The sequence below is a fragment of the Dermacentor albipictus genome, chromosome 1, assembly GCF_038994185.2.
Source record: "Dermacentor albipictus isolate Rhodes 1998 colony chromosome 1, USDA_Dalb.pri_finalv2, whole genome shotgun sequence".
Lineage (NCBI taxonomy): Eukaryota > Metazoa > Arthropoda > Arachnida > Ixodida > Ixodidae > Dermacentor > Dermacentor albipictus.
In genome coordinates, this window is record NC_091821.1 from 189,844,720 (window position 1) to 190,099,509 (window position 254,790).

Sequence of the window (254,790 nt, forward strand, 5' to 3'; positions counted from 1 at the left end):
GTGCTCGCGTCTGTCGGGTCAGCAATACTCTCCACTTCGCTAGCAACCTCGTTAACCTTACATGCGACGCACACACGCGGTGACTGTGCCAATACATTCACAGCTGGCCTAGCTGTCTCTACAGTGCTCTGTTGGCACAGCACCTCGTCGCTCTCACTCTGGCCTTTAACGGCCTCTGCTGCCACTAAGGCATCGTTAACTGCTAGCACTTCGAGTTCACTTATGAACGTGCTCCTAATCTCGCAGGTGCTACTGCTTTCCTCGGCTTTCGAGCAAAATCTGCTATCTACTTCCCACTTTCGCTGCGTCCAGCCTACAGATTCCTCAAGCCGCTGTTGACTTCGTGCGTTTAACTGCTGCAAATCTTGTATCTGTTTCTTCACTGCTGCCATTTCTTTTTCAAGCTCTTGCCGTTTTTGCTCACGCTCTTGGCATTCTTGCCTAATTGATTCCCGTTCTTGTCTTTTGCTTAGAATTCGTTTGCCCATTTGTTCTATGAATTTCAAATCATTGCCACTTTGCAGAATGGCTTTACGAATCTCTGATTCCGTCAAGTCCTTCTCTACGTCTACCTCGAGCTCTTCACACAACCACAACAGGTCAGCTCCCGTCGAACGTAATAGGACCATGGTCGCTACTCTAAACTTTGGCTCTGCTGTCACACAATACTTGCTGCGATACTCACGCAAATCAGTATACAAGTAAAAAGATCCCCAGCGATTCAAATAAACAAGCACAGGGAAATTGAAGCCTGGTAAATCTTACAGCCAAAACCAAACGCTTACCCTCTGAAGCGGCACCATGTCACCAGCCCTTCTCCGCCGTATCCAGAGGTGGTCAATCCCAAGTCGCCTCCAACTTGATCAGAATACCGGTCGGTCACCATGTGCCAAAGTCCGTTAGCTGCCGTTGCTGTCTCCGAGTCGTAGGCCGACCTACGAGCCGTAGACCGATCTCACCGCTGCCATTCAGTTGTAGGAGTTGTCGGACGATCTCGCCGCTGCCACCAGTTGAAGGAGTTGTCGGACGTAGGTCTTAGTGAAGGGTTTCTCTGAAGGGCGCCAACCGCGGGTCGATCGAAGCACGTGCAGCGGGCTGAAATAGCTTTGCAGAGCAGTACCCCTGCAGGCAGATCCTAACAGTGCTTGGGGATTCAGATGTTCTTGTGGCTTTGTTTATTACGTTTTATGTGCTTTCATTGTTGTAACTTTCTGAAAAATCTATAGTCTTCAAAGTGCAGAAGACGCTGCAAACGCACACAATCGGTGCTAATTGTAACAATTGAGCTTGTCGAGGTGGGTAAATTGAAACACGCCAAGCGTTTCAAGGCACTGGCATGCCCGCGATAAATTCAGAAGGGCGTTTCACATCGCTTGCTGATACATGCGCCCGTGCCGTAATGGTCTCAATATCAGGCTTCTGTGCTAGCGGTCCTGTGTTCAAATCCTCCCATTGGCTAATTTTAATAATGTTCATTTAGTTATTTATTACGCATTACATTGTTGAAAATGACGAGTTGACAAAGCCGTTTGAAGCCTGTGGGGATGCGAGACCCTCGCGCCTCCCCTGATGTTTTTCCCGCATAGCGCGTCTCCTGTGGTCCCGCGTGGCCTGCGTGACGTCAGCGCGGCCGATGTGGTTGAAGCGCAGTCCGAGAGATGGCGCCAGTGTTGCGCGGCTGCCGGGTTACTCGGGCGCCGAAAGGAAGGCGCTTGCTCTCTTGGGTTCCAGACAGCCAGCGGGACGGACGTGCCGTGCTGCACGTGCAGCGGCCCTCTTTCCCGGCGGGTCGGCACACGGCGGGGGACGTCTCCCGCGTGCGCGCCGACCGATGCTTCGGCGAGACCGTCTCGCGTGGCCGCCTTCGAACGCGCCACGATCCGCGTGACTATACACGCGAACGACCAGGCGTTGGGATCCAGCATGGAGCGAACATATTCGCTCGCGAGGACGCGGTGAGTCGGACTTCTAGATTTGTCGCGCGCCCATCGGCATGTTTTGTGGATAGCAACTCGGCTAGCAGGCATTGATGTATGAAAGGTACAATAAATGCCCTTGTGATTGTTTGCACTACTGTGTTGTCGTTCCTTTGTCCCAAGAGTACGGTGGGAGAATCCCCACATCAGACCCCACAAGCCAGAAGGAAGAAGTTTAGGCAAATCCATGTACTTCCCATAATTCCCATGCTGGGTTCGCTCCCATTGCTGCCCCCGTACACTAGCACCAGAGTTCTCTAGTAATTATTGTATGAAACTCCATGGGTGATAGGTGAGTGCACCAGCATTAGTGGGAGGCGGACGACAAGTGCGGCCGTAACAGTGAGAAAACATTGTTTGTCAAGTTGATGTTCCTGCGATTAATCTTTTCCAAACTGTTAAAAGTAATTCTGCGATAATAGCTACGTGTTTTCGTGGATTCCTGTCCAACTGCTTTGGTATTTAAGGGGGGACGCGGCTTTCGCATCGCGAAAAATTGCCCCAAAAAATCGATTTTATGAAAATCACATTTTCAGTTTCTTAACTCTTTTTCTATCTGATACCCAAATATCATCACTGTAAACCACTTAGAAATGCTCTAAAAAATTTGTTTTATCAGCCAAAGTGGCGAAAAATCTCGCGGAAATCAAGAAAGAACAGCGTTTTTCACGCCACAATATATCCGGAACGGCGCGACCGAGCGCCGCCATCTTGGTCTCGTTGGAAAGCGCCTTTCTCCGTCTTCGAATTTTCCGCTTCAGCGATGTCCTCCATACAGAAACAAGCATACAAAAAGCAAATGATTGAAGGTCTTGCCGGAATCTGCGATTGGCCGCGCCCGCCACGTGACTCCAGCGCGGTTCGCCATTGGTCCGACGCTCGCGTCGTCTGCTCGGCTCTTTGCACCTCGCGAGTCTGGACGTCTCCACTCGCATGCACTCGCCGTAATCTCCACGCGTCAAAACGGGCGCTTCTGTGCACGGACATCGCAGTAGCGTGGCCGATCCCTACGCTTGTGGACGTTTCAGACTCGTGGCTAAGCATTCCGAGGATCGGCGACGCGGACTTCGCGACCAAGATTCACGCGCGGAATCCTCGGACGTGCGGCTAAGCCATTCAGCACTCGGTGTTTCGGAATTCGTGACAAAGCACATCGCACACGCAATCCTCGGACACGCGGCTAAACATTTCGCGCATAGGGAGTCTCCGACTCGGCGATCATGCACATCGCGCGCGGACTTCTCGGACCCTCACCTAATCATTTTGTGCATCAGCGCCTCCGACGGCGCGAATAAGCGCATCGAGTGTCGACTCCTCGAACCCGCGTCTAGGAATTTCGCGCATCGGCACGTCGGACTGCGCGAATAAGCGCGTCGAGTGTCGACTCCTCGAGCCCGCGACTAGGCATTTCGCGCGTCGGCACCTCGAACTGCGGCTATGCATTTCGCACATCGGCACTTCGGACTCGCAACCAAGCATATTGCGCGTTCACTCTGTTATCATATTGTCACGATAGCTCGTAACAATATCTATCATACCACCCTTTCATCAAGAGAACCTCATCATGAGCTCTGTTCAATAGGCCTCTTGGGCTGGCACAGACACCTGGCTGCAGAAGTGATCGAGGCATCATACAAAAGTAAAATTCTGGAATGCACCTAGCAGCTACATGTCTATCACTGGCTCTCTGATCCTAAGTTCTACAGCCATTGTCAAGTAACGATGACTTGGGAGGCTGCTGACACTCAGAGCCTTCATTCAGTAACATGGTCAATTCTACCAAAAAGTAAAAAGCCTCACTGATTGTACTGGAGATTGCTATAAATCGGGCAGCCTGCGGGTACAGGCTGCCTGAATGTACACTGGAACTATATTCATGCCCACACAAAGTGCTGCACTTCACTTGGTTTGAAACCTAGGCACCATGCTCTTTGTGGAGCAGCAGCAGCAAAGAATGCCCAATAAAAAGAAAAAAAAAGGGTGGGGGGGGGGAGCACATCAGACCAGAGGCCACATGTACAAGAAGCGCCACATCACGAAACACCCCAAAGAGTGCAAATTTGGTGCCTTTTAGAGAACTGAAGAGAAGGTCAAACTTTGAGAGCTGTTTTCTCAAAACTGTTTTTCTGCCTTTCTGCTCAGTTTCTGGAGCTGATTTCTTCGTTACCGTTCAACATATTTTGACTCCGCTTCTTTTATCACGTTCCTTGGGCTGCAGTGCAGGTCGTGACATTCTCGCTTTCTTATCTTGACCCTTTGTAAGTTTACAATATGGCTATATTCGTCTACTCCGAAAGTGTGCTTGATGCGAAGGTAACATAAAATATGGCGCTCCAAAAAATTTGTGTTGCGAAAAAAAAAATGCAGGAATGTCACGACCTTCAGTATGCATTAAGCTATGCAGTCAATACTTAATAATGCCTGCTATCACGTTTTTTAACTTCCCCAGGCTCTCCAGAAAGTAAGAGGGAGAAAAATTCTGCTCAATAAAATTGAATAAAATTTTCTCAAGATATCGCTCTGAAACTTTTATGGAAGCATTAGGGAGACATTCTAAACATTTGTGCCAATTTTCATCAAAATCCATGAAGAAATAAGCTAGGAAGTTGATTTTCAAAACCACGTCCCCCCTTAATCAGTGGGACGAAACCAATCTGATCGAAAACGAAACGACGCTTTTACACGTGATGCGCAGTTCAGCGTGCCTTTGATTTCCGAAACATAGAATAAAGCGCAAGTGTCTAATAATATAGCAACTGCAATTTTAAACAATAGTGTTGTACTTAATAACAGCGAGCTTATGTACAGTAACCTCAGACTACGTCCGAAGTACCAAGATTTCACCGCCAGGCCTCGCCGCTTACTGGTTTTTAAGATTTTCTTTGCCAATTTAAAATTATAATTCCTCTTTAAATCGCAAACAGTGCGCTAGATTCAATCACTATAAATCATGGTCATTTAATTTTCACCAGCGTCTCACAACACATTCAGGCCAGTTGTCAGCCCCTTTAAGAACACAATGTTTCTGTAATGTATTCACAAAATATTGTCTACTACACAGTCTCCTACATGAGCATTCTTTTCTATACTCATGGCTCATATTTGATTATGTAGTGCTGCCACTTTAGCTTACAAGTGGCAGCGTAGACGGGTGGATATCAGTTTCAGCATGTTAGGTAGTTTTTACTTATTTTGCCATGACACATTGTTAGTGCCATTTTAGGCTTTAGTGAATAAACAGTTACAGCCCTGCCCCATCGTAGCTTAGTGTGCGTGTGGCAACGACAGCCAAGGGCATCTTTATTATCGAAGGCTGCGATAAGAGGAGCGGCGGTGGCTATGTTAAGCCACTTCTGACGGAACCCGTAACAACGGCGTGAGGTGTAGAACATAGCTCATCCTCCTTCTTCAAGCTATCGCAGGAAACATCGTTTGAAGAAAAACAAGCGCTTTTCGGCTTTCCAGTCCCGCTGTTCTGTGTTTTCGTCCACCTCTCGCAGGACCGGTTTCGTCAGGGTGCACTGGCCTGATCTTTTCTCATTGCCTCTATTTCGGCGGACAGGAGCTTCGCCTTGGTCCGCAAACAAGTTCCACCTTCCTTCCGCAAAGCTAAGTCTAGGCCGCGCGGGCGGGGTCAGCCGCATCGCTCTTAGCGGTCAGACCATGCGGGTTAGCATCAACGACCCCTGCGGCACTCCTGAAAGCGACGCACACCAAAACGCCGAAGCCAACTGTTTCACCCGTTCTACCTATTTTAAGCGACGCGTAATGACAAAACCGGATATACTACTGGGAAGGTATTGTGCAAACGTTGAGTGGCAGTTTTGTGGGGTCACGGTGTGTACAACGAACATGTTGGAGTAAGTGCGTCTGGTCGTTTCTAACCACCGTTAGTTGAGTAAAAACGGAAACCTATGTTTAAAGTTCCCGCAATTAGTGGTGGTGGCGCCACTAGTGCCACTGGAGCCACCGTGAAAATGGCGACGCCAACAGCGAAACTTCCCCGAAGGCTGCCTTTGCTTTTGATCGATGGAGTTCTTTTTCCAGGAGCTTCGATACGAATACCAGTGTCATCGCACAAGAAGTGAGTGATTTGCGAATTCCAGTCGCTGGCATCGCACTAAGTAGTTTCATTCTTCTGTCTGCATTTACATGCTGTGCCGAAACGACGCTACGCGCTCGACCCCAATTGTGTTAGCGCACTAAATAACTAAAGTTCACACTGTGATAGCGGAAACATAAAAGGTAATTCTTGTTTCTTTGCCGAAGTGTTTCTTCTCTTTATAAAGTTACCACGTCGAAATGAATGTTACATTGCGAGGTAAGCGACAGCATAAAGCAGATGCAGGGGTTCACAGCAGACGGTTTCTATATTATCTCCAGTTGTGAGTATTTGTAAAGTAGATTTCGGTGAAATGTGTATAGGACCGAGGCGCAAGATAGTATGTTCGTCATGCAGTTGACACAATATTTCTATGAAAGCTGATGCAGGAGTTCCTGTTCCATTTTACTGCATTTGAGCGCGCAGCTCATTGAGGAAACTGAAGCGGCAATATGCTTAGATGTGTTTACAAACGCGGGCGCAGGCATGCTTTCGTTAATTTTTTGGTTTCCTTGAATGCGTGCAACAGAGGCGCAGCCATAAATTGTTTGTTTGTTTGTTTACATACATTCACACGTGCACATACACATGCATACATATACGCAACGTGAATGTGGATGAAATGTGTTCGATTACCGCAAGGTTAAAATTAGTGAAGGGTTTATTTATGTGGTGTGCCGTGACATGACATATTTCCCCTGCCTTTCTACTCGAACTCTTCAATGAGTGCCGTCATAAATCCCTTTTTTTTTCTTCTATCATATTTTTTTTTTCACCAATTAATGGAAAGTAGTATAAAAAACGGGCCCCCTATCCTGTAAAATTTTTTTTTATTTTCGTCTTGAAGAAGCTGGACTCTCGCCAACACGTTGGCACATAATAAAGAGTTTGAAAAGGAAGCTTTAGCTTGGAGACTCCTATATGTCTAAATACAAGGGAACGAAGAAATCGCTTTTTCTCAGCGAAAACTGCACATGTTTTGATATGGCATGTTACATTAAACAAAAAAAGGAAAAGGCCATTGGTTATTTTTAGAACGACTTTTTAATATTGCAGGATAAAATAAAATGCAACTGTGAAGTTCACAACATAGTAACAAGCAATAAAAAATATCAATTTTTTTTAGCTGCATCTAGTAATACGTCTAAAGCAGACACAATTTATTGACCCTATTTATGGTGACCCTGTGGGCACTGCCATGTTTGATCACATGGGGACGCGTCCATTGCTTGCCTCAACTGGCTCCGTTGCCTCTGCGTTTACAATGTGTGTATATGATGCCAGTGCGGCTTAGCAAACCTCTGTGGAGATATCGTAGACTGTGACTAGGGGGATGATACGAAGGTTTGGCCACAGCTTCAGAAAACATGCAAAAGCGCATTGGAAGCTGATTAAGCTATGTCGAAATGGCACGAGCAGCATATATGGTGCTTACTTATGAATTGAATCAGGATTAGTATGTTTTGCTCTTTGTTCTTTATTTGCCAAATATATTGAAGCAGCGGCTTGTCACATTCCTAACTCAGTAAATTTCTTTGGTGTGGTCACTGTCTGATTATTTCTGCCTAATCGCTCGCGGGTGTGCTCAGTTCCGATAGATTTGTTCTTGCTGCGCGCAAGGTTTGAAACGTAGCCATTTTGTACATTGTAATACCTTGTAGCAAAGAAGTATTATCGCTAGTAACTCGCTTACTCTTGTGGAATGTCACGAAACATTCAGTTCTGACTATTTGTGCGCTAAGGATGTTCAGTACCTCGGAGTTACGTTTTCTGAAACACTTGACTGGACTAATCATGTTAACTCAATAAGCGCGAAAGCTTACCGTCTTCTTCACTTTTTCCGATGAAATTTTAAGCATTCTCCTTCATCACTGAAGGCAACCTTGTATTTAACAAACATCAGGCTTATTCTAGAATATGCATGCGTTATCTAGGATCCATACAATAAAAACCTCACAGAAAGAATAGAACGCGTCCAAAAGCAAGCAGCACGCTTCGTAACAGGAAATTATAATTTTACTACCAGAGGATCCAGAATACGGGAAGGGTTGGGTTGGAAAACTCTTTCTTCACGCAGGAAAATCCTAAGATTGAAATTCCTTTATAATATATATAAAAGTAAAACTGGTATCGACAAAACACTGTTCATTAAGGAGCCGCATTACGTTTCATCTAGGAGAGACCATGCTAACAAAATTAGAGCTTATCAGTGCCGTACCAATGTGTTTAAGTATTCATTTTTTCCTAACACGATTAGCGATTGAAATGAGCTCCCTAATGAAGTGATGGCAGCTTCTAGTTTTGAAAATGCTATTGAGAGCCATATTCTTTGATTGTTCTGTTATTCGTCTCTGCACATACGCTACTTTTTTTTTCTGTTTTGTTAGTTAGTTACTTTGTCACTCACTTTGTTTTGTACTTTGTTAGTTTCTATTCCACTTTCGCGAATTTCAGTGCTTAAGCTACGTTGTATTTACTGATGTATTCTTTTGATGTTGCTGAATATGTTTCCATTGTGACCACCTGTATTTTAACCCCCCTATGATAATGCCGTACAGGCGATGTAGGTATACTGAATAAATAAATAAATATCAGTGTAGTCCATTGTTTATTGTACGTATATGGTGCACATCTATTCAAGTGTGCGCCCATTCACATATTGACATGTTGGCGGTGGAATGGGCGTGAGATTCCGTGCCAGTTGGGGTAGATGTGTGTTGATACTGTGCGCGAAATGTGCTATGACAGGAAGTGCTGCTGCTCCCTTTGTCATTGTTTAACTAGCGGTACTCGCTCTTGCCAACGTTCTGGGCTGAAGCACTTTCTTTGAAGGTTAGCGATACAACGCTGATGGATGAGCAAATTTCTGTATCCTTGAAGAAAGGTGTATATCTCGAAGTGGCGGTAAAGCTATGTTCACACTATGGTCGTAACGCGCGTAACAGCTCTTTCGGGGTATCGAACGTAACGGCTGTAAAAAAAGTTACGGCAGTTAAGCCGGCACCTTTGTTCACATTTACTGCTGCGTAAATTACGGCTTTTACAACAGGCCAATCAAATTTGGAGCTGTAGAATCAACGTCACCAGAAGCCCAATATGGCTCCTGTCAACATGCGACCGCTGGCCGAGATCGAAGGAATTCACGCTCAAAAAAAACTTATACTCATGTATTCAATCCGACAAAGACGACGAAGGCAACGCAGAAGGGTTTGGGAGCGGCAAGTATTTCTCGACAGGGCCGTGGACGGCGATTTTCACAACCTTTTCGCCAAGCTCCAAGTTGGTGACGCTGTGATGTTTCAAAACTTCATGCGCATGTCGCCCCAGCAGTGCCGCATCCTTGAAAACCTAGTGAGACCACCCATCGAAATTTGGAGCACGCATCTGCGGTCACTGATTTCCTCGGCGGATAAACCAGATGAACTGAAAACAGTCTCGCAAGGCGCACTGCACAAATTTTCACGAACACAGCCAACCTAATCGTGCGCACGGAATGGCGGAATGGCACTACCCGCGCCCGGAGCTGTCTGCAGACGGGAGGACGGAAGTGTCGTCACCGGTTGTTGAAAACTGAAAGCTTATCGGTCATTGGCTGTGTCGCAACGGTCGTAATATTACAGTCGTAAATGTTGCCGACCCTTTAACACTCTCAACCACGATTTTTGCGTGAATTGCGCACGTTGGTACCTTTACGTTCGCAGTCTAAACTAGACGCATATGCTTGTTGCGCTTCCACTTACACATGTTACGAAAAATCGGCGCCTTACGAATGTAGTCTGAACATAGCATAACATGTACAGACAGTTGCAGCAACAGTCCGTGGACTTGGCTGCACAGATTCATTCCATTCCTTAGTATGCCAGTCACTATTTTTGCAGCCAACTACTGCACACGTCTTCAATCCACATGATTCAATCCGGCATGATTGGAGCAGAGTGCGTTACCGAAAGCTCAGTCGCATTTCCAGCAGCTGATCGCACAGAAGCAAAGTGGAAGCGGTAATGGTTTCGTACTCGTGCGCTGTTGCTGAGGCGAAGTGCACGTGCTGCTGAAAGCACCATCTCGTTTCTCTAGAACAAACTGCTCCATGAAAAGGGTCAATATATCATACATCGCTCCAAGATATACCACTAATTTGAGAGTACGATTTTTGGCAAAACCATTGTACACAATGTAATGATTTTATATAAGCTGTGAATTTGTGTGTCAAATTTATCTGCTTTAGATGCTCTAACAGGTGCAATTTACATAACCGCAATATCTGTTTTTGATGCGGAGTTACGAATTCGTAAACTTAGTGCTTCAACTTTTTTAACAGCAGAGCTGTTCTAAGTCTAGCCTTCGCCGTCCGGCGCCCGCTGTCACACAAGGGGGCAGGTTCCAGAGCTCACTGTTAGAGGGTGTGCCGAGAGTAGTAGCAGGGCCCCTCCAGGATGGGAGTGGAGCATTCAGAGTGCAGGCCGGGGTAGGGGGGAGGAGAGGGATATAGGAACAGGTGTTCCGCCGGCACGCACCTTTTTGCCCCATGGGTTCTGCTTGGCGTGAGCGGCAGCACCGATGTCGTGCAAATCCTAAGCTTCGAGAGCGAGAAGCTCAAGCGGAGCACCAGTGGAGGGAAGCCGCTACCACTGAAGATAGAAAATGGGAAGTGCAAGCCAAGTGCCAGTGTAGGCAAGCCAACACCCACTTTCAAGAGAAGGCAACCCAAGCCAAGCGCCTGCAGAGGCAAGTTAACCTCCAACTTCGAGAGTAGGAGGCCGAGCAGGGACGTTGATGCAGAAAGATTCCTCCCATGGAGGATGCTGAAGAGTGTGTGCAACCCAGAACTAAAGCTCGAATCTAGCAAAACAGCGACAATACAAAAGACTTTAATGAAAATCACGCTAAACAGGAGTTCAAACTTGAGAAAATGATCACCAGCTTCGTTGTTTTGACAGCTTTCACTGCATGGAACTGGCTTTGCTTTTTATATATGAATTTCTGGAATATATTTTTTAAAGTTACAGACTAAATCAAAATTTTGTGTCCTGCACTCACTGTAATTTAATTTTGTCTCAAATGCAAGAAATTTCCTTCAAAGCAGTTCACTGGTTTTCTCATAAAAGCAATTCTGCAGTTTACCTGTATTTCATTAGGTGGCATCGAAGTTGGCCCTGAGCTATCGTACCATAACCAAGCTAAAGCTTCCTCTTAAGAAGTGCATTGACATCAATATATAGAGTGGATGTATGCATGAAAAAAGCAACTTGACTTTCTGGCTTTGTCACAATGATTATGTATATATATAACATAATATATTAATTATGGTATAAGAACCCAACAATGACGCATTCACTTTCAATTTCATTTATCCATAAATTCTTTAATTCATTTAAGAGCTGCAGATAATTTCCCCTATGCTTTCCTTGGTGCCAATGTTTGTTGGCTTCTTATGACGTAGCTAATAAAAATCAGGCCCCTTGGTTGCCTTTCTTCTTGTTCATTACATAGCGGAGTTCTCGAATCCGGTGGCTCTGATGCCTTCAGGTAGCATGTGTGGGTTTATTGACCAGTTGCCTTCACCCAAACAGTTCACGTACACATGCCGCAGGAGGCAGAAAGGATGTTCTACATCTGCCGCCAAGTCCATGAGTGGTGGCGCTGGCCAAAACTCGCAAGGTTATTTATAGTAGGTAAAACATAAATACATGTAGGGTAGCACGAAAGAAGCCTGTGAATACATGCAAAATTGCAGCCTGACTGGCCACCTGAGGCACTTTGCATGTATTCATGGGCTTAAAACTAATTATGTAATTAGGCAGAATGTAAGAACTAATCTGAGTAACTCCAAGCGACGGCAAACATTAACTTGGTTCTTACCAACCACGTGGCATTTGCATGTCTTCATATCTTGGCGCATGGTAGTTGGGACAACTTATATATGTATGCAGGAAAGATACAACTTTTTAGAAATAAGATGTATTTGCTAAACTTTTCGGTTGGTGGACCATTCTTTGGAAGTAAGACATTACTTTGTTTTCATCTGTTAGACCAGGCATGGTCCACCATCCGAAAGTGTTTATACGTCTTATTTCCAAAAAGTTTGGTTGTCCGTTCCCTTCATCTGTTATGTCGGGTCCAGCATGTAGAACTTTCAAGAAACCGTGCGTGCGTGTGTGCGTGTGTGTGCGCGCGTGCATGCGTGTGTGTGTGTGTGTGCGTGCGCGCAAACAGAGGATCCAACCCCCCCTCCTTGTTGTCCATTCGTTTGCTGTAATCACAGATGTGTTTTGATACACAAGTGTGTTCATTTACTAGTGATCAGGAGGGGAAAGGAGGCAATTTTTCATTTAAGCCGATTTGGCCTGGCAAAGGTACCGGCCTGACCAGGTTTTAGTGTGGATAGCTGCAAGCCACTATGGCTGCGGTCCTGGCGTGTGGTCAGTAGGCATGATTGAGCTTATGCTCATCCACCAAGATGTGTTATCTGTGATATCTGAGCATAGATTTTTTAAAATATTTTTTCACATCAGATTTGCTAGAAGCTGACATGAAATTTGTAGTGGCTTCCCAGATGAAAGTATTTGATAGGTCTTGTCCTTTTCCCATTTGTGACCAGTTAAACCATGGGGAACTAGTAAAAGCTCAACTGTATAAGCTGGTGATTGGGAACTAAAGCACTTTAGCTGGCTAGTTCGCATAGGTTTTCAATTTTATCCTAGACATCCTTAGAACATGTTACAAGGAGTTAACCTGTACTCATTCTACCATGTGAAGTCTGGCACTTGGCATGTGGGAGAAATGCACTGTTAGAAATTCCTACATTTTAATTTGTGTTTATCTGATGATTTTTTAGGGAATTCCAATAAATTACTTCTTCAGTGTTGGTGTGAACTGTGAATGTGTGGGAAAAAGGTATTTTCTTTTTGTGAACATGAAGCGAAATAAATTTGAGTCAAATGTCAATTGTTAGAACTTTGCCTACAAATTAATATTTGTAGCTACTTTGGCGGTATTAATGTGTTGAATATTTCTAGCAATATAAGCGTTCTAGTTAGTGAGTGTTTGTTGTGAGCTGTCCCAACTGTCAGTTCTATCAAGAGGCTGATGACGAACTTAAGTTACAAATGGCTGTTTAAGCACACAAAAGTGTGTGCAATGTCTCCATGGAAACCAGGTGAACCCATCTGAAAATTGCAACCATTGGCATGTACAAATGAGTCAGTGAACTGAATTATGCAAGTGTCAATGCACTTTCCAATTTTGCTTTATTTAACTTCTGAAAATGAAATCATTTGGGTTCAGTTTACAAAAGTTCACTGTATGAATTTTATGCATTTCACATTCAAGTTCCAGTATTTCATATAAAGGACAGTCAAGCATTTATAGTTTCTTGCAAGTTGGGCTGTGATCTTTATGTGCTGCAAGTGGTTAGTCTGTACAGTGACATTTTTCTCTGTAGCTGTTTGACAGCATGCATTGCTAACTAATATAAGGGGCTGTACTTAAGTGCTCTCAGCCTCTAGAAGTCTATTGCCATGCTTGTTTTTCAGCATGAACATGGTGAAGCATCATCTTCTGGGACACAGCACTTTCAGCAGTGCCATCATAGGAGTTGTTCCACGAGAAGAGAATGATTCGCATGAGGTAAATTTATTGTATCAAGCCACCTGCACTGATTGCTATCATCAAAATTGTAGTACAATAAAACACAGTTGGCTTTGGTTGTCGAAACCCTTAATTATGTCACTTATTTCATATCTGAAGCCTCTTTTGGTGCCTTGTATTAGGGTTTTCATTCAATGCTTTTACTTTTCATTTAGTGCTACCATAGTAAGCAAGTGTAAATATAAGAATTATTTTACTGTGGATATTTATTTTTGATCTGTTTTTTTTCTTCTTTAATGCTTGTACCACAGTGTATCATGACATGGTTTATTTAATTATTGAGTATTTCAAGCCCAATAGCTTTTCTTTGTGTTAGTTACTTAGTGGGCTTCCTGCAGCAGAAGAAATTTGTTGTCTTGTGGCCAAAGTACCTTAACTTTTTTTTATCTTGCTTGTTTCAGTTTTCTTGTTCAATTTAAGTTGGTGTGGGTTATTCAGGCGTTCCCTTTGCAAAGTCGGAATGTAAAAGAAGAATTTGAAAAATTGAGATTGTCTTGCACTATAGCATTTTCTATATTTCAAGACTTGATTTAAAGACAACTAAGGACCACCCACATCTGCAGCCCTAGATTTAGGCTGTGTTTACGGTATGCAGTTTTCCCAAAACCTTTGCTCAGCAACTGCACCGCGCAGTTTTATTCCACGTCTTCCTTGTTGTCTTTTTGCTTATGCTGTGAAAGGGTGGGTCACATGTGGCTTTGTGTTCTTCAAGGAAACATCATTGTGTATTATCAACGAGAGCCTGGTTTCTGACGTAGCAGTCTCATTGCTCTCTCTTTCTTTGTCACTTAGGTAACTAGGGGTAGTCCATTCTATTGTCTCCTGAGATGTTGTCCTTGGAGTCTTGCAGGACTTCTTTAATCCAAAATGCAAGTGAAGAATGTGTTAATCAAAGGGAAAAATTTCCAGTGGTGAGAGTTCTTTTGCTTAGAGTGCTTGGATGTTATTTTACTGGAATTTTCAACAACTTTGAATTAAAGTGCGAGGTTTCCTGGTGGGAAGATCGCTAGGATGATAGGTATGCTAATTCAGGCACATTATGTTTTGTGTTAAAAATGTTTTGTATCCTGGAGAGGCCTACGTGCAGTCAAATTACTTGAGTTGCATTGTGGGCATTATCAGCAAATGTTGGGCACTATCAATTGCTCTGCTTTTTTTTTTTTTTCTAAATGCCTGCATTGTAATTTTCGCTCTGTTATACTCTGTTGCTCTGCTAAATATTGAGTTGCCAGATGTTTTCCCCTAATTATAAAGTACAAGTTATTTTTTGCCAATTTTATTCATTGCAGAAACTTGAGGCACCAAGTAGTTGCTTATCAAGCTTTGATGTTAAGTATTTAATGTAACTTGCAGAAGCTAGCGTAAATATAAAATAAAAATGGCAAAGAATTTTTTTTTTCTTGGAAAAGGGGCAGGCAAGGGAAACATAATGGGAGGAAGCACTTAGTGGGGAGCAAAAAAGTAAAGAGAGCTTGTTTCCAATAATTATATTATTTATAATAGCAAATATAAATTAGACATTTCGCTTCACATGCAGGGTACAAGCTAGCTGGTGGACATGAATAGGGCGAACAGACAAGAAAGCCCATTTCAAGAGGCACGAGCCGACGGGCCATATTTAGGGGCCTCAGCTTTGTTCATGGGTGTTGTGTTGCCCCCTACCTCCCAAAAATGTTTTTATCTCATTATAGAACTCTTGTTTTGCTAATAGGCATAAGGAGTATGCCACTGTCGGAGAAAAGAAGTAGAGGAAAAGGTGTTGCTTAGCCCCTGTAGAAGCAGAACATTGCAGCCTCACCCAAGGTGCACATCTACCTCATTCCAGTTCATGTTAACCATAACTGTTGAAGGAGGCATTAGCACTCACACGCATGCACACAGAGAGAGAGGCAGACAGACAGACAGAGAGGGAGCGAGAGAGAGAAAGAGTACTTATAACTTGGGGGCATTGTTGCTCCCCACTAGGCTGCCGTGTCATCAAAGAGCTTCTCATTTTTGGTACTTGACCAGATCGTTGACCACACCATGCAGAAGCTTCAAAAGCATTTCAAATTATTGCGACTTGCATCAGAAGAACTTCAGTTTGGCCTAGTTGGTATTTACTGCAAATCATATTGACCGCAAAAAAGACGGGGACATAGGAAGAAAACACATAAGCATACCGCCTGTGCTGTTTATGTGTTTTCTTCCTATGTCCCCGTCTTTTTTGCGGTCAATATGATTTGCGACTTGCATGTCTAAGAAATGCATCATAAGCAGCCCCCCCCCCCCCCCCCCTTCTTTTTCTTTCCTTTGTCTTCGACTTTCATTATGTAATTAAACTTGAGGAGCGCTTGCTGTTGGGCTATTGGTACATGCTAAAAATGAAGACAGTGCATAAAATGGCACAAGAGAGAATGACAGACAGAACACTGATTTGTGCACAGCAACATATATCAAAGATGGGGATGCAAGGTTAGGGAAGCTAAGGAAGAGCCACAACAGGTGGGAAGGAATGTAGGTGAATGGCTGAAATGTTGACGCAGCAGCACCGCCTTGAAAAAAGGAAACAGTAATATACAAATGTTTGAGGTGACCAGTCGGATGTTGAGTGTGACAGTGATTCACGGAAAATAGTTTTCAGTGGGGGGGAGGGGGGAATGTGAGAAAGGGGGGTGGACGTGCATAAAGCCGCCAGAATGAAGGTGGCGAAAAATTAGAGACTTGTGAACGTCTAATCACTGCCTGATTCTTCGACATCAGACAGCTGTGGCCTGTGCCGTTCACCTACCCATTTGTGACACGTGCTGCGTGCTGTGGAGAGCCCATCCTAACAAAACACCTCTGCAGTCTTCAGAACAGCCAGGATTCAGGAGACAGAACACTTTCAAATCACTCAGACCTGTTAGCTCTTATTTTACTGTGAGCTATAGAGGAGAGCATGTCGAAGGTACCCGATGCCATAATTTTGACAAAGGCTTCCAGCTTAGAAAGTAGCCCTGCTTCGGACTATCTGCGTTATCAATTCCCGAGTGTGATTAAATGAGAATATGCATCGTGTGATGAGGATCACAAATCTCAAGTTCCCTCCAAACATCTTGTCCAACAAGTCGCAACAAGTTACTGAAAGGGAGTAAAATGTGCATATAATACCATAGAAGTTCTGGCACAAAGCTTTGTTGGTTTATTTTAAATCTGGAACATACCATGGGCACAAAGCAGGAAGCGCGATGAAGTACTAGGCGACTTGCAAAATAATGCATGCCATCTCCTGTTTCTTACGTAGCTGTGGCCAAACCATTCACTAGAAGATTGGGTTGGAAAACAAGCCTTATGTCTGCTGTTACCTGGGCTGCAAGTTCAACAGGCCTCTTTTTAATCTTTGCTTTGCTTTCCAGTTCCTTTTCCTCCTCCTTAATTGTTCTTTAGCATAAAGCAATGATTGTAAGAAATGCCAATCATTCTGCATTCACAAAAAAAAAAAAAAACGGGTAGATGGTGGTTTTTTATATACCATTTAAAAAATAAAAGTGTGTTGTCTTTCCCAGCTCTATGGTGTTTGCAAACCAAGAACTCTCCTCTACAGAGTACAATCCTCCCTCTGAGTGCAGAAGCGCCAGCAGAAAGGCTGATTTTTTGGAGAACTTCTTGCCTTTATGGTTCCCGACCCCACGTCTAGCTGCCAAGGGGAAATGTTGCTATAGAAGAGCATTTGCTACCACCGATACCTAGAAGTGTCGAGGGGTTTGGAATAGTAATGGCAAAGCTGGTCAATGGTAACAATAAATATGGACGAGAATATGGTGTTTGGAAAATAATGTCTCCCGTATGTACAGAATATATCTGCAAATGGTGCACCATGATGGGCTACATTGTTCACCATGAATTTGTAAACGCTCCTGCTATAATTGCTTACAAAACAAACCACGCTAAATATGGAACTAAACAAGAAGACACAAAACAGTCTGCTGTCTTGTTTTTGTTTGGTCACGTTTTTAGCGCTGTTCAGTTTTCTAGTTGCGTACCAACTAGTTCATCAAAACACATTATATAGATGCATCAAGTTGTAAACGAAATATTATGGCTTTTTCTTTCTTTATTTTTCAAAAAGAAATTAACCCCCTCCACCATAGTGGTAGTGGAAATAAATTTCTGGCTACACCACTGGTGAGCACTATGACACAGCTTTCAAGCATAGCTCAAAAGATGTAAAGAGCAAGGCCGTGATATTGTGGGAGTGCCAGCTTCTTATTATTAATAACTTAGCTTATGAAGAGCTTTTCGTTGCGAAGGCCTGGTGAGGAGATGCCCTTTAGTACTAGGCACATTTGACACCTTTTGTAACGGGCCCTTTTGATAGACACTGTTGGGCTCTATGCAACTTTGTCTGTAATGTTCCAAGGCTGAATTTATGTTAAAAAAAAAAAGAGGCATATAAATAATTTTTGAAGCTCCCCTTTGAAGTAGTCCCCCATGCAGTTAACACAGCTTTCAATGCTTCTGGATGTTTTGGAAGCAGTTAGAGCAAGCTTCTTTTGGCAGGGCTACAGAGGCAGCTCTACAGGGGGCGAGAAGCATAAGGGGGGGGGGGCGAGCCCGCCTCCCCCCCTTATGCTTCTCCCGATTTTCCCTGCCAATTTTCTCCTGCCTCTTCAGCTAAACTAAATTGGCAGGGAAAATCAGGAGAAGCATAAGAGAAGGGGGGGGGGGCGGGCACGCCCCCCCCACCCCCATGCTTCTCCTGATTTTCCCTGCCAATTTTCTCCTGCCTCTTCAGCTAATGAATGAAACCGTAACTAGGCTGGCTTCAGAGGCAGCAACTGAAGTGGGAGGCAAGGCACCAAGGCAACCAGTAGGCAAGCTCTCCCAAGTAGCAAAGGACCTAATAAAAAGACAAAGAATGAAAGTGTCCAACTCAAGAGATACGATAGAATTCAAGGAACTGTCAAAACTGTTCAACAAGGCAAAAATAAGTGATCTTCGAAATTATAATGTGAGAAAGACTGAAGAAGCTGTAAGAAATGGACGCAGCCAGAAATCGGTGAGAAGAAACCTTGGCATAGGACAAACCAAGATGTACGCACTGAAAGATAAGCAGGGTCGCAGCAATCTCGAAGGTATAGTAAAAGAAGTGGAAGAATTCTATACTGACTTGTACAGTACACAGAGCACTAAGGAAAACTCCACTCGAAACAGTAATGCACAGGATACAGAAACTCCTCCTATAACTAGCGATGAGGTCAGAAGGGCCTTGCCAGACATGAAATTAGGAAGAGCAGTAGGAGAAGATGGAATAACAGTTGAGTTAATCAAAGATGGAGGAAGCATAATGCTTGAAAAACTGGCGGCTGTCTATACGAAGTGTCTATTGACTGCAAGGGTCAAGAAAACTGGAAGAATGCAAACATTCTACTAATTCACAAAAAGGGAGACGTTAAAGAATTGAAAAATTATAGGCCCATTAGCTTACTCCCAGTATTATCTAAAATATTCACCAAGATAATCTCCAATAGAATAAGGGAAACACTGGACTTTAGTCAACCAAGGGAACAGGCAGGTTACCAGGAAGGGATACTCTACAATGGATCACATCCATGTCATCAATAAGGTAATCGAGAAATCCACAGAATACAATCAGCCTCTCTATATGGCTTTCACAAAATACGAAAAGGCATTTGATTCAGTAGAAATAACAACAGTCATAGAGGCATTACGTAATCAAGGAGTACAGACCACTTATGTAAATATCTTGGAAAATATCTACAGAGATTCCACAGCTATCTTAATTCTCCACAAGAAAAATAGGAAGATACCAATAAAGAAAGGGATCAGACAAGGAGAGACAATCTCTCCAATGCTATTCACCGCGTGCTTGGAAGAAATGTTCAAGCTATTAAAATGGGAAGGCTTAGTAGTAAGGATCGACGGTGAATACATGAGCAGCCTTCGGTTTGCCGATGACATTGTTCTATTCAGCAACACTGCAGACGAGTTACAACAAATGATTGAGGACCTTAACAGAGAGAGTGTAAGAGTGGGGTTGAAGATTAACATGCAGCAGACAAAGATAATGATGAATAACTGGGCAAGGGAACAAGAGTTCAGGATCGCCAGTCAGCGTCTAGAGTCTGTGAAGAAGTGCGTTTACCTAGGTCAATTACTCACAGGGAACCGTGATCATGAGACGGAAATTCACAGAAGAATAATAGAGAGTTGGAGTTCATGCAGCGGACATTGTCAGCTCCTCACTGAAAGCTTACCATTATCATTGAAAAGGAAGGGGTACAATCAGTGCATTTTACCGGTGCTGACATATGGGGCAGTAACTTGGAGACTGACAAAGAAGCTGGAGAACAAGTTTAGGACTGTGCAAAGAGCAGTGGAACGAAGAATGCTAGGCATAAGTTTAAGAGACAGAAAGAGAGCGATTTGGATCAGAGAGCAAACTGGTATAGTTGATATTATAATTGACATTAAGAGAAAAAAAATGGAGCTGGGCAGGTCATGTAATGCGTAGGTTAGATAACCGGTGGACCATTAGGGTTACAGAATGGGTGCCAAGAGTAGGGAGGCGCAGTCGAGGACGGCAGAAGACTAGGTGGAGCTATGAAATTAGGAAATTTGCAGGCACTAGTTGGAATTGGTTGACGCAGGACAGGGGTAATTAGAAATCACAGGGAGAGGCCTTCGTCCCGCATTTTACATAAAGTAGGCTGCTGCTGATGCTGATAGTACAAAGAAGCACATTTAATTAATGCATCCTATGCATTCACTGCAGATGTTATGCTCACATTATTGGAGCAATTGACCAGTGACAGCGAGATAATAGTCCCACAATGGGTGAGAAGTCCTTAGTTTGAAAGAAGGGGGAGCTAATTTTACATTCCGCTTGTGAGCTCCACAGACTGCATGCTCTGTTGTAGAATCAAAGCTGAAGGGGTAGCTCAGGGCACCTTTAAAAAGTTTGGATGACTGCAGAAGTGACTGATGTGTTGGTCTTAAAAGTGACAGCATTAGGGTTTTCTTGGAAGAAATTGATGTAGTGTGTTGAATGACTCACTAATTTCAAAGAATATAGTTAAAGCTTTAACGAAACCTGATTTTACGAAGTTCCTGATCTAACGAAATTTCCATTCCCCAGCAAGTACCTATAAGGTTCAATGTTGTCATCAACCCGAATTAATGAAACTAGCTTGCATTCAAGCCGATTTAACTAAGCTTTTCCAGAAATAAATGAGTAAAAGAATCTGATTTCTTTCTTATTTTGATGCAGACAGGTTTTTATTCAAGTGTGCACTCCAACGCTATTGCGTTAAAGCATCTACACACCTTAGCCACAACCCTAGCTTTAGTTTGACAAGGCTGCATGCCGCGGCCATGCACAGAACAGCTGACTCAGCAGTCGCTAGCATTCCTACGTACCAGATGGCGCTAGGGGCTGCGGTAGTTTGGTTGCCCTTGCGGACTTTTTTACATGCGCAGGCATGGGTTAGTGGCAAATTCAATGCCATGGTACCTTTTGGGTGTCGCTACGTTACAATTTCAGATTTCAAAGGACAGAAAAATCTCTTACTCGATTTCTCGAATTTCCTGATTTAACAAAATAATTCGAGCGTGGTCATCCCTTCGTTAAATTGAGTTTAAACTGTACCACTCAGATTCCTTGTTAATTAATGTGGTCTTGACTGTAGATGTTTTGTACAATAACCATGCTGAATTACAGTTATAATGCTACATTGAAATGAGCCTTATGACACACCATGCTATCAGATCTTTAGTCAAGGTATCGTTAAAAGCACAGAAATGGATTAGTGAGGGTTTCATTAAGTGGTATTATTTCGCTACTGCATGTTTTTGTTCCTTCATTGAAAACCATTCCAGTGAGTCTTTAGGAGCTAATACCGAGCATTGCATTGCCTTGAACCAGTTCTGCTACTGATGTGTGTTGAGCTGTGTAAGGTATTGAGTGATGTCACCTCCACGCAGGAAGAGACATGGTCTATGCACAACTTGGGGACAGCGGGTATCGTGGTCCAGGTGACGGGCACTAACTGGCCAAGGCCTTCATACACTCTTCTAGTGACAGGCCTATGCCGCTTTCGTATTGATGGCCTTGTCCAGGAGTCGCCATACCTTGTGGGAAATGTTTCTCAACTTGACAAGTTGCCTGGGGAGACTGGCTGTAAGTGGCAAAAGGATTACTAAATTGTTGATACCTTTTTGTTGGTTACTTCTTATTTTCTGTTGGTCTTTCTCTCTTTTACTTATATAAGAGAAAAAAAGTCATTACCGTAATATCCCAAGAGATAGGCCAAATAATATGTACAAAAGATCGGGTGAAAAGAGGAAGTGCACTAACTTTCTGTGTGCAATCAGGAAAAGTTGGGAAAAAATAAAAAGAAACATTGTAGCCAAAGGTTGTGAAGGTTTGTTTATAGGCCTGTGTTAAATCTTCCTCAAAACCTTCAAAAGAACAGTCACTGTCGTCAAACAAAGTGTTGATGACCTTGTGACGCACTTGGTCAGATATATGGTCAGCAGGTAAGCGCAAGGGAGAACTACCGATGCCAGTTGCAAGTGGAGTTCACTGTCTTCAGACCCATCAGGGGTGGTAGATATTCCACAGCACTTGAATGATCTGGCCACATCATCACAATTTGGCCACAGCTTCTGCAAAGGTCACAATTGCACCAAAGGAGGATGAACTAAAGATGACTGTCATTCCCATTCACCATTGTTCCTTATCTCCAGCAGTAGCTAACTGACTGTGTTGTTGCTCTGACACCATCGAGCGGGCACCACAGCAAAAGCCAGTCTGCATGTAAAATTGCTCCTTGCCTGCCTTCACAAGCAGACTGATAACAGTTTGTCTGCTTGTAACGGCAGGCAAGTTGCACAATGCCATGAACAAAAAATCTTAATTGCCACTTAATTATACGTGTCATATGCTGCCCATTATCGCATTTTCAAGAAAATGCAGCCTCATCTTGGATCAGTGGAAGTTTATTTGAATGTAGGATCAAAATTAAAGAAGAAAAGAACGTAGCAGCTACACCTTGGCATGGGGCAGGAGCTAGAGTTTCAAGCCAAGTGATATCAAACGTCCTGCTTTCTCGCAAGTGTTAAAAAGAGAGGCGGTCATGTTACGTGTGTGGCTTGAGCACTGCTCAGTCAACAGGCAATCACAAACCATGCAGTTGTCTTGAAGTAGGCATTCACACTACTTCTGATGCCATACTTCTATTCGTCTTTCATTGTCAACATGGCGATTCTCCGAAGTGTTGCAAAAAAAGCCCTTTTAGTAGCAGCCGCAGGTTCTGGTTATGTTATAGAGGTGAATTCTGCACATAATTTGCCTAAAATCTGAATGGAAAGACATCTTAACAAGCCGAAATCAGGCACATTATTACAGAGATAATTGAATGCGTGTCCGACAATGGGACAAGTTCTATTCTAAGAAGCTACCACCTTGTCCTTGTTTTTATTGATGTGGTACAGTCTCCACCTTCCATGTTTAATGCCTTGGTTGGAACACTGCCTGATTTACTTTTTTTCTTTTGATCAGTCACACCTTTATAATAAGCTTATCACTTTCATTTAAAATAATGTGTGGTAGCGGCAATACTAGCTAGGTTATACGGGTGGCAGTGCTTTTCCTTTGGAGCAAACAATCACAATGAAAACTATAGGAACAGTATGGAATGCATTTGTCATTGGAAAGTTATTTGGATAGTATCAGACAATAAACAATAAGTAAAACAAAAAAACTGCTGTTGTGTCGACCGCATATATATTGAAATGCTTTTACGCTTTCTAGTCACACTGACAGCAACGTGGCGAGTGTGCGCTGATGTCCGCCTCTTTCTTGCTCCCTGTAGCACAAATAGGCAAACATTCTGCATCATTCTGCCGCTTCTTCATCTGACATGCGAACTTTGGCCTGACAGTTCGCGGCATATATATACCTCAGGCTTAATATGCAATAACTTTATTACTTCCAGTTCCTTGCAGTTTCCACAAATGTCAGGCATGGGTCGTATGACAGCATCTCATGACAGTGGATGATTAGAATCTTTTATGCTACACTGACGGCACCTCTTCCATGCCATGCGATGCTCTCGCAACCTATTATAGGGAAGAGGGAGGAAGTGCCATCAGAGCAGCATGCATGACTTCTCTTAGCTGCCTGCTTGGCACCATGCTTGCGTTTCGTTTAGTGTTTTCTTTTCTGCCACGACATTATGTGGCCATCGTAAGTGTATTTATGCTGTAAAAATTACAACGGCAAAATTTCATGTCAATGACTGAATCATTGCTCTGCAAAGTAGATTTGAGTCTGTAAATGTACGAGGAGCAAAATTAATGGGCATTAGCAAGCAAGTCTGTGGTAAGTAGTTAAGGTGGGCAGTAGTCATGTCAGGTCTACTGGTAGCTAAGTCTGAAATTTTCCTTAAACTATGTGCAAAGTGTCACTAAGAGTTAAACAGCTTTCTGCAAATAGGGGTTCCATCATGGTGTAAATGCTTCAAAATTAACACTAACCTGCATTATGAAAGATTTCACTACTGAAAGTATCCTGCTTACTTTTTGGTTCCTAAACAAGGATATGCTGACCTAGAATGATTGAAAATCTCTTTGAAAAAGCGCATAGAGCTTGTGGAAAAAATTCATTTTTGATTTGGTTGCAGTGTTTGTCTTTAGGACCCCCGAATATTTTGTTTTTCAGTGGTAGCTTTTATAGCAGACTGTTGAAATGTTTTTTCTCTGGAAGTGGTACAGTGAATATTACAATTTTGAATGTACGTGTTAACCTGCATCTTTCAAGCTAGCAAGCTTAAAAATACATATTAAAGGAAAGTGTATGTGTCAAAAGCGGAAGATCACGAGTAGGTATATTCAACCAATGAAAGACAGATTGCATTACACAGTGATAAGTTACTGCCAGTCATATGATGTCATCTTTATGGAATGCTACTTCTTTGCTCTGCTGTGTGCTTCAGAGAAAACTAAGTAAAAACATGGTGCAGGAGAGATTATCAGATAATTTTTTGGTAACATGTAATTTGTGGCAGTGGATGTCAGGAAGAAATCTGTTCAATAAATTTAGAGGAAGATTTGATGGTGTTTTGTAGTTGCAAGAATGAAGATAACTGGTATGCAAGGCATACTGCTAGAAATATGATAACCAGCACCCGTTTAAAGAAATATGTTATAACATTGTGTGGCAAGAAGTTCAGTGCTGTCGCAGTCAACATTTTTCTAAATTGAATTTTCATCAGTCCTAATTAACATGGCAGGGAATCGGTGGCCTAAGACAACTATAAAGCAAGGTTTTTCTGCATATTGGAAGTCTGGTCCTGTTTAATAATATGGTGTTTCTTATCTTTTTCTTTACAGCAGTGGACATGGATGATTATGACACGGAGTTAACTGAGCTGATGAACCAATTTCGGGAACAGGCCACAAAATTGATAGACATGCTTGACCTGTCTATTCCCTCCATCATTAGACTAAAGGTGAAAACTGCTGTTTCTTTATGTGCATGTGTACATGTGTGCTATTATATGTCCTCTTGTTCATTATAAGTTATCTGCATTTATATGCCTGGCATTCCTATTCCCTCTCTCATTAGACTGAAAGTGATGACAGGTGATGACTGTTACTACTGGTATGTGTGTGTGTGTGCATGCATGCGTGTGTATGTTTGCAAATGTGTGCTTGTGTGCATGCATGTGTGTGTGCATGAATGCATGCATTCATTTTGGGATCTTTATTGCTCAAAGTAGTTATGTCTGTTTTGCAGCGTCTGCTAGCCTCTGTTCCTATTCAGAGCTTGCCAGACATATGTGCTGCAATTGTGAGAGCTACACATGCAGAGAGACTTCAAGTGCTGGATGCAGTAGATTTGGGCGAGCGCTTCAAGAAAACACTTCCCCTGCTGATTCGGCAAATTGAAGTGAGCGTCATTCCTTTTTGCTGCTTATCTTTTGCAGATTTTAACACTTTCGTTTTTATTGCATTTATGGCTTTTATTGTGTGTAACCTTAGTAAAAGTACTGTAGTTGTCTTGCATTATTAACCTATTAAAGCCTAAGAATGAGTTGTGTGTGACAACTTTATTAAATATCCTGCAATTGATGACCTGGGTCTAGGCTGCAGAGAGACCATGTCTCTCGGTAGCTTCCCGTGCTTGCTGGATGGCCCAAAGTTGGTCCTGAAGATCTGAGATGGTCAGTGCGGCTCACCACCATGCCTCTAGGTCATCCGGGGGGACTGCGATTCTCCTCTGAACTATTTCACAATCCCAGAGTATATGCTCTAGGGTGGCTCCTCTATCACATAATTTACATTTGGTGTCAGGGTATAATTCCAGAAACATGTGGTTAAGATGTACCGGGTTCGTGTAAGTTCTGGTTTGAAGGTGCCTCCAGTCAGTTGCCTGAGACCTGCCTAATTTTGGGCTAGGAGGTGGATATATACACCTCGACTTTCTATAGAATTGAGTAATGCCACTGAATGAGAGGAGCCTATCCCTATCCTTCCGTTCCATTTCCTCTTTGGTCAGAGCCGCCCATAATCAGGCGCGGTTAATGAGTGCTTGTGCAATATGTTGGGCAGACTTCTTAAGTTTGGGGGTGGTGGTGGATTCGCACTCTGTATGAGCTAGGAACTAGATGAATTCCTTGTCGTGAAATTTTTCAGATGATATGAGTTTGGCTTTACTGCTTAGAATTATTGCAGCCTCAACTGACATCCGTCCTCTGGCGTAATTTCGTATAGCCAATTGAGAGTCGCTAATTATGTATGTATATTTGGGAGAAGCGATAGCCAGAGCAATGGCAATCTCCTCCGTAACCTCAGATACCCTGCTTTTGATTGAGCACGTATGTATGCTTTCTTGCTTTGTATTAATTGCTACTGCTGTAAACGCTTGGTGATCTGAATACCCCACGGCGTCCACGAATAGCGCTTCCTCGTCATTGCCATAGTGTTTGAGTAGAGCTTTAGCTCTGCTTGTTCTCCGGCCCTGATTGTGTTTTGGGTGCATATTTTTGGGTAAATTTGGGATTTTAATCTTGCTCCTAATCTCTCTGGCAATGCAACCTTGGGTCCTTGTTAGTTATGGTAATTAATTTGTAATTTATCAAGTATACTTCTTCCAGTCTGGGTGCTGGCTAGTCTTTCCAACTGAGCTATCTACTGAGCTTCAGTCAATTCTGCTAAGGTGTTGTGCATGTCCGGCTGCATTAATCTCTCAGTATTGGTGCTTTCGGGCAAGCCTATGGCCTGCTTGAAAGCTTTCCTTATGTGTTGATTTTGTCCTTTTCTGCCTTGTACCAGTTAAGGTATGCAGCTACGTAAAGGATGTGGCTTATAGCAAAAGAGTGAATGAGTCTAACAATGCTAGCCTCCTTCATTCCCTGATACTCGTTCAGGATTCTCCTGGTCAACCTAATGGCGTTAGTGACTTCGGTAACGAGCTTTCTAAATGTTTTGCCATAAGTTCCCTTCAACTCAATGTTGAGTCCCAGGAGCCTAATTTGTTTAATGATGGGGATGGCGCCACCATTCTTCATATGACTCTGTATCTCCTCATACTCTCTCTCCTCGATGTATACCTTGGGCGGCCTGCCCGTGAGGGTGGATCTGTAAAGAAGCTCTGATTTCTCTGGGCAGCATTCAAGCCCTGTGCCTGTGAGGTACTCCTTCACTTTATCTACCGCTTCCTGTAATTTCTGTTCTATCTCTCCATCACTGCCTTGAGAGATCTATATGGTAATATCATCCGCATCATCTTATCATCTTAACGCGGATCATGACTTTGATACCGATTGCATATATTTAGACTTTGCTAGGGCATTTGACTCCGTTTCACACGATCTACTTATCTTCAAGCTTAATCAACTTAACATAGACCCCAATGTACTTGCATGGATTAAGGAATTTCTCTCTAACCGTAGTCAGTATGTGACGGCTAACGACTTCTCTTCACGTAATTCTGCCGTAACATCTGGTGTCCCCCAAGGGTCCGTTTTGGGCCCTCTGCTCTTCTTGATTTATATTAATGATCTTCCTACTTGCCTTTCTTCCTCAACTGTCCGACTGTTTGCAGATGACTGCGTGGTTTACCAGAAAATTACTAACCATGACGATTATCTCAATTTGCAACGTGATCTAGATAGGGTATTTGAATGGTGCAGTCAATGGCTCATGACACTTAATACAACTAAATGTAAAAGTATGCAGGTTTCTCGCCACAGCACTAATCATTGTCCGCGTACTTACCACCTCAATAATATGTTATTACCATCTGTTGACAGCTATAAATACCTTGGTGTTCACATTTCTTCTAATCTATCGTGGAATACGCATGTAGAATATGTAACTAACAACGCCAATCGCATGCTTGGTTATCTGCGTCGAAAATTTTTTGATGCCCCATCATCCCAGAAGTTAACACTTTACAAAACCTTGGTACGTTCTAAATTAGAGTACGCATGCGCCATATGGGATCCTACTCAAACTACACTCATTCAAACTCTTGAAGCCATTCAGAATCGCGGCGCACGTTTTATCTTGTCGAATTATTCACGTCATTCCAGTGTCACATCCATGAAGAAAACCCTAAACTTGCCTGACCTTTCGTTGCGTCGAAAGTCATCTCGCCTCAGCCTTTTTCATAAAATATATTATTATAACAACGAGATGAAGGACGTTTTGTTTCATCTACCTCATTACATTTCTTCAAGGACCGATCATCGCTTCAAGGTGGGGCTGCCTTCTTGTCGCACAAAATTGTGTAATGACTCTTTTGTTCCTAGAACAAGTGTCGCATGGAACCACCTTCCCTCCACAATCGCCAGCATTGCTGATGACCACCAGTTCAAGATCGCTTTACAAGACGCCTTGTAATACTTCTGTTTTTTTGTTTGCTGCACGTCTTGCCATTTCTTTCCCACTCCTTTCTGTAGTGCCTTTGGGCCCTGAAAGTATTTTAAATAAATAAATAAATAAATAAATATAAGGAGTGATTAATTTCTTCGATGTCCTCAAGCTTTTCCGACAATCCTATCATAATGAGGTTAAAGAGCATGGGTGATATCACACACAGAGTGCTGAGGCCACGGAGCAAGAAACATTTAGGAGTGGAAACTCCGCTGTTTGCGGCGACCAGAAAAGGTCACAAGCCCGCGGAGCCATTATCATGCTGGTGGCCTGTAAAAAAATTACCGCCGTTTCGGTTGCCAGGGCAACCGGTTGAGCGTGTTGCTCCTGTTCGGCCGCGCGCGCCTGACTACTTCTATTTAGGGCACAAAGGTGGTGGCCTGAGAGCGTGCCGGGAGCCGCCTGCCTGGGCGCTGCATATTTTTTTTCGCTACGGCTTCTACGACACGCCACATGGTGCCGCCACTGCATACGGCCCCGTCGGCGCATACAATTGTGACCTTATCTGGTCGCCCGTGCTCCCTCGCGCTGACGGGAGTTTCACCTCCTAAATGTCTTCCTCCGTGGCTGAGGCGTACCCGAACTGCCCATGTCCCTCACCTCAGACTTGAGTCACCCATGGTGAGGGTAGCCTTCCTATTCGTTAGAAAGTCTCGAATGTAATTGTACGCCCTTTCTCCTAGGTTTAGGTTGCTGACACGACTGAGTATGGCAAAATGTACTGTTTTGTCAAATGCTTTCTTGAGATCCAACCCTAATATAGCTCTCGTGGACCTCACTTTACTGTCTAGTACTTGCTTTATTTGTAGCATAACGTCCTGAGTAGAGAGTCCAGCCCGAAAGCCCAACGTAGTGTTTGGATATGTTTTGTTTTCCTCCTGGTAATTGTTTATTCTGATAAGGGATGCATGCTCCATAAGCTTTCTTGTGCAAGGGATGAGAGATATCGGCCGTAGATTTGCGATATTAATTGGTTTGCCAGGTTTAGGAATAAGTATAACCTGGGCTTCCTTCCACTGTTGTGGTATAGAGCCCTTGGCCCAGCATTTGTTTATGTATTTCATAATATTCCCTATTGCCTGATCATCCAGGTTTCTTAGCATCTTGTTATTAATCCGGTTTGGCCCCCGGGCAGATTTTGTATTGAGTTTTTGCAGCACTGCTCTAATCTCTTGTGCAGTGAAGTCCTCATCCAAGGTCTCGTTAGGCTTTCCCTCATATCACCCATGCTCGACGATTGGGTTGGAGGAGAAGGTATGCAACACTTGCTTTGGGGATGAGTTCATCTTCCTTCCCTTTGTGCCCATGCATAAGCTTTCGCAAATTATGTTTTTGAGCTATCCTGGGATTGTCTCGATCTAGCAGGTGTTTGAGTATACGCAACATCTGGCCAGCAAAAATTAGTCTATCCATAGCATTGCAGAGCTCATCCCATTGTTGCTTGCATAACTGCTTGCTATGCTCTTCAATCTTTTTGTTTAACTCGGCTATTTGCTTTCCTAGACTTCTATTGTACTTTTGCTAATGCCATCTATGTAGTAAGGATTGTTGCGCCTCCCATATATGTGCGAGATGACTGTCAATCTTCTCTAGCAGTTGGCCTGACGTGATAGTGTGAGTGGCTATGCTTATGTCTTTGATGAGGTCTCTAGCCCATTATTCTATTTGCGATCGGCTCTTGCTTCCTATCTTCTTTTATTTTGCAAAACTTGTCCCAGTCAATCCATTTAACGGATCTTCGGATCTCCCAGTCCATTAACGGATCTCCCAGTCAACCCATTTAATGGATGTTCGGCATCTGTGGCTTCTTCGATCTTGATTTCTATAATTCTGTGATCGCTGCGAAGGTCTTTGAAGGTGTTTCTCTATTTGACCTTTGCGATCTTGTTTACGATTGTAAGATCCAATGTGGTGTCTCTGTTGAGCCCGGTCCCTGTATGTGTAGGGGAGTCGAGCTCATTTATGAGCATTAACTCTGTATCTTGAATGTCTTGCCATAGCATTTTTCCCTTCACTCTGAAATAACCATACCTCCAGGCACCGTGCGGGACATTGAAGTCTCCCCCTATGATTAGAGGACTAGTACCTGCCATCACTACAGCTTTTCTAAAGAGTTATGAAGGGCTGCCTTTTGAGAGTTGGATTACTACTTAAGTTTAGAATAAATATACTTGAGAATTTTCTTCATCTGGGGAGGAGCTCTATAAGCACGTACTCAATATCCAAGATTTGGGTGTCGTGATGAATCACCACCAACCCTTTCCTCATGAATGTAGTTAATGTTCTATAGTTAATGTTCTATTATTTCTGCTCAGGGGCCCGGTAGCTTGATATTCCGACTGTTTCACTAATCCATGAGTTTCCTGAGGAATCATAACATCTGCTTTAGTCTTGTTTCTAAGGTATTGTTGCAGGACTGCCTTTTTGGCTTCGTAGCTCCTGCAATTCTACTGCCATAAGATAAGCTCTCATTTCTCACGCTTTCCCATCTTACGGTGTGGTTACCATGGAAGGTGGCGGAAAAAAGGAGGGCGCTCTTAGAACAATGTTAGTAGGCCTGGAATTCCCAGCTGCTTACAAATTTTGTAGATTCCCTGCCGAATTGATCACAGGAGTGTTTTTGATCGGAGGTGATGGGGTGGTAAAGTTTTGTTATCCTGATATTAATGTTGGCCATATGGGCCTCCATTTTGTCTAGCCTGGTCAAGATCATCGAGACTGCGAGCGAAAGATTGCTGGTCGTTTCTACCTGTTCCTTAGCTGCCTTCTGCAGGTTGAAATTGCCTGGTTGAAGTTGGCAGTTGGAGTTGGCTACTGAATTTTCATTTCTGGTACAGTAAAACCTCATTAAACCATGCCCGCTTAAACAGTAGTTTCATTTTAAAAATGGTAAAGTCAATTCCCTGACTCAGCGGCCATTGAACATAATGCATATTGTATCCGTGTAAACCGTACCAGCTTATTGCGTACGTATCGGTTAACACATAGTGTTCCCACTTTTCGGGGGGAAATCACGGTGGTATGTTGGCCTAGTAGAGCAACGAGCCTCAGAGGTCGAAACAGCCTCCAAGCGCAAATGCAGAGGACGCTTGGAAGGGTGAAGCCACAGCAACATCAGCATCATTTCGGCACCGTGCCATAGTCAAAGCATTGTAGCCCGTGTTGTGGTGTCATGCGAGCTAGGGCAAAAACTGGATGTTCAGCATAGAAGAAAAATTGGACATCTTTCGTGCTGTTGAACGTGGCATGAAAAAGTTGGTGCTGACATGTGAGAGGGATCTGCCGTTGACCACGATGTGTGGCATCTGGAATGCGAAGAAGTTGGTCGGCAATGCTTCTACGACTGTGAAAATACGTCGGCTATGAGGTTCGACTTTTCGAGGTTTGACTTTTCACCATCGTTGGTTCTGTTAGTGCCGAAGTGTCGCCTAATGACAGTGATGACGACAACACGGAAAGCGACAGCATGAGCAATTCAGGCCCAACAGTGGCAGATGCTGCGAGTTACGTCAGCCTCATGCGGGTGTTTGCCGAGAAGAGAGTGCTGGCAGAAGAGCTGGTTCATAGATTGAGCGAGTTTGAGGCGGCTGTCGTTGCTGCTAGCCCGCCGCGGCATCAAGTGAAAATAGCATACTTTTTTCATGCGAAGTGAATAAATACTGCGTGTTTTCTGCCCTTTCATTGCACTCTCTCGTAGTTCTGTATTTGACAAGTAAGTGGGCGATTTCATGCTATTTCGGTTAGGCAGTACTACCGTTTAGTACCTACATACTTTTTCCGAGCTCCGGCCAACTATGGTTTAATGGGGTTTTACTGCACACTTAATTCTCTTCACACCATAACAGCATTGTAGAAGTTTCATGAAATCTGCTTTATTTATTCAAAAGTTTCTGATACTACTTTTTGTAAAGCATGCCGTGCCTTCAGGGAAGAAAAACTAGACGTAGCTCTTGAAGAAAATGATTTCTTGTTGAACTTTTGAAACAAGAAAGGCTTAAGGTTGAGGAAGCTTTAGCTCGGGCCGAACTTTGACGCGGCCTATTCAAATACATGTAAAACGCAAAAACGCTTTTCTGGTGTAACCCCTGAACCGATTTTAATGAAATTTGTTGCATTTGAGAGAGAAAGCTAAATTCTAGTGACTGTTGGAAGCGGAATTTCGATTTAGGGCCTGAATTTTGTGAGAAGGATATTCAAAAATGCGATAGTTAAAAAAAAATAGACGCACAAGGTTTATAAATTAATAGCTCTGCATCAAGAACAGACATCGCGGTTCTGTAAATGGCATCCATTAGATAATGCAAAGCGGACAAATTCAGTGTGTAAATTTATATCTTGCGTGAATTTGTTATGTTGTGCACGAGGGTTCTGCAAAAGCTGCATTTTCATATTACTGAAATTTTTCATATTCACATGTCACATATGAATTTTGTCTGCCTTAGATGTATTATCAGATGCAATTCACAGAATTGTGATATCATTTTTCCTTGCTGAGTTAGAGAGTTGTAAACTTGATAGTTTCGTTTCCTGAAAATTATTGATTTTTGCCAATTTTTAATGAAAAATTGACTATCTAAATAAAGAATTGAAAACCAACAGTCCCTATATTTTAGGTTTTGCTTTTAAGTGCTACAAACCTCTTCCAATTTGGTGCTGTGGTTGCTGAGAAAAATGAATTTTCTTTTACATGTATTTAGATTGGAGCACCAGAAAAAATACTGAAAGATATCTATAGCGGCTCCACAGCCACCGTAGTCCTCCATAAAGAAAGCAACAAAATCGCAATAAAGAAGGGCGTCAGGCAGGGAGATACAATCTCTTCAATGCTATTCACAGCGTGTTTACAGGAGGTATTCAGAGATCTGGATTGGGAAGAATTAGGGATAAGAGTTAATGGAGAATACATTAGTAACTTGCGATTCACTGATGATCTAGTAACTCGGGGGACGAATTGCAATGCATGCTCACTGACCTGGACAGGCAAAGCAGAAGGGTAGGTCCAAAAATTAATTCGTAGAAATCTAAAGTAATGTTTAAGTCTCGGAAGAGAACAGCAGCTTATGATAGGTAGCGAGGCACTGGAAGTGGTAAGGAAATATGTCTACTTAGGGCAGATAGTGACCGCAAATCCAGATCATGAGACTGAAATAATCAGAAGAATAAGAATGGGCTGGGGTGCGTTTGGCAGGCATTCTCAGATCATGAATAGCAGGTTGCCATTATCCCTCAAGAGAAAAGTGTATAACAGCTGTGTCTTACCAGTACTCACGTACGAGGCAGAAACCTGGAGGCTAACGAAAATGGTTCTACCTAAATTGAGGACGACACAACAAGCTGTGGAAAGAAGAATGATGGGTGTAACGTTAAGGGGGGGGGATAAGAAGAGAGCCGATTGGGTGAGGGAACAAACGCGAGTTAATGACATCTTAGTTGAAATAAGAAAAAGAAATGGGCATGGGCGGGGCATGTAATGAGGAGGAAAGATAACTGATGGCCAATAAGGATTACGGATTGGATTCCAAGAGAAGGGAAAGCGTAGCAGGGGGCGGCAGAAAGTTAGGTGGGCGGATGAGATTAAGAAGTTTGCAAGGACAACATGGCCACAATTAGCACATGACCAGGGTAGTTGGAGAAGTATGGGAGAGGCCTTTGCCCTGCAGTGGGTGTAGCCTGGATGAGGATGATGTTGATGATGACCCAAGCTAAAGCTTTCTCTTAAGGTGGAGGCGAATAATAGCATGATATAACTACAGTGGTTGTAAAAGAAGGATGACACGAGTGCATTCTGTGCTCGTGTTGTGCTTCTTTCCTGTTCCTTGTGTGTTGCGCTATTCTTCGTAGGTGTGGAATACCAACTCACTCAGCATTTTGTACCTTTAAAGCAGAGGGTTAGAACAGACTTCACCCAGGTTCACTTGGCTTATTGATTGCAAAATGTTTACCTCAGTGGCAATTGCTTTCGTTAGGAAGGTGGTCTTCCTTTTTGGGTATGTGTGATACGACTAACGCAAGGCAACAGGAAGTGCTATCGTATTGCCTATCTGAGATGCACATCATGCTAAGTTTATTTCATGCCAGATGACACTGTGTCTGATGATGAATTCAAACATATAGGACTAAAATAGTTGTCCTTCAGTGAACATAATAGGTAATCTTTCCTGTGATGTCAGTCAATTTCTTATATTAGATGACTGTTACATGCTTTGCTTCGTTGACTTAAATAAGTGAGGTTTCTATTGGCAGTGTGACTTATTCAGAGATAAAGATCACCTCTAGTTCAAATTGGGGATTATCCAGTTGTTATTTGAAGAGCTTATCCTGCTTGATAGAGGGGTACATGGTCTTTATCTTTCTAGTTTTCTTCCAGTTTCTTACTCAGTTGATGTTAAAGTTGTACAGAAATTATCTCTATTTATCGGAGATATTCGTAAGCTATCTTCATTTTCATGAAATTCAGTTTGCTTGTAACATCATTCTCTGTTGGCCACATGATCGAACTATAGTTGGTAGCACTGTCTCTGTGTTAGCTTGGATAGGCAGTTGGTGTCACGTTTTGAAATGTCCACCACGGCGCTTTGCTGCTGGAAAGTTCAGCCAATGTACGCTAATAAAATGCTCTGACTGTGGGGAACTGATAATATGTTACCCTTAAGTACCACAGTTTTTGATAAAACATACAGAATATTCCTATTTTACATGAAAGAGGTGCAAACTGTCATTCAACAAAGGACTGGCAGTGAGGCACGCAATCTATGTTCCATCACTTACTATTGCTTTCTGGGCATTGGTGTTACACAGCTGAACTAAGGCAGCATTTGCTAATGTTGCACTGGTTAAAGAAAAAAAGACCTGTTAATAGTCACTAAGTACAGTAACCAATCTATGTCACCAAGTGTCAGTACATTAGCATGACCGCAATGTTGCTTAAAACACCGTTATTTTTATCACAGTAATAGTAAAAAAACACACAGCAGAAAGCTGTATTTGCATGCACATTTACAGTTTGAAAAAGTTCAAATTATTTTAAGGGCCGAAATACGAGGTATATTCCAAAAGTAAGTTCCTTCATTTATTTTCACACCGAAAATTTATTGCCAAAAAAGAGAAACACCATGGCATTATGAACTATACACATTGCACTATTTTTTCACATAGTCGTAACCGACATTGAGACATATCGTAGTGTGCAACCAGTTTGAAGAAACCACTCTGGTATAACTTGATGCCCTGCGATGCAAGGAATCGTCGCACAACCTGCTCCACTGCAGCATTGTTTTGGAAGTGACATCCCGAGAGTGCGGCTTTCAACGCAGGGAACAGGTGCCCATTCATACCAGATAACAGCACGCACTTCCAGTGGTGGCTACATCGTCAGCACATGTCTGTCTGCTATCGTGATTTGTACTTGAATAATCTCGGGCACGCTGGTCTGCTGCTATTCTCTCTTCTTTGGCAATCTGCGCATGCGTCATTCCTCCTCCGCTGACACTCCCTCCGTTGTTGAACCAGCAATGGGCGTAGATTCTTTTGGCAATTGTTTGTTTCACCTGGTTTACCATCTTCTTTTTCAAAATATTCGGTGTCATACCACTCTGTGAAGGTGGATGACCAGCTAAGCTGTGTATGTGGGTCCCTTAATGGCGAACTGTCCATTGCCGTGCGTGAAATACCGTATGCACATAAATGGAAGGCGAGGCGCGACTAGTTGCTCCTCCACGATGTTAAGCCTCGGAAGATGAGGGGGCGCCGGGGGTTATACATATTGTTGTAAAATGTGGCACGACACCTTTTACGAACGAATCCTGGCACATAGAACAGACGCGCACCTCACCACACTATGAAGGCACACACTGCTTCACCGTAGCCAAGGCGATCATGCGTTGGTTGACATCCCACAGTGCAGTAATGGTTGTGAGGTCACTCGAAAATCACAAGCGGTCACATACAACACAGGCCACACCATATTGGTTTCCCACAAACTCCCTCTGAAACCTGGCCATTGCTCCGGTGAAATGTTCCAAGTTTGCAGGATCGGGGCCACGAGGACGGTTTACATTTATTTCCGCCTTGTGCCTCCTGGTAGGAAGCATGCTTACTGGATCCCCACCACGGGAGAGCTGAGGGAAAGGAAAGGAGATATGCAAGCGCTTGGAACACTGACAAAGAGAGGGCAGTGCGAATGTAGACTTGGCCGACGCAGGTCAAAGTCTAGTATCTGTTCTTATGAGCTTAATATACCCGCCGTGGTTGTTCAGTGGCTATGGTGTTAGACTGCTGAGCACGAGGTCGCTGGATCAAATCCCGGCCACGGCGGCTGCGTTTCGATGGGGGTGAAATGCGAAAACACCCGTGTACTTAGATTTAGGTGCACGTTAAAGAACCCCAGGTAGTCTAAATTTCCGGAGTCCTCCACTACGGCGTGCCTCATAATCAGAAAGTGGTTTTGGCACGTAAAACCCCATAATTTAATTTTTATTTTTATGAGCTTAATATCTGATAGAGGTTGTATTTGGACCTAAGATATTAAGCTTATTTTTGCAAGTTGGCAGAGGGCTTAAAGCCTGCTTCACCTCCACCATGGGTCTGCCTGGTGTTGCACTATCTTAGGGATCGGCCCACGTATGGGGAGAAACTCTCGAGCTACACGGCTCGATAGACGCACGCGATTTTTTCCAGAGCCTAGCCATGTATAGCTTCGCTGTAAAAATGCCAAAACTTCCTTTTGGAACATCCCTCGTATTATGTTGTTCATTTAAGAAAATAATGGCCACTACTTTTCGTTAACCTAGCAACTTTACACTTTCTAAAAGGTGCGCAGTATTATCCGCCGGCATGACAGTTTTATGACATCCTATGTCTAGCGACTGCCATGTTGCACGTGATCTATTTTCATTTTTCTTTTGTAACAGAAAATCCAAGTATTAAAGTGACATTGTTCACTTGAGATGCGAAGTGATTTTTTTTTGTAGTGGCATCAGAACCACATGCACAGAACCACAGGCTGGTCGCATAACCACTAAGCAACAGTCGTGCTATTATATGGCTAAGGTTGGTGTATCCCGCGATATGATATGAGTGGTAAAGATTATTTTATTTTTTTCTACTGCTAACTAATCTTCACGCCACTTTCATGTTTCCTGGTATCGCAAAGTTTGCGGAATCACCAACACATCACAAAATGTAACTAAAGCACTGTACTCGGGTGTTTCTGCATGCGACCAATTCATTTGTTTAGAACGATGGAAAATTATTTTTGCAATGTGTTTAACACACATTACATTATACACATTACAAATAAATTAACCCTTTGAGGCACTAAGTGTACAATTGTGCACATTTAAAAATACTTATCCAAAACAAATGCACTAATGGAAATACTGATATGTGCTTAAAGAGTGTCATGTGCATCTTATGGCACTTCTGATTGGACCTGTATTGGCACTTTGACTAATACAGTTAAACCCCTTTATAACATACTTCAATATAATGACATTCTCTATATAACGCAGCATTTGACTTTTCATAACCTCTTGCCCATAGAACACGGATGTAAATATAATGAAATTTCATTTATGCAGCAAAGGAATGCCGAGACAATAATTGGAAACTTCCACGGACGCAGATGGTCAAATGATTGAATTACAAGCTGCTGCTTGCAAATGCGAGCAAAGGGAAAGAGGGGGAGGGGAGTCAGCTCGCGGTAACACGATGAAGCGCGCGTGAGGGGCCGGTACGCGCTGTTGCGATTTCTGATGGCTGTAAGCGAGGCTGAGCACATATGCAGGCGCGCACCGTGCTTTAGAGGTAATCTGCCATATATACAAAGAGGGCGTGCTGAGACGCCTTGGCATCATGTAAGTTGTCTTCCCGTGCCTTTACTATTGAAGGTTGCATAATATTGAATTTCGGTCACCTGTTGGAGCGAGAAGCAGATGAAGCGAAGCGTTCGCTTCCCACTGCCGGTGCCTTTCATGATAGCGTCGTCGTTACAAGCTGAAGCAGGGGGGGGGTGGTAAGGGAATGCTCGTGAAAGTGTGGCTGGCTTCGCTTAATTTGTACCGCCTATGTGAAGATATCGTCACTGTGGCATGAAGCCGTATCATTCGTCGCAGACTCCCAAATTTATCAAAATGAATTGTTTTCTAATTGCTTTTGTAATCGATTGCCCGATAATTTGGAAAATTCTGCGACCCCTTTCCATGTCAAAACTAATCGATCGGCGACTTCTTATTTGCATAAAAGGTTGAATTTCAATACAACAAAATTTCGATATAACGAAGCAGATTGCCGATTTTACTGACTTTGTTATATTGAAGTTTAACTGTATGTGTAAAGTGTCTTTGTAAAATGAGTTGAAATATAGACGCTGGGGTCTTTGCTGTCGGCGTCAGTATGTCGTCATGTAGCAGGGTCACTTCATTGACTTCTTTTCACAATATTTTACATCGGACATACTTTTCAAGTGGCTAGATAGGTGCTTTCCAGCAGTGGCGTAGCCAGAAATTTCGTTCGTGGGGGGCTCGCTTTGCAGCTCGGCCTTCTCCTTATAGAATTAGCCGAGGGATCACAAATATATATATATATATATATATTAATGACGCTTTCCTTTGTGAGAATGTACTGCGCAGGAGAAGCTGTCACCGGTTTTGCATTGCGAGTAATTGCTGCGAAATTATAGTCGCAACAGAGAGCACATATAAAAAGGAGGAGTTCTGCAACATATACAAGAGCGAGTCAAATGAAAGTGAGCCATTAAGAAATATATGACAAATGAGGTACTTTATTTAAAAGTAGTCACCATGAGTATTTAGACACTTGTCCTACTAACGAGTCGCGTAATTCCCGTCTGATAAAACTCCTTGGGTTGCTGCCTCGAAAATCTGTAAATGACTACACGTCATCTTCCGACACGAATCTGGTTCCCTTGAGCAGTTCTATCAAATTTTACCAAATGTGGAAGACGCAAGGCAACAGGTCTGGGCTGCATGAGGGATGTTGCAGCGTTTCCCACTTGAACTTTGCCAGTTTTGTATTAAGCGCATCAGCGACGTGGGAACGGGCAATGTCGTGAAGCAAGATGTTCCGAATGCTCAATTTTCCACGTCGTTTGTTCTTGATTGCTACACGCAGCCGATCCGACCTTTCACAATATCTGAAACGATTTAGAGTCTCTCCAGGTTTATAAAATTCTATCAACAATGGCCGCTAACAATCTAAAAAGAACTCGACACTTTTCCGGCAGAAATGACGCCCTTTGTTTTCCATGGGAGTGGTGAATTCAAATGTTTCCTCTGTAAGCTTTGCGGTAGTGTTTCAGGCTAGTAGTAGCGGCACCATGAGTCATCCCCGGTCACAATTGCAGACAAAAAGTCGTCACCCACATCTGGGGTTCTTTGACGTGCACTTAAATCTAAGTACACGGGTGTTTTCGCTTCCATCGAAATGCAGCCGCCGTGACCGGGATTCGATCCCGCGACCTCGTGCTCAGCAGCCCAACACCATAGCCACTGAGCAACCACGGCCTTTTTAATTGTGTTGGGGGCGATTGCACGGTGACTTTGGCCCGGCCATGGATCGTCTTTGTAACTTTCATGTCCTTCTTTGAACAGTTTGCTACAACGCTTCACAGTGGCCAATGAAACGCAATGTTCAATGCATACGGCAGCCATACGGCGAATAATTTCTTTTTGGGAAACATCTTCATTTGTCAAAAACCTCACGACACCAAGCTGTTAACTTTTGGAGTGTCCATTATGTCACGCAACCATGTTCAACCCAGTGTATGAGAGCATTAAAGATCATTTAACCTCACCTCTGCATGTCACTTGTAAATGAGATGCGTACGTTCTACGTGCATGCCTCGAAAATAATGAACCAAACCATTACTGCGTGGGGTGGGTTGTCTCATTTGACTCGCCTTCGTACATTATAAATGCGAAGATACAGCTTGATACAGGGCAAAAAAAATTGTCACAGGAAACCAAGTTCACTGCGCATATGCACAAAGCCTCGCAACAAGATATTTAAATATGCGCATAAGTTACCAATAAATCTGCGTACCTAAGAAAAAGTCGCTATATATAATGCGTCAAACAAGGCAAATAAACAGGTTGCGCAACCACAGATTCAAAGAACACAGCACCCCCCCCCCCCTCCTTCCACTCCCAAAATGTATCGCGTGCGACGGAAGGCGGCGCGCTTCCTCCCCGCTTTTCTCCCTTGCGCACACAAGCCTGAGCCACCATCGTCGGCTCACCCCCTTCCCCCCCCCCACGCTTTCACTCGCACATAGAACATGCGGCGCGCGGTCACGATGTTATCGCCTTTGGCGTTTATTTATAAGAAACATGAAAGCAACGGCACGAATGAGCCTGGAGTCTTCATATAGCTGCTATTGCAATAGTATAATAGCATCCGGCAACTGAAGCGTCCCGTGGCCCATTACTTTCCGCAACAGAAGTAACAAAATCGAACTTTCGCCATGCGACAATTCGCTGCACCGCAACAATGTCTTTTTTTCTTTTGTGGGGCGGGGTGCTGTGAAATAGAATAACACAATGGAAAGCATGTTGGCTACAATCGAATGCCTACTTTGTTCACCTAGTGTGGCTACCGAAGGAATATCGAAGAAAACGTGTGACGTGCTTGGTCCACAGAAAATCATACGCATCCTGCTCGGTATCCTACACCGGCGAGACAAAATTTTCCGGAGAGGTTGCGCTCAAGCGAATGCGTTGCAATCCGTCGAATCCTCGCAATGCTGGCGGCGAGCGACTATGCATTGTTTGTTTTTCTCGTCTGCTAGCCAGAAAGCGTCCGAAACTCTGCCAGGTGAAAATGTAGTCGGCCAGAGAAAAACGCATGCGCTCTGGCTGGATCGGCAGCCCGTGGGTTGCGAGGAAAAAAAAAAGGAAAGAAAATGAGAAAGAGGCTCAATATATCCTCGCGAATAAAAGTCTAGGTAGAAAAATAAATCAGAACCTAATTACAATGGTGGCTTTAGTGTCTTGACATGGATGCTTTGGCGCAGGTGAAAAAAAAATTTTCATATTCTTTTCTGTGACCTGACGGCACAAATGAACCACCACAACGCTTTGTCTCATCGGACCTCGCTGCGTGCTTTGTCAACTTGTCTGATATTTTGTTGATTTGGCTTGTCTAGTTGTATGGCCCGATGTACGATTTTAGAAAAGTCGATGCACCTTTGGCGTCAAATGTTTACAACAACATTAAACCCACAAAGTTCAGGAATTGAACATCTAAAGCACGACTTTGGAAATGTCAATGCACCTTTCGCATCAAAATGTTATGAGAACTTTATACCCACAAAGTTTCAGAATTGAAATCCAAGCGCTCCGTAGATTCTGCAGCTTCCGCGAGATGCCGAGACGAGCCCGCTCGCCATCAAAACACCCTTGAAATTTTGTGCTCGGTGGGGCTCCTTGCGTTACGATATGTCACTCCCGATGCATGGGCGTTACCGCGAAATCCAGCCCGATTTCGCAATGTTCGTGCTAAAATGTCTTTTCGAGCGTGAATTAAGGACATTCTAGACAAAATTGAGCATGATTTCCGGCGCCGGGAGTTGTTTTGGTCGGCGACGCATGACAGCACGAAAAAATTTCGGGGGGGGCTGAAGCCCCATAAGCCCCCCCCCTGGCTACGCCCCTGCTTTCCAGGTATGCTAGACATCAAACACTTTATATTCTCCTATCTGACATCCGTGTTGCGAGTTCTCACACGGAGTCCACATTCTGTAATCTTGACAAAACTCACTGAGGAACTGAAAATTCTCAAATTAATCTGCAGCTTCACACTTTTCATAATTCTAAAGATTCAAGAGATGTGAAACTAAATTTTCATTGGACAGAATTAAGTGGTACCTGAAGAAGTTAAAGCACAAAACGGAAACAAAATTGAAATTATTTGGTGCCGAGCAGAAATTATCATGTAAAAATAAAGGTGAAAAAACCCATGGTATGGGTTATAGAAAAATCAAACCCATCTAGCGTACACAATATCCCGGCAACCTTTATAAAATACACCTGCAGTCATTCTATTGTAATGCTGTAAAAATAAGGAAATACAATTAGTTGTCTTAATGGCATTTTTTTATAAAGCTCACACAAGAAACTCAGCTTCGAGAGGTGAATGATATGCATGATAAAAAATGAACAAAGCAGCATATTCAGAATTATTCTTTGACTTTGGTTTCGAATAGATTGAATGCACCATTGTGTGTAGAAAACCAGAATTTAGATCTTTTGTCAAGTCTATTCATTGTGAAATGGCATATCATTGTGTGCAGTACGTTTATTATTCTTTAAGTACTACAGTTAACTAAAAATGGCTTTGTGCTTTCAGAAGTGCAAAGAACACATTTTTATGGGTTAAGGAGCATAACATGGCAACATCTCAGATAATTGCTTCTTTCTTTCTCTCTGGTAACTGATAATTGGTCTGCTATAGTTCACTAGTCTAGACCTCTGTAACAAAGGGCTTATGGCATTTATCAGATATGTAGCACTATGTAATGGCAGTCCAGGGCTTTAAGCATTATGAAATGGTCGGAAACTTCAATACTCTCTTCAATGTAGTGTCATTTTATTGAGGTTGATAGAAAATATTAGAACATGTTTGTGTTGTCATGCTCTATGCTTCTTCATAAAATGACAAATTTCACCATTAAAGCTGTGCATCTGTGTCAGTATAAGTGTTGAGAAATGTTAGTTTGTTGATAACAAGTTGTGAGCTGCGACATGTTTAGCTGTTCTTGGAAGCCACCTAAGGTATTTGATTTTCAATGCAGCACATGGTCTGCTAGGCATGTTGTTTGTGCACATACTATCACAGCATTATATAACTCGTCTGCACGAGTTTGGTGAAACTGAAAGTGGTTGTTGTTGACATGAGGCTTGAGATCTGTGTGTTGAAGGTTGATATAAATTGCCTACGTCAGAGCGCCTTGTGTTGCTGTTTCAACGGTTACTATACATGTCCGCATTGCTGTGAAGCCCTATTGCAAGCACCCCTTTTGTACTTCAGTTTTGGTAGGGGTAATGCATGGTAGTCATAGTACAGTAAGAAGTTTCCGGTAGCATAAGCAATACAGTCAAATGCCTGTATAACCAAATGTTCGATAATTCGAAGAACCTTCATTATACAGGTCACTCCATTGTAAAGATAACAGACTATACTGCTTGCAATAGAGGAGTCTATTTTCGTTCAGCAAAAGAAAACCTTTATTTAGCTTGAATTCGAGAGATACTTTGTGAAAGAGGTAACTTATTTTCTTGTGCACATTTTGTTCATTAAAATATGTGACTGCACCTCGACCTTATCACTCCGTGACGAAATCGGGGAGGGACAGAGGGTAGAGCTACGGAGCGTCGAATGCCACTATTTCCTCTCTTGTCGTCAGAATTGCTGTAGTGATCTAAGTACCACTCTCTGGTAATGGTACTAGTGTGCAAAGATTGTTGTGCCTAGTCTTTTCTTTTTCTGTTTTGTTTTTGTCAGCAGGCCATGCTAGTGGAGGTTGTCAAAGTGTTTGTCTGTTTGACTAACTGGACTTCCTTCTTTTCTTTTTCCTATCATGTTCGGGTTTAGACCCTCCCATGCAGTCTTTGTTATAATGTCGACCATTGCTTCCTTTGAGCACTGCAGCTTAGTGGCGGCTGCAGAGAGCACTGAAAGCGCTGCCATGTGCGTTCATTTCAAAGCAACAAATCAGCTGTTGGAGATGTCTAAATTCCTTTATTGTGCAACAAAGTCATTGGGGTGGTATTTACTGTATACACTTGCAATACATATGAGAGAAATAGCAGTTTGGCTGGGACATATGGAGCCCTTCGTTAGACAGGTAATTTTGTTATAGAGGCATTCGACTATGATTATGTTCCAGTTCATTTAATGTACAACTCCCATAAATGTGATAGTGCAAATATTGAAGGTTTGATTCCTAAGTAGCATTGTTCTTTATAATTCCTGTTGCAGTATGCATGTTGACACCTTTTTTATTTTTAGAGTCTTCAATTCTTGCATCAAGCGAAGAAAGATGGCAGCACATCACGCTCGTTTCACATTGAAAAGGTCGGATCACCACATCGGCCAAGACAACAGCTGGATATTGATGATGATGATTTTGAGGAAGGAGATGAGGTTGGTTTGTTGGAGAAAAAAATAAAGTTAGTACCTCTTTCATTTGTCATATGTTTTTTAAAGCGGAGCTTTCTTTGCCTCTTCCTTCGACTACCCACTGCTGCTGCTTCTGCTGTCTGGCACACCACTTCAGGTGGTGATTCAGGGCATGTGTATGACAGGAGCGTGACAGAAGAGGGAAGGCGACGCAAGAAACTCTTTTGGACCTTTCCATGTGCCGCATGTGCATAATGCCCTCTGGAGTGCCCTGGGTAGCGTCTTGGCAACTATAATTATCCGTGCCCCCCCCCCCCCCCCCCCCCCGGCAAAAGCATTGCAGAAACTGCAGCGCTTACCGTTTTACCAACGTGCAAGTCCAGTGCGAAGCTAGATAGAATGGTAGAGGAGGCAGAGAATGGCTAGAACTGACGCAGTCGCAAAACGAGTGAATAACAGCCTTGCCACTGTTCGCTTGCAGTTCTCATAGAAGGGGGAGGGGGATAGAGAAAAGCTGATGTGAGAAGGAACAGAAATGCTACTATGTAGACAGGGCAACAGTTGTGGGAAAAATGGATAAACTTAAATTCAAGGTATGGTACGGTACGTTTCGGCTATTTCTGAACTATAAACACGATGCAGAAATGTGAAGTGGACAACTTATGCAGGGTGTGCAGAAGCAGAGCCACATTAATTAAAGTGCACTGTACGGTCACACGTCAAATCAACATGGCTGTGCCTGCCGCGGTAGCTTTGCGGTTATGGCATTGCTCGAGTTTGTGGGTTAGATCCCGACCGCGGCAACCGTATTTTGACGGGGGCGAAATAAAAACGCTCATGCACTTACATTTATGGACACATTAAAAAATACCACGGTGTCAAAATTAATCCGGAGTCTGCCATTACGATGTACCTCATAATCCAACTGTGGTTTTGGCATGTACAACCTCGTAATTCAATTAAAGCTTAATACATCTGCCACGATTAAATGTGCCATGCCAGGCAATGAAAATTCTCAACGCTCTCGGAGGTTATGAAGTAATGCGCACCACAAAGCCTCAAGCAAACACCTCTCCCTGTGTGTTCTGTGTACTACGCAGACAAACAGCAGTGGTGCATGCAAGGTAACGTTTAACATCAACTCACCACTCTCGTGTTAGCCTTAACGTTGAAGAAATTAAGCTTTAGCTGTCGTCGATGCTAATTATCATCAATTAAAGCAAACAGCACAGAAAGCTTCGCTTGCATCGATTCCCGCAGTGCATGGTGTCCGCATAATTTCATCATTGTTAATCAAAGTTAGATGATTTATTTGGCATGCTGGGGTAACATTAAAAGAACAGTCTTTTCAAAATCAAGCTTAAAAATAATTTGTGAAAACAGGCTGCAACTGCTACACTGCATTTTGAGCAGATGTATTTTTGTCCAGGAAGCCTTTGGTGAAAATTTTGCAAAGGTGTAGCTTTTAATAAAATCATGAGGACCTTTAGCAGGCATCATTAGATCATATGTTTACATCATAGGTTGTCAGAATAAGTGGGTACTCATACTTGCTTACCAGTATTTTTTGCTGGTTATGTACTTGCTCACATTCCTACTCGCACCTACTCAGGCTCACTAACAATCACTTGGCTTCATATTCACTTCTATTCACACTCACTGGCACCCACTCGTACTACTGGCATCTACTCCCACTCACTGATGCTCACTCACATACATACTCAGTTCCTCTTGGCAACAGTCATTCATGTTCATACACTCATTTACCAGCACTCGCTAATGTTCATCTCACGCCTGTGAAATTAGTGTGAAGCAAGTATGAATCGTACTTGTAGATGAGTATACCGAACTAAGGTTTACTTTATTGAATTAAACTTTCTCAAATGCACTCAAGTCTATGGTTTTCGTTCTAGAATTCTCTGACTCATCAATGTCAATTAGAGGACGTAATCTGGTTGTGTAATGTTACCTACCCAAAATGTAGGTCTTGTATTGTTTCTCCTTGAATCCAACTCTTGTTTCCTCAGGTGTACTTATAGCATTCTTCTAAATTTCCTATAAAAATAGCGAAGTCCATATTCTTATTGGGTTACTTGAAATTGTTGTTTTAGTCAAGCTATACATTCTTGCCACCTCATGAGAAAGTTATGTTTATGTTAGGTTTTTACTCTTACTTTTTTGCTTTGTTTTGCAGGGCAGCTGAAATGCCTGATCATGCTAGAAAGGTAGCCACAAAAGAATTACAGGTAATCTTGAAAGCATTTTCAGGATGTCTCTGTTCTTGATTATTTACTTTGATAGTAAAGTTCCACGTTATGGTAACTCTAGGATGACTCCTTGAGAAATCAAACATACCTGTCCGCTTGATAGTTTTGTTCTGTCTTTTTTTTTATGTCATGTTGCAATATTCAAAATGCACGGTACTGAAAATTTTATTCCCGAAAAGCGTTCCCAGCAAGCCCAAAAAATATTTGAAGATGGCGGCGCGCACATCATCTTTTTGCTTACCACAACCTTTTCCGATTTCACGGAAGAATTAAATGCAAATTAAAAACGTTGTGTCTATAAACTTTTCTGCTTGTTTTCATACGCTTCACAGTAAATTAGTTCCATTCATTGTTTTATTTATGCTGTCCACAAACAAAATTTTCAAAAATTCGAAACATGGCCCAAATCAGAAAACTTTTCAAACTGGTGCATCTTGGCACATTTTCTATTTTACCCAGAAAATCAAAAAATGTATCATCTTCCTACATGAAACACAAGAGAAGAAATAAATAGTTAAACAAGTTTTTCAAAAAGCTCATCTTCAAAAGATAAAAGTAACTCCGATTCCAATTGTTGAAACAATTTTGGATTGAAGGCTGCTTATGTCAGGCAAAACGTGAGTGTGATAATGTGTTTTGTCATTTGCTTTATTCACAAAGGCCAAAGTGGCCCATGTTGAGCAAGCTGGCTTCGGTATCTTTGCTGGTTGTCTATCAGTTTGCATTGTATGCAAAACTAGTTCCAATTTCTTTGCTGCTTCAGAACTTCGCTGTGGAAGCTTGTTTTCAACAGAAATGTATTTTCGGATTTTATTTGCGCCTAGCATATGCAGGGGTTGGGGGCTGGTGCCCTCTAAAGTGCTAATGCATACTGAGTTTGCAGCCTAAAACCTCTGTGGGCATTGCACTTACGCCTCCATTATTAGAGAGTTTTAGAATAGGGGCCCCAATAGTTTGGGGCCCCAAAGAGCTTTCCTGGTGTTAGCATTGGGGCACGCAGGAGTGAAGAGTATTAGAATAGGGCTTTGCGTTTCCGGATAGCATCTTGCGCTGACAGTGCCACTACAGCGTCAAAGAAAAGCCATTAGAAAAAATAAATAAAATATACCATTTTATGATAAGAATAGTAATTTTGACTTTCATGTTTTAGCATTTAATTACAATTTAGAGGTTAAATTTCTATTAGCAGCAAACAATTAGTTGCACTTAGTTTTAAGTAACCGACTTTACGGGCCTTCAGCAGCCAAGCTAAGCCGTGTTAGGCCTACGAGCAATGAAATTCACATTTGAATTCGGAATCAGCGGTGTCTAATGAATAAATTTCATAACACACGCTAGATGAGTGAAAGCGATAACCGCAGTCACTTCTCCTAGCTTGCGAACTTCGCGCGTTACCACGAATCGAGCCCAGTTTGGTGCTAGGTTAGAGCCGTCGCTTTGATGGGTGCTGCCATGTTTGTTTACGCAAATCTTTTGAGGCAGCTCTTGGGGCTGCCGCTAAATCAGAGAAATAGCATGCCCGACGCAAAACCCAAACACAGTTTGCATCTCGTGCATGTGCAGTGGCTTCAACGTTATTCCTTTGGGGCCCCAAATGTGTGGGGCCCCTATTCTAAAACTCTATTCACAAACTTGCCTGATGCACAGAGTAAGCACATATATAAGCAGTGCCAAGGCAGGCTAATCCGTAAGCAGCGGTGCTTCCATAATCAGCAGTTACGCCATTGTGGAGGTGCTACTTCACTGCCTGCTCCCCATACCCCACGTGTAATGGATACTGGAAGCTTAAATTCTTTAGAACCACTGCGTGCGACTCACACTGTGCGTTTCTAAAAACCGACCTGAGTCACTTCCCGAGCTGTTTATTTCGTTTCCCATTATCACATGTTTTCCTCGTCACCCACAGATGTCTTCTTGTCTTACCTCAACCTTCACCCCTGTGTTTCAGCTGTCTGAAAAAGTGCATTGCGGTATGACTCAGCCAAAGACTGCTGAAGTTGCCTAATTTATGTTTTGTCAGCACCTTGCTGACGTGCTTTCCCACGCCGAGAACAGCAGAGGTCACTCATGGCGCCAGGCGGTCATTGTCCTTCGATAAAGAATGTGGCTCACACATTTTCACGGTGAAGAGCTTTAGATGGCCCTGTTCATAAAACATGAAACCATGAGCCATTCTGCAGGCTCAGTCACGACATTGGTGCAGAAAAAGCGACAGACAGAATGCGGTGCCACTCAGTATAAACGTTTTGACTGGGTCTAGCTGTTCACTGCATGTGGCTAATAGCTCTGTCCGAGTATTCTGTACCGATTATTTACGTGTTCACAAGAAGATTGCTAGTAAAAACATTTTCGTTGCGTAAACATTTTGGATGTTGCCTCCCTGCGGAAGCTACTGCCAGAGGCTTAGGATATTTGTGACATCGACCAGGTCTGCCAGCACTGCTTTACATGCCACAAGGAAATCCTGTCTTGATGTAGTGACACCTGCAATGAAGCAAATGAGGCATTCTTTCAGGAAGAAGAAGCGATTGACGACTTGAACAGGTATGTCCATTTTTCTTCTGGTGTTTCACCACTGAAACCACCATCTTTCATTCATAAACGCAGCAGACAACCTTATGGAAAGACAAAACAGGCCGAGATTGAAAGCATCGTGGCGACGGAGTTACATTCAACTCTAAGCACTGCATATGGAAGCGTCAGTACACCTGAACCATCTGTAACAGAATGTTGTGCATGTGCTGGCTAGTTAAATAGCTTAAAGCAAGCATACGAAGCTTCAAGGTCCTGTTGAGAGTGCCTCCGTTGTTAGCTTAACCATTGTGCCACCAGAAGTTAAAAACAAATGCGTTCAAGAGGCAATCCCAGCTGTCACGACGTACATGCTCAGAAAGGCCTGAAATTGGCTTGAGAAGCATGGATAGTCCGTATACGAGGTCAGGGTTAAGCCCATGGGATGTACAAGCTGTGCTCGACTACTTCACCAAGGACGAACTTGGGTGCTCTCAGCAGAGCCTGAACAAGAAAGATGTGTCATTTATCATGAATGGCCAGCGAGAGTATGTCTCAAAGCGGTTTATGACACGTTCTATCCACAAGACGTTCAGATGTTCAAAGCAGCTGACCCTGAAAGTGCCATCGCCCTGTCAAAGTTTTATAGCCTGCATCCAAAATAGGTGCTGCTCGCTCCACAGCAGGAGGTTTGCGTTTGTGTTCTGTGTCTCTGTGTTTGCCTCTGTGTCTTCATGCTTGAGAACATAACCAGCATGGAAATCTCATCGGAAGGCATGAAAGCATTGTGCAAAGCCACAGCTATTCATGAGGCAACGAAGTGCGAGCAGCATGGAAGCATTGTTCTGCATTCCCATTTTGTTAAAAACTGGACTGACCTTCTCTCAAATGAAACACAATCGTGCCATTCGTACAAGAACCAAATCTGCATTTTCACCTGTGTCGCAACAAGGAAAGCAACACACAGCTTTGCTGCCAGAAGTGACGACATGCATCACAACGCAACGCACGCCTGCTACGCCCTAGGTAGAGCGCGCAAACTGTCAGATGAAAAAGCACCCATGTACTGTCATGTAACATACGTCAGCGATGGTGCAGCGAGCCATTTTAAAAATAGGTACCAACTGAATAAGTTGTGCCACTCCAAGTATACGTCCGCGAGGTGGATATTTTCTGCTACCGGGCATGGGAAGAATACTTGTGACGGTGTGGGTGGGCTGCTTAAAGGGACCCTGAAATGCTTTTGACGATTTTCTACAAACGTACTGAGTCGTTAGAGTAGGTCCTTCTGATCATTAATTGACACATCTAAGTGCTCTGCGTAAAGCGTGTAATTTATTATAAGGTTTTAAAAATGCACATCGCTGCCGATCGCAGCGCACTGCTCGGCGGAATTTTAAGCCGCCCCTACCCATATGACCGAAATCACCCATATGACATCAGTGGGGCAAGCTATCCGATTGGCTGACCAAGGCGCGTGATCGATAATTTTTCCAACTTTATGGTAAACAAATGATCTTCGTAATAGTTGGAATGTTAGTTAATTTGTTTTTATAAAGGGAAAGTAGCAGAAAGAGAATGCACAAGAACAATTTTTCAGTACACTTAAGCACTTCCGGCACACAGCTAGTGTCATGTGCTTGTGTTACAATGTACTCCATTTTGACGAGAGCTCCGCGGTCAGAGTTGGTCTCAGTCTTTTCGCGAGCACTATGATTCGACTTTGTTGCCTTGTGGACTGCAAACGTAGCGATTGGCAATATGTCAAGCTGCGACATCGTGTCCCTCTGCAGGGCAGCGTACGAGCGAGCTGGCTGCTGCGCATCGGACTGCCGCTATCCGATCGGTGCCAGGATTTGCGCGTTTCTGGCAGTCACTTTACACCGGAAGATTACTAACGCAATAGCGTTTCGCGAGACTCGTATTAGGGCAAACTCAAGCGCAAGGGGACAGGGTCTGGCCGCTTGACTGTGCCGTAACGGGATGAGCCGAGATGAGCAGAAGGGCAAATGTGAATGGTCTGCACGGTGCAGCCACCTGGTGGCATAGAGCTCTACCATACACAGTAGCAGCAACGAAGCATATTCTTCTTTGCTGCTGGTGCGTATTTTTCGCAGGAGTGTAATCATCAACATGTTGTTTTTATAAATGTTTAAAATGTTTTACACTTGGTTAGAGCAATATTAGCGCTTTGTTTGGCTGGTTAAGCGCTGCGCCAACAAGTGTCTGGACCGTGCAGACCGATCAGGCTGCTCACGTACATCTACGCCAAAGTTCCTTCATCAGCTTGAGTTTATGCCTCCAGTCATTTGCCGATATGACCAGCTGGCCTGTGGCTAACGGAATACCAGACACGTTCGGCGCTACGACAGAATGCTCGCAACGCACGCTGCTTCGATAGCTCTCGCTTGGGGTTGACAGCCAAGCGGCTAGCGGAGAGGTTTCGCGCGGGCGGGGGCGGGCTCCAAAACTACCGGAAGTGGACGATGTGACGTCGCTTCGTGACGCCGAACCAGTGAAGGCGGAGCTTAGCCCCGCTCGCTCGGCGAATGAGTTGAGGAGGAAAAGCATGGCTGGGGAGGAGGGTAACTTCTAATCGCTTGTAGCTCCATTAATACGCAACGCTTCACTTAAATTGTGGTGCGAATGTGCTACTTAAGCTGTACCCTACGCGTCAACAAAATTTGTCCGAACCGTTTCAGGGGCCCTTTAAGCATCAGCCTTCCCTGCACAGCCTGAGGTCTGGAAGTACCGCCTCCATTCATTCGGTGCATGAGGTGGTCTCCCAACTTAGTGGCAACCTCAAGAATGTGGCCCTGCTTCATGCGTCTGGTGTAGCCATCGAGGAGCATCGTCAGCAGAAATCAGTGGAGTGGAAGTCAGTGCCCCGTGTGACAGGAATTCAGTCATGGCATGTCTGCCCACAATCAGTCAAGCGGACATGCGCTGTCTGTTGTGAGAACTGCCACTAGCCAGCCGACGGTGATTAAGCCCTCTTAAATACTAACTGCATAGGACACACAGTAAATTTGTTCAAGCACCACAGGTAGTGTCAAGTTTGTTCTCTCTTGCGTCCCAGAAAACAAAGGAGAAAACACGTTATTTGTTCTTGCCACAATAAAAAAGCCAGGCAAACCATTCTTCGTTTGTGGCAACAGTTGTCTTTTCTTTCTTTAAAAGAGAGTAAATGTTAACAAACCGGAACAGATTCTTGCAGCACTAAAGCCAGCATGCTTAACATGGGCCGCATTGGCCAGGTATATTTTGTTAATAGAGCAAATGAAGAAACATATTATTGCACCCACATTTTGCCTGACTAAGCGGACTTTCATCTGAAGTTTTTTCAAAAATTGGAACTGGAGTTTTTTTATTTTGTTTTTGAAAATGAGTTTTTTGAAAGAAACTTGTTTATTTAAAAATTTTTTTCTTCTCTCTTGTTTCATGTAGGAAGATATTATTTTGCATAAATGTTGCAAAGTGAATGTTCTATGTTAGACACTTTTTTCAACTTTCCATGTGAAATAGAAAATGCGCCACGCATCAAAGTTACAAAATTTTTCTGATTTGGGCCATGTTTGATTTTTTTTTACATTTTTTTTCTCTTGTGGACAGCATAAAAAATACATAGAAGTAATTTACTTTGAAGTGTATTAAAATGAACAGAAAAGTGTTTTGACCCAACATTTTTTTTTGTTTGCATTCAATGCGGCCGTGAGATCAGGAAATATCGTGGTAAGCAATAGGAGGATGCTTGCATCGCCACCTTCAAATGTTTTTTTCGCCTTGCTGGGAACGCTTTTCAGGAATAAAATGTTTGGTTACGTGCATTTTGAATACTCCTACGGGACGTATGAAACAACAAGACAAAACAAAAATATCAAGCGGACAGGCATGTTTCATCTCACATGGAATCACCCTCTGTGAACAGCAGAAAGAATAATTGATTCTGTTGTGCTTATTTGTTTTTTTAAATAGAGAGACTTTATGGATATAGATATGAAGTTATGCTTCACTTAAATGCCTGCCTTTCAGAGGTTGAAGAAGATGCCACCACATATGCCTGAGCATGCCATGACAAGAAATTATTTGGAGCTGCTCATTGACTTGCCTTGGTCGCACAGTTCTCCAGAAGTTGTGGACCTTGCAAAATCCAGGTGCTTTAGATTTATGTAGCACTTCATTGTATTGACCCTCTTTCTTGAAGCTTTCCGGCTTTACTAACTCTTCTGCAAATGTTTAATATGTTTTGCTACATCTGTTTTACTTTTGCAGGTCTGACTTGGATGCTGATCACTATGGAATGGAAAAGCTGAAGAAACGTGTTCTCGAATATCTGGCTGTGAGGAAGTTGAAGAGCTCTCTCAAAGGCCCCATCTTATGCTTTGTGGGCCCTCCTGGTGTTGGAAAGACCAGTGTGGGACGTTCTATAGCTTGCTCCTTGGGTCGCGAGTTCTACAGGCATGTTTTCTTTGTTCCCACTACCATACACAGACTTGAAATAATAAATTTCAATAGTGGAAAAGACAAATATGAAGAAATATACAGGACACATGCAATGTGTGACCCACATGCACCTTCGTGTTTGTCTTTTGAGCTGTTGATAGTGCCTATGTCAAACACAAACCAACTTTTCCTAATCAAGGCTGCCTAATATATGCACATCTGCTGTGAGCTGGGAAAGTGGCAGTGCGCCTGTATATGTTCACTTTCAAGGGGGTGATTTGTCAGCCAAGTATTGCACTAGAGTGCTTAGTGTAATGAAGGATAATTATCTTTATCTGCGAAATTGCTTGTCAGGGAGGTGACCCTTACCTTCTTTAAAGGGGACCCTACAATACTTTTCGACTGTGGTAAGTAAAGTAGCATAGTCGCTGGGCGATATCCGAGTCAATTATTAGCCTTGTACAAGGTGTCCGAGCTAACCTGAGCCAAGGTTTAAAAATATGTTTCATACTCTAGGATGATGCAACCAAATGCATGTTGTTAGCTATTTTATGGAGCAGGGCACACAAAAAAATAAATGTGGTGGCTACTGGCTACTCCAACAACAGCAAAGAAATCTCAACACTGATAGGGTGGTGGTGCTGCTGCATCGATACCACTGTGTTGATATCACTGCGATGATAATGGTTTGGCCCGACAGAGGGTCATACCAGTGACCTTGAGGCCATGCCAATACAAAAGCTCGGCGTGATGATGGACAAAGTGGAGTGGTCATTGTTCCTTGTGGGCATGGTGTACAGCATTGAGTGCATGAGGGATGACTACAAGGAGATCACAGGGGTGTGGCAGATACCCCCTTAATATCAGACACATTCCACACCTCTCATTAAAGGTGTTGCAGGGCCCCTTTAACTGTCCATAGTTATACATGTAAAATGTTAACAGTTCCTTTGCCATTCTGGAACCATTAAATTTACTGAAAATTGTAAAATTTGCTTAGTGTTAGCGTCAGTGATGAAACTACGGACTTCACATGTTAGAGCTTCTACAGCAGCTCACTGGTTGTGGCACTTTTCTGGAGAGCATCATCATCATCATCAGCCTATTTTATGTCCACAGCAGGACGAAGGCCTCTTCCTGCGATCTCCAATTACCCCTGTCCTACGCCAACCGATTCCAACTAGTGATTGCGAATTTCTTAATTTCATCATCGCACCTAGTCTTCTGCCGTCCTCGACTGCGCTTCCCTTCTCTTGGCACCCATTCTGTAGCCTTAATGGTCCACGGGTTATCTAATGTACGCATTACATGACCTGCCCAGCTCCATTTCTTTCTCTTAATGTCAATTAAAATATCAGCTATCCCTGTTTGCTCTATGATCCACACCGCTCTCTTCCTGTCTCTTAACATTACGCCTAACATAATTGGTTCCATTGCTCTTTGTGCGGTCCTTAACTTGTTTTCAAGCTTCTTTGTCAGTCTCCAAGTTTCTGCCCCATATATCAGCACTGGTAGAATGCATTGAGTGTACACCTTTCTTTTTAATGACGGGCGTTCTTTTTTTTAATGGGCCCCTGAAACGATTCGGTCAAATTTTGTAGACGTCTAGGGTACAGCTAAAGTTAATCATTCGCACCACAATTTGTGTGAAACGTCTCATATTAAGAGAGCTACGGACGATTACAAGTTACCCTCCTCTGTAGTCGTGCATTTTCTCCTTAACTCGTTCGCCGAGTGATCGGGCCTAGGCTCCGCCTTCACTGGCTCTGCGTTATGATGGCACGTCGTGTCGTCGACTTCCAGTTCTCTAGGAGCGAGTGCGCAAAGCCTTTCTTAACTCTCCACCAGCTGCTTGGCAATCGATCCCAGGTGAGAGATATCGAAGCACCGTGCGTTGGGAGCATTCTGTCGCAGCGCTGAGCATGTCTGGTATTCCAATAACCACAGGCTAGCTGGGCGTTTCGATGGAACGGTGAAGGCATAAACTCAAGCTGATAAAAGAACTTTAGCGTAGACGTACGTGAGCTGCCTGCTCGGTCTGCACGGTCCAGCCACAGCCACTTGCTATAGACACGGCCAGGCCCTGTCCCCTTGCGCTTGCGTTTACCCTAATACCAGACTCGCGAAACGCTATTGTGTGAGTAATCTTCTGGTGTAAAGTGACGGCCGCAAATGTGCAAATCCTGGCGCCGATCGGATAGAGGCAGTCCGATGCGCTGCACCCAGTCCGATTGTCTGCTGCCTTGCAGAGGGACACAATGTTGCAGCTTGACATATTGCCAGTCGCTACGTTTGCAGTCCACAACTCAACAAAGTAGAATCATAGTGCTTGCGAAAAGACTGAGACCAACTCTGACCACGAAGCTCTTGTCAAAATGAAGCACATTGCAACCCAAGCAGACGACGCTTGCTGTGTGCCGGAAGTGCTTAAGTGTAGTGAGAAATTGTTCTTGTGCATTCTCTTTCTGTTACTTTCTTTTTATAGAAACAAATTAACAAACATTCCAACTATTACAAGCATCATTTGTTCACCATAAAGGTGGAAAAATTATCGATTGCACGCCCTGGGCAGCCAATCAGATAGCTCGCCCTACTGACTTCAATTGGGTGATTTACGTCATGGGTAGAAGCGGCTGAAAATTCCGCCGAGCAGTGTGCTGCGATTGGCAACGATGCACATTTTTAAAACCTTATAATAAATTACACACTTTACGCGGAGCACTTAGATGCATCAATTACTGATCAGAAGGACCTACTCTAACAATTCGGTATGTTTGTAGAAAATTGTAAAAATTGTTTCAGGGTCTCTTTAAAGGGGTCCTGAACCACTCCTCGGGTTTGATGAAAAAACACATTTAGCGGATAGCTTGAACTGCTGTGAACACCTCAGTAAAATTTTGCAGTCGTGTATGGCGAGTTGGGTTCAAAGCAGTACAAGTCACACTTTTCTCGCACACGCTTTTTTCGAACAGAGGCTTTCTTCTCATTCGTTTCGAAGCTGCCAGTGTCTTGCATATGTTGTCATATGCAAAATTCCCATATATGTCTGCTATTAGCCGATAGCTGACATCAATCAAGAAGGATGTTTGGATGACTGTACTTCGACCTACTGTTACTGTTTATAATAATTGATGCAGTTAACTAAGCAGGCAGAAGTAATCTGTGTTCCGAATTTCGATAAGAATTGCGCACTTCCGGAGGAAGCTGCCTATTGTCTGCTCACGCTCACTCGCGGCCATCCACGTAGGAATGAAACTTTGGCCACACTGCTTATCGATGTCGTAGGCGTCGGTTCTCGCTGATTTTGGTTAGTTTTGAACAGTCAACGTGTCTTGAACCATGTGAAACTTAAATTCAGAACACGTACACTACCTCTACCACACCTTGCGAGGAATGGCTACAAGGGATGCGTGCCAGCCCGCACTCACTACCAGCCAGCGTTGCTCCAAGCCACTCCTGGCTAGACACCTTGGCAGACATTGCTTCGCATTGAGCTATTGATAACTCTGCAAAACGTGCAATTTGGGTTTGTCTGCTATCCCTGCAGGACAAAGCCTGTCTGCACCATGCAGCATAGCCAGACTGGAGCACATGAGTGCACATTCCAGCCCTGCTGTGCACATAGCAAGCAAGCACACTACAGTTGTGCATAGCTGCGTCTGCTGCCTAGTGTGTATAATGTGAATGTCGCAGGGCGCTGCCACGAACCCTCTCGTTGTCAAGATATGTCAAAAGCAGAGTGCTCTGATTGGTCTCTGGTGGATGATATGGCTCAGAGGCGTGATGTCGTGAGCGAGTCTGAGCGCATACGTAGCGCCTACATATGACTAGGACAGGGCGTCTGTTTCCTCATTGTGTGAGCTTGTTACGTTAAAAATCCTTTGAATGTAAGTCCAGAGTGTGGCATCCGTCGCTGAGCAGGTGTGTATGTTGCCAACATACTCACACAAGCAAAGACAATGTTTTGTTCAAGCCATGAAAATTGTGTGATTGTCATAGCGATAAGTGCAAAAGGAAATATGCTACTCATGCTATGTGGTATGAAATAAAAACAGCTGTCTGCAGCTATCTAGCACTCTGTAGCACAGCAAAGTGATGAAACCAACATTACTATAGTAACAGCGACTGGAAGTATGTATTGCCGACAGCGCCCGTCAATTTCTGCTGAAAGAACAACACAGCATGTGTGGCACCACAGCCGGCGGCGCCCCGCTCCTTTGGAATGGAAGATGTTGAAGAGGTATCAGAACTATAAATATTGCACTCTTAGTATTTACACTTGTACTAGGTCTTCTAAAAAATTATTTTCATAATAAATTTCTAGGAGGCACAGTACTCGTCCCAAGACCTTTTTGAGGCTTCAAAGAAAGTTTGTTCAGGACCCTTTTAAGGCATCCAGCCCCGGGGGGGGGGGGGGGTGCATATGAGCCATACTTGTTTTTCTCACTTTTTGTGAAAAATTTATAGAAACTGGAAATATCAATGTGGAGCAGATGTCTTCTTCTTATTATTATAATTTACTACTGTAGGTTTATGTACAGGTGATTGTATGTTTAATGAAGTAGGTGCCAGCATGTTTTGTCTTAAGCATTTTTTGTAGCCTTAGAGCATGTTGGCTATTTTTTTTGCAGGATATCATTGGGTGGAGTGAGTGACCAAGCGGACATTAGAGGTCACCGCAGGACGTACATTGGTTCAATGCCAGGCAGAATCATTCAAGGATTGCGAACTGTTGGTGTCAAAAACCCGGTGTTTCTGCTGGATGAAATTGACAAAATGGTGAGATGAGTACTTTTAGTGGTGGAATATATCATTTCTCATTATCCGCCATGGTAGGTAAGTGGTTATGGCGTTGTGCTGCTGAGCTTGAGGTCGCGGGTTTGATCCCGAGCGCAATGGCTGTATTTACTTAGATTTAGGTGCACGCTAAAAGGATATTTTACCATTTTTAAAGGACCTTCTTCTCTGGCGGCAGTTGTGTACGGGGCAGCAGAGCGCGTCCATGCAGGCCCCATCTTGAAAGTGATCTGCTGTGGGTAGAGTCTGGGTGCACTGAGGGCTGATAGCTACATGTGCACTGTGTTCTCGCCACTTAGTTCACGTTGAAGCTAGAGGCAGCATGAAGGTAAATTTGCTTGCTGCTGCTGCTGCTGCTGCTCTTTCTCACACCAACATTTTGACAGCGAGTGTCTGCAGTCATCGAATGCGATGTGTTTGTTTTCCTGTGTGCCCGTGACACCGTGCATGTTAATTTAGCTAGTAAGGAAATGTTTACCGGTTCATACGGCCGATTAAACTACTATCCTTACTTTGTACAGCTGTCTAATAATTTGCTATCACAATCAATGCTTCGCTTTTCGGGTGAAACTGCTACTTTTCTTGCAGTACTTTCAGAGCCAAATTAAAGATATATAGCCTTGTTTATGTGATGCAAGTATGCTCGTTTCTGCCAACATGACACAAATTCCCACCACAATTCAAAGACATCTCCCAAGCGGTAGACAGTTTCTTAAAAGAAGCCCAGGTGGTCAAAATTAATCCGGAAACTTCCACTACGGTGGGCCTCAAATTCAGGTTGTGGTGCTGGTTCGTAATACCCCAGAATTTTTTTTTCATTAGTCATACTCTGCACTTCAAATTTTTTAAAACTTTATTAGTTAATACATGTTATAAACCTTGTGAGCTGTTCAACAAGTGAGAGCTTGCTTGAATGAGCTTCAGGGAAGTCGAGGGTAAGGGCAGTAATATGAAATGTGTACGCAGGAACTAACTGTCGTGAAGAGAAGTTAGACAATGTCACGTTGCCGGCACAGATTTACTTGGTATGCTTACAGGCTGTAGTGTTTCAAAGTTTATTTGTTTGCTTCACTTGTGCTTGCAGTATATTGAATGTTGTGAAGTGGGTGACCACTGTTATGATTGGGGGTTCAATCCCATCGCTCGTGATCCATTGTCAAGATTGGAGTCGGGCATGAATTAGAAGGTAGCTGGCCCATGCCGTTGTCCAACATATCCACGCTGAGGACGTTGATGAAGAGAAGGACTGCTTCTCATCGAGAACGAGAAATATGGGTTTATTTACAGTATTTATATCAGTCTAACATGACTGCTTGAGAGACTACATCAGTCTAACGTGACTGCTTGAGAGAGAGTGTCAGTCTAACATGACTGCTTAAGAAAGTGTATCGAGCATCCGCACAACAGCTGCTTATAAACACTCGGTCCTCCCCCGATTCCAAGGTGGTGGAAACGTTCGTCCAGTCATCGTAAACACGCCGCCTCTCTGCGGGACGATTTACACACACACAAGTGCATGGTCCGGAGCTGACGTCAGAGGGGCTTCGTAGAACTCGGAGCCGACCCGCGCAGTGCGCCCGGGTAGCCTTTGTCTTGCGTCTTGGTCGGCGCATGGCAAGGGGTGTCCGGCGACGTTCCCACGGCAACTCCCCCAATCATAGCAGATCAGGCCCGCGTTGGGGAGTTCGGTAACAATAGTTGGCCCGCTGAACTCATTCAATCACAACGGCGACGAGGCTAGAGCATAACGGTGGCGGTTTGAGCACAAAGCCTGCTTCATTAAACGCATTCTAGCTGAAGTGACAGAGAGTGGAGGGCGCGTGTATTGTTCCCGACACAAAGTCTACTTAGTCACGCTGTGGCTAGAGGTTGGCGGCGGCGCTCCAGGAAAGTTGCGGCCACTGTCGCAACTGGACGGCAAAGCTTGCACTGCAGCTGGCCGTTCTTAACACCATGTAGTACCTATGCAACCCCTCAGACACACTGGTTTGCAGGCTAGCAGTCTAGTTCTAAAAGGAAACCACTGCACATGATTGCTTTCTGGCAGCAGCTATGACTAGAGCATGAGTTAGTTTAGTTGGTTCTATCTAGCGTTAGGCACAAAGTCAAATATAGCCATCGCAGTTCAAAGTGAATGTGTGTGGGAGCATGAAGGCCACAGTAAATTGTACAGTGCTTCACAACTGTTATGGTGCACACATTACTGAAAGTGAGCTTTTGAAAATAAAAAAGTACCATAATGACTTGGGACATTTAGGATCTTGTCATGGAAATAGTTCTTGCAACTAAAACATGCAGACATGAAATATGTTGAACCAGAACTTTTTATAGTAGACAGTGGTGGCATTTAAGCTTAGAAAAGTTTGTTCCATCTTAGAAGTTTACTAACATGGTGCTTACTCATATTTCACTGTGATATGTAAATAATATGAATGAAGAACTGAATTTTACACATGCATTATTTCAATTTATTGCCTATAATGATGTTTTTCATTGTTCTTCTTCCCTAGACCCCAGGCATCCATGGCGACCCTGCTGCGGCTTTACTTGAAGTCCTGGATCCTGAGCAGAACTGTGCCTTCATTGATCAGTATCCTTGTGGCATTTTGATACTTTAGCTTTAAATAAGATAAAAAGCTTTGTGCACTTCAGGAGTGGCGTTTAGATATATAAATGTTCAGCTTGAGTTTTACTCTTTAAAGCAGTTTTTACCACTTGCTGAAGACAGGTCCTGTTTGCCTAGAGTCAGCGGCTGATGAAGAATGCAGTGGCAAATGGCCCTTTAACGAGGGAATGTGTTTTTGTACATCATCGAATCACCTTGGCCTAGTCTCTCTCTACTTCCTTTGTATCCATGTCCTGGCCTCCATCTTTCTCAGGTGCTTCTTTGTTGTGGAATTCCTCACCCTGCTGAGGGAACTTTTCATTTGGTGGAAGTGATGCTTATCTTTGAAGGGATCAGTTGGGCCACTCAGCTTTTCATGGCACATCTTCACAGCAGTGGCATGTGCCTACACGAGGAAGTGGGGAAAGTGTGAGGGGTGGCGAGGAGGTTCTTTGGACAGGAAGCCTCAGGAAGTCCCTCCCTTAATCCTTTTTCAAATGCTGCATTTGTTATATGAGCTGTCTTTTGCTTCCCTACACTGGGTGGCTTTGGCTATTATTGTGTTTGGATTATGATTATGGTGTGCTCATTGTTGCTGAACAGCTTGTGCACTCCTCTCTGCTGGTAGCATCTGTGAGACGCCTGTTTATTTTTTGCGGAGGGACAGGAACATCATGCTTTATGTAAGGAACCTATCCTGCATTCTTGACATGGCACTGACTGTAGGGAAGGTTGAGCATTTTCTGTATTAAAAAAAAAAAAAAACGCGCTTTACATTGGATATTTTCATAGTATTCAATTTTGAGGCAAGGTGCCTGGCAAGGTTGAAATTGCATGTCAGTCAGTCTGCTGCTTAAGCAATCTTTACCTAGAGCAGTGAATGGAGCTTTGGCTTGGGTCTTTGCAGTCTTCGTGCTGTGGCCACTGTGGTGGATGGAACTGGGCAACTTCAATGAGGCTAATGCTGTGTCATATCTACCTAGTAATTTTTAGAGGGCAGCTCTCAGGCGCCCGTTCCTTTGTTTCGTGTCAGCGTGGTCCCTTGGTGTAACCGAGTGAATGAGCACAGCGAAGAATGAAAGAGCGAATGCAGAGTGCAGTGGGGGATGAACTATGGCGATAGCGAAGAGAGCATTAGGAGGAGAGCGGCGGAGAAGGGTACAGGGGGATCGTGATATATTGACTGTGAGGTGGAAAGTGGAGAAGGAGGGTATGGCAAAAGCATGAGAAGAAAGGCATAGTGCCTCGCAAGACGTGCTCTGCAGCAACGACTGGTATGAGATGGCACCGGAGTAGCGTGCCGTTATCTGTTCACCGATGGCATGCGGCGAGCGCTTTGATCAATACCATATATGGAAATAAAGCACTGCATGAGCGAAGGTTTGTCTGTGGTGGCTGCTGTGAATTGCACCTACATGTCACCCATGCGCTGCCTTTCACGATCTCCTGATTAGCGAGGCAGTCGTGCCACACTTCGCTCCATTTGCAACGTGCCACACGAGACAGATTGTACGCCCCAGCCAATGTATCACGAAATGAATTCACGTATGGAGCTGGGCTCAAATTTTGCATTAGGGAGTATTGTAATCGTCTGTAAATATTTTTCTATATTATTCATTGCAGCTCTGTATTCACAGAATGCTACAAAGTCTCATTCTATTTGTGTTCGAATATCAAATGCAACCACTCATAATTTCTGCATAGTGACATCATCATATGACATTGTGCCTCTGCTTGACTGTTTCTCTAAAGCTTTGTTGTTCTGTGTATCGGATGCAACTGCAGTGTCGAAAAGCAAAATCTGCTGTCATAGTGCATGTTTCAGCAGCAACAAATTTAGTGAAAAAATTTGTGTGAGATGTGTAAAATTATGAGCTTCTCCCTTTTTTAAGATAGAATTTAGGACTAATTGATAGGTGTAATTCTGAATAGTTATTTTTTTTTTTTGCCCAGCTCGCTGATTCTTTTCCTGACCTAAATTTTCCAGCTACTTGAACATCCCTTATGATCTTTCAAATGTTCTATTTATTGCCACAGCCAATACAGTTTCCACAATTCCAGCAGCTTTGCTGGACAGGATGGAGGCAAGTCGGTTCTTTACTGTTTGTGTCATTTTTGATGATGTCTCCTGATAATTGTTGACATGCATGTGTGACAGTTGATGTTGCAGATCTGCTTCTCTGACCATTCAGAATTTGAAATGGCTCTACTTTTATGCTATTAGTCTTGTTTCTGATCAGGACAAACCACTTAAGGGGCATTTTTACCCACGTGATGTTGCTCGGCGCAAAAGATGGGCATACTGTATTCAGAATTTCTTGACTGGTGCCACGGATTCTATACTAAAAGAGTATTGTCTAACCAGATTTTAATGTAAAACAGGGGTAAGGCGGGAGATGGAAATTCAAGACGATGAGCAAAACGAGAAGGAGGTAAAAGCAGGAGCCAATGTTTCGACAACTGAACTTGGAAAAATACAAGTACACCTGTCAAAATGTTGGCTCCCACTTTTACCTTATTCTCGTTTTCTCAGATCTCAAAGTATAAAGGCCAAAAAGTGAAGCAGTAGTTCTAGCTGCATTAAAGACTGAACTGAAAAGTAACGTTGCTGTTTCTGTTTCTTTGACATGTAGGTCATTCCTGTGCCTGGTTATACTCATGAAGAGAAAGAACACATAGCTCAAAACCATCTCCTTCCTAAGCAACTGAAAGAGCATGGTATCACAACTGATATGATGCAAGTGACGAATGAAGCACTGAGAAAACTTGGTAAGCTTTAATCTTCTTTTTCTCTTAAATTTCTAAACATGACATGTTTACAAAAACTTTTCTCAGCTGGAGAGCCACTAGTAATTGAATGTAGTGTGTTCCTCATGGAGTGGGCCCTTTATAAAAGCCACCTGCAATAGAATTGGAGGTGGAGGGCTAGGGTGGTTTTTGCCCCACCTCTCATCCATCAATAACTTTCACTGTTTTGGTCACACGTTTTGTAATGTGAGCTCTTCTGAAACCAGTAGCGTTTAGAGCAGCTCGACTGGATCAACATAGTGTTATAGAATTCTGGTGTTTTATTTTTGACAATGACTGTGATAATTTTTAGTATCACTCACTGTTAATAGAGAATTTTAGTGTGTCCAGTATTCCAGCAAGTGCGGGCGGCTTGCCAGATGAGCAGGGGCATAAACGTGAGCGGCCAGATTGGTGGCACCAGCGGGTGGTGCAAAGCTGAACCACACAAACAGAGCCAATTAGTATATTTTGCTTAGCTGCTGGTGTAAATTTTTGACAGCGGTGTAATCATGTTCACAATTACGCCGCTGCCATAAATGTGCACCTGCAGCGAAGCAGAATATAGTAGGTTACTGCAATTTTAGCACTGTGTTCTTCTGGTTGAACTCTACGCCACCATGCAGCTGCAGCGCACCGTCCGCTCACGTTTACGCCTCCGTCCATCCAGCAATCTGCTCAAACCACACCCGTGTGCCAGACTAGTGGACAAGCTAAAGGTCCCTAATGATAAAAATGGCTGATCTAAATAGCTTAGCTCTCCATGAAACTGTACCATCCACCTTAATGTTGTGATAGTAGGCACAAAGTATAGTACTTCATTACTTTTGACCAGAGTTGTGGTGTGGGTCCCTCCATTCTATTCCCACTCCATTTCGAAGAGTGGAGATCCCCCGTAATTCCACTCCTAACTCCTTGGAATTGTGAGTGTAGGGCCATTCTCAGTCCTGGGGTGGTAGAGCTGATTCATTCTATTCCTCCTATCCCAGTAAATTAGACACTTTATTTAAATGATTTACTATTTGTGCTTTCGTGCTTAGCGAGTGACTAAAATGTAGTTATGAAGTCATAACAATGTTACAAATAATGTTAAGTATTTATTTCCTGTACATGAAGAAACCTGCATGCTTTGCAACCAGTTATCTCTGCATCGTGTTTTCCCTGTGATCTCTATAATATCTACCGTTCTTCTAAAGCGTTTTCTCAGTTTTGGTTTTGGTAAAGATCTCTCTGCTGATGTGTTGTGAAACTTCAGCAGAAGCCCTTTAAAGAAGCATGCATGAACACTTGGATGGTGGAACACATACATGCTCCCGGTAGAGCACATGCCTGGTCAATACAATATCCTTACGTTAGGAACTTTACACTAACACGTATACAAGATATCATGAGAAGCCAACAAACAAAGACACCAAGGACAACACAGGGGAAATTACTTATACATACTAATTGAAATAAAGAAATTGTAAATGAATGGAATTGAAAGTGGACGAATTTGACATAATAGTTCTGCGGAAACCCGCAAGATGGATAGAAGTAATTAAGGGGAAATGAGACATCCACCCAATTGTAGCAATTGCTACAAAGGAAGCCCATACAGGTTCCTTGAAAGAAAAGCCTCACAGCTGAAGAAAAATTTGTTGACAAATTCGACTTCGCCCTGCTATCTGCTAGCCGCCTGGTTAGCTGAGATGGTTGAGCAGCTGCCCCGGAAAGGCAATAGTCCCAGGTTCGAGTCCCAGACCAGGACGAATTTTTCTTCAACTGCGAGGCTTTTCTTTCGAGGAACTCATATGGGTTTCCTTTGTAGCAATTGCTATGAATGGGTGGATGTCTCATTTTCCTTTAATGAAAATGGATGAAAAAACAACTTGCTGCAGGTGAGCAACGATCCCACGTCTTCGCGTTACGCATGTGATGCTCTAACCAGTTGAGCTATTGCGGTGCCGTTTTGCCGTCCACTTTCTTGGGTACTTATGTTTTACTACTAGAACTAACCTTGGGAGTGTTAGCCAGCTCCACCACTCACAAACCTTGGTAGTGGATGTGGAACATCCTTTCTGCTGCAGGTGTCACGAGTATGTGATCTTCTTGGGTGAAGGCAGCTGGTCAATAAAGCCACACATGCTACCTGAAGGCATCAGTGTTGCCGGATTCGAAACCCTCATTATGAATGAACGAGAAGAAAGGGGGTTAATCGAGGGGCCCGATTGTTATTAATCATATCATGAGAAGCCAACAAGCAAAGACACCAAGGACAATATAGGGGAAATTACTTGTACTTATAATTGAATTTTAAAAAATGATAAATAATGGTGATGAAAGTGCATATGAAAAAGCAACTTGCCGCAGGTGGGGAACAATCCGTCTTTGCATACAAGATGGGCACTTTAATTTTCATGAGGTGTTTACTATACAATATATGTACTTTATTTTTTTCATGAACTGTTTTAGTTCAACCTGAAAATTTTATTGTCTTGCTCATCAAATAGCCTCGACAAACATGTCTGCTACATAGGTTAGAAATTGCGAATATATGACGTGATTGCAAAATATATTCAGTTTTTACTATCCAAATATCTCCATGACATGTCAATTTAGGGTGACAGCCTATCAAGCGGTCGAATTTTCCAAATTCCTTCCCTAGTCCTTATACGGAAAAAAAAAGCATAAAGACAGAAAAAAGGTTCAGTCACTCTCTAGAGTTCTTCAACATAATGTAAAGAAAAATAGTGTGCAATGGCTGGGGTTTTCGTAAGTGCACTTTGATGTGTGTAAGCGATTTTTTAAAATTTTGGATTAAGTCTGCGTTTTCACACTCAGGCATGATACCAATTTCAGACAGCAGGGTGCATCCGATTTTGCAAATACTAGCCTACGGCTGCCCGCTTGTAACCGCTGAAGTTAGTTTCACTTTAGCTGCACACGCATTAGGCAGTTCACGACCACATGACACACTGCAATACCAGGCAAAGCTTGCTTTCTAAATAAAATCCACCATTTGAAAAATATAATTTTTTGAAAACTATATTTTATGGGGGGAAGTGGGTTTTAGAAAAAAAAGATTTATTCTTCAAGATACGCTGCAGAAAAGTTATGCATATATGTTATGATATGTGCTTATTTTAAATGTGCAGTCCATTTTTGCTTGTCTCCTCTGGTTCTAACTTTATTTGAGCTTACCTTAATTTTTTGGTAAAGATTTGCAACATATTTGCACCTTAGATTTCACTAAACAGGGTATGAGTGGCTTCTGTATGATTCAAGGAATGCTGTAAGATCAACCTTAATGCTATGCCTTACCTAGAACACGAGTTTTGAGACTTCAAAGTCAAGAACCAGGAAAACACTCTTTCAAGTTTCTATTTCAGAACCTCACAACTCGTGTTCCAGGTAAGGCAGAGCAATAAGGTGGGTTTTAAGGCATTCCCTGAATGATAGGAAAGCCATTAATACCCTATTCAGCGAAATCTAAGCATCAAATGTTTTTCAAATCATTGCAAAAAATAAATAAAGGACACTTGCATAATATTAGAACAAAAGCGGATAAACAAAAATGCACTTCATGTTCGAAATAAGCACATTGCATATATTACAAGTTTCCAGCACCATCTCTCGAAGAATAAAGATTTGAAAAATATTGGGTTAAAGACCCACATCTGCCCTTAAGTAAAGCCAAGTGCAAAATAATATTACACTGATGTGCATGTTATGCATACAGCTATATTTCACTTTGATGATGGACATAGAAGCAAAACGTATTGATATGCTTGGCAAGACACTCTATTGTTTCACTTTCAGTGGCATATTACAGGGCACAACTTTTTCTACCACACCTCCCTGACCACCTGATTCTGCTCATTCTCGATACTAGACTGTGTGCGAAAAAACATGGTGTGCATTCCAAATCACTTTAGACTCGTGCAAGGTGCAACCGTTTGCAAAGTCATTTTTGGCCTCCATCCTTGTGTCGTAAGGCATGTTCTCGCTAAATAGAATCATTCTTTGCTACTAAAAATTGCTGTCGTTAATTAAGTGCACTTCAGCCTTGTAGTGCAGAAACCTTTCATTGTCTTCAGAAGCACAGAATGTGTAGAATACTATGTTGTAGTCACCTATAGGGAGGTCGTGAAACAGCCGGGATCGAGTGAAATTTATTATTATAATAAATTAGCCAAATATAGTTTATTATAATTGATAATTTTACCGGTTTAGTAGTCTTGCCAGAAATCAGCATTTAGTGCTTCAGGACTATGTGCCCACTCTATTACAACTCCATTCCGGAATCTCGGGTTCCTGTTCTACCTGCCTGACTGGTGCCATCATTTCATTCCAACTCTGGAGTTGCCAGTCCACAGCTCTGCTCTTGACAAGCAGTAAACAGACCTGTTATGTAGGCAAATGTCCACAAATATTAAGATGCTGTGAGGTTGCCTGTGAAAATTAGAAACATAAAGTGTAATGTATAGGTAGTATAAAAGCGCACTTTATCCTTATCAAAAGTTTCTGCCCTTAGCAGGTCACAAAGTAACAACTATAGTCAGTGACAACCTGAGAATTCATCAGCAAGTGCATTTAGTAGGGAATCTGTAAACATGCATCATCCAATTACCTCTCCTTTCTTTTGCATGTGATCCCAATCCTTGCCTTCACATTAGTCAACCATTGTGGTGGTATAAGCCTCCTCAGCATAGGAGTGAGGAGGGTTATTTGGGATATAAAAATGGTACCCAAAGCTCCTCAGCAGCAGTGTGCACCTTTCAGTTATCATTAACATAGATTATAGTGAAAGGGTTCTTTGTATGTGTATCAGTACAACTCCTTTTTAAATTCTTTAAGAGCAGGCAAAGCATGCTTTTATAGAATGAGCTTCTGCTGTATGCTGAGGTTGTTACTGAGTATAGCGTAATTTAATATCCCGTCTTAATTCTGCCAATTGTGACTTGTGTAGACAGGTAGTTTAGCAGTCTTACAGTGTCACGATTATGATATGCCCAGTGGTCAAGTACACAAGAGAGGCTGGAGTGCGGACATTGGAGCGCAAGATTGGTGCTCTCTGCCGGGCTGTTGCTGTGAAGGTTGTTGAAAATGAGACCATCTGTCCTGTGGCTGTCGAGCAAGATCAGCTGTCCAACCAGAGTGCAGTCACCGTGGCTGTGGCACACCCTCCCTCTCTCCCCATCGTCATTGATGAAATGGCCATTGAAGGCATTCTTGGAGTAAGCTGCCATTTGTGACTGAGAGGAATAACCCTGAGCTTCAAGACAGTCACACTGTTTAATAATTATAAATCGTATCATGCCATTACCACTTCCAACACCTTTATTGATTATAGAGCAGCAAGGGTCTAAGAGCCGGCAGCTCTTCCGTGTATAGAATTGCTTCATTGTTAATTTTTTTTCTGAAACATTATTAAAAGACAGTCTATGGGATGCAGCAGCCCTTCTGATTGCATATTTTGCACAGGCAGGCACACACAGCACAGTTCTCTTCTGGTTGCTAGTCAAAAGTGTGACATAGTGATTGCATGCTCTTAAACAGGGTAGAACACTTTAGTAAGAAAATGCTGGATTCTGACATCATTTGTACCCAGGTGGCAGCAGCGTTATTGCCATATCGCCTTCTCTCATTAGAAAATTGAAACTCTATATGCAAAGTTTCTAGTAGAGCTTGAAAACACACTCAACTGCATCTATTATAATCTCAAAAGAAAATGTTAATGCCTGGAAGGCAGTCTGTTTGTCAAGCTTCCACAACATATGATACGTGCTTCCCCAAGCATTATGAGAGAAGGTAAGACGAGAATTTATAAGAGGAAAGGCAAAGAGGTCAGCTTGAGCTAGTATGCTCTTGCCTACTACTCTGCACGGGGTAAGGAGGAAGGAGTACGATAAAGAGTGATGAAAAATGATCATGAGGACAGGAAGGAGGGATGCATATATACAACAATCACGTAACACAGTGATTTCCTTAGTTTCAAGTCTAGTCCGATGCTCTGCAAGTAGTTCATAACAGACTTTGTAGCTGTTTTTGCTTTGGGGTCACATTTTGCGGCTAAAATAGTACTTTCTGACAATGGTTGCCTTTCAGTGCCTGCCAGCGTAAAAGCCAGTACCTTCTGCTCTCGCACATTGTGGAAACAGTTGCAGAACACAGTTTTGAGTCTCAGGCACTTGGCATGCTGTACGGCTGTTAAGGTGGCCTTAGCATCAAGTGAAGGCAAGGATTTTATAAAGACTCATTGGCAGTCAACTTGCCTTTTCTTCAAGACAAGCCTGAAAATTTCACCCGCAGGTTGTAAATGATCTGAAATTATTTATGGATCCTCCTAGCACACCAGCACTTCAAGTGCAATGTACTTGCCTGAAAGATTCAAGCCGTGACAAGTTGATGTTAGCATCGCCTGACTAATAATTCACAATAGAACATCTCTGTTACCACATTTTTTAGCATGTGCTTAGTATGCAAAATTTAAAGCCAGTTACCCCAAAAATGTAACTCTCTTTAAAATTATCTTAATGAGCAAGTGCTTTGAAAGGGCCCCTCACCAGCTTTGGCCATTTTAAACAGACAAGTACAGTGCATGCTTGATGCGTTTACAATCGTTTCTGCTAAGTTGGTTTGAAATTTCAGCTGTTTTTGCGGTATACAGCACTGTGTACCGCAAAAACAAACCCTAGACAGCATGGTAGAACTTCTAGAATGGGGCCTGGTGAAGGGTCCTTTAAGATATATTCTCCTTAGAAATGCAATTCAGCTTACACGTTCAAAAAAAAAAAAGCACATACAGTCGCCCAAATCTTTAGATGGTGTGCGGGAGCGACGACTTTTCCGTGCGTCAGCGCCGTTTGACGGGGCGAGGCTGGAAACAGTCTGAGGCTAAGCGCATGCGGACAAAGCGCGCTCAGCTGGGCCCATCGTCTACTAGGCTGTTTCCAGCCTCGCCGCGTGATACGGCGCTGACGCCCGGAAAAGTCGCCGCTCCCGCACACCAGCTAAAGATTTGGGCGCCTGTACTTCACTGTCCCTGCTTGGTCTGAGTATGTGTGGGCTGGTGCCAACATTTATTTGCTTTCCTTTAGCCTGCCTTGTGTATGCTGTTGTTGGCCGTGGTGTGTCGCAACATGATACCATATTACTTTTAGGCCACACATTTAGGTCACATTATTTTAGTGGCTGGGAAGACAGTGCCGCGGTAGCTCAATTGGTAGAGCATCGCACGCATAATGTGAAGACATGGGATCGTTCCCCACCTGCGGCAAGTTGTATTTTCATACACTTTCAATTCTATTAATTTATCATTTCTTTATTTCAATTAGTAAGTACAAGTAATTTCCCCTTTGTTGTCCTTGATGTCTTTGTATGTTGGCTTCTTATGATATGATTAATAAAAATCGGGCCCCTCGGTTAACCCCCTTTCTTGTTCATTCACATCATTAGAGTTTTTAAAGATTGATCTAACTCTAATATAGAAATAGCTGCCATAACATGAAAAACTCAAGTGAATAAGTAAATGACTGCTTGAATGAATGATTGATCGACTTGATTTCTTTGACTGGGAGGAAGGTTTGGCTAATTGGCTTGACATCAGGAGTGGCAAAGCAGCACAAACGACCAGGACAAAAAGGGAGGCAAACAGAGACACGCAAGCACTCCTTTCATGCTTCTCCCTTTCTGTCATTGTCATTTCTGCTGCTTTGCCATTTTTTGGTTTCTTTATATTGTTTGTCATAGTACAGTGTAAAATATTGTATGTCGATGAAGTGGTCGTTGCAGTTATTCTCACAAGTTGCACTTGTCTATCAGTGAAGTCCATCTAAAAGAAAGGATCTTCCCACATCCCATCATATATATATATATATATATATATATATATATATATATATATATATATATAGTTTTCCTTATTTAATCTCTAGTGTAAAAAAAGATTTTACTACTGCTTTGGTGTGCTCTTCAGATGTAGTTATTTGGGGACTGTGGCTGCTAATTATGTTGAATAATTTTGGTTTAAAGAGGTGCTTGCATTATTTAATAAATGGACATAGCAAACATCGTCACTGCATGCATTTCTAAACTTTCGTGTAGAATTGGTTAGTTTCTGTTGCGTTTTTTTTTTCCTTCATAGCATTGTTGAGGAGCCCACAAATACATATTATGTTTGACTTAATGCTGGTGTAGCTTTCTGACAGCTACTGCTGCTTTGCAGTGGCAAGAAGTGGAGTGTAAGCTTATTGGTATGTCATTAGGGCTTTTTTAGGGTGGTGGGAACAATTAAAGGGCACAAGGAAGGACACAAATGCATGAACTTACTGCATGCATTGCTGCTGTGTGTGCTCGTGTTCTCTTCTTGTGTCCTTGCATTCATTGCATTATGCGTGACGGCATTTGTGTGAAATGCCAAAGCTATAGCTAGTGTGATCGTGCTTTCTTTGCAGCCGCCACAGTATGACCAAGAAATGGACTCGCGGCTTCTGCAGCCAGGTGTGGCAGTGGGCCTGGCCTGGACTGCAGCTGGGGGTGAGATTATGTTTGTGGAGGCATCGCGCATGGAAGGCGACGGGCAGCTGGTCCTCACGGGCCAGCTTGGAGATGTCATGAAGGAATCAGCAAAGCTAGCCCTTAACTGGCTACGTATTCATGCCGACAAGGTATGTGTGCTTTCCGATCAGATATTTGAATTTTTGCTGTGGCTGGTGGTTTTTCCTCTGGCACTTTTCATGGCTTTCAACCATGAGATAAGCTTCATTTATGCATAAGCATCATAAAACACTGGCGGTTTAGCAGTGCGCCTGTTTCCTTTGATTTCAGTTCCACCTGCCTGTGCAAAAGGGCACTGACCTGATGGAGGGCACAGATGTACACATACATTTTCCAGCTGGTGCTGTTGGCAAAGATGGACCTTCAGCTGGCGTCACCATTGTTACTGTGCTGGTGTCGCTTTTCACTGGCCGCACAGTCCTTCCTGATGTGGCCATGACAGGCGAAATTACTCTGCAAGGCTTGGTGCTCCCGGTATGGAATTCCTTTCCTGAAGGGTTGATTTGTTGCTTTTCCAAGATAGTTTCAGCATTTTAATAGAATTGGCACAGCCTGTAGTTGGTTGTGTTGATTAGAAGAATAGAATGGGTATTGTAGTTTATCCATTTAAAGGGACACTAAAGCCAAATATTAAGTCAAGATAAAGTGATAGATTAGTGCTTGGGAATCTCTAAGGCATCAATAATATCGCGAACAGGGCCTTAGTGATCGAGAAACGGAGGTAAATGCAGGACATGATTAGAGACTCCCCTGGGACATTCAGGCACTTGCCTGATGACGAAAGCACTCCTCAGTTAAATTCTGTCACTAGTACTCAACCACTCATTGCAAAAAACATCATTGTATTGCAGTAGAAGGCTAAGTAAAATGCTATTTATCTAGTTCTATTTAATTTTTAGAAAAAGAACTAATTGAAATAACCCTTGACAACGACGCGGGCGGTCGAAATGCTTCGTTTTCGCTCAACTCTGCACCACCCACCTTTTCGCATTTCAGTACTTTTCTGATCGCGATGTGCCGCGCTGGTTTTGCTGGCTTACGAAACTCGCACAAACTGCAAGTAGCAGAGTATTCGACTTCCATATTATGCCGCGGGATGCCCGAACGGTCTACACCGTTTCACCAAAAAGCAGCTGCAGTGGCGAGTCCACCGCTCTGTCTTGGCTCGGGGCCACCGTCTCGGGTGCCGTTTTACTCACCAATGGCAGAAAAGGGCGGTGATGGCGTATGCAACGTCACCACTCCCCCGGTTAGGTGGCGGGTGATTTGAATTTCGAAAAAAGTATTCGGACCCTTCAGATGCAATTTTCTCGTAATATAAGTCCTTTCTTGGCCCGAAATAAGCATTGCGAGGTTTCTGGAATGGTATTTAAACAGTCCACGTCGACTTCTCATTTGCCTTTAGTGTCCCTTTAAGGGCCAGGTTAGTTGTGCGTCCATTTCTTTTTAACAATGAAAGCCTTATGTGAATCGTGGTTCAGTCTGCGAAGGAAATGTAAACAAGGTACCTGCGACGGGCCATCAAAGGATCTCCTACAGATACTGATGACCCCTTTGGCATCTTGCTGTGTTGGTACAGGGCACATGAACAACAGTAAATCCCCCAGCTTTCCGAACCCCATATATATATATATATATATATATATATATATATATATATATATATATAATCGAACCTCGATATATCAAACAGTGTGGTGATAGTGGAATTGCTCGATATAGCCAGAATTCAATATATAAAATCACGTAAGAAACGCGTCAAAAACTTGTGCAAGTCTATCTATGAAACAATCGTGGTGCAGTAAATACTTACTTGAAGCTTAACACAAAGTATTTATTTTTTGGCTGAAAGTACGGCAACTGTGTAACCTGCTTCTTATTGGCAGCCATGTGCTTAAACACGGAGTCCTCAACATGGTCTAAACGAACCACAGGCAACAGACTGGTGCCCTCTATTGCGCCACAGTAGAGGCGCAGAAGGGCCAAAGCAACTACAGCCTCAGTTGAAGTCGGGAGCGCGACAACATCAACACTTGCGAGATCAACCTCGGCAGCGTCTTCGTTTAGCCGCTACTTCTGCTGCGATCTCCACGTCCGTCAATCAAAGCATTTTGAAAAACTGTGAATAACAAAGTATTAAGTTGCATCTGCCAAGGCACCTATGAGTGAGCCCAGTGAACATGCGCTGTCGTGTGTCTTTGTGGATGCAAACCGCCTGTCCTCGCGAGCCGTGGCAGGTGCAGAGCGCAGCACTGAGGAGGAGTCAATGCTGTAAATGCAATGCATCATTGATGCTGTCGTACTAGCCAAGCCGCCGCCTGCGTATGCCGCTACGTTCAAATGGCACCCTCGGCGCAGTTGATGGGTGCAGCTATAGTGCGCAGTAGTTAGGAATGCCCATCGCACCACCACTATCTTCGAGGGTGTTGCGGGAAAGCTCCACGTGCTCCTGTAAACAGAGCGCATGTGGTCTGGGGTGGCGGAGTTCAGTATATCCATTTTACCACCGACCGCATTTGAAATAGAAAATTAAAAATGCATGCAGTTTTTCAGGTGATATAGAAAGTGTTCGATGTACACAATAATTTGATATATCCGTGTTTGACATATCGAGATTTAGCTATACCGTATTTACTCCCGTAATGATCGCACCACAAACTTGTCGCAGCGATATGTCGAGTGCCAAGTCTATGATCGCGCTTACCATCTGTCGAATGCTGTCAAATGCTACGCGAACGACTCTTGAAGACATACCAAGCAATCTACATGCACCAAACATTTCTAAGCAGATGCCCAATTTAATTCCTTTCATCACTTTCCGCACCCCCATGAAAAAAGAAAAAAGCTACAACCAAACTTGCCTTATCTTTATTACTTGTAGGCTTCATAATGGTTTTGGCCAACAACAACAAAAAGGGCGCCTTTCAGTTCTTCTCATCTGCACTCGTGAGCACGCAACAAATCGCGAGCGGCGACTATAGTGGCCACGTTTACACTAATATGTTAGAAGTGTACCCTATTCATACGCTGACACTTGTAACACAGCTAAGATATTCGCCCACCCATAGCGGACACATGCCATATTAGGGTAGTAGTGAAGACAAACGCCGCAGTTTCCGCAGCATGCCTGCAATGTGTTCCTGTGTCACTGGCAGCTACGTGTGCCCATCTCTGTTTCTGTCCCCTCACAGTGGACATGGCTACGGTATTGTCGCAAACTTGCCGATATTAACGATATTATTCATTACTGATATGGAACAAACTGTTTCAGTGCGCGTAATGTACTCACGAGAAGAAAAATAATCACGTTCAGTGTGTTCGGCTTGCTCCCCGGTCGCCATTTTTGTTTTGGTGTCCTGAAACTGACAGCGGCAGCCGCCTGCTTGTCATCCCGCAGCAAATGCGGGATGAAAAAAAGAAAGTGTTTCCTTTCGTGGGAAATTCAGCCCGCCTAATGATCGCACCCCTGAATTTGCATTTTTTTTTACAAAGAAGTGCAATCATTATGCGAGTAAATACGGTATACAAGTGTACATGTGCAGTATCCCGTCACATTACGAGCACCTAGATGCCACACACGCACGCACGCACGCGAACACACACACACACACACACACACAACACACAGAGAGAGAGAGACAGACAGACGGTTCAGTGTGCCATGGTTATCTATGAATTCGTAAGCCCTGTTGGAACACCAGCTGCTGCCAAGAGGACGTGTTCAAATAGGTCTGCTTCATCGTGTCTTCAGTGGATTTCTCGACAACCGACGGTGGAACTATACGACAGGCATCCATTATCCTTGCCTTGAGCTAATCTGATGTCTGTCTTGATCATGTAAGCACAATCTTTCACATAACCCCAAAAAAGAAATCAAGTAGAGAGAGAGGTCAGGTAACCTAGGCAGCCAATTTACAGGCTAATGCCTCCCAATCGGTTGCGCATGAAAAGTCGCATCCAGCTAGTTTCGTGCTCGGCTGCTGTGTGCGAGTGACCCACCTTGCTGGTGCCACAGAAGTGGAAGACGGGAGGGGTTCTCCTCCCGTGCTCTTGGGACAAAGGAATGACAACACAGTAGTGCAAACAATCACAAGGGCATTTATCGCACCTTTCATAGATCAGTGCCTGCTAGCCGAGTTGCTATCCACAAAACATGCCGATGGGCGCGCGACAAATCTGAAAGTCCGACTTACCGCGACCACATAGCGAGCGAATATGTTCGCCCCATGCTGGATCCCAACGCCTGGTCGTTCGCGTGTACGGTCACGCGAATCGTGGCGCGTTCAAAGGCGGCCACGTGAGGTGGTCTCGCAGAAGCATGGGTCGGCGTGCACGCGGGACGTCCGCGCTGTTAACCGACCCGCCGAGAAAGAGGAAGCGCCTTGTCTCCCGGCGCCCAAGTAACCCCGCCTGTCGGCGGCGTTAGCAGCACAACACTCGCGCCATCTCCCCCACTGCGCTTCAACCACATCGACCGCCGCGGGCGTCACGCAGGCCACGCGGTGAAGCGGGATTGCAGGAGATGGGGGAAAACAAGATATCTGGGGACGCGCGAGAGTCTAGCATCCCCACATCCCCCCAACCTTAAATCACTACATATTCCGGCGAAACATGTCACACGGTCTAACATCAAGGTAGTGCATGCAACAGTGGCTGCGCTGAGGAAATGTCCACACGCTGTCCATAGCATGCGAGCCGACTGTCCTTGGGTACACCGCTGGCGTCTGCCGGTTACGGCAGCAGCTTTGCAGGCTCGACGGCATGATGCCAGGCCAGGACTCCGGAAACGACGACACAGTAGTCGGTACGAGCAAGCGTCGCTCGCGCCGACGCGCTCTGCTGGGAAGAGCCGCCGTAGCTGTCGGTGACCGCCGGCTCTTTTGTCCGCCACCGAAGTCGCTGCGCCGAACTGGCCACAGCATCACCATCGCCTGGGGTGGCTCGATCGTAGTCCGGGGCAGCAGCGCAGATGATGTGCAGGTGACAGCAAACCAGGAGTGACTTCAATCACGCTGCGTACACTCAACACACTCGGCAAACACTAAAGTAGTGCAAGGGAGAGCAATTGTGCATGCGCATCGCCCACGTCGTACGATGTTCAACTCGGCTAGCAAAAGATCGGGCAGCTACTCAAATGCTAAGTTCATGTGAACGAAGCTCGCTTCCTTGAGTCGAACGAGTAATTTCAATTCGTGCGAGGCTAACAAGAATTAGGGTCGCAAAGTGCAACAAACACCTCAACGCCACGGTCCACCGGGTTGTGTCCCTCCACGTGTGACAGGCAGCTTCGTAAAGCCTTAGGCCTAAAGCGTCGCTACTCTGACAACAACCGGCATCCAACAAACAACACCCAAATTGAGCGCAAAACAGGCAGCCGCGAGGAGACGTCAGCTCTGTGAGGTGGTCCTACCCCGCTCGGTGCACACAGCATCCGAGTTGACGGCGCCCACCGTCCTAGACGGTGTCGGAGTGCCCGGTGCCAGGCCGCAATACCAGTCAGCCCGTAGTGACACCCGTGGCCCGCGGCTACCCGGCTCTCAGAGCCGCGACTTCATCCGAGTCAAAGAGATAGAAGAAGCTATTTACATAAGAAATTCGGACCACCCACGAGGCTTCCGTACTCACTCGCTTCAGGCTTGCCACTGCTCTGCGGGCGCTCAGCCTCGCTCTCCCAGGATGCAGACCACGTGGCTCTCGTACTGACGAATGTCATTAAAAAAACACTTGTGAAAAGGCTTAGCATGTTGACATGTTCAAACACACTACAGCCACCGTCGCCTCGCTCAAGAAAGCACGCCGCCAACGCTAGCGATCAAAATCCGCGCTAGCCCTATGCTTCGGTTCAAGCAAAGGTCTCGAATGAAGCAAAACTGTTAAAACTATCGTCCGATGCCCCAAGAGCCCCACGTTGGGCGCCAGATGAGGGGTTCTCCTCCCGTGCTCTTGGGACAAAGGAATGACAACACAGTAGTGCAAACAATCACAAGGGCATTTATTGCACCTTTCATAGATCAATGCCTGCTAGCCGATTTGCTATCCACAAAACATGCCGATGGGCGCGCGACAAGTCTAGAAGTCCGACTTACCGTGACCGCATAGCGAGCGAATATGTTCGCCCCATGCTGGATCCCAACGCCTGGTCGTTCGCGTGTACGGTCATGCGAATCGTGCCGCGTTCGAAGGCGGCCACGCGAGGTGGTCTCGCAGAAGCATGGGTCGGCGTGCACGCGGGACGTCCGCGCTGTTCCTCGACCTGCCGGGAAAGAGGAAGCGCCTTGTCTCCCGGCGCCCAAGTAACCCCGCCTGTCGGCGGCGTTAGCAGCGCAACACTCGCGCCATCGCCTGCACTGCGCTTCAACCACATCGACCGCCGCGGGCGTCACGCAGGTCACGCGGTGAAGCGGGATTGCAGGAGATGGGGGAAAACAAGATATCTGGGGACGCGTGAGAGTCACGCATTTCCACACATGACAGCGGAACTTTGCTGCGAAACTCATTGTCAGTGCGGGATGTAACATTGGACCGATTATAGCACCGGCATAAATTTCGCCCCACACATTGAACGACCACTGGTACTGGTGCTGATTTCACTTTACCTAGTGCGGATTGGAGTCACTTCAATAGTGTGCATTATGCAAATTTACCTAGGCATTTCTGCAAAAGTTGGCCTTATCTGTGCACATGATGTTGCTCAAGAAGTCTGGTGATGCATTGGCTTTCGTGAGGACTCAATTTGAGAAATCTAGGCGACTCTGCAGGTCCCTATCTTCCAAGCATAGGTGCTGGTTAAGGTGGTATGGGTGAAAGGCCGTCATTTAGAATCCTCCAAGCTGATGACTTGGATGTTGGTACCTGGGCGGCCATGTCCTGCACGCTAGCATGAGGGTTTGAGACCATGAATGCTAGAACAACCGTGCGTAGGCTAGGACTGAAAGATGGAATCCTCTGCCGCTGTTTCTTGAAGCTGCCGGTTTGTCTCAGGTTCTCATAATTTCTGATGATAGTGAATAGGTTTGTTCTACCACCACACTTCCATGACTGATATATATTTGTGGCCTTCCTCTTGTTGCCATTCGCAGCTCCCAAGGCAAGGATCATGTTTTCCTTCTGCTTATTAGAGAAAAACATGGCGACTGGGATGAAACAAAATGCACCGTTAAACATTTGCACTGACATTGTCAATTCGCTTTTGTGGTGATAGGTTTTGTGGCAAAAAACAAAAAAAAGACAAAAAAGGACATCTGTGCACTTTATCTACACTAAGACAACAGCTATCACAGCTTGTTTCCAACTAAACACCAAACACTACGTGTTACTTCAGCCGAGGTGCGGCAGATAAGGCACTAGCTCGATCGCAAGGTTTTTCTTGATTTACTTTATTTCGTTCTGGCTAACTCGGAGGGAGCCTGTTCGAGGGCGCTGCTTTATGATATGGGTAGGAGCGCAGTCACATGGTATTTTTCATATTTCGCGGGGTTTATTTATCAGTCGGGAAAATTAGTATGCAATTTGTAAGTTACTGAAAACACCGCAGTTAGATGTCCCTTGGTTGTGCCTACAAATGCCTTCTTGACACTTTGATAATTAGGATAGTATGTCTCTAGTTAGATAATTATTTACAGTTATGTAATTAAATCTCAGTAATGAAAAATTTACTGGCAGCTACTCCACTGTACTGGAAACATTATGCACTATATTTTCTTCGAGTAATGCATCGCTCTTTTTTAAATCTTGGTGAATAACAGTTCATTGGGACACCCTGTATATATTTATGACCTCTGCATGCAGGTGACGATGTTTCCATCCCTAATAAATGTTATAAATTTTAGAAATGTTTTTTCTTTTCACGAGTCGTTAGCATTGTTTACTGGAAGAGAAGCAATACTGATGCACATATCATTCATGTGCATTTCACACGCCGTTGACAAAAGACTCTGCCGAAGGGGTCACTGAAGTCTATAGATTTCTTCAGGGTCAAAAAAGCACCCAAAGCCATTTGACGTGAAGTGAACATACTGCGACATATTCATTCTCTATGAATAGGCTATCCATACCTGTAGAAATGTTGTTGGTTGACTACCTCCTTGTCTCTGAAAAATATAATGAAATTTACATTAACAAAATGTGTTGCTAGGCTAGTTGGTTCTTGCTTAACTGAATATTGGTAAGCGCAATGCTAAGACAGGACAGAAACAGTTGTCGTGTGCTTCTGTGTCTATTTTCTGTCCCTTCTTAGAATTGCACTTACCAGTATTCAGTTGTTAATAATGAAATTTGTCCTGTGCATATATTTAAATATATTGTGTATGTGCATAGTGTTTACAGTATAAGTTTAATACGATGCTGAAGTGATAAAATATGAATGAGGCAGCCGCTGCTGGTGCTTCTAATGTGCTTGTCCTCCTATTGTCAGGATTTGCAGAAATAAAGTGAAAGTATGAATTAAAAGCCATGCACATCCGCGCCAACAGTGATGTAGTAAGCTATTAGCCACAATAAAATTTTAAGTGAAAAGGTCGAGGCAAGTCAAAAGAAACCTCAAATGATGTAGGTGAAAAAGCTCTAGTAATGACACTTTACTTGTGTGTGTAGGGTGGCGGCATTGGCATCCCCCCCCCTGCCCCCCTTCCGGAAAACATTGGAGGGGGCTCAGGCCCCAGAGCCCACCCTAGTCGGCGCCTGTGCTTGTGACACTGCCCACACTCAATCTTGCCCCCAGCAGCTTCCACGCCATGTTGCTTTAACGCATCACAACTGTTCTTCAATTTGAGCTCCCTCCTTCTTTCTCAGCTTGAGGATTGTAGTGGATTGGCAGAAAATGCCATTTTTATCTGTACATAAGCAGCAAGATCACATACCACTCCATGTAACTGTCAAGTGGCAGCATTCGACAGTGATATGGTTGGTTTTTGTTTCTAAATTGATTTATTGAACATTTGTCTTTGTTTGTCTGAACATCTCTTTAGATCTGTTTAGAAGGGTAGTAGTTTATGCATGTTGGGTACTCAATAAAGAATGAGGAAGCACAACTAGACTTGTACAAAAAAAAGCACATACTCTTAAAAAGCGTATTTTGTGCTTGTACGTACCTTTTTGTCTGTACCTGTATTATTTGCGTTTCTTTATTCTTCCTTATCTGTTTGGAGTTACAGTAATGCTTTAAAGTTTTTCTGCGTGCCATCATCTGGCAAGTTCTATGCTTACGACGAAATTTTGTTACATTAGCATGCAAGAAATTATATATATATAATGATTATTGCCATCATTTGCATATAGCATTTAATTTGGCAAGTGACACTGGTGGTTTTTCTGGTATTTGACCAATGTACTACTAGTTGCTATCTATTACCCTAATGTTTGAGCCTGCATAAGAAGTTACAAAACGCTTTGAATAATTCAGCATTGGGTTATTCATCCTTCTTTTTATTTAATTTGACCATGTTTGAAAGTCTGAAAAGACCCTTGTGCTTTTTGAACACTTCATTTTAATTGAAATGTTGTACAGCCTAAGCCAGTTCTGCATATTGTACTGGTGTTGAATATGCAAAAGTCTTCTTTATACGTATATAAAAAAAAAATCTGCGACTAACTATTTACCTCTGTTACTATCTAGGTTGGAGGCATTAAAGACAAGGTGCTGGCAGCCCATCGTGCTGGCATGTGCAAAGTTATACTGCCTAAGAGAAACAAGAAGGACTTGCAGGAAATTCCGACATCTATCAAAGTGAGCATTTAGTTTGTTTTGCCACACCTGCATGGTATCATTTTTGTATCTGGTGCTCACATGCAGTATGCTGTTCCTAGCATTGAAATGTTTTGTTGAAGGCCAAGCTTGCCAGTTAGAACAAAGTATTTATGGTGTTAGGCACTTAAGTACAGTTAAACCTTGAGAAAATGAATCTCCATTTAGCAAAGTCCTTGATATTACAAACTTTTTTTCATTTCCTGATTTCAGTTTCGCTGAATACCATGTACTTGTATTTTCCCCCGTGATTCAGCAACATAATCTTGTTCTGCAGTTTTTATTTTACAAAGTGTTCAGGAGGAAAACTTTGATAAGCTTAGATGATGAAAGTGGAAATCTTCTTAAGCTGTGCCCTCTACTTGAATGGAAATGTATTTCCTGGATGTCTAGCCATGACGAACGAATGGTTACAGAGTTACACTTAAAAAAGATTTTTATACAAATACACACCTTTTGTTGCTTGGCATAAGAGGAGTAGAATCGGTTTATTTTCAAATGACTCACTGTGCAAGTAGGCAGTGAGAGTGTTGGTACTATAGTGTCCTTGAAGTTTAAGAACGTCAAGGTTCAGCAAACATGTCTTTTTTTGTTTGTGCCATTGGTGGTAGCACTGCCAATCACTGGCGTAAGAGATGAAACGTAATTGTTGAATCCTGTTGTTCTTAAACTTCAAGGATGCTTACTACTAGGGCTCTGTCATTTTGAACTTTGGGGCTAGCATTCTATTGAGTCTATTTACATGTTTGTCTAAGACACAGTTAGTGATATTAGCATGTGAAACGGCACCATGTACCATTGCCTTATTAGCAAATCTGGAAACGCAGGATTTTGGACTGCTTGGTGGTAGTAGTAGATAAGAAAAGGTGCAAAGCACATCAGGCAGGACATAGATGAGTAGACTGGACAAACGCTTCTTGCATTCTTCTCATCTTTTTTCCTGTCAGTTGCACTTCCTAACCACTCTAATGTACTGCCCAAGCAATTGCATGCAAAGAATATAGGACATTATTCATTTAAAGAAGTAATCCACAGATTCCATCATAATCATGATCAGTGTGCCAGACTGTTTTTAAGCTTTTTAGCTGTGTACTTCTTTGTATTGAGATTCCCATTGCTCATTTTGGTTGTTTGGGGCAACTTGATAACATGTACAACAGTTTCGACTTAGTAAAAAGGCTAAATTACAGTGCTGTACAGGCGTGCAGGGCTATAAGATTCTTGACCACTTCCATGCAGGAGGACCTGTCTTTCAGTTTTGTGACTCACATTGAAGAAGTTCTCCAGGAGGCTTTTGAAGGTGGCTTTCCTGACCTACCAAGCTCTGTTGAACACGTGTTGAGCAAGCTGTAGCACTCTGTGTGGGACAGTTGGGAGCGCACTCAGTGGTGTGTATTTCTGCACAGCAGTTATGACATCATACCTTCACTATGTTAAAATGCTGGCAGGGGACTGGCCATTAGTTCACTGTATATTTTTTGCAAGAAGTTTCTTATTTTTTGTACATAATGTTATGTGTAGGTTAGTAACTTACCACACAACTGCTCTGTTTTCCGTGCCTCTGAACCTTGTTCACTCCTAGAGCTTATTCCAAGCAGCGGTAAGCTGGTCTGATATGTTATTGTTAACTTTCTACGGACACTTCAGATTGTATGTTGGATGCAGGTTTGTGCGATTTGCTCTGTTGAATGCAAGTCTGGGAATTAGTACCCTGTCACTTGTAGCTTTTCTGAAATTCCAGAACTTGTGGCTGTGAGCCGGTGGCTCTACACATTGATAAACATGTTACGAAAACTGCTCTGTTTTCCTCATTTCCGTAGTCAAACCTCATGTAACAAAGTCACGCCCAACATGAAAAAATCTTTGTTATATCGAATGTTTATTGTAAGATTATATTTATTACACACTGATATTGGCAAGAAAAAATTTTAGGTTTATTGTTATGTCCAATATTTCGTTATGTTAGTGTTTGTTACACCAAGATTCAACTGTAAAACTTAAGTTAAATGATAAATGTGTTTTATTAGATTAGTGGTATTGCAGTAATGCAATACCACTAATACCACTAATACCAGTAGCGGGAGACATGAGTAGAACATTGTGTTTGTGTGCTACCTAGCTTTTATTTTAAACGGGCCCTGCAATACTTTTTTTTGTATGGTAAATAAGCAATACCAAATGCAAGACATTGCTGTAGTGTATACCTGAGCAAAATATAACTCGCCTGTATGTAGCAGGGAACAGGCAATATCGCTCTGAAGATTGCTTATGCTTTTCTGCAACTTCTTCTAATCTTTGCCAAAATTCAGTAGCCTTGATGGCACAGTGGGGATACACTACAACAATTGGCTGAATTTGCGAGTACATCATAAGAAATCATTACTTTAGCAAATGCAACGTCAACAATGCTGTAATCGGCAATGCTATCATTCTTCATGTTAGTTAGCTCTGTAAAAATTATAAAAGGCATTTGCATTGGAAAGGGCAACAGTTTCAGTTCTTCACTTCTAGTCGTCAGCCACTGTTGTCTGCTTGAGTTATGCCACCTCCTCGATGGTGCAAGCTATAGCTTTATTGACTGCCTAGCTTAAAACATGCCTGCACGCCCTGGTCCTCTTTACCTATAAATTTGCTGCAGGCACTTGGACTCACCTGAAAATGATAATGCAAAGGCGTTATTGTTGATTATTCTAAGTTTGTTGTCTTAAGATCTGCACTTTGACCACTGCATCTTGTTCGTGGTTAGTATGCGAGTTTAGTCAAACGTGCTTGAGCAGCTGTTGTGTTCTAGATGCAGGCAAAGTTGCCATGCAGTTATGAATGTGTTGACTGCAAAGGTGCTGGAAGTGATATGAAAGTTCTATATCATGTGCTGCTCCAGCTAAGCTTGTTAAGCTCCAGCTAAGATGCTTAGAGCACATCGGGCTGATGACGTACCTGTAGCAGTTCACAGGGGCATATTTATTGGGCAACTTCCCCGTCAGTATACATTACCCTTTCTCTTATATAAGAGAAACTAATTTACCATTGAGCTGTGAGGTGTGCTTTATGCAAGTTTTATTAATCAGATATGGTCATTATTCTATTGCATCTAAGGCTTAAGTTTGTCGCTGTCATATTTCAGACTATCATGCAATTGGTGAAATTTCCCCATTCCATGATGTTGATTAAAATTAATTAGAATTGTGATTCCTCAAATTCTCTAGTGAGCATTACTCATTCTGGTAAATGCTACATTATTGTTATCTTCATTGAGGAGGATAATGCTATCTTTGCTTCATCTTCAGGGATCTTGTACATTCTTCTCTACTTTCTGCTAATCAATTGTAGCTGTTGTAGTCTGCAACGGTGAAATCCAGCTTCTCATTAAAAAAAATATCCGAAATCCTTAGTCTAGAACTCATCGTGGGCAGACTTCCCATAAAGAAATCAAAGAAATCATGCTGATCCCACACACTGTGGGAATCGATGTAAGGGAAGCTTTGGTGAGCTGGCTGCACAAGAGGGCACATCACAATAAGCGACGCGCAGCAGATTTCAGCGACGAATGCGCTCACAACTATCTTCAGTCATGGCAGCAAAACGACACAGCACTGCCACTGACCACAGCATTTACGGCACCTTTGAACTCCATAAAGCTTCACTATATATGGCCTTGCAACCACCACCTAGTTTTGTCACACTGAAATTGTCGAATTGCAATTCTTCATCATCATCATCACCATCAGCCTGGTTATGCCCACTGCAGGTCAAAGGCCTCTCCCATACTTCTCCAACTACCCCGGTCATGTACTAATTGTGGCCATGTTGTCCCTGCAAACTTTTTAATCTCATCCGCCCACCTAACTTTCTGCCATCCCCTGCTACGCTTCCCTTCCCTTGGAATCCAGTCCATAACCCTTAATGATCATCGGTTATCTTCCCTCCTCATTACATGTTCTGCCCATGCCCATTTCTTTTTCTTGATTTCAACTAAGGTGTCATTAACTCACGTTTGTTCCCTCACCCAATCTGCTCTTTTCTTATCCCTTAACATTACACCTATCATTCTTCTTTCCATAGCTCGTTGCGTCGTCCTCAATTTATGTAGAACACTTTTCATAAGCCTCCAGGTTTCTGCCCCATACGTGAGTACTGTGCCTTTCAGCAATTCACCATATATGGTTGCAATTGAATGATGGTGTGGCTACATGGGCTTCTTTCTTAGGCATAAAGCTTCAGTCTGCATTGTCAGCTAGCAGAATGTGTGCTTTAACTTTTATAAGTAAATTGTTGCTGTGCAATGTAACTTGCATGCCAAGCATTTCTAAGAACTGGCTCTGTGGATCCATGCATCTGTGGCTTAATCAGAAGCATAGGGCTACTATGCTTGAGGTCCCAGGTTCAAAACCCACCATTGAACACAATTTAGTTTTTGTGAGACAGGGGATGACAACATGCCAAATTACGGGGAGGTAGGCAATGAAAGCTTCGCTTTAAAAGATCATGCAGATCCCGCGCACTTGGGAATCAGCAAAGTGACACTGTGGCCTGATGACATGATCACTTGCACCCACCAATTAGTGCCGCACTACGCCCTCTCCCTTCATGCCATGACATTGCATCTACCAATGAGCATGCATTATGGCCTCTCATCCCAGCACTGCTTGCATCCTCGTCTCTGCAGTCTTAACTACCACCACTTACTACAGCATCTAAATCCATCGGACACACACAGAGAGCTTGACGTTAAATGTAACCACCACAGTATTAAAGCCCACCCCACTCCACACAGAAAGCTTCACTTCTTAAAATAATGTAGAACAAAAGAAATAGACTTTTGGTATAGTTGTATTGCAGTAGAATCATGAAGTCGTATGAACATTTGAGGTTGAAATATAAATTTCATGATGTCTTGATAAAATGCCAGTTCAAACACATTAGTGCAGGTTTCCGGGCAAAATTGTGAGAAATATGCAATACAACTAATAATAATGAAATAAGTACAGGGTGTTGAAGCACATCTTCAGCTTCTCAATTTTGTAAAGGTAGTATAAAAAAAATTCATGTTTTCATAAGGATGCATATTTATATTATTTATTTATTTATTTAAATATACCTACAGGCCCCTGGAGGCATTGTGCAACGGGGGAGAGTATACTAAAAGATTATACAATAATTAGAATACGTATGTGAATACATATACAAAAAATACAGTGTAAGAAATGCGCTAACATGCTATAATGTGGTGTTAAAAATTGTACAAGACAAACCGAATGGTTCTAAAACATAGTTTCCCAATATATGGCAAGGATGTATTCAGCATTTTATGAGATATAAAAAGCTTATACGCATATTGCACAAGAATTGTTGCATAATTCATCTCTGATATTTATCTAGGAGAATGTGATTGCATTCGAGCATTACAATGCATTGAATTTTGGTGTGATTCATAAGTTCGTATATATGCGTATTGTAGCTAGATCTGTGATGTTTAGAGCAATTCTGGGGCTCCGTAGATTATTCACTGTGCATGACAGTGAGCACAGGACAGTGTGTGCTAAAGTACTACATATATCTTCCCGATTTCAAATTTTGTGTATCTCTTGCAAGTTTACATGATAAATTACGCCTTCAGTCCTTGTAGTGGTTATAAAGCCTGAAGGTTAATTTACATAATGGAATATTGTGTTTCATATGTTGTGATGCTACCTTAATGGGACCCATTAAAACCATTTTGTGAGCTAGTAGAGTTAGGTTGCAACACAGATATTTTGCAGGCAATGCAATTTGGTTGTGGAGTAGTGGTAGAGTGCCTGTATCACAGCTGTGGGCGTTCTTAGTACAAGCCTTGCTATTGGCGAGAATTTTTTAAAAGGGAACAGCTTTCCTTGGCTAGTGTGCATGTTTTCTTGGACGTGGTGTTCTGTCTCAGGGAGAGGGCAACACATTAGCACTTGCGACAGCCCTCTTCCTCTCCCATTGCTGCTGCCTGCTCCGGCGGCAATGGCAGGTGAAGTGGAGGGCAATCTTTTTCAGCTGGAAAAACCTGCCAGAGTGGGAAAAAGTAGTTGTGGAAAAACAGAGTTTCACCACCACTCATTGTTCTAAAAGCTTTGCCATTCTCCTTGATGTTCACTTTGCCACCCCTTTATTGGTTATATATACAAAAAGTAAGTTGTGTAAAGTTTTAAAATTTGTTTTAATAAGTGCTATAATATGCCCCTCAAATTCATCCTCACCCAAGAAGAGTTGGAAAGGTGAAGAAGGCGCTGCACTGAGCAAGAACATCTCTGGTATGATGTGAAGCATAGACCCAAATGTGAATCTTCGCATTCCACAATTTTCTTACATTGGCATTCAATATTTTACATTGGTACAACTTCTGAGGCCAGCTAGCTAGCCAGATTCAGTAAAATGGGAAGGGGTAGGCAAGGAAATGCTATTGCACCATTGTTTGTTTGTGGCACTATTCTATTCATTTTTTTTTTTGCGCTATGAAAAGAAGCCTTGAAGCATGCTAGGCACGCAGCCCTTCGGCATGCCAAAGCTCAGCTCCCGCAGTTCCAACAAGTGTGGTGAACTTTCTGGTGGCCTGGTGCAAAGTGCCTTTACTCGACGGCTGTCACTACTTAGAGCAGGAGGTGACTACCATGGAAGGGGCCAGGCATTGCTGCTTAAATATTTGTATGGTTTCAAGGCCGGATAACAAGCAAGATTCAGAAAAGTAAAGGGGGGAGGGATGCTAGGCACCAAATTGCTATCACATTTTAAAGATCACTTGAGTAATGTGACAGTTAACATGTAAACTGGTGCGCTCAGTGAAGTGAAAAAAAAAATATTCAGTGCACATCTCAGTATCTATGTGAAGTGGTCACTAAAATGCTATAAATGAGCTCATTTAATTCATATCTCTTTGGCCTAAAGGAAACTGGCATGTGCACATGTGCTCTCACACGCCCGTGCTATGCAACATGAGACGTGGCAATCATCTCAAAGAGCTAATTGGCGGTAGCATAGTAGAAGTATACATGCGATTGCGGCGTCATGGTCTGAGCATCTGGCTGCTCTGCTGGGAGACTTAGGTTCAATCCCACCATCGGGCATGTAATGATTTTTGTTTTTGTGCAAGCTATTCGACATGACAGCCGCAGCACCCAGCAGCCACGGTCAGGAAAGTCTGGGAGGGTTCGCTTTAAAAGTTTCTGCCGCCCGTTCCTTCACTGGGCCTTAGATCCATCCCTGCCATGACACCAGCTGCTTGGGCTTTGTCAGAAAGAGGGAAGATATTTAAAAATATAAGAGATGCTAGCATCAGTGCTTGTTGAAGCACACAGCCAGAAGCCAGACTAGTCCATGGCCTGTAACATGCACAGAACAGTGTTCACGCTTGCATTCAACACATCGCTGTTCAGCCATGTAAAAATGTGTAGTTTATCTTGAGCAGAAGCGGCACATGTGCAGCTTTCTTTCCTCCTTTATTTTAAATTGGCTTATAAAAGGCAGTGTTTTGAAGCCACAGTATGTGCTACTGAAAGCTGCTGCTTCCACTAGCCGCGCAGTATGTTACAGCAGAAAATTTTAGTATTATCTCTGTATTACTGCTTCATGCACAAGTGTATAAAATGTATAACAATTATTAGGAAAGCTACAACATTGGCATACAGGAAGTAATGTGCTCTATAACCAGTAGCAGTGGCCATCACATTATCAGTGTAGAATAAAAAATGCAACATTGCGTCGATGTATAGTGGGCGGAGGGTTATGGGCAACACCCTATTCTTCTGTAGCCTGCCCAATGTCCAGTGTGGAAGAAGGAGCAAGAGCATCGCAAAGGGGTTGAAGGGTAATCTTAGGTTACAATTAACGCTGCTCATACGCAGTGCATTCAAATACTTCTTGCCAATGTATCTTCATGAAGTGATGCCATCTAAATTGAAAAGCATTTCATAGTTTTGCAAAAAAGTGTCGCAGGGCCTCTTTAAAGCTTTATTTTGCATGAGTGTCCATTTTTTTTTTACCGATCTTTCACAAATTTACATGGTGTTTAGTGTAGCCTGCCATGGGTGCCAGTGATAATTGTGTTACATGATTTGAAGCTGATACCTTGAAACATGTTTTTCCTGGAAAAATAACAGAAATGGCTCTGTTCAAGAGCATACTGACCTGCACAGTGAATTGTATTTTGCTTACCAGACGTTGTCTTCAATGTTCACCCTGTAGAAAGTGCCGCAACATGGCAAAGTGCAAAGTCTTCGCTTAACAGTAATGAATAGCACCGACTGTTGAGCTTGCGACTGCTTTACTTGCAGATTTTTTTTTAATGTATATATGCTAGCTGGAATAATAATGCATGCCTACAAATTTATGGATATACAGAAGTGTCACATATGTCGGCTCAGTGGCTATGGCGTTGTGCTGCTAAGCACGAGGCTGCAGGTTCAATTTCTGGCCGCATTGTTATGGAGACGGAATGCAAAAAAAAATATATATATATAATAATAATAAGTCTATACGTCTTTTTCGATACTCGTTAAAGAACCTCAGGTGGTCAAAATTATCCTGATCCCTCCACTACAGCATCCCTCATAGCCCACTGAGCAGCTTCAGTACTTTGAACCCAACAGTTTAATTAAACAGAACATGTTATATTTGCTATGTGCAGGTTTTCGTGTAATACTTGTAATGGTGGCTGTTTGGGAATGCAAGAAAGTATTAAATATGTTTAAATGTGCCCTCTTCCATAAATGTCAAGATGATGCTTGTTTACTCATCCCCTCCTGTCTTGTAGCACTAGTAGCTGCCTATTTTGGTATCCTAAGTTTTCTGCATATGCTAAGTGATACTTGTAAGTCATTACATCATTATCTTGCTCAAAGCTGCATGTTCACTTACTTCTCTGGGATGTGCCGGCTGATTGGGATCTCAATGGCATGCATTATGAGACTTAAGTAAGTGTGTTTGAAAATCAATACTTCCAAGCCGAATTCAGTACAGATATTTGAGAAAAGCAACCTTCTAATGCGAATAAATTACTGAATATTTTCTTATTTCAAAACAAGGTGTTGTATTCTGTATTCCGTTTGGACAAAAAAAAAAAAAGAGGCCTGTTTATATTATTTGATAAATGTAATACTATTCAGAACTGTGTGTCCGGTCCACCAAGGAGCTTGTAAATGAGAAACAACTGCAAGGTGATGGTATCTGATGCACCATCTCAATGATAGTAACAAAACATCAACAGCATGCACCAGATGTTGAAGGAGCAAACTGTAATATCACCGAACAGTGTGTTAAAGAGATGCAAGCAAGGAGATTTGATATATTAAACGTCAGTCAGCCACCTGACGTGGTGCCTTAAAGGGGCCCCAAAACACTTTGTTCTAACTAATCATAGAATGGCCTCGCCATTACAGGACATCATCTCACAAATCTCATGCTGCAAAAATTTTTAGAATCCTTCAACTATAAGTGACGTTATTGCACCGATACTAGGCTTCCTCTCTTTAGGTCTCCGCTAGTGTGCTGGAAGCTACACAATGGAGAAACCAAGAGAGCAAAGCCCTAGCCAAAAGTTTAGTGTCGCGTTTCCTCATGGTGGCTGCGGTAGACTAGGATATGCAGTTCAACGTTACTAGACGAGTAATGTTGACATAGCCTGCCGCTGCCATTTTGGAGGCCACGCGCAATGCAGAGGTGAAATGGTTTTTCTGTATTTTTTTTATCGCAGACATGTAAATTTTTCATTTATTCAACTCAGAATTAGCAGTTATGTATTATTGATAATGCTCCTGCGATCGCGAAATCAGCCAATAGCGTTGGTCGGCCAACTGCTTTCTATGACTCTGCATGGCGGTATTGCAGAAGCAAGAGCAAGCAATTTTTTGCCATTTTTGGCACGAGATTGTAAATTGCCTGCTGCATGCAATACAGTAATATTTGGCTCACATATTCACAGCAGCTTCTACGACAGATCGGCAACGTTTTATTACTGTGTTCAAACAGTGTTTCAGGGCCCCTTTAAAGGCAAACTGCAACGGAACTTCACTTTCGCTAAGGTATGCTGCTGAATCAATCTTGGCAAACCTGCAGGTCCGGTAATTGTAGGAGCCCCGCGCTCGCTATGCGTCAGTTTCGGCGAATGACAATGGCGGCGATTTTTCTCAGTTTCGGTATCAAAAACGTATATTTCCACTAGGTTTTCACACCGCATCCGCCCATATTTGAAGTGTGAAATTTTGCGCTTAGGTTGCTCTACATCTGCACTATCTGAAACTAAGCCTTTTACTCTGTCCATAATTTCGTTGCAGTTGGTCGTCGAAGCATTGTGCTCTGATCGCAGGTGGCAGTATTCATCCCACAGGCTTGTCTTCCACCTCTCGTGGATGGACCATTGCAAGTACTGAGCTACACAGGTGTTAACTTATTCAGGGCTTTATTCAAGTTCAGGCCACACTTACATATGTAAAGTTACATACATATATGCATAGAAGAGTACATAAGAGAGTTAGCATGCACAATGGGGCCAATATGTATACCCAATGCCCCATCTGATGCGCACAGTATAGCTAGTAGCATGGAAAAACGCGATTACTTTTTGCAAGCTCGGCCGCGTCCTGTGCTTTTGAAGTGAACTGTGAAGTAATTCTAGTGATAATGTGTCAGTGTCTGGCGTACATCTGTCATTCTCAGGCAAGTAATTGTATATTTACACATAAATAAGCCTTAAAATATGATGGGCTGAAACGATGTGTAATAAATTAAGTATGAAACATGATTGCTGTTGTGTTTCACTCTGTTTTAGCATTAACTTAGCGCGCAGGCTTTTGTCATACCACGTTGCAAGTAATTGCCATTCGGAAAAAAAAAATTTTAAATGGTCGACCTTGAATGGATCATCATAACTTAGCCCGATCGCCACGAAAAATTGTAACACCGAGTGCAGCAACAGATCGTTTTAGGTTTGGAGCTCTGGGTGCCCTCATCTTGGGGCTGTCATACAGAAAGATTGAGGACGTGTGCTACAGCCAATCTGCAGACAGCATTTCACATTGCACCAGGGCGTTATGCATTTGTTGACCTCAACTAAGATGGCGGCAGCTACCACCTGACGCCAAGTTTGTACGTAGCACGTACACCGAGCCGATTACTAGTGCAGCCGCTGTTTTGAGTCTTTGTCACAGCTTCGTTATGACAATGGCTGATAGACCGCATGAAATTTGCTAAATTTTTTATTGGCGTCGTGTGCGTATTTTCCAAGCTTACCCCTTTATGCCCACGTGCTTGAGCGGGCTGGGGCGTCTCATCGCCATCAGAACCTTAAAGCTGCCTCATGTCAAGGTTTGAATATTTGACAGCACTGGCCTAAAAGGTTTTCTGATCATCGTAGCCAAAAAGAAAATGAAACTCTGCGGCCTGCACAGAGAAGTAGAAAGATAAAGGTGAAAATAAATAAGTAGAAAAATGCACGACGCAAACATTGGGGAAGATTGTGTGCCTCAATTTCTGCCTGCAGGCTCATAGAATGCGAGCAATTTCAGCTGTTCGCAGCTTCACCGTCCCGAACACTTACACGGCAGGCTGTGTAATTGGTCCTGTAGCTGCAATCAACGCTGAACCATACATAGGCGGGAAAGCGTTAACGTGCTGTCGAAGTCGAACTAGCATGCAAAATACTGTTTAAGGGCAAAGGTGTCAGACTAGCATGCAAGGTACTGTTTAGAGTAAGGGCAAACGAAGTTAAACACGTGTATAATGCTCACAGAGCAGAAATTTGTTGCGCTCCCACATGCATAAAACGACCTCTTCCCGTGACGACTGTTGGTGCAAAGCATGAATATATCGCGTATGGTTGATGAACTGTGGTTTTCTTCCCCTCTGTTTCGGTAAAGCAGAACGTATTGTGGAATTATTTGCCTTAGCTGTACTGTCAGAAAAGTGTCTGAGTGGTGAACAACCGCATACAGATCCCTACAGTAACTATACTCCATTTTGCGTCTTGAGAAATGTAATGTGGTGGCGTAACGTCGTGCAATGTCGTCTTTGTCACATGTAACATTACAAACAATGTCCACCGCACTGTGTCTTGCGCGTGCTGGAATCTCGTCGCTGCGTTGGGCATGACTTGGGTGTTCACTTATTGTACACGCACTGTCCGGGTAGTTGGGGAAACATCAGGTTGGGTTTGCAGGTGAGTCCTTCGGCGCAGGTACCTCCGTGATTCCAGTAGCCACCGCACTCTTCGCCAGGTCCCTAAATTATTGATTGAAAGAAAAAGAATATTTAGATTGCTCTCGGCTTTATATATATATATACATATATATAATGAAGAAACCAGCCAAAACGTCAGTCAAATATACTGTGCTTATTCAACGTACGTCGTACTCTTTTTCTTCATTTTACTACCGAGGCCAGCGTGATTTCCTCAGCCATAAATATATATGTATATATATATATACAGTGAAAGCTCGTTAATTCGAACTTCAATAATTCGAATTTATGGATAATTCGAACTGTACGATTTGGTCCGGCCAAGCTCCACAGAAGTCTATGTATAAAAAAGTCCGTTAATTCGAATGCGAGAAGGTTCCCTCACGGATAATTCTAACTACGCTCGCCTGGCACACGGCCAGAGAAACGCGCCTACTGCCTACACACAAGGCTGTATTGCCTCCGAAACGGAGAGAACGGCGAGAGAAGGCAAAATCGGAAAAAAATCTAACCGACGCGGGGTCAGCCAGAAGGCAGCGGCGGCTGCCGCTTCTCCGTTCTACGTAACCTCCGAGACTTCTTGCCCGTTGCGAATCTCGGAGTCTTTGTAAATCTTGTACAGCTGCTAATGTGCGGAGATGGCACGGCAAGCTCCAAAACACAGTGAATCAAGTACGTCGCAGCTGCTCTTGCAATCAAGAGCCAACGAATCAGGGCCTTCGCCACCTTCACATGTTCAGCGTCTTTGTCTCGGCAGTCTTCATCGGTTGTGCACCTCTGTTTTCAGCTTAGGAGGTATCGGCCATCGCGATTCATTGTGATGGTGTTAAGCCTCGGCTAACGTTCGTTTCGGTGGACATCGGTGGTGTGGCACAGTCGGACCCAGAGCTTCAACTTGAAGATGGCATGTGCCACTTTCTGACACGCCAAATTTCTGACATGCCCTACTGCTTCCGAATCGCAGTGTACTGTTGCCCTCCTTCACTTTCGTTAGTTCGAACTTTCGTTAATTCGAACTGAAGCGGCTTCCCCTTGAGGTTCGAATTGACGAGCTTTTACTGTATACGTATATATCTATACACACACGTCGTGCGTGTTTTACTCTTTCATGCATTTTTGCTATGACGATATAGAAAGATTTCTAAAGAGCGGACGAAACAAAGAAAGAAGCAAAAAGAAAAGAAAAAAGGTCACCGGCGGCACTTGTCTTAGTTGAAGGTTGTGAATATTGCGCATGTCTGATTGCCCATGGAAGTTTAGTTGTCACTAGTTGAACATACAGGCTAAGACTTATGTTAACAGATTGGCATATTCATTATATGAACGTCGTACTGCATGCAAGAGGAAAAATTGTATGAATGCTCGCCGAGCTAGTGGTGCACAGCAGACTTCGCGCACTCTCGTAACTTAAATCTTAATGCGAAGCTTTCTTTGCCTCTTCTTCCGGCTTTCTGGGCGCTGCTGCTGTGGTCTTGCTCGTGCGCGGCGCTGGGTTTCTTGCAATACCATCAGATGGCATTCGCCTCCGCGCATTTCCTTCTGTCTGATGACAGAAGGAATTCATGATAAGGTGAAAGAAATGGTCATTGACGAGGAAGGGCATAGCAGCATAGGGAGTGACCATAAATGCATCATTTTGAATATGGGATATGCAGTTGGGTAAGAGAGCTCAAGGAGCGTAAAATGGCCTGTCCAAATTTCAATGCTGAACAAAAACAAATATAGTCACAAAAGCTGATGAAAAACTTGGCAAATGGCCAAGTAAAGAATGAGAATATAATGCGCTTCTAAGTGTAATGGCATAAATATGGAAAGAGAAGCAACATGTTCGTTGGAAAAGAAAAAAGAAACTGAAAAGCTGGTGGAACAGAGAGATACGACAAGCGATCGCTGAACGACAGAAAGCATCCCGAGAGCACAGGCAGGCAAAAAAAGCGTAGTTGCCGCGGGATGAGGTAGCCGGAAAATTGGAAATATACAGGGAGAAAATATGTGTGGTTCAAATACTAGTGCAAGCAAAGATAAAAGCTGAAAGTGAACGTTGGTTGTCAGAAATACGTGAGAAAAAGAAGGCCACACCTAGAATATTTTGGAACCACATAAAATTATTAGGCAGGAAGTCTGGAACAATACAACGTATCCTACACGAAGATTGCAACAAACTGGAAGGGGACGTGGCATTAAATTACATCCGAACAATAACAGCCGAATCTTTCCAAGGCAGTAATGTAGTTGAAGAAAAAAGGGGGCATGAAAGAGAACCAGATGGAAAAGGAGCTGGTGCTGACAAATTTCATCTGGAAGAAAGCCAAAGAGAAAATTCCGAAGCACACAGCCACAGGGCTAGACGAAGTTCCCGTTAGGCTGATTAATGAACTAGGACTAAAAAATAAGGAAGCTCTGTAGAAAGCAGTAGAAAAAAGTCTAAAAGAAATACGAATACCAAACAGTTGACGACAAAGTAGAATGAATTTAATTTATAAAGGTAAAGGGGTGAGAAAGATGGAATTTACTCATGTAGACCGTTGACCATCACATCGGCAATATACAGGTCAGCAATGCAGGCAATTAAAGCTGCAAGCATGGGCAGAGGATAATGGTTTTAGAATAGGTAGAATTTGGATGATAACTTATTTGTCCTTACTCAGTGTGTTGAAATATTAAGAGTAGAAAGGAGACTGTTGTATGTGGCTTTTTTAGACATTACAGGAGCGTATTACAACGTAGACCACAATATTTTGCGGGATATTCTGGAAAGGGAAGGCTTAGGCGACGATTGTCTACAGCTTTTGAGAGATATTTACCTAGAAAAAAAAAAAAACGTTTGCGTTGAATGGGAAGGGATGAGGAGCGAGGGGAAAGTTGATATCAACAAGGGACTGAGGCAGGGGTGCCCTTTATGCCGACTGCTGTTTATGATGTACATGGTGAGGATGGAGAGGGTGCTAGAAGGAAGTAATATCGGGTTTAATCTCTCATACAAACAGGCGGGTACAGTAGTAGAGCGGCAACTCCAAGGTTTATTTTATGCGGACGACATTGTGTTGCTAGCTAACAAGCGATGTGATTTGCAACGTCTGGCTAATATCTGTGGACAGAAAAGTAACAATTTAGGTTTGAAATTTAGTGTTAGAAAGTGAGGTATTATGGTATTCAATGAAAACAGTGAACAGACAGTGGAGATACAGGGCCAAGAAATACCTCGGGTAACAGAATATAAATACCTTGGTATATGGATAAACGAAGGCAATATATATATGGAAACACAGGAAAAAACCATAACAGTAAAGGGGAAGAGAAATGCAACCATAATGAAGCACAGAGCGCTATTGGGATACAATAGGTACGAGGTCCTCCGAGGTATGTGGAAAGGTGTAATGGTTGCAGGACTTTTGGAAATGCGGTTGTTTGCTTTAAATCAGGGGTACAATCAGGACTCGACGGGAACCAAAGGTCAGTGGATCGTCTCGCATTGGGCGCTCACGGGAAGACTACAAATGAAGCTATGCAGGGTGATATGGGCTGGACTAGTTTTGAAGTGAGGGAAGCTCGCACTAAAATTGAGTATGAAGAACGGCTGAGGAACATGGAAGAAATTAAATGGGCTGGGCGAGTGTTCAGGTATCTGTACAGGAAAAACATTGATTCACAATGGAGGAAAAGAACTAGGAAGCTTACCAGCAAGTATGCAGCCTGTAGGGTGGGCAACACAGCAACAAAGAAGGCCAAGCGGAAAGTCAGAGAGGCTGAAATAATCTCATGGGTGGCGGCAATGGAAAATAAACCTGCCATGAGTAACTACTTAAGAGGGAAAAACGAAATCAGGAAATAAACCATTTATGATAACTCAAAGGGAAGCTCATTACTTTTCGAAGCGAGATCGGGATGCCTTAGAACACGCACCTATAAAGCGAGATATAAGAAGTAAGAAGAAGCATGTGCTTGCTGCGGTAACGCTAGGGAAACGACGGAGCATGTTTTATTAGAATGTGAAGACGTCTACCCAGCGGTCGATTTAGGAATGACTGGCCTCCTTGACGCCCTTGGGTTCAGCGATAGCAGGGGGAAAATAAACATGTCCGCAATAGGGATTAGTAAAAGGCGATCGGAAGATTGGTACAAGAAAAGTGGGGAAACGACAAACAATGGAGGCGTACAAAAACAAAGTTTACAATAGGAGTTCAGAAACATTGGTTATGGAAATTAATCGTGTTTTTTCTTCTTTTTTAACATAAATAAGTTATTCTATTGCCTAATGAGGCAATAAAATAAGCTTATTTACCGCCCCATTCCAAAGGGGACGTCATAACATTCCTCCATCCAACCCGGCCAGCGCGGCGGCGTTTCACAGTTTGTGCGTATGGCACGTGCTGTGCTTGCTTTGTTATGCGACAAAAATGCAGGTGCTGGGCTGTGACAGTGTAATCACTACAATCGCCCATATCCTGAAGAGAGCGCTTGTAGCTGGCGTCTCAGCAAAGTGCTGGCCACTTATGCAGGAGCACGTAAACACGCTCCAGCAAAATGGCTCCAAAGCGTGCGCTCAGCGTCAAGGGCACCCAGGCCCAATGAATTTCGGAGGGAATATTTCCCTTGTTAATGGTGGTGTGTGGGCAAAGAAGTTTGTGGTATAATTAGGCGGGGCTGGGGCAAATGACCAAAGTCCTGTCAATCGAACTTTGGAGTTTTGTGGTGTAGTTAGCAGTACGTTGTTTAAAATCTATTGGACATAGGGTGAAATTGTTAGTAATGAAGAGTGTCATAGGATGAACATGCTGGTGAAAATTCTATTGCATAAGTGCCTTGGGCGCGCCGTTACAAATGATCAAATTGTACGAATTGGGGTTCTTGACGTTTACCGGGGAGTTTACGTTTGGGAACTACCAAGCGTATAGAGATTTAAAAAATCACCGCCCAAGCACTCCGTACAGATGGTTAACCAGCGAAGCTGAAACGTGCGACCCCGGTGTTTATCACTGAGTCAATCCCGACGGTTCTTAAACATCTTGGTAGGCTGCGGGATCCTCGGTATGCATTTGCTGCTTGCACTCGGCTGCACGAGCCTGTTATTGTGTCCGGGCTGCAGCATCGGCACGGCGTTGACGAGCTCGTTCGTGGTTTGCGCGCGGCATTGCTGATCGAAAGCTGCCTGCTCTCCAGGAGTACGTATGACGCGTCGCCTACCCATTTCGGAGCCGGAGAGAAACAGCTGTGCGCGCGCTCGACTGCGACGAAGAGCAGCGAGTCACTATTGGCGCAGCTAACCGCGCGCCTATCTTTTTTTTCGTGCATGCTCATGGGGTTGCACCGAAAGAGTTTTCAGCGTACAGGCGACAGAAGCACGGACGAAGCTTCGCTGAAAAATTTTGGAGTGATATAATGCGTGCGTTAGGGGAAAGATGCTGGAGAAATTTCAATGTTGTAAAAGTATTAAATGCATTGAGGAGCCGTAGAAAATTCTAAAGTGTCCCTTTAAAACGACCATTTGAGCAGTTTATTCAATTTTATAATTATTCCTATAAGCAAAAAGACTTTCATCTGTCCTTGAAACTTTGCACATGTACTTTGCGCTTTCATTGTTAGCGACCGCGCGTTCAACGTCGCCAGCGAAAGAGCGCCTCGAAGCGCCGCGCGGAAGCTGTGAAGATAGGAGGGTGCACAAAGGCGCTGTGGAGAAATGTTCCACGGGAATCGGAAATGTCTCTTTTTCTGTCGAATTCTTCGCTAGAATTCAGTTCGTGAATTTGCAAGGTTCCACGAGTTAACGGGCTTTTTTTTCCCCTTTAAAGCAGGCCTAATATCTATACTTCTGTGTTTTCTGTGTAACGTGCGACATAAAAGTTAATCGAAATTTCTTTTAAGAACGCGCTGACTTAAAGGCACTACACGAAGAAACAAGACGTAAACACAGGTTGACCGGACAAAGCGTGTTTCCTTCATCGTGTAGTGCTTAAATTTAAATCGGCGCGTTCCTAAAAAAAATCTGAGAGTGAACCAAGTAGCCCTATTTATTGTTTTGTTAAGCGAAATGTCGTAGCGATAATGATCAACAAACCGAATCCCCCAACTCATCTCTGATTGTTGTTGATTGCTTGAGTGTAAGCAAAGAAAGGAGGGGGAGAGAACGAGGTCTGCCGGTCAGCGATAAGATTGTGGCGGTTAATCGCAGCAGATCAGAGTATACGGAACGGAAAGATTGGAATAACCAAGAAGACGGAGGCAGGAGCAACCTTTACGAGTAACTGGCTTCAAGGTTGATTAAGGGGGTAAATGCATACAGGAGCTCACCGTCCGAACGCTAAACAAGTGGGATTTTGACTGGAAATTATGGGAACGAGGTAATTCCCAAGCATCTGCAACGCGGTTTCTTCGCAACGGAAATGAGCGACCGATGATGTGATTGTTTACAGCTGTAGTGTCATAAAGAACTTTTAAGCCCAGCGCACTATATACTAGACGAATGTTCGGTGCAGTAGGAATGTGCAACTTTGATGGCTGCGCGCTGAACAGCGCAACTCTTGGGTGTACAGTTTAGTAGACGAACACGGGGGCTTTCATGACTTATACTCATTTTGATTTTGAATATTTCTTTCCGCCGTGAAACTTCTCGTTAGCACAAACATGCAGTGAATTGATGCCAAGAAAATGTCAGAAAGCAAACCGCGTACGGACAATTGATATATTGTTTGAGTGTGGCATTTCGCAACCATCTCAAGTCAGGCTCGCCCTCCTTTTCACGACACGTGCGAGAGGCTTCAAAACAGCAGTGAAGCAAACTCACGACTTGAAGCCCTGCCTGCGAATCTGTTTCGTACGTAAGGCCTCCGCTCATGCATCTTTTGTCGTTTTTTTTCCCTTTCCCGCGGTGACGTAAGAGGGTGCACTCACGCTGGCGCAGACCCTGCAGCAGCCGCACATGTCGCTCGTGACTCCGTAGGCGCAGTCTTCTTCCTCGGAGCAGTCGACCTCGACGCAGTCTGGACAGGAGGGCATCGACTCGGCCCTGGTGATTGTGGAGCGAAAGCGAAAAGAGAGGCACCGCGGTTAGCCATGCGGGCCCGGCTTGTCTTTTGCAAAGCCAAGCGATGCACGGGTGCGCTTTACGAGTATCCGCTTGTGCTTTGCGCGGCATAAAGCGAGCTGGCGTATGAATAGGATAAGATGCACGCTTGGGCCTCTTTAGAAACCGCCGGTGCGGTGCAGTGGCCGAGACACCCGCTGTTTGCCAGGAGAGTGGGCACGAACTCGCGTGTTAGCGACTTTAAGGAGAGCCCAGGATAAGCATGACCGTAAGCGCACGGGGGCCGACGATCAACGCGGCTCATTGGTTCTATGGAGCACCGCCTTCGCATGCAGCGTTGATGCAGCCCATGCGCTAGAGTCCAGCGTGTGTTCGCGGTCGTAGTGCACTTATCGATACATGTAGGAACCAGAGGGTTCGCCTGAACTAGTGGTGGCATTGTTAGCGAATAATTTTGCTTGCGTGCGCCGCTTTTTTCGTCATGCCCGCGTTCCCTGCGCCTTTTTCCTGGCACGGAGATTGCGCTTGCAAAGTTGCGTGCTCGGGCAATTAAAAGCTACTATGTGTGACTGCTTAACTGATGATAGCTCATGTAGAGGGCATACTATATGCAGTGTATGAAAGCTCTTGGAAGCACGAATAACTATAATCTCACTTTCGAAGCCCATGGAGCGCGTCCGCATGTGTTGCAGAAAAGGCGGCCCTCAGTATACATTAGCGGTGACACACGGACTAGCTCTATGACACGGGGGGTACTACTTGTGTATGCATCGCACAAATTACGCATTTGTTCCCTGAAATCGTTAGCGAGTAAAAAAATAATAATCAGTGGCGAGTTAGCGGTAAATGCGAGAGAAATGCGCCAGTCGCGCCTCTTTGATGTCCCGGAGCCGTGATATATATATATATATTTTCCACTTTGACACTCCTATTGCTAACGCATTAAAAAAATAAAGCCTACAGAACGAGGCACGCCATGATTCTGTCATGATATACGAAAGGCGTCACCTGCGTGTGCGCGATTCCCAACGTTCATCTGCTGAGTGAGTGGTTGTGCTGGATATATATGTAGTGTACTGCTTCTTTCTGACAAAGCTCTCGGTAGCAGAAATATTTCAATCCATTCTTCATGGCACACGCGTAACCATTTTTCACTGCAAGATTTCCTTACTGCTTTGCAAACGTGCGCGATGTGTTTTATTCGTCCCGCGGTTTGAAAATAAATCCGTTTTGCTATACGCTGCTTCAGTCCCATATTCGTGAACTGGTGCTAATTGACAGTCACTTGCTCTAAGGTCAAATGTTTGACATGTCAGCCAGCTCGGATGTCATAAACTGGATTTGTCTTTATACAATCAGAGGAAACGAAAAAGTCTGCCATTGGAGAGCAATTCCTCATATTAAATATGCCATAATGTCAGACGCTTTTTGTTCTCGAATCTATTTGATCAATCAAACCACGTGAACTGATATATGCGCCGGGCACAAATGTTCGTATGTATGGCTCTGCCGCATTAACGAATGCGCGAGTGTAATCGGTGCAGGTAGCGCTGAAGTCCTTGCATTCTGCTCTTCAAGACCTGAGTTCACATGCGTTTCGGAGCTGTGGCATTGGAAACATTACGGCTGCGGCTGTTTTGGTCACGTGAGCAGCATAGACGTTCGTAAGGAAGGCCCCTGAAACCATATATTTCACAGATTACACGTAGATATGGATTGTGCTTGTAGATAACAATCCAGTGTTAAAAACTGCGCATGCGAATTTTTACTGACTTTCAGCTGGTGCCATAGACCTTAGTGAGTTCTACCTTGAACTTTACACCTGATCTGGCGTATATATAAGGAGCCTGACGTGATTTCATTGAGCAAAGCAATGCGAGAACAGCAAAAATCGTATGGCACAGTGGAGTATTTAATATGAGGAACTGTTCTCCAACAGACGTTTTATAGTTTATATATTCTGGTTGTAGAAAAACAAAACTAGGTTATGGCGCCAGAGCTGGCTGACTCGTCAAACATTTGATCTTGCAGCAAGTGACCGTCAAAGCACCACATTACGCGCCACGAAAGCGCTGCTGGTATTTCTGAGGTCCACAGGCCTTTACAAAACCTTGTGGGTATCTCTACTGTGTATATGCGTGTGTGACTGTGCTATTTGTGTGTTTAACAAAACACGTTAGGAAACGATTTGACACGCTTGATGCTAGACGTTGGCAATTAAGGCAATTTCGATAACGCGTAAATGTTGGGCGGATGCATTTGCTGCCTTTTAATGGAATGAGTGGGCGAACTGAAACGCGCCACACCACACTTGAACAGGCCTAGCTGCTGTTTCATTATATAACTACGCGAAATGAAAAATAATATTATGGAGTACACCACTGGCAAACGCAAAAACTCCTGCGTTGCCTGAATTCTTAAATCGCCGAAACACGGGCAACGTTTGGAGCGCTTTTATCCAGACAGACATACGAGCTGTATCAGCACAGTTGCAGATGACGAGATCCGAAGCAAGGATAAAACGTTTTGTCATACGCGGACGGCGATGACAGAACGTGAGAGACCCTACCGGTTAGCTCATCTGCAAGCTCGACAGCTTGGTTCCGCATTTGTTGCCCAATAAAAGTAAGCGGCGTGGGCTTCACTGGAAAGTTAGAGCAAGCGGTAGTCAGGCTATGTAGCGGTGGACTCCAGCGGTCTGGTTAGGTCCACACTTCTTGGAGCACGTTCTTTCTGGTAAATTCGTGCCGTCAGTGCCTTCGCCGGACGTGCACTGCGCTCCAAGATCAGCCAACTGGAGCCTACCATGCTACGAAACACAATAGAGAGTGCAAATGGATACTCACAATGCAATGAAGCCGAGGAAGAGCAGAGCGGCGCACAAGGTCGTGTTCATGATGGTGTGGAAGCTTCTGCGCAGAGCGGCCAGCGTGTGGATGCGGTACACTAATTAGCTCGACTGGTTTCCGCGCGGCTCTTATATGCGATCGAGATTTGGCGGGCTGTTTGCAGCAGGAAGTGGCATATCCGTCCTCCACGGGATGTCCGCGCCCCTCCCCACCATTGCTGGTTACTCTGACCGAGCCCTACACCCGCGTTCTCTTCCCTGGCAAGTGGCATTTCTTTCCGAGGAGTAAAGCCCCACGATTGCCGCGACCAGCACTCCCTTGCCTCGCCATGTCTTGCGTTGAAACGTGCCCTACTGACGTGCACCCCTTGATTAGGCCGGGTTTGTCCCGGACGCGCAGATGTCTTCGAGGTTGTGTTACAGTTGACTCCCGCTGACATAGGAAACGTAACACGGTTCGCTGCTGCTCACTTGTGACGTATGTATCTGCGTGAGACCGTGAGCGCGAGCAGGAAGCAACTATGCCTCCCCCCCACCCACACCTCTTTCCCACCAGCTTTGTACGGCCTCCAGAACCCACCTACCCACACCACGAAAAAAAATAGATAACAGCCAATTTGCATATGTGGAGCGTTATATCTATGATATATATTTAAAGAGAAGGTTGAGAGTTGTTTGGTCATATATAGCGCGCGAAAGTTCACCACGACGCGAAATGATTCGGAACGAGACAAATTAATAATAAAAATGCCTCCTCGTTAGGCTGCGATGTTGCAACACCCGCTGTACTATCTTGAGCAATCTTTTCCGCCGTAGAGAAACTCAATATGGCCTGTTTGAGCTGTGTTTATCAGCTGCTCGCTGCACGACAACTCTGAAAGCAGCGGGAGAGGCCATTTTGGAAGTTCCTCGTTCGTGGCTGGCGCTGCATCGGCTCCCTTGTGGCACTGTTTTGGCTGTGACCGAGTCAGTGTGCGACAAGGAGAAGATAGAGACAAGGAGAACGCCGTCGGAGGATGTACAGGCTCCTTGCTTAGAATTCATGTTTTCTTGGTTAATTTTATTTTAAGCTTTGACAACTCGCGACGAAAGCCAGATTATCACGAATGTGTTATTCGGATACGTTAACCGAAAATGTGCTGCTGAAGTTATATCGTAGGGGCTACGCGCTCTCGCGAGGTAATCACGTCAGAACGTCTTTCTCAGTGCATTTTGATGGAACCGGAAGAGAAAAAGAATGCGCGAGTATATATATATATATATATATATATATATATATATATATATATATATATATATATATATATTGAGGTGCCCATCAGTTACTGTTATTATTATTGTTACTTTACTACTAATATGCCTTTTTATAGACGTAGAATCTGTCGATAGGACTCAATGAAATTAAACTTCACTAGCGTGTATCACGTGATTAGCAGCTCACGACGGTGGCCTGTGCCGTGCATTTTTTTCCCTAGAAAGTATTTCGCCGAGCCGTAATTTAACTGAGACGTTTGACATAAATTAAGTAAAGGCTGTAGAAATGTACAAAGAAAACTTTATTTCAATGCTGGAACACTCGTCGGTATACTGCACAGTACAGTTCCGCGACTTGTGTATATGTTCACATTATGGCAGATCGCGTATAGGTTACACCAGTTAACTACCATCGAACACATCATCGCGGACTGCGGTGTATCGTTGAAGTCTTTGGAATATCTGCCGCAATATTCATTTCACTGCTGCTAGCGTGCGGTTACTCATGCGGGCGGTCGCCGGGCACAGACGTCTTTCGTTGTCCGACAGCAGTAAAGTGTGCGGAAGCTCTCTCTGCGTAGCGCGGCAATGGATCATGAGCTCGACGCATGTGTGTTGTCCGGCGGCAGCCGTGTGTGTGCGCTCCCCGCTTGTCAGGCCACACTGGACGGCAGCGGCTCGCCGGCCTGACCGTAGCAATAGCGCTTCTTCTTGGATCCCAGCCTGGCCGTACCGGAGGCTGCCGCGCCGGCACCGTCGGCGACGGTCGCGTGCCTAGCCGCCTTGCCCTTGGCCAGGGTCCGGTGCAGCGTCTCGAGCTCTCGGTTGAACAGCATCTTGTGGTTCTGGGCGAGCATGTACTCCCAGGCCTTGTAGGCCTCGGCTTCGTCCGCCTGCTCGTCGTCGATGTCGGTGGTGATGCGGAAGTGGACGCTCTTTCCGGGGCCCCCCGCGGCCACTGACGCCGCCGCCTGCTGCAGGCCGATGGCGATGACGCAGGTGCCGCCGTCGCTGACGAGCGACGCGACGGCCTGGTTGAGCCGCTTGGCGGCCGCCATCGGGTTTGGCGCGTCGAGGGCCTCGGCCAGTGCCGCCTCGGGGGCCAGAGCGTCGCCCAGCGCGGCCGTCGATAGCACCACGAGTCGGTCGTCCGGGCGCAGCGTCACGTGTCGGATGCTGGGCGACGGCAGCTCGCATGGAGGCGGCCCTCGCGCCGTCGACGGCCACGACGAGCTGGCGTGCGTCTGGAAGCCCTCCTGCCAGTGACACAGTCAATGAGTCTGGGCGGCAACGCTTCTTGCCCGTCGTTGTGTGCAGAGATTTGCAGTCGAACAAGTTAAGGTCACCTTGTTCAACTGGAAATCTGTTGCAGAAAGATATGTAATTGAAATAAGGTCCTTATTGCAAGCAACATGCACGTACACACGCCAAAATCTCAGTTACTTTTTCTAACTTCAATGAGGCTGACGCCGACTGCGTTTTCACCTATGTTTGGGGGATTAATGGCAATCACCCAAGTTATAGGTAAACTATAACTTTAAGTAGTTACGCATGTAGGCTGGAAGTAATTTTCATGCTGAATAACGCGAATGAGGCAGGTGATGAAGGCGTACCTCACCCCTACTATACTCCTTGTAAACGGAAAGTTTGTTTCATAAAAAGCTAGACTTTTGTCAAAGCTCTTTTTTTCTCTCTTTTGAAATCGTTCGTCGGTTGCTGTGGCACATGTCGGCCGGAACGGACAATTTTTCGTAAGGATTGCTTTTTAGGCTCAGCGCGGCTACTGCACTCTTCATTTCCAGTGCACTAGTTTTCTTGAATGGGGCCCATATAATACTACAACCTACGCTACATGCTCACTTTTCATGATTTATACCAAGGTATCTCAATAAGCATATGGAAATTTGTTATACGAAGATTAAATACTTCAAATGTATGTACAAATTATTCATTATATTATTTTGTCGACATATTCACCTTTCTTTTCAGCGTACATCATACAATGGCGCATGCGCCAACTTTGGTGTTGCATCGAGAAAGACAACTTTGTGCAGCGTGCCATGGGTCCGCATTTATAAAACAGTTCGTGCGCTAAAGAGCGATTCGTAACCATGTGAGCTGGCCAATCCTAAACGCGAGCATATTACCAAATGCGGCCAACCAATGAGCACCAATAGCAAGTAATTGTTACGCACGAAAATACATTTAGATTTCCACGGCTGGGTTTATGTCTTCATCAGCACTCTGATCCTTCAAAGTCTCGTTACCTGCCGTGGTTGCTCAGTGGCTATGGTGTTGGGCTGCTGATCACGAGGTCGCGGGATCGAATCCTGGCCATGGCGGCCGCATATCGATGGGGGCGAAAACACCCGTGTGCTTAGATTTAGGTGCACGTTATAGAACCCCAGGTGGTCGCAATTTCCGGCGTCCTCCACTACGGCGTGCCTCATAATCAGAAAGTGGTTTTGGCACGTAAAACCCCGTAATTTAATTTTTTTTTCAAAGTCTCCTTCACCCGTTCAAACCCATGGCCACGGTGCTATCTATGATCAAGGTCGTGAAATCTAGAATGCCAATCAAGCGTATTTTCTGAAGATTCATTTCAGTTTTTATTATTTTCTTGGATTGTGCGAATATTTGAAATTTCGAATACGAATCGAGTATCATTGGCTATTTCATTCGTATTTCAATGCGTATTTCTATACGCTTTAATTTCAAATGCATGGTGTGCATGGGTGCTTCAACGAATACAACCAGTTTGGCCGGCATTTCTAAAACACTCTCGTAGTGGACTGTCATAAACACGCTGAGAAAGCGCGCGTTCGAATTTTCGCTGTTTTATTGAGTGCAAATTGGCAGAACTCCAGCGTTTATTATGATGATAAGCGTGAGTGACGCATTGATAATACTTCATAGTGAAGTCTAGCGTTCACTATGGCGGCTCTACAGAGGACGCCTCAAACACGTTTCTGTAGTAGCTTTGCAAGAACTTATTTTCGTAGTGTGCTTTCCGACTGCTCAAGACACGTTTTGCTGGGCTCACACGGATTAAAAAATTTCCGGGGGTGTACTGACACCGAACACTCATCCCCCCCCCCCCCCCCAACTTCCGCCTACTTACTGCATTTTTTCAGATAACACGCCCGCTCATAACGTTATTAAGTGGCAACGTGCATACAATTTTTTCAAACATATACGCGCCTGGGATGCAGCTCTGACACCTTCAAAGGGTTTATTTAGGGGCGACGCTGAAGTTTTGCAAAATAACACGCCTTGAAAGCCTTGTTTAGGGCCGACGCCTTGTGCAACTAACGAATTCAGTAGGCAGGCGCTAGTAGATCTAAGGTCAGTCGAAGCATAAGACTTTTGCGCCACAGATTGCCTCGGGCCAGACCCGCGTGGCTCAAGTGTACTTGCCTGAACTGCTGCGTCCCAGTCGTCGGCGACGCATCGTGTGCTCTGGCCGCTCGCCTCAAAAAGAATAGTTGTCTGCTTGTCGCCGTGTGCCAGCAGGCACGTGGCCCCGCCACACTGCGCGACCGTCATCAGGTACGCAGCCCCGTCGGTGTCGTCCGCGCTTACGTCGGCCGGAGCGAGGTGGCAGAGCAGGATGTTCAGCTGGTGGCAGCACGCCTTGCTGCCCAGTGCCCTGCATAAACACGTGCAGCGAACTGTCGAGCGTAATGGGACCATCCTATCGGCAGGATTCCTCAGTTCTTTGCTGCACCGAGGGCTCTCAAGCGTATGGGGAGCCAAACATAGTGACAAAATGTTTACAGCCCCGAAAGATGCCTTGTAGTTCTGGTTTTACAGCGACATCTTTTGAGAGCATTCCCAGAAAGAATATATGTCCTGTATGCTCCTGTTCGAGTTCATCATTTCGGTTCCATGTGCGCACGTGGCACCAAAGTGGTAGTAGCCGGTGCATGGCAGTCGGTGGAGAGGCTTTTGCTATTGCTCTAATTAATTTTGTTCTGACAAAGGGCAACTCCATTTCTCAAGTTCTAGCACTGGACTGAGGCGGCCCTTATTTGCGTGCGTGTGGTCCTCAAAGTGAGTCGTGTCCCAGTGTCGCTTGGTTAAATTTGTTCAGCGAAGTATAACATACACGTAATCGTTTTTGTTTCACGACTGAAAAATGGAGATTCTGCGTAGCAAACATTAATAAAAAGTTGGTTTAGCTTATCCCGATGCCACCAGGACATTATGCTGCCGGAAATATCGGAGCTTGAACGCTTCGTGTCATGCAGATCAGACTGATGAACGCTGCGACTGTTTACTTTTTCTTTAGCACCCGCTGGTGCCCTGAACGATAATGAAAGTAGGCGAGCAGACTATATTGTAACAGTCTAGAGGAGTACGTGACGCCAAACGGTAACGCTAAATGGTTGGTGTCTGGATGGACACCATCCATCGTTCGAGTGTGGCGATATGGACCAAGAAGCCTATATCGCCACCCTCGGCTAAATGTTTGAACTGCCCAAGGTCAACGCTACTATGGCTGACACAATTCTCCGAAGACGGGCCTGTATAGTGAGACCACTACCTGTAGGTGGAGAGTATGATGTTTTGCAGGAAGGCTGCCGAAGATTCGGCTGAGCGTCGCTCCTGTCGTACGAGCTGTGCGACAGCCGCCTTTGCAGTGGAAAGCAACTGCCGCTGTGGGCTCTCCAAGATGGCCGCCAGCACCTCGGTGTGACCGCTCGGCTGAGTGCACTGGTTGATGTACAACCTGCGAGGGGCGGCACACAGTGGGCACATGTAGCACACGTTGCTAACGCATTCCTGCCGGCGTGTTGGGATATTCCAGTTTGGGATCAGCTCAATCTAGTCGAAACCGTTTGTATTGTTCAGTACAACATAAACAAAATCCAACAGAACCTATCTCAATGAATGTCCGCGTTCATGCGATTAGCACTGAAGCAATGTAGCGACACACCGTATTGCCAACGCCGAAACGTGTATTCAGCAGGGCTCCTCTCTCGCGCTTCTTACTACACACGCTGCGACATCTAGCAGCGCCGCCGTAAAATCCGCGCGTGGCGTGGGTTCAATTCCGCCGTGCATCGGAGAAATTTAGAGGATCACTTTTGTCATTGTAGAGTGGCAAATAACCAGTGGCACATACGTAGTCACCCAAGTTAACGTCAAAGAGGTGAAGGTGAAGAGTGGCACACATTTGCTGGCACATACCCAGTGAACCAAGTTGGTATGAAAAAGATTCATTTCAGTCAGTCAGTCAAACAGTCACTTCAGTCAAACAGACCGAGTGGCACACACTCGGCGGTCCAAGTCTGCGTCAGAGAGGTTCATTAGAGAGCGGTACATACTCAGTGCGACGCCCTGTGCCGCATGCCCAGTGCCCCATGTCGGCGTCAAAGAAAGAGCGGTGCATAGCTACACAGTGTCACATACTTGGTGATCCAAGTTGGTCTGGCGGTTGGTTTCGAAACACTGTTCCCTCAGCACAACCAATCCGATGCGCTACCATTCATTCGACCGTGGACCATCCGGTAACCCAGGTTGGCGGGAAAGATGTTAGAGACCGACCGACTGTCAGCCCCCGGAAGGTACCTTAAGAATGCTTATTGCATTAAAAACGACCCTTGAATAGAGCCGGGCACGCTTTTACGTTCGTTAACCTGCAGTTATCTGCAAGCGTAGAGCGTTCAGGTAGCCTGGAATGCATCCAGACCACAAAGGCGCCCAGAAAAATAAAAATGAGCGCCTGCCAATCACACGAAAGCGTGCGATTGTAGTCAGCGTGCCGCAACTTTGTAAAAACGCGTAGTTGCATAGTTGCAACATCGACAGAAGCCGCAGTGCCATGCGGGGCAAGAACTGTATGCCTGACGTTTATCAGACACATGAAACAAGGGTAACATTCTTTAAGTGAATTAAGACGGGTTATGTAAAAAAAAATTGTCTATCGCTTCACAGCGCATTATAAGACTAGGAATGCCTCGAAGTAAACAGTGTTAAATTGCACTTAACAATATCATATTCACTTGAACTAACCCTCATTCGCTGCACAACCACGAGGAATGCTTAGCGGCCATACTCTCCGCAAGTTTAGGCATGTAAAGTTTTTGAGATGACTATTGGGGTGAGAGTGGTGCAGTGAGAGTGGTGCTTCGCTCACTTAAATTATGGTCCTCTCTCAGGGCCAGACTTCAGTATATGTATACGTAGACAAGAGTTAATTCAACCTTGCACCAGCTATTTTTGATGTGTTCCGCCCTCCTCTTCGCCTTATATCGGTTACCCACTCCGTCCTTGGATGCTCGCTCAAATTTTCCTCAACATTGTCTGCTCTCTTGTACTTTATCCGACCTCGACAACTATTGAGGTATGGCATAATATCATAACGTCATAAAAACAATAACAACAAAGGAAAGCATTTTCCATGTACCGGAAGAGCAGCAGGTGACGTCGTTTAGCGACCAAACGTTGCGGCGCTTCATTTCGTTTTATGGTACAATTTGTGGCATTCATTCGCAAGAAGAGCTAGTAATGTCCTCACTAGGGGGCATAACTTTGTTCGCTTTTGTCGTGGTGCCGGCTTACCTGGCTGGTCCTTTGAGGCTTTCCGAAAAGCCTGTCGTCCAGAAGGGGCTTTCAAGACAGCTTTGGCCAGGGCCGTTGGACTTGAAGGGCGGCGCCAAGCGACCCGAGAACTTGGTGTCCACAACGGACACATTTCTTCTGGAACTGAACGCAAGAGCGATATCACAGGCGACATAATATACGATAAACAGTTTTTTCGATACAAAACTACACCACACAAGGCGTCGCCATGATGATGATCCTGCATTAGAGAATGGCGACATTGCCCTTCGTAATACGTCGTAACGGCTAGGCTTAAAGAGCTACTTCCAGGGCGAAGCAATAAGAGGATTAGCCTTTATAATGATTTGAACTTGGATTTGTCATTATTTAACGACATGCACAGCCTCTCATGCGCTCTAGGAAGTGTCGTCTCTTCTTTCTCGTTAAGCAGAGAGCGTGGGAAACGAAACACGAAACGAAGCATCAGGAAGGCCGCAACGCATTACAGCTGTCTCGAGATGTCGGTCATAACAGCCGCACACAACTCGCCCTCGTCGAGGTTGGTGCGCTTGCTTCTTGCCGGATAATACGAGCGTGACATCGCGTTTCCGGGTTTCTTTTTCCCCCATCCTCGAGAGAAAGTGCCACTCTGCGAGGAAAATTCGCACAGCACACAAACACGCGATTACGGCGCGTCGTGGTCGTTAAGGCTGAAAAAAACGCACGTCCGGACCGGCTGGAACCGGGGAGTAACGCGCGTTGGCCGTCCCCAATCAACCCCGGCACGGCTCTCGCATCGCCGGCTGGCGTTCGGTACTTCCGCGCTGTGGCGAGCGACCGCGAACTAAATCGCGACCGGCTATAATAGGCAACGGCACAGTGTGTGTGCATTAGCGAAGCCATTCGCCGAGCCACCTGCGCGCGTAACACTGTGCGGAGCGAGTGTGCATGCTCTTTTGTTTGCTGTGGGAACACAGTCGTTGTGATAGATTATACTTGGAAGGGCCGACCATAAAGGCGTTGTTCCTGTATAACAGCGCGTATAGCGTGGACTTGGGCCGCTCATATCAATAGTGACTTTGACGGTGCAACTTCCTGTTCATCCCGAATTTGCACCCCTCCCGCCCTCCATTTCTCTCTCTCTCTTCCTCGCTCATGTGCAAAAGCTTTTCTTAAACTTTTTTTCTTTTTTTGCCCATTGTTCCATTTCACTATACAGAGTTTATCTTGGCCCTTGCGCCACAAAACACTACATTCATCATTATATTGAGTTCAGACACTGCCGCTCCTTCCAGGAACGCCGCCATGGAGACGAAGACGCCAACTTCAAAGGACTAATGACAGAAAAGTGTCTTGCTTTTTTTTCTTTGCTGGATAGGTGTCGACCCAGTAATTACCCTCTGGATCCGCGAGAGCTCAACAAATAATTAGTTGTACACATTTTAATGTGACCTAATGTGACCTGTTCACCTGATGTGGCGGTGTCGTGGTACGAGACGCCATAATAGACACGGAGCAGCGCAATGCGACAGGGACCAAAACTAAGAAAGACACATACACGTACTGCGCCGCTCCGTGTCTATTATGAATCCAAACCAACTAGCCCGGCAGCGTGCCCCAGGCGCCACTCGCGCGTACACACGACCGTGCTGGCGAAAACTGAGTCTCTTCAGCGTTCGAGGAGAACTAGGACTCCTGCGTCTCGGCGACACGATAATTCACCGCACGCGGCTGACTGGCGTGACCCCCACCTCCGCTTTCGGTGATGTGATAACCTACTTTTCCACGCCCAAAGCCGCGCTGCACTTGTCACGCGTTTTAAACAGGTCGCATTAAATGTTCTGTAATTATTTACTTCTGGCATCCTCGAGTAATTGTGGCGTCGTACACCGTAAATACGAAGTCGATAGCTATATATGTCTAAAAAGCAAAATAAGCGGTACATAAAATTTTTCTGCCAGTACTCTTTTAGGAGACGGTATATGTAATTATCGGCATTGTGGTCCTCATACGGTATATGCGAGTCCTTGCGGCTGATGAAATAAACAAATCCGTGCGTTTCCTCAGCTACGGTAGAAAGTCGCACTATCGATCGAAAGGCGATGCATTTATAGCGATAGCAAAGTATTAGACAACTGCAAGAAGTAAGGAATTCATAGTTTCATCGAACGCATAAATTGCAGTAAACATTTGCTTACTAATTAAAATGACTGGCAAGGTACGTGTCACTTGCGCCCAGGCAAACATGAATATATCTCACTCGATGACCACGAACATTCGTTCTCACAACACTGGCGTGATTAAGAGTGCCGGCAGAGGAGAGCGAAGGCTTCGTGCTGCCTCTCTCTTTACCGCGTTCCGGAAGCGCAGGCACGGCCGGTCTCGAGGAGGAGACGCGCGCTCTCCTCCCCTAGAGCACGCTTGATCACGCGACCTCCAACATTGTGCGCGCGCGCGAAGACTGCACACATCAAGCCACCATCCTTATCGGCTCACCATCGCGCACTTTTCCTCGCACCCACAGCACATGGCGCTCGGGGCGCGATGCGATCTTATTGCATTTTATAGTGGACATCACGGCGACGGCGAAAAATCGCCTGGGGTGTTTATATAATTATTATCGCAATAAAAGACGTCTTTCATTCGGCCAATGTTAATCACCGCGTGATCGAAGATTTTTGGTAAAATAATATAATCAATCGAAGAATTCAAAGCTCGGCGAGTTGGCACCTATTCATATTCGTGCTTTGGGTTGGGCACGAAACACACGGACACGCGCTCGTGACCTCTAGTCCTTTGTTGTTGAGCTCTTTCACGATGGCTAGTGATTTGCGTGGGAACTTGAGGGATGGCAAACCGCGGTATATTTGTTGTAATGCGGCCTTTGAGTCCGTAAGGACAACCACATTCTGCGGAGGCAAAGTCTTTAATTTGCGCAGAGCAGAAGCTATTGCTGCGCCTTCCACAACTGTCGAAGAGGCTATACAGTCCAGACGGCCAGACCACGTATATCTTAGAGAGGGAATATAGAATGCAGCTGCACAGCGGTCTTCGTCTGCCTTGACAGAGCCATCTGTGTATACTTGTAGGTGACTCGGGTAAATCGTGTTCAGGTGTTCCAGGACTAATGACTTGGCTTCTGCAGATGGAATGCAGCTCTTTGATTGCAATCGTGGTACACTTAAGTTGCATATGATGTCCTCGAATGTCCAGGGTGGTTCTATCCTTTCCCTTTGTCTCGAGCAGCGCAATCCTAATACGCGAAGCGTGTTCAATGCTGCATAAAAATGTGAGCGCGGCCTGTTACCTATACGTCGTAAGAGCGCTCTACCGGGCGTAGACTCACTCAATCGTAGGAGCTGGATCATCAGAGCCTGGGAAGCCTGAAGTCGTAGAGGGCGTGACTCAGCTTCGTAGAGCACTTTCTTGTTTGACGCTGGCTGAGGGACTCCAAGGCAAAGTCGGATACCTTTTCTTCAAACAAAGGCTTCACAGTAAAGTTTCAATGGATTCCTTCCCACATTGGTATCTCAGGAAACGAAAAAGCTGATGCGCTTGCATACGCCGCGCTCTATCATCCTCCCAAAATCAAGGCCCCAAAGAGTAATCAAGTGCAAAAATCTGACATTCGAAATCACTTTGCGTCGCTTTGGGTTCCACCGCATATGCCCTGCGTAACCAAGCGATTGCACCGAGAGGAAGCCACACTTCTATATCGAATAAGGACAGGATCTGCAAATACACCGGCCTGGTTATTTAAAACGGGGCGAATCAATTCTCCGAACTGTTTGGCATGCAACGAGACAGGAGACATTGAGCACTTTTTGTGGTCCTGCCAGCAATTCCAAGATGAAAGAGACACTCTCCTGAAGAATCTGCAAAGCAAGAACCTTCCGCATGCGCGCCTGCAACACCTTATATTTCCCGCGGGATCAGTTATAGCCCGAAAAGAAACTTCACGTCTCCTCATCGAGTTTTTAAGAGAGACTGGTTTGAAGGACACATGGTGAAACCCTTCAGCGGTATTGTGCGAGACGCTCGGGCGGAGCAATTGCCGGCCTTGTTCGCCAGGCTAAACCCGCCTGTTACTACAATTCACCACCACCACCACCACCACCACCACCTCTAGTCCTTCGTGTGTTTCGTGTACAATCCAAAGAATGAATAATAACAGTCGTCGTAACTTTTCTTCAATTTTGAACATTACGTGACATTTTAACGCTTGAGCTATCAAATCATATGCTCTGACAATGTACGGCTTAGGTTTTCACGTTGTATGTGTTCATAAAGCGTCTTACGCAAATGCCGTTCGCAATTGGTCGTGGCCGCGGAAATAATCTCGTTACGAGATTGACCGCGCTATCATGACGTAGTGCCTGGCTCCCGAACGCCGGGCAATAACGAAATGCTCTTATGCAAGAACAGTTTTGTGAAAACGGACGCTGTTTTTGATGCTTTGGATGCTGATGCTCCTGTCCATGACTATTATGACGAGCTTTCTGTAATCGATGCTGAAAACGTAAATCTCATTACAATATTATACTTCGAAAACTCGCATTATTCACAAACGAAATGCGCGTCAGTGTAGTGATATGTAAGGCTACGTATACAATGTGCCTCAGATAACGTTAATCAATCTGTTCAACGAAAAAGAAAAAGGATTGAAAAAACATGGTGCACGATACAATTATAGGACCTATGGTGTTTGGTCTTAAATCGTATCTTGCACCGTGTTTTCTAAAATCCTTTCTTTTTAGTTGAACTGCTTAGCTAACGTTAGCTGGGCCACTGTATAGTTGAAGCGCCTGCGTGTGCAGACTTACCAGAGGGCGTGGAACTCCTGCGTATCGACGAACAGCGCTTGATTGCACGAAATGTCTAGCTGTTGCAGGCTTGGGGACACAAGTGACGAGAGGGTCACTTTGCTCAGCAGGTTGCACGACACGTCGAGCACCTGCAACGCCGCGTTGTTCGTGGAGTGATCGTTGAAGAATTCATCAACGACGACGTTAGAGCGTTGAGAGGAGGTAAAAAGGTTGTTCAGCCGTTTTACGCTCGTCGACGCAGTGTGGCGTTATGTAACTTTTCAATATACACTGATATTATATCGTGTTTTTTTTTCTTTTTGCTTTGAACGCTTCTCTAACGCCTACAAAATTTACTCTGAATACGATACTACAAATGTATTGCAAATGACGCCAAGGCGGACATCATCTGCAAGAGAAACCAAGGTAACCCATTCACTAATTAAACTAGTTATACAGTGATTAACTTCTCGGTACATAATTTACGACACATGTCACGAGTGGTGCTACACACCGGTAATTACAGAAGACGAGCGCACAGCAAGACAACCATTTGTTGAGGCGAACTTGTGCCCCACATAACCAAAAGCAACTAGCCCAACAGCAGCAACATGTGCAAGCATGGACAGCAATCGACAAAGAACGAACATCCCCTATCTGCGGGCAGTATTTAAAGGCTGTGAAGTAACGTGCGTAGAACTATCGCGGGAGATAGCGCGAGTTGCCCTGCCTGATACGATGGGCCCATCGTAGATACGACGCTATCGCGGTAGGTTTGTGCGAGTGCTCACACGCGTTAACATCCGTCATTCGGACGCCACCGGCACAGATGCAAAGCCCGAAAGGCACGTGGCAATATTGGAAAGTTCGAGGGAATCTTTATAAAAGTTTAGTTACGTATTTTGACATTTCGAAATAAACATGCAGGCTTAAACAAGTGGTGTCAAATTATCCTTTCATCAATTTCCCTGATTGTGTACGCGACACCACGAACCGTGGCTCTCCGTCCAACCTCCGTGTAATATGGAGCTGTGGGGTAAATTGAAGGCGCCGTCGCAGTCCCCTCTTCCTACAGGCTCATTCCGATTGGCGCTCTGCGAAACTTCTGATTCGACGCATGCTCAGTTCATCAGCATGGATGAGACACGCTTTATCGCGCGGTATGGTAAAGCTTCATATTACGCCACACTATATACTACGTCACAGGGGGGTTGCACCACGAGCCGCGTTCCGCGGTATTTTATGTGCACGCGCTATACATAACGTGACATTTATTGGACCCTTATGCACACATATAGGTATATGCAGCTGTGTTTAACGCAGGGCCGGCTCAATGTAACGATTGTTTTTGCTACGATTTTGTTCCATCCTTACGTCCACATCTCCAGATTGACCGTTTCTGGCGCTAGCGTAGGAAGTGTGGCGCTGAGGCCAGTGACGAAGTTCATAAAGGAATAAAACTGGAATAAAATCGCTACATTATTTCGGCCCAGTTCAGCGTATCTCCGCCATGTCTGCACTGTGGTGTAGCCGGTAGTTCTCCTTGCACTGAAAGGTGGGCGTTATGGACTCACCTTGAGGGAGCGGTTGTGCTCAAAATTTGGCAATGTGTCGAGTAGGTTGCAGTTGAGGAGCAAGGCTTCGAGTCCGGGAAGGGAAGCCAGGGAGTCTGGAAGCCGCTGCAGCGCGTTGCCCGTCAACACCAGGTCGCGCAGGCTTTCCAGCTCGGATATCCTGCAGGATACCTTCTTTTTACGTCCGATCGGCATTTCTTACGAGGGAGAGAATGACACCATGTGACATGCAGTCGTCCACATATATGCACCGAGCGCTCAAGGATTGCGCTGCAGCAGTTGCGAGGTTCCAGGTATGTATGTATGTATGTATGTATGTATGTATGTATGTATGTATGTATGTATGTATGTATGTATGTGTGTGTGTGTGTGTGTGTGTGCGTGTGCGCGTGTGTGTGTGTGTGTGTGTGTGTGTGCAGTGCTCACGGAATGAAACGCGTCAATTTAGGGCAAACTAATGCCCATAGTTTCGTGTCCACCGGCTGCAGTTCGTGTCACATCGACGTAACTTTGGTGTGTACACTTAGAGCGGAGTCAGAGTCACCTTTAGTGACCAGATTCATAGCGACATGACATGGTACTCTCGAGTTCTCTGCACATATCCTGGGTTCTACCAAATGCTCGCTGTCGCGTTTCATTCCGTGAGTACTGTACATGCGTGGTTGAATGCTGTGTGACTCACGTGTCCGTGTGGCTGCCGCTGCTCTGAGCATTTCATCTCAAGCCGAGCAGAAATGCAAAGATATCGATTTCTTGGCTTCACCGCGCATCGCTCAACCGCTCAAGACAGAAATGTGGACGTTTGTATGGAGGTGCTAAAGTATCTCGAAAAACCTTTGGTTCGCGCATGTAAAACGTCATGACTGTACCGCTCTCACGAATTCCTGTTTTGCTCCTCATTCAGTTGTACAGAAGCTCTTGTTTCGTGCAGACTTAACTTGTACACCCCTCCCCCCTTCCACAACGCCTTTTTTCTCTTTTTTTAACGTGTTAAAACGGTACGAAACGCCGTGTGCCCAGTTGTTATCTCGCATGAAACCATGTGCTCTGAGGATGGGGACCGGCGCGTCTCTTGGCATGCACAGGATCTGTAGTTCTTCGGTGGACGTACCTGGCAGGAACGGTGTGGAGTTGGTTGTACGCCAGCTGGAGTACCTTGAGGCCAGGGCATGCCAAAACCAGAGGCCAGACCTGCTCGTCCGTGAGGCCTGTCCGTGTGAGCAGAAGCCAGCGCAGCGGGAAACTCGCCTGGTCGGGCCGCGCCAGCGACGACAGCTCGTTGTACGACGCGTTCAGCCACTGAAGCCTGCGCGTGCATCGGAACCGCTTAGTGGACGTCTCCGACGGGCGCGGCGCTTAAGTTATTCATATAGTTACTGTATAAGCCCAGAGGACCACATACCGTAACTCTAGTCACTCGCTGGTTGCTACACTGCACTTGTAAAAGCGGCGCTTCGGTAGCACAGACTTCAGGCTTCCATGTCGGTTGTACATACATTATCTACGCGTCGGTTTTACATTCTTTTCATGCAGTTTTGGTGCTTATAATGGCACCTGACAAGCCCTCATACTTTTGTCTTCAGCCAGCGAGAACAGCAACTTCAGCCTGTCTTTACAAAAAGTGGTTATCGATACACTAAAATGGGTTATAGTATGTATGACGTACAAATTTGTAGTAGTAAAAAAATCACAGGAGCCATGAACAAACTGATTATCTTGCTGCATGAGCATGAGTTGTTACGTCTACTATATGTACAGTCGCGAGCAAAGGTTGGGAGATCACGGCATCAGCAAAAATTTTAGATGTATTCAAGCGCAGCTCCGCGGCCTGGAATTGGTTTAATACATTGTATTGGTCAAAACACGGGCACGTAGGCGTGCGCCCTTGATTTCAACCGGAATGCAGTCTGCGGAAAAATAAAATATAATCGCGGCACCTTTGGTCCGCAATCTTTTGCTCGCGACTGTACACTTGGAGAATGATCGCAGCTATGCAGCTTTCATTTGCAGACTTCTCGTCAATGTTATGAAAAAAGTTCACCTTTTTTATTATTAATAGTATTTTTACGCAACCTCCGTGGATTTATGGTCAATCAACCTTCACAATTCACCTTCACCTTCACAGTTCTTTGTGAAGGTGTCAATAATACGAAATTCATTTAACAGTAATCCATATATCGGTGGTATTGGCTGACTCGCTGTAGTCTTTCGGTATTCCCGAGATAACCGGACTAAACTTCTTTGCTATTACGTATATTATAGGAGAGAGAGATAGAGAGAGAACATTTATTTCCAATGAGGTGGGGTGACTTCCTCGTAGGGAGTTCTTAGTAGGAAGCCCTTAGTTCAGGGGCCCATTGGCTCGCACCACTCGGCGTGTCTGCTGGATCCACTGAACTACATTACAGGACATTGATCATTATCATCTGTCTATTGACCTTCATACGGCACATACCTGTATGCGTGGCGGAGCAGGTTCGGTGGCAAGGCAGTGAGACAGTTGTGCTGTAGGTCAAGATGGCGGATGTGACACTGTGCTGTCATGCTTTCAGGGAAGCTGGCGATGCTGTTGTGATTAAGCCGCACTGTGTCCAGCTGAGACAATGTCGGACTGAACAGACTGGAAGAGACACAAAGCATTTTGTCAGCTAACAGGGGCCAGAATTCACGCAGTCCAATCGCGAGAGTCTATAGTTAGTAAGAACGGACCTCACAAAATGGCGATATGGTGCATGTTAGAGAGGCGTTGGTCATCGACGAATAGTTCTTGCTCTCGTAAAGCTTCGCGAATTCAGCCCTAGAATACGTGGGCCCATGGCTGGATTTACAAAGTCAGTTGTGCCGAAGAAGAGCTTGCAAAAAACGGGAACGAACCAGTCACGATAGCCATACAAGACGACAACCAACGGACAATGACACGTAGTTCTCAAGAAGTAAAGACTTTATGAGTTCGGTCCCTGATTTGTTGCTTGTTATCTTCACACTACTGACCGGATTGCTGGTCCACTCCGCGGACGAGTGTGACATGGCTGAATGCTATCGAATCACGCTGCCCTCTGAAGCCCATCCACGTCTCGCTCGCCCCGTCGTGTGAATCTAGCTTCACATTAAGCATCAGTACAATTCAGAATCATTCATTAAATGGTGTGTCGCACTGCGTCTTGCCAGATGCACTTGTGCGATATGTTACACGAGTTGGGCGTTTTAAGAACATCTCACTTGGCGGCAGTAGTCCAAAGCGCATGAAGTGTGGCGGAGCTAAGGCGATTTATTCAAAAAATGCCGGGAGCGAATTCGCAAAGTTTTACTTTGGCAGTAACTGCTCGCCGTTGGCTGGCCACCTTCGCTTTTATGTCGGCTATTACAATTGACTGATGTATGTTCTAACGAACCGCTCTACCGTACGAACACCTTTGTGAATACTGCCCTGGGCCCGCAATCGCAAACCACTTAGCAGTGTTATAGCACTCGAGTGTAAGGTTGCGGACGCCAACGTCTAGTGATAGCGAATGTATTACTTGAGAAAGCAGCCGACCAATAAAATGCAGTTAGTACGAATGAAGATCTTAGTGAATTGGTGCGGTGATGTGAAACAACCAGTGAAGCCCTGGTTGTTTGTATGGTGGCGGTTATACTGAAAGCAGCGCAGAGGCCCATGAGAGTTATTTTCATTTCTAGGTTTCGCTCGCTCTGTTTTTATTTTCTCTCAGCGAAAGTAGTGACCCGTTCATTTTCTTTTTCACATTGGGCGCAAAGCGCTAATTAAACCTAAGTTTTATCCATCAGAATCAACAGCGAGCTTCGAATACTCTGTTGCATGCTCACCTGGCGGGAACGGAAGTGAGGCAGTTGTGGCCTAGGTCCAAATGCTGGGCGCTGCGTGCCTGGGGAACCCAGTGGGGTACTTGCACAAGTTGGTTCCTGCGGGAGCGTGCATTGAATACGTGCATTGAACACGTGCATTGAACCCAGTCGCACGGACCGACGTCGCTCATGGAAAGTGGGTAGGCTATGGCTTATGCTATAGCGTTGTGCTCTTCAGTGCAAGCACCATGGTGTGCACGTGTTTGACGTTACCGAAGGTATTTCATTCGAGCAATGTGCTATCATCGACAACCCACTAGCAGCACTATAAAGGGCCTGTCCCGCTTTGAACCACAGCGTTGACTCAACGGGTTGTCCACCTATGGTGGCCTGCATCAGGATTGGCTGTAATTTGCTCTTATCAACAATTCTAGCCTAAGAGCGCTTCTTGAATACGGGCCCTGGGTCCGTAAGAGCAGATGCCAGACGACCGCATGCAATGTTGGACATATCATTAGTGAAGGCGACCGGCTGAATGGCAGCGAGCACTAAAGACGAAAAGCTGTGTAAATTCTGCTACTGAATCGTTGACCAACAATGTCAATCTTCATGTTATTTGGTTCATGGTTTGTGCGTTTGTTCAAGCAGCAAAAAGGCATGCAATCTCTACACAATAGCACGAAGCAAAGCTCCGGTGCTGAAGGCCTCTGTAACCTGGTGCTGGAACATGGGGCTGAATTCACAAAGCTTTTCTTTCGTAAGTGCTCTTTGCCATCAATCGTCCGCCTTCGCTAATAGTATGTCCTGCATCAGGATTGGCTGGAATTGCGTCTTACGACCAATTCTAGCGTAAGAGGTTTTTGTGAATACGGCTGCTGCCGTTTGAAACAGATGTGACATCTGGAAGATGGATAGTCGTGCAGGAAATATGGAATAACAAGGGTGTGCCTCAGTCTGGTGCTGAGGCGTCCCTTGTTTCCCACATTTCCTGCTTCAAGCATAATAATCCATCAATGACATAAAACATGCGGGAATCAACATCGCTCTGTCGCCGTCGGCCGAAGTTGATAGTTTTTTTTTATTTCCATAGAATGGCAAATAGAATGTGGTGGGTGCGTGTTAAAGTTTTTTTTCCTCGCAAGATGTTTTGCCTATTAGCATATAATTAAACGTATTATACTCACGTTGACAGATCGATATAGCTTAGTACGTTGCATGGTAGCGTGATGTCGACATTCTGTAGACCTGTAGGAATATAAAACGTTAAATTTTTTTTTGCGCACCTTTGGGTGCAAAGTATACAACGAGCAACTGGCTTGCGTCATCACAGTAGCTTCATCTAACTCCATGACAGAAAAAAAAAATTATGGGGTTTTACGTGCCAAAACCACTTTCTGATTATGAGGCACGCCGTAGTGGAAGACTCCGGAAATTTCGAACACCTGGGGTTCTTTAACGTGCACCTAAATCTAAGTACACGGATGCTTTCGCCCCCATCGAAATGCGGCCGCCATGGCCGGGATTCGATCCCGCGACCTCGTGCTCAGCAGCCCAACACCATAGCCAATGGGCAACCACGGCGGGTCTCCATGACAGAAATTCAAGCTACTAGATTCTAGTACCTCTGCGCGATGCATTAGTGCGCTTTTCCCTCGCGACTAGCGATAATGTCAACATACTTGAGAGTGAACTTGCTGTTTTGAATATATTATATTTTTAATGCACGCGATATGCTAATTGTAGCACTCTCCTCCTCCGCACACACGCGAGCGCTCGGCGCATCGTGCGTGTGTGTGGGGGCGTGTGTGAAGACATACAGGCACGAAGGCTTCGATAATGTGCTTACAAACTGCGTTTAAGCTTGCTATACTTAGTGGGGCAGGGAATATCATGCTTAAATGTTTTCTTTAGCTATATATACCATATGATTCTCGTGTGCACTACCTGCATACTTATGTCGGCAGTTCCGTGGTGCACATCAGAAAAGTTAACTGGCCCTCTTTTTGTTGCAATACTATGCTTAGGCTGGTTGATATACATAGTTATAATAGATGTAAATGCATAGTCAAAATACAGGCTTCCTCTTTCTCTCGCCTTTAGATAATTTATAACTTTGTTTTTTTTTTGTTTTTTTCTGGCTTTCATTGATCGAATAAGGCTTACAGTTATGACTAGAGGAGAGCGTTTCGAGACGAGCTCCGGGCAGATTCAGCTCATGAAGGCAGTTCCGTGAACAGTCCAGGTGGCGAAGGCGGTTTGTTGTCGGTAGCCGCAGTTCTTCGATTCTGTTCCAACTCACGTCCAAGGATTGCAGGTTCTGGAAGAAAACCCAACAAAATTTTGTTTTCATCATTCACAACTTAACGTGCCGTTCTTTTTTTTTATCTTTTTTTTCCCCCTACGAAGCTCGTCCCGCGAACGGTGGTAGCAGTAAAACCCGTTGAGCAAGCAAGACACTTGTGAGAAATTATTAAATATAAAAGGTTAGAAATGTACATTAATTGTGCTATTTGAAAATTTTCCGCTACAGTGCAGTGTCTGTATATTTCATACTTTATCTTGATCCTCAGGAAACGCCGACATGTGTAGGGTGTTGCTGCCAAAAAAGCGCAAATGTGCCCACTGGAGCCTGCAAGGGCCGGACGGAGTAGTGGCGTATTGTTCCTTAAAAATAAATAAAAACTGCAGTGCCATTATATTTGCAGGCTCATGTTTAATTTGTTGTTCCTAGTGCTGGCGAATCGTTTATGAACGGTCATAAACCTCATCTCACGATAATTTTGCGAAATTTCACAGCTGTACAACATGTTGTAACTTGTTCGTTTACATATCTTTTGTGCCGTCTCTTGAAATACGTCATGGGTCTGGTTTTCTTTATGCAAGAATGAGCAGTGAAAGTGAAACTGACTGTCGAGCAGTCGCAAACATAACTGGAAACTTATTTTAGGCACTTTAGAGACATTAAGAGGAAACAGCGAAATATTTAAAAGTGCCACTGTTACCTACATACATTGTACGCTTATTTCAGAAGGAAGTATGTGTGAATATCATACGACCTTCTGCACAAAGTGGCCTGTAGCACGGACGTGTGAGGCAGGACTATCCTGATGAATGTTTAGTTAAGAAAGTCGATCCTCACCGTTAAAAAAGAATATTTGTAGAAAATATTAATTACTTAAATGATATTGCGCGACATAAAAAACGACACGGACGTGAGAGAAAACGACACACCAAGCACAATATCATTTAAACAATGGATTACCAACTTGGCCGGAATGCTGCTCTCATTAAGAAAATATTAAGTTGCGTCGTTTCGCCGCACCACTTAAAGTCACAGTTTGGTACGAGGTACGTTGGAGTGCGAGCTCCAGATTAAATTTGACCACTTGTGGTTCCTAAAGATCGGTGGCGTAGCCAGGGGTTGGCACACCGGGCACGTGTCCCTCCACTCTTCCCGAAATATTTACGTTAGTGTGCTGCCTGCCCAGCTCTACCATTTTGGCCCTCCCTGTTCCCGGTCAAATGCCCCCCCCCCCCCCCGCCAAAAAAAAAAACAAAAAAAACACCATCCGGCTACGCCACTTCTAACCACGCACCGAATTTCTGGCTACGCCACTGCTAAACATGCACGGAAATCTCAGTTCGCGAGCGTTTTCGCATTCCATTCCCATCGGAATTAAACCACCGCTGCCGTCAATCGAACTATCATCCTATTCAGAACAGAAAAAAAGAAAGAAGGGGATACCTACGTAAAAGGCACGCAAAAGCTTTTCACACATACCTGTAGGTTTATAGTAGCTTTAATTTGTATAAGCAACTGAGAAGCTCAGTGAAACAGCCTCATTGCCTGTCTGTTTAGCGGTTTGCGAAAGACAATGCCCTCCCTTGGAAACCGCGCTTTTTTTCCAGCTCACGGCCGCTAGGGACGCCGGTTGTTCGTGTTCGTAATTCCTGGACTTTAACAACCTTTGGCAAATAATAGCAATAGGCATACGTTATTAGCTCTTACTACCGGTACATGGTGGATCCTCAGTCACGTATTCACTTGGCAGAATGGGGAGAACGTGCGCTCTTAGCGAGGCGGCGCTGACCAGTACGGGGGCCAAGCTGCAGTAACTTTGGCCCGTGCGGGATGCGCACGCATCTGCATCGCAAACGTCGAAGTATTCAAGGAATTTCAACCAGCTCGTACATGGACATATCTACGACAGACTGTCCATGCAGCACTGTGCCTCTAGTCCACCCTACGCCATAAAGCTCATCAACGCTGGCTATGCGCGGAAGCCCGCTTTACAATTATGCAGATGCCTGTTTTGTGATGTCGCCGTATATATTAATTAAATAAGGTGTAAAATATATGGCGACGCTTTTACCTGATCTCAGTCATTCCTACACTTATTTCGTATATGCGAGATCAGGTGAATTGTCATTCACAATATTTTCTTTCTTTCAAGTTCCTTCCCATGCTAATATGTCTTGGTATGCACACCGTGAGCTTGGCGGTGCAGAGGAGGGGGGGGGGGCTAGGGAAGGTAAATTAACTGTTGCCAGCAGCGACGTCTGATGTATAGGTAGGGTGAGGCAACCCTGATCTCCTCCCGTGGATGTCGGGATGACCGGGCGCAATGCAGATAGTCTGCCAGACGGATCATCGGCGGTGAAGTGACCTCTACGTTCTCCCTCACCTCTTCACGCCGGCCAGGCGCCGAGCACTTCCCACACACTTAGGCTGGGATGCGCACAGCGAACCCACCTGCAGGGCGGTGAAGTCGGCGACTCCCTGGATGCCGTTCGAGCGCAGGTCGAGGCGCCTGAGGGCCTGCAGCACGGGGGGCGACGCCAGCTGAGCGATGTCGTTGGCGGACAGGCGCAGGCTCTCGAGCGCCGTCAGCTGGGCCAGGGCCTCCGGCAGCGCCGTGAGCCGGTTCCCGCAGGCGCTGAGCACGCGCAGCTGGCCCAACGCCGACAGCTCGCCCGGAAGGTCGTGCAGCTCGTTGAAGTCCACGTGCAGCTCGCGGAGCCTGCGCGAGCGGCACGTTCAGGCGACGCGCGCACTCTTTGTCAACGCCCGCGCTGAAAAACAAACTTTGAGCAGGCGGGAATTGGTTGAACTGAACTTCGTCCATGGGCTGGTTAGTTCGCGTCAGTTCCCTGCCAGTGTCGTGTTCGCGCAGAACGGACCCGGCGGCTGGTCTGAACAACGTTTCCCGCAAGTGCAGAGAGTGCTACGATCATTTTGCGCGAATTTTGCACCTTGCGAGGCGAATGACTGCATACACTCAGGCACCGTCATACTGCACTAGTGAAATTAATAGTGAAGAGCTTCTTTTCAACTAGTTCAGCAAGTGTAGGTGAATCGAATGGATCCAGAGTCAAATTTTTGTTCGAGAATAGCATTGAGCACAAAGATTGATTTTCATATCTTTTGAGAATTCCTATATACTTGATCTGCACAATGTGTTCCACGCGTGAAGTCACGTGCGACTTTTTCAGCCACGCAGTTTGCACGCCACGCAGCTTGGGACGTGTCTGGGCTCGAATTCACACAGCGTTTAGTTCGTTAGTGTTGTATGCCATTGGCCGACCGCCTCCTCTAATAATATAGTATGTCAAACATCACGATTGGCTGGCACCTGTTATTACGAACAGTTCTTGCGCAAGAACGTTTTTCTGAATGCGGGCGTTGAAATAGGCCTGCACATGTTAACCAGTCACTTGTGCTTTAATGGTGAGTGCACAGAACATACTGGAAGGTGACGCCTGATACTGCTGTGAGAACCTGCCCTTATATGCTTCCTGCAACGAAGAAACCGCCAAGGGGCAGATTCTTCAAAAGGCAAAGTGACCGCAGCATGTAAAAAAAAAAAAAGGTTGGCCCCCCACTTACACCTCTAGAGTAATATATCCTTATAATTACCCCCTATCAGATATTTCCTTTCGTATTGGCTCATGCTGTACATTTTGGTCCGAGTCCACAAGAATTAATTTATACACGTGAAAGGATACAACGATAACGGTTGAATATTATTATGCCCAATTTTTGAAGAATATGTCGCAGAGCCACAGACACGTTCCTTTAACAGAAGGCATCATGTGCTATGCTGTTAGTGACATTGCATAGCCATTACAAGAAAATGATGATGCGATCGCTGCTTCTTTGAATTCGTTTTAAGAAAGCATTTATTTGGTCTCGTGGCATTAAGTTTCATGTACATCGCTTTCTCCAGAGGCGCTGTGCCCGCCAGCGCCTGCTGAAGCAGAAACTAAGAAGGCGAGTCAACAGTGGTTGACGTCGAAGAAGGACGAGCTCTTCCGGGGCGCATTAGTTTATCATGTGGTTTGTTGTTCCATATTTTTTCATGTTTGTTATTCGTGTTTGTTTGTTTCTTTCTTTCTTCGGTGTCAACCGCTGTTAAGTCGCGTTAACTTCGCTTACGCCACCTTACCCCGCTCTAGTACCATCTTACTATTACAGAGAGCCCTTTACTTAACCTTCATTTTTCTTTACTTCACTTTCTTTCATTTTAGATTACGCTACCTTCAGGATCGGCCGGCATTTTCGGTTTAGTAAAGCCACACTTCCGATTCCGTTTTTGGGCTCGCGCAGTTTGAACGAACGCATCTGGGTTTCATTTCGTCATTTTTTCGCTAATTGCGCATTGTTAGTGCTCCGTGCACAGATGTATATACGCTAACTTGGTCCGTCTCTTTCGTTCCAGGCTTCATTTTGGCACCTTTTTTGTTGCTCCGCGTGCACTAGAAGGTCTCAGATCACCTTATTTACGTGACGAAAGTGGTTAGATACTCAAATCCCGCGACCCGCAAATCTGTATGAACTTGCCAAAAAGGACCTTGTCTTCAAAATACAACATGCATGCTCGGGACCGGTATTCGAAATGATGACATATATACCGGCTTGCGCTGACACTTTACGGTCCACATGCACTATTCGCTGAAGCAACACCCAAGTGTTGACTAGTGCGCACGTGTAGAAAGTGGAATGGAAGCATGCTCGACGAAAAAAACAACAGCAACAAATAAACCCCATCTATGTGTTACTGTCATTTCAGAAGACAAGGATCACGGTTCAGGGATGCGTTTAGTGATCGCGCAATGTAGCTCGCGCACGATTACTTCCTTTACGCGCTGCGCCAAATTACAGCGATGGCTCCGAAGGCAGCGGAGAAAAGAAGGAATAGGTTCTCGCATAAACAGAAGTTATGCGAAAGATGTAAAAAAAATAAACAAAAGAAAATGTATCAGTGAGCGCTGCAACAGTTTGTTACCGGTGGGCTCAAATGCAGATGCTAATCAGAGTTCCTTGAACGATATTCGAAGGAACTGCGCATCCTTCTCTCTGCTTTATTATTTACTTAACCGGGAACAAGGAGGTCCTGAAATGTGATATCGATAGGGTGACTAAATATGAGAGTTCTTAATATGGTCGGGTGTATACACGCTTCTCTTGTTTGCACTTGCGAATGTGTACGGTTGCAAAGCCGGCAAGCGCGTAGCCGCCTGCGCATCAAAACCGCACAGTCGACTGCAAAAGTTTTCGGAGCGCGGATTTGAAATAGCCTCCAACTTCGCCACTCTACATGCCTGGAATAATCGGTGTGGTATCCGCTACACCTTTCTATTCGGGGGCATATATGCTCCGGCTGCGACGTCTTCTCGTCGTTTCTCGAGTCCCGTGCTCCGAAAACGAGCGCGCGCGTGTGCGTGTGTTCATCGTTGTTCATCTTTCTTTCTTCCGCTCGCAGTCCCACTTCTTGGTGCACGAAAAGGGGCGCGGCGCAGACAAGCGCTGCGCTGCCTGCCCGCCGATTCGGCGGGGGCCCTGCGCGACCCAAACTTGACCGCTCGGTGGGATCGTCGGCTGCGCGCACCTGAGCGCGGCTTGACGGCTCCTTCGGCCGCAGATGAGAGGGGGACCGTTTCCGCTCTGGCGGACGCTAAACACGGTTCCCTGGGACCTGCTCAGAAAACCAGTCGGAAAGGCGTCCCACGTGTGTGTACGCGGCCCGGCGGCCGCGGCGTCGATCGTGCACGCAACGCACCGGGCGACCTTCGCGCTGCGCTGTCGGTTTCGTGAACTGTCCGCTGGAGGTAACCGTTGTCCGCGGGAGCGGAAAAGAATCGCGCGCTGACGGTCGCGCTGGCCCGCGGGAGCGCTTGCGCTTTCGTTCGTTTTAATTTTCGTTCTTTTTCAATATTTTTACGTGAGAAAATGTGGGCAGCCACGTTGACGATGCATGGAAACAACGAAACGGAAACTGTTGTTCACGCAAGAGTGCCCCGACGGCAACTCGAAACTTCAGCGCCAGAGGCTCATTCACACTCACACCGCCGCGTGGTCGGCGGGCGCAGCATGCCGCGCGTTTTAAATGCAACGACCGCTGATGTGTTTCTCGCTGATGTGGCAACGCGGTGCGCCCCGTTGGTTCTCGCATTAAGGCAGTGCGCATTAGAATTGATGTAGAGGAAACGTACGGGAACATATGCCGTTTCTCGGCGCGCGCGTCCGAGCGGCCACGAATGCCACGATCGATGACGCAACCGCCGAGCCTGTGTGTAGAGTTTGAGGGCAGGACCGTAAGCTTCACAATGAACCGATCAGTTACGAAATGGCACACGGTAGCGCTTTTGTTTGTTGAGAGTGCTTATGCGCAGTGAAATCGCTGTCATACTTTAACGCGCACACGAGCAAGCGGCTAACTTCTGCTATTATGCCGTGACCTTCTTTTTCTAATGATTCGTACCTTTGATCTTTTGCTAGAGGAACTGCAGGTGCGCCATGTCGTCGCCATATAAATAGCCGTTCTTCGGGGCGTTTATATTTCGGAGGAGGAGGGGAGGGGGGCGGCCTACGAATGTTTATATCAAGTTTTCGATTATCGGCTAAACTGTAAGCGTGATCGTAATGACGTACTTGTAGATCGCTGGCCTACATGTTACGCAATGCCAATATCTATATCTGGTCGCCCTTTGGAGCTTGCAGAATGGGAAAATCGATTTGCATTCGAATGTGTCGTGAATTCGCGCTAGGGGCTGGTGCGGCGAATGAAAAACATTATAGGCCTAAATTCGCGTACACTTGCCTCAATTTTTCTATGCTGGCTCTGCGCGTTGACCAGTCGAGTGACACGCCTTGTGGCCTTTTTAGCGCCTGTCGATGATAATCGTGGTCGAGGCCTGTGTAATCGATTGTGAAGCATGTAATATGCATGGCGGGTGGGATTAAGTCTACGCGAACAGAGTCGTTTATGGTTGTGGTGTTGCATAGTTTAATCAGACAGCCGAAGGTTCACGAGGTCAAACTTAGCTTCAAGACTTTATCGCTACCACCAAATCTGGACAACAAGAACATGGGTTCATGCCGCAACCGCATTATCATTGTGCTATAACAAACATGCAGATTTGCCTGTGTGTTAGTTTTTATTTTGCTGTAGCCACGAGCCGTGCGGCACCGGATAAGGAGACCGTATCACTGTGGAAATGAGTTTGCTTATGCGGACGCGAGCGATTGGCGCATGTTTGAATGTTATCCTCACTGCCGGCAGCAACGCGCTACGTGAGGTTTTCTCAATTTGTCGGGAAAACGTGAAGGTCAGCCAGCCGTGGTCGGCGATGAAGTCCGGTGGGCCTTTACTTTTTGTTGCAATAGGGTGTATGTACGTTTATACATTTGTTCGATGGAATGTTCACGGTATTTCATTAAGCCAAATCGATCAAGTAACATAGAATGCAGTTGTGGCAATGACCGCAACGTTCAAGTCTGGTTTCATAGCTTGGAAATATATTATTGTGGCAGAGGGCCAACTGTGCCTGCAGTGTCGCTCATCCCATGCGTGGCCGAAGCATGAATGCCCGTAGGTGATAGTGCTATAAAGGACACCGACATGGCATGTGTCTAAATGCAGTGGTTCTGGTGGCAATGATGGGGCCGTATACGCGAGAGACGCTAACCAGTCCAGAACTGTGTCGTATAGTTTATTTACTAATCATATCATTTCATTCACTTACGGGAACTCGATGCAACGTGAAACGTGTTACTAATATTGTCTGAACTCGCTTGTGACACTGCTTGTCTGCAATACAACTCGCTGGCTCTCATTCCTGTGATCGACTGGTTTACTTATAATGGATTGGAAATGTTGGCAAAATGTACATGATGTGTTGTGTCGCGGGTTCCTCCGCAACACGACCTGCAGCAACTTTGTCTCCCTCTTTGACACCGCACGCCAACTAATATCACACGCCGTCAGAATTAAACACCCTGACAAAAGAGTTGCCGCCGGCGTTCACCCCCCCCCCCCCCCCCCCCGGCCGCTACCAAAGTTGGGACTCTCCCGAGCTGATCGGGCCCTATTGCTCCGTCTCCTCATTGTCTGTGTCAGAACTGCGGAACGGATCTCTCGTCATTCAGATAGTGTTAATTGCGTCTGCCAGAACTGCAATGCTGGAGTCGATCAAACACATCCTGCGGTGGTCACAGTTCAGCACGGGAAACACTAATCGCCTCGTACTGACGCCTTGGACTTCCCACCGGCCGTCTTGAGGGTTTTCTTTTCCCAAGTGGATTTTCATGCTTCCTCAAAGAGCCTTTGCTACTCAAATTGAGTTCCTTGAATCCACTAACCTTTATACGTGGCTATAAGGCTCGTTTGCTCTTCGGATACTACTTTTTGACGGCCTTACGCTCGACTTCCTCCATCCTTTATATTCTTTACACTCTCGTTCACTCCCATTATTTCCCCTTTCCTCGTGCAGTACTGTTGAGATGACTTCCTAAGCGAGAGACAGTTACAGTACTGCACTTATATCTTCTATTTCCCAAGTTCAAAGTCACTACACACACGCGCTTCTCCGCAACGTTAAACTGTTAATTATGAATGAAGGATGATGATAGCCCAAGTCAAACATTTCGGCCATTTAGCAGTTCGCAACCAAACGTGGTGCAGTCAATTTGCAATCATAAAACACAGACAGTAAAATTTAAGTGAACTATCGCATTCCTCAAAGTCTGACATATAGACTGTAGAGAACGGTTATTTAGTGTTCACAGGCATTTCACAATCGCTCCCCATATGGTATGCACTCCGTATGCACAAAACATTCTTACGCTACCGTTTTTTCTTAAGTGCAAGTTTTATCCAATCGTGATGCTGTACATATCATTAGCGAAGGCGGCCGACTAATGGCAAAGAGCACTACGAGCGAAAACCTTTGTGAATCCGGCCCCAAAGAAAAGAGAAAATGAGTTCTCGCACATGTTTGCAGTACCACACGGGAAACATGATATATTAATTATCAAAGCACTCGTAAACACAATATCACACTTGAGTAGCCTACAAAGACGAAGACAACTGAAATATATGGCATTAATAAAAAAGTAAGAGTTTCGCCCTAAAGGAGAAGCATCGATTGCGATAGCAAATTATTAGACAGCTACACGAAGTAAGGATGGTAGCTTTATCGGCCGTATACATTTGTAAACATTATATATTAACATTATATATAGGACCACTCTGAGGGGGACTGCCAAGTTTATTAATAATTTTGAGGTCTCCTTTATTAGCTGCAGGATTGAAAATAGCTGTTCTATGTCATTACTTAAGAACATAGTCAATTAATATGTGCGCAGCGAAACTATAATCCATGATCTTTCTCCATCTCTCTCTCTTAGCCCTCATGCACTGTTGTCTTTGCACAGACGCAGCCTTGCGACAAAGCCGATTAATGTTCGGCTGAAACGCGTAGCCTTTTGTGAGGCACGCCGCAAAGTGACTTAATTCTAGTGTTTTAGAATATCCTAACCGCAGAAAATGTGCCTGCTCATTTTCAGTGTTCATACGATCTGTGTATTCATTCCAAGACGACGGCGGATTGCAACGCATACTGCCATTGGTCAAAGTGTTGGTGAATTGTTGGCGTTCTCAGCGGAGGCGAAGCAGAAGCAATTAGTCAAAAAGCTGTCGAACAGCTTATTGCGAAATTTCAAGGAAGCACCGAAACGAAACCGTAAGCCAAAAGAATTATTGTGGTTTAGGGGAAAATCACTGGAAGTAAAGAAAATCTAAAATATACGAAGTGTGTGCCTCACCAACTCCAGGGCGCTAAAAAAATTAATGTGGATTCTGGAATTGATGTTTGCCCCAGCGACGCCCATGGTATGCGAAAAAAGGAGCTTCTCCTAAAATGTGAAGGAGAGGTACGAATCACTGTAATTATGCAGGAAACGATTGTTTTGACTCCCGAATACTACAGGTAGGATGTCTTTTGGTTCTTACGTTTTTGCGTTCTCTAAGGCTTTTAGAGCAATGACTGCCAAGGCGGGAGAAGTCCACTACCTTTCTCGCATTTAATCGAACCATGCTCTATTAGGCTCTGAAACAGCCTGTGCACTTTTTAATAACGCCACCCGCCGTGGTGAATCAGACACTATATGGCATTTTGCTGCTGAGCACGAGGTCAAGGGTTCGATTTCCGGGCATGGTGGCCGCATTACGCTGCGGAAGGCAAAAAAAAAAAAAAAAACAGCGCTTTGGCTGCACGTTAAATAACTCCAGGTGGCCATAATTTATCCAAAGGCCTCCACTGAGGTGTCCTTCGTAGCCCACCGTGCGCCTTCGTGACGTTAAACGTCACAGTTTAACTCAACTAATGGTGAAGCTTCCGGGCGTTCTCCCTGGATTGTTTAATAAAGAATAAGAGCGTTTGCACAGACTGTGTTCGAGCAGTATACGTATACATGAAGGCTCTCGGCAAGCTACTGCGACTGGTCAGGCTGAAGTAGAGAGCATGCTCTTGTCGGAGTGAAAACTTCAGACGATGGGTAGCATTTCGCATATATTATGCATACGTTGCTGCAGCGCTGTTGAATAAAAGCGACCCCAGAGGAACAAAGATGAAATCACACTGGGCTGTTGTTGAAAAACAAAAATCATAACAACACGCGTTCCGCAGCATGCGCCGTTATTTGAGCCCTCGGTAAAACCTAGTGTCGAAGTTTTCGTCTTTTTCTTTTTCTTAGATCTCTCCAAAGTTCCAGAAGCTGACAAATACAACCGAAAGTGAAAGTACAACCTTGAAGCTGTGCAGGGGACAGAGTTGCTGACAGGAAAATTCCAGAGTCAGCGCTTGGGAGCCTCTCGATAACCCTTCGATAATATCGATAGATTTTCTATATATAAGGAAATAGTTTCAAGAGTTCGGTCGTCAGACCTCTGAAGACCGAACACCACTGGTCTTATAATCGTATCTTGCACTGTGATTTCTTTATCTTCTTTTCTTTTTCATTTTTTTTTGGGGGGGGGGTGCAGTTTGGCGAGCGTTAGCTGGGACATACGGTAATTATTCGGATGTCAGTTTACTTCGATACGTACAGTCACGTGCAACATGAACTGCAACACCGGTGCTCGTGGTCGAAGGGGCTCCAAGAAACTGTACGGCTGCGCAGACACAGGTCAAGTTCCAGACCTAAACAAAGCTTCAGTCAGTGGTATTTATTAAAACGCTATTTCGCATGTCAGAGCCACCGCGCAGCTCTGGAGCCGCTTCGACCACGAACAAGGGTGTTGGAAGTCATATTGCACGTGACTGTACTAGTACGTATAAGTTGACTTGGCCATGCTTGTTTCCATTTGGCGGCTGGTGTTACTACGGCAATATAATAGCAATAATCATAATGAGCTAACACGCGGCTGACTAATAAACGTGCCAAGAAGTTAAGGTAGATCACACTTTACAGAAATATTAGCTAGCGAAGAATGCCAGAGACGAATTGAAGCAAATTATTTATAGGTTGCATGTGACAATGTATAGACCCAAATTATGAGACCTAGACTGGTTTGACCGGTATTTTCCTGCTTATACAACGCGTGAATGCTAGATTTATTTGGGCTTGTTTCAGATCGAATACCTTTGTTATTGACTTTTCTATTCGGACCCGGAGGAAAGGAAAAGCAGTGCGTTAGCGCCGTTTCTTTTTTCTTTTCTTTTTTATGTTCCCACTTTCATGTGAGCCATAAACTAAAAAGAATATATGAATAATTTGGCATCTAGACTTTATGCAACGATATTATTGAGGAATGTCATTGATAGCTTCCAGGATTGTGTAATGCTCATCAGACGGTGATCTGAAGAGTTTACTGCAATTTTAATGGAAAATATTTCACTTTCTACCACTCAGCACGTTCTATAGTGCGTGTATCGAGTATATAGCTCAAGGATTTACCGGTGCTCAAAGAGTGTCACTCTAAAGGAGTCTGAACTTGAGAGCATTGGCTCGTATTCACAAAAGCGTTCTTACGCTATAACTAAACTATTCATGAGATACAAAGCCAGCCAATTTCTAACATATCGATAGCGAAGGCGGGCAATCAATGGCAACGAGCATTTGGGAACAGAAAGTTTGGGAATTCGGCTAGTTGCGTTTTGAGTCTGCACAATTGACCAAACGCTTTCATTGTCTGTAAATTTCAACATGAACTCCATGAAGTATCTTGTCGGGCAAGCTGTAGAATGTGTGTAGACATTGATCGGTCCATTATTTATGTTTGACTAAGGCGCTTAGCAGAGTCCTGATTTTGGCCTCGCCAAAGGGCCCTTCAGAAAAGGTCAACGACAGACGACGCACGCGAGCGCTCACTAGCAACCGTAGTGTTGATTCGTGGTGAAGAGATACATTGTATACAGGCATCACCAAGCGCACAAAGAACAGGACTCATCAACAAATAACACTCGACGATCACTGGCCAATGCGTTCGGTTCGTGTTTCTTTTGCAGAGTACTCGACTGCTCCGAAATAAGTTTGACGAGACGGGTTTCCGCTTTAGTGCTCGCCTGTCAACGCCGTCCGGTGACAATGGCGTCCATGAAAAGCGGCGCGTGAACTGCCGAATCCGATCACAAACACGAGCGCGCGCCATGTGCAAGATATCCGTCCTCGCGCGTGGCGATTGCTCTTTGTTCGGTTGCCGCTTCCTCGGACGCCTTGGCGCCGCGTCCGACGGAGGCCCCGGTCGGCGCTGACCCACTTGGCGGGGCGCGCCGCGCGGGAACCGGTCACGCGCAACCCGCTCGAACTCGAGAAGCTCCGGCGACGCCTCCTGCGCGCGCCTGGAGGAGCGCGCGCGCGAGGATTTATATCGGTGGGGTCGTGGGCTCGCAGGACGTGCGTATGTGCGGGCTCCGCAGAAACGTGCGTACTACTGCGCAGCAACGTCTGAAACGTGCACGGACAAAGCGCGGCCGATTCCTAATCGTTATTACCCGGGTGCGTGATGTGACATTAGTGCGCAAACGTCGATTGCCCAACTTGCATTACAGGCATGACCCACCGCGAAGCTCGAATCACGCCATGTTGCGCGCACATGGGTGAACGCAGAAACGCGAAGTGGAGCATGTTCCTTTCGGCATTGTTCGCGTTTCATTGCGGCCCGGTGATACGGACTGACGTGTACTACACGTGCGCATGTGCGCGCGCGCGTGCGTAGTTGCCGACTACCGTCGTCACGCGTCCCGTTAAGAATCGAGCGGCGGAAGCGGGCTATCTCCAAGTCCGCGGACGTGCGTCATCGCGAAGAACGCAGTTTCCGAACTGAGCTTATCGCCGCCGCCGTACCATTGAAGCCCTCCGCTGGCAGGGTCCGGCTGTGCGAGGCATTCCGCGCACGCTTTAGTATGGGCAATGCGGAAAGAAAACGCTTGGAAAGCGCTTAGGTTCAATTACCCTTCGCGTTCGTTATTCCAGGCGAGTCAGCCATTAATAAAATCTGCAGGAAAGCTGATTAGCGTCGTAATGCAACTAACATAGCGCAGTAAGGACGAGAGACAAGTCGAGACAGGACACGCGCTAACCTTCATGAACAAATAGTTTATTGCGGATCCTGAGCCTATCCCGAGGATCCTGAGCGGGGTGGGGCCTTGTGAGGAAGTATGCTACTATAGCTTCTTCCTTTTGCCTCACTCCGTGGGCATGTTCTGTGTAGACGTGTTCACGTCAGAATAAACTGATTTGATATATACGCCATGCTCAGGACCGCAATAAAATCTTTGTTGAAAGTTAGCGCTTGTCCTGTCTCGACTTGTCCCTCGTCCTTACTGCGTTATGTTACTTGCATTACGATGAATAACCAACATCCCCGAACCTATTCCCTTCATGTTAGCGTATTCATTAACTATTGTTGTACACATCAGTTGTTTAGTTGCTTTTTTGTCTTTCTTTTCATTTTCTCCCTTCTTTTTTTTTCGTTTGAAGCGTCTAGTTGCATGGACGCAGGGATACAGCAGACTCTCCAGCGAAGCTGTCTCCATTCTAAACTCGACCTTGGTAAAAGGCACTTCCCATATAACCTCAACGGAAGTATCGCGCGGCGAAGCACCCCGCTCCGCTCGTGTCGCCAGACGTCTGCGCGGCGATGTGCTTCTAACCGCCTTTTCACACATGGCGTGAGGCTTCATCTACCAGTCGTATATTTAGCTGTCGTACATAGTGTACGTTCCTCAGCGGAGGGCGATCAGACCGATTATCCCTTTTTTTTATTATCGTAACTTCCGCAGCTGGTACGCAACGTGTGGTTGGAGCAGTAACGTGAAGTTCATAAGCATCATTGAACAATAATTTGAAGCTTGTAAGTTCATGGCTAGTGTCACCAATAGTTACACAATTCCCACGCTCGTAAATGATATTTGTTTGTTTTATAACTTAGATAGACGCATCTTCTCAAACGCGCCAAATGATGGCAGCTCAGTGGCCGAAGCAAATACGATAGATCTATACAAGCTAAGTACAAGCATTCATATTAAAAACGCATATGTAAAACGATGATGCCGAAAAAATGAAACAAACAAGTGAATGTCGTGTCAGCGTCTATGCACGGTCTGAATCGTGCAGATAATCCGATGCCCTAGCCGCACGTACGGAGCAAGCGTACTTTATTGGAATTGCAAGTGCCATTCACGAATGAAAATTCGAGCTTCTACACCGAATTCCACACACACACACACACACACACACACACACACACACACACACACACACACACACACGCGCGCGCGCGCGCGCGTGTATATATATATATACCCAGGCTCACTAAAGTGACCTTGGACACACACACACGTGTATATATATATATATATATATATATATATATATATATATATATATATATATATATATATATATATATATATATATATATATATATATACCCAAGCTAACTAAAGTGAGCATGTGCAATGTGCAAGAGGTTTTAGAATACAAGTAAAAAAAATATATAAACAATATATACACAAGCTTCTACACATACTAACAAAATCACGTGGCCCTCAAAAAGGCAAATTTCTTGTCAGTAAGGACTATTGGCCTCGAGCTCCACCACTGGAAAAAGCTGGCGCCACTGTCGGCGTGACGTGCTATTAGGGATCACGTGGACATAGCGGCCGCGTCGGCTGCTTCAGGAGCGCCGAAGCGAGCTGAAAACGAGAGTTTAAATTCCTTCGTACGCCGCGGGCCTCATTTAGCGGCGAGATTTTCCCGCTTCGAGTGCCTCCTTCACAACGCTTGAAAGCACTACAATAGGTAGTCGCTGCCTTTGAAGGCGCGCAACATGGAGGCTACTGCTCGGTGCCGCAGTGCCGGATGTACGCAACGGAGTCCGGTGTCAGCTTTATTCACACGTAGCCGCAGGACAAGAAGCTGCGTGAAGCTTGGCTCGCGGCACATAAAACCGGCAAAAAGTCATCGGCTACAACTCGGATATGCAGCAAGCACAGACGCGAGGAAGATTTCTGCTACGGCGCCGGGTCTCCGATGTTCGGAAAACGCGCACTGAGACGCTCGCCCGGGTCCGCTGCCCGACTGATGTCATGACGGTTTGGTCTATGAACTTGTCGATGCTATAGATACTGGGAAGTTCACCGGAGTGGAAAGGGAGTGGTAAGAAGCACATTAAAAAAAAAGCATGGTATATGGTCATGTTTGTGTTATGAATCAGTGCACTGGATTACAAAAAAGAAGCAGCGGGAAATCGCACGCTGAGAACAGCAATAAACATACAGTGCGACGCAACTCGAGAAATAATATTGAAACGTCCAAGAATTTAGAAAAAAAAAATATTGAATCGTCGCGACGGCACATCACAGTCCCCGTAGGCGTCGAAGTCTCTACAATGAAATTATTTTTGAACAGCTCTGATAGCGCCCACGCAACAATGGTTGCTTGTATACTGTCAAATGCTCATATTCTGCGGCCTAAAGCTCATGGCACGGTGCGAAAACGCGCACGCGGCGAAAGCGAAACTGTGCGCGGACAAGCATGCAGACACGCAGCCGGTCGCTGCGAATCTGTGAAATCTGCGAAACCCGGGAAGCGCCTCCTACTCGAAAACCTCCGCCCTATCTCCCTGACTTCATGTGTCGGAAAAGTCCTCGAGCACGTCATCCTCACACGCTTACACAGACATATGAACGACAACGACCTCTTCCCCAATACCATGATTGGCTTCCGCCCGAAACTTTCTGCTCAAGATATCATGATTCAGCTCAAGCACCAAATTATCGATGGCGACAAAACCTCCAGGCTGGACACCAGAGCCATCTTGGGGCTAGACCTAACCAAGGCCTTCGATAACGTCACGCATGAGGCCATACTGAACCAACTGGCCCAACTCCAGGTTGGCCATCGAACCTATAACTACGTAAAGAATTTTCTTACAGGTCGCACGGCCACCATTACCATTGGAGGGTTGCAGTCGCCAATTATTCACTTCGGCAGTAAAGGCACGCCGCAAGGTTCGGTTCTATCCCCTGTTCTGTTTAACGTGGCCTTGCTCGGACTACCGCCTGCATTAGCTAGCATCCCCAACCTCAAGCATAGCCTCTACGCAGACGATATCACCCTGTGGGTCACCGGGGGCAGCGACGGGGACATCCAAGACACGCTGCAGCAAGCCATCAACGAGGTCGTTGCATACGTAGAACCGCGCGGCCTGGCGTGTTCCCCACAGAAATCGGAGCTCCTTCTGTACAAGCCTAATTGGGGAGGTCGACGTCCAGACCCTCACCCACCCGAGATAGAACTCCACGTGCACCAGCAACGCATACCTACAGTACCTAGCATTCGTATCCTTGGCTTACGCATCCAACAAAACGGCAGAAACACGGAGATACTCAAGCAATTAGATAATCATGTACACCAAACCACTCGCCTCATTGCACGCATCGGAAATCGACATCATGGCATGAAGGAAAGCAACCTTATACGCCTGGTAACCGCCTACGCCTTGAGCAGGATCACCTATGTCGCCCCGTACCTTAGCCTCAATGCAACTGACAAGTCCAAACTCAATACCATGATCAAGAGGGCCTATAAACAAGCCCTACATCTTCCCATCACCACCTCTAACGAGAAACTGGACGCCCTAGGCATTCATAACACCATAGACGAGCTTGTTGAAGCGCACCGTATTAGCCAATACGAACGACTTGCCAATTCCACCACGGGCAGGCACATTCTAGGCACCCTAGGCATAACCTACACCACCCAATTCGGACCAAAAGTACCCATCCCTCCAAACATTCGTGATCAGCTAGTTATCCCGCCCGTACCTCGTAATATGCACCCTGAACACAATCCGGAGCGACGTGCAGAAAGAGCTAAACAACTACAAAAGCGCTACGACCAAGCCGCTGACGTAACCTACGTGGACGCAGCAGACTACCCCAACCAAAACGCCATGGCGGTAGTCGCAGTCGCGGGTTCGCAGTACCACCTCTCCGCGGCCGCATCAGTATTCGCCACGCAACCCGAAGTAGGCGAAGAAACGGCCATCGCTTTAGCCTACGCGGCTACCAATGCACACTGCATCATCAGCGACTCAAAAACGGCCATTCGTAACTACGCAAGAGGACTGATAGCGCCCCAAGCGCAAAAGATTCTCTCTGGCACTCCTCTCTCAAGGCAACGCCGCGTGCAGATCATCTGGGCCCCTGGTCACTCGGGTCTGGCTGGAAACGAAGCCGCCCACGATGCCGCCCGAGCTCTCGCACACCGGGCGCATCATCCTTCTCCTGCGTCTTCCGATCCCGACCAGCCCTCTGTTCTGCATCGCGGTCACGCGCGGGACCGAATGGTCACGTTCAGAGAAATTCTACTGCACTACCGCAGAGAGCGGTTACGCTACCCCCCAGCACACAAAACACTGACTAAGTCTCAATCCACCACTTGGCGACTCCTTCAGACACGAACTTTTCCGAACCCCGTGCTTTACAACCACATGTACCCCGATGCATACTCACCACTCTGCAAAGCGTGCAAAGCCCGCGCCGACCTCAATCATATTATTTGGCAATGCCCCAAAGCCTCACCCACCAACACCTCCCGCACTAACACACGCATCATTAGTACGGCCGAGCAGTGGGAGACATTGCTGCTCAGCTTGGACCCAGAGGAGCAGCTCTGGGCCGTCCGGATGGCCGAAGACGCCGCCAGGAAGCAAGAACTGGCCGCCGTCTGAGGAAGGGGGGGATTGGGGGTTAGCCTCCCGACCCCCGCCACCCCTTAACCCCATCAAGGACACAATAAAGTTTTATCTCTCTCTGTGCGATCGCTGCATTAAGGCTTCATTCTATTACGCTCCATTTAGTTATACAAACACTACAAGAACGTATTTCACCTATAGTTTGTTCTGAGTGTTTACCTACCTTTCACGCAAGAAGCCGGTTCGGGAGACTCCATCGCGGCGACCGCGCGCAATGAATGTTCACTGTACGTATTCGGTAAAGAGATAGCGTCTGTAAACGATTCTGTGCTTTCAGTTTGCCCAAGATTATTATTTGGACAGTAAAAAACTTCTCTCGTTTCGAAAGTACTTACGGAAATGTCCGGGAGAGTTCGCGCGTGGTGTTTTCAGTGAGCGCTGACAGCAAAACCTATGAGGAGCGCGCCGCGTAATCCCTCATACTACGCCAGCGAGGCGCTTCCGATAGATGGCGACTCCGTAACTCCTCGCCGCCAATAGATGGCTCACTTACGCGCACATATCAGCACGCTTTTTCATATGGAAGGCCTCGGTTATTTCGCGTGTTTGTTTTTATGAGTAAGCGAAATCATAGTATCACAAATGAGTGGTTCACAATGACAGCTTTTGCAGTGGTTGGCTAAGTGCAAATGGTCATCATTGCCAAGTGAATGTCGATGCTCTTTTAGACGGGTTACACACCGCCCGGTCTGGCCTATCTAAACATATAGCCGCAATTTTATGGCGACATGTACAGTCAACCACCAAAGTTTACGCACCACGGGATCTCAGAAAACGTTCAATTTCCGAGCAGCCTGTAAACGTAGTCAGTAAAACCGAACATCACAGTGTTGTTCGTACACACAGGTAGAGGCTGTAAATGGGAATACTAGGCTGCTTTGTGAGGCTGCACATGTATATAGCTTTTTTTTTCCTCAGATTTCGCGTTCCTTAAAATTTTGTGGTTGACTGCACACTACACCAACTTTACATCTTACGAACTTGGAGTCTTCTTTTAAAGCACAGACGCAGTTTTTCTTGTTCGTTTTCTCAAACTCTTTCGCCGCCGCTTGACAGATTCGTTGCAGCTCGTCAGGGGCGCTGAAAACAACGTCAACGCCAAACCATGCAGCTGGCAACGTTATTTAGTCCGTGGGAAAAGTGATTAACATAGGGCAAGACAGCAATGCGTTTTCGTTGTGTTTGATCTCTGTCTCTGGACTTCTCTGGTTCTACAATTTTAACCATCTTGACAATTTTTTTCAGCCGCTTTACAAATAATGTGCTCTGAGAGGCTGGGAGTCCTGCCGATTTTATTCCATAGTAATTTGACATCAGAATCCCAGGTTCATTGTGTAACGGCATGATTTGAACAAGGCAGCCCTAAGGCAAGACACTGCGATTCCACTTTCGACAATTTTTGAACACGACCATAGCGAATAATTGGTTTTGCTGATCTTGGGTTATACATCCAGCAAGTTTCTTCAAATCGTAGTTGCAGTGTTAGGTCGATGAATTGCAATTCATTGTGTTCTGCAACATCGTAGGTAAATTTGAGGCCATATCCACATTCTCTGAACACTTTTAAAACGTTGGTAACACTGGCTTGGCATGTATAACTAAATAATCATCGGCGAATAGGAAAGAACGTTTTATAACTAAACTAAGTAAACCACTGTGAATGTTTCTGTCCACTCTGGCCAGAAAACTATCGCTGAGGACTGGGGCAACCTTCGAGCCAATACATACCCCAGAACTCTGCACATACAAAGCACCTTCCAATCCAAGAAGTGTTGATTTGAGACAAAAAGATAGAATTTCAAAAAAAAAAAAGATTTCAGCAGATATTCCACGATCATTTCTAAACTTGACTTCATCATTGTCATCACAGATGCACACCTTGACGCTTTTCATTAATTCTGCGTGAGGAATGGAGTATGGCAAATCTTGTATCGGTACTGAAAGCGCCACAATCCCCTAGATTTTCTTCTCTGAAATACGCAACAACCACCTCAGAATTAACAGAACTTGCCGGTCACAAATATTCAGTATATATATATATATATATATATATATATATATATATATATATATATATATATATATATATATATATATATATATATAGATATATATATATATATATATATATATATATATATATATATATATATATATGTCCGGCATGGGCCGAACATGTAATGAGGAGGGAAGATAACCGATGGTCATTAAGGGTTACGGACTGGATTCCAAGGGAAGGGAAGCGTAGCAGGGGGCGGCAGAAAGTTAGGTGGGCGGATGACATTAAGACGTTTGCAGGGACAACATGGCCACAATTAGCACATGACCGGGGTAGTTGGAGAAGTATGGGAGGGGCCTTTGCCCTGCAGTGGGCGTAACTAGGCTGATGATATATATATATATATATATATATATATATATATATATATATATATATATATATATATATATATATATATATATATATATATATATATATATCTTCCTCTCCAAAAATAAACGGAGTTGCGAGTCAGCGCTTGTGTGTTATCTTTGCCTTGTGTCTCGTTTGTTGTGTGCGCGCTGCAGTTTCACAATGATGAGTAGGTTCACTGAGAACAGGCATGATTAGCAACAGGAAAAACAATTAGAGTAGAGATGTCGAGATTCGAGGGTGTTCCGGCATGTTCAAGGCAACAACCGCTAGCATTTCTCCAACTTTGATTACCGGTCGGATAAAGACGGTTTATTTCGTGATACTGCCAATGCACTTGGGGAACAGCAGGGATCGATGAAGCGGTGTTTAGAGCAGGCACGTACCCAGGGGGGGGCCCGGGGGGGCCCGGGCCCCCCCCGAAATCAAGTGGCATACCCCCCCCCCCCCCTCCCCACCCACGCCACCACTCCTCACACATTCCTAAAGCGCCGCCAGATTAATGTTGAGACTTGGCAGCTGTTCATCGGTCAGCCTTATGCTGCCTTTTTCACTCCTTTTAGATGGCGGTAGTTATCGGCATCTCTTGTAATGTGAAGGACAGTTTTCTCATAGATTCCGCACCCGCGCGATTAACTCGAGATGCGTTCAGTTGTCACCATCTATGCAACCGTCACGCGCATAGCTGTTGCTTTTGTTAGTTCCCTTCTTTGTTTAGGCTGATCCTGGGACCAGGAGAGGGATGCGGCTGTTACTCAGCTGGTCTGTACTCTCATAGAAGGAGTTGCGGCCGGAGAAAACACCAATTGCGTTTAACTTTTCCCTTTGCTTCATTATTTCCTTGAGTTACGGCTCGCCGTGACGCTGGCAGATGCCCGGAACCATATACACGTGATATGGGTTAGATAAGGTGGGAAATAATATGATGTGAAAGAGCGTCCATCATGAAACCCTGCACTAACCCTTAAACCCATAAGCAAGATGGCTGTCGCCAGTTACCTCGTCTGTTTTCCCTAATTGTATAGCACTTTTTGTGCAAAATTGGAAACCGGAAACAAAAATCGCAAGGAGTTGAGAAATTAAGCGATCTACTAAGGGAGAGAGCCAACGCAACAACCAAACTGCAAGCAAAAGCGAATAATAAAAATGTTAACCGTTGTTTATGAAAATATTTATGGATCAACATCTTTTTATTTAAAAAGGAAGTAGAGAAAACGCCGCCGGAAGTGGAGAATAATTACTTGCTTTGAATGACGCTTCTACAGTTATCGGTCGAACCGCCTCACGTAGCCACTTCTCTGCTGTGCTTATGTGGGTGTTTTTCTAACCTTTCTCGGTGAGCGCAGTACGTCTAGAATCGCAGAGTCCTGCGCTCTACGCGGTTGTATGGGACTGGCGGCCGCACAGCGTTACGCAATTCGCGGAACTGTCAAAACTGATCCACAAGGCGAAAATAACTGATATTCGAAACTATAACACGTGAAAGACTGAAGAAGCCGTAAAGAAATGAACGCAGCCTGAAATCAGTAAAAAAGAAACCTGGCATAGGACAAACCATGATGTATGCACTAAAAGATAAGAGGGATAATATCATAAGCAATCTCGAAGATACAGTAAAAGCAGCGGAAAAATTCTAAGCTGACCTGTATACAGTACCGAGAGGAGTCACGATACCTCACTTAGAAACAGTAATGAACAGGATACAGAAACTCTCCTATAACTAGCGATGAGGTCAGAAGGGTGCTGCAAGACATGAAACGATGAAGAGCGGGAGGAGAAGGTGGAATAACAGTCCATTTAATCAAAGATGGAGGAGACATAATGCTTGGAAAACTGGCGGCTCTTTATACGAAGTGTATATCGACTGCAAGGGTCCCAGAAAACTGGAAGAATGCAGACATTATACTAATCCACAAAAAAGGAGACGTTAAAGGATTGAAAAATTATAGGACCATTAGCTTGCTCCCAGTATTATATAAGATATTTACCAAAATAATCTCCAATAGAATAAGAGCAACACTGGATTTTGTCAACCAAGGGAACAGGCTGGCTTCAGGAAGAGATACCTTACAATGTATCACATCCATGTCATCAATCAGGTTATCGCGAAATCTGCAGAGTAAAATAAGCCTCTCTATGTGGCTTCTATAGATCACGAAAATGCATTTGATTCAGTAGAGATACCAGCAGTCATAGAGGCACTACGTAATCAAGGACTACAGAACGCTTACGTAAAAAGCTTGAAAAATATTGCTACATGCGTGTGGTATTTGTTTGTTTGAACGAGGTGCGTGGGCGCCATCACTCTAGAAAAGAGGAGGAAGAACGAACTGGGCTCGCGCTGTGAATCTAACCGGTCAGCGCTGCAACCGTTGTTGTAAATATAATCTGTAAATAGTTTCTCGTCTTACTGGATCGTCCTTCGCGTAAGAATATATACAGAGGTTCTACAGCTACCTTAATTCTACACAAGAAAAGCAGGGAGATACCTATAGGGAAATGGGTCAGACAGGGAGACACAATTTCTCCAAAGCTATTCACTGCGTGCTTAGAAGAATTCAAGCTATTAAACTGGGAAGGATTAGGAGTAAAGATCGACGGCAAATATCTCAGCAACCTTCGGTTTGCCGATGACATTGTTCTATTCAACAACAATGCAGACGAGTTACAACAAATGATTGGAGACCTCAACAGAGAGAGTGTAAGAGTGGGGTTGAATATTAATATGCAGAAGATGACGATAATGATAAATAGCCGGGCAAAGGAACAAGAGATCAGGATCGCCAGTCGGCCACTAGAGACTGTGAAGGAGTACGTTTACCTAGGTCAATTAATCACAGGGAACCATGATCACGAGAAGGAAATTCACAGAAGAATAAAAATGGGTTGGATCGCATATGGCAGACATTGCCAGCTCCTGACTGGAAGCTTACCATTATTATTGAAAAGTAAGGTGTGCAATCAGTGCATTTTGCCAGTGCTGACATATGGGGCAGAGACTTGAGAATGAGTTAAGGACCGCGCAAAGAGCGATCGAACGAAGATTGCTAGGCATAACGTTAAGAGATAGAAAGAGAGCGGTTTGGATCAGAGAGCGAACGGGTATAGGCGATATTCTAATTGACATCAAGAGGACAAAATGTAGCTGGGCAGGTCATGTAATGCGCCGGTTAGATAACCGTTGGACCATTAGGGTTACAGAATGGGTACCAAGAGAAGGAAAACGCAATCGAGGACGACAAAACACTAAGTGGAGCGATGAAATTAGGAAATTCGCTGGCGCTAGTTGGAATCGGTTGGCGCAGGACAGGGGTAAATGGAGATCGCAGAGAGGGGCCTTCGTCCTGCAGTTGGCATAAAACATGATGATGGTGATGATGATGATGATGATGAAGAAGGTGGTGGGCCCCCCCCGAAAAAAAATCCTGGGTACGTGCCTGGTTTAGAGTGCGAAAAAAAAAATCTAGGCGTTTCGCTCTGTTTGTTGGTAATTCCGCCTGCGACGTCAATATTGCTCCCCTTGAGTGACAGGATTGACAGTATGAAGAAACAGGACTCTACAGCAGTGAGCGAATTAAAATCCTATGCGCTGTGGAATTAAATGAGGCAACGATGGTAAGAATGGTGCGTTCAGTGAAATTCACACTAGTAACTGATAATAACTTATATTTTATGTGCCAAGGCACATAAGTGTACGCTAGGGATATGAAGTATGCCGTAGTGAAGGACAGCGGAATGTATGTGACGCTCTAATTTTTTTTTTTAACGTGCGCTGATGTTGTTACTGCACCAATACAAGCTAATTTTGACGGTTCATCGCTAGAAACCGTAGAAGCTTTGAAGGCCTTGTATGGTGCGGAGTATATGCATGGAATATGACTTCGCTTACTACCGACCGCTTCGACTGTTTTGGCCGAAATGGTGGATACTCTGAAGGCCATGTATAGTATAGAAGAGTCACACCAATGTGTGGTTCACTACTATGTGGGAGCTCATGACCCCCAAGGTGCGAAAATGAGGCAACGCCGTCTTCTCGAGGCCCTTCATCAGGCAGGCAGATGCCGTCACGGTCTGTTAGATGGAAGGTTGGAGGCGTGCATGTGCATCCCAGCCTTCGGCAGTGTTTTCGTGACACGCCAAGCACATATGCAAAAGCCACGAGGCACCGCGAAACGATGGCCGGCGCGCGCTCCTCCCGATTCCTATCCACGTGAAGAAAGAGCCGGGAGGAAACGTCGGCTCCTCGGAATATCGGCAGCTGCCGTGTTCGTAAACAGGCACGCGCGCGCGTGGGCGCAGTGTCAGGCGGAGCAAATTAGCGTCCAGCATGACGGCTCGACCCCCATGCAAACTATGACGGGAGGGAAAACATCGAAGAGCGCTTTGGCGCGCTCTTTTTTCCGTCACAAGGGAGGTGTGCGTGCGTGAGACGACTCGTGCAGCTCTAATGTGGCAAGCAGAAAAGCGCGCCGCTTCTGGACTGCCACGCCGAGGATAGCGCGATGCAGAAGACGGCCGGGGGCGGTGCAGCGAACGGGAGCGTGAATGGCCGCGCGCGCTCACGACGCTGATCGCCGCGCGTATCAAGCACGCGGATCTGGCGCGCCTGTTGAACATTTGTCTCCATCTGCAGCACCTGTGCGGCGGTGGCTGCTGCTTCGCTACGCGCGAACAATGCCCCGCAGCGACGACGCCAGGGAAGGACGACCGCTGCCTGGGCTATTTTAGAGTTGCGGCGGCCCGGCGCGTCCGCGAGAGAGAAAACGCCCCAGCGAACGCATCAGGGTCAGTCAGTGCTCGTGTGCGTACGCATGCACGCAGCTGTTTGTTCGCTCATTTTGCTAAGCCGAAGCACGCTGGCTGCCGCGAGCCACTGGGAAAACGGGATGCGGCGCGCGCAGTGCGCGGGAAGTAGCGGCGCGGGCGGGTGTCGCGGCGCGCGCTAACGGTGCAGCGTGCACCACGACACCGGTTGAATACGCAAGACCCGCAGGGGCGGCGGCGAGGGCGCGGCTCGATCACGAACGCTTCGGCGGTGCCTTTTGTTTGGCAGTCCGAATGAATCGCTGCGTCCGCTGGTAGGAAAGCGGTGCATATGGCTCGCACGCTCGCCGGCGTTGCCGACCCTTTCGTACAGCAGTGCAGGCGCGGACTCTCTCCGCACACACAAGTAGCCGTGCTCCCACGAAAAGAGAGTCGCGCGGTCCCGCGCTCACAGAGACTTTTGGCTAACCACTCTTTCTCGCGCGACTCCGTGGAGAGTGTATTTTTATAGAGGCAAATTGCGGTGCGCAACCTGAAACAAAGGCGTCGAGAACAGTGTGCGACTGGACAGTTCGGACATAACGAGAAAGGGGGGGGGGTGGCATTTGGTGATCTCGCTTTGCGAAAGAGAGCCTCGCAGACTACTTGCGACACGGACTGGGACCCCCGCGGGGTCATTATGTAGCGCAGCCGAAACGTACAGCGGTCCGACAGCCAGCGTGGCCGGCAGGTCGCGTCCAGCTAAGCAGCATCGAGGTCAGGCGGCAAATTGCGCTGAGCCACGGATGAGCCGCGACGCCGTGCTGCTGGTGTCGAGCGACTGCTGGCTAGCCGGCCACGCACGCGCCAAGTCGACGGAACACGACGCACGCATTCGAAGCAGGCCACGTTTCTCAAGGCGCCCCACGCCGTCGTACAAAGCGCTCTCACCACGAAAGCAAGCGCACTGCTTGCAGCGACCCATTGGCTGCAGCGCGGTGTTTAGTACGTGCTCCGAACACATCTCGGCAGCTGCCAGAGCCAGAACGGTTGCACGCAGCTTTACACCGAGTTCAGAACGAGCAGTGTGTCGTTTGTGTCCGCTTCTGTATTCCTTTGGCGACAGCAGTGAAAGAACGATTATGACGCATACGAACGGAGCCGCTCGTTGCTCTCTCGGCGCTTTCTACGACCTCCACTCACTCTCCCGACCGCAATGCGGCCACTACTGTAAAATGAACGGGAAAAAAAGTCAACGTTATGCGACGTTATGTGCGACCTTATGTGCCGTACAAGGCAGGTTTAACTGTCTCAAATGCTGTATTTGTTTTTGTCCTAGCATGCAGCACTGATCAAACGGCGTAATTTTCTGTAAACCAAGATGAATGGCCTCTTGCTTTTCAAGACGTTCAATTATCCAGGTACACGCTGCTGGCCGTGAATTGGAGTGCGTACGACCTTTTCACTTTTAAAGAAAGATGGCAGCTTCCGGTTTCTGTCTTTTCGATCTTTTTTTTATTGTTACTTTTGTTTGCGTCGATTCTTTGAGGGTATTGTCAAGTGCCAAAACAAAAACTGAGTCCAATCTTTTGCACAGAATCTACGCTTACGTGTAGCTGCATATATAGACTATGCTAACAAAGGGCGCGAGGAGGGCATCCACGCTTTTATTGAAATTAATAACTATGCCACAGGGCATGCTTCATGAAAAAAAAAAAGAATGCAAAGGTGATTTGCGACCCTAAGTCCACGATTACTCATTTTCTGAGGCAGCTTAGTTACCGCTATAACCAAAGACACAGACCAAGCGCACGCTAATTTTTGTAGGGGAGCGTATTTTCGCCAACGACTTTACGCAGTATAATGTTTCTTCAATTTGCGCGTTTATATTTGGTCTTTCTGACTCGCGGGTTTGGGCATAACCCCTCGGTGCCGGGTTTAAAGATTTAAATGCCTGTGCAGCGGCTCATTGTCTCATGTTTAATGCCAGGGTGATCTCTAAGTAGACTATAGAAAAGTGGGCAACGAGTTCAAGGTACCTGTAGCTATTGATGCATTTCATATGCAATGAGTACGATGTGAGCGCGTGAGCTGGGCAGTTCGATGTATAAACCTTTTCGATGGATGCAGAGTCGTTTTCCCTGCAAAGGCTTGAACACAGTTGAATGATTTCATTATGCGTATGCACGCAGGCTGAGCGACAGTGCTCTGCTGAAGTAATTGGGCGCCACAAAGCTGATCAAGCTGCGAGAGCGGCTCGGCGACCGCTCGGTGCTTACCCTGTGGCATAATGCTGCTGCCATTACTGCTGCAACTGCTGCCATAATACGGCAGCAGTTGCGAGGTTCCATGTATGTATGTATGTATGTATGTATGTATGTATGTATGTATGTATGTATGTATGTATGTATGTATGTATGTATGTATGTATGTATGTATGTATGTATGTATGTATGTATGTATGTATGTATGTATGTATGTATGTATGTATGTATGTATGTATGTATGTATGTATGTATGTATAAGGCCCGCTGCGGTGGCTTAGCGGCTACGGTGTTGCGCTGCTAAGGAAGATCGGTCGAGGTCGCCGCATTTCGACGGGAGCGGAATGCAAAAAACCCCGTGTCCCTCGCAAAGATCCCCTGGTGGTCAAAATTAATCCGGAGTCCCCCACTACGGCGTGCCTCATAATCAAATCGTTGTTTTGGCACGTAAAAGCCCAGAATTCAATTCTGTGTATCCACGTGTTTTTTACCAGTTCGTTTTTGTTTTTAGTCCCTCTTCCCGCCAGTAGAACCATCAAATGCTGTGTGGAAATGATGGCCGTCGAATAAGATTGTACTGACCGTATCTGTTCCTTTTTATTGGCACTACCGTCTTCAACGCTCGGCTCCTAATGTGAAAGACTTGCCGCTCCGTATGGCATTGCTACCTTAACCAGCTCGCGCAGCACTAAAGTAACCCACAAGAGCTCTTATTATGGAAGCATAAAGGGTGTCCAAATAAGTTAAAGCAAACGTCACGGCAGAGCAGGGGCTGACACGAATAAGGCTGCCTGTGGCTTAATTGATGCTCCGTATTTTCAACGGGAGCGCCGTGCTAGCTGTACTGGCACATCGCACGGGCTAGCCAGCGCATAGTTTTCTGCAGTGGTAACAAATTAAGTTCCTTTTTTAGTGGCAATATGAACTTGTCCGAAATATCATATTTTAAGGAGTTCGTCCATATAACTCACGAATATTAGCTATTTAACCTACCAATTTGAAATAAATAATGAAGATTAAAAACAAAACTTCCTGGCAGGCGTCCCCTTGTCGCTAACGCTGGCACCAGCCTCCTTTGAGGAGGCTGGACAGCTGCGCTAGTTGGTTTATGTTCATGGTATTGAAACATAAACAGACACACACTCACAAAACCGAGACAAAACAAGCGCTATAACGTAAGCGATGGCGTGACCGTGACGCCATCGGCCAGAAGGATGTTCCACATCCGCTGCCGTGGCCATGAGTGGCTCTGGCTGACACTCCCCTGGTTCGAACATGTACGCACACATAAATAATAAAGAATGCTGACGTGGGAACGCTCGCGTAATGCGTAGGTTTTAGGTCGGGCTCCTACCGGCGGCAAATTGTTTTTTCGTCCACTTGCATTCCCCTTTAGCTTATCATTTCTACACTTCAATTCAAAGTACAAATAATCCCCCCTCCCCCGGGTTTTTCTTGGCTTCATCATCTAATGGCTTGATTCCATATGGGACTAACAAAAACACAGGCCCCTCGTCTCCCCTTCTTCACGTTCCTGCGCCAATAGTGTCACGCGGAAAATGCATTATTGGGTTTCCGTGAATAACTGCAATGAAAAGCAGAGGTAACTGAAAGGGGGAACATATATATAAGGTATTTTTTCCAGTACGAAAATTTTGGTACTGATGTAGTGGCTCAGCGCCTATGGCGTTCTGCTGCCGATCACGAGGTCGCCAGTTGGATTCCCTGCTGCATTCCTGTTGTCCGTCCACTATACGACGTCTCCCGCAGGCATTTTTTTTTATCGTTTAACCGCATCAGTCAATGAAGTTTTTGCTGAAGTTCTTAAATGTGGCGGTTTCTCATGCGCCATGGAAAATTATTAGGGCGATGTCAAACAAGGGGGGCGGGAGGAGAGGCTGTGCACACACATGAAGTGTGAACATGTGCGAGCGCGCGTTTGCCGTGTGGGACACCAACGAGAATCACTGAATCAGTTTGCATGCAATTTGTTGTTTAAAAACTATTTGCATTAGTTCGGCGCAAAAATTTTGAATATTAGCGGATAAAATGAAGGTAGTTTTTATTTCCTAGCATTCAGAACGTTTTCGTCCACGGAAAGTTCCCAGGAGTTGACACTTTGGTTATCTTAGAACTCCCCCCCCCCCTCCCCCCATGCAATCTGCTTTCATTAATAAGCTTTTAGCTATCCCGGGGGAGATAATGATGTCAATATCCATGACGTCATCGGAAGCTGGTGCAGGAATTTGGAAACGGCGTCGCTAAAGGGTGTGTTTTGTTTTCGCACTCTATCTATCTTAGAAATCTTCTTCTCGACGTGAGTTTGGCTCAGACCCGCCGTGGTTGTTCAGTGGCTATGGTGTTGGGCTGCTGAGCACGAGGTCGCAGGATCGAATCCCGGCCACGGCGGCCGCATTTCAATGGGGGCGAAAACACCCGTGCACTTAGATTTATGTGCACGCTAAAGAACCCCAGGTGGTCCAAATTTCCGCAGTCTTCCACTACGGCGTGCCTCATAATCAGAAAGTTGTTTTGGCACATAAAACCACATAATTTAATTTCTGTAGTTTGGCTCATTTAGTATTCTAGAAATATACGTATATACCAGTGTAGCTAATAGATTTCTGGAATGCTAAATGAACTTGTCTACCAATTCAGCTACTGCTTGATCATACGCTGACTCTGAAATTATGCGTGTATAGATTTACAGTTCATATCACTTCCTTTGTACATTTGTAGTGTAATGAGAGAATTTCACTTTGTGCGATGGTGGAAGTTATTGATTATTTCTTTTTTATTATTTTCTTTATAATATTCTCTCGTGTACTGTTTTTAATATGTGCGTGTTTAGCTACAATATTGAGGTAGCGAGCTATTCAACAGCCTAACTTATCATATTGTCGCATGCAGTTAATAAAGAACAACAACCAGTTTAGCTTAACTGTGTAGCGGTAACTATGTAGCCACATCTGCTTGCATAAATGCCTGGTTATCGTCATTGTACAGCCTTAAACCTTCAAGTAACCATATTGAGTTGAGCAGATTTAGGTATCCGATTTTTTTTTTATCATTATTAACTACTTTGACGCGGGTTGTAGCGAGGGCAGGCGATGAGTCAGACGCTGTGGTGCCCAGCGCTTTTCGACGCAACCAGTCGCCAATTATTATTATCATTAAATGAACCTACATTAGAAATTTATAAACGATACGAAGCAATATGTCATATTAGCGCGCGCACGCGCACAAGTAGAACAATAGAAAAGAGAAGATGGTAACGCGCCTCCAAGGCCAGCCTGAAATATCTCCAAATTGCCAACATCTGCTGTCAGTTCATATGAATAAAAGCAACAAATTAAAGTGGTATAGAGAAACGGTCATAATATTAACGACTAGGAGGGCGGATTCCGAGCAACTCAATTCGCTATTCTCAATTAGTTTTGTGTTGAGTTCAGTATATTACGATGCCGACTTATACACGGGCATACATGGGGCGTCACCATGTAGATCCCGCAAGGCGGCCAAATCTCTGCAGCACCAATGCGCGTTGCATGTTACCCGTAGCAACCTGTGCTCGCGAGCGAGCTCCGAAGAAAGCGTTACAGCGCGAAGCCCTCGGTCGCCGAATTAATGAGCAAGTGAGAACTTCATCTCCCGCTCGCTCCACTATCCATCGCGTCGGCGGGGAAAGCCGGTGTCGACTTCAACGGACACACCTTGTCCGCCTTCCAGTGCCGGCCGCGGTGATCGCTGGAGTTCTCACTGAGCCGTTGCACAACGAGCCCCAGTTTCGCCTTCGGGCGCAGAACAATTGCTCGGCGACGCTCTGCGATATCCGCCTCCGCGTGCAGCCGTACTCGCGCACGATATAGACGGGAAGCCGCCATTGTGAGGGGTTCGCATGGAAGCGGTATACGTATGGGAGCCGAATTACCGGTGCCGAGACAAAGCGCACTCGCAAACAGCCGAGGAAAATGTATCGGTAATGAGTGAACGCCCTGTACACAGCAGCTTGCGTCTGTTTCCTTTTCCGCTTTTTGCTGTTTTTTTTTCTTTCATCTTCCCCGCCCTTACGGAGCGCGCACAAATTAGAAATGGAGCCTCGGCCTTGCGGGCTTTTAATCAAACAGGCCTTTGCGAGAGACAGGGACACCCGCTCCCGCAGCCAGCTTGTGGTTGCGCGAGGCCAGCGGCCAAGCCTTTTAGCTGATGGCGAGCGTATATGTGTATATGCATACACACACAGCCAGCGTTGTAAACGCGTATACGTGCATCAAGTTTCGCTATAGTTGCGTGCACTGGTGAGCAAGCTGTTGCACGCCGCGGGCGGTGCTATCGGGAGAGGGCGAGCCCATTCGTAAACCAGAGTCACCGGTCTGAGTGCAGGCACACTCTGCAGCTGATTCTCTGAGTGGTCCCAAAAGCCAATCGAGTTAGCGCAGACTACAAATGTCATGCAGCGTTGGCGGATAAGGGGACTGTCTTCTACGCTCTGTGGCAGCTTCTGTAAGTTTGCCCAGAATTACTGAGGCGGGAGGTAGCTGGTCACTTGGCTAGTGTACCTTGGCGCAGGAAATGAAGGCCCGTTCAGTTGTGTTTTGACCGTGGACTCCTCGTTCCAAGCGAATGCAGTCAGCAAACAAAACGCAACGCAACGACTTTTGGCCTTGTTCACTAACTGGCTTTGAAGGGTCGTTTTCTGTTCCTTGCATTTTTACTATGCCACTGAACGCGTTCGTTTGCCGCGGCCCATATTGAAGAAGGGCAGTGGCTATACAAAGCAGACTTCATTGATTGCCTCAAAAATCTCAAATGTAAAGAAAAGAAAAAGGTAAACATAACTTAAGAAATGGTGATGTGGAGAAAGGCTGGAGAAAGCAGTAGATATCTCGTTAATATCTGAACGCATCTAGTGGACATTATGAGAGGTACAGTCGCCCAAATCTTTAGCTGGTGTGCGGGAGCGGCGACTTTTCCGGGCGTCAGCGCCGTATGAGGCGGCGAGGCTGGAAACAGCCTAGTAGACGATGGGCCCAGCTGAGCGCGCTTTGTCCGCATGCGCTTAGCCTCAGACTGTTTCCAGCCTCGCCCCGTCAAACGGCGCTGACTCACGGAAAAGTCGTCGCTCCCGCACACCAGCTAAAGATTTGGGCGACTGTACGTCAGAGAAGCACACATTTAGCGTACGGTCTTTGCGATAAACATCACGCGTCTGTTGATTTTAACTTAAAACACTATAATGCAGCATCTTTAAGAAAATTCTTCTCGAGAAGAGCTAAGTTATTGGAATGATAACAATGGTACCTCGAAAGCGGATATACCTTATACGATGTCTATAACCATCGGCCGAACGTGGGCTTACAGGGGCCTCTTTGCCTTCGTTGGGCGATGGTGAAAATATTTCGATTTTGTGATGGAAACTAGTTGCAAGGCTGATAAGTCATTTTAAGCGCTTGTTTCGTATTGAATATTGTATTCGAAATCAATCGGGAATGCAACATAACTTCTGCGTTGAAATAAATAAATAAAGACGTGGAATAATTTTTGCCTTAAAACTTTAGTTTCAAATTTTTTTCTCTCAGAAAATTTTCGAACTTCACAGTGTGAAATTTTCTCAGCTTGCGGAGGTTCGTTCATGTTTGACAAAGGAGCACACATGTATATCTTCGTGGGTGCTGGAAAATACCTTGAAGTACGTTATACTGCTCGTTTGAAGTCATTACGTATGCGAAACGTTGAACTATTTAATATAGGCCATAGTATTGTAGCTTGATCGCTTACTCGTCGCCTTCCTTCCTTTTTTCTTTCCTTCTTTCTTTCTTTGTTTCTTTCTTTCTTTCTTTGCTCTGACTTCTAAGAGTCTTCATGCGGCTACACAAAATTCGACACCGGCCCTTTTGACACTGTTAACAATGCTGACACCATCCGATAGGGAGGCCACGGAAATGGTACGACATTTTGGGCGCTAACAGACGCGCGCATGTATCAACGTTTGCTTTAGCTCTATGCGTCCGGCGAAGCGCTGGCCATTAATTATTGTTAATTATTAAATTGCGCAATTCCATTTCTCGTAGGAGTAATGGCCGCCTCATCGAGTAATTTAGATCTAGAAGTAGAATTGTGCTATCTGCCTGAGAAAAAAAAAAAAAACTGGTGCAGTTTTTAAAAATAATCACATATATAGAGAGCGCAACGTGTACATGAGACGCTGGGGACTCTTTCTGTCGCAATCGTACACAACGTGTGCATAGATACTGTCCTGCGATTTGTATGGTGGTTGATCGCACTTGCTTTCACCAAAGGGAAACGGACTCTGTGATATGTTTAGCGCATATTTACGTATATTGTGAATGCTTTTCTTGGCCAACTCCGTACTGATTCTGCGCGCGCGAGGGTCTGCTCTTTCTTTTTTTTTCTTTTTGTTTTTCTCAAGATTCTTATGCACCGCTTCGCTGCTCGCCTCTTCGTCACTATAAAACTCCTATCTCATTTGCACGCGGAAATTTCAGCGGGTTACTTCTTTTCTTTCTTTCGACGAACACAATTTTGACCAAAATAAGTCATTTCGCTCATTGTAGGACTTCACGCACCTCACTCATCGCCATTCTCAAACAGGTGCGCGCAAACGACAACCACTCAGCTTCAACGAATTCGACTTTTCGAGCGTGTCGCGGGGCGCAGGCGGAAGACAGTGACCGTTGTTCAACCGCCGGAAGCACATTGTTCGCACCGTCTGCTGCATTCCAGTGACGGCTCGTGCAAGCGGAAATGAGGTTAGCTGCACGTAACGCCGGCAATATTAACAGCCGTTTTTGTTTTTTTATCTCTCGTTGTAATGCGTCGTCGTCCCTGCATTTGCAACTCTTTTGGCTACGCTACTTTGTTGTAGGTTGTGTTGTTAGTTTAACTACAGTGCAAAAAAAAATAATGATAACGTGCATAATATGCTAGTCAGACGGAGTACTTTACGCTTTATTGCGTGCTATTCGCGAACGCGCTTCTTTCAACCTCAAATCTGTGCTACTTCCTGTACTGCTGGAATGGTTCTGCAGTGTACATACAGTTTTCGACAGATCAACGCGTCCCCATCCCGAAATCCATAAAACAAACAAACACACAAACAAACAAACAAACGAGCGAGTGAACTAACGATAATGAACTCAAAAGCCACTTCTTTGAGAAAGCAAACAACTCAAATGATAACTTAGTTATATGCCAATTTTATATTCTAAAAAAATTATATATATATACACACACACAGTAAGCTTCGTGGCGAAAGAGGCTGACCAACTAAAGTTCACGAGCATTTTGCGGCCAGAGGCTACTGCGCGTCCAAATAGCACCAGCAAAGGCAGCGCGCACTCTAGGCCGGTTTCGCCCCCTCCCGGTTATCCCCCCGCGCCTTTCAGTTCTCGGCCACCGGCCGCGAGCAAGGAGGCGCGCGGGTTGTGGCGAGCGCACTGATCACCTCCGCGGGACCGCCGTGCTTGGCGGAAGAGCTGGCTTTTAGTGCCGCGTTTCCGTCATTACCGCCCGGCAGTGTGCTTAATACAAGCGAAGGGGCGTCGAGTGATTATTTACGGCTCGAAGCTTGGAACCGAGCGGCGGCGTCCCTTCGCGTCTGCCCGGTGTTGCACGCCGGCGGCACACGGGGCAGAGCAGTTGTCGTCGTCATCATCGTCGTGACTTTTCTATTTCCAAAGCGGAGAAGTGGCAGAGGGGAAAAGAAGCACGGGAAGCGCCAAAACAAAACACGAATGGAGACGCCGAGGAAGACGGGCACAGGGGAAGGAGAAGCAGTAGAAGCACAGCGCGGTGCTGCCGGTGCAGTTGTCGCCGGCCGCTGCGAACCGTGAATCCTGCTGCGCCGTGCGTGACCACACAGCCCGGCGGCTCGGCCGCGCGGAGACCCGCCGCGTGTCCGCGGCCCGCGAGAGTCCATTACGCGCTACGGCGCACGCCGGTGTGCGCGAGTTCGTACGCACAGCGCGCTTCTCCACCTCGCCCCCTCTGCACAAACACACACATGCGTGCGCTGCGCTCTTCTGGAAGTAATTTGAAGGTCAATTTTACCTGCACCGCAGAATTTCTTTTTTAACCTCGCTCATTCCCCCGGTCCCGCATCGGGGCATGCGTTCTGAACTTTTTTTTTTTTGCTCGATTTTCCCCTTCTCTCTGTTTGCTTTCCCCCGGTTCCCGGCGCAAAGAGGGGGGCACGCTGAGCGAGTTATGAACGTTCACGGCTCTTAGGGAGGAGCACCGCCAACTATGCCTCGCCGCCGCCTGTGAACCGTAGCCAAAGACGCGCCGCTGCATGGGGGCGGTTCGCACCGTGACTCGGCGCGCCAGAAACGTGCCTCGAGTGTTGAGGAAATTTGAATATCCCTTAAGAATCCGCATCATTATCAGCGGAGTCACTACTACACATGCTGCAAGCGCAAGAGACAGTCACGAGACAAAAGTTTGGTGGCTCTGTTCAACGACCTAGCCGGGTTTCCTGTCGTACGTCCGCAAGTTATGGTCCCATTTGTGCAGCACTCCCTCTCAATCGCGATGACCTCGCGAATGCTCAGATTCAAAGCTTGTTTTGCATAACCTGTCCGCGAAGGTCCGAGCTCCCGAGATGGCGAGGTTGCATTCGTTATGCGGTGGCAGCCACGAGGTATGGCCGGCGCGCGTTCTTCATATCCGTGAAGGCAAATGCTAAGGCGGGATTTTACATCTTGGGCTGTAGTAGTAGCCTGTAGGCATGTAGACAAGATCTGTCTGGACAGCGAGTTCTGTCGTGTAAATGGAAATACTTAAGGGCCTTTTATCACTATTCCGCTTTATTTCATCGCACATAAGTTCGCTCATTTGCTGTACTATTTACTCCCCCCCCCTATAGTCGTGCGCGCTGGAGCTCTGAACTTCTCAAAGCGTGAGCGCAAATATCATCAGCACTGACTGAATTGTATCATCTTTAATTTAATTAGTCACACAATCCTCACTGAGCATGCGAGTGGGTTCCGTCCTGGTTGCACTAACATAGTGAATGCAAATAGGCTTCCCTGCCGTTTTTGCTTAATTGCACGATGTTCTTTTAACTGAATGGGACCTCCATGATAACAGCACGCAATGAATAACACAAAGAGAAGGACGGGGCAAGCGTTGTTTACAGCGCGCTGCTATCACGAATAGGTTCCAACTCGCCCGGTTCGCCATCTGTGTGCGAATGTGAACTGTTGGAAGCAGTGGCTAAGCCGGGGGGGGGGGGGGGGGGGCACCCCGGGCACTTGCCCCCCCCCCCGCCCCCTATAGTATACGGCCTGCCCAGACTCCCCTCTACCCGCCCTTCCGTCCCGCGTTAAGTGCTTGCCCCCCTTTCCCTAAAACAAACAAACAAACAAACAAACAAACAAACAAACAAACAAACGTGTCTGGTGGCAGTGATACGACAGTGTGCAACTCGTGTTGAGACAACACCGCGTCCACAAACAGCCGTGGCCTGGTACGTTGCAAGTGCGTCGCTGTTTGTGCAGATTTGGCATTATTTGATAAATAATTTGCGCCCCAACTACAAGAAGCTCCGCAGCTCTTGAACATCAAACATATTTTTGAGTGCGTCTTTCGAAGTTCCTCTACCTAATTTCATGTGCGGTGTCACAAGCGTTTGGTTTTCTGGTAATGCGGTCATCTTCACTGTGAAGATTTGAGTGTAGTGCGTCAATCTCGTGTTGAACGTTAAAACAGCGCACTTATAGGAGCAAAGGAAACAACCTCTGGTAGGTGTTGTTGAGATTGATTACCTGCATTCCTCGAAATACCCTTCGACTTGGCGTGCGCATATAGGTATTGACTTACAAACTATAGGATGTCTTGAGCCGCACTCTCGCACCACTCGAGTGTTCTACAGCACACATCCATGAGGCAATTAAGCCACCTTTTACGTGTTTTAGGGAGATGGTGATGACGTAAAAGAAAACGCACAGACAATACACGTTAGGCTCTTATATGTAAACTGACAGAGAGAGGGATAAAATAAAGGAACAGCGCATAAAATGCAGTGATGGACAAAAGCACTGAGATGATTACGAATGAATTAAAAGGTAAGTGTTGCAAAAACACCGCCTATATAGTTCGCCAAAAGATCGCAAACAGGCGAACAAACAAAGAAAAAGTCAGAATGCGTACAACGGTGGCGCTCACGAAAGTTTCTAAAGCCCATCATGTTCTCCAAGAGCCGCATTTAAAAGCCACCGACTTAATACAAGGCTAAATAGTAGACTATGGTAATTTAAAGCCGGTGCTGTAGTTGTCTTCAGAGCGAAGAGAAGATGCACTGCCACAGTCGGTAAGAAGACAGAAGACGAGGCGAGTTGCTTGGAAAGCATTTCACTGATGTTGCAAGCGGGCGAAAAGTCCATGTGTGCCGTGATGTGAGAAGTTTACTGTGGACAGAACATAACTGCACGAAGGACACATGCATACAGTCACTAATTTGTACCAGTGCATGTATAGGGCCCACGGAATGAAACGAGTCAATTTAGGACTGATTAAAGCGCATACTTTCGTTTCCACTGGCCGCAGTTCGTGTGACATCGCCGCAATTTTGGGCCGCGTACTTGAATCAGAGTCCGCATCAGCTTTAGTGGCAAGGGCCCGTATTCACAAAAAATATACTTACGCTAAAATTAGTCGCAGGAGAAGATGTTAGCCAATTTTGATGGAGGGCATATGATTAGCGAAGTCGGCTGATAAATGGCAAACATCATTTAAGAACGAATTGCTTTGTGTATTCGGCACCTATTTGTATCGACATGATAAGGTGCTCTTGAGTAATTGCACTATGGAATGCTTTACTTAAAGCTTCCCTGTCGCGTTTTATTCCGTGAGCACGATGTATGCAGGTGTGTAATTGGAAATTGGAGGCCGCTAGTCGGTTGTATATAACGGAAAGGAAAAATAAATAAATAACAGAACGATGTTCCTTCATGTCTCGCTAGGAACGGTTGGCCGACCCATCGCTTAAGTTCTTACACGCAGGCACTTTCAAAACTGTATTCAGACTTTGCTCTACGTGTTCAAACATTAGCGATAAGTTGGTTTGTGCTCATGCCACCGGTTATCTGCGATATTGATCGAAGAAATCTCTTCATCCGTGCTTTCAAACACTTCAGGGAGAATTCATGCACCTGTGTGACAGGCTGTCAAGGTTTCAACAGGAGGACCGTCTTTCCCAAGATCCCTGGCGGATTTCTCCGTTTGAAAGTATGACAACCCGTCTGGGGGTGTTTATGCGAATTAGCGGGCCGTATACACACGTACAGGCGCAGACAGGCTCACCTGTGCAGGCGGGACACTTCTCGTGGGATCTCCTGAAGGAAGTTGGAAGCCACGTTGAACACCACAAGGCTGGTGGCATCCCAAATGCTTTCTGGCGCCTTACGTAGCCCGCAGTCGGCCACGTTCAGGCGCTCTAGAGTCTCCGAGAAGGCTCCGCGTACGACGAGGCTCTCGAGGTTTCGGTGGCGCAGGTCGAGCACTTGTCCGGTGAGCGGCACATCCTCTTTGACCACCTCGGGAGACGGCGAGGTGCGCGGAGTGTCTCGGTTACCCACCGATGGGGGATCGGAGCCAGTCTCGAAGCCCGTGTCCGAGCCGGTCTCGGACTCGTTCGACTCCGACGAGGCCGTCATGCTGCGGCCGGCAGCGCTCAGTTCGAGGGACCGCAGTCCAGTGTCAATGCGTGGTCAGAATTGTGGCAGCACTACAAGGTAGCAGGGTTCACGGCTTGTTCCCATGCGAGCCATGCCGGAGGGTTCCGACCGCGGTCACGCTGGCTGCACTTCCGGCGGAGGAGGAGGACCGCGCGCACCTGGCGTCTGTGACCGAGCGGAACTCCCGAGGAAGACTGCACCATCTGCCGAGGCAGACCCCGTTCAAGGTGGACGGTCTCCCGCGCGTACAAAGGGCCCCCCTCCGGGACCTCCTCGCCAGCCAATGGCGGAGGCGCCTTCGCGCTCGCTGCTCCTTCTTGCCAGACGCCCCAGAATGAAGCCGAGCGAACCTGCCGCAAGAAGAAAGGACCCACGCTCCATCAAAAGGGCGGGGCGCCCGACTTCGCCCGCCGCCGTTTCCCCCCGCGCTCAAGCGACCGTGCGGTGCGTGCCGTATTTTGATTGCGGTTCTCCAGATTTCTCCGCTGCTCTCGTGGGAATCACCGGGGAGCATCCCGTTCGCCGGCACGCTGTCTCCGGACAAGGTCGCGAGACCGGAGCTGGAGGCACACACTTGACGGTGTCGCACGGGATGTGTGCGAACTGTGCAGCGAAAGCACGACCTTTCGCATGTTTCTGCCGGCGTGGTTAGCCGGTACACATAGTAGGAATTCTTTGCAGCAAACGCTGAAAGATTTTTAGAATAAAGATTTGGTGTATGAAACCATCGAGGAACACACAAAAGCTAGTTAAAATAAAATCACATTATAGCGCATCAGTGGATTCCAGGACACTGCAATATTCCTGGAAACACTGCTGCGGACTCTGTTTAAATAGGCGCATGAAAATGAAAATGCAATAAATCTCCCTTTTCCGCGTAGGGCAACCCGGCTGTTGCTGAGGCAGATATCCTGTCGACTCCGCGCACACACCTGATTTGATCAGAAATCAAAGTGCTCGGAGTTATGGTTTATAGATCTTAACATTAATTTGTCTTTTAGTTCGAAGTTGAGTACAATAGAAACTTGTAACATTACTGAACCGTCTGCGGCTTCGGACAGCATTCACACGTCACTTGCACGGGATTTAATGCGTTGCTAGTCCGCAGGGTCATTGTGCCCCACGCTTTATATATATATATATATATATATATATATATATATATATATATATATATATATATATATATATATATATATATATATATATATATATATATATATATATATATATATATATATATATATATAAAGCGTGGGGCACTATGACCCTGCGAACTACCCTGCAATGACCCTGCAATGACCCTGCGGAACTAACGTTAGGCAAGCTGTGGAACTAAAAAATAAAGATGAAAAATAAACGGTGCGAGATACGACCTTAAGACCTACGTGTTTAATTGGTCGTCAGACCTCTGACAACCGACCACCGTATGTTGCAGTTTCCTTTCTCTATAATTCAATTGTCCCCAACCAGGCACCAAGCAACTGCAGGCAAGCTGTTGAATGACAAAAATAAACATTAAAAATAAACGGTGCCACATGTTTACCTTTGAGGCTTTAAAATTGCATTTTGTTCCGTGTTTCTTAAATATTCTTTTTCGTTGAACAGCTTGGCTAACGTTACCGTGGACATACGGTATGAGAGCGAATTCTTAGGTCGATGTCGTGAAGTGTACACCATACCATGTATGGTGTACACTCGGCGAGTTCTTACACATCGATTTCGTATCGTGGGCTCCAACAAAAGTAAATAAAGACCGTGCGTGTATCGCCGCTTATGTTTCACTCCGACAGCACCCCTGTGAGCAGGCATAACAGAGCCGCACTCGTTGGGTTTCCACCTCAATTGCCCCCTGAAAATGGTTTTTTCTGTTTTGTCCTTAGCATAGCATTTGGTGAGAAAACCAAAGTATGATCTACTGTTAATATCAGAGCTATGAGTAATTATAATTACCTTGACATGTGCTGAGAAAGCTCCAGGCATGCACCTATCCACTTATCTATGCGATCACCTATACTTTGATTTCGAAAGAAAATTGGTCTGCACTTCTTATTTCTTGCTCTATAGAGAGGCTCTTTATACGAGTGCTTCACGAGCAAAACTATGTCGCCATCGCCTGCACAATCTCTCCAGGAGCCGAACTTCTACGATACGCGTGCTCTTGTCCGCGCCATGCTCGCTTTTTAAAGGTCAATATCGCGTGTACTCACCAGTGCCTCAGTATGCATAAATAAGCAACGCATCTGGCCAAGGTAAATGCGAGGGCAGGAAATTTTATGAGAGGAATGACGCTCCGAAGTCTGTACAGGCACATGGCCAACGCATGGCCGGCCGTGCCAGCCACGATCTGCTTGTCGCTGGCGTGAGAGAGTAACGCGATGAAAACGTAGGCATTATACCCGCATTTCATGCGTGCCGTTGCTATAGGTATTTGGTCGCCTTACTATGCGGCTTGCTCGGGCGATTGTGCCTCGTGTGAGCTGTAAGCTTCATCATTAAGGTCTCGCTGGGCCCTGAACACACATTCCAGAAGACAACCCGGTCGTGTCGTTTCGTGAAAGAGAAGACGACTTCCCGTCTTCCTTCACAGGCTTCTCTCATGCGCTCTCATTACTCGCGGAACGACTCATACATGTGGAGTTGGTACCCGGTCGCTATTTATAGCTTTCGCAAAAACCTATAGCTGCGCTCGACAACCAAATAGCCTTCTTTTCCGTCGTCTATAGAGGCTATGCGGCTGCTCTGCTTCTTGGGCATTCCGTCGTAACATTCTTCTCGACTAAAGCCAAGGCTAAGGAGCGCCTTCGTGTTGGCATTCCTCGGTGCCCTTGCGATACACCGCGCGGTGGCCGCGATAGCGGCGATGGTAGTATGGGCCTCTGGTGCCTGGACGCTTTCAGTTTCAGACAAAGCGTAACGGTGCCTCAACTGAGACGTCGAAAGCTTAATGCTGGCGATCCGCGCCGACGGTAGCCAGGGACCCTACAACATAGAACTATTCCAATCTGTTTTTATTCCAGTCTCCTGACGTCAAATTTACGTAACCGCCGACGCAAGGATCGGGCGGTGGCGGTTACGGTGGCCCGCAGCGTTGTTTGCATTGCCCAATAAAAAAAAATAAAAAAAAACGCTCTCCGCATTTATAGGAGGGCACTCTTGTTTGCTTTCAAAGCGTATATATCATTGCCTACTTTGACTGGTTGTTTTTATCTAATTGGCTGACAAGATGCTGAGGAGCACGCAGAAGAGGAGAATATTTCCGTGGGGTTGAGCTAGCGCACTGAAAGTAGATAACCTGGTTAGGAGGGTGGTGCCGGCGCCTGCGATTGGCCCGTTTCCCCTTGCTTAGCTCGCGACGTGGCTGGTCGAAAATCGCGGCGGAGTGCAACGGAAAAAGGCTGCTAAAACGGATCCTCAGCGAACAAGAGTTGGAAGAGCGATGTCGTATACGTGCCGAGAGGGCTTGACAGCGTTATTTTGCCACACATTTTTTTTTATTATACACAAGTAAATCGATTCTCCCGGACAGCTCCAGGTAGCCAGTGCCAGATCGATCGGTGGGTAGACATCCTCTATTCCTTTCGGAACAGGGTAGCCCCCTGCTATTCCGAAACAAATGCAGTTTTGTTCGTCATATCAATGCATCTTTAATGCTCACACGTCACTTTGACGTGAGAGTTTTTTTGGTTTTGTGATGTCGCATGAAAGAGACAGGCCAAGTGGGGGTGGCTCCAAACATGTTTCATCAATCGTGGAAAACTAATTGCAGTAATTGAATAGAAACAGTTTGAAATAGCTTTACGTTATAGCGCCCCACGGCCGGGATATTGTAGTGATGCCTTGCGCTCGATTCTATGCCACTCTTATCATCCACTGTTCTCGGCCGGCTGATCCTATTGATAACGCGGGCGGAGCGTTGCCTTGTTCACTGAAGCGCGAAAAGCGCGGCAAGGAATCACATCGGAAATGAAGTCGCTACGAAATCGCGCCCTAGATTGCTATGCCACGCGTTGTAAAATGAACGTTTCTCGTCAGCGGTGAAAACGTGGACCCGTAATCACAAAACTCTCCTACTCAAGAATTGTCCGTGAGAGAAAATCCCAGCCAGTCCTGACGTTGGACATATTATTAGCGAAGGCGATCAGGCAATGACAATGAGCTCTTACGAAAAAAAATGTGTTGTGAATTAGGCCCCTGATTTGTGGGTGACGCTCGGGACTTTGACGGCACTCCTTGCGCAGCTTCAATAAAATTGAAGCAACCAATGGCGCCCGTAGCACCCGTAGCGCCCTATAGTTGTTATAGTGCATTTGCTGGTTCGTCACAACTGACTTGCAGCATTTTTTTGCGTGGTAAAGGGGCACACATAACTGCTGCGCCTGTGCTCGCGGTGGTCTTAGCAGCATCACTGAAGCTCGAAAGATCGCCTTGCAAGAGCACTTTTTGAGCAATTTGCTCAGCGGAAACGCCATTAGGTCTTCGGAACAACTAATAATTATCCGCAAAATAAATCGCCGGCCAAATTCACAAAGCTTTTCGTTCGTGAATGTGTCTGCTATTAACCGGCCGGCTTCACTAACACCACAATTTGTTAACACTGTTCTTACGAGGATTTCGTTACAACTTCTTTGTGAATATGGGCCCACGTGGTTTAGCTAATGAGCGGCGGATGCTTAGTTATTATGCATTAATTTTGCTCTTTAGCACTGCTTTTGGCTCAGGTTCTCAAAGCCATTCCCATACACAACAGTTCGTGTAAGAAAATACGCACGGCCCGAAGGAGTTAGTGAAAGTTAAGGTGATGAATGCTCCGACCGTCGACAGATTCTATGAACGAAAAACTTCGAGAATCCGACCATTATTTCTTGCATGATGATTTGGAACAAACCGGATGGAGCAGTCTTGAAGGCACTTTGGACGTTTCTTGAGACATCGCCTTTCCCAGCTGAGAAAAGCATTTCAGACCGCTATCAGAGCTTTATCTGAATGCCTATTCAATACGTAGAGTTAGAAACTTCTTTAAAAAGCAGAAACTTTAACGTGGCTGAATCAATGTGAATGAAGTTTGTTGCGTTAAAAAGCACCAAACTTTAGCGACGATTGGCAGAAAATGTTATCCTCAGTTTGTTTTACATAAATTAATAAAAAAAAACCCGGGAAATTCCAGAAGAATAGAATGTCAAGATTACAGCTTTGTAATCCGTTACAAAAATAGACGAAGCCTGTAAATAGTACGTGTTACATCATGCATTTAAAGAACACAAGTTTACAACAATAATTTACTATTTATTTATAATTCACATTAAAACTCTATCAGTAGCTGGCTGAGGCCATTGAGAACGTTTGTGCAATAAGGCAGCAGAAGTAGGAGAGGACAAGCGTTGTTAACTTAGTGCATGTGAAAGTGCGGTATAGACTCATGTTTTCTCTCTCTCTTTCACTCCCCATTTCCCTCCCCACGTGTAGGGTAGGAAACTGAACTCAGTCTGGTTAACCTCCCTGCCTTTCCTTCTTCCTCTCTCTATCTCTCTCTACTGCCTGAGCGCCACCTAACTACGGTATACCGTAGTATACCGTAGTCTGGTATACCATAGACCCTATAGGGGCTGAAGCCCGAAGCCCGTCATATTCCATCTGGTAGCACAACGCATCTAGTGAAGGTGAGTGCTAATGGTGAGGATGGACTTGAGCCGGGGCGTACAGGACCTCCGTTCTACTTCGACCCACAATGCTCACCATTCACACCTCTGTCCCAAAGGAATTTTAGGAGGAGCAGATGTATCTCTCTCCTAAATATCCACTGTCCTCTCGAGCTAAATGTCATTTGTGCTTGTGTGTGAGGTCATCTTGCGCTTCATTCCATCTGTTAATGCTTCACGTTCTGCGTCTAATATAGGACACTCTAGCAAATAATGGTTGGCGTCACCAAGAGCTTGAGAATGCACACACGACCATAACGCGCCATGTCCTGTCTTGCACCGCCACGCTCGAGTTTGCGCTGGCCCTGTGCGGATACAATAAAGGAAGCAACTTGAGTTTTGTCAAGTCTCCTATAATCACACAAGGCTTGCAGTGGCGTAGCCAGAAATTTTGTTCGGGGGGGGCTACGCCACTGGCCCCATATATATATATATATATATATATATATATATATATATATATATATATATATATATATATATATATATATATATATATATATATATATATATATATATGTATATATATATATATATATATATATATATATATATATATATATATATATATATATATATATATATATATATATATATATATGTATATATATATATATGTATGTATGGGGCCAGTGGCGTAGCCAGAAATTTTGTTGGAGGAAGCTTTAGCTCGGGTGCTCCTATTTAAATACATGTAGAAGGGGAATTCGTTTTTCCCTGCAGCCACTACACCAAATTTGAGGAGGTTTGTTGCATTTATAAGAAAAAGTTCAATTCTAGTGACTACTGGTTTCGAATTTTTCATTTAGGTTGTCAATTATTTATTAAAAATTGGCCAAATCCAAAATTTTCAGAAAACGAAACTATCAAGTTTAAAACTCCGTGACTCAACAATGAAAAAATATATTACACTTCTGTGAATTGCACCTAATATTACATCTACAGCGGACAAAATAGATATGTTACACATCAATCACAAAGAAATTTAGTATTGTGGAAATACGGCTTGTGCAGAATCCTTGTACACAGCGTAACCAATTCACGTAAGATACAAATTGACATAGCAAACTTGTCCGTTTTGACTGTTATAATAGATGCCGTTTACAGAACCACAATGTCTGTTCTTCATGCATAGCTATTAGTTTGTAAACGTCGTGCTTCTATTTTTTCAAGCTTTCGAGTTTTTCAAAATATTTTAAACAAAATTCAGACCCTAAATCGAAGTTGTGTTTCCAACAGAACTAGGATTTAACTTTCTCTCTCAAATGCAACCAATTTCAATAAAAGCGATTAGCAGGATTATCTAAGAAAAGTGTTTCTGCGTTTTACAAGTATTTGAATAGGCCGCGTCGGATTGGGCCCGAGGTAAAGCTTCTTCTTAAACAATTTGTCAAGGGATCAAATCCATGAATAATAACTGCATTGTCATTGCCAAAGATGCTGCAAATGAATTCTTGAACCCTACGCACAGTCAAAACAAGTAAAATATGTATTTTTTCATAAAAGAGTATACTCGTATGTGCCAAAAATTTTGCCCAAAATAACTGATATCAACGCTTCCATATTTTTGTCTATTTATTCAGTAAAGAAAATATCACACGAACTTTAGAACTATATCAGTTCGAAACCAGGAAAGCAGTGCATGCCGCTGATATATGAAAAATTAAAAGGCAATGAACTGAACAAGTTGAGCACAAATATGTTAATGAAACTTTGTCATTCAAGAACCGTGCTTACATTCTTTTATATATGCAATGGCCAGTGAAAAATCTAAATGACACTAATTTGTTTTAATGTATTACGCAGGAGCAGCTGGCACCGGTCTTGTATCGTGAGTAATTGCACCGAAATTATAGTCGCAACCGCGAGGGCATGTATAAAAAGCAGGAATTCTGCAAGATATACGAGGGCAAGTCAAATGAATGTGAGCCAACAACGGGGTACTCTATTTAAAAGTAGTCTTCATGAGAATTTAGACATTTGTCCCATTGAATAACGAGTCGCGTGATTCCCGTCTTATAAAACTCCTTGGGTTGCTGCTTCAAAAAGTCTGTATCTGGTTCCCTTGAGCTGTTTTTTCGGTTGCCCCAAAATGTAGAAGTCGCAAGGTGACAGGTCTGAGCTGTATGGCGGATGCTGCAGCATTTCCCACTTGAACTTTGCCAGTTTTGTATTAACCACATAAGCGACGTGGGAACAGGCATTGTCGTGGAACAAGATGACCCCATTCGTCAATTTTCGACGTTGTTCGTTCTTGATTGCGAAACGCTGCCGTTCTGGCGTTTCACAATATCGGAAACAATTGATAGCCTCTCAAGATTTAGCAAATTCTATCAGTAATTGACCCTGACGACCGAAAAAGAAGTCAACAACACCTTTCCAGTGGAAATGACGGCCTTTGCGTTCTTTGGGCGTGGTAAATTCGAATGTTTCCACTGTAAGCTTTGCCGTCGTGTTTCAGGCTCGTAGTAGTGGCACCAAGGTTCGTCCCCGATCACAATTGCAAACAAGAAGTCGTCATCCTCATTGTGATACCCGATCAGATGAGTCAAGGCAGCGCGAAATTTCTCCGTCTTCTCGCGATGGATCAAAATCTTGGGGATCCATTGCGCACCAAGGAGCCGATAACCGAGAAGCTCATGAGTTATGGCGTGAACCGAACCGTGACTGATGTTCAGACCGTCTGCCAGTTCATCGATGCTTATCCTCCGTTCTTGTTTCATCAGCTCATGAACCTTTGAAATTGTGTGGGGGGTGATTGCACGATGGTTTTGGCCCGGTCTTGGAATGTCTTTACAACGTCCTTTAAACCGTTTGCTCCAACGCTTCACAGTGGTCAATGAAATGCCGTGTTCAACATAAACGGCAGCCATACGGCGATTAATTTCTGTTTTGGTTTAGCTGTCAACACGTTTAGCTGTCAAAAACTTCGCGACACCGAGCTGTTCAACTTTTGAAGTGTCCATTATGTGACGCAACCATATTCAACCCAGTGTATGAGAGCATTAAAGAACATTTATCTTCACACTTGCGTGCCACTTTTGTAAATGAGACATGCCGTTCTCTTACGCGCATGCCTCGCAGATAATGAACCGAACCATTATTGCGCGGTTAGGGTGGGCTCACTTTCATTTGACTCGCCCTCGTACATTAGAAATGCAAAGATACAATGAGATATACAAATGCTAAAATACGGCTTGATAAAGGATAAAAAGTGTCACTGGAAACAAAGTTCACTGCAAGTGTACACAAAACCTCGCAACAAGATATTTAAGTACACGTATAAGTCTCCAGTGAGTCTATGTATGTAAGAAAAAGTAACTGTATATAATGCGTCAAACAAGGCAAATAAACATGTTGCACAATCATAGATTCACAGAATCCTAGATTCCGCCCCCATTCCATCCACTCCCCCCGATGTATTGCGCGCGACGGAAGGCGGCGCGCTTCCTCCCCGCTTTTCTCTTTTGCGCACACAAGACTGAGCCACCATCGTAGGCTCACCCATTCCACCGCCCCTCCTACGCTTTCACTCGCACATACAGCATCACCCTTTGACTTTATACGAAACATGAAGGCGACGGCGACGGCAGGAATGCGCCTGGAGTGTCCATATAATTGCTTTCGCAATAATATAATAAACGTATCCGGCAACTGAAGCGTCCCGTCGCCCATTACTTTCCGCAAAAGAAGTATCAAAATCGAACTTTCACCATGCGACAATTCGCTGTGCCTCAACAATGTATTTTTTTTTCTGTGGGGCGGAGGCACCGAAATGAAAAAAAAAACGCATAGGAAAGTAGGTTGGCCAGAATCGAATGCCTACATCGGGCACCTAATGGGGCTACGGAATTAATACCGAAGAAAACATGAGACGCTTGGCCCACTGAGAACCATACGCGTACTGCTCAGTATCCTACACCGGCGAAACAAGACTTTCCGGAAAGGTTCCGCTCAAGAAACGCGGTGCAATCCTTCGAGTCCCCACAGTGATGCCGGCGAGCGACCATTCTTTTTTTTTTTCTCGTCTGCTAGCCAGAAAGCTTCCAAAACTCTGTCAGGTGAAAATTCACTCGGCCAAAGCAAACCGAACGCCCACCGAAGTGCACCGCGCGGTGGTCGGGGCCATACGAGAAAAACCTATGCGCTCTGGCTCGCTCTGGCAGCCCGCGGGTAGGGTAGCGAGAACAAAAACAAATTGAAGAGGCTCAATGTGTCCTCGGCGAATAAAAGTCAAAGTAGAAAAAATAAATAAGAACGTAGTTACTTTGGCTGGCTTTAGTGTCTTGACATGGATGTTCTGGCGTAGGTTTAAAAAATGTTGATATTTTTTTATGTGACATGACGGCACAAATGAACCACCCCAATGCATCGTCTCATTGGACCTCGCTGCGTGCTTCGTCAACTCGTCTGCTAGTGTGTTGATTTGGCTTGTCTCGTTATGTGTTCCGATGTAAGACTTTAGAAAAGTCAATGGACCTTTGGCGTCAAATGTTTATAACAACATTAAACCCACAAAGTTCCGCAATTGAATATTTAAAGCACAACTTCGGAAATGTCAATGCACGTTTCACATCAAGAGCTTATGAGATTTATACCCATAAAGTTTCGCAATTGATATCCATGCGCTCCATAGATTCCGTGGCCTCAGTGAGATGCCGCGGCGAGCCCGCTCACCATCAAAGCGCCCTTGAAACTTTGTGCTCGGATGGCACTGCTTGGCGTTATGGGACTGCCGGTGTATGGGCGTTGCCACGAAATCCAGCCCGACTTCGCAACCTTCGCGGTTAAATGTCTTTTCGAGCGTCAAAAACACATTCTAGACAAAAACCAGAGTGATTTCCGGCGCCAGGGGTCGCTTTGGTCGGCGGTGCATGGACAGCACGAAAAAATTTCGGGGGGGGGCTCAAGCCCCATAAGCCCCCCCCCTGGCTACGCCCCTGAAGGCTTGTGCGGAGGATCCAGTTGCCTTTAATATCGCCGTCGAAGTTACAGTACGATCTCATGGAGCATCTGCATTGGAAAGGCCTCGGGGACAGCTCTTGGTGTGCCACAGAAACTCATATAGACAGACAGCAGAAGTAGGCAGTGAATTTGGGCAATACAGTTAGCAAATGAAACCAACTATCGGTTCAATGCTGAGGCCTGGACAATTTTTTACGTCGTTTGGACATTTAGTTACTCGGACAGCTTCTACAAACGCCGTTACTGTGATCAGCACTCAGCCGGTACTTTGCTGAGTGTGTGCACTCAGGTTTGTGAGTCTCTGTGTGTTCTACGCAGGCTCTTGTCTATGCACACCTGAATGGGGCTGCGGTCTTGCGCAGAGCGTACAGTGGGCGCGAATCTCTCAAATACGTGGGGCTGCTTCGGGTCCGCGTCGGAAGCGGACCGCCGTACAAATCTCGTGCCAGCTACGTTCGCGCAGTGATTGCGCATTGCATCGATAATGTGGGCTCTGCAGCGCCTGTAAGGCGGCTACTTAGCGCTGCGCGAGGGCGCCGTGAATCAGCAGCAGCGAATATGTGCGCGGGCTATGAAGGCGCGCGCCGATGCATGGCAGTCTCGGCGACAAGCACGTCTCACGCCGCGCTCACGAGGCTTTTGTTTCGTGTCCGGCTTTCGCTCGCTGGCAGCTCGGCGGCGCCTATTTATCACGCGGGGGGACGAACAGAGGCGTCGGGCGCCCACCCGGGAGCGCGCGCGGATCGAGCGGACAGGAAGCGGCCGTAGGACGGCGCTCGGCGCCTGGACGCGGACCGCGACGTGGGAGAGTGGGCGCCACTCTCGCCGGCCCGGCTGATTGTCTCGCCGCTCCGACGACCATTGTTTTATTTACTCTTCCTCGAGAGAAGTGTGTCGCCGAGGAAGCGATTTTCCCTGCATTGTTTCGCATGAAATGTCTCCAATCATGGCAGTGCTTTCTCGGAACGGCGTCTCCACATGGACCGTTAAGTGCGCCTCGACTGTTTGGGCAGGTCGGAGGGCACCAGCTGTCCCCGCGGTTTCGCACACACGGCTCAAACAGCCGCACGCTGTCCGCGCTTTTTCGGATGCGCGCACTATGAACACCGTTCTCTCAGTTTGGAGCAGCGGTTTGGAGGAAGGAATGTGAGATCCAAGTAGATCCCGTGGCACGAAACCCGATTCGAAAACTGCTCTCTGGGAATGCACTCCCTCCATCACCACCGTTGGCGTGACACAATCGGGTGCGTTCACTGCGTACCACTCACTGTGTACACTCTCGTTAAGCCAACATCTCTCTTTGAACATACCATGCCGCAAGTGTACATTGCGCCTGCATCCTCGGGCAGCGCGCCGCTTCGCGGCAGGAGCGAGGCGGAAGCGATCGCAGCGTCCAAACACGCGCCCGATTCGATCGCATATCTTTAATGGCCGCGGGGTGTCTCGGGTGTCTTCGGCTGGGAGCAGAGGCAGCTTCCGCCGAGCGTGACCGTCTTGTTCCGTTCGAGGGCGGCGTCCGGCCGCCGCGCAGTGTGGCGGCGCGTGGTCATTCGGGAAAGTTCGTCGAGTCCGCTGATTTGTGTCATTCGTGGCCAGCGGACGCCCATGTCGCAGAGCCTTCGGGGCCATCCCCTTTCGGGCGAACGGCGGCGCTCACTTTCCGGCGGTCCGCGCGCGTCAGCGTCGTCGCCCTCGGCAGAATGGCCGCCCACCAGCGGCGGTGTGTCCTGCGGCGCGCTGCCGCTTCACGTGGCGCGCACTTCCGCAGCCTTTGTTGTGCTGCGACGGCGGCAGAGGGACCCGTATCGGAATCCAGCTTGTCTGCCTCGGCCCTCGCGGCTCTCCGCTCGCTTTGTTCTGTTGCGGCGCGAGCGTGCCCGCGACATTTCCGAGCAGCCATTGCACCCACGGGGTGCGTGCGCATGAACAAGCTTTGCAAATCGCCGTCGTCGCGTTGTAAGCGCGTCTTTTTAGTTTCTCTCTCCCTGCGCTTATCCTCTCTCACCGGGCTTGAGTTTCACCTCTGCCTGTTTTCAACCTCCAGTGCATCGCACTTCGTCTCGCGGTTCTAAAGGACTGTTTCATGCTTGGACGACGGCCATTTCTTTGAATTTAAAAGAGCGTTTCTTCCTGTTGGCGTCTTTCTTTTTCTCTCTCCTTTGCTCTCTCTCTCTCTCTCTCTCTTTCAAACTGCACGGTCTTTCGTCCTCTGGTATATATAACCATCCAGTTTATTATTTTTCAGCTGTGCTCATGGACGTACCGCAGAAAGGCGGCAACGTTAACGCCGATGTTCAAGCGAGCCAATTGCTCGAAATGTTTATAAACGCTATGCGTGTATTACTTTCTGGCCTACCAACGGCAACTGCAGTATCTGTTGTCGAAGATCTGGGTGCAATTTCGCTATTAGCGGCTCTAAAATCATTTCAGTAAATGTGGCTCCGTCGACAGAACATAGGAATTTAGAACAAAAGATACGTCAACTGTGCCGATGCAATGAATGCCCGAGGATTAGTCTAAGTGACCGTCCGTCTGATTTTTGACGTGTTCTTAAATACCGCTTCCGTGGTATCGTCGCATACGCACCAAACATTACCTCGCACATTCGCCCCTCATTAAATTCTAATCGTTTTCCTTTTCGCGTTTCTTTAGTTCGAGCGGCGCTTAGGTTGCGAAACGTATGTCGGCGGGTTGTGAGTGGCGGTTGTTGAATCTATAGAACCGAGCAAAAGGGACCCTTACGTTATACTGTTCATGGTTCCCTCCCCCCCTTCTCTCTCTCTCTCTCTCTCTCTCTCTCATGGTCTTGCCAAGAGGGTAAAATGAGCAAGGTGCTATGTACAAGAAGTGAAACAGCATATGTTTTTGTGATACCTGAATATAAACTGTCACGTATATTAAAGCGAATCATTATTTGCCTATCCTCCAGGGATAGTCATAGCTGCTGTCGGATGCTGGGTCGGTCAGTATCCCGGCGGATCACGACGGTTATTTGAGCGCTGTAGGCAAGTACCAGCGGATGGGATAATATGACCCTTGTATGCTGAACGAAAAAGTAGTGCAAGTAAGCGCACCTCTGTTTTGCATAACACATAAATAAATTCCTACATACAACCTGAACATATAATGTCGGGTCACAGGTATCTGTAAAGCACACCTACCTCTTAATAAAATAGCGCTATATATTTACAGCATCCTTAACTTACTTGATTTTCTTTGATTTAGCCATTCTGTATGTGCCACTTAGTGTGCGATCATTCTTTGCCAGTCCTCCAGAGTGGGCATGTGCCAGACACAGGATGTAACGCAAGACAACATAACAATTTCAAGATAATAAAGTTATGGCCTTTGTTGTCGGTAAACATTACATGATATTACACGTTGAGTAAGATGAAAGTAAACAAAGCTTTACGCATCACTGTTGGTTGTAAAACAATTAACCGCTTCACTAAAGCTTCACTCGGATAGACTCCAACATCTGCGTAAGGGGTGCGTATTTTTCTATTATTAGCGGATGTACTTGTTTTAGATCAAGCCGTTCCTATACCAATTGCCGGTGCTGTAAGCTTGCGCATGGCCTCACCTTGTCATTGGAGACTTCCATGCTCACCATCCTTAGCGGCGCAGTGAAGAGTCCCGGTAAGAACCTGACAGATATCGTGGACAACGACGGTTTGACTGTCATCATCGACTGTCCTCCCACAATTGCACCCGCGCCGTCTCCTAAAGCATTTGCTTAGAACTCGTGTTCGTGGCTCGAAGTCTCTTGGCCACAGTCAGCTAGTGCTGCAACGTTGAAACCACATCAAGCATCAAGCGGGTCGTGCTCTCGTGTGTATTTCGCGTGCGTGACATTTCGCGTGACATAGCGAAAGCGTACCAGCTGCCGCACTTCGTTAGGCGCGTCTCTTCTAAGACCGGCGGCGCTAGAACTGAGATAGGCTGAGTTCTTGTACGTGGTGTGTTGCATCCAGGCTTGCTTGTCAAGCTCAATTTCACCGTATCACGTTTAAGTACTCAGATCAGTTAGAGGTGGCAAACAAATATAGTGTGCGAACCAGCACCTCTCTCCGACCCCTATATTCCTTCTGCTGAGGAAAGCAGTCCTCAACATGTTGGACAAATTGGTCCTTCAGCAGCGTTCGTCACGTCGTCTCAAGCTTTCAGCAAATCCAGAGTTCAAGCCCTCGACCATTGATTGCATGGGACTAAACGCACATCCCCCATCGCACGGCTACGCCAACCTACCACCATAGTTCAGTTCAATTCAATTCAATTCGATTCAATTTTATTGATACGTAAATTAATACAGAAACAGTTGTATACAGGAAGGGGTTCCAAAGTAAAAACTGCAGGCGGGACCCCTGACGATGAATTGTAAATCGAGAAAAAAAGCGAAGCTAACAATGCATAGTTGAATAATTAATGAGCAGATGAAAGACAAAATAAGTACACTGATGTCACGCATAATCATATAATTAAAACAAGTTACAAAAATAAAAGGAGTACAAAAAATACAAAAGAAAACTGACATAAAATAAAAAAAAGTAATGCCTTGGTATAACATGTCTGCAAGATAAACCTAAATAAGTAGGCGCAGACAATCAAACACTATGTCAAGTTAATAAGTACAGTCATTTTTTATTCAACTAGGTAGTCCTTTAATTGAGATTTAAAGATGGAAAGGCAGTTACATTGTTTTAAGTCGGTAGGCAGGGAGTTCCATAGTGATATAGCTGAAAAAAGAATAGTTTGTTTTTCATAGTGTGTACCTTCGGCAAAAGAAGATTGCCCTTAACAGAAAAACGGGTGCAGTTAGCGTTAACCACTATGTAGGATGGAATTAAATTGAGGTAGAAATAGCGATGAAAGATTTTGAAAAATAATACACCAAGTTTATAGTAATAATATAGGGATAAAGGTATAGTACGCCATTGCTAATAAAGAACGGGAGTGAGTGCGATTGTCGAGGGGCAAAAGAAATAATGCGAATAGCCTGTTTTTAGAGGGTTAGGAGAGGTGATAGAAGGATATTATAGATGCTACCCCAGTATTCAATAGAGTAATTGAAATGACTGTGAATAAATGCATAATAAAAGTGAAAAGTGTTGTGATGCGTAAGCAGTTAATATACTCTAAGCCTCTTGATCGTATGAACAGTCCAAACCTGCGGCCGGCTACTCAGTTGTCAACTGCCAGTGGTCAACTCCGGGCTTATATCGATGTGTCGCCAGCCAGGTGACTACTGCTCTAACCTGCCCTGCCTTGACCCCGTTCCCCCAAAATACCGCTACCAAGTTCCCCTTTCGTCCCCGTCTCTATTCGCTGACCTGCAGGCCATATATGACGCATTGACCACCTTGAGATCCGTACTACCACAGAAAACATCAAAACTAGCGAGTTGTAAACGCAGATTTAGCCAAAACATTTAGAACAAAACGTCGAAAGCACAGCGCATACGAAGCTGCCCGCAGTACGCGCACTCTGCAAACATCGCAGATCGCTTTGAAGATGAGGCCCGCGCGGGTGCGCACTTTAGCCACGTTGCAGATTGCTTTCAAGACACAGAAGCGCCAGCAACGCGTCCCTACGGCATCCGCGATTCGCGTGACCAATGCTGTAGCAGACTCCAATCTGTACGGAGCGGCGGGCGAAGAGGACATCGAGGCACCGTAGCAGCCGCCGGAGAAGAACGCACCTCCTCCCTTGCCTCACCCCACTGCCCCGCGCGCCACAGGAGAGGGCACGCATCCGGGCCGCGTTCCTCGCTCGCGCAGCGAGATTGAACCGCGTTCGCCAGCTCACCCTCACACGCTTTCACTCATGCTGAACCTCACGACGACGCCGACGGCGACGACAGAAATGCTCCTGGAATGTCCACATAATTGCTATCGCAATAAAAGTTCCTTCGCCATTCCACGCACGCATTGATAATTCCTTGTGGATAATGCCTCACACTCGGTCTCCCCGCCGTAGAAAGGTTGCTTTATAAGAAGCGTCCGTACGGGTGCTGCGCTGGCATCAGCAGCAGCGTGTCCTGTTTCTTTCAGGCGAAAGCCTCAAGTGGCTCTCTCTCTCTCTCTCTCTCTCTCACACACACACACACACACACACACACACACACACACACACACACACACACACACACACACACACACACACACACACACACACACACACACACACACACACACACACACACACACACACACACACACACACACACGCCCACAGTTAATTAAGATAGACTTAATTTAGGCATTCCAACCCACAGCATTCACTGGGGGGCGAACCCACCACCTTTCGTGTTAATTATGGCGAAGTTAAGTGAGACAGTTAATTAAAGTAGCGTCAATTAAGGCACTCGAACCCACGACCTTTGGCGGGAGAAAACAAGTAATAAGAAGCAACAACGCATTCGAATGAGGGCCCGTATTCACAAAACGTTCTTACGCTAAAAGCGTTTGTGTTAGCCAACAGTGATATAGGACACATTACTAGCGAAGGTAATCAGCCAATGTGAAACGCTACTTCCGAATGAAAAGCTTTGTGCATTCGGTCCGAGAATGTCAAGTAATTTAATGAATGTCTCTTGAGCACGCAGGCCTTCGCTTTCACCTTCTTTGGCGTATGCTAAAGTGATCAAAAGCATCCTTTATGTGCCGCAGGTCCCCACCAGTCTCGTCAAGTCTTGGGCGCCAAAGACTTCTGCAACCTCGCCACAACTCGCAAGTGCACCTATATACATCCGCGTTCTTTTTTTTTATTGGTCAGACTCGCACCACCTTCAAGCGATGGTGAACTTCATCTCCTTTCCACGATACATGAATTTTATGCGCCATTTTTTCAATTCGAGGCGCTACGCTGCACCCGAGTGCATTTCGTATACCGCCCTGTACCACCTTGGTTTGGAAGCCCGGAAAGTCATATGATCATTGATTTACGCCTGCTGGGTTTCGAGTGCAGTTCCTCAGCTGGACAAGCCAGTACTCTGGTTACTAATCGGAAACAAGAAAAAGTTCATTACCAATGGCCATTTTATTAGCGAATAGCCTAAGCTATAGGAGCGTGCAAGCTGATAGAACAAATTGGCTAAAGTGGTTCCTGCAAAAGAATGAGCTTTACCATGAAATGATGATATGATTTCGGCGTGAATAGTCTTCGAAGGACGGCATCATCAAACTAGTGTCGACAATCGTTCACGAAACAAGGAGGCACCGCCTTGTTCGAGCAGTTGGAGACATCAAATATGCCTAAGATAACGTCCTCCCGGGGGCCATCCTTGAAGCACTTAGAGGTTTGGCCTTGGATGCAAGTGGACTGCGAGTTACCTCATCGGTCATCAGTCTTCATGCCAAGTGCTGATGTTGAAACGAGGAGACATGTTCGCGAGCCCCTTCTCAAGACGGGCCAGTTACCTTTTTGCTCTTGTCTAGTGCATGAAAAGTGACAGGAAGGCCCTCAGACTAGTCGTAACAATCGTCTCAGCCGTCTCCAGACACTTAAACTACAGCTGATCAACGGCGGTCGAACAAGGAATGTCGCTGAAGCCAACGTTACGACAAGGGGACTTGTCTTCGTGAGGGCGAAGACGAAGACAAGTCCCAGCGAAGAAATGTCTTCTCTTCGAAACGCTGGCTTCAACGACATTTCCTGTTCGGCGACTGTCAATTCTTTCATGTCTCTATCTTCCTGTTGTTTGGACTTTCAGCTGTCGTTTACCCTACCACTAAAAGTCCACCGCAGCAATGCCAGTCTCCCGCACAGGCTTAGGCTACAAGGGGCGTTTACACGTCGGTATGTACAGCTTACGCGACGCGTCGAGTCTCCAGACTGCGAGATGCCACATGCGTGAACTTCTAATGTGCGACTGTCCTCAATACAAGCAAGGTCGACAGACGTTTGCTGCGGCTTTTGCCAGTCTCGACAACCAACCATTGCCCTCGGTAGGCCTATGCAGGAGTCTAGTTCTAGTCTAGTTAGTGAGGCTTTAAGCTTGACTGCTAAATAGCATGTGTGTCAACTGTGTACGTATATACTTTAAGCAGACCCGCTCGTCATTCGGTTTCTTCATCCCACTGCCCATGTCGTCCCCCTTCGTCACTCTTCTTCCTTTCACCCTTCCCCGCACATACTGGCTTGCTACAGGAATGCAACTCAGGCCTACCTCTCTGTCCTAAAGTAGGCTAGGCAAAAGTGATTGATATATTTGGACGTGATTCCCTTTCTCTCACGCAAACAGATACACAAACGTGCGCACTCGCACACAACACATGTAGAAGAAAAAAAAAACAAAAAACGCCGGACTCTGGTGAGCTTAGTAAGACGTGTCCGGAGCACTCCCTGACGCATTGATAACTTTTAAACGCTCCTGTGACTCTTATGAAAAGTGAAAGTGAAAAGGCAATAGGAAAACAAAACTGGCCACAATGTCGCTGAAGCTTTGCATGTATAGCCAAATATGCAACGAAAAAGAGGAAGCAGAAAAAAAGCAACAGATTCAGCACAAATATTCAAAGCGTTACACCAATTGCTACAAAATCAGTACCAGCATCGCCTCATCCATTAGATCCACATATAGTAGTCAGGTGGGTGACTTGGCCCACTTTTGACAGGTAGTGTTGCCTTGATGAGCTCAGGTCCCGGCAATTCCACAAGAAGTGCGGTAGATCTTCTAGGGCAATTGGGCGAGGGCAGAAGGTACAGGTCGCGCCGATGGCTGGCCTATACAACCCAGAGCCCATGTACAGGTTGCAGCTAGAGTTACTGTATATGCTACCGAAGGTAGCAGAGTCACGCGTAGGTCCGCCATCTTGCCTGTCAAGCAACCAAAACTACGCGATGAAGCCGCGCTCCGTTTTTGCAGGCAGCATGCCTAGCGTATCGCCGATCGACCTAGGGCGCTTTTCCAACTCTCGTGAACTGCTTTTCCGCCTAATTGTATACAGAGCGCATCAAGACAACTGACTAGATAACATACATCAAGACAACATCAAGACAACTGACTAGATAACAGACAACTGACTAGATAACCAACCGTAGCGCGAGACGCTGGGCACATTAACAACGAACACAACAAAGAGCCGGATTCGCTTTGAACTTGACTGACGTTAACTATGGAAATCTAGAATTCGTCGCTCGTCGCCCGGAAGTTCTATGAACGATTGCCAATAGTTCGAAGCCGGAACTGAATGTACATCCCTCAAGTACTTCCGATTGTCGCACGGAACTAGCAAACGATTGAATTTTTATACGTGCAAGGATAAGAACCTACTGCAATACCCTGGGAAATATTTTATGCTGCTTTTTACAGTAAAACACATAAACCTAAATTAATAAAGCACGCGTCACGCCAGTTTCAACGCGTATTTGCTGCCCTTCTACCGGCAACACCGGGGAGACGTCGCTCAATGTCGTCGCTCGCGCGCGGGGTACGACTTGTAGGCGACGAGCGAACGCGACAGCCACCTTCATCGCATCGTATGTCGCTGGGCGCGTAAGATCACTTGCATGGTGTTTATACTTTAACAACGAACGCAACAAAGACCCGTATTTGCTTTAAACTTGACTGGCGTTAACTAATGTCAATACAGTTCGCTGCAGCGGTGGCGTCGGGAAATACAAAAAAGTGGCCCGCGCGCCAGCTTCCCCGCAGTGCACGGTTGCTTGGCACCCACGTGATGGCCAATGGAGACGCGAGCGCCGTTGATAAAACATACGTGCAACTTTGCTACCTTTGGTAGCATATATAGTAATTCTAGTTGCAGCTGGCGTCATTGCAGCACCCACACGCAACCTTCTCGCGGCGGGAGCTGCCTTCAGGAACTACATCGACAACTTACTTAAGATAAATGAAATATGCGCGTGCACAACAACCTACCAAAACTCCTTTTTCCCCCGTACAATACACGAATGGAACCTGCTGCCTCCTGAACTAACTGAAGTTGCTTCTGATGCCACATCCCCCCCTGCTCTCCAAGCATATGTTTGTAGATAAAAATGCACTCGCCATTTGAAACTTTCTTTGGTGTTTATGCTTTGCAATGTTAGCCAGCGTGCTGTGTTAATGATTGTATCTTGCTACCTGGGCGAAACTTGTTCTTAGTGCTGTCTCATGCGCTCCCTCAGAATGTAACAGATGTATGATTAGTATTGTACCCATGGTCTGAAGTGTTTAACCCTTTTAAGAGTGTGCAATCTTGTATTATATATTGATTATCTGTCCTCCCTACTGTAATGCCCAATTGGCGAAGTAGGTATGTAAATAAATAAATAAATAAATAAATAAATAAATAAATAAATAAATAAATAAATAAATACATTAATGCATTTATCGCTTTCTGGGGTTGCTACGTACGTGGCCACACACCGACTACTTTTGTCACCGAGTATTATTTTGAATCCAGGTGATATAACGTGGTTCGACTGTTACGTCTCAACACCGCAAAAGACCACCACCTCACCATTACCTGACAGCCTGAACTAAGGATGAAGGAGGGTGGGGGGCATCCCATGCTACCGAACAACGAAGGCGACCTGGGATTCGCATTTAATTAGACGTTTGCCACCAGACAAACCACCACTCAGCCATCAGCCCCTATCCAGAGGTCAACGCAGCGTGGACACCGACTCTAGATGGGTCCACAAAAGGCCACCAACCCCACCATTACCTGACAGCCTCAACTAAGGATGAAAGGGAGGGCCCCATCCAATGCTACTGAACAACGACGGCGACCTTCGTTGTCAAGCGAAATCGTTGTCAAATCGGCATCCACTGAAAAACGATGTTGTGGCCCTTTTTGACAGCACAATGGTGAAGTTCCCAGGTCTGGACACTATAACTGGTCGTAGGTTCCGTGACGTATATTGGTTCGACAGCGGGCTCCGAAGGTCTGGTTTGGTATCACAAAAGAGGCCCATTTTCTCGATGGTTCTTCTGACATAATAAATCGCAGTAAAGACAGTAGCTAGCTCTGAGCTTCAAGACACTAATAAAGTTTTGTGAATTAATTAATAATGAGCTCTGTAGATGGTTCTTCTGACATAATAAATCGCAGTAATGACAGTAGCTAGCTCTGGGCTTCAGGACACTAATAAAGTTTTGTGAATGAATGAATGAATGAATGAACTCTGTAGATGTCGTCAGGCAGAACATTACGAAAATGATTGTTATTAATTTAACCGGTTTTGTCTTGCCTCGCGCGAATAGTTCAGAAGATAATCGGGGTGAATGCCAAAATAGTGCATGTCATTGCTGCCCGGGTAAGGAAGCCAAAGGACGGTTTCACATACTTGGATGGTGTCGAATGTGTGTTCTTAAAGAGTCTAAGGTGATATGCGTCGTGATAAGACAGTCCCTGGCACTGTAATCGTCGCAGCTTTTGGTGTGCACCAAAGTAAACCTAAGACAGATTCACACGTTTTTTTTTTTAATAAAGGCACACTGTGTCGTAAGAATCCCAGAAAAGAGCGCTTTGCACAGTTAACAGCATAGTGTGTGAGAGAGAGAGAAAGAGAGAGAGAGAGAAACAACTTCATTTGCCCCTGCAGGGTAGGAAGTTAGGGCAGGTAGGCCTAGTGTGGCTCCCAGGTGGGGGCGACGTCTTGGGCCCACGAGACGAGTGCGAGTTGCGTTTTCTTGTCTGCTCTTGTCATCAGCTGGTTCCAACCCTCCTCGGAGGGAGCTGGCAGTAATGATCGTGGGGGAGGGTTACCCTCGCATCCCCAGAGAATGTGTGCCCGAGTGGCAAACGCTCCATGGTCGCACTTAGTGCAGACGGGGTCGTAATCCCCTCCAGTGATTAAATAAAGTCTAGAATGACGGAGTATTGAATCGGTCTGCAGTCCGCGAAGCATGGTGGCTTGCGCTCGTTCGAGGTCGGGGTGGGGAGGCGGGTACACGCGTCTCGTCTCCATGTAGAAGTTTGTAATTTCAGCATAGGATTTGGGGGCCTCTGCGAGCGCATCTGGGTTCGAGGGGCCGGCCTCCCGGTTAGTTAGGCCTCGGGCTAAATGGTTGACCCCTTCGTTCCCAGAGTTCCCCGCGTGAGCAGGTACCCACACTGAGCTTATAGTTCTGTCGAGAGCGCAACCGCGGAGGATGTGTGCGGCGGGGAGACAGAGTGAGTTTTTTGAGAAATTTTGGATGGCTTGTTTAGAGTCACTGAGAACCTCTTCGGCAGCGGCAGCATAGTGTGAATCGATGTACTTCATATCGTGCCGCTATAGGAATTTCAGCAGAGAGGTCATGGAAGGCAACATCATATTCAAGTATGCGCAACGGCGACTCCGAGAGCGGTCGCGATTGATCATTACGTCCAAGAAGTGATGAGGTTTGCACCAAGCGATGACCTGGTCATTAACAGGGATGGTATATGACAATCACTGCCTTGTGGGAATGCTATCCCGAAGCCTCTTTCAGGTAGCGATCGTGTCATACCGTCGTCGTCACGCTGTCTTCGTGCGGTCTACGCAATGTTGCAGTAATCACACCGTCCTCGTCGCGTTACCATTTTTGTCCTCGACGTACCACCGCCGTCTTCTCGCCGGTGCGACTCTGCCGTTATTCTGTTCTCGTGTCCGTCGTCACATCGTCGTCATTCCATCGTTGTCACAAGATCGTCAAGCTGTCACAATTCCGTTGTCATTTTGCGGTCTTCTTCCTGCTACCGTCATTGTCATGCCATCGCCATTTACGTCGTCACCGTTCTATTGCGACACGGTCGTTGTCGTCACACTATCGTCATTCCTTTGCCATCATTTCCTTAGTCCTCTTTCCATAGTCATCAAACCATTGTCACAGCGCCATTGTCCTTCTGTTGTCAGTCGTCATGCTGTTTTCTTGGTGGTGCTTGTTATCGCGCACTGTCATTATCCACTGTAGTCATTCCATCATCGTTACACCGTCGTCGTCGCGCCACAGGTGTCTTTTGAAGCTATCGTCATTCCCCTGTCGTCATGCCATCTTCTACGTGCTATCGTCGTCACACCGTCTTTGTCACACTGCTGTCATCACACAGCTAATTTCGTTGTCATTCCATCGTCGCCACGCCATCTTCGTCACACTGCCGTCATTACGTTGCCATCATGCTACCTTCGTCATGCTGACGTCATCTCTCTCGTTCCTCTTCCAACGTCGTCACACCGTCATCCTTGCGTCCAGCGTCGCCATACCGTAGTTGTCATGCCGTCTTCATCTTGCTGCCATTGCCGTCGTACATTCGTCATTTACGTCGTCGCCATTCCACCATGGTAACAATATCATCGTTGTCACATATTTGTCATTCAGTTGTCTGTCGTCAGCCTGTAGTCGTCGTGCAGTCATTTGCGTCGTAGTCATTCCGTCGCTGTCACGCGACCGTCACGCTTTTCTCATTCCGACATCGTCATGCCATCCTGGTTATAAAACCGTCGTCGCGCTGTCGTCATTTCTGTCGTTGCCATTCCGCGTTCGTTAAGTTGTCGGGATTCCGTTGTCATCGTGCCGTCTTCGTCATGGTTTCTTGCCGCCTGCTCGTTGTCGTCAAACCGTCGTCATCGCGCCGCTGTCGTCGTTGTTCCGTTGGCGTCACGCCGTCTTAATTGTTCTGCGTTCATCGCGCCGTCATTTCCATCGTCGCCATTATATCGTCGTCATCGTCTTCATCGCCCTGCCGTCGTCGTCCGCCGATATTTCAGTCGCCGTCATTTCAGCGTCATCACACTGCCGTCATTACGTTATCGTCATGCCGTCTTCGTCATCTGCTGTCATCATTTGCCCCGCCCTCCTTTCATCGTCTCGCATCATTGTTCTCGCGCAGCTGTCGTCGTCACGCTGTCGTCATTCCGTTGTCGTCGTGCACCTTCGTCATGCTGTCGTCGTCACATCGTCGTCATCGCACTGCTGTCGTCATTTCCTTGTCACGCTGCCGCCGTCACACAATCGTCGCCATTCTTGCGTCGTCACGACGTCGTCACGCCATGCACGCTCGCCATATTCGCCGTGCTGCGGTCGTCACGCTGTCATCGTCGCGCCGTAGTGGATGCCTTGCTGTTGTCATTTTATTGCTATATCATGTCGTCTTCTTCATGCTACCTTAGCCACACCGTCGTTATCGCGCTTTTGTTATTTCGTTGTCGTGCTGCCCTCGTTATGTCGCCGTCGTCGAATTGTCGTCGTCGTCTTGCTCTCGCCATTTCGTTGTCCTCATGCCGTTTTCGCCGGGCTGTCGTTGTTGCACCGTCGTGGTCGTCACACTGTCATTGTCGAACCATCGTCTTGATTCTTTCATTGCCGTCATTGTCGTTGTCGTTACGCAGACGCTCGCGTCAAGCACAACTGGACACCTCAGGAGTTCAACACAACGAAGCCTATCGCTTGGCTTGAACAATCATCCCTCCATAGTCGTTGTTATTGTTGTTATCCTGAATGATTTTGGCGCCCATGCGCATAGTGGGGGATGATGATGATGATGATGATGATGATGATGATGAAGAAGTCTCAATTAAAGGCGTGGGGGATGATTGTTTCTGCGAAATCTTTATTTTTTCTTATTCATCTTTTTGCAAGACTGACAACGGTATTATGCATTAGTGTATTTAATTTATAATTATCGGTTTCTTTTGTATTTTCTTTTTTTTGTTCTCGTAATACCACCCGATTATTTTCCTATCCCACACAGAGGGTTTATGTCATTTTTGTGGAAATCGCCATCGTCATCGTGGCACGTGGTGCGCGCTCTTGTTCCGTAGAACCACGGCCATTTTGGTCACGTTCCAGAAGTGCCAGCTCATCGTAGGCAACGGACTCTTACCAGCCACAGAATCTTCTCCGGCAAAAGTAATCAGAGGCGCACGGCGCACGGCGCGCATCCCCATTCATAGCCAAGCGGACATCTAAGCCCGCCTCCCAAGATTTGGAAAACATCTTCCCTTGTCCTCTGAACCCATCACCACAAGGTCAGTGACTCTGTCTTATCCTCCTCGACACTAGCTCGCTCGCGACGGCATTCTGTTTTCGAGCAGTTTCAAGATGTACATCTTCAAAACCCGTGGCGAAGTGGAGCGATATGTTTCTGCATCACGCTGTTCTTTGTCTTCCGCTCTCGCGTTCGGCCGTTTCGTTTAGCGTCCTCTGGACAGAACTGTCCTAATTTGCACTTATCAGTCCTCCATTTCCCACAGTGTTCGTGTGCATCAACTGGAACGTCAGTGCGTTTCGCCATAGATATTGAAGATGCATTTCTCGAAACTGGTGCCAAGCACAGGATGCCAGTATACATATTACTTCATTACTGCGCTGCTTCGATTCTGCATTTGTGACATGTGCTCTAAAATGAATAATTACGAAGCTAATTAATGAAATTGTGTTAATTAGCTAAGATCACCCTGCGATCTGCCCCGATTTTTCCGCCCCTTCCAAGTAATCCAGCTGACGTCACACCAGAGGAGGAGATCTGTGAGGGCGCTCCTCCCTCACCTCGCTTGTCTCGCGAGTACCGTGCGAGCCGGCAGATCATCGTGCCGAGCCAACACCACCTAGATAGCACAAGGCCTGCTCACTCCGATCTGCGACGTCGCGCTACCTGGTCCGACTGTCATAGAATCTAATGGGAGTGCTCCGGAGTAAGCCGCGGTGAATTTGCCGTCACCTCTTTCGTCACGCCTGCCTTGGCAATGGAAATTTCGCGCCAGGTAGCATGACGTCATGGATTGGAGTGTACAGGCCTTGTGCTATCTAGGTGGTGTTGGCCGAGCCCGCGCGCCAGTCGATTCCTCCGTTGTGGAAGCGGCCCGTTCCTCTTGCTCTGCTCTTGTACTTTGGCCAGTCGCCATGCAATCAGTTTGTGTCCATGATAAGCCTCTTACCATTCTTTTAAGGGTGACGACACCAGTTTCGAGATATCCTTCACGAAAGTGTGCGACGAAATACTATATTGACATTCAAGTTATTTTGGTGCTTCAATGCATGAAATGGTCTTTTTGTGGAATAAAACAAGAGGAGCAACAGTGCATTTTTGCCGCACACTTCACGATGCCTATCCCTAAACTAGTGTCGTCCTCAGAATTCGTACCAGTAGTATGGCTTGCAATCTCACCGGCTGAATATCGTAATTAGTTGAATACTTAGTGAAACCTGGTTAGTCGATTATGCATTTCTGTTTCCCGTGAGTGTCCGCCTCTTCGAGTAATCCAGCTCAAGGACTAGAATTGCGATATGTGCCACAGGCAAACTTTCGAAAATGTTCAGCAGTCCTCGCAAGGACCTCCGGTATGTATAATAAACGAGAAAATCGGGGATTAATCGAGGGATCCGATTTTTATTAATCGTATCATAACAAGCCAACAAACAATGACACTATGGAAAACACAGGCGAAATTACTTCAAGATATAAAATGAATTAAACAAATTATAAATCAATGGAAATCATTTATCAGTTCCGTTGAGTGGTGGCGCTGGCTAACACTCCCAGCACTCCCAGGGTTAGTTCTAGTAATAAAACATAAATACCCCCAAAAATGGATGGGAAAATGGCTCCGCGGTAGCTCAATTGGTAGAGCATCGCACGCGTAATGCGAAGTCATGGAATCGTTCCCCATCTGCGGTAAGTAGTTTTTTCATCCACTTCCATTTCCAATGATTTATCACTTGTTTAATTCAATTAGCAACTACAAGTAATTTCCCCGATGTTTTCCTTGGTGTCATTTTGTCGGCTTGTGATAATACGATTACACACACACACACAAACACACACACACACACACACACACACACACACACACACACACACACACACACACACACACACACACACACACACACACACACACACACACACACACACACACACATATATATATATATATATATATATATATATATATATATATATATATATATACTGGAGGTCCTTGCGAGGACTGCCAAGCATTCTAGAGGTTCGGCTGTGACACATATCGCAATTCGAGTTCTCTCTCTCTCTCTCTCTCTCTCTCTCTCTCTCTATATATATATATATATATATATATATATATATATATATATATATATATATATATATATATAAGTAAACGTAAAATTTTAGGAGGAGGCTTCACTCCTATACACAGTCTGTACACAGTCTGAAACTAGGTTTCTTGCGCAGTCCCAAATTTCGTTGTAGCTGGCCTTTCAGCAAGCTGTCTTTGTCGCTGCTTTGTATACTGCGGACGAAAATGCGGTTTTCTCTTTCTGTACTGCGAGGGCTCCCAAAAAGTAATTTAATTGCAAGAACAGTTGCGGCTCATCACTTTGCCCACGGACGTAGTTGGCGCAGTGCACTGCAGACGCGTGCCTTCCACTTAATATGGTATTCGCAGATATGGCGACAGTGTTCAGCTGCCCGAAGTGTCGCAAGCGGTGTACCGCATTCTACATTGGACGCCCGGATACTGGTAAGCACCCCAAGAATGCTACCAAGCCAATACAAGGCGAGTACGCACGTGGCAGGAGCGATTTGATTGACGGAAGCGGCCTGCATGCCGAGGCGTGTGTATATATATATATATATATATATATATATATATATATATATATATATATATATATATATATATATATATATATATATATATATATATATATATATATATATATATAAATATGAAATTTTGTGGGGAGGCTGCTTTATACCTATACACTATCTTAAACGATTTTTGCGCGGTCCGAAATTTCGTTGTAGCTTGCCTTTCAGCAAACTGTCTTTTTCGCTGCTTTGTATGCTAGGGCGAAAATCCGGTTTTCATTTTTTCTTTCTGTGCTCTTGAGGCCTCCGATAAAGTAATTTAACTGCATGTAAGAACAGTTTGCCCACGTACGTAGTTGCCGCAGTGCACTTCAGACGCACGCGTTCCACTTAACATGGAATTCGCAGTATGGAATGCAGAATTCTGCTGCCCGGATTGTGGCAGGCCGCTCAACGATCCCGCACCCTACACGGGACTTCAGGAGGGTCCCGACCACCCCAAGAACGCCACCGAGCCGATACAAGGCGAGTACGCACGTGACAAGGGCGATTTGATTGACGGAAGCAACCCGATGCCGAGGCGTGTGTGTGTGTGTGTATATATATATATATATATATATATATATATATATATATATATATATATATATATATATATATATACCGTAAACTAACGTAAACGGAAAATTTTCGGGGATGCTGCTTTATATTTGTACACTACCTGACACTAGATCAAGCTGTCTATGTCGCTGCTTCGTATACTGCGGCCGAAAATTCGGTTATCTCTTTCTTTTTCTGTACTGCCGAGGCCTCCGAAAAAGTTATTTTAATTGCAAGAACAGTTGCGGCTCGTCACTTTGCCCACGGACGCAGTTTCTGCTGTGTACTTCAGACGCGCGCGCTCCGCTTAACATGGAATTCGCAGATCTTGATCCAGAATTCTGCTGCACGGAACGTGGCAGGCCGTTCAACGGTGGCGTACGCTTTAAGGCTAAACCCCATGAGCGCGATTTTGTGCGCGACAGCGGCGGATCGGGCCGACGCTTGAACAGATCGCTCGGTCTTGTCGCGCGATCGCTCGGTTCTGCAAATCTAGAATTCGTCGCTCGTTGCCCGGAAGTGCTATGAGCGACTAGCCAATAGCGCGAAACCGGAACTGGATGTACATCACTGAAGTACTACCGGTTGTAGTACCGGTTGTACCACGGAACGAGCAAACAATCGAATTTTTATGGTGCATGGATAAGAACGTACTGGAAGACTTTCAGAAATAGTTTATGCTGCTTTTTACAGTAAAACACGTCAACTTAAGTTAATAAAGCACGCGTCACGTTCCCTAATACAAACAAAAGCAAAGGAGTGACTAATATGAAGTACCTTTACTTACACTAAAGATGCGCGCACATGAAACATTACAGTACATAAGGCACCACTACATGGAACCTGGAGACATAGGCTAGTACCTACAGCACTCTTAACAGTGTAAATACATCTGAAAAAAAAAAACTATACATTTGAATTCGATCAAAACAACCATTGCGGTCTTCACTTGTGACTTAAGTTTATGACTAGAAGGCAAAGCGACTCAAAAGGCAGGGCTTAAGCATACCCTTGTAACAACCAACTTTGAGCACATGAACTCTTGAAGCTGCTTGCATGTGTGACTACACAAAATAGATCTGAATACGTTACATTAAAATGTTTCGCACACCAACACATCACAGGAAGAGTTACGGCTGCCTGTGAGAAGGCAATATAACAAATAGACTGGAAACAAATGACTTCACGTAAATATATGCAAGCTTTGGCACACGTCTTTCACTACAATTAAAATTTAATGAAGTAACAAAGTAGACTTGTCTGAGGTCTTTGTCTTCGAGATGTATATATTTTCATTTGACCAATTTTATAAAATAACATCACTCAACTTAGCTATTAACTGAAGAGACATCATTTAGAAAGTTGTTGGGCATGGTGAACACCTGAATCGTGTTTCTGATAAGCCAGGTTTGCTTTCTTCAGAAATAAACTTGTAAAGCTTTTGTGTACTGAATGCAGCTTATCTCTCTGGCACAAGTCAAGAACAAAGAGTACACACCATTTATTTATGCTAATTCGGGGTACAGAAGAGTTTGTTGAAGAGTTGTTGTTTGTCGTTGCAATTTAGTGAGCTCATATTCAGGTAATATTTCTGGACTTGCACAAAGCTAAGTAGAGCACTTTTTGTGGCCTTTTTCCCTATACCCAGCAACTAAGTGGTACCTCAGTCAATAAAGAAATAAGGCAATGCTAATACCTTAAACGATAAGAGAAAAAAATAATTATTTAGCACAGAAAATTGGTAGTCAAACAGCCAAATAAATGGTTCCCTGCGTTTGCCGCATCAAGTACCCCAGAAATAGTCATAAAGGATGAGAAAAGGTTCCAGTGACTGGACAGCCAGATTGGTGAGGCAGTGAAAAACGCAAATGAATGCATATACGAAACACCAATTATCTCAATTGCACAGGTAAAATGTTATTAAAATGCTACCAGAATTTTATTGCACAAAATACATAAAAGTTGCATAAAATTGGGACAAAGCAGTTACAAAGACGGAGGGAGATACAGCACCCGTGTTGAAAAAGATTACAAGGAAAGTGATACACATGTATATTTAGGCTCACGACAATTTTTTCTTCAATACATAAAAAAGAACACATGCACTTACGGCATAAAAAGGTTCCTGCGCCTGGAGAATGGAGCACACTATAAAGCAGCGTCATGAGAACCGATAAGTAGAGCTTAGCAAAACAAGTAAGACAAGTAAAACTACGAATGCTTGCATACCTACAAACAGGCATGTGACATGTCATGCCTTGAATGGATAAAATTCATAAATCTTACACACAAATCAAGTTACCATCCCTCTTATTCGCTTCCTCAGGGGACTCCTTGAAGTTGAACTAGAAAAATGTACGTAAGTGTTAAAAACAAAGGGAAGACCCTATAGCGTTCTTCCAGAAATAAACAACGCAAATAATTTCATGTATCGATTCTATCGACACTTCGGCAATTCGGTGTACATATATATTTGACAACCACCCAAACAGAGGGGAGAAGGATGAATTAAGGTAGGAACACACATGAACGCTGACTCAACTAGTAGTTTATCGTGAAGACAAAGATTTTAAACACACTGGCCAACTTCACAAAGAAAAAGCCATAGATGCGCAGCAGAAACAGACCGGCACAACAAAAAAGGACCAAAATAGATGTCCTGTAGAATAAACATGTGCGTCAAAACCTAGCAAAAAAATACATGAAAACTGAACGGCTTGTCCTGTACGCGATATTAACGAGAAATACTGCAGCTACTCTTTCCCACGAAGGGTCACAGAAATCTTGCTTATGCATTTTTCTTCGTGATCAATAAATAATGCTTCCATAATTCCTCTTGTGTTACGGTCTTTGTGATGAAACAATCGTTCTTTCTGCCCTATACCGCAACACCAGGAGAGTTCCAGAAGCAATATTTATTGATCCCAAAAGAAACAAATGCATAACCAAGTTATCTGTTGCCCTTAGTGGGAAAGATTTGCAGTTCTCAAAAGAGTATTTCTCGTTGGGCACTTATCGGACAAATCTTTCGCTTTTTCGAAAGATTTGTCCGAAACTCGTTTTTCACGCACGTTTATTCTACATGACATGGCTTTTTCATATTTTTTTCTTGTCGCACGTGGCTGTTTCTGCCACGCATGCACGGCTTTTTATCTTTGTCAAGTTGACCGGTGTCTTTAATACCTCTGTCTTCAAAAATTAACTTTTAGTTGAGCCTGCGCTGGTGTTTGCTCCTACCTATTTCGTCGTCCGTCGTCCTCCTCTGTTCCCGCTGCTGTTTCAAGTACGCATGTATCACTTGGTTAGGCTGGCAAACATTCTCACAAGAAAAAGGAAATACCTCCCTTCAAAAGGTAGCCCATCCTTTACAACTAAAAGCCAGAGCAAATCGAAAGTAAGCCTTCACAGCGTCCATGCGGCAGCTATTACACCACAGAGCAGAAAAAAAGTGAAAAATCCCACTTGATGGAGAGTGGCAACAGAGATGCGAGCTTGCTAGTGAATCAGCCGCATATCAACGGGTGTCTCTTGTACGACGCCAAGCTGCTCTTGACGTAAAACACTTTAGCACCTGGGCATTTGCTGCATGCGTAACATGTGAGAAGGGAATGCGGACAGAAAATAAAATTCCGCAGATATAGAATCTGCCACACAATGCACATAACTACGCGCGAAATAGAAGCACACACTATACTGGCAAGTAATATTTTGCTACTCTTTACGAGTGCCGTCGAGAAAAGGAATAGATGGGTTGCTGCGGTAAATGTTACCCAAGACACACAAGCGATGTTTCACAGCGGGGGAAAAATATTCCCGGCTCTCTCACAGAACCAAAGACCACGCGACAGTGCATAGCCGATACCAAGCAGATATCGAATGTTTGGGTAGAAGTCCAGCAGCAGGAGTGACCTAAAGATACGCCGAGAGCGATGCGAGCGTGAGCGTGCCTATACGAGTGAGGACCTGTACCGCTTCTGTGAAGCTTAGTAGCCGCTCCGGCGTGGCTCCGATCATCCCGCGCGATTTGTGTGCAGAACGTCGCGTACACGCCCTTGCGCGTTTTGCGCGGTAGCGTCTGCGCAGTGAGCTAGCTTCATGCACGCGTCGTTCTTCGCCGCGCAAACGGTGCTCGAGTGCGACGCTTAGCTTGAAGCGACAACGCGCTGATTGGCGCTCCCTTCGCTTCTGCAAGCACCGAACATTGGGATCGGTCCAGCTCAAAGAGGCAGCAGAGAACGGTGGCGTGTTTCGGTTATCGCCTATTAAGTGTACAGTACGCCTTCAACGGCAACACGCCGCGCTAGATAAAGATGCTTACTGCTGTAGTTTTGGCGGTGATAGGCCATAAGGCGAGCCCGTCGGTGACTGTGTTCTTTGCCGACGCCGTCACCACACCTCTGTTCATTTGCGCTCTATATCCGTGTACAGTCATCGCGCGGAAGCTGCGACTTATCGGTTGGCCGTTCTCCGCAAATCCCGAAGAAACGAAATATATTTCGCGGTACGCCGCAACCTAAATCAAGGCGCGCTTAACCGCTACGGCACAAAAGGTGATCACACTAACCGTATGGTATACGATGAGCCACTACGTATTAAATAAAACAATTTTGATGTTCTACGTGCCAAACCAACAATCTGATTATGAGGCAGGTCGTAGTGGGGGACTCCGTATTAATCTTGACTTTCTGGAAATGTGAACGGTGAACGGAAATGTGAAGAAAGTGAACGGTGTGCTTAACATCTCACGTTTGTCAATGCCAAAATAGAAAAAAAAGGCTACGTGCTAAAGAAAACGAGATTACTTACATATGTGCGGAAGTTCGGCTGCGTCTGTTTCGGGTGCCTTCCCTCCAACAGGCATCATGACCTCTGCCGCGCAACTCATCAAAACAGCCAGGCTCGCACATCAGTCGAAGACTAGTAGCTGGGTCAGCCAAAGACTTCAAGGGATAAACGTCCCACTTATCGTCGTTAAAGCATTTCACTAAAATGTGCGTCATGATGTCCGAAAAGAAAAATACTCTCATCAAAAAGCGCTAGGCGTGAACCACCGCAAAACTGCAACCAAGTAACTGAGTCCGAAAGCCGTTCACAGCTTCACTATCGTATTGAGCTATAAAAACCTTTCAAACACAAAATAACCGCAGTGAAGAATCGCTAATTAATCAGTAATAATATTTCATCTACTAACCTTTATAATGTTTTAAGAACAACCTCATTTGTAGCGTAAACAATAAACACCCACACACCCGAACGCTACCTTGGCGTTTGTAGCGCTGCCTAAAAATTATTACTAATTTCGGTATTTTTACAAAAGTACCGCAATTAAAATAGTTTATAACGCCTTTGCAGATGGCGGGCACGTGGAGAGCTTTAGGCACCCCAAGAATGTCACCAAGCCGATACAAGGCGAGTACGCAAGTGATGGAGGCGATTTGATTGACTGAAGCAACCTGATGCCGGAACGTCTATATATATATATATATATATATATATATATATATATATATATATATGGGTCATTCCATCTCAAGTGTACTCGGTGTTTTATCGACCATCTGCGATTCTGCTGAAAAAAATCATACTGGTTTACCTCAAAGTGCGAAGTAATTATTCAAGCGATTTTTCTTGAAAAAAAATTTTCTAATGCCCTGAGGACGCTTTGAAGGTTGCGCACACAAGTGAAACTATGCCAGGTAGAAAAATTTCTACAAAGTTATTGCTTTGACCTGTTACTGCGAATATTTTTTTAAATAGTCGCCAGACGGTGCTCTTTCGTGACTATTGTCGTTTATTACTTTTTGTTTTAATTTACATAATTTTTAGCCGTAAGAAAAAGTCGACAATTGCCCCTTTTTTAACATTTTTTATAAAAGAAAGTAACGTTTCCATGAGGAATATATTCACAATAGGGACTTGGTATGTGTGTATACTAAATGATAAAAATATTCGTATAAGAAATAAAGCCTAAACTTTTGCTTAATGTCATGGTAAATACGAAAAAAATTACGTTCTGACTCAATTTGTGGCTTCATTTTCACTATGTAGCGTTCCAAGTAAAAATATGGCATAGTTGGCATTGCATAGTATGCTTTGCTGTCTATCTATGTACAAAGATTCAAAAGATTAAATTTTGTTTTAAGCGAGAAAAAAATTTTTGAACTGCACCATCACAAGGTTGCATGGAGCATCTCTTTGCTTCGCCTTCACTGCATAGCACGTCGGTCGGTGTTTCACTCTCGCTCATATTACGTGCTTCTTCTTTTTCTTTTTGAAGACAAGGTCTTTTTTTGGCGACTTCAGGTTGATTTGCGGTTCGTGGGGACTGAGTTTCTGGCCATTGTCATCTTGTAAGATTAGATACTTGCAGGCCTTCTAGTGCACGTAGGACAAGAAATAGGCGTCTGAGTTAAGCTTGGAACGAAAAAAATGCATTTTTATATGCATCCGGCAACACAATGGCGTTAAAATCACCCCTTGTCCTGGAGAGGAAATACATGAACTAGAGACATCGTATAGTTTAAACGTGCCATGAATTATTACGCAAATCCATGTACCTGAATTCTCAGATGCTGAAGACGCACCAAAACTGTCGTCCAGTCTGTCGACTTGATACATTTTCTTCACACCTCGATCATCGGAAAGAAACTGTAAACATGAACGCCGGTTTGCTTCTGTGACAGCTGTAGCTTTGCCTGGGATAAAGAGGAGCAGTAACAGACGACACACCTATCGTCTGCTCGTAATGCACGCTCCTCCCGTCGTCTTGACGTCGCTTTCCCAGCCTCGGTGGGTGGCATCGCGGGACGCGTTTGCGATACGAATACGTGTTCCAACCACACATTTAAAGCCGCTTCGCAGACATTCTGGGTATCAAGCCGGCCAGTGGCCTTTTTCGTTGTTTTAGGTTTAGCAGAACGCCACAAATCGCCTGTTCGTTGAATAAAGCCACAGTTCTGGTTCCTGTTCTGGCGCGTTTTTAGTGACTGGTGGCATGTTGATCGAATTTATTGCGCCGTATTTTTTAAGAATTACGCGTTATAACTTCTCCGCATATAGTAGCACACTAACTTTCTGCATCTTTTTCGTTCCAAGCTTAACTCAGACGCCTATTTCTTGTCCTACGTGCACTAGAAGGCCTGCAAGTATCTAATCTTACAAGATGACAATGGCCAGAAACTCAGTCCCCACGAACCGCAAATCAACCTGAAGTCGCCAAAAAAGACCTTGTCTCCAAAAAGAAAAAGAAGAAGCACGTAATATGAGCGAGAGTGAAACACCGACCGACGTGCTATGCAGTGAAGGCGAAGCAAAGAGATGCTCCATGCAACCTTGTGATGGTGCAGTTCAAAAATTTTTTTCTCGCTTAAAACAAAATTTAATCTTTTGAATCTTTGTACATAGATAGACAGCAAAGCATACTATGCAATGCCAACTATGCCATATTTTTACTTGGAACGCTACATAGTGAAAATGAAGCCACAAATTGAGTCAGAACGTAATTTTTTTCATATTTACCATGACATTAAGCAAAAGTTTAGGCTTTATTTCTTATACGAATATTTTTATCATCTAGTATACACACATACCAAGTCCCTATTGTGAATATATTCCTCATGGAAACGTTACTTTCTTTTATAAAAAATGTTAAAAAAGGGGCAATTGTCGACTTTTTCTTACGGCTAAAAATTATGTAAATTAAAACAAAAAGTAATAAACGACAATAGTCACGAAAGAGCACCGTCTGGCGACTATTTAAAAAAATATTCGCAGTAACAGGTCAAAGCAATAACTTTGTAGAAATTTTTCTACCTGGCATAGTTTCACTTGTGTGCGCAACCTTCAAAGCATCCTCAGGGCATTGGAAAATTTTTTTTCAAGAAAAATCGCTTGAATAATTACTTCGCACTTTGAGGTAAACCAGTATGATTTTTTTCAGCAGAATCGCAGATGGTCGATAAAACACCGAGTACACTTGAGATGGAATGACCCATATATATATATATATATATATATATATATATATAGAACTTGAGTGGTGCTACAAGGTAAACAGAACAAGTATTTAATTTCGACAGTTTCGATCGGTGGACCGATCTTCATCGGGGTTTACCCCTGATGAAGATCGGTCCACCGATCGAAACTGTCGAAATTAAATACTTGTTCTGTTTACCTTGTAGCACCACTCAAGTTCGTTACGTTTGAAAGGTAGCCTGAAGAATCCCTCTTTGCCCTACTACATATATATATATATATATATATATATATATATATATATATATATATATATATATATATATATATATATATATATATATATATATATATATATATATATATATATATATATATATATGGCTATGTTGTCGCTAGGCTGCGTTTTATCTGTACACTATCCGAAACTAGGTTCCTTGCGCGGACCGAAAGTTCATTGTAGCTATCTCTTTTCAGCAAGCTGTCTTTGTCGCTGCTTTGTATACTGCGGGCGAAAATGCGCTTTTCACTTTTTTTGCGTACTGCTGAGGCCTCTGAAAAAGTTATTTCAATTGCAAGAACAGTTGCGACTCGTCACTTTGGCCATGGACGCTGTTGCCGCAGTGCGCTTCAGACGCGCGCGTTCCGCTTAATATGGAATTCGCAGATATTGATCCAGAATTTTGCTACATGGAACGTGGCATGCCGGTCAAAGTTCGCGTACGCTCTATTGTGCACGTGGAGATTCCTAAGAGCCCCATGAACGCCAGTAAGCCGATACAAGACGAGTACGCACGTGGCAGGAGCGATTTGATTGACGGTAGCCACCCGCTCCCGAGGCGTGTGTATATATATATATATATATATATATATATATACACACACATGCTGGGTGTGCCAGTTAACTTGGACGAAGGTTTAAACAAAAGCCAAGAGCTCCAGAGAAATCGTACCGACTGCATAGTAGCGGCAGTCGTATGTACTTAACGCCACTATTTCTTTCATCACGAAGTAATAATTAATTGCTTTTGATCAGTGCACTTTTTAATTATTGCTTGAATCTCAAACATGTCAATTACAAAGTTGTAGGGGACCTTAAATAACCTCCTAATCAAGCATGTATTTCGTGCTGAAGTGTGCCTGGTTGTTTTTCAAGAAAGGGCGAAAGCCCGCGAAATATGAAATAGACACGCTCGCGCGCCGCTGCTCAACCGCCTCCAAGCAACCTTTGAAAGATATACGGCTGCATTCGTTTATCGCGGCATCGTATAAGGCTTCGTCAAGTAGGATGGCTCGAGAGGCTTCGCGACCTAACTAGCATGGTGCGATAAGCATCTGCGGATGCAAGAATATCGTGCTCGATCACGAGGCACTCGGTATAGCTTTAACTTTCGCGTATCATAAAACAAAGCTGCAAAAGAAATTCAGCCAATGTTAAAAAAAAAAGAATAGTGCTTACAAGAGCGCGAAAAAAAAAAGAAAAAAAAGGCAGGTCTCGGAAGAACAGAAAAGAGCAACTCGGGAGTTTATTTCAATAAAAATTAAGCCAAACGCACGTAAGGCGTCTCAGCTGCCCACAAAGAAACATCCAAATGAGCAACTGGTTTATCCATTTACCCTTTCTGTCCCTTGAACTGCGGAAAAAAGGCAAAACGAAGCAGTTTTTTACCTATTTCTATCTTTGTCGCGTTTGATTCAGTCGAAACCTCAGCAGTCATGCAGGCATTACGGAATCATGGGTGTTGACGAGCCCTATGTAAAAATACTGGAAGATATCTATAGCGGCTCCACAGCCACCGTAGTCCTCCATAAAGAAAGCAACAAAATCCCAATAAAGAAGGGCGTCAGGCAGGGAGATACGATCTCTCCAATGCTATTCACAGCGTGTTTACAGGAGGTATTCAGAGACCTGGAGTGGGAAGAACTGGGGATAAAAGTTGATGGAGAATACCGTAGCAACCTGCGATTCGCTGATGATATTGCCTTGCTTAGTAACTCGGGAGACCAATTGCAATGCATGCTCACTGACCTGGAGAGGCAAAGCAGAAGGGTGGGTCAGAAAATTAATCTGCGGAAAACTAAAGTATTGCTTAACAGTCTCGGAAGAGAACAGCAGTTTACGATAGGTAGCGAGGCACTGGAAGTGCCTCGCTACCTATCTACTTACATACTACATCTACTAGGTCATAGTAGGTAATACTACATACATACTAGGTAATACATCTACTTAGGTCAGGTAGTGACCACGGATCTGGATCATGATATTGAAATAACCAGAAGAATAAGAATGGGCTGGGGTGCGTTTGGCAGGCATTCTCAAATCATGAACAGCGGGTTGCCACTATCCCTCAAGAGAAACGTGTATAACAGCTGTGTCTTACCAGTACTTACGTATGGGGCAGAAACCTGGAGGCTTACGAAAAGGGTTCTGCTTAAATTGAGGACGACGCAACGAGCTATGGAAAGAAGAATGATGGGTGTAACGTTAAGGGGGGGGGGATAAGAAGAGAGCCGATTGGGTGAGGGAACAAACGCGAGTTAGTGACATCTTAGTTGAAATTAAGAAAAAGAAATGGGCATGGGCAGGGCATGCAATGAGGAGGAAAGATAACCGATAGTCATTAAGGATTACGGACTGGATTCCAAGAGAAGGGAAGCGTAGCAGGGGGCGGCAGAAAGTTAGGCGGGCGGATGAAATTAAGAAGTTTGCAGGGACAACATGGCCACAATTAGCACATGACCGAGGTAGTTGGAGAAGTACGGGAGAGGTCTTGGCCCTGCAGTGGGCGTAGCCAGGATGATGATGATGATATCTTTGTCGCAAGATTTTTTTATGCAATGATAGGGTGACATCATGAAGGTGCATTAAACCGTCACGTTTCACCAGTTTTGAGCGCTTATTTTCCACTGCCACTTATATAGCACGTGCTCAAAACAAGTCACCGTCTGAAGCAATACAGTACCTGCTTTTTTCCAACACTTGTACTGTTGCAGCTTTGAGTAACGACGTTGGAATCTTGCGGCAGACTCTGCTTATTTTTGCCTTTAGGTCATCTGGTGTGGTAGTTTCTCTGCTATACACGCAATCTTTCACGTAGCCCCACAAGAATAAGTCCAGCGGTGCCATGTCCGGCGACGTTGCAGGCCAGAGTGCAGGTCTGTGCCGGCCAATCCACTGTCCAGGAAAAAGATTGTCGAGCCACGCTCGAGACTGACTATACTACTATGCGAAGGATCACCATCGTGTTGAAACCAGATGTTCCGAAGGTTCGCAAAGAGAACTTTGGAACACATGTCGTTCACGGGGCCGTCGAGGATGTCGTCCACGTAGCGTTGCGTCGTTGGTGTGTTGTCAAAAAAGATGAAAGATGGGTCCGATGATGTTGCCGTCAAAAATACCGCACCAGACATTAAACGACCACTGGTATTGGTGTCGTGTTTGTGCCAGCCAGTGAGGATTCCTTTCACTCCTGTAGTGCGCGTTGTGAAGATTATCTTGTGCTGTTTCTGGAGAAATTAGCCTCATCTGTCCAAAGCATGCGAGTGAGAAAGTCCGGTTCTTCTTCACATTTCGTGAAAATCCAATTTGCGAAGTCAAGTATGTTTTCAAGATCTCTGTCTTCAAGTTTTCGATGAAGATGTACATGGTACGGGTGCATATGACATTTTTTTTAAATCCTCCACACTGATGACCTTGAGCTTCCGGCCTCCGCACTGGCTTCGCGCTCACTACCGTGAGGGTTAGCAGCAAAGAATGCCAAAACATCCGTTTCTGCTTCTTGAACTGCCGTCGCAGTCCTATGTCGCTTGTTTGTTGTGAAGCTACCCGTCTCGCAAAAGACTTCGTACGTTAGAAGTATTGTTGACGGACTTGGGCGTCCTCCACAATGGCACATCCGCAATAGCTTGGCCGCCTTCCTCTTGTCGCCGTGCGCCGTCTCCATAGCCAGGATCATTTTAGCCTTCTGATCATTCGTGAAGGGCATGACTCTTTTCTTGAAGAGCAGGTCACTGGCGTGGTACCGTTGAGGTCACCCGTCATTACCTACGCACTGACACGTCAAGTAAACATGATATACGTTATCGACAACAGCATATGCTAGCTGTACATATCCGCCAAAACGCATTAGATGCTAAAGATGCTATTGCTAAAGGGAACAAAAGGAACATACGTTCCGGGCGCGCCTATCTACAGAACGAGTGCGAAAAATTACCGTCCCAAGTGCGCCGTCACGGTTTCCCGGCTTCGAAATACTGCTGGCGAAAATGCTGTTTTCTTTTTCTTTCTTTTTCTGCACGGCCGAGGCCTCCGAACATGTTATTTTAATTGCAAGAACAGTTGCGGCTCGTCACTTTGCCCACGAACACAGATGTCGCGGTGCACTTCAGATGCGCGCGTTCCAATTAACATGGAATTCGCAGATATTGATCCCGAGTTCGGTAACATGGATCGTGGCCAGCCCTTCAACTGTCACGTACTCTACAAGGGACTCGTGGAGAGTCCTGCGAACACCAACAACGCCATCAATCCAATACAAGGCGAGTACGCATGTGGTAGGAGCGATTTGATTGACGGAAGCGGCCTGATGCCGAGGCGTGTCTATATATATATATATATATATATATATATATATATATATATATATATATATATATATATATATATATATATATATATATATATATATATATATATATATATATATATATATATATATATATATATACACGAAGTCTGTTAGAAACGTATCTTACCTTTCGCCGAAGAAAAAAAACTGGCATAACTGGAGCGTTGGAAAGCTAATAATCACCCTCAAAGTAGTCTCCTTGGAACTCCACACACTTCTCCCAGGGTTGCTGCCATTGTTGGAAGCGTTCCGAGAAGGCCTCTTTCGGAATGGAGTTTAGCTCAGCTGTCGTTGCGCCCATAATGCCCTCTCTTGTCTGAAATCTCGCTCCTTTCAATGGCCTCTTGATTTGGGGAAACAGCCAGAATTAGCCGGGGGCCATATCAGGAGAGTAAGGAGCCTGCTGAACTACAGGAGTCTGGTTTTTCGCCAAAAAAGTACGAATCAAGTGCGAGGAATGTGCAGATGCCTTGTCGTGATGGATGCGCCAATTTCTTGTTGACCACACCTCCTGTCTCTTGCGCCGCACAGCATCACGTAGGCGACGGAGGACATCCCTGTAGTACGCCTTGGGGATTGTTTGACCCTGTGGTGCGTACTCGTGGTGTACTCCACCGCGGAAGTCAAAGAAAGCAGTCAGCATCACTTTGACATTGCTGGGCACTTGGTGGGCCTTCTTTAGTCTTGGTGACGTGGAATGCTTTCACTGTGACGGCTGGGATTTGGTTTCCGGGTCGTACCCGTGCACCCAAGCCTCGTCACCAGCGATTATGGTGTTAATGAAGTCGGGATCACTGTTTGTGGAATCCAGCATGTCTTGTGAGACTTCAACACGAAGTTGCTCCACCATGAGCAACTTGGGCATGAATTTCGCCGCAACTCTCTTCATGGCCAAATCTTCCGTCATAATGGAATGTGCAGAAAAAGTGCTGATGCCCACCTCTTCCGCAATTTCTCGGTTAGTCACACGACGGTCCCGCATCACCACAGCATTCCCTTCGGCAATGACCTGGTCATTTCGGCATGTTGATGGCCGACCGGAGCGTGGCTCGCTCTCCACCGATGTGCGGTCGTCCTTAAACCGGTTGTACCACTTCTTAATCTGTGTGCTGCTCATAGCATCGTCACCGAAAGCCGCCTGAATCTTCCGAATGGTTTCCACTTGGCTGTCGCCCAGTGTCTGGCAAAATTTGATGCAGTAGCGCTGCTCCAGTCGCTCTGCCATTTTCCTTGCAATGAAAAACCGACGAGACCACTGCGCACTACCTCATTCAAACGCTGCGTTCCAGCGACGACACTATCAGCAGGCGGGAAAAAATTTGCGCATGCGCACGAAGGTTCAAGGTCGGCTGATGCAAGCGCACTTGTTTCATATCCATCAAGTGCTCGCCAAAAAAAAAAAAAAAGGTCGGATACTTTTCTAACAGACCTCGTATATATATATATATATATTAGTCATATAATGAGAAGCCAACAAACAGGGCATGTATATGTATATGTAGATATGTACATGTATATGTATATGTAAACAGCGCATATATATATATATATATATATATATATATATATATATATATATATATATATATATATATATATATATATATATATATATATATATATATAATGCGGGGTGGTTGCCGGTGATGACGCAAATAGGCACATTCCAGACCCGGTCTCCTATATCTTCAGCATGCCACAACCGTCTCCGAATCGTGGAGGTCATGCTGCGGAACCGCGATGGTTCACAATATTCCAGGTTTTGCTTCATTTCTGTGCGCGGTAATGGCTGTGATTTTCGCCTATGCCTTCGGACATGAGAATTTCAGTGTTAGAAACGTCTGCTTTCTTTTTTCTCTTCCTTTCTTACCTTATTTTTACGCGAGCTTTTCCTGACGCATCTACTCCTATTTCAAACTTAAATTTTTTCGTGGAGGCTGTTTTATATCTACACACTATCTGAAACTAGGTTTTTTGCATGGTCCGAAATATCGTTGCAGCTGGCCAGCAAGCTGTCTCTGTCGCTGCTTTGTGTACTGTGGGCGAAAATTTTGTTTTCTCTTTCATTTTTCTGTACTGCCGAGGTCTCTGAAGAAGGAATTTTAATTGCAAGAACAGTTGCAGTTCGTCACTTTCCCACGGACACAGTTGCCGCAGTGCACTTAGACGTGCGTTGCACCTAAATTCGCAGATATGGATTCAGAGTTCTGCTGCAAAAAGTGCGACAAGCAGTTCAATGGTCCCGTACCTTACATGGGACACCTGCGCAGCTCTAAGCACCTCAAGAACGCCACCGAGCCGATACAAGGCCGATACGAGCCGATACGTGGCAGGAGCGACTCGATTGACGTAAGCGGCCTGATGCCGAGGCGTGGGATGCCCATCATGTGCCATGTCTGCAACGTCCCGTTAAACTCTCCAGCACTCTTGGAAATCCACAAGAAGGTACGCTACTTATATATATATATATATATATATATATACACACACACGAGAGAAGAGAGACCGAGGATCTCGATTTTTGTTAATGATGACCATTGTGGGGTCTTCGGTCTCACAGGAGTACCTATTACCGCGGGTTCGAGCTTAGCGAGCCAGAGGGCTGCGTCAGCCGTCACCCTCTAGCGCCGCTGCGCTCGAGCTCAGGCCACGAGGGGCTATGGAGCGACGCACGCAAGAACACGGTATTGCCCTGAGTTAACCAGTGGCGTAGCCAGGAATTTTGTTCGGGGGGGGCTACGCCACTGGCCCAATATATATATATATATATATATATATATATATATATATATATATATATATATATATATATATATATATATATATATATATATATATATATATATATATATATATATATATATATATATATATATATATATATATATATATATATATATATATATATATATATATATATATATATATATATATATATATATATATATAGCTGCACGTTTTTCCCTGCAACCACTTCAGCAAATTTGAGGATGTTTGTGGCATTTAAAAGACTACTGGCTTCGAATTTTTCATTTAGGAGGTCAATTATTCATTAAAAATTGGCCAAAATTGAAAATTTTCAGAAAACGAAACTATCAAGTTTAAAACTCCGTGACTCAACAATGAAAAGTGATATCACAATTCTGTGAATTGCATCTAATAGTACATCTACAGCGGACAAAATAAATATGTTACACATGAATCTCAAAAAAATTTAGTATTGTGGAAATACGGCTTTTGCAGAACCCTTGTACACAACGTAACCAATTAACGTAAGATACAAATTGACACAGCAAACTTGTCCGCTTTGACTGTTATAATAAATGCCGTTTACAGAACCACAATATCTGTTCTTCATGCATAGCTATTAGTTTGTAAACGCCGTGCTTCTATTTTTTCAAACTTTCGAATCTTCCAAAATATTTTAAACGAAATTCAGGCCCTAAATCGAAGTTCTGTTTGCAACAGACACTAGGATTTAACTTTCTCTCTCAAATGCAACCAATTTCAATAAAAGCGATTAGCAGGATTATCTCAGAAAAGCGTTTCTGCGTTTTACAAGTATTTGAATAGGCCGCGTCGGATTGGGCCCGAGCTAAAGCTTCCTCTTAAACAATTTATCGAGGGATCAAATACATGAATAATAACTGCATTGTCATTGCCAAAGATGCTGCAAACGAATTCTTGAAAGCTACGCTCTGTAAATACAAGTAAAATATGTATTTTTTCATAAAATATTATACTCGTATGTGCCAAAAATTGTGCCCAACATAACTGACGTCAATGCGTCCATGTTTTTTGTCTATTTATTAAGTAAAGAAAATATCAAACGAACTGTAGAACTATATCAGTTCGAAACCAGGAAAGCAGCGCATGCCGCTAATATGAAAAATTAAAAGGCAATGAACTGAACAAGTTGAGGACAAATATCTTAATGAAACTTTGTCATTCAAGAACCGTGCTTACATTCTTGTATATATGCAATGGCCAGTGAAAAATCTCAATGACGCTGTCGTTTGCTGCATTGTATTACGCAGGAGTAGCTGTCCCTTGTCGTGTATCGTGAGTAATTGCACCGAAGTTATAGTCGCGACAGAGAGCACGTATAAAAAGCAGTTCTGCAAGATATATGAGGGCAAGTCAAATGAATGAGCCAACAACGGGGTACTTTATTTCAAAGTAGTCTTCATGAGAATTTAGACATTTGTCCTATTGACTAACGAATTGCGTGATTCCCGTCTTATAAAACGCCTTGGGTTGCTGCTTCAAAAAGTCTGTATCTGGTTCCCTTGAGCTGTTTTTTCGGTTGCCCCAAAATGTAGAAGTCGCAAGGTGACAGGTCTGAGCTGTATGGCGGATGTTGCAGCGTTTCCCACTTGAACGTTGCCAGTTTTGTATTAACCACATAAGCGACGTGGGGACAGGCATTGTCGTGGAGCAAGATGACCCCATTCGTCAATTTTCCACGTTGTTCGTTCTTGATTGTGACACGCTGCCGTTCTGGCGTTTCACAATATCGGAAACAATTGATAGCCTGTCAAGATTTAGCAAATTCTATCAGTAATGGACCCTGTCGATCGAAAAAAAAAAGTCAACAACACCTTTCCAGCGGAAATGATGGCCTTTACGTTCTTTGGGCGTGGTAAATTCGAATGTTTCCGCTGTAAGCTTTGCCGTCGTGTTTCAGGCTCGTAGTAGTGGCACCAAGGTTCGTCCCCGATCACAGTTGCAAACAAGAAGTCGCCATGCTCATTGTGATACCCGATCAGATGAGTCAAGGCAGCGCGAAACTTCTTCGTCTTCTCGCGATGGATAAAAATCTTGGGGATCCATTGCGCACCAAAGAGCCGATAGCCGAGAAGCTCATGAATTATGGCGTGAACCGAACCGTGACTGATGTTCAGACGGTCTGCCAGTTCATCGATGCTTATCCTCTGTTCTTGTTTCATCAGCTCATGAACCTTTGAAATTGTGTGGGGGGTGATTGCACGATGGTTTTGGCCCGGTCTTGGAATGTCTTTGCAACGTCCTTTGAACCGTTTGCTCCAACGATTCACAGTGGTCAATGAAATGCAGTGTTCAACGTACACGGCAGTCATATGGTGATTAATTTCTGTTTTGGAAACACCTTCAGCTGTCAAAAACTTCGCGACACCGAGTTGTTCAACTTTTGAAGTGTCCATTATGTGACGCAACCATATTCAACCCAGTGTATGAGAGCATTAAAGAACATTTATCTTCACACCTGCGTGTCACTTTTGTAAATGAGACATGCCGTTCTCCTACGCGCATGCCTCGCAGATAATGAACCGAACCATTATTGCGTGGTTAGGGTAGGCTCACTTTCATTTGACTCGCCCTCGTACATTAGAAATGCAAAGATACAATGGGATATGCAAATGAGAAAATACTGCTTGATAAAGGACAAAAAAGTGTCAGTGGAAGCAAAGTTCACTGCATGTATACACAAAACCTCGCAACAAGATATTTAAGTATACGTATAAGTCTCCAATGAGTCTATGTATGTAACTGTATAAGTTAACTGTATATAATGCGTCTAATAACTGTATAACTGTAATAACTGTATAATGCGTACATAATACTGTAATAAAGAAGTAACTGTATATAATGCGTCAAACAAGGCAAATAAACATGTTGCACAATCATAGATTCACAGAATCCTAGATTCCGCCCCCATTCCATCCACTCCCCCCGATGTATTGCGCGCGACGGAAGGCGGCGCGCTTGCTCCCCGCTTTTCTCCTTTGCGCACACAAGACTGAGCCACCATCGTCGGCTCACCCATTCCACCTCCCCTCCTACGCTTTCACTCGCACATACAGCATGCAGCGCGTGGTCACGATGTTATCACCCTTGGACTTTATACGAAACATGAGGGCGATGGCAGGAATGCGCCTGGAGTGTCCATATAATTGCTTTCGCAATAATATAATAAACGTATCCGGCAACTGAAGCGTCCCGTCGCCCATTACTTTCCGCAAAAGAAGTATCAAAATCGAACTTTCACCATGCGACAATTCGCTGCGCCGCAACAATGTATTTTTTTTTCTGTGAGGCGGAGGCACCGAAAGGAAAAAGAAACGCATAGGAAAGTATCTTGGCCAGAATCTAATGCCTACTTCGGGCACCTAATGGGGCTATGGAAGGAATACCGAAGAAAACATGAGACGCTTGGTCCACTGAGAACCATACGCATACTGCTCAGTATCCTACAGCGGAGAAAGAAGACCTTCCGGAAAGGTTCCGCTCAAGGAATGCGGTGCAATCCTTCGAGTTCCCACAGTGATGGCGGCGAGCGACCATTGTTTTTTTTTTTCTCGTCTGCTAGCCAGAAGACATCCAAAACTCTGTTCGGTGAAAATCCACTCGGCCAGAGCAAACCGAACTCGCACCAAAGTGTACCGCACGGTGGTCGGGGCCATACGAGAAAAACGTATGCGCTCTGGTTGGCTTTGGCAGCCCGCGGTTAGGGTAGCGAGAACAAAAAAAAATCGAAGAGGCTCAATGTGTCCTCGCGAATAAAAGTCAAAGTAGAAAAAATAAATAAGAACGTATTTACTTTGGCTGGCTTGAGTGTCTTGACATGGATGTTCTGGCGTAGGTTAAAAAAAATGTTTATATTTTTTTATGTGACATGACGGCACAAATGAACCACCCCAACGCTTCGTCTCATTGGACCTCGCTGCCTGTTTGTCAACTCGTCTGCTAGTGTGTTGATTTGGCTTGTCTCGTTGTATGTTCCGATGTAAGACTTTAGAAAAGTGAATAGACATTTGGCGTCAAATGTTTATAACAACATTAAACGCACAAAGTTCCGCAATTGAAAATCTAAAGCACAACTTTGGAAATGTCAATGCACCTTTCACATCAAGAGCTTATGAGATTTATACCCATAAAGTTTCGCAATTGATATCCATGCGCTCCACAGATTCCATGGCCTCAGTGAGATGCCGCGGCGAGCCCGCTCACCATCAAAGCGCCCTCGAAACTTCGTGCTCGGATGGGACTGCTTGGCGTTATGTGACTTCCGGTGAATGGGCATTGCCACGAAATCCAGCCCGAGTTTGCAATCTTCGCGGTTAAATGTCTTTTCGAGCGTCAAAAAGACATTATAGACAAAATCCAGAGTGATTTCCGGCGCCGGAGGTCACTTCGGTCGGCGGTGCATGGACAGCACGAAAAAATTTCGGGGGGGGCTGAAGCCCCATAAGCCCCCCCCCTGGCTACGCCCCTGGAGTTAACGGAAACCGTTTATTGTATCCGGTGGCACCCGACACTGCACCAACGCCCGGTCCCGAGGCGGCGGGGAGCCAAATGGGTCCGGCACTATTAAGGGCGAAAAATACAGGCAGAGGCGCCCATATCACATCGCTGCGAGAGCACAGGCTCAAGCTGGGACATGCCGCTTGCAAAAGTCCCGGCGGCTGTGCTACTCGCTCTCGCGATAACCAATGGGTCAACTCGCGAGAGCTCAGGCAACCTCCTTCGGCTTGGGCCTCCGATAAGTGCGGCCCGGTGTGGTACGACCTCGCGCGAGCACTAGGCACCCGTTCTTCGGCTTAGCGCCCGGAAAGTATCAACACAAGATACGCGCTTCCCCCACGGGCAAAGGCACCGTGCGTGAGTACAAGTCCCCCAAAAATGAAATTATGGGGTTTTACGTGCCAAAAGCACTTTCTGATTATGAGGCACGCCGTAGAAAGGAACTCCGGAAATTTTGCCTACCTGAGGTTCTCTAACGTGCGCCTAAATGGTTTTACGTACCAAAAGCACTTTCTGATTATGAGGCACGCCGTAGAAAGGAACTCCGGAAATTTTGCCTACCTGAGGTTCTTTAACGTGCGCCTAAATGGTTTTACGTGCCAAAAGCACTTTCTGATTATGAGGCACGCCGTAGAAAGGAACTCCGGAAATTTTGCCTACCTGAGGTTCTTTAACGTGCGCCTAAATGTAAGTACACGGGTGTTTTCGTATTTCGCCCCCATCGAAATGCGGCCGCCGAGGCCGGGCACTCTGATTATGAGGCACGCCGTAGAAAGGAACTCCGGAAATTTTGCCTACCTGAGGTTCTTTAACGTGCGCCTAAATGTAAGTACACGGGTGTTTTCGTATTTCGCCCCCATCGAAATGTGGCTGCCGAGGCCGGGTTTCGATCCCGCGACGTCGTGCTTAGCAGCCCAACACGATAGCCACTAAGCAACCACGGCGGGTTTCAAGTCCTAGTCCCAAAGGCGTTGCCGGACGAGAGGAAGCATGTACATACCCGGCACAGTCCCAAGGGAGAAGACACGCTACCTGACGCTACTGCCACGAGTGTAGTCGCCAGCGACCACCATGACGTCATAGCCCCACCTTCGCCGCGAGGATGGATGGATGGATGGATGGATGGATGGATGTTATAAGCGTCCCCTTTAGAACGGGGTGGTGGGTTGCGCCACCAAGCTCCTCCTATTATACTGCCTAATGTCCTACCTAGGTTAAACAATGAAAAAAAAAGAACACTATGAACTACTACGCCCAAATTTTCTGATCCCCAATTGCGAACTGTGCTTTTGTACGTCTCCGTCTTTTGTCGTTTCCCTACTTTTCTTCCACCAATCCTCCAATGGCCTCTTACTAATGCCTATTGCGGGCATGTTTGCTTTACCACTGCTCCCGCTGAACCCAAGGGCTTCAAGGAGGCCAGTGGTGCCTAGATCTACCGCTGGGTAGACGTCTTCACATTCTAATAAAACATGCTCCGTCGTTTCCCTAGCGTTACCACAGCAAGCACAGGCTTCTTCTTAGTTCTTATATCTCGCTTTATAGGTGCGCGTTCTAAGGCATCCCGATCTCGCCGGGCAAGCCGGTTAGCATTGAGGCCCTGAGACCCATCTCTCTCACCTCTTGCACCGGCAAACTCATGGAAACTATGGTCCGCGACCGCCTTTCCGCCTACCTGGAAGCTAGGGGGACCTTTGCCGACACGATGTTTGGTTTTCGCCCGCATCTGTCGGCACAGGACGTCTTGCTACAGCTCCACCACGATGTCACAGAGCCGACTACTATGCGCCAAAATGACAAAGCCGTTCTCGCTCTCGATCTTCGGGGCGCGTTCGACAATGTCAAACACAGTAGCATTCTCGCTAATATTTCCACCATAGACTGCGGACAGAAGACTTTCGACTACATCCGCGCTTTTCTTTCTAATCGCGCCGACTTCATCCGCCTCGATTCCACCGAGCACGGCCCTTACCCACTAGGCACACGGGGTACAGCTCAAGGAGTGGTCTTGTCACCTCTACTCTTCAACTTGGCCATGCTGAACCTCCCCTCCCTCCTGCAGAAGGTCGAGGGGATACACCATGCGCTCTATGCTGACGATATTACAATTTGGACCAACACCGGCTCTGCGGCTCAAATCGAGGAACGCCTACAACAGGCGGCCCTTCTAGTGTACACTTACGCCGCTTCTTGCGGCCATCCAAATCGGCACTCCTATCAGTCTCCCGCCTACTGCCACACCAGATTACTCTCCCGTCCGGCCCTGTCCCCTCGGTCCAGGACCTTAGGATTCTCGGGGTTCACCTCTCGTCCTCCCTGGACCCTAAGGGTACCATAGCTGCTCTCCGACGCACCAGCGAACAAGTAAGTCGTATGATTCGGCGGGTCTCTACCAAGCGTGGCGGCCTCTGAGGGAGGCCGCCACGCTTGGTAGAGACCCGCCGATCTCAGTTGGCCCAAGCGATTCTGACTAGTCGGGTCCTCTACGCCTCACCATACCTTCGCCTGCGTCGTCACCACGAACACCAGCTGGATATTCTTCTGCGTTCCGTGTACAAACGCGCGCTGGACCTGCCCATCGCTACTTCCAGTCGCCGCTTTGCGGCCCTGGGGATGCACAACTCCTTCGCGGAGCTGCGCGAAGCCCATCGCGTCAATCAACTCACTCGTCTGTCACAGACGCCTTGCGGGTGCCGCCTGCTACACAGACTTGGCCTGAGCTCAATCTCTAACCCGGTCCCTCCCTCCCCGATACCGGAACTCTGGCGCCAGAAGCCATGGGTGAAGCCACTCCTCCGCAACATGAATCCCGAACAACACCCCGGTCGCAGGCAAGCGCGTGCCGCTGCCCTCCATGCGCGCCACTCCGAACGCCCCGGCGTATTCTACGTAGACGTCTCGGGCCCTTCTCCCTCTGGTCACTTCACGGCCGCTGCGATCACCGAGGGTCACCACGTCAATGGCCTCTCGTTCAGAGCCGACACTGTAACTCATGCAGAGGAGGTTGCCATCGCTTTGGCCGCCTCCCACCCCACCACTCGCACTATCTTGACAGATTCGCGCTCAGCCTGTTCTCGATACATCCAGGGTTCCATCGCCCCGCTGGCGGCTAGGCTCCTTTGGGCCGCCTCCTGGCGCTTCAACTCTCACTCCATCAGAATAGTCTGGACCCCAGGCCACACAGGTCTTCCCGGCAACGAGGCGGCGAATGCCGCTGCCCGCGCTTCTTTCCTCCGGGCCGCTGCCCCTTCATGTCCTGTGTCGGATCCTGGCAACTCGAGCCTCACACGCTACAGCGATATTCTGGATTATTATCGCACTTCGCGCCGACTCTACCCTAACCCTGCACGCGGTTTGGCGAAAGCGGACGAACGACTACTACGCCGCCTTCAGACCAATACTTTCCTTAGTCTGGCGGTCGCCCGGCACTTCATGCCGGAAATCTCAGGCGCGTGCCCGACTTGTCAGGTCCTCGCCGATACCTTTCACGTTATGCCTTCGTGCCCCGCCACTCCACTTTCCTTTTCATCCCCTTTCCCCATCCCTACTAGAGAGGCTTGGGAGGAGTACCTGCTCGGTTGCTCTACCTTGGAAGCTCAACGTTCCTTGGTGGCGCGCGCCCGGGCAGCGGCCATCTCCAATGTCGTCCCAGAATAGGGGCTGCCACTCAGGCGCACAGCAAGCAACTCTCTTATTAACTTCTTGAATAAAATGTTTCTACCACCACCACCATCTCGCTTCGAAAAGTAATGAGCTTCCCTTTGAGTTATCATAAATGGTTTATTTCCTGATTTCATTTTTTCATCTTAAGTAGTTACTCATGGCAGGTTTATTTTCCATTGCCGCCACCCATGAGATTATTTCAGCCTCTCTGACTTTCCGCTTGACCTTCTTTGTTGCTGTGTTGCCCACCCTACAGTCCGCATACTTGCTGGTAAGCTTCCTAGTTCTTTTCCTCCATTGTGAATCAATGTTTTTCCTGTACAGATACCTGAACACTCTCCCAGCCCATTTACTTTCTTCCATATTCCTCAGCCGTTCTTCATACTCAATTTTACTGCGAGCTTCCTTCACTTCAAAACTAGTCCAGCCCATATCACCCTGCACAGCTTCATTTGTAGTCTTCTCGTGAGCACCCAGTGCGAAGCGACCCACTGACCTTTGGTTCCTGTCGAGTCCTGATTGTATCCCTGATTTAAAGCAAACAACCGCATTTCCAAAAGTAAGTCCTGGAACCATTACACCTTTCCGCATACCTCGGAGGACCTCGTACCTATATATCCCCATAGCGCTCTGTGCTTCATTATGGCTGCATTTCTCTTCCCCTTTACTGTTATGGTTTTTTCCTGTGTTTCCATATATCCGTTGCCTTCGTTTATCCATATACCAAGGTATTTATATTCTGTTACCCGAGGTATTTCTTGGCCCTGTATCTCCACTGTCTGTTCACTGTTTTCATTGAATACCATAATACCTCACTTTCTAACACTAAATTTCAAACCTAAATTGTTACTTTTCTGTCCACGGATATTAGCCAGACGTTGCAAATCACATTGCTTGTTAGCTAGCAACACAATGTTGTCCTCATAAAATAAACCTTGGAGTTGCCGCTCTACTACTGTACCCGCCTGTTTGTATGAGAGATTAAACCCGATATTACTTCCTTCTAGCGCCCTCTCCATCCTCACCATGTACATCATAAACAGCAGTGGGGATAAAGGGCACCCCTGCCTCAGTCCCTTGTTGATAGGAACTTTCTCCTCGCTCCTCATCCCTTCCCATTTAACCCAAACAGTATTTTCTAGGTAAATCTCTCTCAAAAGCTGTAGACAATCGTTACCTAAGCCTTCCACTTCCAGAATATCCGACAAAATGTTGCGGTCTACGTTGTCGTAGGCTCCTGTAATGTCTAAAAAGGCCACATACAACGGTCTGCTTTCTGCTTTTGATATTTCAATACACTGAGTAAGAACAAACAAGTTATCCAAACACCTACCTATTCTGAAGCCATTCTGAAGCTCTCCCAAAATGCCATTATTCTCTGCCCATGCTTGAAGCTTTAATTTGATTGGCTGCATTGCTAGCCTGTATATTACCGATGTAATGGTCAACGGTCCATATGAGTGAATGCTGTCTTTCTCTCCCTTACTTTTATAAATTAAATTAATTCTACTTTGTCGCCAACTGTCTGGTATTCGTTTATCTTTTAAAGTTTCTTCCACTGCTTTCACCAGAGCTTCCTTACTTTTTGGCCCTAGTTCATTTATCAGCCTAACGGGAACCTCGTCTAGCCCTGTGGCTGTGCGCTTAGGAATTTTCTATTCCGCTTTCTTCCAGTTTAAATTTGTCAGCACCAGCTCCTTTTCCACTTGGGTCTCTTTCATGCTCTTTTTTTCTTCAAATACAACCTCGTCATTGCCTTGGAAAGATTCGGCTGTTACTTTTCGGATGTAATTTATTGCCGCTTCTCCTTCCAGTCTATTTTCATTTTCGCCTAGGATATGTTGTTGTATTGTTGTTGACTTCCTGCCTAATAATTTTATATGGTTACAAAATATTCTAGGTGCGGCCTTCTTTTTCTCATGTATTTCTGACAGCCAACGTTCACTTTCACCTTTTAATTTTGCTTGCGCCGCACCAGTACTTGAACCATAGACTTTTTCTCCCGGTATATTTCTCACTTACTGGTTACTTCATCCTGTGGCAACTGCGCCTTCTTTGCCTGCCTGTGCTCTCGAGATGCTTTCTGTCGTTCGGCGATCGCTTCTCGTATTTCCTTGTTCCACCAGCTTTTCGGTTTCTTTTTTCTTTTCCAACGAACATGTTTCTCTTTCCGTATTTCTGTCGTTATTACACTTGGAAGCTCACCATATTCCGACTCTTTACTTGGCCATTTGCCAAGTTCTTCCTCAACTCTAGTGACTATATTTGCTATTTGTTCAGCGTCCAAATTTGGACTGGCCATTTTGCTCTCCTTGTTCTCTTTCCCAACTACATATCCCATTTTCAAAATGATGCGTTTATGGTCACTCCCTATGCTGCTAAACCCTTCCTCATCGATGACCGCTTCTCTCAACTTATCATGAATTCCTTCTGTCATCAGACAGTAATCAATGGTCGATTGCCAGTTTCCCACTTCCCACGAGGTCTGTCCTTCACACTTAGGCCCTGTATTCACGATAACGAGGTTATGTTGCTCCCAAAGGTCTAGCATTGACTTCTCGTTATTGTCGGTATAGCCATCTAAATCCTGTATGTGGGCATTCATGTCACCTAATAGGTCAATTTCAGCACTATTCCCGAAACCCTTAATATCAGTGCTTATGCATTCCACTAACTCTTTATTCTTCTCTGTGCAATTTTTTCCAGTCCACAAATACGTAACGCCCAGCCAAGTTTCTTTACCACTCATTGTACTTGATAACCAAAGATGCTCTTGACATTGTGAATTTACTCTTTTCCATTTGGCTTCCTGATGGATGAGCATTCCGACTCCCCCTCCCTCTCCTTCCGACTTAGTTCTGTTGCACCCTTTCCAAACATAATTCTCAATAACTGGCGGCTCTGCTGAGTCTCGAAGGTGCGTTTCTGTAACCGCATACACCCCTATTTGTTTTCTATGTAACTGCTCTTCAATCTGTGCCCACTTTTCCTTTCTTCTGCCGCCCTGCATGCTTATGTAGCCTATTGCATGGCGAGCTCTTTTTCTTGCTTTCCTCCTTTTTCTGTTATCGACGGCGATGCTCTTCTGATGTTGCCCTAGGAGACCTTCTCCATTACTAGCTACTCTGACCTCCTGAGCGCCCGCGGGCCCCCTAAAAAAGCAACAGCGCGACCACCAAGTCGCCAGCCAACTTCTCGTGCCAGCCTGTAATAGAAGTGGATCCCGTTTCGTTTAAAACCACCACAACTTCTCACGTCCCTGTTTACTTCGACAACCTCGAAGCCTTTCTCTCGGCTCATTTTCATATTTCCTCATTAGCAGCCACTACGGCTCTTTTTACGCGACTGTCACGTACAGGCACCTCCGACACCGTGCACACCACGATCTGCACCTGAGGGGATAGCTCGCGCAAGTCGTCTACCCCCTCCGCCAAGCACTGGGCTAGTCCTGGCTGTTTCCTGTTTAGGACGTCATTTAGCCCACCTGCTACTATGACAAAGTTGCGCCCGTGGGTATTTTCCGCGAGCTTTTCTTTTGCTCGCTCCATGACAGAACCCAGTGTCCGCTGTTTGAACCGCACCGATGGCACCGGCTGTTGGAATCCCACCGCTGCCACCAGATGTTTGATCCGCACCGATGGCACCGGCTGTTGGAATCTCCGCGCTGCCACCAGCTATTGGATCCTCAGTGCTGACGCCCGTTATTGCAACTGGGTCGCAAGCCCCAAGGGTAGCGTTGGCCTGGCGGCCTGGGGCACACTGGAAGCATCCGAAGGTCCCAGCAAAGCATGAGGCGACTACTAACAGAACAACTTGTTTATTCTAGCATCGCAAAGAGCGGGCGGTCAGGTCGACCGAAGTAGAGAGACGGGAGAGCACGTTACTCAACAGAAGAAATCGGAGCCTCCCTCCTGCGGTCCGGGGGCAGCTGCTCTTATACTCTCGGAGTTGAGAGCAAGAGGGAAAGTCACTGGACTACACCACGTGACAGCGGCGACGGACGGACTGAGAGACACGTTGGAACAAGGAGGTGACGCATCAGACGGGCCGGCGCCGGTCAGACCTCCTCGCTTCACACTGGGGGAGCTCCTCTCCCCGGCTGCCGCGCTTTGACAAGCGTGGGCACACACACACACACGCACACACGAAGACACGTGGCACTGAAACATGCCGCGACGCGCTCGGCGGGGATGCGTCGCGGCCGCTCCGAACGGGCCAAAATGTCCGCCGCTTTGAACGAAGCCCCGGCGTCCGTTGAATCCGTGCCGGCTACAGCGCGCGTCATAGGCGAAACGTAACAGACCGCCCCGCCGGGGGAAGGAGATCCCGATGGTCAGGGGACTGCATCCGCTGTCCGGAGGGATGTCGCTCGATGATGCTCATAACCGAAGTCGGTCGTCCCTCGGCGTTTCTTGAGCGCAGCGCACCGAGAAGGCCTTGTTCTCACGTTCAGGTTCACACAGGACACTGCAAAGTGACTTCGGGAGAGTTGCCATTTTTGTTCTCTTTCCCAGCAAGCGTTAGAACTGCGCCGAAACTCAGCCGCTCAGTCAGCAAGCACGGCACAACCCTCACTAAGCCATGCCAGGCTCTTTCCCCTTTTATACTACTGCATAGTTCCTTACAGTAGTCTAGCAGCACTCAGAACGCGTCCACAAATCGGAAAATTGCACTAGAAAGCACATCATCACTTTGAAACACTACACAAAAGCAATATGTTAAAAATCCTGCCTCAGGAAGAAAAACATTTCTAACAAACAATTTTGAGGCTTATTCCTACGTTAGGGGCTTCGACTTAAGCCATCGGCGTTACCGTTGAGACTCCCCTTTTTGTAACGCACCTCAAAAGAATGTTGTTGCAAAGCGAGGCTCCAGCGCAGGAGGCGGCCATTTGTGAAACAGATAGTCTGCAGCCATTGGAGAGGGCAGTGATCCGTTTCGAAGCATGCGAAGCGGAGATCGCAGCGAGCGACCGTACACTAGCTCAGCTGGCGAAAATCCCGTAGCCGCATGCGGCGCGGTCCTCAATGCAAACATCACCCCAGGCAGAAACAGCTCCCAGTCAGTTTGTAGTTCAAACCACAATGTTCTCAACACGCGCTTCATGACGGAGTGGACCTTCTCAACGGAATTCGACTGTGGATGGTACACTGAGCTGTGTAACAGCTTTACCCCACACCTTTCGAGAAAGGCTGTCGTCAAAGCGATAGTAAACACTGTGCCCTGATCTGATTGGATTTCCGCAGGAAAACCAACTCGCGCAAATATGGACAGTAGTGCATTGACTATCTCAACTGAGCTGAGTTCTTTAAGCGGCACTGCTTCAGGGAACTTTGTCGCTGGGCAGATCACAGTCAAAATGTGTCTGTACCCCGTGGCTGTTACCGGCAGAGGTCCCACTGTGTCAATAACGAGCCGTCTAAAAGGCTCCGTAATGATAGGTACCAACTTCAACGGCGCCCTCGATTTGTCCCCTGGTTTGCCCACCCGCTGACAGGTGTCGCATGTCTTCACAAAGTGGTCTGCGTCCCGAAAACACCCTGGCCAATAGTACTCTTGCAAGAGACGGTCCTTAGTTTTCTTAACTCCTAGGTGTCCGGACCACGAACCCCCATGCGACAAGCGCAACAGATCCTGACGATAGCACTGAGGCACGATCAGCTGATCGAACTCCACTCCCCTGCGGTCTAGATATTTCCGGTACAGGACCCCACCTCTTTCCACAAAGCGAGCATTTTTCTTGGCGATACCTTCCTTGACAATGCAGCGTATGTTTTCTAGGCTGCCATCCTTCTTTTGCTCGGCTATCAAAGCCGACCGGCTGACTTTTAGCAACCTATTAAGTCCGTCTGACGTAGGCGCGATGAGCAAATCTTCAGATAGCTCTTCTAACTTTCCCGTGTCAGGCATTTACTCTCCAGTATCTGGTGCCTTTAACGCTACAGGCTCAATTTTATTCAGTTCGGGCGTGCTCTGAATGTCAGCTTGCTGCGCCTCTGACCCTTTCTCATCGTTCGACAACGTCGGCCCCGCAACTACCGCCTTTGCAGCGAGCTCCCGAACCTTCGATCTGGTTAAGGCCTGAACGCTAGCCTCACCAAACAAAAGCCCCTTCTCGCGCAGTAGGTGATCGGACCTGTTCGAAAATAGGTACGGGTACTGGGGGGGGGGGCAGCATAGATGACACTGCCGCCTCCGTCTCAAGTGCTCCGAAAGGTCCTTCAATAAGCACTTTTGCTATGGGCAGACACACGCTGTGAGCTTCCACGGCTTGCTTGATCCATGCGCACTCGCCCGTGAACATATCGGGTTCTACGTAAGAGGGGTGAACTACATCCATCGTAGCTGCGGAATCGCGAAGCACTCGGCACTCTTTCCCGTTTACGAGGAGGTCTCGCATGTAAGGCTCGAGAAGCTTCATGTTCTCGTCAGTGCTGCATAATGACAAAAACACTACTTTTGTTTTTGTTTCCGGACACTGCTCCGAAAAGTGACCCGGCTTCTGGCACGTATAACACACGCGCGCTTGCCTCGTCTCGAACCGCTTTCTGCGTTCGGCTTCGGCTGCCGCCGTCTCCTTACGTTCGGTCGGACTGCTTTCACTCGCATCCGCACTACGTGTGTCCCCCTTTGCTCTCATGGGCGTGAACTTCGGCCTCTCAAACTTGGAGCCAAATTCACCCTTTTGACCGTCCTTAGCTCCGCGAGCCCGACGCGTCACAAACTCTTCGGCTAGCTCAGCGGCTCTAGCCACCGTACTAACGTCTGGCCTATCCAAGACCCAGTAGCGCACGTTCTCAGGTAACCGACTATAAAACTGTTCTAGCCCGAAACACTGCAGAACTTTCTCGTGGTCACCAAACGCTTTCTCTTCTTTGAGCCACTCCTGCATGTTTGACATAAGCCTGTAGGCAAACTCTGTATATGATTCACTTTTACCTTTCTCATTTTCCCGAAACTTCCGACGGAACGCCTCCGCTGACAGCCTGTACTTCTTTAGCAGACTCGATTTCACTTTGTCGAAATCCTCTGCCTCCTCTCTATTCAAGCGAGCGACTACGTCGGCCGCCTCGCCGGGTAACAAAGTGAGCAAGCGCTGTGGCCACGTTTCCCGAGAGAACCCCTGCTTCTCGCACGTTCGCTCAAAGTTAACCAGGAACAAACCAATGTCCTCTCCAAGCGTAAACGGCCGCATCAGGTCAGTCATTTTGAACAATACTCGTTCTCCTGCACCGTGTGCCTGACTTCCATTACGAGCGCGTTCCATCTCTACATCGAGACGCTTCATTTCCAAAGCGTGGTCGCGCTCTTCTTTTTCTTTTCGCTCTTTAAGTTCGCGCTCCTGTCTTTTTGCCCTCTCCTCAATGGTCTCAAGGCATTCCGACAGCTCGTCATCCTCAGCTTTTAACTCAAGAATAGCCTTTAGCAGTTCTGGTTTTCTGAGTTTGTCTGAGACATCCAGACCCAACTCTCTTGCAAGCTCTAGCAATATCGGTTTGCGCAACGACTTCAAATCCATGGCTGCTCTGAATGCTGCTTTCTCTACTGCCAACTATTGTCTTGCCGCAAACTAACCCGGCAGCAACGACAACCACAATTACCAGCTCTGTTTCTGACACTAACAAAAGCCTGGCAAAACTCAGAAGAAGAAAGTCCCGCACTCACCAAACCTCGCAACCAAGAATTCAGCGCAGTCGTTCCGCTGCAGGCAACCAGTCATCACACAGGGCTCGTTGCACTGCTCCCGGATGGTCGTTGTGCTGCTCAGCATACAGTCAACCGCATATCTTCGCTGCTGGCCTCCGTTGTCGCGATCTCACCGCTGGCAACCAGATGTTTGAACCGCACCGATGGCACCGGCTGTTGGAATCCCACCGCTGCCACCAGATGTTTGATCCGCACCGATGGCACCGGCTGTTGGAATCTCCGCGCTGCCACCAGCTATTGGATCCTCAGTGCTGACGCCCGTTATTGCAACTGGGTCGCAAGCCCCAAGGGTAGCGTTGGCCTGGCGGCCTGGGGCACACTGGAAGCATCCGAAGGTCCCAGCAAAGCATGAGGCGACTACTAACAGAACAACTTGTTTATTCTAGCATCGCAAAGAGCGGGCGGTCAGGTCGACCGAAGTAGAGAGACGGGAGAGCACGTTACTCAACAGAAGAAATCGGAGCCTCCCTCCTGCGGTCCGGGGGCAGCTGCTCTTATACTCTCGGAGTTGAGAGCAAGAGGGAAAGTCACTGGACTACACCACGTGACAGCGGCGACGGACGGACTGAGAGACACGTTGGAACAAGGAGGTGACGCATCAGACGGGCCGGCGCCGGTCAGACCTCCTCGCTTCACACTGGGGGAGCTCCTCTCCCCGGCTGCCGCGCTTTGACAAGCGTGGGCACACACACACACACACGCACACACGAAGACACGTGGCACTGAAACATGCCGCGACGCGCTCGGCGGGGATGCGTCGCGGCCGCTCCGAACGGGCCAAAATGTCCGCCGCTTTGAACGAAGCCCCGGCGTCCGTTGAATCCGCGCCGGCTACAGCGCGCGTCATAGGCGAAACGTAACACCGCCCTGGAAATGTCCCTACCGCCACTCTTTTGTCGCCTTTCACCCTCTCCACAATTGCTTTTGAGCACCCAGCCAGGTTTGAGTCGCCGGCATTAATCACCCTTTCACTCTCTCCTACCTCGCCCTGCTTCCCTTTGTCCTTTTCCGCGTGATTCAGACTCGACAAGGGGCATTGTCCCTTGGGCTTCTGCTTTTTCCGTGTGGTGGCCTCAAGGTAGGTGCCACTCTTTCCAGCAAACCTTCATCACGCTGCATGCATTCCACGTGTTTATCTGACACTCCCTCGGCTGTCGCGTCGGGGGTTTGCGTTCCTTTGTCACGCACATTCTCGTTCACAATGGCGTCCCTGTTCAGCTTTTCCTCGGCTGCTTCAAGTCTCTTTTCAACTACCTTCCGTGCATCACGCTCCCTGTTTAGCTCATTTTTGAGCTCTTGCACCTGTTTGAAAAGCTCTTCCTGGAAAGCCTCAACCTAGTATCGACATCACATTGTGTGCCGGTTGATTCGATGCCCTCTCCATTTTCATCCGTCTCCTCATCTGCCTTGAGGGACCCCCCGCGCACTGCTTGCTTTCCCGCCTTTCTCGCCATGTATTGCACGGCTTTTTGCAAACTACAATACTATAATAATGCTACTACTGATGCAAATACTATAATACTATAATATTATATCAATGCAGAGCGGTCTGAAAAGACCGGGCTTCAGGACACTAATAAAGTTTTGTGAATGAATGAATGCAGAGCGAGTGCCTTTCGGCAAAGACCGATACGCACAGGATCCAAATCCTCAAAATGTCGCAAAGCAACTCTCACCACTGTTCAAAAACAATCAATGCCGCGGAGACCAAAGGTATGACACACTCTCGCACGCGCTTAACCACGCGGCCACGCTCTCACTTTCCTACCGAAACACGCACAGTAAAACCGCTAATAGCTATTTGTCTTGCCACTTCCAAGCTACCATTTAATGGCTACAAACACTTAACGTCCCACCCGGCTGCACATGTTGTAGCACGTGGCACGAAAGGACGCTCTAACCACCCCGCAAAACCAAATGTACACGAAGCACACCCGCGCACCCGAAATACGAGAGACAAAAAAAGGAAAGAGAAAGAAAACCACCCAATTATAATTAAAGGCAAAAGATCAGCAAATAAAAAAAACAGAAGCAAGCTCAAAGCATGCACAACTTATTTCGTCGCTGCCACGGAGCCCCGAAAAGCACGGCCATTCGCCACAAAATCCAAACAAGAACCCCATCGCGAATGGAGCCAGCCATCGCGAATGGAGCGCCACTGCTGACAACCGTTCGGAGCGAGGAGGGGATGAGGCGTAGGGATGACAGAACGTGTAATGCGTACGCACAATGGCGAGGCGAATTCCCAAATCTCCACACCATATAAAGGTAACAGACAATGTAGCCAACAAAAGTATAGAAGAAATAGATGTGGTTGAAATTGAAATGCAGAGAATAATGAAGAAAAGAGGAATACAAGTGGACTAAGAGATCACTCGCCGCTGGTGGGAGCTGAACTCACAACCTCCGCATTACGCGTGCGTTGCACAATTATATATATATATATATATATATATATATATATATTGCAAAGGCACCAAGGACAACATAGGGTAAATTACTTCTACTTACTAATTAAATTAAGTAAATGATAAATTAATGGAAATGAAAGTGGTGCAAGGAAACTGGCCGCAGGTAAGATACGAACCCATGTCTTAGCATTACGCGTGCGATGCTCTTACCAAATGAGCTACCGCGGCGCCGTTTTCCGATCCACTTTCTGGGGTAAGAAAAAGATCCTGCGGGACACCCAGGCTTCCAAAGAAGCGTCACGCGGAACAGGAGCGCCTTCGCTACGCGGCGAAACGTGGTGCGGACCACTACGCTATGCAAACTGCCACAAATGGTTCTATTTTCCACCTCAACTAAGCTTCGGACCTATATTGTTGTTGGAAATGGATATGTTATAAATTTTTGCTGTAGGTGTATCTGTGCGCTATTGAAGTGTAATTAGTTTTTGCGCATATACGGCACCTGCGTGTGTTAGTATAAATGTGAGTATATGTGCAAGAATATGTGCATGTCACCTGTAAGTGTTATTAGTGACTATGTGTTATCATTAATCTGTTTCATCTCCTTCATTGATAAAAGTTTCATGGTTGCCCAGGCTGTTGCGTTCTCCAGGGTAGCGTACCCCACCGCTGCCGAGTTGTTGCGACGCCTGTTTCTCGAAGCTCGACCGACGTTATTATTGGGTAGCGTGGCGTTGTTGGCGGGCTGCAGGCATCCGGTAGACCGTGGCAGTCAGGCAGGGACGAGACGATTTCTAGTGCGAAACTTGCACGGTTTATTCAATGGCTGGTGAAAGATGTAAAAGAAGAGAATGAAGTGAATTTAGAAAAAATACATTGTGCGGCCCTTTAAAAAATCGTAGACGGGATCTTGCTCACGTCAACGTCACGTAACATGCACTGAGTCCCCATCGGTGCTTTGCGGCTGCTCCTTCTCTCCTGGGCGAGGTTGCACGTCCCCATCGGTGCTTTGCGGCTGCTCCCACATTCTCAGGCGAGTCTGGATGGGCCCGCCTCCGCAGGTGGCAACTCGCAGGTACGGGATCGCCGGCGCTTTTTCTTTCTTCCAGGCGACGTTGCTTCACGGAAAGGACGTCTGGTTGCGGAGAGAGAGATTCTTGTTTGGGAAGGAAGAAATATGGGTTAAAGTGCAGCGCAGTAACTGTCTCTCAGATGAGGACACCTCAACCGCGCTGCACAGGGGGGAGGGGGTAGAAAAGAGTGGTGGAAGAAACAGGGAAGCAGCAGCAGCGGTCGAACCACCGTAGGCGTGGGGAGGGGGCTCAGAGGTGATCGGCTAGGGCGATGTCCTCGGCGAACACCAGAATCGCTCGGAAGAGGCGCTTCTGGCTTGAAATGCAGCCCGTGGGGTGCAGCAGATTGTCTACGGTGGCTGACTGTGGATGGGCGACTGATTCCCTCTCTTCTAGGCGTCGTTGGTTCGCGGAAAAGACCCTCCCTTTAGAGTTGGACAGTTCGTGGAAAGGGTTCTTCTAAAGTCGCACACACACAAAAGGGTCTGTAAGCACTGCGGGGCACCTGCCAGACCGGTAACCACTCGAGACAACCACAACAAATTAGGAATCCACCCTTCGTTTCGATGAGGCATGGTGGTCGAGCAACCTTTTTGCCCGGGGTGTTACACGCCAACCGTCACAGCATCTCCGGCGGGGGAGGAAGATCCCGACGCGTAGGGGCCAGCAGCCACTGGGCGAGGGATCGGCGTTTCAGTAGCAGAATTTCCCTCAGGGGTGACGAACCCTTGGTTCGTAGCTGGTAGATTCCTGAGAGTCGTTCATCAGTCCTCGTCGCGCTCTTGTCTTTTCTCCCTGGTCCGGAACGTTGAAAGTGGAGTTGCGACGGTGAAACAGGTCTCGCAACTTTTCGTCTCCTGTTTGGGCCAGCAATCACTCAAGAACAGTGCCGGAGCCACAATCACAAAGCAGCGAGCACAAGGTCACCCTCCTCCAAGATACACCAGGCTTTAAAAAAACGAGAACCCGGTACTGCTTTCCCATTCCTTTCGCCCCCCACCCCCCTGAACAATAAAAAACAGACATTTCTTGAAAGCGTTAAGACATAGTTACCAAATCAGCTAACAATCGACTACAACTTCGCGATAACAAAAAAAAAACGCATGAAAAAAATACAAACTCAAAAATGACACGGGAACGAGAGTGAGCATGAGGCTTTCGCTACTCTAGGGGCAACGACTCAGACCGTCGGCATTGCCGTTAAGTTTACCCTTCTTCTAGCGAATATCGAAGGTGTACTGTTGAAGAGCCAAGCTACAGCGCGAAAGACGGCAGTTTTTCGTAGACATGGACTGCAGCCATGTGAGGGGACAGTGGTCAGTCTCTGTGGTGAACCTTGAACCAGCGATATAGCAAGCTAGCTTCTGCACCGCCTATACTACGCAGGTGCATTCCTTTTCTGATGCACTGTATGCTTCCTCACGAACTGAAACCTTTCTACTGGCGTACAGTGCAGGGTATACGTTTTCGTCATCTCTCTTTTGACAAAGCACCACCTCCATGGCCCTGTCGCTGGCATCACACTGAAGAATGAATGGCTTAGAGTAATCGGGCGCGTTCAACACTGGCTGACTTGTTAGTGCTTTCTTTAGCATACTAAAAGCCTTTTCTTTTGCGTCATCCCACTTTACCGTTTGTTGCTCTGTTTTTCGGAGAGCATCTGTTAAAGAACTTGCAATCTCGGAATAACGCGGGATATATCTTTGGTAATAAGCCGCCAAGCCAAGGAATGACCTGATGTCCCGCTTGGTGCGTGGTTGCGGAAAGTTGTCTATTTCGGTCAGTTTAACCTCAGAAGGCCGACAATGGCCTTGCCCTATTACGTGACCTAGATAAGCTACCACCGCGCGCCCTTGGCATTTGGAAGCCTTGACAGTTAAGTTGGCCTCTCGTAGACGACACAACACGGTTCGCAGGTGTTGCATATGATTCGCCCATGATGAAGAAAATATTGCTATGTCATCGAGTTACGCAAGTGCAAAGTCCTCCATTCCCCGTAGCACCTGGTCCATAAGGCTAGATAAACAATAGGGAGCATTCTTCAATACAAAGCTCAGGATTTTCGGCCTAAAGGTTCCCATCGGGCAAATAAACGCCGCTAGCCTGCTTGCCCTCTCGGTCAACGGAACCTGCCAGTACCCTCTGACTAAATCGAGCGTAGAGATGATATTAGCACTGCTCATTTTCTCAAGCCTTTCCTCGATATGCGGTATTGGGTAGGTCTGGTCCTTCGTGAGTTGAGCCAGCGGTAGTCGATACACGGTCACGGCTCCTTTCCTGGGACCTCAACCAAGATAAGAGGCCAGGTATAATCACTCTCTCCAGGTTCGATTACACCTAGATCTACCATCTTGTTTATTTCAGCGGCCATGGCTTGACGTTGACGAGGTGAAACGCGATAAGCTTTCGAACGAACTGGGTGTGATGAGGTTAACTCGATATTGTGAACGATCGCAGTGGTCCTGCCAGGTGTGTCTGAAAATATGTCTTTAAATTCAAACGCGAGTTCTCTCAGTTCGGCCCTTTGATTGGGATTCCACTCCGCCAGCTATATTAGCTTGTCAGTGGTCTCGGGAATACTTTCTGCTCCCGTCACTGATGTTAACTCCGGAAAGTCGACAGGCATCTCCTCAGGTTGGTTAATGGACATGTTCACAATGGCCTCCCTCTGCCGGCAGGGTTTAAGGAGATTGCTGTGGTACACTTGTGATGTCCTTCGTTTTCCCGGCACCGTGATTACGCGGTTTGTTTCAGATAATTTCTGAATTATGTCAACCGGTCCTTCCCATTGAACCTGTAGTTTGTTTTTCAATGAGGATTTCAGGATCATTGCCCTTTCCCCAACTTCGAAGCGTCTTGTTCCGACCGTTCTCATAGTAATGTTTACCATTGCTTTGTGCCTTGCGCATTTCCTGCCCAGCAATCTTTTTGGCAGGGCTTACATTCAATAACTTTCTTCTGCATTCTGCATCTCGAGACATTTCAGGCTCCAGTGCTTTCCTGACCTTTTAATTAGCTAGTGTACTTTCCGTAATATCCCCTATAGGGCTGTCCTGTTTGGTGCTGGTTGACGAATCCACCGTCAAACCTGTTTCCTCCACCACTGGACCTTCATACACTGCCTTGGCCGTGAGCTCCCTTGCCTTGGAACGAGTTAGGGCTTGCACTGTTCCCTGACTAAACCCGATTCCCTTGCGTCGTAGCAAATCCTCTGATTTGTTAGAAAACAAATGCGGATACTGCGGCGGGAGATGTGCTGAGACGGCGGCTTCAGTGTCCAGTACTCCAAAAGGGCCTTCGATACGAATCTTGGCCACAGAGAGACAAACACTGGAGGCCTCTACGGCTTGCCTTATCCAAGCACATTCTCCTGTGCATTGGCCTTCCTCCATGTACGACGGGTGCACCACGTCCATTGTGGCTGCCGAGTCGCGAAGCACCCGACACGGTTTGCCGTTTACCATAAGGTCTCGAATGTATGGTTCCAGCAAGTTAATATTTTCCTCGTTACTACTTAGTGACGTCAACACTAGTTTGGGATTCCTGCATCCCACGGAGATATGCCCCGTTTGCTGGCAGCTGTAGCAAGCTACTGGTTTCTTTGCCTCGAAAGCTTTCTTCTTTTGCCTTTCTTCCCTCCGTTCGGGTGACTCCTCCCTTCCCTCGCTGTCCTCGTCACTATTTTTCACCGAATCTGACCATTCCTTTCAGTCATACTGACTCGACTTTGACCATCGCTTTGGCTTGTCGGGTCTGTATTTATTTCTCTCCTTCTTAGGAGCTTCGTTGCCTTCGAATGCATGGCGAGTCACGTACTCTTCAGCGAGATCGGCCGCTCTCGTGGTAGTGTCCACGCCTGGCTTATCCTGAACCCAATACTTGATGGTTTCTGGCAGCCGTTGGTATAATTGTTCTAAAGCAACGCACTGCATTGTCTTTTTGGCGTTGCCGAGTGCACCCTCTTCTCTGAGCCATTCCTTCAGGTTTACCTCCAAAGTGTATGCAAAATCTGAGTATGACTCACTTTTGGTCTTCTCGACCTCCCTGAATTTTCGCCTGAATGTTTCTGCTGATAATCTATACTTTTTAAGCAGATTTGCTTTGACTTCATCGAAGTCTTCTGCTTCAGCTTTCCACATGCGGGCAATGATATCAGCTACCTCACGTGGCAGTAACGTAAGCAAGGGTTGCGGCCATGCGTTTCTCCCGAATTTTGCCTTTTCACATGTGCGCTCAAATTGCAGCAGAAAAAGACCTATGTCCCCTCCTACTGCGTAGGGTGCCATCAAGTCTGTCATTCTGCGCTCGATTTCACGTGCCTCTGTGCTAGGCCTTTCAGCATTTTGAGCTTTCAGGAGCTCAATCTCTAGGCGCTTCATTTCGAGGTCGCGCTCTTCTTCGGCCTCACGTGCGGCGCGCTCGCGCTCTTCAATCTCTAGACGCTTCATTTCGAGTGCGTTGCGTGCAACACGGTCGCGCTCTTCTTTTTGCTCTAGGCGCTTACGCTCTTCCTGTTTCTCTGCAATGCTCTCTAGGCATTCCGTCAGTTCATGGTCATCTGCCCCGATCGCTTCGATCGCCTCAATGATCTCCGGCTTTCTCTTTGACTCTGCAATTTGGCGGCCCAACTCTCTGGCCAAGCTAAACAATTCCGGCTTCTTTAGTGCCTTCAAGTTCATGGCTGCCCTTAGTGCTGCTAACTCTTCACTCTATAAGAACATCGACGTACTCAAAAATTCCGTCAACGGTTAAAGAAAATAACTGCTCTGTACTTCCCCCAAAATACGTAAAGCCAAGTGATATCTTAGTGAAGAAAAGCCGGGCATTCACCATATGCAGTGATGAATCCTGACACCTTCCTTCCGAACGTTGTCACGAGGACGAAGAGGAGACGATCTCTTAGATGTCGTCCAAAGTTGTGGTCACCAGGCTAGCGTATCCCAATCGCTGCCAACCAGTTGTTGCGTTCTCCAGGATAGCGTACCCCACCGCTGCCGAGTTGTTGCGCCGCCTGTTTCTCGAAGCTCTACCGACGTTACTATTGGGTAGCGTCGCGTTGTCGACGGGCTGCAGGCATCCCGGTAGGCCATGGCGATGAGGCAGGGACGAGACGATTTCTAGTGCGGAACTTACATGGTTTATTCAATGGTTGGTGAAAGATGTAAAAGAAGAGAATGAAGTGAATTTTAAAAAATGCATTGTGCGGCCCTTTAAAAAATCGTAGACGGGATCTTGCTCACGTCAACGTCACGTAACATGCACTGAGTCCCCATCGGTGCTTTGCGGCTGCTCCTTCTCTCCTGGGCGATGTTGCACGTCCCCGTTGGTGCTTTGCGGCTGCTCCTATATTCTCAGGTGAGCCTGGACGGGCCCGCCTCCGCAGGTGGCAACGCGCAGGTCCGGGATAGTCGGCGCTTATCCTTTCTTCTAGGTGACGTTGGTTCGCGGAAAGAGCGCCTGGCTGACTGTGGATGGGCGACTGATTCCCTCTCTTCTAGGCATCGTTGGTTTGCGGAAAGGGCCCTCCCTTTAGAGTTGGAGAGTTCGTGGAAAGGGTTATTCTAAAGCCTCACATACACAAAGGGGCTGTTACGTTTCGCCTACGACGCGCGGTAAAGCCGGCGCGGATTCAACGAACGCCGGGGCTTCGTTCAAAGCGGCGGACATTTTGGCCCGTTCGGAGCGGCCGCGACGCATCCCCGCCGAGCGCGTCCCGGCTTGTTCAGTGCCACGTGTCTTTGTGTGTGCGTGTGTGTGTGTGTGCCCACGCTTGTCAAAGCGCGGCAGCCGGGGAGAGGAGCTCCCCCAGTGTGAAGCGAGGAGGTCTGACCGGCGCCGGCCCGGCTGATGCGTCACCTCCTTGTCTCTACATGTCTCTCAGTCCGTCCGTGCCTTGCTGTCACGTGGTGTCATCTCGTGACCTTCCTTCTTGCCCGCGACGCCAAGAGTATAAGAGCAGCTGCCCCCGGACGCCAGGAGAGAGGCTCCGATTTCTTATGTTGAGTAACGTGCTCTCCCGTCTCTCTACTTCGGTCGACCTGACCGCCTGCTCTTTGCGATGCTAGAATAAACAAGTTGTTCTGTTAGCAGCCGCCTCATGCTTTGCTGGGACCTTCGGATGCTTCCAGTGTGCCCCAGGCCGCCAGGCCAACGCTACCCTTGGGGCTTGCGACCCATTTGCAACAACGGGCGCCAACGGTCCGGTTGCAACAACGGGTGTCAGCACTGAGGTTCCAACAGCTGGTGGCAGCTTCATCGTACCTTGCTGGTGTAGCAGCGCACTGACACGGACACAGAGAAGACAAACAGAAAAAGACGACACTCGCTGCGCTGAGATTCCAACAGCCGGTGCCATCGGTGCGGATCAAATAGGGCCTGTAAGCACTGCGGGGCGCCAGCCAGACCGGTAACCACTCGAGACAACCACAACAAATTTGGAATCCACTCTTCGTTCAGATGAGGCATGGTGGTCGAGCATCCTTCTTGCCCCGGGTGTTACACGCCAACCGTAACAAGGCCCAGTCAAGCTGTTTAAAACAGCTTTTTGCCCAGGTGTCCCTCCAGAATTGTGTATTTCTTCTGGAAAATAAAACTGAAATGAATTGAATGTATGTGTACAAAGTCTACATACAAATTTATAATTAATTGAATTACGTACAGCCCCATACTTCAATTAAATTTTAACACTTCTGCCACGATGCGATGTGCCATGTGAGGCAACGATAAGGCACAAGCCTCTCACAGTTATGAACAATGGACGCACAACAACGCCTCAAGCAAACACGTCTCCCTATGTGTTCTGTAGACTACGCAGACAAACAGCTGTGGTGCACACAAGGTAACATTAACATCAACTCACCATTTTCGTATTGCACTAAACGCTGAAGAAATCACACAGTCGCCGCCAGCATCATCGCTAATTATCGTCAGTCAAAGTAAGCATCATACAAAGCTTCAGTTACATCGACTAATTCCCACAGTGCGCGGGAACCGCCGATTTTTTTTTTCTTCTTCTTTCGATCTACTTATGTTTTTTAAGAGAATAGCGCTCAACGGTGATGACGTCAGCTGTCGCGCGCTGCTTCGCAAGCCGTTGTGGCTCTGGCTCTTGAAATTTTCGAAATACATGAAAGAATTTTTTAAAATATTATTATTATTATTATTATTATTATTATTAGTAGTAGTAGTAGTAGTAGTAGTAGTAGTAGTAGTAGTAGTACAGTAGTAGTAATAAAGGAACAAAAGGCGTAGCAAGTTTCGAGAAGTCTTCATGTGCCAGAACGTTCCAAATACGAGAAAATTTGCCTTGAAGTCCGTGATCTCACGCTGACCCTTACAGGCAATCAGGTTAAGACACGAAATTTAAGAAAACCAGGCTGCCATTTTCTGCCCTAATGAACCAACACCTTGCTGAGAAGTAAAGTTAAACAGGGTATGAAACTTTATACCAGTTTAAACTGGATTTAGTGTTGATATTCGCTTTCTATTTAATGGGACACTAAAGAGTATGCTGAATCAAATTATGCGGGTGAACTAGTGCTCAAAGAATCCGACTGTGTTTAGTTGGAAGATTGGCTACTTACGGAGAAAGCCACAGGGCCCCTAATTTCCCCCACAAAACACGACACCGGTATGCCATTGTGGCGGCATGGGTTTGAGACTATTTTTGCGTGCTTGCGCCGTTTTTTGCGCCGGGAAAATTGTGAAAGCTTACGAAGTTGAGCATTTGATTCATTAATAATTTAGAGTTTTGATGGAATTCTTGTTTAGCGATAAATGTTTTATTATAGCCGAAGCTATCTATACCATCACGCGGAGCTAATGCGGAAATACCAACCTGACGTCGCCATTCCTCCTCCGTTTCAGCGTCTCATTTGGCTTATAGAAGTCTTTTCGTACGGGAGACTGGCATTTTTGATGTACCAGAAGGGAAATACACGCACCAGTTCGGAATATTCCTCTTTATTGTTTCTCTAAGAAATTACTGTTAGTAAACAGCGTAATGCCACCTATCCAAGGCAATAACTTGAAGAGGCGGACACCACTTGCGAAACAAACGGCGACGGTTAGTCTCCGAATGAAAGAATATTTATTGGTTAAAAATTTGGGTATTGACTTAAGGTCACATATTGCCACTCGTATAAATCAGGCCGCATAATAACGCAGTCATATACACTTAGTGCAAATTCCAATACTGTTGCAAGTTTCGAGACATCCGTCCACAAAATGTCCGAAAATGCATGGCTGTCAGGCACGCACCCAAATGCCCCCCCCCTCCCCCCCTCCATGCACACACTCCCCGTCCACGCCACCACTTCTCAAACACATTCCTAAAGCGCCGCCAAATCAATGTTGAGACTTGACAGCTACTCGGCGGTCAACATTTTGCTGCCCTTTTCACTCCTTTTGGATGGGGTAGTTATCGGCATCTACTGGGATGTGAAGGTCAGTTTCCTCATCGATTCGGTGACCGCACGATTAGCTCGAGATGCATTCAGTTGTCACCGTCTATTCAACGGTCACACGCATCGTTGTTGGTTCGTTAGTTCAACCTTCTTTGTTTAGACTGATCTAGGGACCAGGAAAGGGATTCGGTTCGTGGTCAGCTGGTCTGTATGCACACTGAACGAGCTGCGGCCGGAGAAAACGCCAATTGCGTTTAACTTTTCCTTTTGCTTCATTATTTCCTCGAGGGACGGCTCGCCGAAACGCTGACAGATCCTCGAAACCATATGCCTGTGATATGGGTTAGATAAGGTGGAAAATAAAATAATGCGAGACAGCGTCCATCACCAAATTCTGCAATAACCCTTAAACTCATAGGCAATACGACTTTCACCCATTAACTCGTCTGGTTTTTCCCTAATTGTACAGCTCTTTTCATGCGAAATTGCCAACTGGAAACAAGAGTCGCAAGGAGTTGAGAAATTAAGCGATCTACTAAGGGAGAGAGCCGAGGCAACAGCCAAACAGGAAGGAAAAGCGAAAATTAACAAATTTACCCATTGTTTATGAAAATATTTATGGATCAACATTTTTTTTATTGAATTAGGAAGTAGGGAAAACGCCGCCGAAAGTGGAGAACTATTTCGTGTGTACTAAATGACGCTTATGCAGTTATCATTCGAGCCGCCTGACGTAGCCTCTTCTCTGCTGTGCTTATATATATAGGTGTTTTTCTAATCTTCCACGGTGGGCGCAGTACGTTTAGAATCCCAGCGTCCTGCGCCCTACGCGGTTGTACGGCACTGGCGGCCACGCATCGTTACGTAACTTCCCAAATAAATATACGAGTCGGTTGTACGAGACGAGGGATCCAAAAGAACTGTGATCGTTCCGCAAACATATATTTCTCTACAATTCTTCCAGAGCGAATTCAACAAACGCTACTATAGTCGGCTACAACATAAGTCCGCCAGCCACTGTTCCTCCGCGAGGCTGCAAATAATTCGTACTTCAAACTTTTCCCGTTACCCAAATAAGGCGGTAACCACAAAAATAAAATTATTAACGCGTAACTTTAGACCTTTTTCCTCGCCTATTATAGGGGAATGGCGAAAGCCTAATTCTTTATTGAACTGAAATAACATGCTTGCTTCGCTGCAACTATTTATTGTCAAGTTTCACTTCAGTTGGCGTTGAAGTTTCGCGAGTAAAACGGGTTCAACAGTGAAATGAACTGCACCGCAGATTTTTGAAGAGTGAGATGCTCAGACTCCATACACTTTGTCCATGTCTGTTGCACACCTCATTGCTTCCTCCGATGAAAATACTCTTCAATAACAGCAGACGCTCCGGAGGTATCAAGTACGACGCCATTTTGAAAAGGCCGCATGACGACGATTTTGTTGGCTTCTGTGATTGGCTGGTGGAGTAACAAAACTCCGCGCGGTCCGTGTGCCTTGGTTGCCAACTGCTGTTTTTTTTGTTGTTGTATTCTACTAAAGCAAGCTTTATTTTACGCTTTCGGCTATTTACTTGTTCTTGGCACTGTGCTTCCTGCGCTTCTTTCCTGCGCGAGTCCATTTGGCATGGTTCCTTGTTTGCCAAGTAGAGAGGAGTGTCGTATAGGCGTAGCTGTAAAACACACCTTATTTCATTTCTCTTTTGTGGGTTTACACTTTTTATGGCCGAATGGTGGGCGTTATTCACTTTCTGCTAGTAAAAGTACCCCTCCCCCTCATTTGCATAGAAAAGTTACCTTGGGTTGCCCCCCCCCCCCCCCCGAAAAAAACCCCTGGGTACGTGCTTGATGGCTGTAGTTTCTTGCCACCCTGCGCAGAGGGAGTATTTTCGAAGCTGGTAACTGGAACGGTAATGCATTTCACAGTGCGTTTCATGGGTGTATATCTGGAAACTGATGTTGATCCCAGGATATAATCCCCGCTTCAATTTTGCAATCTTTAAACACACACACACACGCGCGCACACGCGCACTCACAGACGCACGCACAGATACAATGAAGTCACGATAACTCGCCCAACGTTCCGTTCTTGGCAACTAATCCCCTTCCTAAGTGGCCTGGCCACATTGGATACAAATACATACATGCATTTTTTTTAGTCATGTATCTGACATTTGTGGTGCATTTATATACATCTTCAATGATAATTTTGTGTATCTTGCACTTATGTCTTTTAGTCATAGCCCTGTGCAATACTTTCCTTTTCTCCTTTTGTCCTGTATATTTTGCATTTCCTTATATCGTTGTTGGTCCACATTGCTCCATTCCCACTGGACCCTGTAAGATATTTTTCATACATACATACATACATACATACATACATACATACATACATACATACATACGTACATACGACCCGCCGTGGTTGCTCAGTGGCTATGGTGCTGGGCTGCTGAGCACGAGGTCGCGGGATCGAATCCCGGCCACGGCGGCCGCATTTCGATGGGGGCGAAATAAACACCCGTGTACTTAGATTTAGGTGCACGTTAAAGAACCCCAGGTGGTCGAAATTTCCGGAGTCCTCCACTACGGCGTGCCTCATAATCAGAAAGTGGTTTTGGCACGTAAAACCCCATAATTTTTTTTTTACATACATACATAGCCTGACAATTTCGAGAAGGGGACTTGCGAGACGGCGAGATGCACCCATCGCCTTCCCCCAACGCCCGTGACCTTACCCGAGCGAAATAAATCTGCTGGCGCAACCAGCTAGCCGATTGAGGTCATAGAAGCTGGGAAGATAGTGACCATCTGCCGGACACGACCAAATTTAGGAAATCCAGAGCTTAGGCTGTAGGTCTTACGTCGTATCGGAGCAGTTTAATGGAGAAGGTGCGACACAGTAGTGATCATGTGATTGGAAGATCATAAGTGAACGACAGCGTTACTTTTCAAAGAATTCTAGATACTTTCCTGACGTGTTCCAAACGCACAAGGCTTAGTGCGGAGCACACAGAGACAAGACTTGTGGATTTTGTAGAAATTGCACAAAACAAGACAAACAATAAAGAGCCAACCAAGATGAACCTTTACCATCATGGTCAACAAGAAGTCTTGCTCAACACTTGTGGACTTGCGCTACTCAAAAATAGATATATGTAATGGCGGTCATTTTTGACTTTCTTCTTGCAGTGCTACAAGTAAGTCAGAGGGATCACTCGTGCTGGCCACTGATGACAATGACGTATGTTACATTAATTCATGATTTTTTTCATCCTCGTACGGAACGTACGAGGATAAAAAAAAATCCATGAGTACATAGAAGAGAGGAGCGGTAACCATAATATTAGTGAAAACATTATTGAAAGCAATAGTGACAGTTATGGCAGTGACATAAACTCGAAAGTTGTTCCTTTATAGTTCGGGGAACAAAAAAAAGCATGGCATGCTTTCTTGCGACATGTGGCAATACCTACTTTGAAGCTATTATTACTGCGGACGACGGCTCAAGCAGAAGCCGCTCTTTCAAAGCAGAATTAGTGTAATGAAGTTTATGGAACACTTAGACGCGACCGCTTATGCTGCGATGACAGGATATGTGGTAAGTGGATATTAGGCTTCATTCCCTCACACGTACTGCAGGGCAAGAATCACTTGCGGAAGGTCAAGAACCTAGAGATGCGGGCTCAAATCATGGCCGCAGGAGATGGAGGAGCTTCTCAAGCCGGGCCCTCGTTTGCTCGCACGGAAACCTTCAGGGCCACTCCTTCCGCATCCACTTCTGGCCACCGGTCGACGATCGGTGAGGCAGCCGTCGACCTGTCCTGCAGTCTTTGCGGCATTTTGCTCTTCGCAAGCGCGCAGTACAAGGCTGAACACATGAGGACCTTCTCCCACCTGCGCCGGGCCACCCCTGACACCGACTCGGTTGCCCGTTCAGTGAACAGGCTCTCCATCGACGATGATCAGTGAGACGAGCTGACGAGGACTGGGGAGACGACCAGCTTCGGCTATAAACCCCAAAGTCCACGTTTGCGATGACTCCATTGATCGACTACCCGGACGCAACGAAAAAAGAGCGAGGAGGATTTTTTTTTTTTTTAAAGGCATCACCTGCTATTCCCAGTCTACTGCCGGGTACATGCCTCCCGCTTACTTTTTTCCCCTCTTCTTTTCTTTTTCTCCCCTTTTGAAATCATTCATGCGCAGAAGCACTGCCATTCTGTCTACTCTTTCACCATTCCCGTGTTTCTTTGTTTGTTTGTTTGTTTATTTTTGCTTTTGTTTCTACACATATGGGTACCTTGCTTTCTTTATGTAGGCAAATCTCTGCTGAAAATAAAGTTGGTACTGTGAACTCGATGAGAGTTGTGATTTGGACTTGTTGATATCTCATTACTATATACAGCGCTGTGCGTGTGTCGTGTTCTGTCTATGTACTAGCTAGTACGGAACACCTTCGTTGTTGTGTATTCTGTAGACGATGAAATAGTTCTCGTGTTGCAAAGAGCCAGCTTCTGATAATTACCGTAGTGCGCCGTGCAGTGAAGAGGAGGCGAGGGCCATGGCACGCAAAATTGCTCAATTACAGATTTTTTCGATGACTAAATAGAAGCAGGCAAAAGCTGTTCCAAAAAGTATTGCTTGTTCTTCTGTTTTAATTAATATTTTGCTCAGCTGTGCTTATTTCTCTCGTGATGTGCATTGTGTCTTGATACGGACAATATTTTCTTTTTTTGCATATGCGACTGAAGTTTATAGTGATAATTTTTAAGTTTTATTGAATTTTTTAAAAATATAGCTTGTTGCAGCAAACCAAATTGTAGTCCTCGAGCTCGATTATTCAGAGGGGCGGACATTACTTGTACCAGAAATCGAAACACATATTCAACTAGTTAACAAAAATCCACTAATTACATTTTGAAATAATTCCTTTACGACGCACATTACAATTTACGAATTGTAGTCTTTGAGTTTGCAAGGCATATCCACTCGGAATGAATTTCGAGAATGACGCCAGTTTGGAGTTATGCGCCGTCAAACTTGCCGTAAGAATGCACTGTTGTTCCACTTTTTAATGAAAATGCTCTATCATGCATCGAAGCACAAAAGTAACTGGAATGCCCATTTGTTTCGTTCCACACTTTGGGAAATATCTCGAGACTGGTGTCATCCTGGACATTAATTTCAAGTGGCTACGTCTGGCAAGCTCACCGGCTAGAATTCGTAAATTATAATATGTGCTATAAAGTAATTAATCAAGTTAATTAGCAAATTCTTGTTAATCTGTTGATTTGGTTGATGGTGAATTGGTGATGGCAATTGGTGAACTGGTTGATGTATTTCGATTTCTCGTGCTAGTAATGTCCGCCTCTGAACAATCCAGCCCATGGACAAGAATTATGCTATTTGCCACAGGCGAGTTTTAAACATTCCATAAAGCATAAAAATGATCACCCTGTATGTCACTTATTGCAGACAAAGCGACGTCGGTAAAAGTGCTCTGCTTGTTTTCCCTCCAAATGTCCGTGTTTATGTCTCCTTAAACACCGTCAAGTTATCAAATTCCTCAAGCTATATCGATCAAATACCTTGGTGTTATATACAATGGCAAATTTTAACTGGTGAAGTTACATTGATCGTTTTGCGTCCAATACAGAATGTACAGCTGGTATTGATCGCAAGCTCAGTCACCATTGCTCCGGACTACACCAGTATATTTGCTTATTAGCATATCGGGCGTTTGTTTAGGCCATATTAGAATTCGGCTGTGTATTAGTTTTCGATTGGTCCGTCTATAAAACTAATCCCCACTATCCATGGACATTTTCTATGTATAGAAAATGCCCCCTTTATCAGACGACGTCACATGAAATAGAACGCCTTATTGGCGTCCAAAAGAGTGATTCCTTTACAGCGGCCCAGTGAGTCTTCGTGAGTTACATGGAAGATTTCGCGATCTTTATTATTTAGCTGCACAGTGCGCACCTGGTAAAGAATACTAGACAGCGGTGCTTTTCTTTTATGTGTTTTTATTTATCTTGCCGGTAAAAAGTTGTAGTCTTGGTAAAAAAAAAAATATCTAGCTCGTAGACCCAGGGGATTTCGGCCGTCTGCTAGACGGAGGGAGGCTGCGTCTGCCCTCGTGATTGCGGACAATAATAAAAGTTGACTCTCTCTCTCTAGCTCGTAAAAAAGTTCGTTAACAAGAAAGGAACCACAGGCTTCTTGGACCCTGGGCAAGCAGAAAATGAATATGTTATAAAAAGTGCCTTAGAAGCAAATAGTCGCAATGCGTTGTACTGAAACATACATGAGATAGTGAGAAATAGAATTAAAGTGCTCGCTGTTACCTCTAGCCAATCAGGCGCAGTGAACAGTAACCGGTGCTTTCGCAAAACGATTGCACACCAATGCATGTATGCAGAAAGCTTTTGGAGCGAAGCTTTAGATCGGGGCCCGTACTCACAAAAAGGTCTTACGCTAGATTTGTTCGTAAGAAAATTCCAACGACGACCAGTGATATTTTAAACAGGCAAGCACCCATGACTGTTCATGACCGCCCATATTATTTATGACTTTAGCCGCATCACTTGAAGAATCGCCCACTTCCGTTGTTAAAGAGTTAAATCCCGAATTGAGTTGAAGAGGGGAAATGAAGGGCAGCTGAATTCGCATCGCTGCTCTTTTCTATAATTTATCAACACGAAGGACTCGTGTAAGACGGATGGAAGGACAGACAGAAATTTATGTTGGTTTCTAGTTCGATCGGCAGGGTGGAAGGGCGTTGTTGCACAGTTTTCAAAGCAAACACCAGTGCGTGGCATAGAAGCGTCGGCATGCACGTTCAAAGGTGCCCAGCGAACAAAACGGATGGCACTATAACGCCACCTGCAGCGGCAGCTACTGAGCCGGCAGCCAGACAGCGTGGCTCCGCGTATATCCGGTCGTCAGAAGCGCTTCACCTGAGCGGCCCTCATAAAAGGCCGTTATCATCTGGCGTTCCGAGGCTGCCGTAACAGACGGACAAATGCCTTCGTAGAAATGGTGCAGGACGGAGGTGCCAGTTTCCTTTCTGCGCTACCGTGTATGTCCACCGTGTAGCCACACCTAGGCTATACTAGTCGTTGAGGTGCCGCGTAAGCTATATAATTTGTTCGCAACTCTTCTCCCAGCTTACTTCTTCTCTGGCACCAGCTGACCGGATAACGATGCCGACGTTCATACGGACATTGTACGGCCGCTTCGCTCCTTTCTTATTTTATTTCTTTATCTCTGGCCAGCCCGGGCTATGCGCCACCTTTACAGGGATTCGGCGTCGCGACCCGCTTTGCCGGCCGTTCCTCGCACCGCGAGCACGTCCGTATCCCTCGTCTCCGCCCGCATCGTGGCAGCTGCCTCGTGCGGACCGCGAGCGGCGCATCGGCGGGCAGTCTCCGCGAGTCTCTCTGCTAAGCCCGGATGGCTGGTGTCGTCTAGTTTCGTGTCGTGCACGTGAATGTGGTCGTGACGCGGCGGCACGAGGGGAGAGAGGCACGCATTCGGGTCACTGAGGCTGCATCACACACTTTTATTTCTGCGCGCGTGGCCCTGTGATGCTGGTGCTCTTTTGAAGAAAAGGGCTTCGGCTACGGAGAAACGGGCGCACGCCTCCTTTTCCTCGAGTATAGCAACACGCCTCTATACGAGGGACGAGCAAACGCCGGCGCGCTGCACGAATGGTCTCTCTGTCTTCGATTTAGCGGGTCATCGGGAAACGCTCTTGCTGCAGGAATCCACGCAGCTGCTATACGCAGAGAAGTACGCTGGAGAAGTGAGCGTCTAAGTGCGCCTTTACAGTGGTGTATTGATATCTAGGCCACTGAAGCGCTGAACGCATGCGTCGCGCAGTACACACTGAGAGAGAAAGAAGTACAAGAGAGGAAAGGCAGGGAGGTTAATCAGACTTGCGTCCGGTTTGCTACCCTATGCATTGAGGGTAAGAAAAAGGGGGAATACAAGGGGAAGAAAAACGCAGTACATACGCGTATCCTATAATCACCGCCTCGCGTTGCAACGAAACCTGAGTATAACGAAATGCCTGTAGTCGCCGTGCCGAAATCGGTGTCGGTGAGGTGTGAAACTCCCGTGCGTTGCGAGCAGAAACGGTGGCTAAATAACGTTGCGAGCGTGGGCGAAATTTCGCCACCGTGGACGCATCCTGCACACGTGCGGCAATCTGGAGCGTATAAAACTCGCGGCTCGCGCCGAATGCGGATTACGCTTCTGCTGGCGTTTTACGTCCTTGACCTATAGGGACACGGAAAGCGAGGTTCACCATCTTCGCATCAATCCAGTGGTAGCAGGCACAGGACAGTTGGTCAATTGAGGCTGCATGTGAAACGCTGCCTTCCTCTACAGTGAGCACACCATACGTGCTTATAATGCGAAATATACGCGATACGTATACGCTCACACAGAGATAGAAGCATAGAGGGAAGATTGGTTGGGTGGCACACAGGCAGATGGGCTGTCTATTGCTGTTTGACGATGTTGATGGTTCAATTACCCGCCGCGGCATGCGCATATCGATGGAGGAAAACTACAAAAACGTGTCTTTACTGAGATTTTGGTGCACCTTATATTTTGCCCTGCACACGCGGCTTTCCTGACTTTGAATACCTCATAGGACCAGCGCGGGAGAACAATGAAAGAGGAAGGAGAAACAGGACGTTACAGGGTCTGTGGTCACAGTTCCTCTGAGCTGGTAAGTTTGAGTGGCGCCCTCTCGCGTGTGACCTCACCTGAAGGGCTGCATGCACCGCCGGGTCGCGCTCGCGCTTTCAACGCGAAGTTCGACGCTGCCAATCGGCCTCCACTGCTCGTGTGTTAACGCGATAGCGTTTAGGAGCCTATGTCGCAGATAATCCGACGTCCCGCGTCGGCGTCTGGCGTCGTTTCGGCAAAATGATTTTCGAGCCACTCATACCCAGGCCCTCCAAGTGACGCTAGGAATTTACTGAACTAATTGAATTTCTCAAACTAAAATACGCGGAAAAATCGTAAACTACGACTTGCACACAACCTACAGACACATGATAGCTAATAAGGGGAAATCATACATCCACCCATTTGTAGCAATTGCTACAAAGGAAACCCATACGGGTTCCTCGAAAGAAAAACCTCGCAGTTGAAGAAAAATTCGTCCTAGTCCGGGGCTTGAGCCTGGGAGCACCGCCTTTCCGGGGCAGCCACTCTACAATCTGAGCTAACCAGGCGGCTAGCAGATGGAGGAACGTAGTCGAATATGTCAACAACAACAAATGTGTTGATGGACGCCAGATTTTCTGCGACACGGGCTTCTTAACGCTGTCGCGTTAAATGTCCCGTAGTCATGTGCTGCAGCGCTGACCTGCGCAGCAATGTTAAATGTGATTACTTCCACCGCGCCACTATAGCTATAAGCCGACACGACACGTCACGAACGGCTCATCCCTTGTAGGTCAGTCAGCTCAACGTCCTTGTCAGAAACAAGGCACACAAGTTACTTTGAAATATTAAGAAAGCAGGTTAAAAACCTGCTGCCTTTACACAGGCGCCTTAAACAGGTGCCTTTAAAAACAGGTTTTTGTGCGTATCTTTTCACCGAATAGATTTTTTTTCTTCCACTAAAGATGTAATTTGGTAAATGAGTTTTGCGGAAATCCGCAAAAGGGGACAAAATTTCAGTAGACAGAAAATTGTACCTTTTTGCTATGTACTCTCGAGTGGGTGACAGTTTTTTGCTTTCAGTGTACTATATTGCGATCGGTGTGAAGTTTTCTGAAAATGAAGAAATCGTTAGGTCACGCTAAACCAAGTTAACGTCAATTTCTGCAAATAAAAATGATTATGAGATTCACTCCTTTGTAAGAAGATAGTCTAAACCATGGCTGATGATTGAAAAACATGATAAAGCTCGGTGTAGCTATAGATATATATCGTTTCAGAGCAACAGGTTGCGAGCGAAAATTTTCGATTTTTCGCGTCATCTTGCGCTTGAGCCATGAGACTGTGCTTCGGTTCTAAAGTTGTGTAAGCTTTTGTTTAACTTACGTGTGTCGTCTTGCAAGTGACCAACCAGACTGTGGTTCAGCTACTTGGCCGCCACGGTTGTAGTTTTATGGAAGGCAGATAAAAATATGATGCGTGGTGGCCTAAGAATACTAACAGTTTTAAGACTAACACTCCAGAAATAAAATACAGGCAGTAATACGAAAGTGTGCGCAGTGAGATCGGGAGAAAAATAACGAAAATACAACGATACAACGAAATACAACGAGGGCACGGAAGAGAAGCGAGTCTCCTGGCTGACGTCACCCGAGCGCATTCTCGCAGTGCTGTGATCGGTCGCGTAGTCAGGGTGTCGCATTAAGGCCCGCGTCCCCGGCCGTTTTATATACGAGTACTATAGAAAACTACCATCTTCTATTATTATTATTATTTGTTTTGCACACATATACACACATACACAGGTAACAGGAAAGGGATAGCGAGGAGCAGGCTGGCAACTGCCACCGGAAGGGGCACAACGCCTGCCTACTCTTCTGAAGGGAGGCGACAGCAACACAGAAATGGAAGATAGGAAGGAGGGGAGGAAAAAGGAAAAAGGAAAGGAGAGCAGCAGGACAAATCTAAAGACCAAAGTAGAACACTGCAACAGGACAAATCTAAAGACTAAAGTAGAACTCTGCAGCCGGAATTAAAGTGACGCCGCGTCGAACAGCCTCCACAATTATCAACCACGTCCATGGCTAGTTCGCTATGCGGCTGATTGTGTTCTCCACGATGAGACGCCAAGTGAAGCTGCACGTAATCACCGTTTCACGTAATCACCTGCACATAATCACTGGTTCACAATATACACTACAAGGCGTTTGAACCCGCCACCTCCCATCTTCGAAGGAAGAAGCGTTAGGGTACAGTACTGATCACACACAGTAGGCCCGGTCACTAAAGGTCACGCTACAACTGAATGTCGAATGTTCATGCTACAAACGTGAACCTAAGTTAGTTAGGTCTATAAAGGTTAGTAGGGCGCGATGGGCCTGATCACGTTTAGATGCACAGCCACTGGGGTATAAACATTCCTCGAGTGTAGCACACCGTAGGCCAAGGAGATGATAGTTTCTCACTAGTGACATGCGCTGCGCACTGAAAGCGGGACACTCAAGTATAAGGTGCCGAAGTGTCTCGTAACAGCCACAAGACGTACACAATGGACTTTCCGCACGCCCTTGTCTGTATAAACGTTCGTGCACGTTCACGCAACCAACCCTCAGCTTGAGCAGTTGTGCTCTAGCACGACGGGGCAAGCCTCGACCACGAACACGGGGCGGGAACGTTCCATTTGCGACGCGCTGATCTGGGTGCTGCTTGAGTAGGTGGCGACGAATCAACAGACGAGCGTCATCAAGCTTGCACGCAATCTCTGGGCAGTCACAGTTGTTATGAACGCAACTTGAAGCGAGCCGATCAGCCTCTTCATTGCCGGCGATTCCTACGTGTGAAGGTATCCATTGAGCAACGAGACATACCCCACGTGATGTAATTTTGCTCGCAGAGTCATTAATGCTGCGCACAAGTGGACAATCAAGCTCACTGCGTTGTAACCTGCTAAGGGCAGCACGGGAGTCCGTAAAGATGACAACCCTCGATGTAATTAACTCCTCTTGCACGTATTTCAGTGCAACATTAATCGCTGCTAGTTCCGCAGTTGTTGACGAAGTTGGATGAGGTATTTGAAAGATACGTCGTACTTCTGTTGAAGGGCAGTAAAAAGCTGCAGAGGCGCCTTGACCGTCGTTGTGTACAGATGCATCCGTGAAAACTTGAAGATAATCTGGAAACTTTTCGAACAAGTGAGACTGAGCCAATTGAAATGTTGCCGAAACAGCCATATCAGACTTTTTGTGCATGTCAGGGATTGTGAGGAAAATGGGGAATACGTGTTTCGTGATACCTTTTGGAGGCGGAGACGTATCTGAAGCAGCATGTTCAGAAATGCTGGTGATATCCATAAATAATGCCGCCATTTTTCCCATGCGAGATAATGGGCGGTGAATCAGACGATCAAGGAGCGATTGACAATTCGATGCGCGGTGCAGGCGCTCAATGTGATACAGAGCTCTCTGATCTGCTTGCAACCTCAGGGGTAACTGATGCGCTTCAGTAAGTAATGCAATAGATTGCGCCTCACGAGGTAATCCAAGCATTAGTCGTAGGGCAACGCGATGATCGCGCTCCAGTTGGGCCATCAAACTAGGTGGTATGTTCAAAATTGGCAATGCGTACAGCATGCCTGAAAGTACAGATGACTGGTACACCTGAAGAGCCGTTGTTTGGTCGCAACCAGCACCTCGAGCAGTTAAGGCGGCCACATACTTAAGAAGGGAGTGCGATTTGCGTCGTACAGATTTAACGGCAGGACGCCAAGAGATGCGATCATCCACAATTAAGCCCAAATAACGGTGTTGTCGCACCCAGTTTATAGGCGTTTCGTCAAGATACAGTCGGCTCATTGTTCGACGAGCGCGTTGTTTAGGGTGATATGCTATTGCAGCCGACTTAGCAGGTGATATGAGCAGGCCAACTTCACCCAAGTACTCCGAAGTAGCGTTGAGAGCTCTTTGCAAGCTTGCACGAAGTCGCGGACCAAGGTGCGAAGGGCCTTCTAAGGCCCTTCTAGGCCCTTCAAAGGCCATCTTCTAACGAAATCCTCAATGATACAATTCTCAGTTTTGTAGATATTTAAACGTCGTCTTGGTGTAGCCAGCTTTTTTTCAGTTTAACTCCTTCAATGTCACAGCTAAAACGTAGAACCATTAGATTCCTGTATATCCATAAACATTTATTCATTAATTTCCTCGCTATGTAGGTGTCATTGTGGCGCCAGCAAGTAACTTATCGATGTTGCCTCCCTTGCACGTTTTACCCCCGCGTGCTTGCCGTTCGCTTCGGACTGTCGCAGTTGACACACTCTTTGCAGGCTCAGTGGAAGCATATATAGATACCCTCCCGCTGCATTTCACGACGCAGAAGGAAAGCACCGCGCGGAAGTAAGGCGTACCGCGCAGAAGACGAGGTGCGCAATGACGGTCGCCCATTTACATCTATGAAGCACTGCACCCATTCATTTAATGGAGCACACGTGCTCACCAGCCTGGCCATAAACAGCACGCACAGTATAGACTGGTAGCAATGCAAAACAGCAGGCTTCACTAGAGGCTGAACTTGCTCCGCGCGCACTGCCATCGAGCATCCTCGATGGCTACCCAACGCCTCAGCTCCTCCGTTGCGGCCACGTGATGGCGTCCACTCTTGCGCTCCAGCAAAGCCGACTCGCGGCCGCACAAGTGGAATGGCCTCGAGGGAAAAGGCGCGCGCTGTCTGCGGCCGGCAGCGTCCTTCACCCAGGGCGTGGGCGGCGTTCTTTCGGCTATAGCACGGCCTTCACCTGCTTCGTTTTTTCTTAGTTCATCTCCTCTCGCGCACTCTTGGGCGCCCGCCAAGCGGAGGGGATTAGCCTGTTGCGCCTATATAGCTTGGCTCGCTCCCTCTTCTATCAGAGGCCTCTTGCGGCGAGAGCGCGTAAATTGGACCCCAGTGAGAATCGGGTGATCGGGAGCATGTATACGGCCGCCCGGTATGCAGTGAATATGCATGAGTCGCGGCTGCGCTAAATTAAGCCCCTGGCTACCGCTCGCAGCATCGGCGGAGTGCATGAATCGGCGCATTAACACTCCGTGCGCCGATGCTGGTGCGCGGCGCCATTGGTTTGTACTGGGCTGCCCCTCAAGAAGGAAAGAGGAAAAAAAAGGCCCTTGCGGTTGCGATCTTTTTGTGTGCAGCTAAGGCAGGCCACTTGATACATCAGTGGTGGTTATGTGTAAGAACGCGCGCGATGCGAGAAATGTGCTCGCGTGCACGTGCCCGCATATCGATCAGTGGGTTGCGTGTTAGTGCGCATTATTGGCCATCATGGGCGGAGAAGCTGGTGTGCGATACGCACAGCTCCAGATGACGCGGACGCTGCCCCGAAACAGAGAACGAGAATGCGCGTAAAAAGTGACCAACGCGAACCAACACTGACGCGCGACAAAACCGCCGGTACAAGGCAACAAGCTGCTCGAGGACGGATGAGAGACCATAGTCCATGACCATTGATACCATATAGTTGTGCTCAGCGTTGTAGGTACCGGAACCTAACACGCAATTACTAAGAACGTGTCTATCCTGTCCACGTCCGCGCTGTTTTTCGCGCCGTTCTTAACAATTACTAAGCATATCGGACAGCAGAACAAGAGCTGCAGAAGCAGAGTCTGTACGGCACAAGCGGTGAGCGCATGAGTGGGCTGTGCTGCATAAAGGGCTTTTCCAAAAGGAGGGCTCCGAACTTTAACCACCTCAGGTTATTAAACGTTCACCCAAGGCACGGTAAACGAGTGGGCTTGCATTCCGCCCCAATCGGAATCGAACCCGCTACGTCGTTCTCAGCACCGCAACGCCATAGCGACTGAGTCACTGCGGCAGGCCTTACTGCAACCCTGGCAGTTAATTTCCCCTGCGAATTCTTACGCTTCGTTTTCTGTTTTCTTCGCATACGATTGCAACTATACGCACACGTTTTCAGGGCATTTCAGCTAACTTGTCCCAAGCCTTTAATAAAGTAGGACTGAGCTACGCGAAATGCAACCAACTCATTATTATTCACTGTCCTCTTGAGCAACTCAAAGTACTTTTTTGCTACGAGCTTATGTCATTAACGAGCGAAAGTTATTTAATCTATTTTTATAGTACTATTGATTCAAACGCCACACCTTTAGTGGAGAAGGTGTGGAGCCTATTGAGAAGTATCCAATGGATTTCTTTCCATGAAGATATAATAGCTGATGTGGCTTCAGTTCTTAGGGGTTGCAGAGAGCGCGCGCAACATGAAATATCAGCACACTTCAGCAATTCATCTGACACCGAACTCATTTATAACCACAGCAGTAAGCTCTTATAGCGAGCATCGTTCTCAAGAACAACTTCTTTACGATACACACAACAATGTCTTCATCTGCCGCACTACTATATGTTGTGGCCACCGAAATGCATGCAGAGACGCCACAACTCTCAGAGTATATGTGTAATACCCAGAACTTTGCATAGATTACCAAGGGCGAGTATTGCGCGACAGCCCAGTGGTTTGCGCATCCGGTTAAGTTCGAATCGCAGTGAAAATGGTGGGCAGTTTTGTTTTAAGAGCTAATCTGGCTATCCTCAGCGCGTTTTTGCCGATTTTCTTAGGTAACGCGCAATGTGTTGCAGCACATTAGGGATTACGCCCCCATAGTGAAACCGTAGACTATCATACCCTCTCCTATTAGCTGATATGTGCGCTTCTGAGATACCCATGAGCCGACTGCGTGCTTGCGGCAATTTTGCCGTTCCGAAATGAAGTCGTCACCGTGAAAATCTGTTCGTCTAAACAAAAAAAAAAAGCGTAGGAAACAAATGAGAGGCCGGGATTTGTTTAACCAGAAACAGTCAAGTTTTTTATCCTGCATGGGCGAAAATGGCTAATAGATATAGGAAGGGGAAAACGCGGCTTGTGAAACGGCAATCAACGCACAAAATTCTGTGCGGCACTATCGACACACGTCACTATCGCATGCAGCATGTCTCGCAAACCCACAGACCGCAGGAAGCAAACTAACGCTCTCGCTGCCTTTAGCGTACGTCCGTTGTGACCACTGTTCTTTAGCACATTTTGCTCTTACAGTGGCTGGCTGTCCAGTATCTCTAAAGCAGTACACAGCTCCTGACTCTCCGTACAATAAGGTGGGCAGATGCACAGACGATGTGCAGTTGTTACATTACAGCCGCAAGTATCAGTGATCCGAAGATTTCAATGTCTGCTATTCCTATATAGGGTGGCGAAATATCCACGGTACAAAATAATAAATAAAAAAGCTTTAAAACCAATGGTCAGACGATAAAAGCTTCAATAATCAGATTTGCATGATAGAAAGTACTACTTTATGTACTTTTAATTAAGCTGCTGAATATTGCTGCTTGGCGGTGGTGTACAAATCTGTGCTGGAAATTTACCGACGCCCTCTGTCACCATTGTGTTCACGCTTTATGTTAGGGGCATATAACGATGATTCTAAAACAGTGAATTATGTTTTGATTTGTATTACATCCGTAATGGGCACAAGGTGCTGGGCTGATGTATGCGGACGGCATAGAGCTACTCAGTGGCGTAGCTAGGTCGTCTCGCACCCGGGGCCCATAAGTCTTCTGGGACCTGATTATCTGAAACGTGATTATCCGAGCTGCGGTACCGCCACAATGTTGGGAACGGAATAGAGCACGCTCCGTGTCGATTCCTGGCGTCACCGTGCAAAAAACGAGAAGGCCACCATGAAGCCCGTGCCAGCGTAAGCTTGTTCTACTGTTTGTCTGCACTCGCAAGGCAGAGAATAGAGAGATCGACGTCACTGGCGCACTATTTCATATTTCTTTCGGCAATGGGCCGCCCGCAGTGCCAAAGTACTACAGGCTCTAAGCACCCATGACGATTTTGTTTAGAAAAGTTTTTGTTGAGTTACTAATATGACTTTGGGTCCTCAATTCCCTAATTGCAGTGGTTACTCTATAATTGCTATCTAATCAGTTATTTGAGATATCCTATTTTAAGATAGCGCGGACTGACTGAAAGAGGGACCCAAGAGCCACATCGCTAGACTCTATATGTTTAGCGAGGCCAGCTCCGAGCACGAGCGCGCCGCACATTAATTGTTCCGCGAAGGCGAGTAATTTAGTGACCACTTGGCGAATTAATTTTTTTAGCCCCCCACATTCGTGCAATTATTACGTAGGGTGTTGATAAAGCTTCAGCCGACAATGTTGCGGCACTATAGACATCTGGTACATCGGGTACATGAGCTCGGGCTGCTGGTTACCGAAGCATTCTTTACCTTTTACGCCCGATCAAGCAGGCGAAAAGAGGGGGGGCTCTTCAGACATACATGACCCCCCCCCCCCCACACACACACACACACAATTGGCACCCGCCGGGGCCCATGGCGTTCCGGCCGCCCCTGTTACTACGCCACTGCTGCTACTAGCGGACAATGCAGGAGATTTACAGAGACTTGCGAATATGTGGGGCTATGGAGCGACACCTCTAGGCCTTACGTTTAGTTAAGCGAAATCGGAAATTATGTTCTTTAATGATGTGACGAGTAATGGTGTGGAATCAAGTCAACAGCAAGCCATAACCATAGTCAAGGAATAATAATATCTGCGTGTATCCATAAACGAAGGAAAAACCTATTCTCAAGCATTCACCAAGATAACTTAAGAATGAAGAAGGAAGCGGAATGCAGCAATAATTAAACATAGAGTACTTTTGGGCTTAGAAGACATATGAGGTGGTGCGTGGAATCTCGAAAGGAGCAATAGTGCCAGCGCTAACTTTTGTCAAATGCTATTCTGTGCTTAAAATCAGACATTTTGTCAAGGTTGCAAGATAACCAAAGGTCCGTATGCCGGTTGGCCTTCGGGGCCAATGTTAAACTAGAAATGAGGCAGTGCAGGGTGACATTGGTTGGGTCTCTTCTGTAGTCGGAGAAGTGCAAGGGAAATTAGTTTTGAAGAAATACACGGAAACATGGAGGAAAATAAATGGGTGGCTCAAATGCAAAAGTATTTGTACCTCAAAAGCGTGAAGACAGAATGGAGGAAGAGGTCAAGAAAGTTGGCAACCAGGTGCAAGAGAGAGAGAGAGAGATTTGTTTACAGAAAGGCAGAAAGGGCGGCCTGAGCTATAACTTGCTCTGGCCTACTCACACTGGGGAAAAGGGACGGGGAGGAAAAGGGCTGATGAATGATGATGATGATGGTATGAGGAAGAGATGCGTATATACAAGTTCACGGAGTTGTAGCACCTCTACAGCCGTGCGTCCAGCCCAGTGGCTTGGAGAAAGGCTATGTCAGCTACAAGGTAATTGAAAGAGTAAATTGACAACCAGGAGTCATCAACAAGAAAGCGAGATAAACAGAGATGGAAAGGGACGGAAATTTAAAAAAAAGATCATGGAGATTTCCAAGTATGGCAAGAAAGAAATTAGAAAGAAAAATATGTACGATAATAGGAAGGGTAGTCCCTTGCTATTTGAGTCCCGAGCTGGCTGCTTAAAGAGAAATACGTCATCATCACCATCACCATCATTAGCAGCAGCAGCAGCGTCGTCGTCGTCGTCATCGATACACGCAATACACACAAAGTGCCTCGAGCGGCCAGTCGGGCGGCAATTTTGCGTGCATCTGCGGGATTCCTTCACGCTCGGAAAACACTTTTATGTAGCACGTATTGAGCAACAGAAAGCTGTATTGCGAGGTTTTCATGTCGCTCTACAATTTTCTCTTTGACGCTGTTAATCTAATTATAATATTTCAGAAATTGATTAATTAATTAAGACTAATGATCTAGTTAGGCGGAACGAAAATATAGTCCTCCAAGTATCTCCAAGCGACGGCAAACAACATTATATTTGTTCTGTCCAGCTATGTGGCATTTGCATATTTTGAAACTCTGGCTAAAGTTATCTGGGACACCCTGTACACTCTTAGGCAAAGTTAGACCCTTTTCGGGTATATCTCTGCCACACAACGATAATCGTCATCTGCCTTGCTTGCGTTT

At 45.8% G+C, this 254,790-nt stretch overlaps 5 protein-coding genes and 1 pseudogene across 10 annotated transcripts; 3 read left to right on the forward strand and 3 right to left on the reverse strand.

Moving 5' to 3' along the window:
* The first annotated feature begins 5,105 nt into the window (after nt 1–5,105).
* LOC135898037 (lon protease homolog 2, peroxisomal-like) lies at nt 5,106–92,911 on the forward strand. Of its 5 annotated transcripts, XR_010563244.2 has the most exons (20): nt 5,107–6,060; nt 13,611–13,704; nt 21,691–21,886; nt 25,102–25,220; nt 25,508–25,660; nt 44,677–44,837; nt 46,982–47,033; nt 53,598–53,719; nt 53,838–54,023; nt 58,640–58,787; nt 61,316–61,395; nt 63,398–63,494; nt 64,044–64,179; nt 69,196–69,416; nt 72,636–72,848; nt 73,009–73,212; nt 82,352–82,462; nt 83,720–83,868; nt 86,543–86,607; nt 92,770–92,911. XR_010563244.2 is itself a non-coding variant. In XM_065426769.2 (19 exons), exons 3-19 carry the CDS (start codon nt 14,553–14,555, stop codon nt 83,831–83,833), a joined length of 2,397 nt encoding a protein of 798 aa, XP_065282841.1. In that variant the 5' UTR covers nt 5,107–6,060; nt 13,611–13,704; nt 14,518–14,552; the 3' UTR covers nt 83,834–88,206. The 5 variants fall into 5 exon arrangements, 4 of the variants coding, with proteins under 4 accessions (XP_065282839.1, XP_065282841.1, XP_065282838.1 ...); XM_065426769.2 differs by lacking the exon at nt 92,770–92,911 and adding an exon at nt 14,518–14,636 and having other exon boundaries at nt 83,720–88,206; XM_065426766.2 differs by lacking the exon at nt 86,543–86,607 and having other exon boundaries at nt 5,108–6,060; nt 92,770–92,908.
* Nucleotides 37,111–37,274, forward strand: LOC135898061 (U2 spliceosomal RNA; annotated as a pseudogene).
* On the reverse strand, nt 92,878–104,929 carry cmpy (crimpy). Its single transcript, XM_065426770.2, has 3 exons — nt 104,537–104,929; nt 101,558–101,672; nt 92,878–94,711 (listed from the first exon to the last, which is right to left on the reverse strand). The coding sequence occupies exons 1-3, from the start codon at nt 104,584–104,586 to the stop codon at nt 94,592–94,594; spliced, it is 285 nt and encodes a 94-aa protein (XP_065282842.1). The 5' UTR covers nt 104,587–104,929; the 3' UTR covers nt 92,878–94,591.
* A 1,144-nt stretch (nt 104,930–106,073) lies between these two features.
* Nucleotides 106,074–164,453, reverse strand: LOC135898036 (PH domain leucine-rich repeat-containing protein phosphatase 1-like). The gene is made up of 13 exons (XM_065426764.1): nt 163,813–164,453; nt 127,278–127,545; nt 124,688–124,841; nt 123,709–123,769; nt 122,546–122,641; nt 121,176–121,340; nt 119,832–120,026; nt 118,721–118,880; nt 117,165–117,295; nt 112,360–112,503; nt 110,339–110,524; nt 109,210–109,441; nt 106,074–107,048 (listed from the first exon to the last, which is right to left on the reverse strand). The coding sequence occupies exons 1-13, from the start codon at nt 164,163–164,165 to the stop codon at nt 106,446–106,448; spliced, it is 2,748 nt and encodes a 915-aa protein (XP_065282836.1). The 5' UTR covers nt 164,166–164,453; the 3' UTR covers nt 106,074–106,445.
* A 25,082-nt stretch (nt 164,454–189,535) lies between these two features.
* Nucleotides 189,536–240,440, forward strand: LOC135897983 (zinc finger protein 346-like). 2 transcript variants are annotated; one of them, XM_065426694.2, is made up of 7 exons: nt 189,539–189,787; nt 192,188–192,262; nt 192,742–192,858; nt 198,286–198,342; nt 205,330–205,446; nt 207,727–207,980; nt 239,721–240,440. In XM_065426694.2, exons 2-7 carry the CDS (start codon nt 192,190–192,192, stop codon nt 240,048–240,050), a joined length of 948 nt encoding a protein of 315 aa, XP_065282766.1. In that variant the 5' UTR covers nt 189,539–189,787; nt 192,188–192,189; the 3' UTR covers nt 240,051–240,440. The 2 variants fall into 2 exon arrangements, with proteins under 2 accessions (XP_070390214.1, XP_065282766.1); XM_070534113.1 differs by lacking the exon at nt 205,330–205,446 and having other exon boundaries at nt 189,536–189,787.
* Nucleotides 206,239–206,760, reverse strand: LOC135897989 (protein GVQW3-like). The gene has a single exon (XM_065426697.1). It carries the CDS (start codon nt 206,758–206,760, stop codon nt 206,239–206,241), a length of 522 nt encoding a protein of 173 aa, XP_065282769.1.
* Nucleotides 240,441–254,790: the final 14,350 nt, after the last annotated feature.

Excerpts from the sequence above, each read along its gene's own strand:
- LOC135898037 (XM_065426766.2), top strand. The coding sequence starts at position 5,891 with ATGTTTAAAGTTCCCGCAATTAGTGGTGGTGGCGCCACTAGTGCCACT. Across the intron at positions 58,788-61,315 it reads TGGATGAAATTGACAAAATG|ACCCCAGGCATCCATGGCGA; the intron begins GTGAGATGAGTA and ends CTTCTTCCCTAG. Across the intron at positions 82,463-83,719 it reads AAATTCCGACATCTATCAAA|GAGGACCTGTCTTTCAGTTT; the intron begins GTGAGCATTTAG and ends ACTTCCATGCAG.
- cmpy (XM_065426770.2), bottom strand. The coding sequence starts at position 104,586 with ATGAACACGACCTTGTGCGCCGCTCTGCTCTTCCTCGGCTTCATTGCA. Across the intron at positions 101,673-104,536 it reads TTCCTCGGCTTCATTGCATT|GGCCGAGTCGATGCCCTCCT; the intron begins GTGAGTATCCAT and ends CACAATCACCAG. Across the intron at positions 94,712-101,557 it reads GCTGCAGGGTCTGCGCCAGC|GGACCTGGCGAAGAGTGCGG; the intron begins GTGAGTGCACCC and ends TCAATAATTTAG.
- LOC135898036 (XM_065426764.1), bottom strand. The coding sequence starts at position 164,165 with ATGACGGCCTCGTCGGAGTCGAACGAGTCCGAGACCGGCTCGGACACG. Across the intron at positions 118,881-119,831 it reads CTCCACACCGTTCCTGCCAG|GATATCCGAGCTGGAAAGCC; the intron begins GTACGTCCACCG and ends GGTATCCTGCAG. Across the intron at positions 107,049-109,209 it reads ACTGGGACGCAGCAGTTCAG|GAGGGCTTCCAGACGCACGC; the intron begins GCAAGTACACTT and ends TGTCACTGGCAG.
- LOC135897983 (XM_065426694.2), top strand. The coding sequence starts at position 192,190 with ATGGCGACAGTGTTCAGCTGCCCGAAGTGTCGCAAGCGGTGTACCGCA. Across the intron at positions 198,343-205,329 it reads TGTCACCAAGCCGATACAAG|ATATTGATCCCGAGTTCGGT; the intron begins GCGAGTACGCAA and ends TGGAATTCGCAG. Across the intron at positions 207,981-239,720 it reads TCTTGGAAATCCACAAGAAG|GGCAAGAATCACTTGCGGAA; the intron begins GTACGCTACTTA and ends CACGTACTGCAG.
- LOC135897989 (XM_065426697.1), bottom strand. The coding sequence starts at position 206,760 with ATGGCAGAGCGACTGGAGCAGCGCTACTGCATCAAATTTTGCCAGACA.